Source organism: Urocitellus parryii, chromosome 2 (genome assembly GCF_045843805.1).
Source record: "Urocitellus parryii isolate mUroPar1 chromosome 2, mUroPar1.hap1, whole genome shotgun sequence".
NCBI classification, from domain to species: Eukaryota; Metazoa; Chordata; class Mammalia; order Rodentia; family Sciuridae; genus Urocitellus; species Urocitellus parryii.
In genome coordinates this window covers 32543747-32832104 of record NC_135532.1, presented here as the reverse complement: position 1 = coordinate 32832104, position 288358 = coordinate 32543747, and the positions used below count along the sequence as shown (strand labels likewise).

Here is a 288358-nt window from a genome sequence, read left to right as displayed (position 1 = left end):
CATTTCTCCCATATGAAATTCATTACAAAAAGATGGGGAAGTTCTATAGTTCACTACTCTGTGATGCAGTTATAACTGGTATTACAAATATTGCCTCAGGCTTGATAGAATGTATTGCATAAGAAGTCTCTGCAGTAGGACACAATACTACAATAGACCTGGATCACATTATAGTTTGGGTTACAATCCAAACCTGCTTATGACACATATGCTCTGATTTTACCAATAGTATCATGGCAACATATGATTAATCATGTTACTCATATTTCTGTTGTTGTGGCAAAATACCCAAAGAGAACATCTTAAAGGAGGAAAGATATATTTTGGCTCCTGGTTTTGGAGTTTTTAGTCCATAGTCACTTGGCTATCTTATTTCTGGGCCCCTGGTGGAGAATGCATAGCAGAGCAGAACTGCTTATTTCATGTTGATTGGAAGCAGAGGGAGAGAGAAAGGAGCTGGGACAAAATAAACCCTTCAGAGTTACACCCCCAGAGACCTAATGTCTCCAAGTAGGCCCCACCTCCTAAAATTTTCCCCACCTCCCAATACAACACTACCTGGGGACCAACCCTTTAACACATAGTGTTTTGTGGGAATTCCAGATCCAAAATATAATACTACACACAAAAAAATGTTCATGTGCATCTCACAATGAAAAAAAAATGTGCTCAGTTCATCTCTGAGAATCCCCATGATTTTAACAGTTTCAGAATTGCTCAAAATTCCAAGTCTGAAGTCTCCTCTGAGATACTTAAGGTAGACTCTAACTATGAGACCCTGTAAAATAAAAAAAAAATCAAGTTGCATACTTCCAAGCTACAAAAACATAAGGTAAACATTCCTACTGCTAAAGGGAGAAATAAGAGATTACAAAGAAGAATCCCATGAAAGTAAGACCACACCTAGCAAGACAAATATTAAATCCTGCAACTCATGATTTGGCATCCAGGTCATGTGGTGATAGAATGAACCAAAGTGCTTGAACAGCCCTGTCCTTATGATCTTGCTGACTCCAGCCTACATGGCCACTCTCTTTAAATGGCTCTGCTCACTGCCTGAAGTTTTCCTTGGTGCATGTTCCATGTTCCTGAATTTTGTAGTTGCCTAGGGTCTCTACTGCAGCTGAAGTTTCACAGCAAAGCCTCATGCATTACTTTTAGGGACAGCCCACAGTGATTCCAACCCTACAGCATTCTGCCTGGCCTTCCAGGCTTTTCTATGCAATCTGGGTGGAAGCCTTCCTGATTCTATAACTCCTGCATTCTGCATACCTGCAAATCCAGTATTGTGTGGATGAAGCCACAGTCTGTGATTGCCCAAGCTAATCTGGGCCTCCTTGAACCATGCCTGCAGCAACTTCTGAGAGTCTGTAGGACTGAACACAGAGAACTGAATCATGTGTCATGATTCCCGTGTGTGAGCAGAGGGCCTGGTACTCTCTTCTCAAAACAAAGTTTTTCAAATGAATGTACAATTTTACTCCCTTGGTCCTGTGATGATGGCTAAGTTCTGATCAATTTCTGAGGTACCCTCAAGTCACCTTTCCTATTGTCACAATGCAGAGTACTTGGCTTATTTTTAATGGGCCCAGTCCTTTCAGTAACCACATTTTCTGTGGACCCAACTTTATACAGGCTTCTTTTCTGATCAAAGTACAAGTTTGTTTGTTTGTTTGTTTTAATATGGAAAGCAAATTTATTTTACATAATTGCAACAATAAAATCTGTCAACACAATCTCACAGTAAAGGACTTTGAGTCCTCCTTTCACTCAATTAAACTGAAACTAACTAACCAAAAAAACAAAGCAAAACAAATAAACAAAACTGAAACAACTCTCCAGAAACTCTTAAGAACAGAAGTTTTGTCTCTCTACATATTCACCCATGGTAATGCTACACTTATCTTACAGTCATACCCATGTTATTTGGGTATATTATGGAATATTTTGCATTTGGAGGGAATTACTATGTCATGTGATATTTGTAAAGTAGCATTTTAAATGAAGCAAAATTTAACCCATAAAAATACATGTTTTAAAAAGCATTTCCACTCTGTTTTTTGTTTGTTTGTTTGTTTGTTTCCTCCTGATTCTCACTGTAAATCTGACTAAAAGCAGCCAGCAATTCCTATGTCACTGTCTGAATGTTGTCATGCCTTGAAATTTCCCCCACTGGATTAATTAGTCCATCAAATTTAAATGTACCCTTACACAACTCTCTCAGCATGGACAAAATGTAGATAAGTTCTTTGCCAAAATGTTACAGGAATAACCTCTACCTCAAGTTTTAATAGAGTTTTCATTTTCATCTGAAAACTTACGAGCACAGTCTGTATTCCTATCAGCATTCTAATCTGCTGAATGCACACTGAAATCATTAAACTCTTCTTACAACATGCTAGGGCTTCTCTCATGCAAAATCTTCAAATCTTTCTAATTTTTTCCTGTAAATCATTTTCCAAGTCTTCTTGAACCACATGGTCAAGTATAGTCATAATTTCTCTACTTTTGGGACTAATTTCTCTGACAGCTTTTCATTGCTGTGACAAAATACTTGATGAAAACATCTTAAAGTAGTAAAAGATCTATTTTGTTTTATGATTTTGGTCTATGGTCACTTGGCTCCATTGTTTCTGGGCCTGGGGTAAGGTACAACATCATTGTGGGGGAGGTGTGATGGAGCACAGCTGCTAACCTTATGGTGGCCAAGAAACAGAGAGAGGAAGGGGCCAAGGACATAACACACCCCTCAAAATCCTGTTCCACCTTTAACTAGGCCCACCTTCTGAAGTTTCTACCACCTCCCAGAGGAACTCCAGCTGGTGGACCAAGCTTTAACACCTGAGCCTTTCGGGAATATTCCAGGTATAAACTATAACAATATTGTAAGTGCTGTGTGTTTCCATCTGATCCAAATCAGGCCGTGTTTACCCTGAGATATGTCAGTTGTCTTCAGTTTGTTTTCAATATATACTGTCATTTAATGTTTGGCAAACCAATACAGGAGTGGGTGAATGGGATGCTATCTGCTAATATAGACCTCACCATGATTGCATCCCAATACTGCATGGATTCAGCTCCACCCTGATGAAGTTAGAGTTAGGTTGCCAGAGCTCAACAAGCTGGGGCTATCTACATTTTTCCCATAAGCCTTCGAGTTTAAGATCAGCTTTAAGTGTGATAAGGCTCTGGTAGATGATCTGAGTGAAGGATCATTTAAATTTTCTCAGGAAACAGTGAAGAATGAGATCCAATTCTGGACTCAGTGTTGGCTGATTATATTCCAGAGAAAATTCATATTCTTTTTTTTTACCTGTCCTCAGTCCAAAATTGGGGATCATGATTGTCACTGTGGTCCTTAACATTATATCTACCACCATGGGAAGAAAAATCTGTTGCATAATCAACAACAAGCATACCATCTCTGAGCTTGAGGATAACATAAGCAAAAATCATATATCTTTTCCAGCACAACACCTTGGCTTCCAGCCCTGGGATTTGTGCAAGTTGTGGTGTTTACCAAGACCTTATTCCCAATTTTGTTTTTGTTTTTCTGCTTGTAGTATTCAATGTTATTAATGAACCAGATGTGCCATGCTTTTACATCGGTTGGGACAATATGGACAAACCAGAAGCCATAGTGATCCAGGATGTTACTTCACCTTGCAGCTATTGTCCAATCAAGGGTCTGGGCCTCCAAGGCTGCATACCCACCTTCCTTCCCAGGATAGTCTTAGATTTCATCTGACTATGGGAAATCAGGTCCTGCCATGGACTCTGGTGGGACCTCAGCCAGTCTCCTGTCACATCTGAAGGGAGACGCCAAAAGTCTTGGAGATCAATCTAGAGAAAGGATATCATCTGAATCCAAGATAGGTCTTGAGGAACCAACACATGTTGAGGATCTCTCAACCCCAGTCCAAAAGGATCATCTCATTTTTACTCTACACATATTTTTAAAAGGGAAGTTATTTTAGTTCTTAACTCTTGACTTGAGGATCTTCTATTTTCCCCACATTCCTTACAGAAATCATTATGTCACCTTTTTATCATTTGTATTAATGTGCAAGAGTACCTTCTGGTCTGCTGGAAGAGTTAACTGTTCATTGGATAATGACTTCAGTAACCTTTTAATCAACTCCTAATTAGACCTGTCTTTGCCTATGTGATAGGAGGATGTGTGTGTGTGTGTGTGTGTGTGTGTGTGTGTGTGTGTGTGTGTGTGACCAGGCTCATACTCTGGTCTTCTTTTTTTACATTTTAAATTTATTTATTTATTCTAATTTATTATATATGACAGAATAATGCATTTCAGTTCATAGTGCACATATAGAGTGCTATTTTTCATGTCTCTGGTTGTTCATAAAGTAGAATCACAACATTCTTGTCTTCATACATGTACTTAGGGTAATGATGTCCATATCATTCCACCATCTTTCCTACCCCCATACACCCTCCTTTTCCCTCCCTCCACTTTGCCCTATCTAAAGTTCCTCCATTCCTCCTATGTTCCCTCCCCATCCCAATTATGGATAAGCATCCATATATCAGAGAAAACATTTGGCCTTTGGTTTTTTGGGATTGGCTTAACTTTGCTTAGCATAATATTCTCCAACTCAGCATAATATTCTTCAACTCAATCCATTTACCTGTAAATGCCATGATTTTATTCTCTTTTAAATAAAAGAGTAATATTCCATTGTGTATATGTACCACAGTTTCTGTATCCATTAATCTACTGAGGGGCATCTAGGTTGGTTCCACAAGTTGGCAATTGTGAATTGTACTGCTATAAATATTGATGTGGCTGCATTCTTAATGCAGACCTCTGGGCCTGTTCATCTCCGCCTGCCTTGATTTTCTCTCTACTAAGATCATACACTGTTTCAGGCATCAAGAATGGTTATTGACAAAGGAATAATCAACAATCTGCATGTTTTCCCTCTTCCTGTAATCCTATTCTCCTCTTACCCAACTGTGCTGTATCTGTCATTATACTCGATGGATAGTGTTTTGCTTACAGTTTTTATATAAAGATTTTTATGTGTTTATATTAAAGCTTTTTGGTGGTCCAAAAAAAGCATATAGCATAAACATTTTTATGTTTTTTTATGGTAATGGGGATTGAACCCAGGGTCTCAGACATATTAGGCAATTCTTATAGTGATTTTTTAAAAACAAATGTCAATTCAAGACATAATTCTGTAACTACATAATTGCAAACTCTAAGGACTAAAATCCCCCTTTAAGTTGTTAAGCAGTGGAGACTTTCACCCTACTGTGTTCAATTTTCTTGAGTACTTTGTGAAGAGATACATACATAATATAACATTTTCTTTGCAAACCTTCTACTCTCTTATTTTGTGATACTCTATTGGAGCTTAACATTACATTGCAGTTCCCCAAATACATGATTATCATGCTAAGTAGCTAGCTGGTTTTTAATGATTCTGGGACTACAACTGCTAAGAGTATGGGGCATTTAAGTAGTTCCAATAGTGGCCTTAACTAGGTTTTCTAATTTTGTCCTGAAAATATTGGCAAAATAACCATAATGAATGATTAGTCTATGATAATTTCTATGGTAAATGGTTTCTTGCATTATATTACTAGATTCATGACACCTATCATCATCCTTACTTTGCAGATGAGGAAACTAAAGGTCTAGTATGATTATTCCTCAGATCACATAATGGACATGTGATACAGGTCTGCTTTAAACCCAATCCTGGCAAATTCCAAAGTAAAATTTTAACCGTTATATTGTAAGTTTGAAATCTGAGGCACATGTCCCATATGGAGGACTAAGCTGCCTCTTCATTGGTTTTTGCAGATATAACACATTTTCAAATATTTTAAGGCTCTATAATACTTATTGAAATGTTAATTTTGGAGGGACTGGATTTAAAGCTGTTTTTTTAATAACAAGGAAAATAGTATCTTTATTCCTTCCTTATCAATATCTAGTTTCAAGAACTGTCATTATTTGAAAGTTTCTTGACCACCTCCCCAAATACTGAAGTTCTAACACCCAAGTCATGGTATTAGAAAGTGGAACCATTGTGAATTCATTAGGTTATAAGGGAGGAGACTCATTAATGAGATTAATTCCCTTATAAAAGAGGCCCTAGAGCATAGCCTTGCCCTTCATCCATATGTGAGCGAATAGCAAGATGGTATCATCTAAGTACTCTGAAGCTGACCCTCACCAGGCACAAAATTTGCTGGTACCTTGATCTAAGCTTAAAGAACCTCTCAGTCCCCAAAACTATGAGAAAGAAATTTCTGTTGTGTATTTTTTTTATGGTAATGGGGATTGAACCCAGAGTATCTTTTTAGTTTCTGGTATTTTGTTACAGCATCCCAAACAGACTAAGACAAGAAGAATCATCAAATACTTCTCTTTCTCTTATCAGATGTATTTCAAACATGATTATTTCCAAGTTCTGCTTCCCAATTTATATTTTGGTTGACCACCATCCTTATCCCTTAGAAACCACTAATCTGTTTTCCATCTTTATATATATATTTTCATTTTAAGAATGTCAAATAAGTGAAACCATATGATATGTAACCTCTCAAAGTTGGTTTCTCTCACTAAGCATAGTATCCTTGAAATGCATCCAAGTGCATTATGTTATGTGTATCAATAGTTCATTTCTTTATATTGATGGGTGTCATGAACTGCACTCTGTTTAACCATTCACCCATTGAAGGACATCTGGTTTGTTTACAGGGTTTTCCTGTTATTAGTAAAGTTGTTATAACCATTTGCGTACAAACTTTTGTGTGAGTGAATGTAAGTCTTTATTTATTAGGTATGAGTGTCTGGAGTATAAATACTGAATCATATTCAGTTTTTTTTACAAACTTATTAATAATTTTCCAGAACAGCTGTACCATTTTACATTCCCACCAGAAGTATATGGATGACCCAGTTTTTCCATCTCCTTACCAATGTTTAATGTCACAATTGCTTTTTCTTTTAGACATTCTTCTGGTTGTCATATTTCACTGTAGTATTAATTTGCATTTTTCCAATGGCTAATGATGTTAAGCATCTTTTCATATGCTTATTTGCCATCTGTATTCCTTCTTTAGTTACATATCTTTCTGTTTTTCATAGATTTTATTCTTTCTTTCTTTCTGTGTTGGATGTTTGAGAATTCTCTATGTGGTTTCCATTCTAGTTATTCACCAGATATGTGATTGACAAATATTCTTTGCCAGTGTGTAGCTTGTCATTTCATCCTCCCAACAAGGTCATTTAAGAAGTTTTAATTTTTATGATATCCAACTTATCAAATTTTCTCTTATAGTGCCTTTATTTTTAAAAGGAAGAAAGAAATAAGGCACAGATAAAACAAGGGATTTTCCAAATTGCAGTGAAGAAAACCAGTTTTTGCCTTGATCATTTGCTTCTGGTCACAGCATTCTATAGATGAGTATCAACTTTTCACTAAAGGCTCTTCCTGGGCTATTCTTAGTTCTAGTGACATGCAGCTTTAGCATTAAAAACCGTTTTCTTGCATATTTTTGATTCAATGCATAGTTGCCTATTTTGATTCTCTATAAACTATCATTATACACAATTAAGCACAGTTTTAGCCATTTTTTACATTATTCTGTATCATCTCAAAAATATTTATAATGCATCATCTCAAACCACTGATATGAAATTTTTTCTTTTTTCTTTTTTTGGTAAATTAGGTGAGACTGTCTTGAATTCAATATTCAAAATGAATTAGTTATTTGAAATGTCAAAATAATCCCACTAACAATGTCACTGCATTGATAGAGAAGGAAATAGATTTACAGATCCTGGTTGACTCTGCAGTGAATAATATTTATGTGGTGATTGAGTGCAGTGAATTTCAATGATCTTCAACTCTAAAATAAAACTTTAGAGAAAAAGAGGGAAGGCCAACTTTTGGCCAAACATCCTGGAAATATTACAAACTTGAAAATATAAAAGTAAATTTACAGTTCATTAAAATTGGGAAGTGAAAGATGAGAATAGAGCATCAATTAAAATGTTATGAATATTAATTAACTAGTAATATTATAAAGTAAAGAATAATTTGGATGACTTGAAAGTGCCTATACTTGATTTGTTTTGCCTACAAAACATTTGACCTTACATGACTCAACCTAATAATAAAGTAATTATCAACATGAGCAGGGAGAGATACAGAAGTGACAAGGTGATACAAGTGAACTAGGTCTTTAGGATTCCAGCACAACATCAAAAGAAAAGTGTCTGAGGAATCATATTAAAGGAAGTTTCCTTTGGGTATTATCATTAGAATTATTAGCTTTCGTATACCAATTGAATTTCTAATCATAGCTATTCAAATATTTTAAAATGAATAGTTCTGAACTCTTTTCTAAATATTGACACTAAAGATTTCTTATTTTTAATTACCATCATCATTTCCAGTATTGACCAAGACCTATTGACTGAAACTGCTAGAAATATTCTTTTTTTCCTATAGGACAAGATACCTGAAAACAGTAACGATGAAGAAGCAAGATTAAATAATTGATGTGGTTTCTCCTGGAATCAACCTTTATTTTATTCAATTTTATTCATTCTCCTGGAGTTTTCACTGATGTAACCTGTCAACAAAGTTGCTAAGGAAAACACAAAACATAAAAAAATAAAATAAAAAATAAAAAGTAAAGAAAATGCATATTATTTTCTGCTTACAGATATTCTGCTTAAGGTAAAGTTTTGGCTTGAAAATTGTTATAGGCCACAAGCTGCAAAACATGTTCCCACATGGTTTTCAGTGGAGCAGAGACTCCTTGAAAGACGGAGAACATAAGAAAAGCAGGCACATGAGACCACAGAAGGGAATGTGTACAGTTATAGGATGTTGAGGCATTTCCTTCATGAACATCTCTGGGGATTCATTCTTCTTAGTGATTATTGCAGTAAAATAATACCAGAACTAGTAGTAGTTAATATATGTTGGACACATTCTACATACTATATGCTGTTAATCATTTGTGCCTATTATTTAATTCTCGGACCACCTTATGAGACAGATTCTGTCCTCAACACATGGTGGTTAAGAGCACAGCTACCAGGGTTTCCACTTCAGCTTTCTCTCTCTCTCTCTTTTTAACTAATTAATTAATTTATTCTAATTTTGGATATATGGCAGCAGAATGCATTTTGATCCATTGTACACAGTTGCAGCACAATTTTTCATTTCTCTGGGTTGTACACGATGTAGTGTTGCACCATGTGTGTAGTCATACTTGTACCCAGGGTAATGATGTCCATCTCATTCCACCATCTTTCTTGCCACTATGCCCCCTCCCCTCCCTCCCTCTCCTTTGGCCAATCACAATTCCTCCATTTTTCCCTTGCTCCCACCCCATTATGGAGCAGCTTATCAGAGAGAATGTTTGGCCCTTGGTTTTTTGGGATTGGTTTACTTCTTTTAGCATGATATTCTCCAACTCCATCCATTTACCTGCAAATGCCAGAATTTTACTCTCTTTTAATGCTGAGTAATATTCCATTGTGTATGTATACCACAGTTTTCTTTTTTATCCATTTGTCTATTGAAGGATACCTAGGTTGGTTCCACAATTTAGCTATTATGAATTTAGCTGCTATAAACATCAATGTGGCTGTGTTATTATTCTATGAATAGTATAAGTCCTTTGGGTATAGATAGAGGAGTGGAATAGCTGTGTCAAAGATGGTTCCATTCCAAGTTTTCTAAGGAATCTCCATACTGCTTTCCAGGTTGGTTGCACCAATTTGCAGTCCCACCAGCAATGTATGAGTGTGCTTTTCCCCCCACATCCTCACCAACACTTATTGTTGTTTGTATTCTTTTCTTGGAGGGGGGGGCGGTGGAGGCAGCAATTGTGGGAATTGAACTCAGAGGCACTCGACCACTGAGCCACATCCCTAGCCCTATTTTGTATTTTATTAGAGACAAGTTCTGACTGAGTTGCTTAGCGCCTCACTAAATTGCTGAGGCTGGCTTTGAACTTGCAATCCTCCTGCCTCCATGTCCCTAGCCACTGGGATTGCAGGCGTGTGCCATCATGCTCACCAGTTTGTATTCTGATAATGGCCATTCTGACTGGCATGAGATGAAATGATAAAGTAATTTTGATTTGTACTTCTCTAATTATTAGAGATATTGAACATTTTTTCATATATTTGTTGATCAATTGTATATCTTCTTCTGAGAAGTTTCTGTTCAGCTCCTTAGCTCATTTATTGGTTGGGTTGTTTGTTTGTTTGTTTCTTTATTTTGATGTTCAGTTTTTTGAGTTCCTTACATATCCTGGAGATTAGTGCTCTGTCTGACATGTGTTTGTCAAAAGTTTGTTTCCAAAATCTAAACTCTTCCTTCACCTCATTGACTATTTCTTTTGCTGAGAAGAAGCTTTTAGTTTGAATCAATCCCATTTATTGATTCTTGATTTTATTTCTTGTGCTTTAGGATTCTTGTTAAGGAAGTCGGGGATAATATGATGAAGATTTTGGCCTACTTTTTCCACTATTAGGCGTGGGGTATCTGGTCTAACTCCTAGGTCCTTGATCCACTTTGAGTTGAGTTTTGTGCATGGTGAGAGATATTGGTTTAGTGTCATTTTGCTGCATGTGGATTTCCAGTTTTCCCAGCAGCATCTGTTGAAGAAGTTATCTTTTCTCCAATGTATGCTTTTGGTGTCTTTGTCTAGTATGAGATAACTGTATTTATATGGGTTTGTCTCTTTGTCTTCTATTCTGTGCCATTGGTTTATATGCCTATTTTGGTACCAGTACCATGCTGTTTTTGTTACTATAGCTTTGTACTATAGTGTGAGGTCTGATATTGCGATGCCTCCTGCTTAACTCTTCTTGCTAAGGATTGCTTTGGCTATTCTGAGTCTCTTATTTTTCCAAATGAATTTCATGATTGTTTTTTTCTATTTATATAAGGAATGATGTTTGGATTTTAATTGGAATCACACTGAATCTGTTTAGTGCTTTGGATTGTATGGCAATTTTGATAATATTAATTTTGCCTATCCAAGAGCAAGGGAGATCTTTCCATCTTCTAAGATCTGCTTCAATCTCTTTCTTTAGTGTTCTGTAGTTTTCATTGTAGAGGTCTTTCACTTCTTTTGTTAAATTGATTCGTGTGTGTGTGTGTGTGTGTGTGTGTGTGTGTGTGTATTTTTTGAGGCTAATGTGGTTGGGGTAGTTTTTCAAATTTCTCTTTCAGATGATTCATCACTGATGTATAGAAATGCATTTGATTTATGTGTATGGATTTTATATACTGCTACTTTGCTGAATTCATTTATTAATTCTAATGGTTTTCTGGTGGAGTTTTTTGGATCCTCTAAGTATAGAATCATGTCATCGGTAAATGATGATAATTTGATTTGTTCCCTTCTTATTCATATCCCTTTAATTTCTTTCAACTGTCTAATTGCTCTGGCTAAAGTTTCAAGGAGTATGTTGAATAGAAGTGAAAGAGGGTATCCCTGTCTTGTTCCAGATTTTAGAGGAAATGCTTCCAATTTTTCTCTATTTAGAATGATGTTGGCCTTGGGTTTAGCATAAATCACTTTTACAATGTTGAGGTATGTTTCTACTATTCCTAGTTTTTCTAGTGTTTGAAAATGAAAAGGTGCTACAATTTGTCAAATGCTTTCACTACATCAATTAATAGAATCATATGATTCTTTAAGTCTATTGATGTGATGAATTACATTTATTGATTTCCGTATGTTGAACCAACCTTGCATCCCTGGAATGAACCCCACTTAATCCTGGTGCACTCTTTTAAAGTATAGTTTTGTATGCAATTTGTCATAATTTTATCGAGAATTTTTGCATCAATGTTCATCAGGCATATTTGTCTGAAATTTTCTTTCCTTTATGAATCTCTGCCTGGTTTTGGTCTCAGGATGATGCTAGCCTCATAGAATGAGTTTGGAGGGGTTCCCTCCTTTTCTGTTTCATGAAATAATTTGAGAGGTATTGGTATGATTTCTTGTTTGTAAGTCCTGTAGAACTCAGCTGTGAATTTGTGTGGCCCTGGACATTTCTTGGTTGGTATGCATTTGATGGCATCTTCTATTTCCTTTTTTGAAATTGGTCTTTTTAAATTGTGTATTACCTCTTGACTCAGTTTTGGTTGATCATATGCCTCTAGACATTTGTTGGTGTCTTTAAGGTTCTTTATTTTACTGGAGTACAAATTTGCAAAATAGTTTCTAATTGTCTTCTGTATTTCAATTGTGTCTGTCAGGATATTTCATTTTTCATTAAGAATTTTAGTGATTTGGATTTTCTCTCTTCTTCTTTTCATTAGGGTGGGTAAGGGTTTGTCAATTTTATTTACTTTTTTAAAGAATCAGCTTTTTTGTCAATTTTTGGAATTGTTTCTTTTGTTTCAATTTTGTTGATTTCCACCCTGATTTTAATTATTTCCTGCCTTCTATTACTTTTGTTGCTTTTTTCTTGTTTTTCTAGGGCTTTGAGATGTAATCTCAGCTCTTTTATTTGTTGATTTTTTTTTCTTTTTTAAATGAATTAGCTTACTACAATGAACTTTCCTCTTAGTGCTGCCTTCATAATGACCCAGAGATTTTGATAAGTTGTATCAGAGTTCTCATTTACCTTTAAAAATTTTTTAGTCTCCTCCCTGGATGTCTTCTGTTATCCATTTTTCATTCAGTAGCATATTATTTAGTATCCAGGTGTTGGAGTAGCTTCTATTTTTTAATTTTATCATTGATATCTAATTTCATTCTATTATGTCAGAATGCAGGGTAGTATCTCTACTTTTTTGTGTTTGCTAAGACTTGCTTTATGGCATAATATATGGTCTATTTTGGAGAAGAATCCATGTGCTGCTGAGAAGAAAGTGTATTTGCTCATTGATGGATGGAATATTCTCTATATGTCTGTTAAGTCTAAATTATTGATTATTGAGTTCTGTAGTTTCTTTGTTTAGTTTTTTTAGTTGTGAAAGAGCTGTATTAAAGTCATCCAGTATTATTGTGTTATCTATTTAATTCTTATAGTTGAGAAAGGTTTATTGATATACATAGATGCCCCATTGTTTGGGGCATAAATATTGATGATTGTAATGTCTTGTTGATGTATGTATGCCTTAAGCAGTATGAAATGTCCTAACCTTTTCACTAGCTTTGGTTTGAAGTCCACTTTATCTGATAGGAGGCTAGAAATCCCTGCTTGTTTACATGGTCCATGTGAATGGTACTGTTTCCTCACCCTTTCACCTTCAGTCTGTGGATGTCCTTTCCTGTGAGATGAGTCTCTTGAAGGCAGCATATTTTTGGGTCTTTTTTTAAAAATCCAACCCATAAATTTACATCTTTTAATTGATGAGTTTAGGCCATTCACATTCAGGGTTATTATTAAAATATGATTTGTATTTGAGTCATTTGGTTTATTTTTGGTTTTTAACTTGACTTGATTTTTCCTTTGATTGGCCTTTACTTTAGTGTAATTTCTCCCAGTGCTAATTTTCATTGTTTTTTTTCACTTCCTCATCATGGAATATTTTGCCAAGAATACTCTGTAGTGCAGGGTGTTTTTTTTTTTCTGTTAATTTCTTTTAACTTTTGTTTATCATGAAAGGTTTTTATTTTGTCATTAAATCTGAAGCTTAATTTTGCTGGATATGAGATTTTTGGTTGGCATCCATTTTCTTTCAGAGCTTGGTATATGTTGTTCCATGATCTCCTGGCTTTGAGGGTCTGGGTTGAAAAAATCTGCTGAGATTCTAATTGGTCTCCTCCTATGTGTAATCTGATTCCTCTCTCTTGCAGCCCTTAAGATTCTATTTTTATTCTATATGCTAGGCATTTTCATTATAATGTGCCTTGATGTAGATCTGTTGTAATTTCATACATTTGGTGTCCTGTCAGCCTCTTGTATTTGATTTTCCAATTCATTCTTGATGTTGAGGGAATTTTCTGACATTATCTCATTGAAGAGATTGTGCGTTCCTTTGGTTTGAATCTCTGTGCCTTCTTCTATTCCATTAAATTTTAGATTTGGTGTTTTGATACTATCTCATAATTCTTGGATGTTCTGTTCATGGTTTCTTACCATCTTTACTGTTTGGGCAACTTTATTTTCAAGATTGTATACTTTGTCTTCATTATCTGATGTTCTTTCTTCCAGGGATCTAGTCTTCTGGTGATGCTTTCTGTTGAGTTTTTTATTTGGTTTATTATTTCCTATATTTCAAGGATTTCTTTTTCCAGAATCTCTCTTTCTTGAAGTAATCTTTTGCTACCTGTATTTGCTCCCTTATCTCTTTGTTAGCATGATCAATGGGTGCCTGTATTTCCTTCCTTATCTTTTTTGTTGGAGTGATCAGTTCTTGCCTGTATTTGCTCTCTTATGTCATTCTTTCATTCACAGATCATTATATTTATGTACCTTCTCAACTCCTTCACTGACATTTCATCAACTGTGCTTTCAATGGATTCTATTGTTGTAGCATCTTGGATTATTTGGGGGCACATTCTTCCCTTGTTTTTTTTCATATTGTCTGTGTGTCTTCCTTTCTTGCAGTGCAGATTTCTACCTTATAATCTTGTAGTGTCTCTGCAGATTACCTGTACCTCACCTTGGTGTTGGGCTTCCCTGGCTGGTGTCCAAAGATGGATGCTCTAGTAACTAAAGTTGGTGGTGACAATAGTGGTGATAACTCCAGATAGCAGAGGGGGCACCCCAAGGTGGACGCAACTCCTTTCAGAGGTAGGGGTAGGCCTGGGCTCCTGGGTGGGTCTTGTGGGTAGTCCTGGGCCTGAGTCAGTGGGGTAGTCCTGGGCCTGACTTGGGACTGGGCTCCCACGCCAGTCAGTGGTGGTGGTTCTAGGCCTGAGCCTGGCTCCAGCATGGGTCAGTAGGTAGGCATGTCAGCAGGCCTGGTTGTGGGCCTCTCAGCTTTGTCTCTTGTTAACTGTGTCACCTTAGACAGGTTATCCAATGCCTTGAAGACTCTGTTCTTCTGTAAATGGGCAGCCTTCTTAAGAATTATCAGCATGGGAAAGGATGCTGAGACTTTAGTAAGACTTAAGGCCTCACAGCAAAATAGGTATATTCAAATCTAAACTATGAATCTGGGTATCCTAGGTATGAATACTCTTTTTACTTTCCCTCAAAGTTTTTATCTCTATAAGAATAAGGATGTATTTAAAATTTAGTATGTAGAGAAAAGAATACCATTTATACACTGGTTAGTATATAGGATATGTTATGGTTTAGATCTTTCCAATATTTGTACCAGTGCTAGAGATAGAATTCAGGTCCTCACATTCTACCAGTGAGCTACATCCTCATCCTCTTGGTTTGGCTCTTAAATTTTTGCCGCAGGCTCATGTGTTAAAGACTTGGGCTCTAACTGATGACACTATTGAGAAATAGTAGAATATTCAGGAGATCAGGCCTAATGGAAAGAAATTAGGCAATTTTGAGTGTGCCCTTTCAGAGAATAATGTGACCTTAGTTCATTCTCCTCTCTTTTTGCTTCTAGGCTGCTATGAGGTGAACTGGTTTTGCTCCTGTTATGATGTTTGGCCTTGCCTTACATCCTAAGCAATGAGGCTAAGCAACCATGGACTGAAACCTCTGAAATCATTAGCCAGAAGAAATCTTTTCTATTTTCAAATTGTTTTCTTATCTGTTATTTTGTTACAACAATGGAATGATAAACAGAATATTGGCACCAGGAGTAGGATCAATGTTGTGACTAACAGATGATGTGGTTAACAACACTTGGAAACTGGATGGTGGAAAGAGTTTAGAAATTTGAAAGAATGGTCTAAAAATGCCTAGAATCTTATATGAAGAGCTTAATGGGGATTCTTGTGGGAGCCTGGAAAACCAGAATTCTGATAGGAATGAAGACAGTAAAGGCTGTGCTGATGAGGTTTCAGATGGAAATAAGGACTCTACTGGGAATTAGCAGAGAAAACATTCCTGTTACATTCTGGAAAATAACTTATCCACACACTTTTTTCATGCCCAGAGACTTTGTATGAGGCTGAATTTAAAGGTAATGGAATAGTTTATCTAGTGGAGGAAATTTCAAGGAAGCACAGCATTCAGGTGGAGTCATGGGTACTGCTGACTCCTTGTAGTCAGATTTACAGGAATAATTGAGAGCAAAAAGCAAAGAGGAAATATTTGACAAACCTGCACTTTTGCCAGGAAATAAGTGTGTTTAAAGTAGCAGAGAAGGAGAATGTGGGGGATAAAAAAGATAATCATTAAAAAGAACCCAAGAGCTTTTCACCAGGATAATAGGAAAGATACCTTGAGAATATTTCAGGAATTAGCCACTGCTCCCACCCACATCTCTGGCTGAAAGGCTAGGGCTGCCCAAGGCTTTTGGAGCACCCATCATGTGCCCCAGATGCTATATGTGGAGCTCCAGGTTTTAATGAATGTCTTGCAGGATTTTGGTCTTGCTATGGTCTTTTCCCTCCTTTTGGAATGGGAATGTTTACCCTAAGACTGTAAACTCATTTGACAGAGTTTGCTTTGAGAAGGTAGCCCCAGGGAATCCTTCTCACAAAGGGAATTATTTTCCCTTGTTTATCCATCCATGTATTTAGAGGCCACTGCAGCTGTGGTCCAAGTGGGACCAGCTAGTGCTTGAGCCAGTAGCCGACCTTGGCTCATCCACATGATATATTGGTTTTATAGGCATGCAGAATGAAAAGATTTGTAGGTTTCCAACAAGATTTCAAGAAAATCCCAGGAGACCAAGAAGTGAATAGCAGTATTAGAGTCACTGCAAGCAGCACCTAACAGTGTAATGTATCAAGTTGTGAAAATGAGGCTGAAAATGCAAGGGAGAACCCATGAAGTCAGAGGTACTATAGTTCATAGAACATCTACTGGGGAAATCTGCAGGCAGAGAAGATCTAGCCCAAGAGAGTGGCAATGTGTATTTCAGACAGCAAAGTCAAAGGCGTAGGGCTGCCCAAGGCTTTTGGAGCCCACATCACGTACCCTAGATGCTGTATGTGGAGCTGTAGGTTTTAATGTGTATCTTGCAGGATTTTGGTCTTGCGTTGGTCCTATTCCTCCTTTTTATCCCTCCTTCTGGGATGGGAATGTTTACTCTATACCAGTCCTATCATTGTATGTTGGAAATATTTGACTTGTATTTGTTGTTGTTGTTGTTGTTGTTGTTTTTGTTGACTCACAGCTGAGAGTTAACCTCAGTATCAGAGGAGATTTTGAACTTGGATTTTTGAACAATATTGGCACTCAAAATTCTATGGAGACCCTTAGAGATTGATTTAATAGCATCTTTCACTGTGAAATGGACATGAGCCTTTGGCAGCCAGGAATGGAATGTTATGATTTGGATCTCAAGTGTTCCCCAAAGGCTCATGTGTTAAAAGAATTGGTCTCCAGCTGATGATACTCTTGGAAAGTGATGGAAACTTTAGCAAGTGGGACCTAGGAGAAGGAAGATGGGTCATTGGGGGTGTGCCTTTGCAGTGGGTAAAAGGGAACCCCATCCCTCCTTTCTCTCTCTCTTCTTTCCAGTCACTATGAATAAATTTTACTCCTCCATACACTCCCCACCATGTGTTTGGCCTCACCCCAGGCCCAAAGCAATGAGGCCAATTGACCACAGATTAAAACTTCTGAAAAGTATAAGCCAAAAATAAATTTTTCAACCTTTAAAGTTATCTTGGCACAATAACAGAAAGGGGGAATAAGGAATAAACCATTGGAGTTTATTCTATTGACATAGAATTCAGTACTTACTAATTCCAGACAATATTTATCTGCACTGTGTAACCAAAGGTCACTTAGGAAAACATATGCTAGACCCAACTTTAACTTTGCTTTTGTGCTTTGAATTTCAGCATTTTTTAAAGTTCTAGAACCAACATCCATGGTCATCAACTTTATGGTACATTAGATTTGGGGGTCATACCATAGAGTTTTGGTTCAGTGGCTCTGGGGGAAAACATTGCAAGTTTGCATTCCTAATGAGTTTTCAGGTGATGTTGATGCTGCTGCTGCAGAGCCATTAGTCCAAATCAATGGTTCTTCATCTCAGGTTGTAGCATTCCTATGTGGTCAGATATGTGGATTGGTGCACATAACACATTCTTAAATAAAAAGTAGAATTTTGCACAGAATTGTGTATTATAGGATATTTGTATTTACCCTCATAATATCAGTGTTCATATACAAATTGGTTTCATGGGAATTGTGCATAGGATTATATTGTACAGAGTATCAACTGTCTTGAATGTTAATTCTAAAAATAAGCCTAAGAGTAGTGAGGTTGCAGAACATTTGAATTAGCTTCCACTTCTTTTGGATATCCATATATACCTTTTTTCTTACTTTGGCACTGTGATGTCAGTGAATTCTGACACTGTGTCCTGTGAATTCTCCTGCAGTTGATGTCTACACTTGTCTATCTTTACTTGCATTTCAGCCATTTTCTTAGGTGTCATGAATTACTAGCAAGAATTAGAGGAAAATGTGAGACAATGTGTAATAGAATAAGAGACTCAGGGCATTTCCACACCATTACAAATATGCATGCACAAGAAAATGCAAGTAACAAGGTACTGGACAAAAGCACAGGTGAAACACTTTTCCTTTAACAAAGAGAAACATACCTAAACCTCTAATGCTAGGGAGAGGGAAAGTGTGGATGAGGACACAGGACAGTGATTGGTCACATTTTACAGTGAACTGGAAGGCAAAGTTGATTCCTGAGAAGGAAAGAGTGTAATTCTTTTAGAAGGCATGGAATGAAAATTATAAGTTTATAAGAGCCACTGAAGAAAATGGAAAGGTCAGCCAACTGAAGCAAGCAAAAGTGACTGTGAACATTAAGAAGATAACTGTCACTAGAAAACAGATTTCATAGTGGCAAACATTCCATGCATTTGTTTTTTTGCTTTTTCATTTTGTATTGTTGACTTCCAATTGCAATACACAGGATTAGAAAAGAAAGAAAAAAAAACAGGTAGGATTTATCGAGGACTGATCCAGGTATAATGGAGGAGCAAGAGTATACCTCTATTCCTGTAATTACCTAAAGAGACTATATCTGTTTTTTCAGAAAACTTAACATAAGCAATAATGGCAAAACCTCATTCTTGAAAGTTTAGAGAATTTAATTTGGAACTGATGGGGAAAGTCTTATGTTTCAAGGATTCAACTGTTTGTGGTTTAGAATCTGTAGAATGCAATTATTCTGAAATGGCTTGATCATTTTACAGTAATTTGCAAACACAAAAATAATGAGTCCATTTTTTAAATGTATTAAGTAGCACCTTTCCATATATATATGGATAATTGTCAAAGTCAACCAAAAGCACATCTGACTTACAGTATTCAAAAAATCCCCACTAGTAGAGAAACAATTTGGTAATATAGGTAAGAGTAACAAATTTAATATTTTGTCAATATCATAATTAGAATCTTGAAAATCAGATAGTATCTAAAATATACATAAATCATTTGACTTTTTAAGTGAACTATTTGCCAATACTTATGCAATACTTAGGACACATGAGATGTTGGTGTGGACTCACACATTATGGCATCAGTGATAATACTAAATTTATGAATCTAAGCATAACTGGATTTCTGAAAAGTAGTCCCCCAACTAGGAACATGAAATATATTAGCTTCTTTATTTACTATGCCTCAACTCCCCAATACTCATCTCTTTTACTGTTGGGAAATGACCATATAACTTTAAAGTCACTTTCATTAATTTAAGTAGTGTAGTTTTGAGTTCCAAGAGTTGGTCATGTTCATTTTTCCATGTCAATTTCTTATCTTGTTTTGTGAAAGTCCTCCATTTGCTCTAAAGGACATTTCTGTGTGTTGTGGCTATTAGGTAAACGTTGTTTTTAAAAACATTTCTTTAATGATGTATTTTATATTATATATAAATTGACACAAATATAAAGTCCAAATTAAAAGTTCAATAGTGAAGCTTTCATTTTTGTGAAGTAGTTCAAATTTTAAAAAGTTGGAAAAACATGATTGGTATTTAAAACTAGTGCCATACATTTCACCTAAATGTACTAAAAAAATACTAAATTTATGAGCACGATGCAAATAGAACATGAAGATAAATTGCACTGCAGTTAATAAAAATATAAAATATTATGATTTATGAGCTTGGTGACAGAAAGTAAGTATAATCTATAGGAAATAGCACTTTAAAGGTAAAGACATAAAGTCACAGAGCTCTTCCCAACTAAAATACAAAGAAAATAAAAACCAGTTTAAAATTATAGCCTCAATTTTTGTTCAAATTAGAAAACAGCTAAGATCCCAGAAATCTAAAAGGGTAGAACGTATGGGGAGCCATGGAGATTGAATAGGATGACACTAAGAAAAGCCATAACCACCACAGACCAAGAAAGACCCAACCCATTTTCTCTTCTTCTAGTGAGGCACAAAGTGTTTCTTATTATATGCTACTAGAAACTAGGTTTGCAGGTGCGCCTGCAGGTGACAGCTGATGTCTACACCCAGAGGCAAGACTAAATAAAGAACCACTCGCAGGAAGCCCCTGTCTGGCAGCAAAGGAAGAGAGAATCTTTTCATTGTGAAAAATCCCTCAGATGCCCATCATTATTGATTGGAAAACACATTAACAGAGACAACCCTGTATCCTAAGAACATGTCCAGATGATTGAGAAGGCATTTCTGGTATCTTTTTTTCTATCAGGTGGATACCATATAAGTAACTTGTATAAGCAGAACTCAATACCTCAATGATGAGCTGAAAAAGAAAAAAGAATCAGTATAGAAGCTCTACAAATATTATAAGAAAATAATGCAGAGCAAAGCAAGAAAATAAGGGACAAAGAATGCATATCAGAAATGTTGAATCAAAAGCAGAATAAATTGGCTTCTTATCATAAATTAAGAATTCCCTGTCTCCCTCTCTCCATTCCACTCTTTCTCTCTCAGCAAAGGCACAAACCAGTCATGAAAAAGCCGAGGACACTGAGGATGCAAATAGGCTGGGGCAGCGAGGCATGGTGGGGGCGGGGATGGTTAGCTGGCAGAGGTCAGGAAAGAAAAAAGAAAGCAAACTGAAAACAGGAAATGGAGAGAAATTATATGAAATAAGAATAGACACAGCTGAAAACAAAGTAGTGGATATAGTAGGGAGAAAAAATTAAAATGAAAATGATTCCAAATCAAATTTTAAAAAGACTTAAATGTAAAACAATAAATATAGATACATACTCTAGCTTTGTATCCACCAGAGTTCACATGATGCCTCCTTTACATCCTCTTACTTTAAACTGGTATATTTACATTTTAAAGTGCATATTTTTGTAAGCAGCGTATGGTTTGGTCTCATTTTTTTTCTCCCATCCGAAAATCTCTGTCTTTTCATTGGGGTGCTTGCACATTTTTTAAGTTTTTGCAATTTTTATTGTAATTTCTTTTACTGCTTAAGTGTAACTTGTCATCTTGCTCTCTTCTTTTAGATGAATTGATTTTGGGTTGGGGTACCGGGAATAGAACTCAGGGACACTCAACCACTGACCCACATCCCCTACCCTATTTTGTATTTTATTACGGACAGGGTTTCACTGAGTTGCTTAGTGCTTCGATTTTGCTGAGGCTGGCTTTGAACTCCTGATCATCCTAACTCAGCCTCCTAAGCCGCTGGGATTACAGGCATGTGCCACTGTGCCTGGTTTGAATTGATCATTTTTATTAATCTTGTTTTCTCTCATTTGCCGACTTAAGCACAATAACAGTTTAATTTGGTAAAGTCTTATTTTAATTGAAAAATGACACTTGTTTATATCTGTGGTGTGCAATGTGATATTATAATACCTGTGTGTCTTGTGGAGTGATTGAAACATCACCTATTTGTTATGTTTTTGTCAGGAGAATGTTCAAAATTCACACTTTTAGCAGTCTTGAAATACGTAATATGATATTATTGACTGTAACTATAGTCACCATGCTATGTAATAGATCAGTAGACTTTTGTTTTCCTCCTTTCTGGAACTCTTTCCCCATTGACTAGTATCTCCCTTTCCCCAATCCATACCACTCTCCCCACCCATGCCCCAGCCCCTGGTAATCACCAGTCCATACTGTATGTCTATGAACTCAGTTTCATAGAGTCCACATACAAAGGAGATCATTTGACATTTGTCCTTCTCTGCCTTGTTTATTCTGCTTAGACTAGTGTCCTATACATTAATCCATGAAGTCACAAATGACAACACTTCTTTCTTTTTTTAAATGCAGAATAGTATTCCACTGTGATAGATACCACTCTACCACACTTGCTTTATCCATTCATTCTGCCATGGACATTTAAGCTGTTCTATATCCTGACTCTTGTGAATACTGTTGCAATAAATATCGTATGGATTGGGGGATCATATTGAACTCTATTTTAATTCTTTGAGGATTCTTCATACTCTAATAATGGTGTACTGATTTATATTATCACCAACAGTGTGTAAGCTTTCCATTTTCTCCACATTCTCACCAACACTTGTTATCTTTCACTTTTTGATAATAGCCATTCTAATAGGTATGAGATGATATCTTATAGTTTTAATGTGTATTTCCCTGATTTAAGTTGTTGGGTATTTATTCATATACTTGTTGGTCATTCGTCTGCTTTTGAGGAATGTCTACTCAGGCCCTTTGCCCAGTTTTTAATAGAGTTATATGTTTTCTTGCTGTTAAACATTGATCTGGGAAAGGATTTCTTGGATATGAACCCCAAAGCACAGTGACAAAAGCAAAAGTAGACAAATCTTGAATTTCATCCAACTAAAAAACTGTCACACAGCAAAGAAAATAAAGTGAAAATTCACAAATTCAGGGAAATAGGTACCAATATTACATCTAATATAAGGCAAGTATTCAAGATACAGCAAGAACTCAAACTATCTTTTATTGTTTTTAACAATTAAGTTGTTTCTTTTAAATAATCTTAAACTTTAAATGATACAGTTTACAGCATATATCCTTAAGTTATTGCAATCTACCTTAAATGATACTGCACTATTTTATAACTATTTTGTATAGTTATGTTTTATAACTAGTTTGCTTCTTTTTCCCTTCTAACCTTTACAATATTTTACCCACAAATATATATGTATGTAAAAAAATATATATGTAAACATAAATATACATATATTTGTGTGTAAAGTATGTTATATTTGTTATGCCTAGCACAATATATTTTTATTATTTTTACATAAACAAGCAATTATCTTTAAAATAAATGTAATCAATCACAAAACTACATATATCTGTTCACGTACTTAAACATTCCTGTTTTTTTTTTAATTCCTTCCTATAGATCAATCTTTCCATTTGTAGTTGGCTTATTTTACCTAGCAGGATAATCTCTACATTGATTAATTTACTGGCAAATGTCATGAAGTCATTCTTCTTAATGGCTGGGTAATATTCCATTGTGTATAAATAGCACATTTTCTTTATGCATTCATCTGTTGAAGGGCCTCTTGGTTGGTTCCATGCTTAGCTATGTGAATTGAGTTACTATAAACATCGATGTGGCCATATTACTATAGTCTATCTTTACTAACACTGTTTTCTGTGGGGTTTATTTTTTATGTTGTTTTAATTGCAGCTCTCTTAGTGGGTAAAAAGTTGTATCTCTTTTGTGCTTTTAACTTTTTACCCACTTTTTATTTTTGAATTATTCATTATTGTCATATATAAAAATAATTGACTTTTATATTTTCGTTATAGTCTGTATTTTTGCTGAATTTCTTCATTCATTATAATTTTTATGCAGTCCTAATGTTTTCTGTGCCTAAGATTGTATACCAATAGAGATAGTTTTATTTCTTCCTTTTCCTCATGGATACCTTTTATTTCTTTTTCTTACTTAATTTACCTGGCCACAACCTCAAACGCATTGTTAACTAGAAGTGGCAATAAAAGACATCTTTGTCTAGTTCTCTTCTTGGAAGGAAATTATTTGGTATTTTTCAGGTAAGTATGTTAGCTGAGGGTTTTCTTAGCTGTCCTTTGCAAGAATGAGTAAGTCCTTTTGCTTTCTAGTTTGTTGGATGTTTTTAACATGAAACAATGTTCAATTTTGTGAAATGCTTTTTTTAATTCATAGAGATCATGTGATTTTTCTCTTCATTAGCTTTTTTTTTATCTCCAATGAAAAAATCTCTTATCTCTTTTATTTATTTATTATTTCTGTACGTATGTGTCTTTTTGAAGGGGAGTTTGATTTGTTCCTTTGCCTGTGGTTTTAAACAACTTGAGTATCATCTGCTTGTCTAGTTTTCTTGATATTTCTTGTGCTTAGGATTCATTAAACTTTTGGATTTGTGGTTTTAGAGTTTGTATCAAAATTGGAAAAATCTTTTCCTCTTTTTATAATAATTTTAACCTTCTCCATTACAGAGCCTCTAATTAAACATGTGTTAGGTGCTTGGATATACCCATAGATCATAGCTCATTAATTAAAAAAATTAAAAATCTGTGTTTTCTCCTTGGGTTGTTTCTATTACTATGGCTTTAGGCTCACTCAGTTTTTAACATTATTCAATCTTTTATTGATCCCATCCAAGTGTACTTTGCTTTTTACATATTCTAGTTATTTTGCCAAGAATTTTGTCATCATCCTTTAAAAATTCTTTTTGTTTAATGCTTTCTTTTTATTCTGGGTATATAGTTATAATAATTATAGTTGCAATTTTGTTTTTGTTTTGTTGCTAATTCTATTATCTATAAATTCTTGGCAAGTGTAGATTCAGTACATTTTTTCCCCATATCATGAGCTATATTTTTCTGGTATTGATATCCAGATAATCTTTGATTAGGTGATAGACATTATAAATGTTACTCTTTGAGGTCCTAGTACATTTGTGTTACTATCAATCTTTCTTATCAATAATCTTGAATTTCATTTGATGACACAATTTACTTGGAAACAACTGGTCTAGATTTTAAGATTTTGTTGGCAGAATAGAGTAGCACTTAGTTAAGGGCTAATTATTTCCTACTAACAAAGCAGGACTTTCTTGTAGTCTTCCTAAAACCCCATGAATTTACTAGTGTTTTTCATTCTGGAGGATGGGAACAGACACTGTCTCTGGGGCTGTGAGTGATGAATACTGTTCCCTCTAATCCTCATTCTATCTCTGGCATCAGGAAACTCCTATACATATGTGCTGATGCCTATCCTGCAGAATACTAGTGATGCATTCTCTGCGACTCTGAATTTTTCCCTTTGCACCTGTCTCCCCTTTGGTAACAGCCTGTGAACTCTAGCCTCCTGGCTCTCCCCAGATGTTCTGAGGGATGCCGCCAGACTCCACTTGGGCTTCCCCATTCATTCCACATGGTCCTTACCTTTTGTTAGCTCACACTTCCAAAGGGGTCATAGCTGAGCTATGAATTGGGCCAGCACATAACCCCATCTGGAGCATATAACCCATCTAGAACATCCTGTGTCTTTGCCTTCTTGAGATGTTATTTTCCCCTTGAATCTTGTTTCTGCAGTTTGAAATATGTGAAAATTATTTGGATACTGTTTTTTTAAATTTTTTAGCATAAATCAATGATTCAAATTTAATTCAATAAGACTTGGGGCCTCGGGACTTTATTATGAAGTAAGCATTTTGGTAATTCTTTCCATTACAATAAGATATTTAAAAGATTCATTGCAAACAGGAAAAAAAACTACAGAATAAGGATATAAAATTAGAAAAGTAACAAGTGAGGGAAAGAGCTTTTTTTCTGTTAGCTGAGTTAAAGAATCTAAGCTCTTTATCACATCTTTTGATTACTCTAATTTGGATATTTACTTAGGTCAGGAAGGACTTACTCTGAATCATGCAAGGATTAAGAAACCATCTATGTTAGTCTTCTTCATGGCCCTGTACATTGCTCGAATGATTCTATCAGTTCACAAGTTTGAGGTAGAGAAGAGTCAGGACTAAAATATTAATATCTTTACCAAGACTGCCTGTTAGTCATTGTTACTTAAACTTGGATCAATGTGTTATCTGGTAGCAGGAAGAAATTATATACTTTGTAAAACATAAATCAGCTCTCTTTTCAATAGAAAAATGCACGTGTTATGGTTTTGGGAGTCTTACCTCTATGATCTGTGAACTCCCCACCTCTGGATGGCTGTTGCAGGCAGTTCTCTGTTATACAGGAAAGACAGTCATTAAGGAGCACCGTCAGAGTCTCCCTTACTGTGCAAGGGAAAGGAAGTAGGGTTTCTTGCAAGATCTGCAGAACTCACCTCAGTGAAACTTGTGGCTGATCCCAAGTCTGATCCCTCAGATTTCTGATTTGGGACACAAATGACTGTACTTGACACTCTTATATCAACCAGTCTTTGGATGTGCCCCAACCCAACAGGTGTGGGCAGCCTTGGGTGAAGTAGTTCTGTGCCTCTGAGGCAAACCCTAGAGGAAGGGGCAGCTGAAAGTTGTTTCCTGTCTGTACTCCTGACAGTTGAGGCCTAAAAGCCCTCACTGAAAGGTTCTGGTAGGCATATCACGGTTCCATCCAGACCCCCAGTTACAATTAAAATACATGCTCCAGAGTCAATTGTTAATGCTACTCTTCTTTTTCTCTATTGGCCTTTCCACTAGATATTACTTCTCCCACTCCCAAAGATTCAAATATCACATACCATGTGCTTTTATGAAACAGATCTGCTGGTTTTCATTTTCTTTTCAATTTTGTGACCCTTTAAAAGGTTATAGCCTTTTGTCATTTCAGTGAATCATTGAAATCTAACACTAGGACTACAATCTGAAAGCATAGCTTTGAATGCATAGAACATTATTTCCTTCATAATTATGTTCATCTTTTTAATTATAAAGAAAGATCTGACTCTTAGTAAAGTTCTTCTAAATAAGTCATAGGGGAACAAAGCAGGTATATGTGAGAGGAACAAGGCATTTTAGCATGTGTCAGATGGAAAAAGAACTGCGACCAAAACGGTGTCAAAAAAAATCTTTTGAAAATAGGTTTAAAACATATTTGAAATCAATGATTCACAAACCTAGATTTATATAATTTGATCAAAGATCTCATAGTATGACTTTAGTGAGTTTTATAAGCCTTTGATGAATCACCTTAGGCTAGGCACCTTTTTTCCCCGTGTATAGAATAGTTTTTAGCTTATTGCAAAAACTAAATTGATACAAATGAGAGCAAAAAAAAAATGGTCATGGCTCATCTGGAAGGATGGAGAGATTCCTAAATGTCTGTTGGATTCTCCTTGCATGAAGCAATGCAGCAGGTATCTATTGGGCTATCCCAGCTGAACTGTGTCCCTTTTTATACCACAGTGGGTCCAGAGCAGAACCTTTCCACAGTAGGGATGGCGGGTGATAAGGAGGAGAAACTCACTTGTCTTACTTTCAAAGAAATTTTAATGTTTTACGTGGATGATAATTTTTCTTTCAAAAGATTGGTATAATAAGTTAGGGTTCTCAATTTTCAATTCATTTAAAGGACACGGCTAACATTTTTATTATTCTAATTGTGATGATGATTATTTCATTGACAAGAGTATGAAAAATAAGCATGATACTTTTAAAGATGCACCTTTTAGGGTACTGCTTATATTATTTAGTTTCTCATCTAAATGCCCAAATTAAATATTTAAATAAAACATCTGAAATTTTTCTTAGTAGATATACTCCTAGTTATGAGTATTGGTGTAGTCAGGAAAGCCTTTGAGGCTTAGGAAGGATTATTCTAGCTCTGTGTGAGTGTGTGAGGACTGTGGGGGTCGGGGAGAGAAGAAGAAGATGGGTGTGTTTGCTCAGGCAGGTCACATCAGATGTGTCAAAGAGGAAGGAATAGAAGTTGACATATAGTATTCCTGTTATTTTCAGAGAGCATATGAGTTTAGAAGACATCCCAGAAAATCATTTTTCTCTCTAGTGGCTTAAGAAGTTTTCAACAGGTTTCTTTATGGACATTATAGTAGTTGGAGTTTTTGTGAGAAAGTTACCTGGGGATAGAGACTCAAAGTCCCACCCTGCTTGAGGAATAAAATCCAGATGCTTCAGAGTCACAGAGGTGAACAGAGAAGGGCCAGAGCCTCCTGGAGCAGTGTGAGGAGAGGAGACCTGGATAGGAGTCTGTGTTTACACATGGCGCTGGTAGAATATGTGTTCACCTCCCTTCCCTGGATTACTCAGGGAAAACTGGGAAGAACAAAAAATATAGTTATTATTCTGACCTTCCACCTGAGCCTAAGTTAATTCTCATTTTACTCCAAAATATAAATCTTTCATATATTAGATGTATTAACTTAAAAGCTTAATAGAGACAGGGGAAGAATTTTTTTCTGATAAGGTTTCAATCTGAACCCCCATAAACCCATGTGTTGAAGGTTTGGTCCCCCTGCCGGTGGCACTAATGGGAGGTGGTAGAACACTTAGGATGTGGGCCCTGTGGGGGAAGGTAGCTCACTGGGGCCGTGGCCTTGAAGGAAATATGGGGACCCCAGCTCTTCTCTCTCTCTCTTTACTTGTCATGAGGTAAGCAGTTTCCTCCACCATGTGCTTCTGCCATGATGTCACTGCTTTGCCACAGGTCCGAACACAATGGGGTTGACCAACTATGGACTGAAAGCTCTGAAATGTTGAACCCAAATCAACCTTTTCTCTTTATGAGTTGTTTATCTCAGGTATTTTGACTTAGTGACAGAAAGATGACTAACACAATATACTGCGGTGACTGCCGTTGCTGAGGAAGTGGCTTACTGTTTGAATTCTCAAGGCCTAGCAGATATGGCTAAAATTTTATATTAGAGCTTTTCTGCTATGGATAAGTTTTTAGTGAAACATTAAGGCCTCCTGGGAAACAATAACAGCAAAACAGATTTTACCTTTTTCTTTGATTTTTAATGAAACAAAGTGATTATCATGTACTATATAAGAGGCTGACTTTTGATTTATCATGAAATTAACATTAACAGATAAAAATTGTACTGTGTAAGAAATTCCTATTTCTTACAGCTCAGTATATCCAACCTGTCTGTCAGAGTGAAAAGTGCACTGCTTAACTCTAATAATGAGATATTCTTAATTGTTTGGGATTCAAAAATCCTAGCAATTTTTCTGTGGTTGATTCCTCTGGTAACTTCTCCAGAATCTTTCTATATTTTGTTTTTAGGAGATATCCTAGGTTATTATGAACTCATAAAGTTTAATAAAGGCATCATTTTATAACAAATTTCCATTTCCCAAATTTATTCTTTCTGTGGCTTTCTTTTATTCTTATTCCATCCCTGTCCTTGTGGCATCTCTGATTCTTTCCAATTTTGTTTAGGAACACTTTTACCATCTTGAACTCAAGAAACATGTACACCCTCCCACTGGACAGCACTTAAACAGTGTAATTTCTCACAAGTGAGAATGTGAAGAAGAACTCTATCCATTGGGAGCAACTGAATGATTTCATTCATGTCCTATAAAAAGGAAAAAAAAACATTGGCATATATTTAAAAGGACAGAGATTACTAATTGAAATGTAATTAGTGATGGATTCATGGACTAGAGACAAGGTGTTTATACCATATTGTAACAGCACAGATTTTTTTATTATTATTATTTAAGTGGACTTAAAATTTATAATTGATGAGAGAAGTTTTTTCTTATGGCATGGTTGCATTACCAAATTGAATACCACTAAGTTATACACAGTCCAAAGACAATATTTCCTACCATAGAACAGAACATATTAATCAGTAGTGTTTGGTACTTCACATAGTAAAATCGTATAAGACATTTTCAGTAGAATTTTTTCATTCAAAGAATAATCTGAGGAGGTTTGATAAGAATACCAGTATGTTTCCAGATCTATAATGCTGTCATTTATTTATGATGATCTATGATATATAAAATATCAACCACTATTAAGAATTACATGTAATTAATTTCTCATTTACAGTTTTCTTATATAGTTTTTAGTTGTTAAGATACTTCTAAAAAAAGATACTTCTATCTTTAGTGTGTCTTTTTGTGTGTAAAATCTTTTGGATTTATTACTCTCAACCCTGTTTCCTCACCTATTAAAGTGGATATACTTCCTCTTGCAATTGATGAAAGGATTCGTATATGTGAAAAGACTAAATAATAAAGAATGATTTAGAAATCAGAATGATGTATGCATTTTCTATTAAAAGTACTCACAGCACCATTATAGATGCATAAAATGAAATACAAAGATATGTACTAATGCTTTCTAAACTGAGAAATACAATATAAGCTTTTGCAGTTAAAACTTGATCTATGAAAGTAATGCCCCTCATAAATCAATCAAGAGTTTTCCCTTTCCACACTTTATTTTCTTAAGAGCAGATATCCACTTTCCTAGTTCTTTTCAATTTGGATTGAAAAGCAAAACAGTGTAGGAAGAAAGTATGTGGAGTCAGGAGCCAGACTGCCTTCATTCAGCTCCCAGGTCCAACACTCTCAAGTTGTATGAATTTAGGGAAATATTTCAATCTCTCAGTGCTTCTGTGTCCTTATGTATATAGTGCTTGAAATGATGTTACCTCTTCTGGGATTGTGAGAATAAAATCAGATAATATGTAAAGCACGTGCCAGAGTGTCTAGAACAAACCAAGTGTTCACTACTATGGTCCTTCTCTGCCTGAGCTGTCTTCTCTTTGATCTCCTCAGGACTTGCCCCTTTAAGATCCTGATTGATCCCTCTCCCACTTGCACACAACAATGGACCTTCGTAGCTTGTTAAGTTTCTTGCTCTATCCCTCATAAACAGATATAAGTTTCATGAAAGCAAAATGGCCATAACCGACTTACTCACTTTTACTGTAGTCTTCTCAATGTTTTATAGTGTCTAATACCTGTTAAGTACCTAACATGTGTTTATGGAATGGATAAATATTTTTTTGACTTCTAATAATATGGCAGAAAATTTTTCCTATTTACAAATATCTTTCCTCCTTTCCCTATTGACAGAAATTTACTCACACACAGTAAAAAATTAGTCTCTCTCTCTTATATGCTCCTATAATGTGAAACTACTTCAGGCCCAAAAACCTTTATAAAATATGGTTGTAGAGGGCTACTCATTTGCTTGGCTCATGCTGGGTTCCAAAACTGATGATAATTTTCTGGTGGAACCCAACTTCTGCAACTCTCAAGGGGATTCTTTAGTTTATTTTTAATAAAAACAAGTTGAGATTTGCTATGTTCATATTATAGAAAATAAATTTCATTAGTTTGTTATGTTATTAACAAGCATATTTGCATAAACCCCAAAATGTAATATGTACTTTATAAACTTCTAATTTCTTTTTTAAAATATTATTTCTAGCTGTGGATGGACACAATATCTTTATTTTATTTATTTATATGGTGCTGAGCATCGAACCCAGTGCCTCATGCATGTGAGACAAGCGCTGTACCACTGAGCTACAACCCTAGCCCAACTTTTAATATCTTTTAGGTAGAAACTTGAGGGAAGCCTCTGATAAAGGTGACAGAAGACAATATTTCTAATGAATCTTGACTTTGCTATTAGCAATCTACTTAATCATTTATTTATTTTTCCACTTCTATAATCCATGTAATTACACTTTGAATGGTTTCAATACCCAATCTTCATCTGCTTTTGTAAATATCTCAAGTTCACAACTTGATTCATGGATTTATTTGACAAAAACAGGACCAACAAAGCAGCCCCTGATGTTGAGAAGAATACATTAAAGTACAATGGGACAGAAAGATAGAAAATTGGAGAATATAGCAGAAATTTTAAGTGCTCATAAAAGTCATGAGAAGTATACTCAGAGAAGTGTGAGGACTATGAGAACATAAGGCAGATTTCAGAGCCCACAACTGCCATAACCAGAGCACAGAGAGGCAGGTAATTCTCCCAAGACTTGGTGATGCTTAAGTTGAATCTTAAGATTCAGCAGAAATAACCCAGTGGACCAAGTTGAACTGGAGGTAATCTAACTGAGGAAAGATATTCCTAAGAGAAGAAATAATAATTATATTCTTAGAGCCCAATCTACTGAACAGAAGTGCACAATGCTTCAGTTGCTGGTATACTTTCTATAAATTGCTGATTTTCTATTTTCCCAGGTTCTATTTTTTTTTCAGTGCATACTATATTGACTTTATGAACACTGTGGGCACTGTCTTCCACTAACCTTTGTCACAATATTGAGACGATGTTAATGTTTAATCTTTGTTAAAGAGGGAGCAATTTTCAGAGCTCTACATGAAGACAGAACAACCCCATTGCATAAAACTTGTCAGTTCTTAAAGATCTCATTAGACTGTGAGAGTTTCCAGTTTAGAAGCACTCATGACACTGGAGGAGATCTCACAGCCTCTGTTTTTTGGTGCATGTCCCTAGAATTGTACTGACCAATATGTAAATACTTCCTTAGGGAGAAAATGTTCTATCCATCTTAAAATTTATTAGCAAATTGTTGAATATATATTAATATATATTAAATCTTAATAATATTATTTGAATAAACACTATTTTATCAAATGTGAATTTAAAGGCAAACACTGTTTTTAGAATGCCAGGATATACCATATATGATTTTGACATTTTGTGATTTGGGGTAGGGAAGTTTTTTAATCATTATTAATGCAATCAAGGATCCTTCACTTCCCTTTAAGGAATCTAACACAAACTTTACATGTTTTGTCTTTACATACCTTTATTAATGGAGAATATTCCCTGGTCCATGAACCTTAAAAAAATAATCAGAGTTGTGGGGAAGGAAAGAGATGATCTAAATAACCTTGGAGATCAACATTTTATCTAGATATTATGAAGATAAGATGTAAAGAACTATACAGAAATAATATGATCTGATTAGTAAATTATTTCACACAGATATATGTTCTAGCAATTCTGGAACTCTTTTACATGTATGAGTGTGTACAAATGAGTTAATATGATGTGGAATATGAAAAAATAATTTTTTTTGTTTGTTTGGTATCAGGGATTAAATCCAGTGTTGCTTAACCACTGAGACACACTCCCAGCTCTTTTTAATTTTAATTTTAATTTTTTAAATTTTAAGACAGGGTCTCACTAAGTTGTTAGAGTCTTTCTAACTTACTGAGGCTGGCCATGAACTTGTGATCCTCCTATCTCAGCCTACTCAGTCACTGAGCTTATGTAAATATGTGCATCACTCTACCTGACATAAATAATTTTCTTATTATCAGAAAAAAAGTGCTCCAAATAAGCAACAGAAAGTACTAGAATGAACCTGTGGTGCTGAATTGGTATTTGTGTGGGTAAGTGTGTACACATGGATGCAAAAATTAATGTGTTTGTGTATATGGGTTGGTACCCATGTACATATTTCTTAGGTCTATCCACTCAGAGGGCTTCAAGTCAGTGACAACCCAGTGGCAACAAGTACATCTAGCCTTCTGATATTAATTTCTAATGATTGTATTTCAATAAAAAGAACTGGTTCTTCTTTGAAATTTTTTTGCTTCTAGGGTTGAGAAGATGGATCTTCTTGAAGGGCCAGAAACTAAGGAAGTACTATACTATAATGAAAGTGAATAGCCATGAGAAGTATGCCTAGAGAAGTATGAGGACTATGAGGATATGAGGCAGATTCCAGAGCCCACAACCACCATAACCAGAGCACAGAGAGGCAGGTGATTCTCCCAAGACTCAGTGATGATTAAGTTGAATCTTGAGACTCAGCAGAGATAACAAAGCAGGCCAAGTTGAGTTACAGTTAATCAAGTTGAAGACCGATATTCTTAATAGAAGAAATAACAGTTATGTTCTTAGTATATTCAAAAATATACTCAAGTAAAAAGAATGAGAGCCCATGAAAATAATACAGGTATCAACCTGAAAAAGCTCCTGATGACCAAAGAAGAAGCAGTTTGAACAGCCAAAAAAAGGACAATAGTATTACCATTGTAACTCAAAAACAAAATAAATATCCATAAACCATAATGAAATAAATAGGTGACATAAGTCAATAAACAGAGGTAGAAGGAGATGAATTTCTCTTAAGGTAGAATTTCAAGTAATGAATGTAGAATAAATGAGGAAAATAGAAAATTATGAACAGAATATCACAGCAGTAATTGCTACAGAAAGACCCAGTGTTGGATCCTGAAATCAATGGGCAAAACATGAAGGAGAGAAAGGATGTTTGCATTGCCTCAAAATATCTCCCCAAAGTATCTATTAATTTTCACAATGGTCTGACACATATCTAAAAACTTTAATGATCCTCCCTCAAGCAGATGAAGCTTAGTTCCCTTCATTATGAGAATGAACCGGACTTGTTGACTTGCTTTCAGAAAATGAAAGACCCTAGAGAAACCTGGTAGGTGTGGCCTTCACTAAGGTTCAAGATTAACATCCCCAGTAATACACCTTACTGATATTGGGCAGTGATACAGTGGGCTGGCCACATCATCTCTGCAGCATCTTCTACCCAAATACCTAGCTTCAATTGTGAGAAATATCAGACAAACCTAAATTTAAGGACTGCCCGTAAAATAAGTGATGGTGATCTGTAGATATATCAAAGTCAGCAAGGCAAGGAAAGACAGAAAAAAATATCTGAGATTGGAGAATATTAAAGAGACATGACAACTAAATGCAAAGTGGTATCCTGGGATGGAGACTGGAAGAGAATACGAATTTAGATTAAATACATACAAACATACATACATACAAGGTGAGATCTTAGGTTTTTAGATCAGGTAATATAAATTAATCAATTTTCCCCTTTTAAAGTGATTTAATTAAGGCACTTACAGAATTTTTTTATATACCATAGAATTATCTTTACTTATTTGTATGTGATTCCAAACTATTTTTTTAAAAATATATATGCAGTTTTCAAGATCCTATCTCTTTGTTATTTTCATCTTTCAAAATGATCCTCTATTTTTCCCTACCAATATTGTTTTCATCCTTCAAAATCCAGCTCAAACATTACCTAAGAAAAGCTTCTCACTATCCATAAATCTTTCATATTTTAGCATTTATAATAATGTGCTTTGATACGTTATGTTTTTCTCACCATATAAAAATATGAACTTCCTAAAAAGAAAAGCTGTATCTTTATATTTTTAATACATGAATTCACCAAAACACAAGAGTTCAATATATTGCACAAAATATGCATCCATGTGCAATATATTGAACTCATAATATCACGTGCTATTGGACTAAAAGATTCATGTCTCACTTATTTCTTCTTTTTTTTCATTTTCTCCCTTTAATTAATCTGGAAATTAATTTTATGAAATTAATGCCTACATTGAAAACAAAGCTCTGAGATATATATGATGGAATATGTATATCAATTTATGTTTCTCTTAATTTAAATGAATGTAAGCTAAATTATAAACAATTAAAATATTTATCACATATTTCATTAGCTTGCATCTAGAAATGCAGCAAAATGTGATCAAAATTAGTAGAATTACTGTTGATCTAGTGCATTTGTATACTTCAATTCACATGGTATACTGCATCTCACATTTGAACAGTAACAACCCTGCATGTGGACATCATTATCTACTTGGACAGATGGAGAGATAAAATCTCTAAGACAATGGCTGAGTTCAACTGGCAGATGATTTCAAAAACCCAATATTTTTGGTTCCAAAGCCAACATACCTTTTAGAGTCAATTTAGAAGCTAGGAGTGGTAAAGCTCTAGCATATTATCCTTATGAATACTGTAAAATCACCTGAGGATCCTCAGGTCAAAACTTTGTGGGTTGTGAATTTAGTTATTGCATTCAATGTGATTACAGATAACTTAAGGGTGATTCACCTCCCAAACATCCCACCCTACAAAAGAAAAATGATAAGGGATAATGCTGAATGAGTTTTTATTTAGTGGTTTCTGGGATTCAGGTACCATGGTCCATTTAATGAATTTTGATTCTTTAACATAGATTTTTTTGACATATTATTATTTCTGTTTTATACATAATGAAACATAACTCTTCGGACTGGACACTGGGGACAGAAGGTGTCAAATTTGGGGTTGAAGTCATGTCTTCTTGACCACACATCTAGTGTTCTTAAAAAAAATGCAAAATGAATTTGATGAAAGAAGAGGCAAGCAGCAAAAGGCACAGGAAAGAGAAAGAAATTATCAACTAGAAAAATAAGAATATTCATGAGGAATTCAGCCAAGGGCAAGATAAACTCCACAGGCATTGCTAGATACCAAGGGTACAACATTGACTAGGGATTAATACTAAAGCACATTTCCATTTATAAAGATAGTTATTCAATATGTTCACGTATTAACAGTTGAAAAAAAGGTTGAAAATAATTTACCTTAAAATATATTATATTTCTAATATAATATTTTATCTCCAATACAATTATACATAATATACAGAAAATATGGAATTTTTTAAAAAAATGTTTTTGCTTCTGATCACTTAGATTGTCCGTTATAGAGGCTTACAATTAGAACATGTCAAACTTTTTTTTCAAGTAAGAAAATCAAATTAAAAAAAATAGAGCTTTATAGTTATACATAGTAGTTGGGTACATCCTGACAAACATCCATGCATGGAAATCAATTTCAGTTCATGATTCTCCCCCCCACTTTTTTTGTTTTTTTTTTTTAACTCATCCCCCTTCCACTCTCCCATTCTGCTTCCTCTACTCTACTACACTTTCTTTCATTCTTCTATTTATTTATATTTGATTGGTTCTTTCAACCTATGTGTAAAGGTACAGTTCCAGGTGGTGTAGTTACATGTGCACATAACATGACATTTAAGAATTCATTCTCCTTTGACTCCCCTTACCCATCCCTCCACTCTGCCTCTCAATCACCTCCTTCTACATTATTGATCTTCCTCATATGTTATTGGATCCTTCCCTCCTCTTTTCCTTTATTTTACTCTAGCTTCCGCCTATGAGAGAAAATATTCAACCTTTGAGTTTCTGAGTTTAGCTTATTTTCATTTATCACAATATTCTTCATTCCAATCCATTTGCTGGCAAATTCCCTAATTTCATTCTTTTTTACAGCTAAGTAGAACTTCATTGTGTGTGTGTGTGTGTGTGTGTGTGTGTGTGTGTGTGTATTACAATTTCTTGATCCATTCATCTTTCGTTGCGCACTTGGGTTGCTCCATAATTTTGCTATTGTGAACTGTGCTGCTATAAACATTGAGGTGGCTACACTGCTGTAATATGCTGATTTAAGATATTTGGGGAAAATATCAAGGAGTGGAACAGCTGGGTCATATTGTGTCTTCATCCTTAGTAGTAAGAAAATCAAATATTTAAATTTATCCTAATGTCAGATATTGTGTAGGCAAACTATTTGATTAATAGTTTTTAGTTTTTAAAACGTTTTTGTGTAAATGTTCCATAAATACATACTAAAAGTCTATAAAACTTAATATCATAATACTTTGGAATTCTATTTTTGAAAGGAAAATGGATACTTTTTACAAGTATCAATTATCAGCTTTTCCAGAGAAAGAAGTAATTTCAATAAATTGGTAACTCTTACAAAATTAATTACATGAGGTAAGGTAGAATCATATTGAATCCTAACCCCGTTTCTCAGGAGAAGCATCACCAGAGCAGCAATCAGGCAGGATGGAGTACCGGGGTGGTGAGCCTGGGCCACAGCCTTGCAGAGCCCATCATGCCTGTGCCAAACTGAGGCATAGGATCCAGGGCACAGGGACTGGTCACCCTGTGCAGCCTGGCCTGGGCCAATGAGTGGCAAGGAAATGGAAGGGGGGCAGACCCAAATGGAAATTGCAGGGCTAACCAATGTTGCCTTGATATTTTCCAACACCTGATTAGAACAAATTTTTACCAATAGGATTAGTAATTTTCCAAAAACTGATTAGCATCAATTTCAACCAATAGTGTTGACCCCAAAGCTATTCAAATGCCTAGACTAGCACATTCAAAGAGCAACCTGCTGTCAGGTCCTCTCTGACCACGTGAGTTCTCTTTCTATTCTTCAGACTTGAATATATCCTACTCTTTTTGTGCTGGCCTTCTGTTGTCTGTGAATTTTAGTTTTTGGAAATTGGCGTTGAGCTTCTAGGATCTACTGCAAGGGCATAGGCTGCCATTAAGAGCTGCAACATGCCACTCAGGAATAGTGAAGAAGAATCTGGCTTTGCCAACTGTGACTCTTGCAGCTGATGCCCCCTGCCTTGATTAGCTGCTACCACTGAAATGGGTTTTCTCAGCTGCAAAAGCATGCAACTTACCCAGAACCCTCCTGCTAGGAGAAGCAGAGAAATTCTGGTTTCAATATTTATTAGAATTAGAGTACATTTTGGTGGTTTAATTCTTTGATTTTCGTTAAGGCAAATGAGTTCTCAGTAAGCAGAGAAAAATGGCTGAAGTCTAAGAGCCAGAGCTGGAATGGATGATATTACTATTTAGGCCACAGCACATTCTCATTCCTTAAATCAGTACTTTAAATTAGTTTATGTCAGCTTCTGAAATAACAGAAGGACTTTGACTTACACAGAAAATTAGTTTCATTTAGTTAGTATAAATGACGATTTTATGGAAAACAAATTATGCTACTTATGTGAATAATCCTATCATATCTGCTTAGCATCCAAAGACACAAAACTCTTGAATTAAAAAGAAAATGCTATCATGCTTGCTGATGCAAACTGTTTTAAGTGTTTGTTGTGTTAACTATCTCAATACCAATTTACTAAAGAGATAAACATTTGGGCTGAATATTTAAGAATCATAATACAACTTTATGTCATTTAAAAATGATCACACTGTTATAGGGCTGATGATTGTAGTGAATAACACAATTTCTCTGCACATTAAGTCCATCCTAAACTTTTAGAGTGATCAAATAACCTATGACACTTCTTTGCTATTGATAATTCATCTCTAATCTTTCAAATTGTCAGGATACTTACTACATGTGTTGGGTGTATTTAGGAGATAACTAAATTCTTTGTGAAATTTTGTAAGGAGTATTCTTTCTGAGCAGTCTTAAGTTTTTAAAAAATTGCTTTCAATTTGCATAATTGGTGTTTGAGTTCAGAAAATTCAAAGAATATAAAAACGTTGAGTGAAAGATTAAAAGTTCATGTCAAAAAGAAGGGATTGCCTTTTATATTTATACATTTCTTCTTTTGTGTTAACCATATTGTGTTTTTTAGGATGCTAAATACTCAGTCTGAATTGCCATTCAGGGAAGAGCAAAGAGAGTACAAGTGCCATACCAAACAGTGTCATTGAATTTTAGCTTCTTGGGTTTAATTTAACATCAGGAATGAAACCCACACTTCATTATTTATCATTGTTGCATCTAACATGAGCAAAGGATTAAGCCCTGCTATCTGTTCTTAGTTGTATTCAATAGTGAATTGAACAAGATTACTTGAGGGACTGTGACTGGGTATTGCAGTAGGGGCAAATTAGGTACCACTACACAGCTGATTCAGTCACTGGAAAATTGGAGAACATGATAATGAGAAACTGAACAGCCATTCGATTGCAAAGTAAAAGGCTAAATTTGACATAGGATAGGGAACAAATTTACAAAGACAATGTGACCTTTGTCGAGTTAGTTAAACTCTGTATCCATGCCTTGAGACACTGATAATAGGAATTAATTACCCCAGGGAATTTTCCTGAGGATTAGTCAAGTTCATATGTACAAAACTTAGCACGGAGGCTGCCACAGGGTAAAAATTCTGTACTATTTCAAGTGATGAACTCTTGCCTGCTCACACTCACTCTGTCCCACCTGGGATTTTAAGCATCTTTGTCCATTGTCTTAACAACACACTATATGCTACCCAACCATTGGTCACTTCGTAGCTGTCTTGGTTATGGGATCAATATGTGTGTGTGTGTGTGTGTGTGTGTGTGTGTGTGTGTTGATCCATTCATCTCTTGCAATACAAGCTCTGGTATTGCAGGGCTTGTATTCTGGTAGCCCTTGTTTTATTTATTAATGTCTCCAAATCACAAGAGTACTGATGCTAGAAATTCTAACATGTCAAGAAAGTCTTTAAAGTGTTTCATTTAAGTCAAAAGGTAAGGAATGTTCTTAATAAAGAAAGGAAAATAAATTATATGCTGTGGTTGCTAAGATCCAAAATAAGAAGGAAACATAATGTAGGTAAGGTTTAGCTCTCTCTATGGTTTCAGACATAAACTGGGGGTCTCACATAGGGGAGTACTATAATTGCTTTATCCTCTGAATCACCGGGAAGCTTCACACAAATCTATCCTGGAGAACTTGCCATTTGGTCCTGACCATTAGCTGTCAACAAAGCTGCTTTACTGCTTGTTAATGTCCTCCCTGAGTTATAGATTTGATTATTATTTTAAAAACATCTTTATTTGAGATATAATTGGTATATTAAAATTCATCCCTTGGGTTTCGGTTTTATGTGACTTTATATCATCAGCCCACAAAAATATCCAACACAGATACGCATCAATAAATTGTTTTTTACTAATTTATTTTATAATGAATAAGAATACATGTGTAAATTTGTGTAGCTATACCCCAGTTACAAAATTATTTCTAAATTCAACTTATTTGCTAGATTATATAAGCTTCTTTATCTAAAGATAATCAATAAAATATATTTGATTATCTAAACATATATATGTATATATATACTTTTAAAAATTTTTTTATATATATATAATTTTTAAATTTAAACTTACTAACCATACATAAAAACGCAAATATTGTACATATTTAGGGCAACATACAGTGGATAGGTACGTGTATGCATTGTACAGTGATAAAATTAGGTTAAATGTGTTTACTTTCTCCAACATTTTTCATTTCTTTATGATGAAAATGTTCAAAATTTTTCTTTTAGTTTTGAGATATATGGCATGAGATTGTTATTCATAGTCATTGTCCTGCGGACTAGCACACCAGAACTTCTTACTCCAGTCTAACAATAACTTAGTACCCATTGGTCCCTCCTCCCTCTCCACTGCTCTCCCCAAGCTCTGATAACCACCATTCTGCTCTCAACTTATAAGAGATCAACATTTTTATATCCCACAAATTAATGAGGTTATGCAGTAAATGTCTTTCTGCACTTGGCTTATTTCACTTAACACAAGAATCTCCAGTTATATCCATGTCATAAATGATAGTATTATTTTACTTTTAATAGGAAATGCAATACTTTTTTAAAAGTAAAAAAAATTAATTTTGTAGTATAATCAATTTTTAGATTGAGGATTAAAACCAGAGAAAATTCTATCTATGATGTTCAAGAATTAATTTGTGTTTGGTTATCAAAAAATATATTAGAAACTATTTATCATAGTTGTATTTATCTGAGAAGTTACTATAATCTGGAAAAAGTTATCACTGAAAACCTCAGTAGTTCATAACAATAAAAAATCAGTCCACAATCAAGGAATCCTAATTAGAATAAGACATAATTTATGCTTGTATATATATATATATATGTCAAAATATACTCTACTGTCATGTATAACTAAAAAAGAACAAATAAAATTTTGAAAAAGAGCAAGAAAAACATGAACCAGATTAGAAAGGTATTCTAGGGTAAGTGACTTGAATCTTTCAAAATACTGATATACAGATTAGAAAGCTGCATGGTTTTAAATTCAGTAAAAAATTATAGACCTTGATAGAAGCAAATAAATCATTTAGTATAGCTTTAAGGGAAGGAAAAGAAGAAAGGTAAAGATGTGTTCATGGTCACAATTTTTTGTATCTTTCTTTCTTTTTTTTAGCAAAGACAACAAAAAAGAAGAAACTATTAGAAGCTGAGAAAGTTACATCTATCATTAAAAATTTTGGCCAATCCTTTGATTCTTGAATTCTCTTTGCCACATTCCAAGTTGTCTCTTCTTTGCTTGAAAACTGGCTGCAACATAAAATTTACTCCTCTGAGATAGATTGTTTAATCTTTGGACAAATGTTAGTGTTAAAACGTCACCATTTGTTGAGATGAAAGCTTTGGCTTTATAATTTCTACCTGTTCATCTTGGTTTTAGCTTTTGGGGTTATGGAAAACAAGTCTAACATGAGAATCCTTCTAAATATTAAGGCTAGCTGTCTTGTAACAAAACAAACTTTCATTTTGTAATTCAAGAGCATTTACATTTATAGGAAAATGAATTGTGCTCTGATTATCCAAAAATTAAATATGAAAAACAAAAATAAATCACAGCTTACCCCTAGGTAACCCTTCTTAATTTTCACTGTCGTCTACTCCCTCTTAGAATAGGCTTTTCCATCATTGCAGATATATTTTTATAGTGTTTACAATTTTATCTGTGATTACCACTTATCATGATTAATTTTCCATGACAGTAAAATGTAATATATCTTGTTTTAATACTTGAACAGTTTATATTAAATAAACACTTAGCACTTCGTTGAATTGACAATTATTGGCTTTTAAGTTTCTATTTTTTTCCAACAATAAATAACAAGAGTTTTGTTTATCTTAACGCATACATTGCCTGCCTTGTAAAATATAACCCTAGATTCCTGAAAAAGATATTCTAGGGTAAATGACTTGAACCTTTCAAAATACTGATATACATATTTCTAATTCCTTTCCGGTTTAAACTACCACCAGCAATTTAGAAGAGATGTATTTTCACCGCACTATCTGGCATTGGGTATTCTTTTGTCTGTAACCTAAATACATTCAGTGTGGAATATCTTTTATTTATATATTTCTCATTTTTCAGAGATGAATGTAATTGAATTCTTTTTCAAATAATATTTTCTACTTGTACTTTTTAAAAAAAATCTGAGGAAGCTGTTCATTTTACTATTTGAGTCTTAGTGGTTTGTTTTTTCTGTTTAGTTAACTTCCCTGTCATGTTTATTTTGAAGAATTCCCTAGTCATTTTGCATTTTAATTTTGTGTATTGTTTAATGCAATTCTAAAATTTTTCAATGGTGCGGTGTGCATATCATGACTATTCCTCACAATCTTTCCCCATTGTTTTTGCTTAGAAAATTCATCCCTATCAAAAGGACAGATGAATGTTTGTATTTTCCTATTATTTTATTTGTTTCAATATTTAACTTTGAAATCCATACATAATTCCTTCTCATGGTGTTATAAATTCATCTTTTGCAAAGCTTCCAACCAGTTGTCTCAGGATCATTATTATTTTCTCATTTCCTGACTCTGATTGTCCTCTTCCTTTTCAATGTGCTCCTCTGCATTGTGGGCTCAAGGTGGTCTGCCTCTGCCTCTGCCTGTGTCTCACACAGCTGCACACCACCATCCTTCCCACCTCTGCCACCAGAAACAACAGCAAATATAACAGCAACACTTAAGCCACTTCATATCTTTTCTTATTTCTGCAATAATCTCACTAAGCATTATTTTTTTTTCAAATAGAAGGATCATATATTTATTTTTTTTTTAAAAAACCCTAATATGTGTGTTCTAATTTAAGCATTTTGTAACATTAAATTTTTTTTTCTGTTTTGGACAAAAGAGATCATTGAAACTATGACCATTGACACACATGTGCATCTCTCTCTCTCTCTCTCTCTCTCTCTCTCTCTCTCTCTCACACACACACACACACACACACACACATCACATCACATCACATCACATCATATATAAATTCAGAAACTAGAGATCAGTCATGGGCCACAGATCTGATTGTGGTAGTTCATGGGAAATACATTTTGTGTTTGAATTTTTAAAAAAGTGATTATTTTACCTTTAATCTTGTAAAGTACTTATTTGCAAACATTTCTTATTTATATTGTTTTATTTATAACAAATTATAATTTATAATTATATAATTTATGTTATATAATTTATAACAAATTATAATTTCATTGTAAACAACACAAATAGTGACACACTTAACCTAATGAAATGGTTTCTGGTGCATGAATAGTCATACATATATACACATTCTGGTTTTTAAGTTATATATGTTTTCTGAAAAATTCCAAATTCTATCCCAGCAGCCTGCAGCAGGGCCCCGGAGATCCAGGCCAACTGATTCGCGTGGCCTGCCCTGCGGCTACAGAAGGCGTGGCGCCTCAGTGAAGCCATTAATTGGCAAGCAGGGAGGTTAGGGAAGGCCATTAGGTGGAATCCCACCAGCCAAGCCCACACGGACCCGTGGGCCGAGCACGGGATCTCAGAAGGGGAAGGAAGCGGTACAGTCCCATCCCCCACAGCGGACACTCCACCGAGGCAGTCAGCGGCCACCATCCGGGAAAGCTGAAGGATACACCGCCACTCTCCTTCAGAGTGCAACATCAAAACAGCGGACACTCCATCCAGGCAGTCAGAGGCCACCATCCGGGAAAGCTGAAGAATACACCACCACTCTCCAACAGTTTGCAACATCAAAACAGCCAGCAGCAGGACCCCGGAGATCCAGGCCAACTGATTCGCGCGGCCTGCCCCGCAGCTACAGAAGGCGTGGCGCCTCAGTGAAGCCATTAATTAGCAAGCAGGGAGGTTAGGGACTGCCATTAGGTGGAATCCCGCCAGCCAAGCCCACCACCCACACCCGGAACAGGCCCAGCGACCTGCCAGCATTGTAGTCACGACACCCCAATTGGAATAGGGACAGAGCAGAGCCGCCTTCCACTCCCGGAACAGGCCCAGAGAGCCGCCAGCGTGGTAGACACGTCACCCCAATTGGAGTAGGGGCACAGCCGCCGCCCGCACCTGCAAGGGAGACTTTTCAAGTATACAAGAGCAACATAAATAAATAGGGGGTAAATTTCAAAACACAACAGTTGCACCAAGCAGAAAGAAACGCGAGCAGTATGAAAAGACAAGGAAAGAAAGGACCACAAGCAATGCAGGTCAACTCAACTTTAGAAGAGGTAATAGCTGCAACAGATGGAATATCAGATAAAGAGTTCAGGATATATATGCTTCAGATGATCTGGAGTCTCAAGGAAGACATGAGACAGCAAAATCAGACAATGAAAGATCACATTGACAAACAAATCCAGGAAGTAAAAGATCAATTTCACAGGGAGATAGAGGTAATAAAAAACAAACAAATTGAAATTCTAGAAATGCAGGAAACAATAAACCAACTTAAAAACTCAATTGAGAATACTACCAGCAGAGTAGATCACTTAGAAGAGAGAACATCAGACAATGAAGACAAAGTATTTCAACTGGAAAAGAACATAGACAGCTCAGCAAGTCTGCTAAGAAACCATGAGCAGAACATCCAAGAATTATGGGACAATATCAAAAGACCAAATTTAAGAGTCATTGGGATACAGGAAGGCACAGAGCTCCATTCCAAAGGAATAAACAGTCTATTCAGTGAAATAATACGAGAAAACTTCCCAGAATTGAAGATTGAGACAGAATCCCAAATCCTAGAAGCCTACAGGACGCCGAATGTGCAAAATCATAAGAGATCCACACCTAGACACATTATAATGAAGATGTCCAACATACAGAATAAGGAGAGAATTTTAAAAGCTGCAAGAGAAAGAAAGCAGATTACATTTAGGGGTAAACCAATCAGGATAACAGCTGATCTCTCAACACAGACTCTGAAAGCTAGAAGATCCTGGAATAACATATTTCAAACACTGAAAGACAATGGGCTCCAACCAAGAATCGTGTATCCGGCGAAATTAAGCTTCAGGTTAGAAGATGAAATTAAAACCTTCCACAATAAACAAAAGTTAAAAGAATTCGCAACTAGAAAACCATCTCTTCAAAAAATCCTTGGCAAAACATTACAGGAAGAGGAAATGGAAAATAACATTGATAACCAACAATGGGAGGTAGGACAGTAAAGGGGGGAAAGTAGTCAAAGAGGATAACAAATCAGGTTTAGTAACATCAATAAACAAATATGGATAGAAGAACAAACCATATCTCAATAATAACCCTAAATGTTAATGGCTTAAACTCACCAATTAAGAGACACAGGCTAGTAGAATGGATCAAAAAACAAGACCCAACAATATGCTGTCTACAGGAGACGCATTTGATAGGAAAAGATATACATAGACTGAAGGTGAAAGGTTGGGAAAAATCATATCACTCATATGGACCGCGGAAACAAGCAGGAGTGTCCATACTCATATCTAATAAAATAGATTTCAAGCCAAAGCTAATCAAAAGGGATATAGAAGGACACTTCATACTGCTCAAGGGAACCATACACCAACAAGACATAACAATCATAAATATATATGCCCCAAATAATGGTGCAGCTGTGTTCATCAAGCAAACTCTTCTCAAGTTCAAGAGTCTAATAGACCACCATACAATAATCATGGGAGACTTCAACACACCTCTCTCACCACTGGACAGATCTTCCAAACAAAAGTTAAATAAGGAAACTATAGAACTCAATAACACAATTAACAACCTAGACTTAATTGACATATATAGACTATACCACCCAACATCAAGTAGCTACACTTTTTTCTCAGCAGCACATGGAACCTTCTCAAAAATAGACCATATACTATGTCACAGGGCAACTCTTAGACAATACAAAGGGGTAGAGATAATACCATGCATCTTATCTGATCATAATGGAATGAAACTGAAAATCAATGATAAAAGAAGAAAGGAAAAAGCAAGCATCACCTGGAGAATGAACAATAGGTTGCTGAGTGATCAATGGGTTTTAGAAGACATCAAGGAGGAAATAAAAAAATTCCTAGAGTTAAATGAAAACACAGACACAACATATCGGAATCTATGGGACACATTGAAAGCAGTTCTAAGAGGAAAATTCATTGCTTGGAGTTCATTCCTCAAAAAAAGAAAAAACCAACAAATAAATGATCTCATACTTCATCTCAAAATCCTAGAAAAAGAAGAGCAAAACAACAGCAAAAGAAGTAGAAGGCAAGAAATAATTAAAATCAGAGCTGAAATTAATGAAATTGAAACAAAAGAAACAATTGAAAAAATTGACAAAACTAAAAGCTGGTTCTTTGAAAAAATAAATAAAATTGACAGACCCTTAGCCATGCTAACGAAGAGAAGAAGTGAGAGAACCCAAATTACTAGCATACGGGATGAAAAAGGCAATATCACAACAGACACTTCAGAAATACAGAAGATAATCAGAAATTACTTTGAATCCTTATACTCCAATAAAATAGAAGATAGTGAAGGCATAGATAAATTCCTTGAGTCCTATGATCTGCCCAGATTGAGCCAGGAGGATATAGACAACCTAAACAGACCAATAACAATAGAGGAAATAGAAGAAACCATCAAAAGACTACCAACTAAGAAAAGCCCAGGACCGGATGGGTATACAACAGAGTTTTACAAAACCTTTAAAGAGGAACTAACACCAATACTTTTCAAGCTATTTCAGGAAATAGAAAAAGAGGGAGAACTTCCAAATTCATTCTACGAGGCCAACATCACCCTGATTCCGAAACCAGACAAAGACACATCAAAGAAGGAAAACTACAGACCAATATCTCTAATGAACCTTGACGCAAAAATCCTCAATAAAATTCTGGCGAATCGGATTCAAATACATATCAAAAAAATTATACATCATGAACAAGTAGGATTCATCCCTGGGATGCAAGGCTGGTTTAATATACAGAAATCAATAAATGTTATTCACCACATCAATAGACTTAAAAATAAGAACCATATGATCATCTCAATAGATGCAGAAAAAGCATTCGACAAAGTACAGCATCCCTTTATGTTCAAAACGCTAGAAAAATTAGGGATAACAGGATCATACCTCAACATTGTAAAAGCAATCTATGATAAGCCACAGGCCAGCATCATTCTGAATGGAGAAAAATTGAAGGCATTCCCTCTAAGATCTGGTACAAGACAGGGATGCCCTCTCTCACCACTTCTGTTCAACATAGTCCTCGAAACACTGGCCAGAGCAATTAGACAGTCAAAAGAAATTAAAGGCATAAAAATAGGAAAAGAAGAACTTAAATTATCACTATTTGCAGATGATATGATTCTATACCTAGCAGACCCAAAAGGGTCTACAAAGAAGCTATTAGAGCTAATAAATGAATTCAGCAAAGTGGCAGGATATAAGATCAACACGCATAAATCAAAGGCATTCCTGTATATCAGTGACAAATCCTCTGAAACGGAAATGAGGACAACTACTCCATTCACAATATCCCCCCCAAAAATAAAATACTTGGGAATCAACCTAACAAAAGAGGTGAAAGATTTATACAATGAAAATTACAGAACCCTAAAGAAAGACATAGAAGAAGACCTTAGAAGATGGAAAAACATACCCTGCTCATGGATAGGCAGAACTAACATCATCAAAATGGCGATATTACCAAAAGTTCTCTATAAGTTCAATGCAATGCCAATCAAAATCCCAACAGCATATCTTGTAGAAATAGATAAAAGAATCATGAAATTCATATGGAATAATAAAAGACCCAGAATAGCAAAAACAATACTAAGCAGGAAGTGTGAATCAGGCGGTATAGCGATACCAGACTTCAAACTATACTACAGAGCAATAGTAACAAAAACAGCATGGTACTGGTACCAAAACAGGCGGGTGGACCAATGGTACAGAATAGAGGACACAGTAACCAATCCACAAAACTACAACTATCTTATTTTTGATAAAGGGGCTAAAAGCATGCAATGGAGGAAGGATAGCATCTTCAACAAATGGTGCTGGGAAAACTGGAAATCCATTTGCACCAAAATGAATCTGAATCCCTATCTCTCGCCGTGCACAAAAGTTAACTCAAAATGGATCAAGGAGCTTGATATTAAATCAGAGACACGGCATCTGATAGAAGAAAAAGTTGGTTATGATCTACACGCTGTGGGATCGGGCTCCAAATTCCTCAATAGGACACCCATAGCGCTAGAGTTAACAAATAGAATCAACAAATGGGACTTACTCAAACTAAAAAGTTTTTTCTCAGCAAAAGAAACAATAAGAGAGATAAACAGGGAGCCTACATCCTGGGAACAAATCTTTACTCCACACACTTCAGATAGAGCCCTAATAACCAGAATATACAAAGAACTAAAAAAATTAGACAATAAGATAACAAATAACCCAATCAATAAATGGGCCAAGGACCTGAACAGACACTTCTCAGAGGAGGACATACAATCAATGAACAAGTACATGAAAAAATGCTCACCATTGCTAGCAGTCAGAGAAATGCAAATCAAAACTACCCTAAGATACCATCTCACTCCAGTAAGACTGGCAGCCATTAGGAAGTCAAACAACAATAAGTGCTGGAGAGGATGCGGGGAAAAGGGCACTCTTGTTCATTGCTGGTGGAACTGCAAATTGGTGCAGCCAATTTGGAAAGCAGTATGGAGATTTCTCGGAAAGCTGGGAATGGAACCACCATTTGACCCAGCTATTCCCCTTCTCGGTCTATTCCCTAAAGCCCTAACAAGAGCATGCTACAGGGACACTGCTACATCGATGTTCATAGCAGCTCAATTCACGATAGCAAGACTGTGGAACCAGCCTAGATGCCCTTCAATAGATGAATGGATAAAAAAAATGTGGCATTTATACACTATGGAGTATTACTCTGCATTAAAAAATGACAAAATCATAGAATTTGGAGGGAAATGGATGGCATTAGAGCAGATTATGCTAAGTGAAGCTAGTCAATCTTTAAAAAACAAATACCAAATGACTCCTTTGATATAAGGGGTGTAAACAAGGACAGGGTAGGGACGAAGAGCTTGAGAAGAATATTTACAGTAAACAGGGATGAGAGGTGGGAGGGAAAGGGAGTGAGAAGGGAAATTGCATGGAAATGGAAGGCGATCCTCAGGGTTATACAAAATGTCATATAAGAGGAAAGGAGGGGTAAGTCAAGAGAATACAAATGGAAGAAATGATTTACAGTAGAAGGGGTAAAGAGAGAAAAGGGGAGGGGAGGGGAGGGGAGGGGAGGGGGGATAGTAGACAATAGGACAGACAGCAGAATACATCAGACACTAGAAAGGCAATATGTCAATCAATGGAAGGGTAACTGATGTGATACAGCAATTTGTATACGGGGTAAAAGCGGGAGTTCATAATCCACTTGATTCAAACCGTGTAATATGATGTATTAAGAACTATGTAATGTTATGAAGGACCAATAAAAAAAATAAAAAAATAAAAAAAAATAAATGCATGTCAGGAGGACTCAGAAAAAAAAAATTCCAAATTCTAACAATTTATGGAAAATGACAGAGAAAGAGGAAAATAAGGATTAAGGTACGATGACTTAAAATACATTGACACTCAGAGCACAGAAAAACTTTAAATAATAAACTCACAAAATATGTCTGTGTATATTGTGCTAACATGAACTTTGTAAGTTTTGCATTTCAAATTGTAGGAGGTGATGTTTCTACATCCTTGTAGACCCTTTCTGTCACTTGGTCTATCGGCAGATGGTCTCTAAGCTTCAGTTCTTTCATAATTTCTAATCAACCAGCAATGTGAGTGATCTTTAGGAATCAGATTATGTCACACGTCCATTGAAAATGTTTCATTTGGAATTCCAAAGTCTTTGCTCTGAATCCTCTGGCTGTTGTCATGTTCTGCAGACTCACCTACTTCTCTCTTTCCCCTCCTCACTCTATACAGCCCAACAAGGCTGAGTTCTATCCTAGAATGCATAATGTTCCTCCTTCCTCATGGTTTTATCACTTTCTGGCCCCTTTAACATGCTGGTTTTCTGCAGTTTTTACATAATTAGTAGTTTGTCATATCTCATATCTCAGGGAGACTACCCAGTGGACCCTACTTCTCTACATCTCTTCCCTGTTGCTGCGTTTCTCCTGGACTCACCATTTCCTTCAATTAAAGCCCTTACCAATATGTATAATTATTTTCTTCACTATACTTTGTGGTTCCTACCAAAAGATCATAAGTTCTATGAATGCAAGAATTTTTGTTCTCATTCATGGGGATATCACCCATGTTTAATGTACAACATGTCGATACTCAATAAAAATTTTGTTCGTTCAACAAATATTTATTCAGTGTTTGTTATGCACACTTATCTAAACATCATGGCTATGCTGATGAGAAAAATAAACAAAAATCTCTTGACTATTTAAATGATAGCTGTCCTGTCATATATTTATACTTTTCTTATAATGTGCTTTTGAGTTCAAGTGTGATCTTTGAGTGAAAAATTGTCTGAGGCTATATGCATGAGACTAATTCTTTCCTTCATTTAAATAGTTTTAGTAAGATGGAAAATTCTAGCTTCAAAGTTCTAAGGTGTTTTTTTTTCCTTTCCTATTTTCAAAGCAGTACACAAATATATTTCTGCCTCCAGGTTTGCTGTTAAGAGGGATGATGTTACTCTGACTTTTCATCCTTTCTTGGTTTTGGATTCCATAAATAATATCACTATTCAATCTTCTAATACAACAAAGCTAAATTCATTAAAACTCACCAGGTGAAATCACTCAACTGAGTTTTACAGTACCCCTAAGAAGCAGTCAAGCTAAGGTATTTATAGAGATTTCTGGCCTGGACGTAGGTGGTTTGAGGTTGATATTTCAAGGGAGGAAATTATTGGGATTGGGAAATATTTGTGACGAAATAGTTTAGGATTGGTGCGTTTAATAAGGTGAGAGTTCTGAAGAATCTTGGTAAAAAATACTTGTTTAGTAAGGGAGCTATTTGTCCAGGTAAGAAAAATGTTATCTTAGATAAGCATATTCAGGAACTTATTGTTGTGAACAGTGAAAGAGTGAAGTTATTTATTAGTTTACAATCTTATAATTTTTTTTCCTGGGCAGAATTTTATATAATATCTATTTAATCTTGACAGAGCTGTTCCTAAGAAGACAGTCTTTATAGTTACTGAGTAGGTCTAACAGAGTCCTGGGGGTGGGGGCAGGGAGAGGCTAGCATACAAGGCTGACTGCTCTAGAAATATTCAGAATCAAATCAGTAAGAAAACAGGTTTTATTCAAAGCCAGCTTTGAAGGAAAATGGAAGAAATATTGTTTGAAAGGTTCCATTTTCTAAATCTCTGAAGACAAGCAAGACTTTTAAATGAAAAGAGACAGGGAAGAAAACACAGTCAAGTGAGACAAAAAGTAGGAAAAGTATATATGCAGACCTAGTCCTCCAGTACTTCACAGGTTTGAGGAGGGGCCAATCTCTACTCTCAACTTCCTTGGCCCCTGCCAGGATGGGGTGGTACAAACCCTCTCAGCATGATGAGGTGGACCCTAATTCAGATGGGGGCCCTGAAATTTAGTCTGTTTCAGTAGGGGATGTGTAGCATCCCCTTTTAAAGTTTTTATTTCTAAAATAATTGTGAAAATTATCCGTCATTACTACTAAAAATACTTCCCATGCACCATTATCTCATTTTCATTTTCTGGATTGCTATTTTATAGATGCTGACTCCCGTGTTTCTAATCTCTATCTCTGTTAACTTTTATCTTTCACAAATGGGGAAGATTTCACGACCTGAGCACTGATTCATTCTACTGTTGTTCTACCAGTACCTCAGATTCTCAATGATTTTTTATTCTTTTTGTAAATTCCCTTTTGTAAATACTGTAGAGATTAATATGTGCATACATATTAGTCTCTTGTTATCTGGTACACTAACTCTACTTCTTCTGTTATAAAATATTAAAATTGTTTCCCCAAGGTGTCTTGTTTTTCCCTCTGTGTTCATTCTCACCTGGAAAGAAAATGACTAAAATCTATACCTTGCTGAAAATTTTAGGTAGTACAGCTGAGAAGCAAGTTCTAGAACCATGAGCTATATGTACGTTAATTTATGCATCAGAGTTACAATTCCTCACTTAGCTGTCAAAAAGTTGTTGGTAAAGTTGTGCGGAGAAGAAAACATAGGTTTTAAAAAAGCATGTTGCATAGGCTATTTCCTAGTTTAATAGCTATTGAACTGTTAAACGAATTTCAAGTAAGTGGTTAAAGCAACTTGACAATTTAATTTCTTTATTCAAAATGGCAGTTGAATAACTCTCAAAGCATTGTCATTAATTTATGATTCATCAACAAAGTTTGGACACCGATGAAAAACTTTATAAGTCACAGTCTCCTACATGCATACCAGTAAGGAATGTTCCTAATCCAAGAGATCCTTAGAGTTTATGAGGATGCATAAAAGGGACCATATAACCTGCCTTGAGAGGAAGAGAAGAAAAATTCTCAGAGCCTATGATACTTTGGATAAGGTTTTAAAATTTTTTAGGAATTCCTAGGGGAGCAAAGGGCAGGAAAAGCATTCAAGTTGGAAAAAAATGGTGTGGGAAAAGATGCATGGAAGTGTAATAGTCAAGTCATCTGGTATTCTTGTCAACCTAGATTTGCCAGGGTTAATCCTGGAAACTAGACAGGAGGGACCAGTATTTCTTAAGAAGTCAATTTTCTGGTGAATGTTTATCAGCCTCTTAGGGACTATAGTAAGAAAGTGATTCCACCAGATTTACAATTTAGAATTAGGCATGTGTTATTGTGGAGTGAAAATTGAAAGGATTCAAGAATAATATCAGTGATATTATTTAGATGGAAATCATTGCAGCCAATGTAAAAGATAAAGGGGAGATAAAGTAATTGACATGGTAGAGAGGAAATGCTGTTGAGTAGAGGAAATATGGTCAGTGAGACATAAGAAATGATTCTTAATATTACTTAGAGTTTATTTATATTTAAATGGCCACGCATGTGTGATGATTACCATACTGGACAGCACTGACATAGAACTTGAGAGAAAGGTGTGGTCTAGCAACATGGGATTTTTTTTTTATAGTATATTTTAAAGCATGTGTGTGGGTTTCATGTAACATTTAAAAATACAGTATTGGGTAGGAATAAGGACAGTGATAGATTAAGAGCCACACACAGAATCCTGGTAAGACCAACATTCAGCTATAGATGGAAGAAAGGGAGTCCACGTGAATTACTAGGGAAAGGTCTTAATAGAGGCAGCAGGTGAGACATTTAGGAAGGATGACCTGGAACCCAGCACGAGGCAAGTTCCAATTCAGAGCACATAATTATTGGAGATTCCTGCAAACTTGTGAATTACAGGGGCTGAAAAGTGCAAAATGGCAGGATACAATAAAAGAAAAATATTGTTTGTGAATAGGATAAATACCATATTAGAGAGAATAAAGAAGTTCATTGAAATCGGCCTAAAGTTTATAAAGAATATCAGAGATAGCAACAAAGAGAGAGTGCTAAAGATGATTAAAATGAAAATATATCTATGGGAGAATTCTTGACTGGTGGGGAAGGAATCATGTTGCAGAATTTTAAAGTATGAAAACAGAAGAATAATGCAAAGGTTTAGGAAGGCACGAATGCATGAACTCTTGAACAGTGGGATTGGCAGCTGGAGTGAGAAGAGAATGAGCACCATTTCCTTTGAAACTGCAGAGAAAAAAGAGATAGACTGATACATACATCCTAACTGTCAGGGGGGACATTCAAACTTTGAATGCCACATACATTTTCCAAAATATGTTTTATAAGTGCCAGGAGATTAAAAAGCACCTATTAAAAAACAATTTTGCCTTTCCTGTGCCATCCTCCTCAATATGTGTATTAAAAATTGGGGATGAGGGCTGGGGATGTGGCTCAAACGGTAGAGCACCGCCTGGCTTGTGTGCAGCCCAGGTTCAATCCTCAGCACCACATACAAAGAAAGATGTTGTGTCTGCCGAAAAACTAAAAATAAATAATATTTTTTTAAAAATGGGGATGATTAGTGTTTAAAGATTGGTCTCTGTTGAACTCTAAGGGGCTTTCATTTTTAGAATAAAATGTTTAATCTCGATTTCCCCCTTTGAAATCCTAAGCTGTCATAATATTTTAATTAGTCAAATATTTTTGCTGCTGTTTCTACTTCATATCAGACTACAGAAAAAGTAGAAATAAAACTTAAGCCAAGAGTAATAGTACCCTAAAAACAAACAGTAGCCATTATTTATCACTGCCTCATGAGTTCACATCTATGAACACTTCTTTTGACAATGAACCATAGAAGAAAGGGAAGAAAAATATGATGGAGAAAATTTATTTTACTATTAACAATGTATATAGAAAAGGGGGTATTTCTATATATTTTATTTAAGTTCTTCAAAACTCAAATTCACTGCTCTTACCACTGCCATAAGTCAGCTGATTCTTTAGGGAATGTTTCTTCAGATCTACATACATATCTAGAATTTTTTATTTCCTTGAATAGCTTTCTATTAGATATTTGTGATTTTTATGCTTAGTGGCAATTCTTAGAATTTCTCTTGAAGTCAGTGTCAAATTGTAGCTCCCTCCACATTTTTTTTAAATCCATTAACTATTTAGGAGAAATAAATGTTAGAATATAGAAAAAGCCACATCTCAGGATCTGAGTTTTTCCCCATTCCCCCTCATTTCCTGTCTGTTTTCTGAGTCTTTGAAACAACTTGATGAATTGCTTCAGTCTTGATTTTAGAAAAGGCCAATAAAATGGCAAGATCCATTAAATTCTATAATCTTATGGGGAATTTTTTTTTCACTCCAGAAAGTTCTTTCTGAGAGTGGGGGACAAGGACAGGCTTTTATTTCAACATTTTAGGTCAGGATATTTTTTACAATCAGTCCCAGGTTCTTTTGTAGACTTCCCATCCGGGAACAATCCTATAGCTGCTGATAAGCATGTCAGCCCAGGGACTGGAGCACTTATTGGCACCTTTCACTTGCTAGTGCATTCAGAGAGCAGTTTTAAAATGTTAAACTTGTTTTTTTTTTTTTTTTTAAGTATCCCTGCATCTCAAGTAATCAAGGACAGTCTATGTCATTAGACAAATTGTATAATTTCCCTATTCTTTTATGATTTTAGCCACCAGTTTTCTGTCTCTCTCTCTCTCTCTCTCTCTCTCTCTCTCTCTCTCTCTCTCTCTCTCCTCTCTGTTTTAATGTTCTGTTGTAAATATTTTAATGTTGTTTATTTAATATATGTGAATTTGAAAAATATTTCAAATCCATCTAGTCTAAGTTACTTTTTTTTTCTTTTTTCAAATCCAAGGATTGACAGAGGTCACTTGAGTTAATAAAAGGCCTTTCTCAGCACTCACTTTTGATTCTCAACCTTCACCTATTCCTGGCAAGCACTGACTTCCCCATGTTATAGATGGAGAGATAGGTTATTCAACATGACATCTCATGCCCACCTCTTAAATGCAATGTTGACTAGAATATCGCTCTTTTAAATATGTACTTACATTGTATACATTTATGGGAATTATCTAGATTAAATGAAACAGATTTTAATGAAGTCTAAATTCTCCCTCTCCATCCTCGAGTTTTCTAGTGCTTGCTATTCTGTCCATCAATCTTTTATTATCACTGACATCTGGTATTTTGAAATGAAGGGGTGAAATGTTGTACCCTAATGTTTGGTAGCATCATTAATGAAACTAAGTAAACTAAATAAAATGCAGTTTTTCCATTCTCTGGACTGCCTCCTGATCTTGATAAAATTATTATTCTTATGAAATTTTGACATGATGTATGTGTCTGTGTCTGTGTATGGGGGTGGAAATGTGCATACAAGTTCATTTTAAACTGTATATTGGGTAAAATACCTTCAAACACTTTGTCAAGCAAGCAAGAAATCTTGAATTCAGCCTTTAAAAAATTTTTTTTTGTATTTTTTTCAAAAGACTCATAGGAAAGGGCAGTGAGATATCAGAGAATATACACACTGCTGAACTACAACATGAATGTCAGTTATTATCATTTTAAACCATTAGACTGTCGCACTGGCATAACTACAATGTGAAGGCCTTGGCATTGATCCCACTCACTCTACTGATGCAACAAACAAGGGGCTGGGTAAGAGGCTCTGGGGAAATGGCTCACAACTGATATTCTAAGACAAATATTTTAATGACATTACTGATGCATAAGTGGGGCAGTCAGGATGAGATCATTAAAATGAGATAGTGTCATGACAACATTGATTTATTAATTTTAGCGACACTAGATGATAGTTAAATTCTCCTCATTCTTTTCTAATATACATACTACTCCTGTTACTCCAGAATGAGCAAAAAATCCTTAAATACTGAATTCATAACCAGGCTGTGCCCTGGTAATTTGAACATTTAAAATGAATACATTTTGAACATCTGCTTTTGGCTTAGTTTCTGAAGGTACCTTAAAATATGCTAAATCTAACATGCCAGAGAGGAACAAATTATCAAAAAATGGCTTTGTATATTAGCTCCTCTTCCTAGATATTTGAGAAATCATGATTAACAATCTTGATGTCAAAGAGTGACACTTAATTATTGAAATCACTAAGAAATTAAGATAAAATACAACCAATTAATAATTTCCAAAAAATGAAAATATTACATTAAATATAATCATATTTGTTAATACAATATATATTTAATCTATAGTTAAAGACTATTCAAATCAGGTTAATTTACTCATGAAATAAGGCAATTAATATGATTTGCTTATTTAGGTAATTAAACTAATCTTTTCATTTTATTTTTACATGGAAACTATGTGTAAATAGATATGTATGTTAAATTTAAATAACAGAACTATAAGAGAGTTCAAATAACAAGTGTGAAATGAGGAACTAACTTCAACAAACTATAATTTTGTGTATAGTTATATGTAAATTATTATATATTAAATGCACTTAAGTTCTTTATTGTAGTTAATGTATTGTTTTTGTAAATTTGTACCACTAAGATAACACTAAATTATTGCTTCCTGTGACTATTAATTTGTCTTAAAATTAATTTTAATTTATTTAAAATAATTTTCTTCTATTCAAATATATCTTTCCTAGAACTTCCAAATAATATTATATTTTATCATAAATAAATTTCTACTTTCAGGTTTATTGGTCATAACATAAAGGTGAGAGAATTTTTACAAATAGCATTTTCATAGTATCTTCTTTCTCTATTTAATCCTTTTCTAAGTTACTGCTTTTAGAAATCTAATTGTTTTAATTTATCATGATAATATCATCAGTACACATTCTTTCTCCCTCAATAAATTCATTTATAAACATAAAATATATAATTTTGTTCATTGAATTCAATATGAAATTTTATTGATATAATATGTATTAATTTTGGTGTCAATACTTATTAACATTAAGAACAGAACATATGACAAATGACAAAATAATGGTATTCTACAATTATACTAGAATCTTCATGATTAGCAAAATTGGCAGTGAAAGATATATTTGAATATCCCTGATCTAATTTGGGGAACTTGTGACTCCTGATTTTCAAAGTGCTTTGTGAAAAACTGTTTATATTCATGACGAAGTTGGTAAATAGGTTTCAAAGCTGTCCAGTTGCAGTATTTGCTAAATGTCACTCGTAGAGTAACTTTTAAAATGACTTGCCCAATACCAATCCCTTTATTTCTCTTAGGTTAGGACTTTGGAACTTGTGTTTTAGTTAGCTGAATAAATATTAAGTCTATTTCCATTGTTTAAGGGAAAGAAAACCTTCCCTCATCAGTTAACAATAGTATTGTCATTGATAAATTTGAGTTGAGAAAGAATTCAGATGCAAAATAACTTAAAAGTATACTAACACTAACCCTTGTGTTTTCTGTGTGTGCTTTCAGAGTTAAAGAAATAGCATGGCATGAACCATGGCTCAGTTCTATTACAAAAGAAATGTTAATGCCCCCTACAGAGATCGCATCCCTCTGAGGATAGTCCGAGCAGAATCCGAACTCTCACCATCAGAGAAAGCCTACTTGAATGCCGTGGAAAAGGGAGACTATGCCAGTGTCAAGAAATCCCTAGAGGAAGCTGAAATTTATTTTAAAATCAATATTAATTGCATCGATCCTCTGGGAAGGACTGCTCTTCTCATTGCAATTGAAAATGAGAACTTGGAGCTCATTGAACTACTCTTAAGCTTCAACGTCTATGTTGGAGATGCTCTGTTACATGCTATCAGAAAAGAGGTCGTTGGAGCTGTTGAGCTGTTACTGAACCACAAAAAGCCAAGCGGAGAAAAACAGGTACATGCACACATGCGGTTTTTCATTTATTTTTCCTGCGGGAAATTTCTTTAGATGTTCAAATTCCCTGAAAATCTTAGAAATATAAGTATCAAAATCAAAACTATTATAATGGAAAAATACTGTTAAGTATACACTGCATATCCTACAATTGTCACCTCCCCTTGCACTTCTTGTCCTGGCAAATCAAATGTGATGGTGAAAAACCAAAGACAAAGCAACCTGTGTAGGCTTCTCATAAATTCCAAACAACTCAATGGAACGTACAATGTGTTATTTTAGTGGTGACTGAATGTGTACGTGTGGGTGTTTTACCTCTGGTTTCTAACATTCTACACCACCAAACAAAATTGTTTATCTTCCTACTTAAAATCCTTGCTTATTCTAAGTTTCTGCATCTTAAGGCAAAAGTGAGTTCTACCATCTAATTTTGATATTGTCCTTTAACACATTGTAGTGGGGTTTTTAAATTGAGACTTTAAAGAAAGAAACAAAAATGATTACTAGATGACAAATGAACTCTGAATGTAGGCTTATATCAAATTACTAGTGGCAAAACTGTAGGTATAGCTTATTGCTATTGAGAAGATGAACTAAAGTAGCATACCATTATACATGTAATGTCATTTTTAAAAAATTTCTATCTGCCTTTTTTTTTTTTTCTACCAGTAGAGAAGCAGAGAAATCAGAGATAGGAATGAATGAGGAGTGTGTTTTTGTCTGTCTAAATCCTTCCCTTTGTCACTGTCCTGTGTCTGAACAGTCTGTTTTATTGTGTTTACTTTCACACTGACACTTCACTCTCTTTCATTAAGGCTAATGTACTCATTGCAAAGACTTGCAGATACTATGGTGACTTCAAATCTGTCTTACAAAAAAAAAAATCTTATATAAAAATTTGTGTTATTACAACTCTAGCAATTTCTGCCCTGTTGGATAATACAAAAATCTCTTGTCTCTACAAATGACATATTAGAAGGTGTGACATTCTTTTGAAGCAAGCTCTGCTGTGGCCACCCTCTTATCTTTGTTTTCCTGGAGGAGTTTTATCAGAGACTTTGCCATTATTAGGATGAGAAGCTGTGGCTGTGTGTCTCTCTGTCTTCTCAGCAGCCTGTGTATCATGGTCCCTAGTCTGTCTCTTCCCTTCCTACCTTTCCCATTAATTAAACCAAAGGCTTGTTAAATTACACTGCACAGTCTTAGCCCCTCTCTGCTTGTTCCTTTGTCCAGATTTTATTGTTTATTTTATTGGATGCTGCTTATGTTAGCTTCTTACCATATTTGTAAAAGTTATTGATAGGAAAGTCTATTTTTCTCATCCACTCTCAAGTGTGAACAAACCTAGACTGGAGTAGACCTAGAACAGTAATGTTGAAAGATGTATTTTATGTTACATCCCAGAGTTTCACCACTAAGGTGTTGAAATTCCTTCCACAATCATACACGTAAAGCAATTGCTTTTTTTTTTCTAATAGCAATGTATTATGTTGTACACCTTCTTATTTATGCCTATGTAGACACCTGTGAGACAGATATTGAAACTGTGGTAGAGATCATTTTATATTGAAGGAAGTCTATGGAATAAAATTACCATTGAATTTGTCATTTCATGTGTTACTAAAGAGCATTCTTAGTTCTATTTTCTAGATAACTTTGGCTCTTTAGACAATGACATTTGTGCTGACCGGAGTAATTTGGTGTCTGGAGAAGATATCTGCTATTATGAGAGTGTTTGTTGGAAGATGTTCAATTTCTAAGCTAAACCCTAGTCTCACAAGTAGGTCCTGGCTCCTTTGAGACACTTGATCTGGATCCTGATTAATAAAAGACAGTAAAGGTTTGCAATCTGCCAGGAGTCTGAAGTATCCCAGACCATGTGTTTCTGGAAGACTTCTCCTGTTTCAGTTTGCTGGCCAAGAATTCCTTTTCTATTTGTACTTTCTAGAATTCCTCTTCACCAAAGGCACTGAGAATAAACAATAATTGTATCTTTTTGTTTGAACTTCATAATTTTGAAAGATCAATTTCAATCTACCTTATAGTTCCTGGTATACTGGGCTGTACAATGAAAATGAGGTTTTAGCAAAATGAAATGTACATAGCCTAGCACATAAAAGATGTCCATAGGGCTTAGATAGTTCACTAGAGCATGATAGAGTATCTGTGATTTTTATAGGTAATACCTCTTTTAAGCAAGGCCACCATCTTCTGGAATGACAGTTTCTATAAATCAATGTGTTGTAGGTAGCAATGTGTTCTTGATATAACTCTTTTATCTCATAATCTGTAATTTTTTTTAGATAACTTTTGTGATTGTTGAAAACATTCTGTGTATGATTATAATTTCCAGATGTGTAGATATCCATGCTCAAAGATTCTGAAATACACGGTCATTAATTTTGTTGTAGTCATTAAAGTCAGATATTAAAGCATGAAAAAATAGTAGCCAACTGGATAAAGTAAATGTAATGTTATAAAATAAGGTCGACAGAGAGAGTCTAATAGAAACATCACACAAATCTAATTATTAGAATACTTACTAGAAATACATTCCCCCTTTTTTTTTTAACAAATCTGTCATTTCTTTCTCTGGAAGAAGATGCACTTTTCAAAGGCATCCTCAAGTTGTTCCTATTAACCAAGGAACAACTTTTGGATGATTGTTCTGCCAGGCCTTGTGCTGAGTGCTAAGGACACGTCATTCCTATTGTGCAGAGTCTTAAGTTATAGTTAGGAAGAAGGACAGGAAACCAAAACATGGGAATGTAAATAGAGGTGGTTACAATGGAAATGATGACAAAAATAATTCTCTAATAATTACAAGATGAAATTGGCTAGAGCAGGTAAATACCCAGTGCTGTTAGATAGAGGGCATGAGAGAACAACGGAGGACCTTGGAGGAAAAGAGAAAGAATGTTCATGGATTTATACCTTGGAAAATTAACACCATCAACTGAGATGGAGAATATTTTCCTTTTACTTTTAATATAGACATTCATAAAACAGGGTATTGAGCTTCTAGGGGTTTTTCAAAATTTACTGTAAAAAACACTAAAAGAGCAACAATTTGTTCATTTCTTTCAAATAATGTACAGCATGAAGAAACTAGTTCTCTGCACTAAGCAGAAAGGTGGAACTTTATATATTTTTACTGGGAAGAATTCACTGCTAGAATTATTGCACTGGTATTCTTCTAAAACTTTTCTTTAACCTTCTTATACCTTATTTCTGTAGAGGGAAAAATCAAGAATGACTTCCTAGCCTCTTTTTTAAGTCAGTTGATTGGTTACTTGACTTTTAATTATTTGCAGCAGACTTTTCTCTTAGATGTCTTCTAAGGCCGGATTCAATTTCAGTTTGATGTGCTCCAGTAAATGTTTTTTGGAGGCAGAACTTGTTTTTCCATCCTTCATTGACATCAGTGGCTCTCAATCTTTAGCATCCTCAACATCACTGGGCAGGCCTATTCATAGACAGATTGCTGCACACCACCTGCATTCTCTAACACAGCAGGTTTGAAATGAGGTCCCAAATGATGATTTGTATTTCTAACAAGTTCCCAGATGATGCTAATGCTACTGATCTGCAAATGACATTTTGAGCAACAGTGACTTAGGGGATATTGGAAGTTACAGAGTACTTACAACTATCTACCTAATGTTAGGTGTGTTGAATTCTACTATATTAACCTGGTTTTCAGGAGATTTTAATTAATTCCCCTAAATACTATTAAATGTTGTTTAATATATGAGTGTTTCTCAATTTTAGTAGACCTTTATTATTCTCCCTCTTTTGGGTAAAAGGCTTTGCTAAATAATATTTATTAGTTCAAAGTTAAGATCTGGAACATTTGCACTGAAGAACATTTAATTTTAAAGCTCTACTATAAAGAATATGGGATTTGTAAGCAGGAGGCATCTTGGAAATTACTTAATCCAATCACTTTACTGCATAAAACAGAGTAAGGACAGGGGACTCACTAGTGCCTGGGATTTGATTTGACTAAAAGAACTATAAAACCTTAGCTATCACCCAGCCTTAATAGAGTCATAATGATGATGATGGTGATGATGACCACGACAATAATGTTAGATAATGTTCATTATATTTGTCTCTTTGCCGGTGGCTATGGTAAGAATTTGACTTTTTCTCATTTAATCTGATCTCCTTTCCTTTATGGGGAAATGAAATACAAAAAGGCTTGAGTAACAATTTCCAGATCACAAAGCCAGGACGTGTCATCACTGGAACTCCAGAGTTCCTGAAGACAGCCACCATGCTGACCTGGCTCTCCTCAATGCACCCATTAGAAGGGGAGTCATTGAAATCATTAGTTAATTATCCTAATCCAGGATATAAATTTGACAGATTTAAAAGAGTTTTTAATTCTACATATTTTGTGTCTCTATCCTGAATATTTTATAATTTGGTTGTTTAATAAATACTAATTGTGGCCCCACACACTCCTTGCCATGCAATGCACTAAGGACAGTTGTCAGAAGCTGTGTCATGTTGGAAAAGAGCAAAGCGTGGAGTGATAGAAATGATCGATCGTTCTAGCCCTCATCACCTCTTACTAATTGAAGTCTCTGAATCTTTCCTTGTTGTTAATAAAGATCATAGTCTTAATCTTATCTGCTTCTCAAAAGCTTCATATTATTCAAAAGTGTTTTCACAAGGTAACAAGTAAATACAAACATAATAGTATTAACAGTCTTACTGTATTATGCCTTTATTTCTGTCTCCCTATTGACAAACTTATTTACTAATAACACAAAGTTGCTGAAAAGACGAAATTAAACATGACAATATACTCTCTAGAATACAGGTCTCCTTTGTTCAGTGAAAAATATAATTATTGTAAACAAAAACCCAATTCAGGGAAAGCAATGAAGAATTTGAGCTAGTGTACTTTTTTCCTTTCATTATAGTGTATACAGGAACCTTCTTTTGTGTAGTTTTGGCATATTTCCTAATACAATGTTGTCACTTTAGAAACATTGTATATTAGGAAATCAGAAAAAAAAACAGCATATTAAATAGAAGATTGGCATTATCACATTAATGAAAATATACATTCAATCAAAAATAGATGCTGCTAAATAGAAGTACAGAGCAGCATTTAACTGATATAGATCTAATCAATATATTCTGGTTATTAGGTATAGACATATATATTTTACACAAATGTAATTTTTTTCAAATTGATTTCATTTACTTTGAGCTTCAAGAATTAGATATTCTGAAAAAGTTCAATCTTAACTCTTTCATCACTGAGTTTTCTTCATTAGACTTTGGTAGAAGTAATTTGCCTTCTACAGTCCCATGAAATTAATATAGTGATTATTAACTCACATGTAAAACAAGTCATCCTATAAGTACTGGTTCTTACAATCCTAGAGTCCTACAGAATGAAAACATTTCAACTTTCCTTTAAGATTAACCTAATTGAGGTTTCTCTTTTACATTTGTTTTTATTATATTTCTGTCTTAGGTCAAATCTTGAATGTGGACAGTAAATAAGCCTAAATATCAGTGTAGCTGTAAGTCAGATACAGTCAAAATTCAGACAGGATAAAAGAGTGAGAGAAGAGAGAAAAAAGAATTATAGTAAAGCAGTGAAGGGATTCATCTTTACCCCCAAAATGCTTATCCCATTTTGAGACACAGCTAGATACAACACTTTCTTTATAGTCTGATGTAAGTTATCAGTAGAAAAGTTGTTTACAACATTTTCTTAATCTACTATTAACAATGAAACAGTTGAAAATTGTCTCCAAATTTCATCTCTAGAATGTAAAGTAGTCAACATAAACAAATGCTTCAAAAGACTAAAAAAATGAATTATGTCTTATTATTCCACAGCAGGGAGTTTAAAAGCTGCTACAATATAGAGCATAGATGGTGTGTAGTCAGCTGGCAAATGACAATCATGAGAGATCTGAATAATTCTGTCCCTAATGAAAGAATTTTTTGAAGAAGTACTGTGCCACGCTATTAATATGATAAAGTGGTTTAAGCTAACTGATTATTCTGACTCATGAAATAATACACCATTTAGCCTCCTCAGTCATGTTGAACACTAGCAAATTATACATAATCCCTCTTAAACATGTTCTCTTCCTCTTTCTTCTCAGCATAACACACTTACTACGAAAGTGAAAAACCAATATGTACAACCCGCAAGAGAGAAGATTTCAGCCCCTTCTGAAAAATCAGATAAACAATAAAACAAAACAGAAACATCTCCCAGCAATAAAACAGATCTCCAGGTGTTTAGGCCTTTCTGAGTTGTGCAGGTCCCTTGGGAAACAGGGAGTGAGAAATAGGGAAGAGAATTTAGAGAGAGGAAGATTTAGACCTGAGTCTTCTCATAATCCTAGGAAAATCATTGAGTCATTTGAACCTTGACCTTCTCATGAATAAGAAGGGAGCTACAGTTCCAGTCCACTGTGTGGTTATGAAGACTTAAGAGTTAACATATCTTGTGTTAACATTGAAATAGCCCAGAAAAAAGTGTAAATCCCTCCAACGGGATGCCATTTGAAAGCGATTATCTTTTTACAACCAAAGCACTTTTTATATATTGTATTTAATTTGACTAAAAATGTGTATGTCCATTGAAGAGGCTAAAAATTCTTCAAAGCAAATGCACCATGAAGGGTGCATGCAGGTATGCAAAGCAAGTTGGTATTAAAACAGGAAAGAATAAAATTAATCTTTCAAATATGGGCTTTGGTGAAAAGCTTTTGGGGTTTCATTTTTATTGGCTCTCTCCAAACCATTAAAAAATGTTGTGATTAAATCTACAAACAATAACATATGTTTCCGTGAGCAGTCTATTAATTGAACTTCTTCATTAATTATGATACTTTGAAAAAATTGGTCATTTAGGTATAATAGTGAGTCATTTAATAATTGTAATTAAATGACTACATATGGTGTTAATATAATTGGGAATTATAAAACTACATGTGATGAATGGAATGCCTTGTAACTGTTTTCAACAGGTCTTTTTCTTTCAACCTGCGATATTCATTTGTATTCTGATTAAAGAAAAAAATATGAGTGGATTTTTATTGCTTTAATATCAGAAACACAGGCAAAGAGTGATTAAGTTAGAGTAGAATTTTAAATATTCTTTTCAAGAAGCAGATTTTATAGAGAATGTTCTTATTTTCATTATTACAAATTGTGCTTTGTAAGTGCGTTTCCTGGACCAATTAATTTCTAGATATGTCAGTGTTCCAAGTCACAGTTGTTTGAATCATTTAATAGAAACAGTTGACAATAGTTCCAAACTGTGAGCTTTGAACATCTGAGACCTGTTACAGAGTATGGCCCACTGAGACAATTCTGAAACCCACCCAGAAAGAGTGAGTAGTTTTGGAGAGTCAAGTAAATTGATGATTGCAGATTTGTCAATTGGGTGCAAAATCTCTTTAAATAAGGTTGTGATGGTGGCCCCATTCTGGACACTTCTCAAGTGGAACCCAAGTCAACATACGTGCTTGATCTCTGGAATCTATAAGGGAAAGTCTACAATTTGGTTGAAAGATTTAAACTTTATCATTAAGCAACACTAGTATTACTATCTACAAATGGGACTTTTTGATCTAATAATATCATGATGAGCAAAATGTAAATTAGAAATAGCTGGGTATTTATTGATATGGATATGGATATTCTGTGTATTTCTTTACCCTCCAAAATATTAGTGAATCTTCATTTGGTAGTTTATGGACTAATTTTCTCAAAAAAAGACAATACACCATTTCAAAAATTAAATAAACATAGGTAATTTGTACATATACATTACATTTTATCACAGTGTCATAGCTCAAGGGATAATAAAATTATTAACAGTCATTAAACATCACAGTGTATTAAGCATTCTTCTGAGACCACTATACATGTTACCTCATTTATATCTCATAACCACCTTTGTTATAAGTTCTTTCCTTGTTGTCATTTTAGAATCACCATCAGTAGCTAAGTAGCGTTATACATCCCCCAGTATCTGAAGGTATGTATAACTCTACAGGATCCTGTTACATACCAAAATCTGTAGATGCTTAAGTAATTCCTGTGTAGATAATGGGACAATATTTGCATATAACCTATGCACATCCTCCTATATGCATTGAGTCATCTCTGGAGTACTTAAAATATATGCCACAGTTTCTGTCGGAAATGTTTCCCAATGGCCACATATATGTCAAAGGCTTGGTTTGACATATATGTGGCCATTTAACCTGCAGCATTACTAGAGGTAGTAGAATCTCTAGAAGGTGGGTCCAAGCAGTAGGTCTTCCAATCATGGGGAGGGGGCTGTTCCTCTTCCTCTTTTCTGTTCCCTGTCATGAGATGAACAACTAGCTCCAACATGCACATCCAACATGATGTGCTGCCTTACCACAGGCCCCAAACAAGCAGGCTGAAGAATTGTGGAGCAAAAGCTCCAAAACAGAACCAAAATTTTTCTCTGTATAAGTTGATTTTCTTTTTTTTAAAAAAAAAAAAGAGAGAGAAAGAATTTTTTAATATTTATTTTTTAGTTTTCAGTGGACACAACATCTTTATTTTTTATTTGGTGCTGAGGATCCAATCCAGCGCCCTGAGCATGCCAGGCGAGCACATTACCACTTGAGCCACATCCCCAGCCCATATATGAGTTGATTTTCTTAGGTATTTGTTTCACTGATAACTATTAAGTAAGTAGTGGCATATTGTATTGTTTGGGAAATAGCAAGAAAAAAAATTGTACACATTCAGTACGGAGGCAATTTGTTTTCAAATGTGTTCAGCCTATGGTGGTTGGATCACTGGATACTGAGGGACAACTAAAAGTGCCATTCTGCCCTCCAGCTCCAGTGTAGACACCACCGAGTTGCAAAGTTCATTCTTCCCCACTCTCAAAGCAGCCGTATAGTCTTCATTGAACTTGTCCAAGCAGTCATTACTAGCTAACGGGCTTAGATAACTTAGAAAAAAAATCCATAGGAACTGTCTGGTGTGTATTTTCACATTCACTTAACTGATTTCTTTCTCTTCTATTGAACTGATATAAATAAGGAAATTTAGGCTTCCATTGATGGGATCACTTGCCCAAGTGAGATTTAAGAATTTCACTGTTTTCTTTGCTTTCACTCTTCCTTTGCCAGACTGCCTGGTTACTTTATCCAGCAATCTCAGCCCTTCAGAACTTGCCCTGGTCTAGGAATAAAGTTTTGTTCTTGAGCAGCATAGGTCTGTCCATGCCCTTGACTGCAGAAGTGTTCTAAAATTCCTTCAGCCGGAACCTCCTGACCAACCTTAAGTGCATTCAATTATTGGTTTAATAAAACTGGATATCCATTTTCCTCCATTCTCCCTAGATTGTTGTAGGAAGAGATTGGCAGTAATAAGGGAGACACTGCTGGCATATTGAGAAATTGCTGGGAAGAGGGAGGTGAGAACAGCACATTAACAAGAGTGTGGGAGATTAATGTCAAGCAATGCACATGTCAGCGTGCTCCAGTGGCAGGGCTGACTCGGCACAGCCAGGAACTCTGGCAGGAGCTCATTTCTGAACTGAAACCTCATGGCTGACAATGCAGAGACAGATCCTGCTGGCCATGCTGCAGGAAGATATTTGCAGACAACACAAAACTTTTTCTACATTTACATATGAGATACATTATGAAACATTATGATCGATGGTCCTCTTCTTTGCTATCATCATAGTCTATGCAACTTTTCATGCCTCGTGTTATCACTTTCTATGTTTTGCTGCTCTGTGTATCTATACTGGCATGGACTCGATTTATAGTAAAACATTAGTAACATGTTTTCTCTTTCTACCGCCCTTAAAATAAACTTCAATAATGGATTTTCTTCCTCCAATAAAATTTATTTGTTGGACTGGTCGTTCCAAGCCTACCTACTCTTTGGTAATAGACATACTTGTCTCAATTCAAAGTTTCCTCTTTTTCTCTTGATATATTCTCTCTCTCTCTCTCTCTCTCTCTCTCTCTGTGTGTGTGTGTGTGTGTGTGTGTGTGTAGTTTACAAAGTGGTAAGGATGGACTAAGCGGATGGGCAAAGGAGCATAGTGAGAGTCGGACATGGAGCTCCACCTGCTGTTGGAGCCTTCAGAAGGCAGTTGTCTGTCAAAGCCCTTGTGGCTCCTGGGAAATGATGGAGCAGGCAGTGATTTCTCACCTCCCTGGGGGAACGGAAGTGACTCCTAATCCAACTTCATTTGTCAACCAAGAAATCCTCCTCACAGCAGGCACTCACTCCTCTCTCCTTTGGAAGATATTCCTGGCATGGATGAGAGACCTTTAAACCAGAAATCCAAAAGTTGTGAACTCAGGAATCTCTCCTCCACTACATTGGGTACCTGTAAAAGTTGCAGCTTTAACATTCTGTTACCTATATATCAAGCAGCTTTTCCCTCTTCCTTAAATGTTGATTTTCTTTCCTTCTACTTATACAGGATGGAATTCTGATATGTAGCATGGGTTTGATAAACATTGACTAAATTTAATAAAACAGACTAGAGATGAGATCACACTAGTACTAGCTGATGTCTAGTATTAAAATTTTTACATCTCACATAGTAAAAGGAATTTTTCCAGTCAACACTTACTCTTTCCTGGTTTGGGTGAGTGTTAGAGTTTGGATCCTATGTGTCTTCTTAAGGCTGATAGGTTAAAAGCTTGGTCCTAAGGTGAGGGTACTATTGGGACTGGTAGATTCTTTAAGAGGTGGGGCCTGATTGAAGAGAGTGAGTCAATAAGGATGTACTCTTAAAGGAATTTAGGATCCTGGTTTCTTCCTTTCTCTCTCTCTCTCTCTCTCTCTCTCTCTCTCTCTCTCTCTCTCTGTTCCTTTGCTTCCTGGCTGCCATGAGTTGAGCATCTTTGCTCCACCTTGTGCCCCCACTGGATGTACTGTGTCAGCACAGGTCCAAAGTGATAAGGTTAAAACTAAAATCTTAAAACCATGAGCCAAAGTAAGACTTTCCTCTTTTTAAGTTGATTTTCTCAAGTATTCTGTGTGTCACAGTTACAGGAGGCAAGACAGGGAAGGTCTGAGATCCCAAAGACAGTGAGCAACGTTTCAATGAGAGAGTTACATATTTCTTCATTCTTTTATCTCTAAAATTATTTTGGCTGCCCACCATGACTATATGAGCCGGTCTTCAATCACTGTGACAAAATGCCTGTGATAAAAAATTATGAGGAAGAAAAGTTTATATTGTCTCACAGTTTCAGAAGTTTGGGGCAATGTTCAGTGGACGCCAATGCTTTAGGGACTGTGGCTAGATGGCACATCTTGGTAAAAGCATGTGGCAGAGGAAACTGCTCATTTAATGGCAGCCAGGAGGCAAGACAGGGAAGGTCTGAGATCCCAATGTCCCGTTCAAGGGCACCTCCCCCCATGACATTGCTTCCACTAGGCCTCACCTGCTAAAGGTTCTAGCATGGCCCAGTAGCACCACAAGCTGGCAACCAAGTCTTTGCACATGGGTCCTTTTTGCACATAAGTAATTCTTATCTCAATAAATGTAATCCAGCAATCAATTGCGACTTCAAGTTAAATTGTATTTTAAGTGCATCTTCATTCTGTTTTCTATACGATATTGATTTTCTAATTGTATTTATGTTTTGTGAGAGTAGGGGATAGTATCCAATGCTTAAGAAATAGCCACAGTAAATTATGCATGAGACTAAGAATTCAATATAAGTAATGCAATATAGAGATAAGCACCATTGTGTTTCTATGACAGTGGTAAAAATGTATTTAAAAAACCATTCAGTGATTTGGGAGCCAGCGTAATATATTGGCATATCCTATGAATTTTCCAGCATAGAAAGACATAATATACAATAATCCTGGATGGAAACACTGAAGTATTTTGGCTATGCACACATATAGCTATTAGGTCTATCTATCAATGAAATGCTGAAATGTTAAATATTTGTATTTAGTGAGTTAAACTTATATTTATTTTACTAATTTGTAATTTTATTACATTATCCTAGAGGATCAGGGCCCATTAATTCTTTGCCATCTAGGGTGCTTTTGATTCTCCTGTCCTGGTTTTAAATGATCAAGCTTAAGGAAGTTTGCATCACATTTGTGCATCATATATTTATTCCATTTGATGCTTTCTAGACTATATTTAATCCTGACTTGAGGTTATGATTAAATCGTGTGTTCTGGAAGCACCTGTTGGGATGCAGTTTTCCTTTTAATGCACATTTCTTCTTTATCCCATGACAGACTACCTGATTCTCTCAACCAATAAGCAGAGTCTATATTGAAATTTTGAAACTTGAGGGAACTAAAGGCCATTCTGATCTCACCCTCATGCACATAGAGACTCCTGGAGCCACCACCCTTCATAGACAGAAAGTGAAACAAAAGAAAGTTAAGGAAATTTACCTTAACCAGCCATGTTGGTTCTTAAGCAAAGTCTAAAATTCAGTTTTTGTCTACAAATAGAAACGTTTATCACATTTATACATTAAATGTCAGCCTGAACTCATTTGTGGAACAAGGAAAAAAATGTAAATATAAATACCATCTTAAGGTTTGGCTTCTTATTCTAAAGAATGCTTAATGGTGGAAAAGGAAAGAAAAGGAACATCAATATGAAGAAAAGTGATGAGAGATGACCTCATAGAAAATAATCAGGTCCCTTAGGGATATTTTACAGGGTATATTTTCAGAAGAGACAGAGCATTGAAATCCAGCATTCTCAGGATGAATGCACAGTCTCTGTGCACCTGTGTCACTCTTTTACTAGCACAGGTAAAAAGATCAAGTTTTGTTTTGATCATACTTAGGCCAAATACTGCCACCTGGTGAATATTGGAGGCCTTTAAAATGCACATGTTAGTTTTGAACATCAGTCAAGAACTTAAAAGTCATGTACTTTAAATTCTTTCCTTTATTGTTTGGTAGATTACAATGTTTTTCACTGTGCAACTGTTATGGGAGGCCACTTCAGAAAACACTCTAAATCTGAATTCAAATCAATGAGAGCTTTATTTACCTGGCCAGGGACTGTCACCCACTTGTAGAGACTGAAGCTGTCTGGGAGAACAGCAATTTCCTGGCCTTGATCCTGGGAACTTAAAGACAGAAACCACAACTCAGGGGTTTTCCTTAGCATTGTACAAGCAAGCCCATCATAGACACTAAGACAGCAATTAGCACAGCAACTCACAATCACATCCTGGGTTTGAGCAGGTGTTAGACAACCATATCCTGAGTTCAAGCAGGTGGTTAGCAGGACAAGAATCTACTTCAAAGTCTTAGGTCACCAAGACCCCCATATCCTGGATTGAGTACATTTTGTTGAGTACAAAGTACAGAAAACAATATATTATAAGAAAACAGGTTTTATTTCAGTTTCTCAGAAACAACTCTTGTAGCATTTTTTTGTTTGTTTGTTTTGTTTTGTTTTTTTAAATAGAAGGTAGCAAAATGGAGTCTTAGGCCTGTCTATGACAGTTCTTGATTTATAATTGTCTTATCTCACTTATCAAAATCTTATATCTATAACCAAATTTTTTACTCTCTATAACCTATAACTTACATTTTTATTGATTATAGTTATCAGTTCACACCACAACACAAGAGTAGTAGAGGTTTTGTTCAAAACACAAAATATCACAAGTTTCTATAAAATTTGTCCATTTTTACCTGTTTTATTATCTGGTACAAATGCATGATTTATAAGTCATCTAACTCATATTATAGATTACCCATCAAAAGTAAACAAAAGTTTCTAAATCATCATGATGATCTACATATTTCAAATCTAATCATCTAATAACATCACTAACAATGATCACTAACAATGATTAATATAATGCTAATATATTCCATTCATTACAAATCTAATTGAAAAAGCAAAAATCAGCAGTAGGCCATTTTTCAACAAATATTGTGTTCTAGTAGGAGTCTGTTTTGATTTTCACTAGGATTTTACCCCTTGTGTGTGTTTTATATGGGTACATTATTTTCCAAATTAAAATATATGTTAAGATGTGTCTTAACTTATTGCTCCAAGCACTTGTAAATTGCAAAGTCTTTCTTTCTTGAATCTAGTGATTTTAGTTCACTTCTAAATGAACTCAGAAGAGTTGAGTTCTATGTGCATTTTTCAACATCAATTGAAACTCCCTACATTTTCTTAGAAATGAAGGAAAGCCATCTTCCCATCTGGAGGAGTAATGGCGCTGTTCCCCATCACTTGTCTCTTGCTGAGAAATCCCTATAGCATGATGCCATGGGTCATCATGGGTCTTACCGTGGGTCTTTTTTCATTAGCTTCCCACTGGTGCTTCCTAGAATTTTTCCAAGCATGAGTTCAACTGTTTCTGTGTAATCTCAGAGAAGAACTTTTGAAAACCAACTTATTCGGGTAGCATTCTTTAGCTTCCCATCTATATTTTTATTCTTATAGTGATCTTAATTTTGCATTTATATATTTAATGTTGAAGACCGAATTTTTACAGTCTCACTTTTCCTAGGGTGCTTGCTAATCAATACATCGTGTGATGCTGATAGATCATATTGCTATCCTCGTTTACTTTGTTAATTTTTCTTAAAGGGTGATTTTTTTTCCCGTTTGTTTTCTCTGGTGATTAGCAATATATAAACATAAAAGAATCCAGCTTATAACTGATGATGTTGCATTAGGGCCTTTGATGATAAAACCATATTTTAGTTCCATTGTGATGTTTTATAGGTTTTAGTCAATCTGATGTTTTTAGTCCATCTGATGATATATATAGGTTCAGTTTCTTCACAGACTTGTGAACACTGCCTATTCATTAGGCATCAGTTATATTCTTAGTTTTTATCTTTCTGTTCTATTCCACCATCTACATAATTCTAGGATAATTCTATGTACATCCTAGATATTAAGTAGCAGTTTCTTTGATGCATAAGCAGATGGGTGAATATTGCAGATTTTAAAACCTCATCATCTTTCATGAAAATAAAGTCAGGCAAAGAACAATCTGGCAAAATAAAGTCAAACATCAAAGTTCTTATGAGTTCTAGTAAAGGCAACAATTCTGACTTAGATCATTTTCAGAATGAAAACAAGATTAAGACTTTTGTTAAGATATTCCCTGGGAATACATTTCCTTTACAACGTGGCCTCTATTTCACCACAACAGTAGGGTTCCAAGTGGAGGCTTCTCCCTCACTCAGCAAAGTCAGAACCCCCTTATGGAGAATGCAGCCTTCTTCCCAGAGACTCCAAATCCTTCTGAAGCCTGTATTTGTTAATACACACACACACACAGCACACTCCCACAAAACATACTCACAATTTTCTATTTAAAAATACAGATATATGTATGCTAAATGAACATCTTTTGACGTAGATTTTAGAGTACAGTTTTTTTTTAATTTTTGTTGTTTTAAAAGTCTTTTGGCAGCATGATATATGACTTTTGTAATAGGAAAAGTTACTCTATAAGGAAGCACAACAAAAGTCAACGGATGAGAAGGATATCAGAAAATATATGGGTAGGTTAGGCATAAACATAAAGTTTAAGTGTTGTTTCTTTGAAAATCTTTATATTATTAGTCAATGGAAGGGACATGGAATTTAGAAATCTTATATCCACACACCAGTTCAGTTCTTTTAGCACTCATAAATTCAGTCTAAAATTTTGCTTAATATTCTTAAATTTAATTTTCCACTCTTTTTATTAGTGCATTATAGTTATACATAATATTGAGGTTCGTCTTGACATGTTCATACATGCATGAAATATGATTTGCTACACTTCAGTCCCTAATACTTCCCCTTTCTGTCCCCTAACCCATTTCCCTTCCTATACTCTACTGATCTTCCTTCTATTTATTTATGGTTTGTTTTAAATGAGTGCTTTATATATACATAGATATACATAAAGGTGAAATTCACTGTGGTATATTCATATATGAACAGAGCAAAGTTTGATCAATTTCATTCCACTGTTCCTCTCTTTTCTAGTCCCTCCTCCCTTCCCTTGGTCCCATCCACTGGTCTCCCTTCCATTTTCTTGAGATCCCCCCTTTTTCCCCTTTATTTTGGTCCACTGTTCCATATGAAAGAAAATGGTTAACCCTTAACTTTCTCAGTTTGGCTTTTTTGACTTAGAATGATGTTCTCTATTCTTAAAAGAAAAAGACACACAAATGCAATAATTTCTATATCTTCATTTTTATTATTGTGAAAGCAAAACTTTATTACTCCTTACATTTGTAGATCACTGTAGCACAGCTGAGTATTTTCAACAGTGAAAGTCTCATGAGCCTGTGAATAGATAGGTCATGCTGCTATCTTTAGAAAGTTGGTGAACAATGTACTTGAGGCCAGGAAGCTAGTTAGTGGATGTCCAAGATCACCAGAATTCTCAAGTTTTGTCTCCCCGATGCCTTGTAAAGTAACCAATCCAACCAAACATCCAATGTTAGCCCATTTGTGCTGGCTAGGCATTCAGACTTCCTACTCTGCATATGTGTGTCTGCCAACTTTGCTACTTCTCACTCAAGAACTATTCTGTTTAGACCCTAGACCTGCAAGTATTGTTAGGGCACAAAATCCATGTAATGTTGCTGCATCTCTCACTGCCAAAAAGGGTCCATTAAAGTTTTTCATTGTCTCCTCTGATTAACAGATGCTACAATGGACTTGTTCTGAGAGAATTTTTCACAAGCAGCACCTACTTCTTTTGAGAAATTTAAGAATTAGAAAAAGCATGCAATAGCACCTTGCCGTACTAGATCAGTGAGGCCTCATTTCTAAATATACTTCTACATTTGGAGTGTTCTTTAATCAGGATGGGTTATGAGGGTTCATGTCATTAGTCCCTAACTTCCTTTCACCCATACACCAGACAAATTAAAGGGCAATCCAGTGCTGTGTTTTCCACAGTCACAAGTCTCTAGCCATTTGAAAATTACAGGGAAGCTGATAATCTTCATTTAAATTTAACATATGTTAAGATATATTTTACTCCATGGAGCTTTCATTGGATCCACAAATCATAAGAATTGACATAGTTGTTACAAATTTAATTTATTGATATAAATCTACACTACTTTCATACACAGCACACTTTAGGCAAACATAATGAAGAAAAATATGAAGTGGAAAAAAGCAAAGATTTATCTGGGTTTCATTTTCTGACCTCTGGAGATGTTTTTATTTAAAAGTGAACTCTCTCTCTCTCCATAACAATTCAAAGTATGTTCCTTTGTATATTTAAAATAAATCATAAAGAGAAAAAATCCAGAATAAAAGTAATTTACCAAAGATATTACAAAATTAATCATGTCTATTTAGCACTGAATAATAAATCAGCATGATTAAATAAGGAAAGTATTCAATCTTCTATATTTAATACTCCATCAATATAGAGAAAAGAGTACCTTTACTTCTGTTTAAACTAAATTCATATTTGTAGTCACCCTTTCATATGGAGAAGATATTATATACACTAAAAATATAGGTTGTGATTGAGTAAATTATCATATAATTAGAATATTCTGCAATCCTCACAGTGATGTTTAAAAATTTTAAATCTATTAGGGGATAAAAGCATATTCCACATGGATTAAAGAGATAATTTTGTAATCAATTTAAAATATAACATGAACACTAAATCTCTTTCAAGAGCTAGGGATTTGCACAGGGACAGGATTTTTAAAGCTCAGAGTAAGCAGTTCTCTATCCTATATGAAAACCTCTGGCCAAGATTTTAAGGCTGGTATTTGTTCTCACAAGCCACTGCCCTATTTTAATGAATCAGTGTCTGGGCTACCCTGAGCATTGATGAGAGAGGAGGAAAGAAAGACCTATAGGTTTGAGTATCAAGGAAAGTGAAATGCTATTTATAATAAAAATACAGAAATTAAAACATGGAAAATATTTAATTGAATATAGTTAAAAATTATTAAATATAAGATATTAAAAATTAAGCTCTAATATTTGAGGTGGTATACTATTCTAATCTTTCATTAATATTTTTATGAACTAGTATAACCTTACCATACATAACAGAAAGGAAAACAATATGAGAAAGGAAAATTATGCTCATTTCAACCAAAAATATAAATTCAAAAATCATAAGCAAAATAGTAGTAAAAACTATTGTAATTCACTATCTTAAAAAGGAGAAAGAAACACATCATTATCACTAGATGCAAAAAGTAAAAAAAAAAAAAAACGATAGAATTTATATCCAGGAAAAAACAGCCTCATCATCAAACCATAGCAAAACAAAATGGAACAAATACTTTCTTTAACTTAATTAAGAGAATCTCTGAAGAATCCTAGAGCTTATATCATTCTGAATAGTAAAATCTTATAAATATTCAGGTTAATGTTAGAAACAAAGTAAAGTTATTCTTCTATGCAATACTTTATTTTGGTTTAAGCATCAAAAAAGTAAAAATAAAAAAAACAGAAGTCAGAAAGATATAAAAATCCTATTAAGATAGATTGTCTAAACCAGGAGCAGAGGTGCACACCTACAATCCCAGCAGCTGGGGATGCTGAGGCAGGAGGATTCAAGTTCAAAGGATTGCTAGCCTTAATAATTTAGGAAGGCCCTAAGAAACGTAGTGAGATCCTGTCTCCAAATTAAAAAAAAAATGTGGCTCAGTGGTTATGCACCCTGGGTTTATATATATATATATATATATATATATATATATATATATATATATATATATATATAATATTGGGGGGTGGGGAATGGGTAGGATTAATATAGATTAATATATACATTAATATATATTATTTATATAAATATATATTGTGTAAATGAAAACAAAATAAAATATATTCTACTGGTAAATTATTTAAATTAGTAAGAAAAGGTATGAATGTCATGGAACAGAAAACAAAAAATGTATTTCAGACTCTAGACAATTTTGGGCTATTTAATACCACTAATATCAACAAATTTTAATATAGCATTGTATGTGAATACATTTTCTCACAAATATATAAAATATATATTTTGAAAAGGACAGCATTTTTTACAATAATGGTGATGAAGATAAAAATTGTCTAAGACATATATAGCACAGTACTGTGAAAGAGTTTCAAAAGGAAAACTATAAAATTCTATACAAAATCTCTTCATTTCTAAGTGAAATCTGAATCTCCATTAGGGACATCCATCACAGCACTGGCCCTGTTCCTGATTGGTTCTTCCATCTCCTTGTTTTTTTCTTTCTTTTTAATCTCCAGCACAATTACAGTATTCTACATATTTTCATTGCTTCAAGATGTATCCTCAGAATAATTGTCTTACTGCTCATCAATGGCCTTATCCAAATTTTCTGGTTATATACATGAATAATCTCAGAATATCTTTGACTTCTCTTACATGCAAATACCACTTTTAATTCCACCTTACTTCAGCCACTCCCATATCCACCTTCCAAACTTATTAACTATATTATCTCTAAGGTCATGATTTTTTCCCTGCTCCCTATGTCTAGTCCCTCTATTCCAAACTTTTCATGGGCTGTCACCCCTTGTGATGCCATTACCTTTATTCAAATCCAAGAGTTCATCATTGCCGCCTCTTACCTGCACACATTTTCCCTCACTCCTTGCTATTGATTGGATCAGGAATGTCCCCCCAAAGTTGTTGAAGCCTTGTTCACTAGTCCCAGGTGCTCCTGGGATGTGTGGGACATTTAAGAGGTGGGGTCTAGTGGGAGATCCTAAGTCATTTGTGGAACTCCGGTCTCTTCTTCTTTCTTTTACTTCCTGGCCATGAGGGTCTCCATCACCATATGCTGTCACCATGATATGGCACTGCAGGCTCAAGCAAGGAGGTCAATTGATCATGGACTAAAGCCTCTAAAACTGTGAGCCAAAATAAACCTTTCCTCTTTTTAAGTTGATGATTTCTGGTATTTGTTATGGGAAGCTAGCAAACTCCTTCTGTAATATTACCTGGTGAAATTCCATTTCTAGTTTAATTCAATCTCTTCCTACTGTGTCCAGCTTTGGCTGCCCAGGTAGCCAAAGCAAGCAGAAGGAAAGCATATAGTCGTCTGAACTAGTTTCACTCTAAAAAGCATGATCACTAACTTCAAGTGGGCCGGATATAGTGCCCACAAATCCCACTGCATTTCCTAGGAATGTATAATACTACCACTTACCTGCAGGATTTTTCTTTTTTTTTTTCTGTCTTTTCTCAAACACCAAACAAGTCCACAACTTTTCTCCCTTCCTCTTTCTCATGCAGTGTTCCTTGTCTTCTCTTCTACTAAGAAAACAGAGTCAGGACAGAACATCCACACGCTTCCACCACCGTAGCCACAGCCTACCTAACTATGTGTCTCAGTAGCCCGAGATTTCTCACTCTGCAGACTTTTCTCCACTTCAGTGTCTATTTTCTCAATACCCTTTGCAGGTCCTTCCTCGTCTTCTCAAACTCTAAATTTTGAAATGTCAGGGAGTTCAAATTTCTAACTACTATTTTCTATCTATACTGACTTCTCACTTGCTAACTGACATTCAGGCTTATGGCTTTAAATACTATTTGTATGCTGATGACTGTCAAATATAGAGCTCCAGATTTCTAATTCAGTGTCAAATTTAACATACAAAAACCAAATCCCCATCTTTATTGGGTCACACAATCTCTTTTCTGAAAGTGTTCTCAGGAAGTTTCAACTCCATCTGTCCAGTCCAGTATGTTATATTATTCTTGATTTTCTTTGTGATGTTACATTTCACATATCATATTCAATCCATTAGCCAATTCTTTTGACTTTCCCTTCATGATATATACAGTATTGGACCCTTTATCCTATTCTCCACTGCAGTTTCTCTCAGTCACCTGGAACTTTTGCATTGATTATGGCAATACTCCTCATCAGTTTGTCCTGCTTCCCACACCTGTTTCCTTTAGTCCATTCTTGATATAATAGTGTAATATTCATCTGCTGATAATGTTCCCCTGCCTTTATATCCCACAAGGAGTAAGAGCCACAGTCCTCATAATGGATGGAATTGCATCTGCTGCCCTCACCTGCTACTTTTTTAAAAAAATTTTTAATCTCATCTTCTACCATTAACACATTGTGTTCCTATCACATTGGCCAAAACCATAGGCATGCTCATCCTTCAGGATCTATGCACCTGCTATACCTACTTGAGGAAATTCTTAGCCCTTAGATATTAGCTTAGCTTAATTCCTCACATTCTTCAATTTTCTATTTAAATTTCCATATATTGGTAAGACATCCTGTCAAACTGAGGATTGCAAAACATCCTGTCAAGCAATCTTTCCCTTATCTCTGCTACTCTGTTTATTCTGACTTCTCTGTAATTTCCTTTATGACCTTGAGTATTTGACATTCACTCAATCATTCATTTATTCATTCATTGTTCCCTCATTTCATTTTTTTTCTCTTTCTTCTCCTTCTAGAATTTAAGTGGAATGAAGGCAAGGCTTTTGTTCATTGTGTACATTGCTGTATTCCCAAAATTTTAAAGAATGACTGGCATACAATAGGTTTTGCAAGATTATTAGATGACAGGAAGAATAAAAATTAGCACAGAATATAATGAGCACAAAGAGAACACCTAGTATTGTGCAGAGAATAGAGACTTGAAGAATGAAGACTCTGGGCTAAAGTTTAATCCCTGGAAAGGAACAGTATTAAAGGATGGATAAGAGAAGGGACCCCAGTATGACTAAGACATACCTACTAGAGAAAATGATAGTCATAGTTGTGGTGATGGTTATAATAATCATAGTAGATTACGTCTTGCCAACTATTGTGTACAACAGGTTTATCTCCAAATGTACTTTTAGTGCATAGAAGAATCCTCAGAAATAAAGATTTATAGTTGTCTCCATTTTATTTATTTATTTATTTATTTTTTATTTTTTATTGGTTGTTCAAAACATTACAAAGCTCTTGACATATCATATTTCATACATTATATTCAAGTGGGTTATGAACTCCCATTTTTACCCCAAATACAGATAGCAGAATCACATCGGTTACACATCCACATTTTTACATAATGCCATACTAGTGACTGTTGTATTCTGCTACCTTTCCTATCCTCTACTATCCCCCCTCCCCTCCCCTCCCATCTTCTCTCTCTACCCCATCTACTGTATTTGAGTTCTCTCCTTGTTTATTTTGCCATTTCCCTCACAACCTCTTATATGTAATTTTGTATAACAATGAGGGTCTCCTTCCATTTCCATGCAATTTCCCTTTTTTCTCTCCATTTTATAGGTGAGAAAACTGAAGTTTAGTTTGTTGGCAGAGAGGACCTAGAAAACATTCCCAAAGCTACAAATAATTAGTGGGATAAATAATGTTTGCGCCTACACACTACCATCCAGATAAAATACCAGTTAGTTTCAAAAAGAAGACAGTAATAAACATATTCAAATGAAATGAGAACTAAATCACTGGCCAGAAAACTGGACAATTAGAATTTATTTTAAATTGCATTTTAACTTGACCTATTAGCCATATTTTAAACAAACATTTCACTTAGGTGTCATACACACACACACACACACACACACACACACACACAGACACACACATACATATATATGTTTTCAAAATTAATTGTTTGTGAACCAGACAATCTGATTTTGCAGGTAACAATCCTCCTATTACTTTAGCAGTCAACCTAGTTGAAGTCAGCAGGGATTTAAAGATGCTGCATTTGGTGTCTCCTTAGGAGATGAAATTTATTTCTGCAGTTCTTTAATACAAGGAGCAACTAATATTTAATAGTTATTATTCAGGATGTATCTATAGCTGTTCACAATAAAGAAGTTCATGGCATTTCAGAAGATACACAGCTTATATTTTCAGTAACAAAAAGCACACATTCCAAATCTTGACATCTACTCTTACGAAACTGGCCTGTCAGGAAATTATTGTTCTACCTTTCAGATGAATCAAACACTATAATTGGGACTGTGTTTATGTGAGGAGAAACAAATGAATCTGGCAAAACTGAACAAGACAGTTTTCTGCTCTTTCTCCAAACAATCCTAGGATTGTCACGTAACACTAGCATCTCCCCGTTATTAAGTGATTTATAGAGTACAACATGCTTTCACATTTAATCTTTACCACAACCCCGTGGGAATTAACTTGGAGAAGTCTTTGATATGTGCTTTACCAATTCTTGCTCCATAATGAAAAAAGTCTATATTTGAAAACAGGAAAATGGAAATGCAGAGACATTAATTGGCTTTGTCATTTTCACAGAGCTAACTACCGTGGGGGCGGGCTGTACTGCAGAGCCTCTTACTCTTGTTACCTGAGCTGTTCTCAGATTGTCACAGCTGCTTTGCCTTAAGACAGATAGTCTTTTGAAGAATGTAGACTCTGGAGTTAGGCTGCATGGGTTTCTGTGTACCACAGACGAGTATTTAGCTTCTCTAAGATGTGTCATTCTCACTCATATGAAGAATATAATTCTTACCTCCAAAAATCATTTCGAGGATTGACTAAACTGAGGCACAAGGTCCTAGCACAGGGAAAACCACATGATGTGTTTACATGTCAGCTGTTGATTCCATTGTCATCATCAATCTCCCGGCCTGTTTGCATGTATAGCATCAATGAAGTTAAAATAGTTTCTTCTCTATCCTCCTTCATTTGATTCAAGTATGCATTGTATTTCTGAACTAAGTCTGCCTCCTATGTTGTTCTGGAGTTATGTTTATTGCATGCTTCATGTACTTTTTCAAATCAATAAATGTATTGCTAGACTGGGATTTTTAATCCAAAGTAGACTTTCAATAGACTTACAGTAAAAAGATATAGCCAATGCAATTTAAAATGAATATAAACTTCACAAAAATGGAAATAGGCCATCATTGTTGTCATTAGTACTTATACTAGATGCATTACTACCCAAAGTTGGGGTAAAATTAAAAGTATTTTATAACAAAAGCCCTTAATGGAGAGACAGGAATCAAGAATTGTGCAGTATGTTTTTGCTGTCCTTATTATTCTCACAAATTTATTTTCTGAAAATAGGTATGTTCTCTTCTGTGGAACTTTTTTTTCCCCATTACCTCCATGAAGGACAAACAGGCAGCTTAACGGTTCAACTCTGCCAAAAGGCATCATAGGAATTGTAATATCTGAATAGTATCATTGGGTAAGTGGGAAGGAAAAGGCACAATGCAACAAGAGAATTGTGAGTGGTGAGTTTGATGCTGAAATGATTAAGCTTTAGGATGTACACTGGGATGTGGTGTCAAGTACATTTGAATATACAGGTTCGACCTTCATACAGAGGTATTTGTTCACCAAAAAAAAAAAAAAAAAAAAAAAGTGGTTAAGGTCTAATGAGAGAATACCAAGGACAGAGTCTGATGTTAAATAGATTATCAACCAGTGTTTAATGAACTTAAAAAAGAAGCCTTTATGTAAATAATTATGCTACGACTCTCCAGCATGACAAAATGAGACCTGAGAGCATCCCTCCATAATGATACACACAACATTCTTTCTACTTCAAATATTTCATGCAAACATAATAGTTTATAGAGGGATATGTTCAACTGTTTCACTTTTTAAAAACAAGTAGGTAATGTCCAATTTATATCATTACAAACAATGGTGGTATATACAGTTCTCTTTTAATATCCATTGTTCCATGATGCACATGTATACCAAAATCCATACATGCTCGAGTCCCTTATGTAAAGGGTATAGCATTTGAAGATTAACTACACATGTCCTTCCATTTAATTTATCTTTAGATTACTCCTAATACCTAATGCAACATAAATGTTATGCAAATAATCACACTGAATTCTTTAGTGAATAATATAAGAAAAAGAGACCTGAACATATTCAACAGAGGCATTTTTCAAAAATATATTTTTAGTTGTAAATGGACCTTTACTTTACTTATATATATGTGGTGCTGAGAACTGAACCCAGTGCCTCACACATGCTAGGCCAGCCCTCTACCACTGACCTACAACCCCAGCCCCACTGAGACATTTTTTTTCCAAATGGTTTCTATATGTGGTTGATTGAATCTGTGGAAGTAGAATTTGGGGATGAGGGCTAGCTGTGTAAGAAACTATTCTCTCTGTGTCTTATGTAGAAAGTGTTCCCAGAAGTGAGAACGTGGATCTCAGGATTCCTGTAAGTAGCAGATACTCTCCACAAGGCTGTAACATTCTACATTTCTCTAACTTTTAGTGAAAGAAAGTACCTATCTTCATAGCTCTTCAAATTTGGCAATTTGATGGCAAACAATTGAATTTTTGTGCTTTAATTTTCCTTTTCTTCCCTGAGAATGAAAAAAGATCATGGTTTTGTGCTTCTGACCCTTGGCTATTCTCTGGTGAAATAGCTGTTTATAATTGTCCAGTTATCCATTGGGTTGCTTCTAGTTTTCTATTAGATTGATAGGTTCTCTTTGTGCAGTAGAATTATCGAGTATATTTCACAGGTTGCAAATATTTTACTTTCTTTGTTAGTTTATGTGGTATCTTTGGCCATTTTTCTCAAGAATGGAATGACAATACAGAGTTTTCCATTCTGTTTCAAATCTAGCTTTAAGAGTTTCCCCCAACCCCGGCCTATACAACTAATCTTTTCTAAAATGGTATTGCTTTTCTGTTTTTTAACATTTAAATAATTACTCTATCTCAAATGTACTATCATGAAGTGAGAGAGACCTAATTTTGTTTGTGTGGAAAATTGTCTCAGTGCCATTTAACAAATCAGCTACATTTCCAATTGAATAGCTATTCCACTTTTTCACAGATAATCAAAAGAAGAATTATTATTCTGATCAAAATTCTATTCAGGGGATTCATATTTCTTGCTGTTTTTGGATCTTACACTTTTCATAATTTTTAACCAATTTTGGATATAGTGTTCCATATTAATATATAAATTAATTACATTCTCAATAAAAATGAATAAAATATTTCAATTAAATGATATTAAATTAACATATCTTTTAAGAAAATTGACATAATTATGATATTTAATCTTCCTTTCCAGAAACATAACATTTTCCTCATTCTGGATTTTATTTTATGCCCAGGATAGGGCTTTAGTTTTTCTTCTATTAGGTTTTATTTTTTCTATCATTACAAACAATGATGGTATATACAGTTTCTCTTTTAATATCTGTATTTATTCATAACTATTATAAACTATCATTATTAATAATGGCCACTTTTTAAAATTGTATATGCAATTATTTTTACTTACAACTTGCTGATAAAGAGAAAGGTATGGATTTTTTTGTATACATGTTTTATTATACCTTAATAATACTTCTAACTTAGACTCTCTGTTCTTGGCTTTTCAAATGTTTTAACTATGTAATCTGTTAAACAGAAACAGATTTTTCTTAATTCATTTTTAATGTTTTTATTAATGCATTTTAGTTATACATAATACTGTGTTTCATTTTGACATAATCATACATCCATGGATTATAATTTGCTCCACTTCTTCCTATTTTCTTCCCGTCCTTCCTCCCTGGTTTTCCCTCCTCTACTTTTTTGATCTTCTATTTATTTATACTTTTCTTTTCCTTGGTGCTTTATAGATGAAGGTGAAATTCACTGTGGCATATTCATACATGTAGTTGCATAATTTGGTCAATTCCATTCCACAATCCTGAGCTTTTCCAATCACTCCTCAATCCACTTACAATCAACCTTCTATTTCTATGGTATCACCCATTCCCCCTTTTCTCCTTATTTTGTTCTGGCTTCTACTTATGAGAGGGAACATTCAATGCTTGACTTTCTGAGTCGTATTTATTTCATTCCACATGATGTTCCCCAGTTAAATACATTTATCAGCAAATGACATAATTTCATTCTTCTTTATGGCTGAGTAAAACTCCATTGTGTATATATGCCATATTTTCTTTATCCATCAACCATCTGTTGATGGCCTCTGGAATTGGTTCCATAACTTGGCTATAACTTGTTCCATAACTTGTGAATTGCACTGCTATCAAAATTGATGTGCTATATCACTATGGTATGCTAATTTTACTTCTTTAGGTTAAATTCCAAGGAGTTCGATAGCTGGGTCATATAGTGGTTCCATTCCTAGTCTTTTGAGGAATTTTATACTGCTTTCCAATGTGGTTGTACCCCAAATGTATATAGTTTTTCCTCAACATCCTTGCCAGCATTTATTACTTGTATTCTTGATGATTGACATTCTAACTAGAATGAGATGAAATCTCAGTCTAGTTTTGATTTGCATTTCCCTGATTGGTAGAGATGATAAACATTTTTTCATGTATTTATTGGCCATTTGTATTTCTTCTTTTGAGACGAGTTTGATTTTAATTTTGATTTCTTGATTTTGTTAAGGAAGTCACTTTCTGCACCAAAATATTGGAGTGTTGGGCCTCTTCTAGCAGTTGCAGAATTTCTGGTCTAATTTTTTTATGCTTCATTTTGTTTTGACACATGATAATTGTACATATATAGAGGGTAAAGTATGATTTTTCTGTTCAGCATAGTTAGCATATCTACCACCTCAAACATTTATCATTTCTTTCCATTGAGAACATTCAAAAGCCTCTCTTTATGTTTTATAATATACACTATGATACTACTAGCTGTCCTCACACCACTGTGCAATAGAACACCAAAAGCTATTCTTCCTAACCAACTTTGCACCCGCTGACCAGTCACACCCATCTCCCATCTCTCTCCCACCTCCACTTTCCCTGAACTCTGATAAACACTATTCTACTTGTTACTTCTATGACATCAGACTTTTAGATTCCACAAGTGATGGTATGTGTGAGATTATAAGGCATTTGTCTTTTTTTTCTTGAATTATTTCACTTAACATTATGTCTTCCAAGTTAATCCATGTTGCTGCAAAGAACAGATTTTTTGTTTTGTTTTGTTTTGTTTTGGTGTGGTGCTAGAGATTGAACCCAGGGCCTAGTGCAAGCAAGGCAAGAAGCCTACCACCTGAGCTATATCCCCAGCCCAAGAACAGGATTTCAACCTTTTTTTCTAGCTGAAGTTTTCTTAAAATTTCTAATATTAATGGTAAATGTTTTCACTCTTTATTATGAGTTTTCCTATTGGTTTTTAGTAAATAATCCTTATAATATTTAGGAAAAGTGGTGAATTTCATTAAATACATTTTCATATACAATATTATCACATTTAAAAATATATGTTGTAATGAATTATAGTTAATTAAAAGAAAGTGCATTTCTGAAGTAAATGCTAAAAGTGTGTTCACTTTCAATGCTGTGGTTTATTCTTTTCAGATTTCAAAATGTTAGCAAGTAATGGTCCTCATTCTAGAGAATTTTAAAATAAACGTCATTTTTAGATCCTTTTTATTTAGAAGAAAATTTCTTTATTAGTATCCAGATTTTAGTTACTTACTGACTCATCAAGAATCAAAAAGTAAAGGAGAAAACTAATATAATTATAAAATAATATAGAAATTATAAGCCAATGATATCTATTATTACACTAGTGTAAATAAACCTATTGTCTCAAATTGAAAGAAAGGCTATACATCCACTGAAAATTTTTCTTGTACATAAGAGATTCAGTAAAATTGAAAAATATTTTGTTTCCTTATTCTCCAACCTTGCACCCTACCCACAAATTCCTAGATTTAAGTGAAATCGTTTAAAACTGAATTCCAAAATATTGTTAGATATTATTTTTCAACATGCTTTTCTGCTTCCAGTATCCTTACATATCATCTATCTTCCTAGACCCCAGGCAAAATATAAATGAACGTTCCAGATATCTCTGGACATTGCAAGATTTATTGCTTGATATTATTTCTCCTTTTTTCTCCACCTATCTAGAAGTGTTCACATACATTTGGTTATAATACCTTCTGGGATATTTGCTCCTATAGAATATGTAGGGGTATACCTTCTGAATTATACCCGTTCTGAATTCTAGCACAGCCAGCAGTGTCTTGTAAAACATCTTAATAGGAGGATGATAAGTTGGCTGGATGTAGAATTCTTGAGTCCCATTCTTTTACTGACAGTTATCTGTAGATGCAATCACATGATCTTGCAGAATTTGTTATTTGTTCTTTTTTAGATATACGTGACACTGGAGTGTATTTTGACATATTATATATACATGGAGTATAACTTCCCATATTTGTAGTTGTACATGATGTGGAGTTTCAATGGTCATGTATTCATATATGAACATAGGAAAGTTATGGAGACAGATACGATGTTTGATGTCAGTTCCATTTCTGTTTTTACTCATTCTGTATCTCTGATGACTTAAGTATATTGTTATTACTTTTGTACCTTGAAAGTTGGGGATTTCACCAGGATGTGTCTAATTGTATGTCATTGATTTCATTATTTTAATCAAAAACCTGGTGAAATCTCTACAGACCCATTATTGCTTTAGAATTGATATTTCTTTTTTAGGCCTAAATGTTTTCTTTTGTCCATTTGCTCTTCATTTCTCCTTAAAATTATTTTATTTACATGTTAAGACTTCTGGATCTTTGCCTGAATGAAGTAAACCTATTTGGGGGGTGTCCCTTGATATTCTAGAATATTTGTAACCATAGAATATTCTCTTTCAGCAAAGAGAAACACATTATTTTAAAAAATTCAAATATAAAGCTTTCTTTTCTTTCTAGAGGATCTTTGTAATTTCCTACTCACTGCTCTTAAAAATCAGCTATCTTGAGCTGAGGCTGTGGTTCAGCGGTAGAGCACTTGCCTCGCATCTGCACCACATAAAAATAAATCAACAAAATAAAGGCATCATGTCTATCTACAACTAAAAAATTTTTTTTAAAAATCAGCTGTCTGGATTAGTGCTTTCTAGTTAAAAACCCCACTTGAGTCTTCTAATTGCAATTTAATAAGACTTGAAGAGCTTTTTAGAGACATGAGAGATAAATATCAAACATATCTATGAAATAGGATGAGAAGTAGTACATATCTATTTTTACTAACTTCTAAATAAAATATATAATTCATTTCCATTATGAATGTAGGCCCAAAGCTTCATTTTAATGACAGTGCATATACCTTGGTCAGTAGTAGAAATCATAAGTATTTTCTTATCACTGATATATTTCTTATATGTTAGTCATACTTCAATATTAGTCTAATTTCCTTCCACTAAGGTTTTATTGAACACATTAATAGATAAGTATACTTGTTACTGCATCATGTGTGTTTTTTTAAATACACTATAATATATGCATTTTGCTTAGAAATAGTATTCTTTCTGAATTAGGGTCCAAGAGCTGCCTCAGATTTCCAAAGGAGTGCACAACACACAAATATTTAAGAACCCTGGAATGGTGGACAATTCCTTTTAAATTGCTTTTAATAATTATTTTCTGGACCAAGGTTTCACCAGGTGTCAGATCAAACTCTGAGCAAATTTAAGGTTGCAGCCACTCAGAAATAGCAGAAAACACAAGAATCTTTGCTGATTCAGACCAATTGTGAGCATACTGTTAAACCCTTAACCCTGCTGATATTAGGGAGTTTCTTTTATTCGTAAAAGTTTCTATTATTCATTCCATGCTGTTTTGTCTTTTTAAAAAATATTTATTTTTTAGTTGTAGTTGAACACATACCTTCATTTTATTTAGTTATTTTTATGTGACACTGAGGAACGAACCCAGCGCCTCACATGTGCTAGGTGAGCGCTCTACTGCTGAGCCACAAGCCCAGCCCCTGTTTTGTCTTTTGAAACAGATATTTAGTCCTAAAATAATACAGTTGTTTGTTTAAATAATATTGTAACCTAATTTATTCATCTGTCCATTCTTTTATTTATCCATTCATTTACTGATTTATTAATTCATATAGTAGATACTCATTTTTTGTGCAAGCAGTTCATATTTCAATGTCTATATTTGTGTGTGTATGAATTTCTAATATTCTAAATAACTGCTGTTAAATGAATTTAAAATACAATTTTTCAGTTGAAACCGTCTTATGTTGGTTTGAATTAGGCAAACATCTGCATTTATGAGAGATAAATTTGATATTTACAATTCTGAGGTTTTACAACTGTGGTCTTGATACACAGATTAAAAAAATTAAAGCTAAAAGCAAAATGAAACTCAGAATTCAATAAAATTTTACTGAGTACTTGAAAAACTACATGTTTAACATAGTTTCCATTATTATGCTATCAGCTGGAATATAAAAAAGGTATTTGACTCATAAAACTTTCATGTTAGAAGGGATATTATTTTGCATATAATAAAAGATTTTAAGAATCTTTCAGTCCTGGGGATGTGGCTCAAGTGGTAGCACGCTCTCCTGGCATGCACGGGGCACTGGGTTCGATTCTCAGCACCACATAAAAAATGAAATAAAGATGTTGTGTCCACTGAAAACTAAAAAATAAATATTAAAAAAATTATCTCTCTCTTTCTTTCTGTCTCTTTAAAAAAAAAAAAAAGAGTCTTTCACATGTAATACAGCTAATGATGAAAAGAGCCAGGTTAGAATATGGATTATTTTTCTTAACACCTTAAATACACCATATGATATTATGGAAATAAATTTATTTTTATATACAACATATTTTGATAAATACTGAACTTAAGAAAATGAACACCTTCAATTGGATAAATGTCACTTTGGGACAAATTTTGCTTCTAAAATTTTATTCTTCAGTTTGAATAGTTCGAACATGTATATTGTAACCAAAAGAAATTTTTAATTTTATATTTTTGTAAAATATCATATTGTAAAATATGTAATTCAGATTGGTACTGAGTTACTTCTAGGTGAAGCATTTAGATAACTTCTGAGAATAGTAATCAATTCATGAGTTAATATATTCCTCATGTATTTCAATAATTTTAATACGAAGTGACATTACAATGATTCAGGTAGTAATGTAACTAATACTATGGCAAAGTTGAGAAATGTTAAATAAATGTTCATTCAATAAAAACAGAGGCAAGAATCAAATTTCAGGATTCTTTTTAATTTTTTCTTATTTTGTAGATAACTGGATGGAATATGTAATTCAATAACTAGAATTTTTTAAAAAAAATTGTTGAGATGTATTGTTTGTTTATTAGTAGTGTATGTAGTTTTATACATGTGTGTTTGCCTGGGTATAATTCTTCTATATCTATAGGTTCTATTTTAGCTAAAGTAAGTCAAGCATAATGTGATTTTCACCTACAAAGTTATGCTCCTGATAATCTCATCTGTCCTTCATTATGCCAAATGGAAAATTTGAAATATTGAAAATTTTAAAAAAGATGTGTTTTTGTCAAAACAATTTTTTGGTAATAGTTACTCAGCACCAATCATGACTTATGTATTTTACATGTTATAAAAATTATCATAATGTGTAGCAATAGAGAAACAAAAGGAAAGAGAAAGAGTTTCATATTGAAGATGCACAGGACAGAGAATGAGGGAGAGTAGACCTCTCTGGAATGAGGGAGAGTAGATCCGATTGAAAATGAAGCATGAAAAAAGAGCAAAAAGCAGTTTTCCAGGTTTCCCAAATAATTTTGAGATTAAATACCTTATGCTTTAAGACATCTTTAAATTTCTGAGTTTTCAGTACGTAGGGAAGTTGATAACCCTCTTGTAAATGTCTCCACTGCAGTTGTCTCCATTCCTCCAATACTGCCCATTACCCATGGCTGAAGGTAGTTTTAAGAGGGCAGTAAAACCTTCCCTAGGACATCAGTAAAACCTTCAGCAGAATGTCAGTAAAAAGTGCCAATGTCAGTAAACCGTATGCCATAAATATATTCAATTATTACCTGTTAATAAGACTTTTAAAAGCTTTAAGGATATGGGCTGGGCATGGTGGTACACTCCTATAATCCCAGAGGCTTGGAAACCTGAGGATCATTAAGCTCAAGGTCAGCCTCAGGAATTTAGCAAGGCTGTAAGCAATTCAGGGAGACCTTGTCTCAAAATAAAAATAGAAAGGGTTGGAGAAGTGGTTCAGTGGTTCAGCACCCCTGGGTTCTATCCACAGTACCAAAAAAAAAAAAAAAAAAAAAAAAAAAGATTTAAGAAGATGTAATTGCTGACTACCCTTTTTAGCCATTATTATATCATACATACCCATTGTATGAATGTAATGAATCATCACACTGTGAAGCCCCCTTTTTTTATAGTGCTCAAGATTAAACTCAGAACCTTATATCTATAGGGTTAATCAGAGGGCAATCACAGCTTTTTCTTTTCCATTGCTTTAATTCTTGTCCAAAATATAATAGTTACCAGGCTTCTTTTCCTGTTTATAACCATTCTAATATTTAATTTATCCTTCAAAATATGCTAGGTAAAGTAACATTAAAAATTATATTATTCATATGTTAATATTTATGCATTTTCCTGAATGTATATTTAATAACAAATATAAAACTAATACTAACAATTATAAAATTAATAATTAAAGCAATGAATCAATTTGTTTTCTAAATTAAAGAATGAATCAAAATTCAGTAATGAAAAGGAGAAAAGGCACGTTTTATATGCAGAAGAATGGAAGGTACATTTTGTGTTGCTATAACTAAACACTTGAGGATGGATATGTGTAAAAAAAATAATCACCTATGGGACAATAAATTATATTTATGCTATGAACTTATAAAATAATAAAATATATTTGGCTCACAGTTCTGGGTGAGAGAAGTTTAGAATTATGACTCTAGCATCTACTCTGGAGTGCATCAGGCTGCATCAACTCATGGAGGAGAAGTGAAAGGGGAAATAGCCCCATGCAGAAAGTACACATATGAGTGAGGCAGAGGGCACGTTGACCTGCTTTCTAACAATCCAATTTCATGATACCAGTTCAACCCTGCAAGGCATAGCTCACTCTCATGAGACCTTGTCTACTCTCAAGAAAACTAACCTAGTCTTTTGAAAAAAACATTAATTCACTGGAGAATTTTGTGCACTTGTGACCTAATTACCTTCCACTAAGCCCAAACTCCTACAGGTCCCACTACCTCAAGACAGCCTGACCAAGCCTCCAGTACATGACCCTTTGAGGGACAAATCATAAGTAAAACATAGCAGTGAGGATTGCAGAAGGGGTGGCCTGGTAAGGATACCCTGAATTTTTAGACACAGTGCAATGACTGAGTGCTTTTATACTGTTATTACTGTCTTAATGGAATGGAGAGGAACCAAGCCTATCTTCTTGGACATGGATAAACACTAATGTTTGCCAACTCTCCTGCACCACAGTCCCAGCAAAGCCTCAGGTGGAGTAGAGATAAAGCTAAGTATTCCCAATGTCCTGTCATCTCTGTCCTGCCGAGTTCTGGTTAATTAGTGCTAAACACAAAATACAATGTTGAATTTGAACCAAATTTCTAAAATAATTAAAATTATATAACATAAAAAATAATCACCTATGGGCCAATAAATTATATTTATGCTATGGACCTATAAAATAATTCCATTCAAAAATTATCTTCAAAACTGAAGTTCCATATAAAAGATACAATTCAAGGTAGTCACATCTTTCAAAAAAATAAAACTCACCATGATTTATGGAGTATGAAAACTCACAAACAAAATTCTTGATATATTCTCATATATTTAAACCATTATGTAGCTGTGTCTCTAATACTATGACACTGACACATTTCTGAAAAATGCGTTTTTCAAGATGGTCATATTATGCTTATTTTCTTCATAAAATTTCCTGCAATATACTGCAAAGCTGAATTTCATGGTTAATAAATTTCAAATTGTTCACAGCATAAAAAAAACCTAGATTGAAATTATACTGAATCTTGAATAGTCCTTTTAATTATATCTGTCATGTAAATATGTGTCTATCATAGAAACTAACTGAAATTGTTTTGTTTTCTCTAAATGTCTACTAAAAAAAACACATGTTTATTTAATTGAAAATTACCTGTAGTTTGATTTTGATTAATGTAATCTTTCTCTTTATAATAAATGCATAATTAAATTTCAATTCATATTATCTTTAAAATGAATGATAAATACTTAATAAGGCGTAAATATGTACTGATCCCACACATAAATGCAAATTTCTATCTCAACAGGCATTCTCGTTCCTCTACTAATAAACATTTTTAAAATAGTGGTTTTTACTATCATCACTGTCAATTGATTGCATATATCTTAAAATAACTTTTAAAAGAGTACTTCATCCCTTCAATCTTTATGTAGTGTTGCTTATAAAACAAATGTATATTTTAAATGGCAAGGTGAATTAAAGACATATTTTTAATTACATGTAAAAATTTCACCTCTACTTGAAGGTGGCATAATAGAAGCTTCCTTATGAATGTCATATTTCTGGGCACAGTTGTTATTCTGTTAATCTCTCTGTGCTCTCCTTCACATTTCATATGTTTTAATGTGACACATGCCTTCGTTGTTTCTGCCACATTGAACTTGTCTTTATGTAGCCTTTATTTTCATAGATGACTCTGTGACTGTGCCAGCAAGAATAAATATTAAACCTAAAATAGTACAGCAAGAATACACTGCGATATACCCAGTTTTGCCTGTCAGACAGGTGGACCCGGGCTCAAATCATATGTCTTCACTTACTTCCCAAGGATCACTACCTATAAAACATGAATAATAAAAGGTGAGGGTTAATATATACCCAAAAGATTCTTAGTAAACAATAGATGTTATTTATTCATCATCACCATCCTTAGAATATAACCAAAGGGCAACCATACATAAACATTTTAGTGACCTGATACAGTGAGAATTTATTCCCAGCTAGCTGGGCTAGTGACCTATGCTGGGCTCACAAAATCTGGCTATATCAATAACTGAGAAAACCATGAAGAAAGCATGTAAGCACACAGAAATACCTTTTCAAATTCCAGGACTGCTCTCAACCTTAGGGGTCCATTGGAAAGAGAGAGCTTGCATTTGGATTTTTTATTTTTATAGAGGGAGCACTAAGGGAGGTTTGATGGAATGTTTTTAAAAAATAAGACAAAAGAGTCAGGTTTCAGGAGGTTGATTCTAGCTTCCTGATGTCTTGTGGTCAGTAGATTGATTGACATCTTGGCAAGTCACACCCATCTCAGGTGCTGTGTGGGATCAAAGGCAGAGCGAGAGGAAAGTGCCCACTTGTGTTGCACGCCCAAAGAGCCTGCAACATCAGGCCAGTCCTCCCATCTGCTCAACTGCTCATACCTCACACAGTCCAGGGCTGGCCCACAACAAAAATTCACATTGATGACCAAATTCTTTGTTTATATCCAATAAAACAATAATGTTATCAGTGGAGATTTCTCATCTGGAAATCATGCCCCAAAGAGAAAGATTTAAAGACACAACCTGAGGCTAGCCTATTTATTTCTGCCCAGCCACCCTTAATCACCAGCAGAGATGAAAACAGTAAAAAAAAAAAAAAAAAAAAAAAAAAAAAAAAAAAAAAAAGAAGATAATTGCACTGCTACAGCAAAATAACCGGGGGGTGACGAACAACTTGTGCACATTGATACAGCAGGAGTGGGAGCCGTTTATTGTAGGACAGGAGGGGTATATATACATTTCACATGGCTTATCTTAATTAACATAAACTAGATACAGCAGTCAACCAATAAGGAATCTCCACACTTAATGGCTCGCTGGCGTTACTTCACAAACCACTCCCTCTGCAAAATGCCAGGTGCCATCTTGACTTGTTTACAGACTCTTTAACAAGAAATTACAAGAGGAGCATTTTGTTTTAAACTATTTGTTTTTCAGGATATTTCTTGATTATTCAAGAAATTAACCTCTCCAGCAAAGCAAAGCAAATCAAATAAGTTGGGAGTAAGAAAGTCTTCCATCAAGTAAAAAGTTTCCATAGCCACCAACATTAAGCTTTCAAGAAAGGTCAGAATTCACATTATAGAAAGAATGAAAAAATGATGTGCCCTTATATTGGAAAGTTATTTTTTCTTCTACTCCTTTCTTGTCTTTTTTTGGAGGGAAAAAAAAAAAAAAGACGTATCTCTCCTACAAAAACTCAGCAGAAGATTTATGAGCCTTGTTCCACCTTGTTCCTGTATGCTGTTTGAAATTCACAAGCTTGAACAAATGAATAAATATTCATTATTTCTGCTTCCTTCTTTTTCCAGGTGCCTCCCATACTTCTTGATAAGCAGTTCTCTGAATTCACTCCGGACATTACACCCATCATTTTGGCAGCCCATACAAATAATTATGAGATAATAAAACTTTTGGTCCAGAAAGGTGTTTCGGTGCCCCGACCCCATGAGGTCCGCTGTAACTGTGTTGAATGTGTCTCCAGTTCAGACGTGGACAGCCTCCGTCACTCACGTTCCAGACTCAACATCTACAAGGCCTTGGCCAGCCCCTCTCTGATTGCACTGTCAAGCGAAGATCCTTTCCTCACAGCCTTTCAGTTAAGCTGGGAGCTTCAGGAGCTGAGCAAAGTGGAAAATGAATTCAAGTCCGAGTATGAGGAGCTGTCAAGACAGTGCAAGCAATTTGCTAAGGACCTCCTGGACCAGACAAGAAGTTCCAGAGAACTGGAGATCATTCTTAATTACCGAGATGACAATAGTCTGATTGAAGAACAAAGTGGAAATGATCTTGCAAGACTAAAATTGGCCATTAAGTACCGTCAGAAAGAGGTGAGTGTTGCCACTCTATCAAAGTGCCATAGAGTCTATTCCCAGTGAAGCAAACTGCTATTCGTGATTTAATTTTGAGTATTACACTATTTTTTTCTATTCACCTGTAAGTGGATCACATCTACTGTTTGCCGGACAAATAATTATCTTCACATTGAAGTGTAGTAATAAGTGGTTTAATAAACAGTAATGATTTGGGGCATCTGTGTTAAAATATACACACTTACTTGTAATAAAATGAGAAGCTAATGAATTTCAGAATCTCCAGATTGCGAGAGATCTCGCTGGACCACTTATAATTTTACAGGGTCATATATACAGCTCTTTGAGTTTTCTCACTTAATGGACTTAATATTCATAGTATTTCATATATATGGATCTACTTGAAATTTTCTCCTCTCAGGTCCATGGGATCTGTAAGATGTGTAGATTGTGTGAAGACTCTAGAAAATTTTGAGGTATTAATAAAATACATTATTAGAAATTATTCCAGGAAAAGCCTTTAATCCAACATTAGATGAAACAAAGGAAACATCTATCATTTCTTAATTGATTGATTTGTCAGGAATAAGAAGTTGAAGACCTGTGGAAATATTACAAATTTTCCCCTGAAATTTACATATATTTGAAATATTTAACAAAGGCACCTCAAACCTGTTACGTTTTCCACCCAGCATTATTGCTTTATGTTTCCACCACAATTTGTGTGTGAATTCTCAAAGACTGTTTATTTTTATCTTCAAAAAATATTGCGTCTTTATTCATTCTTGAATAACAGTAATATCTGTTTCAAAACAATAGCCAGGAAAAAAAAAACTGTGTAAGATGAAAAGAGAGAAAGAAAGGAAAGAGACTCCTGTTTAAAAATGTACTCAATTGCTTTTGAACTCAGACTTGATTATTTAATGTTATTCCTGCCTGCTTTGTCTGTTACTCCTCACTAAATACTTGAGGAAAACTTAATTTGCTTCCTTGATTTCTTCTTATAGTTCTTTGACTCCTTGAGCTAATCCAGCTGTGATGGGAGCCTGAAAACAGTTGAAATGAATATTCCCTGAACAATGAAGGCAGCAGATTCTTTTGTGTCCATTGCTTCTTGACTAGCAAATCAGAAATGTTAATTTGAGTCCCTGCCAACAGTCTTTTCTTAGGCTCTTGTGTTTAGGACTCAAGGACTTAATATTCTAAAGGAACTGAATAACTTTAATATGGTATTGTAAGACAAACTGATGAAATGTCACACGATTCAAGATTTTGAAAGGACTAAATGTGAAAGTGAAAAGTCATTAACGGTTGATAGCTGAACATACTATGTTGATGGGGCCCCAGAATTTATCCAGATCTTCTTCAAGATCTATTATTGACTATTATGATGTTCTTCCTTTCATTTTCATTGGAAAATGGGGCTTAGGGATTAAAATGATTATTTAAAAGATCCTTTATTATATGTGTGTTCGGTGTTGACATTATCCTACCCATAATAAGCAGAGTGAAATTCCCAGGATGTTCTATCCATAAAGTAATGAACCTGGCAGTGGTCAGCTATGCTTCCCTATTATTGTACCTCTGGTAGCACCACAGTGCTTGAGTTCAGCTTTATTTTTTTGCATATACTCATGTTGGTCCTCCCATCATAGATGACTTAACCTTGTCTTTGGAAACTGTGATTTTAGTGAAGGCCCAGGAAAAAATAGTCATAAACTCCAATGCCATCTATGGCATTTAATCAATTTAAGCTGCCCCCCCCCAAAGAAAAAGATATCCCAGACAGAAGTTTCAATGTGAATATCTTGAGTGTTCATTTCTATTTACATACCTACAAACCATTTTCATGCACTCTATTCATTTATTAATTTCTTCATTAACTCTTTTTAGTGTATATTTCACAGAACACATTCTAGGCAGTGCATGGGGCACTTGATACTGCACTGTGACATGTTCCAACTCGTAAAGCATTTATAGTCTATTTGGAGAGACAAAGGCTGAATATATATTATTCTCTGTTTTGTTTCCAATCCATTAAAAATGTTCATTCCTATTTAACATTTTCTTCATTTGCTGAAATTCTTCTCTATACTTCATGAATATACGAATTAACTTGACTTCAAAGACTGTTGAACAAAAAGTCACAAATCGAATCCCTAGTTAGGTATGTCAAGAGCAAAGCAAAAGAATGTATTTGATCATTTCCAACAGTTCTTTTAAGATGTTTGTATCTTTTTTACTAATATGAAGCTGTGATTTTGGAGAGTGATAGAACCTAATAATACAACAAGATAAAAGACAGCTAACAACATATAACATGTAACAAGAAAATAAGCATTAGTAGTATCTTTTAAAAGAATCATTTTATAAACACATTATATTTATATTTTCATCTTTCATCTTTTGAGGGTTCAATGAAGATTTTTTTAAAAAAAAATTTTATAATTTTGTTGTGTTCTTCATTCAATATCAAAGCACATATTACCCTTGAGCTGACAGTTTTCCCAAAGCAAAGTAACACTGTCTGGTGGATAGCAGTATAAAAAAATCAGGAATCTGATTCTACTTTCATATATATTCTTTGATATCATAAGTTCTATTTTATAAAATATTTTTCTAAATTATTCAAAAAGTATTGATTTTAAACCATTTGATGTAAGATTTTTTTTTTTTTTTTTAGTGAGATAATGTGTCTTAAATAAAACTGAACTTCAGCCTAGATGTCTCGTCTTATACCTTTTTACTGCAAGTTTTCCTTGGTTTGGTCTAAACAAGCTTGAGGTCTGCCTTTGGTCCATGTTCTGGAGTGCCTCCTCACTAACCTCCACATTGGCCAAGTCCTGCTCAGTCTTTAAAGCTCTTCTCACATCCCACCTCACCCAGGGAACATTCGGTGAAGCAAATCCTACCACACACTCCCTGAGATAAAGTCCTACTTGCCCACACTACACTTCTTTTATTAATTTGTTCTTTTTAGTTATACATGTCAGTAGATTATAATTTGACATATTTATTATATAAACATGGAGTACATCTTATTCTATTTAGGATCCCAGTCTTGTGGTTGTACATGATATAGAGATTCACTGTGGTGGATTCACATATGCACATAGGAAAGTTGTGTCAGAATCATTCCACTGTCTCTCCTACCTCTTAGCCCTGCTTCCTGCTTCCTTCCTTCCATTTCCCTTTGTCTAATCTACTGAATTCCTCTTCTCCACCCACCCTTGTTGTGTGTTAACATCCCATATCAGAGCAAACATTTAACCTTTGGGGTTTTTTTGTGTGTGATTGGCTTATTTTACTTAGCATGATAGTCTCTAGATCCATCCATTTTCAATTGTCATAAAATAATTCTTTCTTATGGCTAAATAATATCTCAGTAATATTGCATATATGTACAACATTTTATTTATCCATTCATCTGTTGAAGGGCACCTAGGTTGGTTCCAAAGCTTAGATATTGTGAATTGAGCTGTTATTAACATTGATATGGATGCATCACTGTAGAATGCTGATTTTTAAGTCCTTTGGGCATATACAGAGGAATGGGATAACTATGTCAAATGGTAGCTCCATTCCAAGTTTTCTGAGGAATTTCCATGCCATTTTCCAGAGTGGTTGCACCAATTTGCAGTCCCACCAGCAATGTATGAGTGTATCCTTTCCCCAAAATCCTTGCCAATGTATTTGATTGCTGCCATTCTGACTGGAGTGAGATAAATACTCAGTGTAGTTTTAATTTGTCTTTCTATAATTGCTTGATGTGTTGAACACTTTTTCATATATTTGTTGACCATTCATATTTCTTCTTCTGTAAAGTGGCTGTTCAGTTCCTTTGCCTATTTATTAGCTGGGTTAGTTGTTTTGCATCTCCTCCTCTAGGCTGTGTCAGGAACACTCCTGTTCACCAGTCATACTACAGCACCTGTCAGGTAGAAGGTGCTCAATAATGAATACACCCAAATGAAATTGCAAAATCTCTCAGTTCTGGAAAGTTCCCTGAGCATTTTCTTTTTAATCTCATTAAGTTTTAGTATTTAGATTAACCTCTTATTAGTAGTCTTTCTATGAACTGAAATGTTAAAACAAGTCATGTTGTCAGGATTTGATTGCGAGATTTGGTCTAGCATTTTTCTAATTCCATCCACAAATGAAGATTTGCACTATTTTTACATCATAAATATTTTTGCATTTTAATTTTGTGTAATTTTTGTAAGCAGCAGGTATAGAATGAAGAATCTGCTTATTTTTATTAGTGCTTAGAATAATGATGTCAGAGTTACATTGATCATATTTTGGTAAAACAAAAATTCTTATAGCAATTCAAATCAGTATTTTGGGGGGACTGAGTAAATTTCAACTTGGTTTGTTATACTTAAACTACCAAATGAATCTATGCTACGTGAACTGTATGTGTTTGTTTTGTCTTTGTGAGGAATCTGAGTTATGCAGTATAAAATAATATTCAGTGTTACTTCATTAAATATTGGGGCCAGGATGTAAATATACTTTTTAAATATAAACACTTTTAGTCATTTAAAATTGTGTGTGTGTGTGTGTGTGTGTGTGTGTGTGTGTGTGTGTGAAGCAATAATCCTTTTAGTCTGACTCTGAAATGGACAGGGAAAGTCTCTTGATCAGGATTGGAGGCCAACAACACGGACATCTTAATGCCATTAATTGAAGTGAGTAGTTTCAAAGGAAGCTGGAGAGCTAGGGACATCCAGAAGCATGCACTCCTGTGCTTAGAACTCTCCTCCTCCTGTGTATTAGGTAAAGGTGAGAGACATGGCTAAAGACATGATTTAGACAAATAACTCGCCTGTGCTTTCTGGCATGATTTTTGTAAATGCAGAATTTATGGAAGTTAACATTATCTCCCTTCTGTCATTCCTCATGCCTAATGCTTATTAGATCACTGAAATGATGCATTCCTTATATTACTTTTAGAGCAAAGATCTTACCTAGTTTCAGTTATATATGGTTGATAAGATTGGGAAATAACTACCCCACAGGCGATGTAGCCAAGATGTTGAATAATAGTGAGAAGAAGTGAAATACATCATTCTTTGTGAAAGCACTTCAATTCACTGTCTTAATAGCTTTCCAGATTCTGATACAGTAATTTCTATGTAGTAAACAGCATGCATACATATTTTTAGCTTACTTTTCCCTTTCATAAATATTTGTCATCAGCGTTGCAACGTTAACTTTAAACTTTGGCACTAACACGGATCATGTCTTATAAATTAATAGATTGTTGGAGAAGAAAGAGAGAAATCAACATTTGAACAGTCCCTCTACTCAAACCCTTCCTACTTGTTTATTCAGTGTTGGTAAACTAGAAGAGAAAATGAAAGAGTAAATGGGAAGGTATCCATGTCAATCATGCCTTCCAGAGCATGGTGAACTGAATTGATTCCAACATTCCGTGATTACAGCTCTCTAAAACTCCTTTACACCTCCCAAGATTTAATGGTTGTTGTTTCCTGGGTTATTCAAAAATCCATAATGTTAAATGAAGAAATAAGACTCCTGTCAAAGAAGAGACAAGGGGGACTAAGGTACCACAGCACTAACACTCCTGGGGATAGTGACATTAGCACAGCCTTAGGTGTTGAGGAGAGCAATTGAATGATTACCATGGAGCAGAAACAAAGGAAATTGTGTTTTCTTAAAACTGCTTCAAGCTAGACTTTTCTGCATTTCCTAGCTTTCTTTCTGTTATTTAATAAAGTCTGTTCTAATTAGTTCATCATGCCAGAATTGTTTTAAATTCAAATTGCATTTAAAAACCATAATAATGTTTAATAAACTGCCTGTTCCAATCCAAACTTGTTATAGTATGAACTGTGTACTGAAAACAAACCAAAAAATGAAAAATACCACAGGCTGGTTCTTTATCTACCTGAAACCAACCTTGCTAAGATCCCTTATTCTTTGGATAATTGTTAAGGGAAAGTAACAACACTATGTACATTTTTTTTTAATTTTAAAAACACCTCAAGGGATATACCCCTAACCATCCCCACCCTCCAAAAAAATCCACAGAGCAATCAATGACAAGATTGCTTCCTGGCTGTTGCTGCAGTACCTTGTGTGTGTTGCTAGATGCAGTACATTCGGGGGCTGGTCAACAGCCAAGCAAGAGCTTTACGTTGGCTACAAATTACAATAAGTGGCCCTTGTTAGCTATTGGTTTTCTTAGAAACGTTTAGTTTTCTTCTTTTTTACTCTTGCTCAAGTCTGGGGTGTCTAAATTTTATGTTGTGCTAGTAAATTTCACATCAGAATGTAAATAATTTTGGAGAAAGCTATTTCATGATATGTCTTATAATATAATGATTCTTCTATGAGAATCACATACTTCTTATGGAAAGGTAGTGAATAGAGCAATTCTAAGGAGAACAATGAGAAAAAGTAGTTAATATAGTGGTCTCTTCTTTATTTGAGTTTTTTCTTCTGAAATACCTTTGAGTCATTTATCAGAGTCAGTACTGACTTTCCTTTAGTTTGGTTTTCTTATTTATCATACACTGCGCCATTTGCATGAGATTTGATATTATTTATCAAGTTTTTCTTTTTTGCCTCCTCCTTCTTTTAAGCTATTTTGAAAGCAAGTTTCCCCATCTCTTTCTACTTATTCATTGCCTTGCCTGAGATTTTCTGTATTGCTCTATGGCTGCCCAGATCCAGATTTCCTCCTTTCCACCTAAGGCACATCCTGCTCCCATCTCAGGATTATGAGAGGTTTTCACTAGTTTATTTCCTCTGCAAAACAAGGCCCCTGAGTCTGGTAGGAAACTATTTAAAAGTGGGGAGAAGATCTGGGAAATGGAACGATAACTCAGCAGGAAGTGGCTGAGGGCTCCTTCCAGGTCATGGGAGGGAAGGACTCATGCATTAATATTTCTCCTGTCAGATGATAAGGAGCCCAAGAACATAGAGAAAGAAAAGATTTATCCCTAGTACATATACTGTAACCATATCTTCTTCCACGTAAATTTCTGATCAACTAAGGGCATGTTTTATTAGTATCAAGTAACTCATCTTTCTGTGGTTGAAATGAAATATTGCCTTAAACGTATATGGTCTATGAATTGGATATAATTTTTTTCCTCTTCTAAATAAAAATGTACTCTTGAACAAATTTTGTGTTTGTTTTCTCACCTCTAAAATGGGGTGTCTAGCAAAGATCATAAGTAAGTCCACAACTAAGCATATTTCCTGGCATATTTGCCAATGAAGAGTAGCTATTTATTATTATTATTTATTATATTATTATTATTATTATTATTATTATTAATCACTGGGTTTTTCTATTACTTCACAGAGCCCCCCAAAATAAAAGACTAAGCACATGCAGCATATGCAACTTGTCATATTAATATATTAAATGATGAAGAGAGGGAAAGTTTGCGTTCATCATTTAATATAATAATATTTGTGATAAATATTAATCTGTGCCTTTTGCATTGCATTACCATTTTGAATATTAAAGATTTATCCCTCTTAACTCTATTAGTATAATCAGCATTCTGAACCGTTATATTAAGATATATATTCTTCCCCAAAAATTTAATGCATAAATTTTATCCCAGGTTCTAAGGTTATCCCATTCCCTAACTCTTTCCACTTACAGTCTTTCGAAAGCAACTTGCGTTGTGTGCTACATGCTTGATTTTAACTTGCCCTTTTGATTTGCATTTCTAATATATTTTTTGCATCAATTATGCATGCCCTTTGAACCTGACTGCTCCAACTCAGAACCAGAATTCATTATCACATGCAGTACTTACAGAAATGAGGATTTTAATACATGAAACTACACTAAATAATATAAATAATCCTGAGGCCTATAAAAGGGATTGCAAGTAACATTCTCCTAGTTTCTCTCCGGTTTTTTTTCAAAGTGCATTCACTGACCAATTGCTGAGACCTTGACTTTCTTTGCCCCACGAGTGTGCACACACCTGCTCTTGCTAGGCAAAGTCAACATGATCACAGATTCCCTAATGCTTCACCCCAGCCCCTTCCTAAGGACCAAATATTCAGTGTCTGCCACCTTATAATGGAGAAAGCAATGGCTGTTCAGAACCTGTCATCCTACAGATAGAACTATGACAGGTCATTAGGCGTTTAACACTAGGTTTTTAGAGCTTGGAATTCAATACTCATTGGTTTCTTTACACCTAATTAAATGACATATAACCACTTCCTCCTAATTCTTATCTGAATGTGACTCCTTTTTCTCCTAAAGCTGAATTTTGAATTGTGTATGTTCAAACCTTTGAAAAATTGTTATCTTTTTTAACAGCACTGATTAGGAATTGATAACTTTTCTCTTATACAACATAAAATAACAAATCTTAGGTTTATATTAGCATGGCTTATATTTGATATTGTTTTAAATAAATACAAAAAGGATTAAGTAATTTATTTACAAAGAGATGAGTACATTCGTCTATTTCCCAGACACAAATGTGTAGAAGCAACTCTTTTCAACTAGTTTTATTTGTCACAGACATAAAACAAAAAACATTAGTCTAATAATAACATCTTTGAAAAATTCCATTGTATTCTGAATCCTTCTCTTGGTTCTTAAATGAATTGCTTTTCTGCATAAATTGGTACTTCAGACTCCTTGATGATTGACAAGCAAGGGCTAGCAGCAAGATTAACTGGTTTCCATTATTCAGATAGGATCATTTAGTTTGTCAGTGATAAAGAACCATTTCTTTTGTTTCTTTTGTACAAACATTCACATTTACATTTCAGGGTTATTTTCTCTGTGGTCATTATTTAGTGACCCGCTTTTTTTCCTTGTCATTCATCACTACACAAAATTAAAAGCTGCCAGTTTTTGCAGTAATGGACTTCATAACTTATCCCATCCCACATTCCCTGAGAAAGTACAAAATCCAATATGTTGTCTTTTAGAAATTTATGAACTGGAAACATTACATTCTCAAGAAACTTTTGGTGGTTTTGAAATAGAAACACCCACTATTCATATGCATAAGTTATACATATGAAAGAAGACTTATCACTCATCCTCATTTTCCTTTCAACATATTAGATCAAATATTTCTAAATAGAGGTCAGTTAATGTATGTTTGAATTCTTAGAAACAGAAACCTACAGAACTCTGTAGAGTTGATAATACTTGTGCTATAATTTGGTGATTAGCAGTTCTAAAGTTGAGTTCTGAAGCTATGTTTTAGAGATGGCTTCTAGGTAGTATAGAACCAGAGAAACAATCACACAAGATTATGTTTTTATTCTTTGTTCACACTCTTTTCCCCTTAGTATTAAGGAGCTTCTGTGGCATGCCCTCAACAGCAACAGAAAGAGTCAGCTATGGCCTTTCTCTGTCTGCGCCTTGACCTGTTCATTGGCAGCTCCCTGTGGGCTTAGAAAAGCCTGCTTTTCTTTTTCTACCTCACCAATTCAGTGTTAAATGATGCACATTCTACTGCTGTCATTCCCCACAGCATTGTCTAAGCACAGAGATTTTCCCAGGCACCTCTGGGACATGTAGCCTCAGAGCTTCTTTACACACCCCCTTTTCCTGATTCTCCGCTCCAACTCCTGGGGCACAGCTGGACACCGTGTTGGCAGCTATAAAGACAAGGATCACAGGAGGAGGTTCCTGAAGAGGCTCAGGGGCTCAGGCATGGAGCTGCCTTACAGCCACGGAGTTGCTTGCTCTCTTTTAGTGCAATCCACAAATGCTTACAAAGTGTCTTTTTTGAGCCAAAGTCTGAGAACAACAAAATGAGAGGACAGTGAGCCGTAGGCCAAGTATGAATTTCTTCCAGAAGTTTCTTAGAACCTAGAATTGTATTTTTGTGTAGATTCACATAAAGTGTCCTAGAACTACCCTCTTGAAGCCTAGAAAAATCATTCCTAAATTGTCTGAGATTTTTATGGGAGGTTTCCTGGAAAAGAAAGTGTCTGAATTGAGTTTCAGTGGAAAATTTGGAGTCATAGAGGGAAAGACATCAGAGAAGGGATTGTGGGAACGAGACAGGACACAGACTCATGTAGGCAAAAAAGAGTTAAACATGAAAGGGCACCTTCATTATCCTATGTTCTATCTTCATTCCCACTCCGTATGGCCTCTCTGTCAGCTTCTCTCTCTGCCTGGCATGTGGAGATGGACCCTTTATTGGGTCTCTAATCATATTATCATCTTCTCATTGGAGACACCCAGAACACCCACTCTAGTATCCTCTTCCCATGCCCTTTATACCCAGTTCTTCCCTTTTACATCACAATTTTCTTTATCTTCACAGCCATTATCAAAATCCAAAATAAATTTTTGTGTTTAATTATCTTTCTCTACACATACCTAAGGGTATTCTCTCCTGTTTATTAGTGCAATTCTAATGCCCGAAGTCATGCTTCTTAGAACATAGTAGGTACTAAGTAAGTAATCCTGACTTAGAGTGGAGCAGAAGCTGAGATTACAGAAAAAGACAAAGAATAGATTATAAAGACTTTAGATGCACAATTCTGGAAAACTGGGTTATGTAAATTACTGTGATATTTAATCACATTTGCATATATAAACTAATAGTATCTTCATATTCCTATTGTTCCAAGAGGAATTCATTACCTTTGTTTTTATGCCTGGTTCTTCCTCTGTCATCTCTGTTAAGTAGGGAGCACTTTCAAGTTATTCACCTTAAAAGTATATAAGAGTCATCTATGATCATTTTGTGGCTGTCACCTTGTTGGGTTAGAGGAGATATCTGCAAATTGAGAAATGCCCTCTTGAATCAGATTACCTTAGCTACGATCCCAACCAATAGAATACAGCAGAAGTGACTTTCTGGGGTTTCCAGGGCTTGTCAGAAGAAGCTTCACAGCTTCTACTTAGGCACTCTGGGAGTCCTGAGCTGCCATGTATGAAGTCTACCTATCCTGAAGCCACCATACTGGTGGCTTAAGGAAGCAGTGCACGGGAATCCTTCCCTACAGTGTGACTAAGCCCAGTTCTGTAGACCATCTCTCCACAGGCAAGACTAGTAAAGGAGCCATCTTGGACCTTCCCCCAACACACCCCACGTCACTCTCACTGTGGTATTCACTGGCTGGAAATTGCTTGGGGACCTTTCATGATACCGTGTAGAACAGGAAAACCAACCAATTATGCCCTGCTGAAATCTCTAGTGAAACATCATAATATGTTGTTTCAAACCACTAAATTTTGGAACATAAATAATTGGGGCCCTTTTCAATCATCAAAGCCTATCTTATTGTCAGTTATATTTCCTAAATATTTCCCAAATCATTCCATCCTTCTTTTCCTGAACTGTTTTAGGGAATTTTGGATTAGTTTGTGTCACTCAGTTTCCTTGGCTCCAATGCTCCAACCTCATCTCACCTGACTTTATGATATCTAATACATAAATCAAGCAATTTAAAATCCTTCTATGAAAATGTAATAAATATTACTATGCTATATTTTGTGATAAAGCATACATAATATTAAATGGGCCATCTTTACCATTTTAAGTTCTCCATTTGGTGGCATTTAAGAGGCAATTGAATACATCCATGTGCTATACAACCACCAACACCATCTGACTCTAGAACTTGTTCATTTTCCCAAACTGGAAGTCTATACCCATTACATAAAACTACTCATATCTCTACCCTTCCCCTCAGATGCTGCTAGCCATCATCCTGCTCTCTGTCTCTGAATTTGACTATTCTAGGACCTTCATCTAAGTGCAATATTGCAGTATGTGTCTTTTTATGACTCACTTATTTTACTTAGTGCAATATCTTCAAAGGTGGCCCATGTAGCTTGTGTCAAAATTTCATTCCTTTTTAAGGCTGAATAAGATATATATATATATATATATATATATATATATATATATATATATATGTCATTTATCAATGATTCCATTAGTGATCATTTGGGTGATTTTTTCCATCTCTTGGTTATTATGAATAATGCTGTTATAATATGATTTTTTAAACTGCTAATCATACTTAATGTGTTTTATAAAATTATAGGCCTAGATCATTAATGAGATATATCATATATGGATTAACTGTCTATCCTCATCTCTTATACCTGACTTACATTTCATGGTCAGCAATTCCAGAATGTTCTAGTTCCTCTTCTGTGCTGTGCTTTGCATTTTCTCTGTGCATTTTCTCATTGTTTTACTATCTTCAAATGATGCAGCCATTATCTATGACTAGATCCTACTGTTTCTTTAATATATTAAGACACAGTCATCTAAAGGTCTCACCTTTCTATTCTCAGGCTAGTTTGGTTCTCCCTCTCTTCTTCCTAGATAAAGGACATTTATTACATTTTATTATAATTAACTGTTTTAGGTCACTCCTCTTCATGAGACTGCGAGCTCCTTGAAGCCAAGAACAGATTTTTATACTGCTATATTTAGCAATTATAATGCCGCTGACACATGGTATGAGCTCAACAAATATTTGTGGAATTAATTTTACTTTTTTCCCTCCAGTCACACAATCTATTTTTATAATGCCTCAATGACAGTCCTTCTAAGGGAGTTTATGTGTTCAGAATTACTTGACCATTGCTGAGGAAGAAATAATAAAACCATGTGAACAATTTTTATGTACTGATCCCTATGTATATAACACTAGTAACCTGTAAGGGAAGACAGAAGAAACAGTGGATAACCCTGTTGAGGGTGGGTTAGGAAAGTACTACTTTAATTTAGGCAAACAAACAAAAAATACAATCACTTTATGTAAGTTTTCTTTACTGAGAGAATTAGGTAGTTATTAGATATAAATTTAAAGAAAATGCTTTTAATGGTATTGATTAGCTCTAGTTTTATTCCTTACACAAATAGGTTATTTTTTTCTGTTCAAACAAAAGTTTCTGAATTTATTATTAATGTTGCATTGGTCATGTGATTAAACTTCAGGCTCCAGGAAGCTGTTATACCTAAAATGTAACAGGTATTCTTGTAGTGAACCATTTTAATTTTTCTCTTCCTACGTATTTTCTCATCTTTTTTTTTTTTCCATTCTGGGTTTACTGATGTTTTCTCATTCCTTCATGGCCTACTGATTACTGATGTGTCTGGCTGGCACTTATACTCTACAGGCAGAAGTTTGGTTTTTGCAGTTTCTTCTGTTAAAAAAAAAATAATCAATATCCCAAGGCACATAAGCAGCATTGGCCTTTGAGATAAGGCCAGCCATGCAGCTTCTATTTGCTGACTGTTTGGATTGAGTTTTAGAATATTGGCCAACTACCATTTTGCGGGTGACAGTGAGTGAATATTCAAGAAAATCTTCATCCAGGGACATTGGAGAATGAAAGGTCTACAATGGGCACTGAAACTATTGCAAATACCTGAGTTTTGGATGCCAACATTTTCTTGCTTAACCTATAATTGCTTTAAAAGAAAAATCATCTAGCTAAAAATGTAACATTCAGAGTGGACTTGAATTATCTCATGTGGTCTGGTTGTAAATTAGACTTTTGAAACATTCATATTAATACCTATTTTTGCCTATCTGAAATTATAGCAGAAATCTAATTTTTTTATAATTTTGAAATCTCATTCCTCACTGAGAGGCTCTTAATTCTATTATTTTTTAAGAAAGAGAGAGAGAGAGACAGACAGAGAGAGAGAGAGAGAGAGAGAGAGAGAGAGAATTTTAATATTTATTTTTAGATTTCAGCAGACACAACATCTTTGTTGGTATGTGGTGCTGAGGATCGAACCCGGGCCGCACGCATGCCAGGCGAGCGCGCTGCTGCTTGAGCCACATCCCCAGCCCTCTCAATTCTATTTGCTTGTGTCAGCACAACTGATTTTTTGTTGTTGTTTTTTAATATTTATGTGTTTGTTCTGATAAATTTTGCATTAGTCCAATAACTGTTCCACATCAAATTTGGGAAAACTAAAGTAAAAATTATCTAGACTCTAAAGAATCCTTTATAAAAACAATGCATGAAGCTTAATGCCTGATACTGTGGCCCTTAATTTACATATCGGAGACTTTCTTCTTACTCATTTGGATTTCAGAAAAAAACAAGGCTGCCTAACAGATGACTTGTGAGTGCTTAAAAGTGAGTCAGTGTGCACATACAGATGGGTATGATGCCATGTAATGGAAATGTCCAGTCTTGTAAAAATTAAAATGCAATTTATCTAAATTATGTAATTTCTATAGTATTATAGAAAGTCTATACAATTTTTTGGTTCATTAAACCAAGCATTTAATTTCATTATAAATTATCAACATGGAATAAATGGGAGACATGTTGCTGACACCTAGAGAATTATGTAATCTCAAACAAAATATCTGAGTTTTTTTTAAGATTTTAAAAAAGTATTATTGTGTGATTTTTAACACATACAAAAGAAAATATGTGGCATTACAAAGCATAATATCAAGCAGTTTTCCAGTTCAAAAACCTATCTTCCAAGGAAAAAAAACAAAACAAAACAAAAAAACCTACATTTAAAAAAATAAACCTAATTTGCATTTTTAGAGATTGGTCGTGTTTTCAAAATACAGAACTTGTCTCACTTTGATGTCTTTACCTGGAAACCTGAATAGCCCAGCAGATAAGTCAGCTATGACTCTGTGTTATAGACTCTTTGAGGGTCAGTCCTTTACTATTGTATTCTGTTTGTTCATTATGTAATTTGATTATGTAATTTTTTTCCTTTGTGGTCAAATACAGAAAATATCTACCATCTTAGCATGTTTAAGTGTGCACTTCAGTAACACTAGTTACTTCCATAGTGTTGAGCAACCATCACTACCATCCATCTCCAAAATTCTTACGTCGTGTAAAACCAAAACTCTTTTCCATGAAACACCAACTCCCCATTTCACCCTCCCTCCAAGCTCTGGCGACCACCATTCTACTTTCTGTCTTGACGATTTTGATTATTCTAAGTATTTCAGATAAGTGGAATTATACAGTACGTGCCTTTTTATAATTGGCTTATTTTGCATACTATAATGCCTTCAAGGTTCATCTATGTTAAGGCATATGTCAGAATTTCCTTCCTTCTTAAGACTGAATAATATTTCGCCATGTGTATATATAACATTTTGCTTATCTATTCATCCCCTGAAGGACACTTCAGTTGTTTGTTTTCACATTTCAGCTATTGTAAATAAGTCTGTGATGGGCATGGGGGTGTAAATTTCTCTTCAATTCACTACTTTCAATTCTTTTGCATATACACCCAAAAGTAGAATTTCTGTATCATATGGTAATTCTACTTTTTAATGTTTTGAGGAACTGCCACACTGTTTTTAACATTGACTGTGCTATTTTAAATTCCCACCAATTGTACACAGGATTCTAACCTTTCCACGTCTTCTCTGACCCTTGTTATTGTTTTTTTTTTTTTAATAACAGCCATCCCAATGATTACATCTCATTTTAGTTTTGATTGGCATTTTCCTAATGAAGAGTGATGCATCTTTGTATGTGTTTGGAAGTCTTTTGTCTATTTTGGAATCAGTTTGTTCAGAGACAATTTTATTGTTGAATTTTAGGTGTTTATACATTCTGGTATCAACGCCTTACCAGACGTATAGTATAAAATTATTTTATCTCATTAGAATAGATTTTTTTACTGTTAGTACTGTACTTTGATGCACACTTTAATTTTTTTTTTTACTGAAGTCCAATTTCTATTTTTCTTCTGTTGTCTATATCTTGGATTTATGTTTAAAAAGTATTGACAAATTGAATGTTGTTAATATTTTACTGTATCTTTCCTTATAAAAGTTCTGATGTTTTAGATCTTAGGTTTAGGTTTTAATCCATTTAGAGCTAATTTTTGTGTATGGTACAAGTACAACTACATTCTTTTTCATGTGGATATTCAGTTTTCCCAGTACCATTTGGTTAAAAAAAAAAAAAAGCTTTCCTTTTCTTATTGAATGATATTTGGAACTATTATTAGAAATAATTTGGTCACTTATGTGAAGGATCATTTATGAGCTATTATTATGTCTGTTATTATTCCAGTACCAGTATGTTTTGATTCGTATAGTCTTGTGGAAAGTTTTGAGATCAGAAAGTCTTAGATCTCTAACTTTGTTCTTTATCAAGATTGTCTTGGCTATTGTGGTCCTTTGATATTCCATATGATTTTAAGATATATTTTGTGTGTGTGTGAAAACTGTTGAGATTTTGATAGAGGTCCCATTGAATCTATAGATCACTTTGGGTAATACCAACATTTTAACACCATTAAGTCTTCCAGTCCAGGAAAACAGCATAACTTTCCATTTATGCATGTCTTCATTAATTTCATTCAGCAGTGCTTTGTAGTTTTCATTTGTACAAGTTTTTGCTCTTTTAAATACCTTAATTTCTTAATTCAAGGGAGTAGAAAGGGGGAAATGTTGAGGGATGGGTACTAATTATAGTTAAAAAGGAGTATGAAGTACTGGTGTGCTGTTGCACAGGAGGGTGACAATAGGTAACAATTATGTACTGTACATTTCCAAGAGCCAGAAGAAAGGATTTTTGCAAGTCTCACCATACATAGATGATAAATGTTTGAGAAATTAAATGTGTTTAGCCTGATTTAAACATTACACAATGTATACATGTATTGAAATGTTACATGGTACCCTATTAATATATACAGTAACATCTTTTTTCATTTGTTAAAAATAAATTTAATTTTAAAAATTTACATGGCTCTGAGGCCTGAGAATCAGCTAATGAATCATAAAGAAAAAGCAAAGCCTGAGTGAGAAAGTAAAACCAAAATAAAGATAAATAACAATAATAATAATAATAATACCTATCTAGTAAAGTTGTTTAAAAGATAATAAACAATATCTAAATCATAAGGGATATAGCTGGGGTTTGGTTTAGTAAATGGAATATTTTATTAGAACCTGTTAAATATTTTTATATTTCCCTCCTGAAATTGTTACATCAACAAGATTAATTCCCAATCTTTTACTCTAATATCTGCATAAGTGCATCTATATATATCATTCTTGAAGAAAGTTCTTTGCCTGAAGAGCCATGTATTAAAATAAGTTACAATTGGCATTGCTCTTTCAGTGGGAAATTGAAATATAAAATGAGAACCTAAAATTTATTCAAATATGGCTAAGGTTGTAACTCAGTGGTAGAGTACTTGCCTAGCATGTGTGAGGCACTGGGTTTGATTCTCAGCACTGCATATAAATAAATAAAATAAAGTTCTATCAACAACTAAAACAAAATAAAATTTTAAAAAAATTATTTAAATATATTTAATTGGAAAAATCTTTTAGCTCTTTTTAAATGATTTAGTTCCAAGATTAAGTAAAGCAAGCTTCAAATATTTAGTTTCATTTACAAAGGTAAAATCATAGGGTTTTCAATGTTCTGTCAAGTCTACCTATCTGATTGGCAAGCCATTCTAGAACTCTTTGTAGTGCTAATGGACACTCAGTTGGCCCAAGTACACTGAGCAGCAATTCCTTTGTAATACTCTAATAAACAGAACATAGTATAAACCCTAAGATTCCCTCTTTGGAAGCTTCAGATTTTAACAGTAATATTGCAATATATGATTTAAATGCCACTTTTACAGCACTCCCTAAGAAAATGTTGCTTCACAATCTGTCACATTTCAATAATTAAGTCTACATTGTAAAGGGTTTTAAAAATTAAAAAATACAATAAATAAACAAATAATTTGAAGCTTATTATAACATTTGCTAATGTATTCTTTTTAGGACTCCAAAGGGTGTTGAAGTTTGGATCTTAATTGTCCCTTAAAGGTTCAGGCTAAAGACTTGTTTGCTAGTCGGTAGCAGCTATAGCTGTTGGGAGACAGTGGAACATTTAAGAGGTGGAGCCTAGTGGAAGGTATTTAGGTCAATGTGGGTGTGCCCTTGAAAGAGGTGTTGGGACTCCAGCCTTCCCATATCTCTGTCTTTGCTACTTGGCTTCCATAAGGTGAGCAACTTCCCTGCTTCATATTCCCACCATGATATTCTGCCTTTCAACAGGCACAAAAAGCAACAGTCAATTGACCACAGACAGAAACCTCTGAAAACATGAGCCAAAATAAACCTCATAACATTTAAATCTTTTATCTTGGGGTTATTTTGTCACAGTTATGAAAAGATGGCAAATATGATGGTAGAGAGACCTTGGGGAAACTATGATTTGTTTTCTATCTTCTTTAGCAGTGAACAACTATTTTTTATGTACTAATGAAAAATGGAAAGGTACAGACTGTCAATGAGAGGGTCCTTCTTCCTTCTTTAACTGAATAGAAAACTATTCATAGTGTGTCTCTTGTAAAGCTTGTGTTTAGTCTGTGAGATAAGGAGGAGGCAGTTCTTTGTTTGAGATGTGTCTCCTAATGGTCCTTGTTCCAAATTCTTCCAAGTACTTGTAATAAATATTTTTCCAGGCAGCGTATCTGCCCATGTATCTGCTCTATAAATCACTGACAAACCTATGTGTTTAAAGATCAGACTCCACCAATTGTTGAGTTGCATAAATTTCCTGAGCTGTATCTCTGCATATTATTAAATATGCATCCCCAAAGAATTAAAAATGAAATATATTTAGGATGTATCCAAGTAAAACACTTCATTAGTGATATGGGGAATATGTTCAAACAAAAAATAAATCCACTCATGAGTAAAAAGTACATGATATTACAAGTACAAAAGATTGGTTATATGTGTCTCTGTCATTATCTGAGGCATTGAGATGTAAATATATACTTGTAAAGCTCTTAAATTCTTATGATTCTTACCTTTTAATTTGTTAACTTTATACCACTTAGCTAAGATTTCTTATAAAATTTCTAATATGAGAATAAAATAACATTTTATATCAACTCACATTAAATAATTCATAAATTAGTGTCAATGTAGAAAAAAATAGGAAGGGGGAAGAAAAGAAATTTTTCAAAAAGAAAATTATTTCTCTCACTGAGCTAAAGTTATGTTGTTTACAGAGCTGTTTCTTCTGGATGGTCATGAGAGAACCAGCTTTTTGCATTTTTTATGTTTCACTGGCTCCATGTACTCCTTAGTTCATGGACCTTTTTCTTCATCCTCAAACCTCTTGTTAGTACCAGACTGAGACCTCAGCAGCAGCACAGTGACCCCCTCTCCTGTCCCCTGCTTCCTTTTTCTTAGCACCTTCTGACTACATTGGTATCACCAATGTGATAACCAGAATAACCCAGAATAATTACTCTGTTTTACAGTCAGACGATTAACAGGCTTCATTCTCACTTGCAGTGTAACATATCTCCACAGAACGTAAACAAGTTTGGGGATGAGAGAATTATTCTTTCGAACATAATGCCCCTTTTTTGGGGGGGGTGGGAGGTACCAGGGATTGAAATCAGGGACATTTGACCACTGAGCCATATCCCCAGCCCTATTTTGTATTTAATTTAGAGACAGAGCCTCACTGAGTTGCTTAGTGCTTTACTTTTGCTGAGGCTGGCTTTGAACTCACGATCCTCCTGCCTCAGCCTCCCAAGCTACTGGAATTACAGGCATGCACCACTGTCCCCAGCCACAGTACCCTTAATTTTTCACAATCTACATTGAGTCTGTTGTATGTACAACTTCTTATAAAATATATGTGAAAATGTAAGCCTTACAAAATAATATTCTGAATTTTGCCTTTCACTCACAGCCTTTCATAGACATCATCCCATTCACTTCTGGCTTCCATAATTTCTGATGAATAGTAAGCAATAATTTTAATTACTATTTCCTTGAATGTAATGTACCATTTTTCTCAGGCTGCTTCTAAGATTTTGTCTTTTGTTTTTTTTTTTGGTTCTTATAAATTTCATTGACTATTATGTATCCTGGCAGAGTATTTCTCATTTTTATTGTTTGACATTTTTCTCAGCTTCTTGAATCTGTGAATTTATATCTTTCACCAATTTGAGAAGATTCTAAGCCATTATCTATTTAAATATTGTTTTTCTGATTTACGTTATGATTTATGATTTATTTTCTGATGTATGTTCTCTTATCTTTTTGAGAATATACTTTTTAATATATAACTTTTAATATTAAATTAATTATGCAATCATATTTTAACATGAAATAACAAATATACCTTTAATGTATGATTTATGATTTATTTTCTGATGTATGTTCTCTTATCTTTTTGAGAATATACTTTTTAATATATAACTTTTAATATTAAATTAATTATGCAATCATATTTTAACATGAAATAACAAATATACCTTTAATGTTGTTTTATAGATTCTTGAGTTTATATAATTTATTTCAGTATTTTTCTTCCTTGCAATCCTCAGATTGGATAATTTCTATTAATTTGTCTTCAAGTTGACTTACTCTTTCTGCTGTCATCACCACTCTGCTGTTAAACTTACATAACAATATTTATAATGTTAGATATCTTACTTTTCAGCTATATACTTTTTATTTGGTTATTTTTTATAGTTTGTAATTCTCTGCTTACATTCCTTAAGTTTTCTTTTATTCTGATCCTATTTTTTTATTTATCTTCTTGAGCATATTTAATCACTGCTTTAACATTCTTGTCTGCAAAATTTGTCATCCGAGCCATTTGGAGGTCAGTCTTCATTGATTAATTTTTCTTCTCAGAATAGATCACATTTTCCTGATTCTTTCTATATGGGGACATTTTGGCTTTGTATCCTGGATTTTGTAAAAGCTATACTGTGAAGACTCAAGTTTCTTTTACAATCATCTAAAATGTTTTCTTCTTTCAATTTAGGTTACAATGTGCTTGAAAATCTCATCCTAGTTCCTTTCTAGCTAGAGCCTTTACATTCTGCCCTGCACATGCATGATATAAGGCACTACATAGAATTTGGGGATCTTGTCTCTTCATGGAATCCTGTCTACACTTTCCAGCAGCTCTGGTTGCCCTAAATACTGTCTTCTATTTCTGTAGGCCAGCTTAATTCAGATTTTCAGAATTTTCACTCACTACTATATTTTGCACTATGGTGGTAATCTGTTTTCAGGATAAGAGCTACATACAAATAACCAACAATTAAATAATCTGTCCTAGTCCTTTCTTCCAAGTGTTGGCTCTTTTCCAAAGTGTTTTTATTCATTTTCAGAATTACAGGGTAGTTTTTAATTTTACTTTATCTAAAATTGTAGTTGTTATTTTTGGGAGATCAGACTGTTCAATTGTTGGTCTTCCCAGGATTTTCATAACAGATATCATAGATGAACTCTCTGAGATTTCTCTCCTTGACTTACAGGTAACCAACTCCCTCTGTGGCTTTCACATGATTTTTTCTCTCTACGTCATTTAACTCAGTTTCCTCTGTGACAGCCCTATCCCCAACTACAATCGTGTTCTGAGGTTACAGGGGTTTGGCACTGACACAGTACAGCCCATAGTGGTTCAAAAGGAAATTTCTCAGTCTCATCAAAACTGACAAAGAAATTAGATGTGGTAAACTTCCTCTGAATTCTGATTTAATCACAGACTCTTATTCAGTGTAAGCCCAAACCCCCCATTGTTAATATTCTTTTCAGTATGTCAGATAAACCTATGTCCATCTCTGTTCCTATAAATCATCCATATGATTTCATCTTTGTTCCTATAAATCATCCTTAATTTCCTCAATTAAGTCTATATAGCTTACTAAATATAGTCTGCAGTTACTCCGTAAATGTCAACATCACAAACATGGGAGGCTATCTTGAGAATTTTATATCTATTATGCCAAATGTCTAGGAATCAACTTCATTGAATTTATCTAATAGCTCTTGGGTCTGTCTCTGACTCTGAAGTGAAACACAGGTCACATACATGTGGTTCTCTGCCTTAAACTTTACAGTTGTTCTCAATTTCACTTTGAGTGTAGCGAAAGACCTGGCAGTATCCAGCTGCTTTGTACACATAGGTCTCACAATTTTATTAACTATATAACATACAGATGTGTTATGTGTTGTTTTCATTTTGTTTTGTTTTAATGCTTATGTTCTTCGATTAGAATGCAAACTACATGAAGACAGTGTTTTGTATTTTTGTTTTGTTCTCTTTTGTTTATTGCCAAATCTAAAGTGTCAGAACACATCTGGAACCTGGCAGATGGTTAAAACTATTTGTCAAATTAATCAAAATGAACACGCTATAGTTTTCCCATTGTCCTTTGACTGAAATGAACATATTGGAAAACAATAGCTCAGAATATTAACAGCAAAAAGACATAGGATATCAACCCTTCTTTTTCCTAGAGTACTAATCACAATCACATGTTTAGAAATTCTTTCTTCAAGTGTTTGTGATTATTTATGTCAGTGATATTTTGTATTTTGATATTTTACAGGTGACATGTCAAATCTGAACTACTGCAATGTATTTTAATATAGGATATTATTAAGGAATTGATAGCACTTAAAATGTGGATTTAAATACTGAGTTTCTAAAACAAATATTTTAGTTCTAATTGTGCCCTGTTCTGTTTTAGTAGTTTTAAAACTATTCCATGAAATGTGTCTCAATTCACTGTTCACTTTTTGTGAAAAAGTCCAGTGTAAACTGTATTAAATTCCTCAATCAAGGTAATTATTGATGACAACAATAATATTAATAATTTTTGAAAATCGTCTTTGAATCTGATTTTCTCTGTCTTATGGATTCCTGAAAAACATTTTAAATATGAAATATTGCCATTGAAGTAAGTTATTATCAACTTACTGAGGGTGGCCTTAGTTCTTTTGATGCTGCTCTCCACACACGTGTTGATGACATCATCTCTGTGTCTCCAGATCAGAATGTGTGTGTGAGTGTGTATGTCCCTATGAGGGTATTTCACCATCTCCCCACCATATTTCTCAATCTTTATCAACCTAGAAACAACACTTACAAAACTCAGATGCACCCAAGAGAAGCAGCTATGCAGAAAATAAACCCACAAAGGACAATTTAAAAATAAAAATGTTTTTTTCCAGCTTCCTAGTTTAAAAATACCATGTTTGTTGAGACTTGTAATGATTAAAAATAGCTCTTAAGTAGAAAGATTGTGTTTTTTTAAGATCTGTTTATCTGACATTTTCTGTCAAAAATATTTAAGAATCAACCTTCATATTTCCTCAGCAATGTCTCATAAGTCTTCGGAGCAATCGCTGCCCCTGGGTCTTAACCACTTCCTGAAGTCACCATGTAGTTTCAGAGTTGGATCTTGTTTCAAACATTTCTGAAAAAGAATAACTCAGCTTTTTGAGGTTTTCCTATGCAGAAGCTGACAAGAAACTAAAGCCAGTGATCTTTTCAGGATATATGTATAAAATAGACATGTTAATTCTGATAAGTAGTTTTAAGGTTAATTCTTTCATAATGTCTAACTCAAAGTTATATTTGCAAGTATTTTAAATTAATAACAAGAGGCTTTTTTATAAATGATTGGTAGCAAGATAGAAATGTACCGGAAGGCCATCCTTTACTCCAAGACATTCACCTATTTAATTTTTTTCCTAATTCTTTTTCTCTTTCCTCAAGAAGTTACCCAATCATAATGAATTAGTTCAACTTTCTACTTGCAAGTCTCATATCCTTTGTACTTAGAATCTTTTGAGGTTTCAAAGGGTGAATTGTGGTCCAAGCATTACCCCATCCAAGAAAATATGCGAAGAGTCGAAGTGATCTCAGAAAGTATTCCCTACTAGGGAGAAAAATATATATGTTTTTACAATATTTATTTTCTTCCTTTGATGTGCAGCTAGAAAATAAAGTACGTTCTCATCTTCCTCTGAGGCTGTTAAAATACACCCAAACACCCAGAAACAACAAGATTAATTCAAGCAAAGTTTTATCAAGCCCACAAGCTCCTAAGAAGGACATCCAGAAGTTTGTAAAGAAGGAAGGAAGCTTTAGGCACACCTTGACTCCTGAGATAGAGTAGGCCACTGAGGCACATTCTCGTGGCTCCTCTAAGTCACTTTTCTGTCCCTGTCATAGATTGGTAGCAATAGTTCCTGGCCAGCAATTTAAACCTCCATGCACAATTGCTGCTGCAGGCTTCTCGGCCCCGGGCCAAGAGAGCTGGCTGAGCCCCGCTCCTGCCGCTGCTATCGCCAAGCACCGCCTACCGCACCCCTGCTGAGCGCTTCCCTGCTGGGCTGTCAGTGCACTGCACGCAACCCGGTTGGGCACAAAAACACAAGCCAGTCAAACTGAGACAAAGTTTTATTTTGTGAGAGGCCGTGTGCGTCCCCTAACAAGTGGGTCCACCACGTGTCTTCTACCTGAGCCGGGGAGGGGGGCTCCACTTCCCCCGGAACACCCTCCTACCATCCTTTCCCAACCAATGGGAACTCTCCCATTACAAGAGTGACATGAGTAACCTGAGTCCCGAAATGGGCCCAGGTAAACAGCATGAGTCCAATTACCATAATGTAACTTAACATAATCATAATCTGAATGGCTGGTTGGCAGTCACTAAACCCAAAGGTGCCTGTATCAATATTTTTGCTGTGGCTCCTAGCAAATTGCAGAAGAGGAGAGATGGATGATTTTTAGTATACGCCAATTTGCATGATGACACAAGATTACATTTCAACTGGCAGATTTCTCAAGTCTCTTTTTTGACAAAACAGTCTATCATGTCAGGATGCAATGCTTAGTAACTTCTTATGAGGTCAGATGCAATGTCTGGAGAAAGCAACACATTTTTGAACTTGGTGAGCTTACTTTTCTCACCACAGAGTTGTAAGCAAATATAGAAGTATTTGCAAATTGCTTTCAGCAATGCCCATTGCAGGTAGGTGCCTTATGATAGATGGAAGAAAAGAAACTAATAATAATTTTTTGCACCTGGTACTCTGATAAGCACTTCATAATTACCTCATTTTATTATTCAAAAAAATTAAAAAGCAGTTCTTTTTAAAATCTGCATTTCAAAGACAGATTATTCTGGCTCTAGAAAACTGTACTCTTCATATGAGAACTTATTATTTTCTCTGTGAAAGTGAAGTTCTTTTATTTATTTATTTATTTATTTATTTATTTATTTATTTATTTTTGCTGCCATTTACCCCAAGCCATTTTTTTCCTTATAAATCTGTATACTGGCATTGGTGAAGTGCATATCTAACCTACAAATAGCAGGTTACTTATGGCTTTCCCAATTTCGGGTAGTGCATACTATATCTACCAGTTATCTGCAGGTGAGATGCCAGAAAAAGTTGATACATCTGTAAGTTAAGCCTAGACAAGTGCTTCCAGCTCTCTTTAGGCCATGAGATACTTGCAGATTCTTCAAGCCACTATGTACTATTTTAGGAGAGAAGTCAGAATTTCATTGCTAGCAGAGCGGAATGGCGCACATCTGTAAGCCCAGTGACTCAGGAGGCTGAGACAGGAAAATCACAAGTTCAAAGCCAGCCTCAGAAAACATGAGGTGCCAAGCAACTCAGTGAGACCCTGTCTCTAAATAAAATACAAAATAAGACTGGGGATGTGGCTCAGTGGTCAAGTGCCTCTGAGTTTCATCCTCCTTAACCATCCCCCCCAAAAAAAAGAATTTCATTGTTTTCATCCATTTATTCATTCACACATACACACATTTACTTATCTTTTACTGAATAAATATTTGTGCATACGTGCAAGGCATTCGTAGCTATTGGTAATGCAGAGGTATAACAAGTAAAGCTTCTGCCCTGTGTGACTTGCAGTCTAGCAAGAGGGACAGAATAAAAAGTAATTGCATTATGAAGACAATATAGAAATTACAAAACAATACCAGAAGGAATAAGAACTCGTCTAGATGTTTTAGGAAGACTAACTAATGAAATGGGAGATAAACAGGAAAAGGAGTAGTGAGGGGTCACAGAATGAATTGGCAAAAATGTGAGCCGTGGAGGAGGCCAGTGTGGCTGAAGCCAGAGAACAATAGCAATAGGGCCAGGCTGTGAGCTAACCCTGGAGAGTGGTAGGTAGGGCCAGATCAGGCCATGTCCTCCTTAAAAGTTCCAGGTTTTTAATCCAAAAAATTGCACAAACTTTTAATACGCTTTATTCAGGGAAGTTACATGTTGAGATTTCTGTTTGAAAGATCAATTCAGATGCTTTGTTAAGAACACAGTGGGACCAAATCAAGTATGTCAGATAAGAAATGATGGAAACTTGGGTTATAGTAATAAGAATTCAGAGTGAAGAAATCTAAGATGTAAGAGAAGTCATTTTTTTTTTCAATTACTGTTTGAAAGTGAAGAGGAAAGAAGGAGATGCACAGAGGGACACTTCCAATGGAGAAGTTGAAAGTTAAATGAGGAATGCACAGACGCCCACTTAATATGGCCACTTCTTGCTCAGTAGGTGCATGGCCTTCTCTTCCTACGCACACTTCTCTTTTAGTAGGAAGATTTGCTCCATTCATCCTTAGATTCAATAAATGATTCCTGTACTTGACCTTCTAAATTTTTTTTTCCCTGCACAGAAAGTTTGAGAAATCTAAACTACAAAACAAAGCACTTAAGTATTTTTGAGAGGCTGGGGAGATGGTAAGTGGAGATACTCATTCCTCTTTTAAGGGACTTCATTCCTTATTTGGATCATGAGAAATGATCTGCAACAATCTCAGGGAACCCTAATATCAGGAGACAGAAAAGAAAAGCCTTGTTGAATAAGCAACTGATATTTTGGAACTGAATATTTAGCTTTGATTTTCTGCAGTCTTTAGAACTTGATTAAAGGAGGTTTATTTATTTTATGCCTTTTATTATCTTTATAAAATAATTCAAGATGGTACATGGTCATTTGAGTGGTATTGCTATTTTCTAAAAGCTTTGATTTATATCATAGCTCTGCAACTGTGACTTCATTTTAGGACTGACTTCAATCCTAAACTCCTGTCTCTCACCCCACAGTCCTATGAGCACTCAATCTGATAGACCACTCTGCTGCTGTTTCTACTTTTGTGTCCCTAAAAAACCCACCTGACCTCTGTGTACCTCAATTTCCAGATTATATGAAGAGATGAGGTTGATGATTTTTGTCATACCTTCCATCTCTAACTCTCTACGAAAGACAATCTTAGTAAATCTAACAAAGTGTGCATGTATAAATGTGTTTTCTTTATTTAACTTTTCCAATCATGTATATCTTCAATGTTGAAAATAAATCTCATGTACTTCTTTCTCTTCTAAGAAATAAAGGCAAATAAATAATAAGCAAGGCATTTGCAATTTTGAGATCCCAAGCATCTGAAATGCTTGCTAACATGTAGGCCATATCTTTGCTCCCTCCCTGTCCATTCCAACCTTGAGTCCATCTCCACACATACCTGTTCCAGCCTATTAAGTTCTCAGAGCCCCCTTCAGCAGAACCTCTCTCAGGTCAGTCCACTAATGAAACACTCCCAAATCAAAACTAAACAGCTCTCCCATGCTCTTTAAGATAATCTTAGCAAGGAGGAAAGTAATCTGATTTCCTGTTCAAAAATATTACATACAAAGATGTCATCAACTGATAGACTAAGTCACCCAGGGCCATTTATATTTCAACATAGGAACTGAGAAATGGTCTGCAACACTGAGAGCTTATTGGCTGAGTGACAATTAAAAATGCAGGGGAGCAGGTCTCATTGTTCAGGAAAGATGATCTGTTTCCAAAGTACATCTAAAAACAGAAGACTTCCCTGGATGCCTCATTTCTAAAATCTTATAGATCCCATTATTTAATCTTCCCTTGTATGCTCCAGATAATGGGCACTATAAAGGAAAAAGAAGAATGCAAATCCCCTGCACTAATAGCATCGGGGGATGGAGGGAAGAAACCTGGAGGTCTTTAAACACAGTGTCTTTAAACACGTGTCTTTTGATATTTGGAGGGAAAAACAGGTAAATTGGAATAATCCCTCTCTTGTGGAAGAGACCTTTTATTAATAGCCACTGAAACAATAACAAAAAAGTTGCTGTTCTCTGCATTCAGTCCTCAGACACTCTTAGAGATTTCTTTCGAAATTTCAGAAGATAGCCCTTCTATGATCTGAATAACACTTGAGCTGTTTTGTAAAATACAGTGACCACTGGCTGCATTGAGGGAATTCTGCCTTTGAAATGCCATTTTTCCAAGTTGAGGCATGTTGTAAGTGTAAAGTAGACATCAGATTTCAAAGGCTCAGTGCCAAAAAAGAAAAAGGAAAAGGAGGAGGAGGAGGAAGAGGAGGAGGAGGAGGAGGAGGAGGAGGAGGAGGAGGAGGAGGAGGAGGAGGAGGAAAGAACAAATATCTCAACGACACATATTTATATTCTTCACATCTTAAAGTAATAAAATTTTAAAAATGTTGGATCAAAGAAGATCTGTTATTAAACTGAATATACCTGGTTCTTTTTTCCTTTTGAAATGTGCGTATTTGGAAATTTAAAGTTACACATATGGCACACATCTAATTTTCTTGGGACAACATTGCTTCATACTGAGGAAATTAAATGTCTGTATTTTATTGGACAAGGCAAGCAAGACAGTTTTAAGTTAAAATAAATGTAAAGAAATTCAGGAAGTTACCCATCTTAAATCTCTTTAAAAATTACCAGTTTCTTTCTGAAGTAGGTTTGTTACATGTTGCAAAGATACTTTGTATTTAAATTGTAGATAAATACAAAGTAGATTTTTAATTTATTGACCTTTGGGTCACTTATTTATTTTTTTTCTGGCCACCTGCTCCTGAGGGAGATAATTTTTTTTAAATGCATTAAATGTTATAAAATTTAGAAACCTTTAAAAACAGGGATTTGTTTATTTCATAACAGATTAATCAATTACTTTAAATTGAATAAGGTTAGCATTTGATTGCCCTGACAACATTTGCATTGTACTTAATAGTTCTCCAAAAACTATCATTGTATATGTTATAATCACTTTGAAATCTGCTGTTTCTTTTACACTCTTACACTTGCAAAAATGTCTTGTTTGAAATAACTGTTACTATGATCATCCATTATAATGATATTAAAATAATCAGCATAACATTGTATTTATGAATTTGCACTAGGCAAAGAAAAGCAAGTTTACAAAATGGGCAGCAATAACAGACCTCTAGAAGAAAAACAATTCTTTTAAGAGAAGACAGTTTGTTCATTTTATCGGAACCAATTTAGTGTGAATTTTATAACAATTATTTGGGAATTCTTCTATTGACAACAGAAGACTTCATATCATGGTTATTTTGTAAAAATGATTTTTAAATAAAAACTCATTTTAGAGTACAAAACCTACTTTTTTCCTGTTGTAAGATAAAATATCTAAACTACATATTTATATCATGATATAGATCATTGAATTACACTTTTTGCTAAAGTATCTTCATGTAAAAGTAATATTCTGTCTTGCTCTTGAAAGTTATTTCTCTTCATTTATTTCATTTCTTTTTCTTATTGAAAAATCTATAGATAATAGATAAAGGACCTAAAGGTCAGTCTTCAGCTGGTTTTTCTAATCAAATGGATGTACAGAGTGTTGGACAGATAAATACTTTATATTTCTAAGTTGAGACTTTATGAGGAAAAAGCCAGTAATTTCAAAGTCAATAATTTCTATACCAAAGCTATGGGACTCATCCTACCTGAAAAGCAAGAATGACAAAATTTCATGATATACTATACTTGGTCTATGGGCTAGAAGTAGTGACACCCTCTCAAAATCAGAAAGATGTCAATAAACAAGTTTCTCTAAAATAAAGACTGATAGCCAAAAATAAAATTTTATAAAGTTTTATGCCTACTAAAACAGTCACACCCATGTGGAAGTTATGCATAAGCTGGAGGATATGTGATCTCTTAATATTTACAGATACCAGGAAAGTAGGAATCTAATGATCTAGCAAGCATTCAAAATTAGTAATTCATTTGAAATAGAATGAAGACAAATAGTTCCCTTTTCCTATATCATGGTCATGTTTATTTACTAAGAAAATAATTTTCTTCCTAGTGCTTCAGATACAGTAGTAAAGCTGGTTTAAATATGTGTGTGTGTGTGTGTGTGTGTGTAATAATGTGCCATATATTTTAAATTTTTTAGAAAGAATATCTTATCACTTGTGCTTCTTTTTCTTCAGTCCTTTGTTTATACTCAACCTCCTCCTCTATGTATGATGAGCAGCAGTATTAAGTCATATAATTTCCTAGTTGCAATTTTTAATAGCAGAAGTTTATGTTTCTATCATTGCCATTCATATAATTATTCATTGACTATAAAAATATTTCTCAAAGGTCCTTGGATCAGAAACTCTTGAAGGAATTATAGATACAGAGATAAATAATATCAAAACTTATATGGAGATAAACAGAGATAAATATTTACATAGTTAACTACGATGGTATATATTATAAATGATGATATCATGACCAAAGCACATATAGAGAAAACCTACCACTCTAAAGAGGGATTCATGAAGGTTTTCTCAGTATAAGAGCTGGCCAGAGAAAAAGAAGAGAGCAGAGACTGGATCAGTTGAGTTTGGGGGAGGAAGGGATTAGAGCAAGGAATCACTGGAGCTTGGAATGTATGTTTGGAAGGAGGAAAGTTGAATGATGAAATATAACTTCTTATCCTATAGTAATTTCACAAATTAAATTTTTCTTTCTCTGTTTCATTTGTAATTCTGTAATTGTAATTGATATGCATAACATTGTCATTAAATGTTAATTCCATACTCTCTAGAATGACAGGGCTATGGATATTTTGTACTCATTTAATATCTTTCTAATGTGATTGACAGAGTCTTTTTTGTTTTTTAATTTTCTTCAAATCTGGTTATCTATCAGAAATATGGATGCTTATAAGATTTGGTATTAGAAGTTATCCACTTCTTAGATAACAAGTGAATGTTCCAAATCCTCAACTTGAAAATTATTCTCAATCTTTAAACATCAGTTATTGGTCAGCTTTTGGTCAGCCAGTATTGCAAGACTCTTGAAGAAATGGCTTGATTGTGACTCCTCCTCCCCAGTGTTTTTCTGCCTTCCCACATCCTGGAGTGGAAAATTCTCTCTTGAACTTAGCTCCAGTTACAGGTAGACATTTCATCTCTGGGAAGATGAACTTGTATAGACATGGTGGAAAAACAAAACAACAAGAATATGTTAATCCCAGGGAAGTATGTCACAAAGGATCCTCAACCTCTTGCTACATGACAAACCCCTCTTTAACCTGATAAGATGGTGAAAACTACTTAGATGCTATTTACTTATTTGGAAAAAGAAAACAGAAATTTATTTGCCATTATTTGGGGTTTTATCTTTTCCACTTTCAACTAACTGAAAAACTTTGAAGTAACTGAATAAATTATTTACTCAAATTTGGGACTTAATTTAAATAATATATATTTTATAGACCACTACTATTCTTAAAGTCCAGGAGTAAGTATGAACATACTCCCTTGCCTAACTCTGAGTTACTCTACTTTATGAAGGAGTAGCTGGCCAAGAGTGACTCCATTCTGAGTACAAGTCATGGCATGGAGTGACCCTATACCTTGTTTGTATAAGTAAACAAGTGCCATCTGCCTAGCACAATTAGAAGGCACAAAATGATGAATAAATTAATCATGCTAAAAATCACCTGTGAACTTATCAATTTAATCAGAAGCACATGGATGCCTGGGCATATCAACTCCATATCAGAAAAACCAGGCCCCTGGGTTTATCAAACACACCTGACCACCAAATGAAGCAACTGCCTCAATGAGACCCATAAAAGGAGGAGCACCCCAATAATGGACATGGCAGCAGCACCCTGACCCTGGTATCTGGTCACGCATCACAAACCTTACCCAGGAAAATCACCACAGTGACATATCTCCAGTTGTGTCCCTTTGGGTTTTAGCACAGCACAGTTTCTCCTGCCCAAGATGACCATGCACAGCCCACTCTGAGCTCACAAGTGAGTGTCACCCAAACTGACATTTCAAACTTACCCTCTAAAACTGCCTTCTGTCAGGACGCTGGCTATTGATAAGTTTTGCATTCTGACAGCTCTACACCCTGAAGTTCTTCTGCTGGTTCCTAATGTTCTTTGATTAGGAACCTGCAGTGGTTCCTAATGTTCTTTGATTAGGAACCTGCAGTGACTCTTTGTATTGATCTGCTCTGCCTTTGCTCTCAGTTCAGCTTATTGAACATCTGTGGCTGCCTTAAACCTTTCTTTACCTTATTGTATGTGTGTGTGTGTGTGTATATACATACACACACACACACACACATACACACATCACTGTGTAAAGTTTGATGTATGACTTGACTGTTATAAATATTAGTTGTTAAGATTGGAATAAAAGAAAAACTTTCATACTGCTTTCCAGAGTGGTTGCACTAATTTGCAGTCCCACCAGCAATGTATGAGTGTACATTTAGTGTTCCTTTAGTGTACCTTTAACCTCACATCCTCACCAACATTTATTGTTTGTTTGTTTGTTTGTTTTGTACTGGGGCCTTGTGCATGCAAGGCAAGCACTTTACCAACTAAGCTATGTTCCCAGCCCTTGTTAATTGTATTCTTGATAATTGCCATTCTGACTGGAGTGAGATGGAATCTCACTATAGTTTTAATTTACATTTCTCTAATTGCTAGTGATGTTGAACATTTTTTTTTCATATATTTGTTGACTGATCATATTTCTTCTTCTATAAACCACTCTGGAAAGCATTATGGAGATTCCTCAGAAAACTTGGAATGAAAACACCATTTGATCCAGTTATCCCACTCCTCATTATTACCATTATTACTCACAGTACATAAAATCTGCATACTGTAGTAATGTGGCCACATCAATATTTATAGCAGCATAATTCACAATAGCTATAATTCATAATTCAGCATAATTCACAATGGAACCAACCTAGGAACCTTCGATTGATGAATGGATAAAGAAAATGTGGTATATACACACCACACAATATTACTTGGGCATAAAGAAGAATGAATTTATGGCATTTGCCAGTAACCAGGTGGAACTAGAGACTATCATGCTAATTGAAATAAGTCAATCCCCAAAATCTAAAGGCCAAATGTTCTCTGAATGCAGGTGCTGACTCAAAATTGGTGGGGGTTAGGGAAGAGGGAGGTCACCAGATTGGACAAGGAGGAGTGGGTAGAATGGGGGTAGATGTGAATGGGAAAGAAATTAGAATGAATTGGACATAACTTTCCTATGTTCATATATGAATACATGACCAGTGTAATGCCACATGTCAATAAAAGAAAATGGGAAGTTATACTCGATGTATATATAATATGTCAAAATACATTCTATTGTCATGAATAACTAAAACGAACAAACAAAAATTTAAAAAGTTTAGAATAAAAGAACCTGTGATTGCCTGGTCTATGACTATCATGTGACACACCAGATTCCAGAATTAGAGCTGCTGAAAGTGGTGTAGCATGTGAATTTATTGTAATTCGGTAAATTCTACATTGTGCTAAGACACAAGCATATTTGACTTATGTTAATGACATAGCATACTCACGAAAACCCTATTGTAAATTTGCATTGCTTTAGGATCTAAGTTTGAGGTATCTACAGAAGTTTCTACAATATGTATCATGGTCTTACTGAATTTAGTAAAAGGAAAAATGTTCAAAGTGTCTTGGTCTTTCAACAATGCTTTGGATAAAGTATAATTATCCTAAGAGAAATGTGAGTAAATATTTTGACAACATTTCTCTTACCTATGATGCACCAAAACTTACATTATAAATGTTTGGAGGTAGTTAAATAGTTACTCACGGTTAGCAATAATATGTCTGGATGATATGAAGCAGATTTGTTCTGCTTGCTATCAAGTGGACTTTCCACCACCAGAGAAGAATTTAGCAAGAAATTCTTGAGCATTTGCAAACCTCCTCATAGCTTTCAGTTATTTCTACTGAAAGTCTAGGCACAAAAAAAAAGGGGGGGGTGAGATTCTTATAATGGTGACCTTTAATACTGCTAATATCATTAACTTTATTTACTATCAGGTGTAGTAGTTATCTTTTTGGACTAATAAATTTAATTCCTATATTAGGATAGAGGGGTGCTGACATGGTAGAGCAGGACGTGATAGCTCATTCTTCCTCTCCCCGGTCAATATGGATCAAGAGATCAAACCAAAGTCTGAGGTAGGATGATAGGAATGGCCCAGGGACAAAAGTAGTAGTTCCTTTTGCCATGGGACCTAACTTTCTGACATTCACTATCTTTTATAATTTCTTATATGCAAATGAAAGGTTACAATGAATAGACTATGATTTTGTAGGAATTCTTTCATCTCATAATTGGGCTATTCCTAACTAATATAAGTATTTCTAGAAGGATAGTTTTAGTTTTACTTCCAGGAAAGTAAAGAAGCAATTTTGAGTACCCCAGGTAGCAGGATGGTGTCTTTGGCCTACTTGCCTGTGGCAAGGGGAGAGCTGCAATGGATAGAGGTGCTGGTACAGGAAACTATACAAACTGAACTCTTTCAGTACACTAGGATTATTTTAGAATTTACGTGAGACTTTGTAATTAAATTTTATATGCATAACTAACTCTTAAGTAATCTGCTCATGCCTTGTGATATTTAAAGGATGATTATTGAAAGCCCTTTAGAGACAGTCTCAAATTTACAATCACATAGTATTTTAGAAGCTTATACTTTGGTGAAATGATTTGGGGGATACACTTACTTTTTGGAACAGAGTGATATTGCATATTGAAAGTTTCAAGTCAAAGAACACAAGCTGATTTAATTTATCTGTATGTTCAGTAGTATACATTCATAATAACAAAAGCAAACTATATTTGAATGTGTATTTAGAGTGTTTCAATTTTATATGAGTATTAAACATTACACATTCTCTCTTTAAAGACTAAGGCCTAAAAATAATCACAGTTCTTTTATATGAGTTTTTGATATTAATATTTTCTTGCATAAAATTCCTATATTGGTATTTTATTCTCAATGTTTGGACATCATCAGTAGTTTATTCAAGGAAACGATTTATTTAGTACTGGTTTATCTTTTAAAATTACATTTCCATTAGACAAACATAGCTCTATTTACACAAAACAGCAAGCTACAGAAAAGAATTCCATTAGCATCTTTTTTTTTCAGAACAATATCAAGAGGATTAAAGAGTCTGGAGCCCACATTTGCCATTTCCAAGACTTACTAATTTGTCATCAATTCTTGTAGCATTGAAACACAATGGATTTCCTTGGTATGTGAGCTAGCTTTTCATTGCAGTAGAAAAATGTATAAGGAAATTAAAAGGAAGAAAGGTTCATTCTGGTTTATGATGTCAGATGTTTCAATTCATGGTTGATTCCACGGTTATCTGAGCCTCTGTTGAGGCAAAACCATAGAGGGAGTACACAGCCAAGGAGACCTATTCACCTCACATCAGCTGGGAAGCAAAGAGACAGAAGATCCTCTTCAAGGGCTTGACCAGTGACCTGACTTCCTTCCACTAGGCCCCACCCCTTAAAGGTTCCCCCACTTCCCAATTGCACCACAGGCTGCTGACCAGGCCTTTAGCATGAGGTTTGGGAAAATACAATATAAACCATCATCGAATTTGGCCATTACTTGAAATACTGTTTTTATTCTCTTTATAAATTCGATTTTTATTAGATTCTGAGCACTGACTTCTCACCTGGATTAAAACAGTCTACTTACCCTACACTCAAGCACCACCGTGGATCTCCTAGGAAGCTGCCTGGACTACTTCATGTTATGTTAAGGAAAGGGAAAAAATCCTTAAATGTGTATTTTCTGGAAATAGGTGTAAGAATATAAATGTGTTCTTCTATTTGTTTTTAAGGTTAATGACTTCAACCAGACTTTTCTCTGGAACTGTCATAAGCCACTAGTACCTCCGTGATCCCATAAACCTCTGCTATGTTCAGCAGTTGATTCAACTGAGTAGGCATTCATTTATGCCTCTGTGCCAGGCAGTGGTGGTAGGGATCAAGTGATGAAAAACAGCAGACTTTTCACAAGGAGTTCACTGTAATCCATAATTAAAATGCAGGAGACATGGAGGATAGAGGTAATTTTACATGTATGTTCAATGTACAAAACAAGCACTGAAAAAAAAAAAGAACAATTGAATCCAAGTTGAATTAGAATAAGCAGCTGAGTTGAAAGATAGCTAGGGATTCACCATGACAAAAGAGAACATGATGGATTCCAGACAAAAATATCAACATATTCAAACCCACCACAGTAAGAAAGGTCCCTGGCCTGGTTAGAGCACTCTCAGGGTTTTGCAAGTCTGAAGTATAAATACAAAAGTCAGGAAGAAAGGAAGATAGTGGCAAAAAGAAAAAGAAAGAAGAAAAAAACCTAAGGGCTTTGAATGCCTTGTGTAAATCTTGGTCTCTATCTCACAAAGAGATGAAATACAATCAGCATTTCAAAAGCCATCTCAACAGTGCAATGTGTAGATTAGAAAGTGAGGAATGTAGAAGCTAATAGACTTGAGCAGAAAATAGACTTAATTTTCTTGGCTTAGATGTGAAATACTATCTTGGGTTATATTATGATGATATCTCAAAATAATTCAAACTAAGGAATGATATTGAAGGAGGTAAAAACAGGAGAAAATGAGAGGCCGGTTTGATACAATTTGTAACAGAATGAAGGTGGATTATCGTTAAGGTACCTGTAGTCCCAGCAACACAGGGACAGACTTATTTTTTATTAGCTTTGTGGAAGTAAATTTGACATATGATAAACTTCACGTACTTAAATTGGGCTTTTGTGTGTGCACACCTGTGAAAAACATCACATAATTAAAATAATGAACATATCCATCATTCCCACACGTTTTCACTTACCCTTTTGTAATTCCTCTCTACATGCCCACCACTGTTCAAACAACTATTGATTTTACTACTCAGATTTTAGTTTGCATTTAATAATGTATAATGGTATCTGAGAAAATCTTGGGACAGTTTTTTTGTTTGTTTGTTTGTTTCAATTTGGTTGCTTGCTTTCTTGTTATTGTGTTTGTCTAGTTGAATAATATAATACAGGAAAGTTGTTTCACAATATGATTTTCTTGATACCAAGAAATTTATAAATCTTAACTTAGCTCATGAAAATATGGAAAAAAAGTTTATATATCATCTGGGTCAATGTATTGACAGCAATCAATATAATACATAGGAGTAGATAAGCAATATCATTTAAATAAATTATGAACTTATTGTGTGACTTTCAAGTGGTAATTTTTCAATAGAAAAAAATGTTGATTATATAACTTGAAGAATATTATCAAAACAGGCAAACTATAAAAGATTATCTTATGTTAGAGATTCCTACTACATGTGATTATCTCATATCAGAAATCAAATGTCATTAAAAAAAAAATCTATATCCAGGCCAGGTGCAGTGGTGTACACCTGTAATCCCTGTAGGTGAGGAAGCTGAGATAGGAGGATCACAGGTTCAAACCCAGCCTCAGCAATGGCGAGGCACTAAGCAACTCAGTGAGACCCTGTCTCTAAATAAAATTCAAAATAGGACTGGGGTTGTGGCTCAGTGGTTGAGTGGCCCTGAGTTCAACCCCTAGTACCCCCACAAAAAAAAAATATCCATATCCACATTTTCCCCTGTATCCTGGGAGTTCCTCACTAAGGGTACAGCACTAGACCAGGCTAAGGTCTCATGCCCCTTATTTCTCCAGTGACCAGCATTCATCTTATTCCATTATGTGAAAGCTGTATCTCCCTCAGATGGCAAAGAATTAATTCCTTGCTTGTCCCAAACTTGTCCTTGCTTGTTTTATGCCAGTTAAGATATGCAAGTCTCCAGAGAGCCCTTCAGAAGGTTTAATTGTAGCAGCAAACTGATATGGGAGACTATTTTTTTAAGAGAATCTTAAAATTGAATTATACGGGTAGCTGACTACTTGTGTGCATTCCCTTGTTTCACAAGTTTATTGATAATTTTCTTTGTTGCTTCTTACTCACTGTCATTTATCATCAATTATTGTGACAGAATAAGAAAAATGAAAATAATATAGAGCCAGGAGAGGGAAGAAAATTAAACATGGAGTGGAATAGAGGAACCTTGGCCACCATCCACCACTGCAGTATTTCCTGAGTTCACTAAGAAAATGGATGTGAGCTAACACTCATATCTAACAAAGATTGTTTGTAAAAGAGATTTATAGGGATTTAATTTTTGTGTGTGTGTTTGAAATATAGTTGGACCAAAGAAAATAGCAATCTAAATGTAAAATTAGACAACTGCTAGGAAATTTGCAGTTATGATGATTATCATTGGAATTGTGTCCTACAAAAAAAGATATGCTAACATCCCAGTGCCTAGCACAGGAGAATGTGACCTCATTTGGAAATAAGATTACTGCACAAGAAACTACTGAAGATGAAGTCACGGTGAAGTAGGGTGGGCCCTTGCTCCAATCCAGCTGGAGTTGTTTCATGAAGAGAGGAGATGATGTGAAGTGAGGTGCACAGGGAGAACACCACATGAGAACGGAGGCAGATTGGCATGGTCAGCTGCAAATCAAGGAATGCCAGCAATTGACCAGCCACTCATCAGACAGAAGGAGAGGCCAGAAGGAATTCTACCCAGGGTCTGAGAGGGAGGGTGGCACTGCCAACAAATTTATGGTAGACTTCAAGCATCCAGAGCCATGAGAGGATAATTGCATGTTATTTTAAGTTACCTACTTCATGGTACTCTGTATGGCAGCACTTAGGAAACTAATACAATGGGAAGGTACATTTTAATAAAATGTCAGACATCCTATGTTGATACAAAAAAATGGGCTAAGGAACTGAACAGACACTTCACAGAAGAAGAAGTACAATTGACCAGCAAATACATGAAAAAATGCTCAACATCTTTAGCGATTAGAGAAATTCAAATCAAAACTATTCTAAGATTTCATCTCACTACAGTCAAAACAGCAATCACCAAGAATACAGGCAACAATAAATATTGGTGAGGATGTTAGAAGAAAGGTACACTCATATATTGCTGGTAGAACTGAAAATTGGTACAACCATTGTAGATAGCAGTATGGAGAGTCCTCAGACACTTGGAATGGAACCACCATTTGATTCCAGCTATGCCACTCCTCAGCTTATACCCAAAGTACTCAAAATCAGCATGCTACAGTGATGCAGCCACATCAGTGTTCATAGCAGCTCAGTTTAACAATAGCAAAACTATGGAACCAACTTAGATGTCCTTCAATAGATGAATGGATAAAATTATATATATATTCATTCATTCAGTGGAATATTACTCAGCTTTAAAGAATGAAATTATGGCACTTGCTGGTAAATGGATGAAATTGGAGAATATTATGTTAAACAAAATAAGCCAATCCCCCAAAAAACAAAGAGTGAATGTTTTCTCTGATATGTGGCAGCTAATTCACAATAAGGGGGCAAGGGCACTAGGGAAGAATAGAGTTACTTTAGATTGGTTAGAGGGGAGTGAAGGCAGGGAGGGGATATGCGGATAGGAAGGATAGTAGAATGAAACAGTCATTATTACCTTATGTACATATGGGACTGCATGACTGATGTGATTCTACATGTACAATCAGAAAAATGAGAAATTATACCCCATTTATGTATGATATATCAAAGTACATAAATGCATCCTACTATCATGTATAACTTAATTGAAACAAATTTTTAAATAATTTCCACATCCAAAGGATAGTGCATTACCTTAAGAAAGAAAATCATCAGTAAATTGCAAGTAAGTTAGCACTCAATTTTTTTAGTTGCAGTTCCTGGAGAATTCCTACAGATGGTTATAGGTCTAAGATTCCAGTAACTAATTTCCTAATATACAGTAGTTTATTTCTTGTTTTCAGATCACCCTCCACCCATGCTTCTCAGTCTATCCTTACACATAGGGATATGTGTTCACTCAGGAAGTCCACATGGACCAGGATGGGAACAAGCAACCCTTGTACTCATGGAAAGTGGAAATCCTGTCCTTGATGATGAGCAAGAGGAAATGGTAGATCCTTCATTTTTAGGAACATAATTTTGTTTTTTTTTTAAATAAGGAAATAGGAAAGTCTATTGTTCAATTATTCTTGTTAGAAACCAATTACCTAGATTAAAGGTACATGGAGGGGCCAGCAAGGAGGGAGGAAACACACAGATGTTTGATGCATAGGCCCTGGTAATGATCAGACAAGGTAGAATAAAACCAACACCAAAGACTAATCTCCTTTCAGCAAACACTTTAGTCCCAATTCTTCCCTGTTTTGTGAAGGTGATGTCAGAGACTGGCAGAGCTTTGAGGAACTGATCCTCGGCTCCTCCTTGTACTGTTTGCCTTGCCTCTGCATTGTCACATAAGTTGGAGCAGATACAGGAATCTAGGGAGGGCATCAGTTACTGTGTGGACTCTGATGGGTTCAAAACACTCAACTCTTCCTCTGTCTATTGCAAGTGACTTAATTGCAATACAACTTCAATGGACAGATAATTAACGAATATTGTAATTAATGATAATTATAATAACAGTTATTTTGTCCAGGAAAGTTGTTTGTCAAGATAGTATACAGAGAGATTTGTTGTCAGAAAGACAGAAAGAATTTTTGTGGAGGAAAACAAATCAGAGAACATAAAAGAAAATTATCCTATTTGTGACCTTAAAACTAGAGTTGAAAAAAAATCTATTTGTAAGATCACATCTGAAACAAATACAATCTTTCACTTAAATTACTAATATGTATAAATTGGCAGGATAAAGGCAGAGCTCTCTTCTCTGATATCATCTTTTGATGGTGGAAAGAAAGCATGTAATGCATCTCCTATTTTATAAGTTCTAACATAATTTAATTTTCTCAGAATCAATAAGTATGAATATTATATGAAAATGGATGGGAAAAAGAAGAGTGACCATAAACTTTTATCTCATAAGAGCACCTAAAGTTCATATCCATATGTCTTCTTTTCTTTTCTGGATTCTTGCCCTGATGGAAGATAGTAGAGTGGAATTCAACTTCAGTAGGAATCTCTGTGGAAGACTTCCTTTAAGAGTGGAGTGCCCTTTCCGAACATGCTACTCCCTCCATACAGACAATGCAGGTGGCTCATCAGAGACTGAGGAATCAGCCCACTGGGGGATGGCCAGGATCTGGACCACACCATCCTCTCTGATTGTCATCTGCCATTCTCATCAATTGTTCACCTACCAGAATTGTCAAATGGCGGTTCCCTCAATGCTATAAAATTTCCTGCCTCCACATTTCTGTTCATTTTTAAGAAAGCATCTAGGTGGCAACCTAGAAATACTGGGCATGTTTATTTTTACCCCTATCTCATAACAGTTTGAAAGCATTTTTTATAGACACCTGCAGAGGGATATTGGTGAATGGATGTGGAGCTTGTGCCAACTTTTGCCTTTTGTGACTTGGAAAATGTGTGTGTTATCTACTGACTCAACTTTCCCATCTTCTAATTGGGTTTTGTGTACTTGTCAAGTTCACTAGTTTTATACATTCAATCTTGAATCTATTACCTCCTCCATTTCTTTATTACTTTTTCTTTTTCTCTCTTTTTTTTCCTCTGCCATCTTCAACTTCTTGTAACTCTTCAGCCCAACTCAGTTACTCAAACAATTTTGAATTTAGTCCCAGGAATTATTGAAGACGTTTAATCCTGCCCTTGCCTCATCAACACTATGAGATGGAATTTAGTTATCATCTTCTTTCCTAGTGATACAGACATTAGACATGGTGTACTAGTCTGATACACTAGCAATATGCATTGAACTATTTATTGAGCTCTAACTTGGAAATACAGATTTATTATGCATATTCAAGGAAAATCAATAGGATCTTTGATGAGTGTGAAGATGATTGTTTAAACTCTATAGTGTCAGAGGACTTGTTGGACAAGACAATTCATGCAAGGCAGACTCTAAATTTGATCAATTACTTTCCTTGATAGTTCTCAAATTTTATAGACAAGATGTTCTTAGGTCTGATTAAAACTTTATTAAATTTTTATCTTTTAATAAAGCTTATGAAAACTCAAGTAGTCACCTAGTTATTGTATTGATATCCCCTTAAGTTTGAGTTATTATCTTCTGAATGTAATTTCCTTGTAGAAAAAATAAACTAATTATTCATTTTGTGATATTATATTAATTAAAATTATATTATTCAAAATGTAAAAATAATCATTTTTATCACCTATGGTGGACCCCCCAAGGATCCCAAAATCAGTAAATACTCAAGATGCTTATATAAAAAGTTATATTGTCATAAAATTTGTGTATATCCTCTTGTTTACACAAAATGATTTTTACTTATAATTTCTACTACAATGTAAATACTATGTAAATTGTTTCTTCAATTCGTGAATGAGAGATTATAGCAACTGCTGCTTATGTTAAGGGAGTTTACTTAACCCTCTTCTATTAAGACCTTTACACTGTTCTAAATTCTAATACTGTTAACATTTCCCCCCCCCATGGGAAATGAAAAAAATAATAAGATTGTAGATGATGATTTGTTTATGAAATGAGGATTGGAAAAACTGTGTGGGAAAAAATAAATATAACTCTTAAAAGAAACAGACCTTGTTAATCTAGATCACTTTGACAGTACTCCACAAATATGGTAAGAACTCTACTTTGATTTTTAAAAGCCTGGCTTTGACCAGAAAAAATAAAGAAAGAAAAAAGAAAAAGAAAAAAAAAAACAGGCAAGTAGGGTCTGAAGAAGAGCTATTTTTTTGATTATAAAATTTAACTTTAATATCTAATGGAAATTGAAACTCGAATAAATTACTCATAAGGTAATGAAGAGTGGTCTCCTCATCCTAGTTTTGAAGAAATTATTTTATTTTATCTGTATTTACTTACCCTGTTATCATAACTCAATTCATTCTGTCACTTGGCTTTGCCCACCATGTTCGTGATGAGTAGGCACACAAGACAGGATGGGGGAAACAGTTACATAGGCGCCAATTCCTCTAATCCATATGATTAGACGCCTCAGTTCTTAAACTGTTCTTCTAATTCAGCATCCCATTTCTTCTTTCGTGCTCAGAAGAGGCATCCTTTTTGTCTATGAGGGATTGTTTGCTTCCATATTATCAAGAAATAGAAAGGACAAAGTCTTGCTTAAAGGGGATCCACAGGGTTAAGAACTGAAGAAGAAAAAGGAGAACTCAGGGGAGGGGCAGTAACTGTGAAAAGAGCAGCCTGCAGTTTTATTATAGAGAGATTCTCTCTTATGATGCCAAGAGAACTCTCTTGAGCCACAAGGGATTTAAATTCCTACGAATGGGCATTCCCTGAAGGCACTCTGCACTTTCCAACAAGTACAGGCTGTGGATCTCCCTCAACATCTTGCTTTGAATTTCCTTCTTTTCCCTTTTCCACTATACAAATATGCCTACTGGTAAGCATTTCCAGGCCATTCCACCTGGAGTTTGAGAAAACTAACTTCCTCTTAATTCATATATTCAAAGTTACATATCACACAAATGATATCTGGTCCACACTTTTTTTTTCTGCCTACTGTGTCAGTCCCAATAAGAAAGATAGTATGCAAAAATAAATAAATAAATAAATAAAATAAAAAATAAAAATAAAAAATCTGCACCAGATATTGAAACATCCATCATTACTGGATATGTAAACTTTCTTTTTTTTCTTTTTTTTTGTTTTTGGTACTGGGGACTGAATCCAGGGGTGCAACTGAGCATATCTTCAGCCCCTTTGGTATTTTATTTAGAGACTGGGTCTCACTTAGTTACTTAGATCCTCCTTGCTATGTTGCTGAGACTGGCTTTGATCTCACCATCCTTTGCCTCAGCCTCCCGAGCAGAGGGGATTACAGGCTTGAGCCACCATGCCTGACCTGGATATGTAATCTTGGATAAATCTAGAGACCACTTATAAACCCTTGTATCCTTATCCTTAAAATAAAGAAACATCCATGTTACATCTCAAATATGTTGCCAGGATAAAATGATATCATAATTGTGAAATGTTTGGAGATGGTCATTTATTGGATTTAGAGATTGTTTCCATCAAATTCAGCTATGATGATTTACACTCTGCTGATTAACATTTTTCAAAGATTTTTTCTTATTTACATGACACAATTAAAAGTATACTTGGTTTTCTGATGGAAAAGTAATACATGTTTATTATAAAAAATGTTAGAATGTCATGTATTCAAATGAAGATCAAATATAATGTCATTACCAAAAAATAACTAATTGAAGAAATAGTGACCTTTGCATTTTAATTTTATAGCATAACATGTCAGTATACTTATTTGTATGTACATGTGTATTTCTGTAAACCACTTCGGCCACTCATCAATATATTTTATGTGTATTCCTATTTCCAAGTTCCATTTCACTTTCCCAAAGATGGCCTTCAAATTTGATATTGGTTGTGTCTTGTTAAACATGTTGTGTCTTGTTAAACAAGTTAAAGTATGTTTCTAAATATGCTCAAGAAAGAATTTCCTTCCCCCAAAATTACTGTGTTCTTACAGATGAATTGAAGCCATAATATATAACACTGATTTCTGTTTCCTTTTTCCTTTCCTTCTCTCTATTTTAGTTCGTTGCCCAGCCCAATTGCCAACAACTCCTTGCATCTCGCTGGTATGATGAATTCCCGGGCTGGAGGAGAAGACACTGGGCAGTGAAGATGGTGACATGTTTCATAATAGGACTTCTTTTTCCCGTCTTCTCTGTGTGCTACCTGATAGCTCCTAAAAGCCCACTTGGACTGTTCATCAGAAAGCCATTTATCAAGTTTATCTGCCACACAGCCTCCTATTTGACTTTTTTGTTCCTGCTGCTGCTTGCCTCTCAGCACATCGACAGGTCAGACTTGAACAGGCAAGGTCCACCACCAACCATCGTCGAGTGGATGATATTACCGTGGGTCCTGGGTAAATGTGTTACTATAGAAAATATAATACAAACATGTTACTGCCATGGAATTGTATTGCTCAGAAAATAATATTAATGTTTGGCACTTAGGTATGTTTAAGATAGGTTCTGACCATGGTAGTTCCAAAACTTAACCCCCAAAGCTAAAGAAATATTTTGCAAGCTGTGGTGGACCTGCTCCCCAAAGAAAGGTAACCATAAGCTTTAACATTCCAGATTTTAATGACTTCATACCCCACAAATGATTCTCTGGGTTTGCTTGTTTGTCTTTCTTTTAAAGCTTTTAACTTTCCTCACTGACCATGTACAATCATTCTGATTTTCTTAGTACATATACCTTCTAAAAGATAAGTATAAACCACTCTAAAGAATGAGTGGTTCTATACATAAAGAACTGCAACCATTTTATAAAAGCAATTTGTTTAAGTCATCTTTGAAATGTCTATTGTCAATCAGAGTAACAGAAAATGAAATTATAGAACATGTTCCGTCTTTCTGTTTTCTCATAATAGAAAGAAAATTATTTTAAATCCTCTTCAAATCATAGTAAGGTAGAACATCTTATTTAATGAAAACCTTGTGTTTTTTTTTCTCCTTGTTATTGTAGCCATCGTTAAATTTACATTTTAATTGTTCTTTTCTGTATCCTATTGTGGTTAGCAGAGAAACATTTTCTCAAGTTAGCTCATCAGTTTAAATCCTTCTGGTATCCTATTCATCTCATTAGAAAATGTACAACAAATTTTATGATTTGCACTCTCAGAAGATCAATTTGGGTTAACCTTAGAGTTTCTGAGGAATTTCTAAATAGAAAAATCCAGAAAAAAAAATAGACTTGTCTGAATCTGAGATATATCCACTTTTCAATTTGAAAGATTATAGATACTCTAATGGCAATAAGTAAAGTTCATAGTGAGAAGACTTGATGTTTTACATAATTCAAATATTAGAGAAATCTCAAGTGAACTTTGGAGTAGATTCTCATTAATCTGAAATACATAAAGTGTGATCTTATTTCGATTAGATGGAAACTTTAGATGATCTATAAGTATCCCTTTGAATAAAATAGTTATGAAATTGCAGTTAAAGTTTATTAAAGATAAACTACTTTATTAAAGATAAACTACTCTGCTTGTTTCCACTTAAATTAAGTAACTCACAGAGGAATATATTTGTTACGTGTTTTCTTCATAGAAAATTTATTTGAAGCAATTTTTACAGAAAAATGTAGGAGGTTAAGTTTCCTATTATAGGTGATATGCATTGAATGTATAAATATCCTAATGTCCCAAAAGGAATATAGAACATTTCATTTAGAAAAATATTATAGATGCAATAAAGCACAAGCAGATGTCACATTTCTAGTCTTAATCCAATCAATGGAATTGTATTAAGTACTCTCTTTGTAAAATGCAGTGCAGTATGATTGTAATGTCAAAGAAAACAACAAAATAAAGCCCTTAGTTTTATGAGGCTTAAATTTTACTAGAAGAAGTGAGTAATAAACAAATATATTCACGATCGTAATGATAGGAAATGATAAATAATATTAAAATAGGTGTTTCAAACTTTGAATAAGTTGTACAATTAAAACAGTCATTGACAATTTTACAAAATGTCATTGGCTGCCTTCTAAATGCAAAATTTGGGGTAAAATATTCCTTAAAAATGGCTGAAAGAAAGCACATCTGAACCACAGCTATATGGTTAAATAAGACACAGATGTAATTATAGAAATTTTAATTGCAGCAGAGTGATATCTCCTAAAGGCATTTTTTTTTCCTCAAAATATTCTGACCACAGGGAGTTCAATGATCTGAGAAGTTTTTAGAAGAAAAATTGTTTCCTAGAATAAGAAAAATATGTATGGGAATGATTATCTTGCTTTTACAGGACAGGGCATGAGAAAGAATGTTTATATATCAAGCAGATTTTTTCAAATAGTTGTATTATTCATCAAGTTTGGGCAATGGTTGAGTGCCTCATAGCCAAGTCTTGAATTCTAGGTGCTTTAATAGACCCATAACTATAAGGAGTGTGCTTATATGATCCGGTTATAACGGGAAAAGCACTGGACTGGACTATGTGAACCAGGCTCTACCACTAAGAAATCATGAAATTATGGACTGTCACAGACTCTGGGGACTTTCCATGTCTTCATAGGTATATTGAAAGATTTAGAGTGGATGACATCTAAAGTCCCACTGATTCCTGTCATCCTGTGTGCTGAACTCCTATTATTAAGGAAAGAAAATTGGTCTTTGTAGGGAGGGAAGAAAGGGGTGATAAAGACATTGGGTTAGAAATACTTTAATCTTCTACAGAAGGGGTTGACAGTGAAGAAGGCATAGTCTGATTTGATGGTTATATGAATGAATCAAATCTATTTTCTTACTCAGGCCTTCTTTCAGATAATATAGGTGGTCACTGGTTTCAATTATAACAGGACATTTCATGGTTCACCCATTGTAAGGTCCTAGATTTATAATCACAAGACTGAATGACTCCTACAAACTGACCCCACTTGTTCATTTTCACAATGAGAGCTTGGAACTCTGTTGATGGGTTTTCCCCACATCTTTTTGAACTGGTTTAGGTTTTCAATCCATGTCATCTCTGTGAACCATTTTGTGTAAAGTAATAATTTTTTTTGCTACTAAATTAACTTTTACTCAAACTCAGAGGCTATTTCCCAGAACTCTGATAACTTTATTTTAAGAAAAATGCCAAACTTTATGCCTCCCATTTTCTTTACCCCAACAGAAAGACTTTTGTTTAATTGCTTTCCATATTTATGTCATTTTTCACTTTTTTGGACAGAAAATTTCTCTAATTTTAAAATTTATCCTTTAAAACTAATTCCTTTTTTTTCAAGAAGTATGGTTTTGGGGGGACTTTCTTTATTTTATACACTTTGCTGTTTCACCCATAAGAACTGTTCTCAGCCTAATGGATCTAGATATCTTGCCGTTAGTACAATGGTAATGTTTCTATGCTATTTTCAGTCTTTCTTATTGATGCTCAATATTGGGGTACTGAAACTGTGGTATGTTGAGTAAAATATATCTTTATAAGTCCCTTACTATATACAGGGTTTTATTTTTAGCATATAATATGAGGGATGTGAAGTGAATAGAACACCCATATGTGAAATTCCTTTTTACAAAAATCTACATGCAAACTAGACAAAGCATGTTATATGTGTAATGTTCACTATGAGAATTTATCTGAATTATAGCAGCAGTTTTATCACAGGTAAAGGTCTTTTATTTCTGGGGATAAAATGGAATGAGATATGAAAAAAGAAAATACCTTTGGGTTCTAGTTTTCAGGCCTTCCCAGATCCCATTTTGAATTTTTCATTAGAATCCATGGTAACTACATTTTAACAACCAAATTTGTGCCATAACTTTATTTCCCTATACCAAAAAGTATGTATTTGTATAAAATTTCCACCTGTAGACTTATGTATAATTTAGCTAAAAAATATTATAAAATTGATCCCATCCTTCCTCAAAGAAGAACTTTAATGGGGTGGCCATATTAATAAAGCAGAATTGTTTAATCTCCCATGAGAAAACACAATAGCTGATGAAGTGCCTTGACTTCACATGTTTGCCTGGAAGCATGCCACAAATAAACAGTAGGTAAATCTGCGCACACTGAGCAGGGTGACAGGAAGGATCAACTGAGGGAAAGACGGAACAGATCTAAGCTGTGTTAAAATAGCATCGATTGAATTTCTAGACATAAAGCAAGAAGTGCTCCTAATCCCCAGATTATCCATCTTGCCTATAACACGTACTTATCTAGCCATTTCTCTTTAGCAACATTGGCTTCTCATTTCTATTATGTATTTTATGTTTTGTGTTCTAAAAGTTGATATTAACAAGTCTGAAAATTTTAACAAAGCCTGCCAAATGAAGATGCAGAATGAAAAATGATGATCAATTTCTTATTGAGACATTCATAGGGACCAAAAAAAAAATCCTATGTATTATTCCTTTCTTGTGACCATTTTTATTTGTATTGGTCCTGGGAAGTGAACCCAGGACCTCACACAGGCTAAGCCTATGTTCTATCACTGAGCTACACCCTCAGCCATGTATTTTTACATCTTCTGTGCAATAGTCATTAAGATCGGATGGCTTCAAGGATTCGTATTTTCAACCTCACCTTTGAATCATCTAGCCCCTTCAAGAACTGAACAGATACTTCTGCAATGATAAGAAATTAGCCTGTGACCTATCCTCTCTCCCCTACTTGGCACAGGGCTCAAAAAAAAAAAAATCTCAGTGAACTAGGTGCAGAAACATACAGTCTAAAACACAACTGCCAAGCATCTGGTTATTAATTTAAAAGGAGTATTTTAAATTTGAAAGGAATCAGATAATCATTGCAGAATGATAGATAATCCTCATTCCTACTTGTGGAAGAAAATACTTTAAGGTCATCTTTATAGAGTTTTCAACACTAACACAGTAAAATCTCAAAAAACATATCATTTATAAATATTTAAACTATTTTGTAGACCTACTAATATTTGCCAAGTGGCTTCCTTATTGGAGACAAAGTGAATTATTTTAGATTGTGGCAATGCAATATGAACCAAATACACCAAATCTGGAATCTACAGACCCTCAGAAAATATTTGGCAACATGGTTCAGAGGTTTGAAGGAAGAGGAGAAAAGATAGGAAAAGAGGATCATACACCAGAAAAACCAGGGTCACAGTGAAAGAGGAGAGGGACACTTGGATTAGTTTTCATTACTTTAGAATAACAATAGAAGTTGTAGTGCCAGTAGTAACAATAGCAGAATCTATTCTTCCCTTCCCCTTCCCCTTATGTATGTAGCAATCACATATCAGAGACAGCATTTAGCCTTTGGTTTTTTGGGAATTGTTTATTTCACTTAGCATAATAGTCTCCAGTTTCATCCATTTACCATCAAATGCCATAATTTCATTCTTTATGGCTGAGTAATATTTCATTGTATTTATATACCACATTTTTTTTATCCATTCATCTTTTGAAGGGTACCTAAAAGTTTAGGCACAGGGATTAGTAATTTAAATGCATGTTCTTCTGTGAACTTCTCAGTAACTCTGTTCTACATAACCATATTAAACAATAGTAATATAACATTTCACAGAGAGGAAAACAGGCTTTGCAAAGCTAGGTCCCTTGGGCAGCATTAAGCAGCTAGCAAGTGGGAGACACTAGAATCAAACCCAGAGTTAGACCTTTTATTCTCTAAGAAATACTGCCCCAAAAGTGAGAGAGCAGAATAATAAGAGGCACAAATTGCCTGGAAACTTAAATCTCTACATTTACCCTTCTCTGTCTCATTTACCGGCCTAGATTTTTGCATAGATTAAATTCGTCTGTAAATTTATTAAAGATATAACACACTAACATGCACATTTGGTATAATTTAATACTGAATATCACATTTACCAACACCACAATTGTCACTACCACTACCTTCATATCCCCGCTGGGTCATCACTACTAACCTCTGGTCTAAAACACAGTGTGTGTGGCTAACACTGAAAGGAACAAGCTACACCAAGAAAGAAAGAAAGAAGTCCTCTGATTTGACCTTGAGGTGTTTCCTTTTTGGTTCCCATGTGTTGGTTGCTGACACTTAAGTTTGAATTCCCTTGCTTCCAATGATATTATTGATGTTTTAGTGTTTTATTAGTGTATGTATGTGTGTGTCTGTAAGGGGTATTCAGGAAATCGAAAAGAGATAAATATATATTGTACATATTTGTCTTTAAAATATTCAGAAGTTTATAATAAGTGGAGAGTGGTAATCTTCACAGTGAAAAACTAGTATTCATTAACTTGAAAATGTATATTTAACAGCTATTGTTACTCATCGAAAAGGTGACATAAGCAAAAACTTGGAGAAATGTTTGTTCATTATTTTCCCATCTACACAAGTATTCAACCCTTTAATTTTCTTGGGAAATTTTAAATTAAACAGAAATCCTATAAAAAGAATGCCACCAGGGTGATATAAAGTTCCCACTTGATTTTTAAGTAACTGTATTCAGGTCAGAAGTTATCAGATAATCCAGAATGCTCAAGTTCTACATTCTAATAATAATCTAAAACTAGCATAGCATCCTTTCTTAGTCAACTTTGAAAACATGTATTTCCCCGATTGTGTATCCCTACATTTTTTTCTCTAATGTTAAAATAATGATGTTAAAGCCACAGTGGTTCAAAAGTTTTTAGAAGTCTTCAAACTTAGACTATTTAAACATTCACTGCCCCATTAAGTTGATGACTCTTTGAGTATGGTCTGCTGATTAAAATCATAATAACTGAGGATTCTTATGAGAAACTAAGATTTTGAATGATTATCTTGGTTGGTTGATTCAGAAACTGCAGAGGTACTTAAACATTTAAGATTGAGAAACAATTCTGGAAGTCAATTTTTATGCAAATTTCATACTCATGAGCTAGTTTTACTAAGAAGATCTAATTCATTAACAACTGAACATGAAATGGTTTTACTCCTTCCAACCATTCTCCTCTGTTAACCTATAATCTAATATATTTTCCCTGTTCTTTAATGATATCACGATTAGATAACAATTTCCTGAAACTGAGCTATTTAAAAGCTGGCCCAGCATAGTTCAAATCAGTTTAAAGATTTATCTCTTTGCAGCAAAGTCTAAGCCCATTGCTTAAAGAACCTAGATTGTCCATCTTTTCTCATTCTCCAACACTGGGATGGAAGGAGAGATACGGAGGTTCTCTCCATTCCCAGGGTTTTAGTGAAGAGGAGAAGTTAAACGTCTCCATCCCTTCAATGGTACTCTGGTCGCAGATATTTTTCTTGAGTGCCCTATGCTTCTGGGAATTACTGAGTAGCCAGAGTGACAGGCTTTGACATACTGACTCTCCTCAGCTGGATGAATAATCTGTAGAAGGCCCTATCTTGCCTCCACACCGCATGATTCTTGAATCAGAGATTCAACTCTGACATCTTTCAGTCCCTCAGCTCCTATAAGGAGAAATCCACTCCTATTGGGGTTCTGTGACCCTAAAATGTTCCTCCTGATTACTGGAGAGTTGGCTCACACTCAGCCTTCTCCTCTAACATGCACTGACTCAAGTATCAAGGAACCTTGCCACATCAAATGACAAGAGGTTCAAATGCTCTGCTGCTGGACCCCACTGCTCCTCGATCTTTTCTTATGGTCTAGATCCAGGAAGAGAGAACCAAGCCAATTACCCAAGTAGACACCCCAGAAGAGAGTAAGATGCCATTTTCTCTTTGTTGAAATCTCTAAATATGTAGGATTTTCTTGGAGTCTCCTTTGCTTGAATTAAGGAATGAATAGCAGTGGTGAGTAATCACCTCCTTTTCTCTCTGGTATTGATCCCTCATAGTGCAAAAACTGTACTTTTCTGACCCCATGGCTCTCTTGCTATCTGCTTTCCTACTTCTTTCCCTGTGGAGACATTGAGCATAAAGGGGTGGGTGGCTGCTAATAGATACACTCCCAGTATCTCTAGTAACCTCAGATGGGAAAACTTGGCTACAATTGTCTGTAAGCTGTCCTCAAAAAAAATGGAGAGTGAGTCTCTTTTCTTCATCTTTGTTTAGTTTTTAAGTGTGATGCTGAGACCACAGGAGCTGCCCCTTAACTTAGTGTTAGTACTGCATACAATGTGAGTCTCTATCAAGTAAAACAACTTAACAGTATTGAGGTTTCTTCTTGAGTAGAATCAGGATTCTGACTAGAGACTACTGTTTTATTCCATGATTTGAAAAACAAAACAAAGCAAAATTCCAGCAGAGGGAGACGGATTCTTTGTGTTCTTTTTTATCTTCATTGATTTGATGCCTCAGCATGCAACTCAGTTTTCTAAAAGGAGTCTTCCAAGGTCAGATCCCTGACAATGTGGGGGCTTGAGTAACAGGCCCTTTGGAGTTGGCCATGGGTGGGAAGGTGACTTGCTCTTTGTTTGAGGTGGCTGTTTACTATTTGTTTAAGTACCAAGAGCTGGAGAAGGTAAGACAAGAGACCTGTTTGCAGAATTACATATCTTTCACTTGAAATTGGGGCTGTTAAATGAACTGCCTATTCCATCTAATCCTCACAGCCAGCTTTACAGGATAGGAAATAATAGAACACTCAAACAGCCCTGAGTAAAAAAAATTATGGAAAAGATTAAAAAAAAAAAAAACAGGAAAAAAAAAAAACAGCAAACACTTCCAGGCATCCACAAATATTTTGTAAAAAGAAGTTCTCTGACTCATTTGCACTATGATCTTTCCTTCATTGGTCCCCACAGCCTTAACATCAATGCACATAATTAGGACTCCACCACAACTCTGAGAAATCATGTCATCTGTTTATAAACAGCTAAGAACTATTTTGAAATGTTCCCGTTGTGGGAACAGGACAAACATTTTGTGACAGCATCTCCCTCAAGCTTTGTTCTCTTTAGGCTTTTTAGTTGCCATGAATAGTTTACTCATCTGGATGCATTTTTCAGTTAGTTTATAGCATCATCCATTTTTCTAATGGCTTATTTCTTCCAAAATTTTGTGATTATCACCAGAAGAAATGAAATTTGGCATTTCACTAACATGCTCATAGCAGACAGAAATCAATAGCCATCAGACAGGTATAGTAACACTATATGAGATGGTACTGCAAGATGGTGTTTAAAAATAAAGATTGCAAACCATCACCCAACAAGCATCAAGTAGCAGACTTATCTATAGCTCAAGTTCAGAAAAAAGTGATGGCAGTGAGTTCTCAGTTTCATCAGGATACCTGTTTTTCTCAGTTTTGTGTCTTTCAAAGATCAGGAGTGAGGTAAGATTTCGGGTGGTCAGGTATTTAATGTTTCCTCCTTGGACTACAGAAAACAAACTGTAGTATATCATAATTTAATTGTGTTTGTTGTTAGTTTTCTTTAAAAAAAAAACCCTAGAGATCATCCAATCTACATACTCAGTTAAAGTGCCATTTCCTAGAATCTACCTCATCAGAACAGAGTTTTCTCAGTTATTTGGAACTCTGAAGTTAAAATATCATTTTAGGCTGATACCATAACTGCTTCTTTAAAACTCCTTTCCAGTGTCTCTCCTTTGCCCTCTACATCAATTTGGCCATAATACATTTTTCCTCTTCAGAATGCTTTACAAAATATTTGAAGTTAGTTATTTGATGTTGTAAGTTCACATGATTTCCAGTTTGGTAGAAGCAAGGAGAGTGATAATACAATATATTTTTAAGGAGCATTTACCATAAATGCTCCTATTGCTTAGCAGGTACTTTAAAATATATTTTACTTTGTGATACATACAAATTCGTAAACAACTAAATCACAAATGCTTCAGACTCTTAGAGATTACATAGAGAGGTTCCCCTCATTGCCAGAATTTCTTTGACATACAAGTGATACAAGATATTCTAGGATCTGGATTAGATTTCTCTACCTCTATTCCAGTTTTAGAGCAACTCTAATCACCAAGAGATTGTTTCTTAAATTTGGGGCCAAAAGTAAAAAAAAAAAAAAAAAGTCCAACTTCATATCAAAAATTCAACTTCTACCTTTCTGGGGCAATAAGAGCAGATAAATCTGTCTTCTTATAGAGGACAGTGTTTTAATCTCTCATGGAAGGTATTTTGATGAACAATTTTAGTAAAATTCTGATGCCATAAATAGGAAGAAGCGGTGCCTGGCAATTTTATACAACTGGGATAGAATCCTATTTTTTGGAAGTCATATAATCCAGACTTCTCTTTGAAGAGTGATAATGAGACCTGGAGAGATTAGACTGCTTGGCTAAGGTTCAATAAAGCTGGTTGCTAGGTCAGTTGGCCCCGACACATCCCTCACCTGATACAGTTCAGTTCTAATCACTGTGACCTTCTGCTGAACATGAACTCAAAATGCATTTGTCCAGTCTACAACCACACACACACACACACACCTCACACCTTCTTACCTATATGAATTGGCAAAATTTCAAGCAAGACAAAATAATATAGTTACATTGTAACATTTCAAGAACAGGAAAATGTTGTATAATTCTAATTTATTTAGGCAATTCAGATTCAATTCAGGTTTTTCTTGGCCTTAATTTTCTTCTGTAAACTGTGGGTGTCTGCTGGATTCTGAGACTATACTCAGAAGAGTAGGAAAAGGCACTTTGGATGCAGGAGGAGGGAATGTTTCCTTGTGTGCCAAGCGATTTTTCTCATTGGATAAAGTAAATTTGGTTTCCCACCAGCTCTAAAATTCAGTGCATGAATCATGTTCCATTCTGATGTACTCCTTCCTTTGATATAGAGGAAAAGGATATTATCACTCTTGCAATTGTTTCCCTATCTTAGCTGACCTCTCATGAGATATTTATTTATGAAAGGAGACTCAAAGCTAGGATATACAATGCCTGATCTAGAACAAAGCAGTGGTCTACAGCAGACTTTAACATAGAACGCTATACTTCATTCACCTGAAATTCATTCAATTCTCATTTGGGTTATAAATTTAATTGTAACTTAAAATTTAAATATTGCATGTCCCTGATGGCTAAGGATATTGAGGATTTTATCATATATTTATTGGCCATTTGTACTTTTTTTGAGAAGTGTCTATTCAGCCAATTTGCCCTTTGTCAGATGAATAGCCAGCAAAGATTTTTCTCCCATTCTATTACTGTCTCTTCACTCTACTGATGGATTCCTTGACTGTGCAGAAACTTGTAAGTTGATATGATTCCATTTGCCATTAGAAAAATTTGCTAATTATTGCTATTATTTCCTAAAACTCTTGGAGTCCTATGTATAAAATTGTTGCCTATACCAATATCTTCAAGTGTTTTCTTGATGCTTTCCTGTAGTAGTTTCAAAGTTTCTGGTCTTACATTAAGGTGTTCAATCCATTTTGAGTTGATTTTCATATACAGGTGAGAGATAGGGATCTAGTTTCAATCTTCTACAGATGGAAGTTTACCCAGCATTGAAGAGGCTGCCTTTTCTCCAAAGTATGCTCATGGCTCCTTTGTGGTGAATCAAATGGTTATTTATGTGTGAATTTGCTTCTGTATCTTCTATCTATTCTATTAATCTATGTGTTTATTTTTATACCAATGCTTTGTTGTTTTTATTATAATTGATAGTACATTTTAAAATCAGGTGTTATAATGTCTACAACATTGTTCTTTTTGCTCAGGATTGCTTGAGCTATTCAGAAACTTTTGTGCTTCTATATTTTTCAAACATGCATAAAATGAAAAACAGAAGTATAGTAACAGATATTACCTATAGTCGGTATATTATAATATTTACCATTTTTGTTTATTTGCATCTATATTAATATCCATTCATCAATATCAGATTCATACTTTTTACTGCATTCATTCAAATTAAGTTATAGCACTATCGTGGTAAGTGTGTATGTGCAAACATATAAAATATTGACATATACAGTCATGCAATCACCACCAAAAGAGTTAGCAAACTATGGCCCAGCAAGGTGTATCTGGCCTCATTGTGGTTTTTCTAGTTTCACTGGAACACAGGCATGCCCATGCATTATTTGCAAAGCCTGAATTATTTATTTCCAGACCCCTTAAAGAGTAAGCCAGTCTGCTGGTAGTTGTGGATTTTCATAAATGTCCTTAATCAGACTGAGAAATTTCTCTTCTACTCATATTTTGCTCAAAATTTTTTGTCATTAATGGATGGATGTTAATTTTATCAAGTGTTGTTAAATGTACATCTGTAGCACTTAATGCCTGAAAATGCACATTTTCTTTCTGTTGAACATCATTGTAGAAGTTTGGGGCAAGAGAGTCAGATTCTGAGCTGACATTGGCTTTTGATTTGTCTGAAGTCAGTGTCAGGTGCCATAACACTTCTGCCTTCAGTGAGAGGGTTATTCTTATTGCCCCTGCTACACCCACAATTTTCGACCTTTCTTGGAAACCTGTGCCCCCAAAGTTTGTCTCCACACAGACTCTGGCTCCTCCTCAGTGGTTGCCAGCTCCTGCTTGCTGTCTGGTGTTAACCTGCTGATGGATGGGGAAGGGTAGACCAAGGCAGTCCTCTCTATATTGGGGTTGGAGATTGTCAGTGATCCGTATGCTGTTTCCACAGCAGTCGGATGTTTGAGAGCATGTACAGGACAGGGTTTTCTGTCCCTTTCCCAGTGATAGGAAACCTAAAAAGTTATTGGTGTAAACCTGAGGCCCACTGTACTTTCTTGTCTCTTGTCTCTGTCATAGTGCTAAATGTTTTGCTCTTCCAGAGAGAAGTGTCTGGTGAGAGCTGCATGCCTTTCCACAGAGGCAGCCGCTGTGTTCTTCCAGGCTTGGCTATAATCTTTCTTTTGAGCAGTGGGTAGGGCTGCATGGAAGAGCATGCCAGTAGAAGGAAACTCCTTGCATCTCTCTCCCCAGGGTTCTGTTGTCTCATGTGAGCCAGCATGCAGCTTTAAGAAGTTAGTTTAATCAATGTGGCTGCATTCTCTCTTGTATGGTGCCTCTCTATCTAGCCCCTCTATTCTCTGAGCTAAAGGATCATAACATGGTTCTTTTTGTAGTAATGTGCTTCTCTTTGAAGTTTATGCCCTATGATTTCTTACCTCTCTTATGAATGTATGAAAGTGATGATTTTTTATAGATAATCTGATTGATTGATTTATTGCTTTTAGAGTAAGGGCAATACTATTTCTAGCTTTTTCTGTTTTCAGCAGTTAGCAAATAAAATATTAAACATTTTAGATTCCAGATTATTATTCTTGGAGATATTTCATTGTTTGCTGATAGTAACATATTTAAAATATCATAAATTTATCTTTCAGTATTTCTCGATTCTAGATATTTTGATTTTTCTGTCATTATTGGGCTGCAAAGATAGCATTACATATTTTAATTATATTTAGGTTATGGGAATAAAATGATAATCTACACTGATATTTTATAAGCACTTCTTAGAAAATGGTGCACGTTAAAATAAAATACATTATATGTAAAGTATATTTATATTAAAATATAACCATAATAAAAGAAAGAGATTTATATTTTTTCTAGGTGTATCTTTGAAGCTATTGCTAGATTTAAATAATTTTGACAAACTAACATGAACGTTATACTCTTTTATCAAAGACTGAAATCAGATCTTTGAAGGTGCTAAATGCATAAAAATGCACAAAAGGATACCTTGATTAATTGTTTAAAACCAGTTGTGTTTGTTAGATATACTTTTTTTGTGAATTTTGAAGTCATTTTGACTTAGGAGAAGAATACACCTCAATGTATTTGCTTACAATAAAATGTCATGACATCTTCCATGAGAAAAATATATAGTTACACAGAAATTACAGTTCAATTAAAACTGTGCTTTTATGAATTTTTCAAATGGATAAAAGAAAGTGAAGCTGACCTAACAGAATTTTCTAGAATTAGATTAGTATCTTGGACGTCTGAAATATGTCTGAAACTCAATATTATTACCTATAAAAAAAGATTTTATACCAAATGTAACTTTTTTGCAGCTTCACAGTCTATAATTACTAAATTGCATATCTCTTTCTTCAGTGATTTGATTGAAAATCATACTCACAATGAACCTTTTTATAATTGCAGGTTTTATATGGGGAGAAATTAAACAGATGTGGGATGGAGGACTTCAAGATTACATCCATGATTGGTGGAATCTAATGGATTTTGTGATGAACTCCTTATATTTAGCAACAATCTCCTTGAAAATTGTTGCATTTGTAAAGGTAACTGTTATTTACATTGTTGGTAAAGCATAAGTTCTGATAACTAATGATATGCCTTTATTTTGATTGCTTTTGATTCTGTTAAAAATGTGCCAAAGGTTTGTATGTGATATTCATCAGCCCATGATTGTAACAGAGTTCAAATACATAGATATTGTATAATCTTTACTCAAAAAACACATTTTAAAAAGCCCTTAGAAATTATCTTCCAGTTTTCTTGCATCTAAATAACATAGTGCCTCAAAATTACTCCCAGTAGCTACTCTAGTTCCAATTCTTTCCACTTTTAAGGAAATACTACATCACATACCTATTTAAATTTTTTCAACCAAATCTCAGTTATAACTAATAGATAAAACTTCATAGACATCAAAATATTACTCTTTCAAAGCATTGAAATTGTTATTTCAGTTTAAACTAATAGGGTTTGATATAATTAGAGCAGAATATAATTTCTTTCACCTCTTCCCATTCAACATGACAGTGCTTGGAGTCTCACACATTCATTACTCCCCCAGATTTTGTACATCAATCTTATTGCCAACCACATAATTTTCATAAAACATTTTTGTTCTGCAATAACAATTGGAATTATTTTGTACTTGGAGGGACTTTTTTTCTCCCCTTTTCTCCCTTTGATTTTGCCTCTTTCCTTTTCTCCTCCTTTAAAAAATAATTTATTTCAAAATGATTAGTGAATTGGTTTTCAAAAAAACAACAAAGAGCATCTAATTGGGTATTACATGAATAATGCATGCAGTTTAATGATGTGAACTAGAAAATGCTAACGTGTAAGTGAACACTTATTCATTTAGTCTAGGTCTTAAAATAGTGGCCTGTGTCTTTGTGCCATATTCAGATCTGACAGGATCAAAAATGCCCAAAGTAAGAAAATTCATAGTTTTCAGCATTTGGCAAACTTCAAATGTTACCTCATCAACATACTAAGAAAAGTAAATTTCTATTAATTTTATGGAGAGAAAGCTATTTTAAGAGTAGAGACATATTTTCCTAATTTTACTTGTATGCATTGATGCTAATGACCTTGAGCAGTTTATTAAGACAGTCAAAGAAAATTTCTTATCTATAAAGTCATTTTAGACCTCCTTCTACTAAAAATTAATGTATATGGGTTTTTATTTTGGTGCCCCAAGTTATCATAATATTCTGGGACTATCTGACAATAGCAATTCTTCTCAAACTTCAAGATGCATAAGAATCACCAGGAGGGCTCACAATACACAGATTCCTTTTCTCCCTCCCCATATTTAAAATTAGGAATATTAAGTCAGGAGTCAAATTTACATTTATGCCAAATTTCTAGACAATACTTACAGAAGTAAATAAACTAGGAAAGTGCTTCATTGAAAAATTTTTAATTTTCATTTTAAATTTCAATTTACATATGATATTAGTACATCTTTATGAGGCTCAGTGCAATATTTCAATACATGAATATAATATGTATTGAGAAAATCAGGATAATTATCATTTCTATCTCCTTGTCAATGCTATTTGGAGACTTCAAGCAGTTCTTTTTCAATTCTCCACAAAAGATATATTATTGTAAACTGTGGAAACCTTACCGTGGTGTCAAACACCAGAACTTATTTCTCCTCTCAAATTGTATTTTGGTGTCTGTTATCCCATCCCACATTCCTATATTCCCCCTATCTCCCTATTGTACTTTCTTCTACTTTCACTTTAACTTTTTTAGCTTTTATATAAGAGAAAACATATTATACTTGTCTTTCTGTGTCTGCTTTATTTCACTTAGTATAATGTCCTCCAGTTCCATCAAGGTTGCTGCAAATAATAAAATTCCATTAGTTTTTATGACTGAGCAATATGCTATTGTGAATTTATACTGCATTTTGTACATACATTCATCTGTCAATGGATGCCTCAATTTCATATGTTAGCTATTGTTAATAGCGTTGCAATAAATATGAGAGTGCAGGTATTTTTTTGATATTTTGATTTCATATCCTTTCAATACATACTCAGAAGTGGTTTGGATTGATCATAAGGTAGATTTATTTTTAGTTTTTTGAGGGACCACCATACTATTCTCTGTAATGGCTACATTGACTTACATTCCCATCAGCAAATATATAAGAGCTCTCTTTTGTCTGTATCTTCATAACGGATTATGTTTTGCTTTTTTAATAGTAGGTGTTCTGACTAAGGTAAAATAATATCTCATTTGGTTTTGATTTGCATTTCTGTGATAATTAGTGATGTAGACCATTTTACATTTGTTGTTGCATTTCTTCTTTTGATAAATGTCATATGCCCATTTAAAAAATTGGATTGCTTTTTAGAGTTTAAGGTGGACACTTTGAAGAGCATTGTGTTGTATGATCTCAAAGAAGTGTAGGGTTGAGTCCTAAAGAAACCCACTCATTTCTTATAGAGAATGTTTAAACTACACATTTGATATTTACATGGTGTTTACATACAGTGTATATATTTTATTATATATGAGAACTCTGGCACATGGTGTGGACATGAACAGATACAAATGGATGCTCATGGATTTTTTTTTGCCTCAAGACTTTAGATATGGGATTTCAATTTACTTAAAATGTTGTAAATTCTGCACAGACAAAATATATTTCACTATAAAACTACTGCAGGGAAGCTTTATATTTGGAATAAACCCACTTACCTCAAGTGGTGAAGAAGGAAGGGGTAGCAGGGAAAAAATATTTATGGGGTAGGATCCAGCAACTACTGTAAGTGAAGATGACCTAAGGAGAATGAAATCTTCAGGACATATATTGCTTTCCTGCATACTAGTCATTGAAGTTCAGCAATGGTTACAACTATTAATTATGAAGTGTTCTTTGAATGACTTGCACAATGAGTGTGTTTGAGTCATGTGAGTATACTTAATGGCATGCAATGGTATACTTAATGGTATACAAAATCACATTTCCTGGGCTCATTTCTTTACCCCATCACTTACTCGTTGAGTGACCTTGGATTTGTTTCTTCATCTCTCTTCGTCTCATCTATAAAATAAGGAAAATAATAGTTTCTACCTTATGCTGTCAGTAGGAGATGTAAATGAATTGATAGAAGCACTCAATATCAGTGTCTTTTCCTTTTACTCCTGTCTTCTTCCTCATATATTAAGAGTCCATTTGTAATGTTTTAAATGTCTTTTACTTCATTTTAGTTTAAAAAGAGTTTGAACTCCTGATTCACACTTGTCTTTATCATGTCTAACCCATGTACCTGAGGCAAATTATTTAATGCAGGTCTCAATTTTACTATTTGTAAAGTGTTGATAGTAACCCAAAGAACACATACAATGGGAGTCTGTGCTGTCATACTGACCCACTGACTCGTCCTTCCTTACCTTAGATTCTGGTAAAATTAAGGCAAGCAACTGCCACACGGCTAAACAGCTGATTCTATCAATAAGCTTTATTGGTACGCACTAAGAAACCAGCTTTGGATTTGATTTCTGAGAATGTAAGATTTCCTGAGATGTAGCATCTGCTCACAGTCAGGTGGGTGAAGGACAAATGCCTATATAAAGAGCCTCTTGCAATGTATTGAGGTCTAGAACAGGGGTAATGGTAGCATCAAAGAAGGGATGAAACAGTGTTGGAAGTATAATGGGATGGAAGGGAAATATATAGAGGATAGAGAAAGTGAACATCTGTCATGCTCATGAACATGCAAGAGCATTTGACAGAGAAAAGGCACAATGGGAAAATTCCAAAATAAATAAAGCAGAATTCCATATGAGACATTATCTTGGAAATGGGGACAGGAAGAGGATGAGAACTACTATCTACATTCTGATATAGAATTTAAGCCTGACTCTATAAATGGTTGAGATCCATTAATGATATTTAAACAGAAAAAATCATTCAAATAATGATGAATTCCTGAAATATAGCAGTGTACATAAGGAAATTAATAGAATGTTGAATTTGAGAAAAGTTTAGGAGGTAACATCATCAAGACAGGTGATTTATTAATGATAAAGTATGAGGTTGATGACATAATTTTAATATTGCTCCCTAGTAAATAATAGACATCTCTGTGCTTCAGACAAGATTAGCAAAAGGTTATAACTAGGACTTCTGTTGGCATTTTACTGGTTCAACCTGATATCCAAGCATGCATAAACAGGAAAAAATAATTGAAAAATAGGTCTTTTTGGAATCAGAAACAAAAACAGTCATCTTGTCTTTCCTTTCTGTAATTGTGATGTTCAGATGGAGAACCCTTTAGAATAGTCCTGGCCATAGTGGCCACACATATTTAATTGGTCTACTGTATTAGTCTGTTCATGGTGTCATCATAAATGTCATAGATTGAGTGATTGAAAAAACAGAATTGATTTTCCACAGTTCAGGAGGCTTGAAGCCTGAGAGAAAAGGTACAAGCATGGCTGGTTTCTGGTGAGGGCTCTCTTCCTGGCTTATAAATAGTCAACTTCTCCTTGTGTCTTCACATGACAGGAAGAGAGAAACAGAGAGACAGAGACAGAGAAAGAGAACATGCAAGTTATCCAAAGTCACTTCTTAAGAAGGCACTAGTCCCACCATGAGCATCACACCTTTATGACTTCATCTGAAACTAATTAAATCCAAAAGGTTCCATCTCAAAATATCATCACACTCTAGGGAAGCAACATTTGGATTGGAGAGAAGGGGACAATCAGACCGTGGCATTTAACTTTTGCAATTCATCCACTGGAAGGGGCGGATTCTAAAATGCACACAAAATATCCTATGTTAGTCAGCTTTCCATTACTATAACTAATATCTGAGATAAATTAATAAATAGAGATGAAAAAAGGTTTATTTTGGCTCATAGTTTGAAGGTCTCAGTAAATTATCAATTCTCCTGTTGCCTTGGATTTGTGGTGCATCAGTACATTACTACAGAAAGAGGAGAGCAGAGGAGAGCAAAACCACTCCCCTCATGGCTGGGAATTAAAAGAGAAAGAGGAAGAGAATGGCAGGGTGTCCCACAGTCCTTTTCAAAGATATGTTTCCAAGGACTCAAGTCTTCTCAGTAGGCCCTGCATTCCAAAGTTTCACAATCTCTTAATAACACCACAGACTGGGGGCCATGTCTTTAACACATAGACTTTTAGGGGACACTCAAGATCCACACTGCAGCTCAGTCCTGCTAACCAAGGCCATGGCTGAGTTTGGATTCTGAAACCATAGTTGACATGGCTACAGCATATATCACTTCTTACTCCTGTTTTTTGGAGCAAGTTACTTAATCTGTGCTTCAAATTTCTTTTCTGTAAAACAATAATACTAATCAGTCCTGATAGAATATTTATGAAGATTAAATCAATAAACTTCAATGCCATAAGAGAGAACCTAATATAAATATCCACTAGTAGCCTTTAATTTGAATATTCAATACAATAGCATCATATTGTGCAAAGACACAGCATAGAAATATATGACTTCGACATTCTCCTCCTCACATGCAATGTTTTATGGTGCTTCCTTTAATACTTTGATTCTTTAGCACTTTACAGCTCATGGATTGTGAATTTTTTTCATTAAATATACTTCTAATTATCAAGACGAAAATTTTTCAATCATTTCCTATTCTCGCTATATAGAAATGTTAGTTAATCAGGAGGTTGTTGATGCCTGGGGACACAATTTTCAATGTTCCTTCAGCTTCATTAGGGCTGGTTAACTCCTAAATAATACCTAGCCCATTTTCCATATAGAACTTGTCACTTAAATATTTATTTCAGTTCTTTGAAAAGAATGAGTAAATTTCTATATCTTTTTACTGTGCAATTTAAATATTTTCAAAAATCAGAATTATGAATAAAAGCATTTAACAGGATGGATTTTTTTAAAGAGAGAGAGAATTTTAATATTTTTTTTAGTTTTCAGCGTACACAACATCTTTTGTAGGATGAATTTTTAATAACATCATTCTTTTAAACAGTTCTAACTGTATATTTCATTGATTCTTCCTATTGTCAGAGATTAAAAAGGGACAAATATTATTGTTTCCCATCTCGTAAGTGATATAACAAGGCTACTCCTGGAAGTATTGGGCTTCCTAAAATGTTCTTTTGTTCTATGGAAGAGAGCTGAAGAGATTTGAATCCCAGTTGTTTAATCTAGAATTATCTACTAGAAGAAAAAGTCCTTTGACTTCACATTGCCTTTCACTACATAATTATCTATAGAAAATAAAAAGTTTCCACCTTGAAAATTTACATTAAAACTAATATATGAATTCTATTTATTCTCATAAATGTGTTAGTCAGCTTTCTAACACTACAATAAACACCAGGAGCAATCAGCTCGTAAAGAGAAAAGGTTTATTTTGGCTCACAGTTTTGGAGATTTCAGTCCACGTCTATTGATGGTGCTGTTATGTATCATGGCAGGGAGTGTATGGAGGAGCAAACTCTTTATGACTGGAAGTGAAAGAAAAGAAGAGACCACAATCTCCTTCAATAGCATGCCTCTCAGTGACCTGAAATTGCCTACTGGTCCCCCATTCTACTGGCTCTACCACCTCCCAATAATGCGAGGCTGGAGACCAGTTTTTTAATACATTGGCCTTTGGGAGACATTCCAGATCCAAATGATAGCATAAATACTTTTATAATATATCCCTGTAAGTTTTATCCATTTTGATTGATTGCATAAGTACGCATTAGATATTATAAGAGAACATGAAGATGAACCAACATATTTTCCCATATTCAAGGACCTCATTGTCTAATACTGTGATTAAATGCAAGGTCTTCATGACGTGGCTCTACCACCTCTCAGGCTCATCTTATGTTCGTAAAGCCTTTGTGTTCCAGGTATAGCAAGCTACTCTCATTTATACAAGGAAACACCACACTTTGGTGTATACCTATGATTCTTCTGCCTACCGTGCTTTTGGAGTTTCTAACATAAAATGCTCTACTAGATGTTGAGCATATGAGAATGCATTAGATGAAGTTCCTTGCAGAAAAAACTGACCAATAACTCCAGGTGACATATCCTATTATATTGATCTACAAAAGGAGCAGTTAGTTCTCTTAGAAAGGAATCTGTATAGAAAGGAAGTATGTGGCAAAGTCACAGAATGTTAGGAGTAGAATGAAAAAAACAAATACTTGCGAGGAAAAGGGAGACAGGAATTGATGTTTCTAGAAAAGATAGTGGTGATTGAACAGCTCTTAATTTGTCCCTCAAGATTATTCTACAATATATGGCTACCAGCTTTGGTCCATTATGATTCCAGCGTCCACTCATCTCTGGTGAGAGAGCACTTTTCAAAAGAAAGATTAGCATTACTGGATTCATGTCTGTCTTCTTCATATATTCTAAATCCATGGCTGTACCTTCCTTTGTTACCACTGCAAACTCTGAAGATAGTGCTTGATACAGAATAGGCATGCAGCATATACCTGCTGAATGAATAAAAGCTGAGCAGTTGAAATGATTACAATTTAAATTCATTCTGTGCAAAGGTTCCAGCATTGATAGAAAGGCATTTCAATAAGGATATGTGGCTCATTTGAAGAATTGCTAGCTCTAAAATTTTGACCTGGGGTATTAGGAACCTAATTGGGGACAGTGGTGGGTCAATTGTAAAAGGAAGTTAGAAAACACATTCCAGAAGCTTTCTGTGACCTGTTCAAAAGTCAAAATGTCATCTGGAAGACAATGCAGTCATTGAAGAATATTAATGATATGGTCTGATTTTCTCCTTGAAGAGGTCACTTTTGAGGAAATAGAGGATTGAAGAGATAAAGTTTAAATCTGGGAGAATAGTTGGGAAGATATCAGAATAACAGAGAGAGAAAAAGAACTGCTTGAAGTCAGTGAGGATATAATGAAGAAAAGAATACGTAGAAGATTTGTATTTAGATACTGGGATTTTGGAAGGGCAGATTTGAGGATGAGCAGGAAATTCTGAACTGGATGATTTCCTCCTGTTCATTAATTAAGATCAGCAGATATAAAACCAGAAAGTTTGAAGAAAAGGTAATAAGTTCCTTCTATAGTCTGTGAGTTTGAGATGCCTCTGATATACATATACATACATACATACACGAGCAGAAAAGTTGACCAGGCAGTAGAATATAAACTATGTGAGCAGTCAGATTTGGAGATGTAAAGTTGGGGTCAAAACTAAAAACTGAATCATGAAGCCAGCATGGTGGCCCATACATCCTATCTCAGTTACCAGGGAGGCTGAATCAGGAGAATTACTTGAACCCAGGAGTTTGAGACCATGAATTTAAGACCAGCCTGGGCTGAGAAGAACCCTGTCTAAAACAGAAAAAGATGGAAATCTGAAATAAAATCAAAGAAAACACCCAGGGAGAGTTGGTGGAATGAGATGAAAAGTAAACTCAACTGTTCAATTTAAGGTAGAGGAACCTGCCAACAATCACCAATAAGCACAGAATCAAAGAAGCAAACATGAAAAGTGAGTATAAATTCTACTTTAAAAACTTCTTAGATAATTAAATAATTATATAAATAATTAAATAATCAAATAATTAAATTAATTTTTAAGTAATTAAATGATTAAATTAATATTTAGATACTAAAGATTAGAAATTACAAGTTAATATTTTAATTCTCCAATAATAGATGGGGAGAAATAAATTTAATGAATAAAGAATTACAATTATTTTATACACATACAAAGAACATCATGGTTTATAAGAATTTTTTTAATTTCATAAAACAAAGACTATATTTAAAAGCCTGAGAAAATGTATATATGAATGACAAATTTAAAACAAAGCTTAATAGAACAAAATCAAGAAGTAATCACTCAATGTTTATATCTCTATTTATCCCTAACAGTTTCTGGATCAGAAAACAGACAAATTATTTGCTTACAGTGTAACCTTATCATCAGTTCCCCACATCCACCACCCCCACCCTGAGGACATGGACAGAGCCAGATGCACTCTGTGCGTACCAGAGATTTGTACCACCAGAGAGGAAATATGTAATTATGAATCTCAGAATTTATATGATGCAGCTGAGCAAGCTGCCCATCTTTCCCCTAGAGAAGGAGAGAGAAAGACCTTAACTTTCTTAAGTAAATAAATTCTTTTTGGGGAGATGAAGGTCTCTAGATTTATTATCCTGAGAATGTAAGCAGATGGCACCAGAGGAGATATTTCTAAGTCTCTCAGGAAGTCTCTCTGTCTTTAACTTTCAAAAATTGTTTGCCATTCAAACATCATTTAACTCAGATAACAGGGATGTTTTGCTTAGAAAGCTTTGATTGTGCATAACGTGAACATATTCATGTTGCATTGTTCCCCAGCACTTATCAGAAGTGCTAGATTCTGGATCCAACTTGGATAATTATATTGGGGTAAAATCTAGCTTCTTACTATTTGTTAAGATTACCTCTTATGATTTTTTTGAGTCCCAGCTGAGTTAAATCACTAAGAAGGGCTCTATGCACAGTCGATCCACAGAAGAGCTGAACTCTATCACAATGTGATGAGGGATTATACATCTGACTGACTTGAGCTGCTGTGAAATTGTGAAATCTAGAGCAAGGTCCATCTTCCCTGGATTTAAATGATTCTGAAAATTTTGAAAAAAATATATATCACACACACATACTGTATCCATTCCTAGCTTCCTAAACCCCTTAATCACTTTCTCTTCTCCTAGGATGCTTTGTACTGATATTTAGAGAATTTTTATTATAATCAGTTGTACCTGTCCACATCACAGATCTATAAATACTTGATAGAATAAAATGCATATGCAGCATATTGCATTAAATGTTGTGAGAAATTCAAAGAAAATGAATGCATCCTTAAGGACACTTCCTGTTTCATATTTTGTTTCTGTTAAGATATATTCCTAAGCTATATTAAAAGGTTTAACAAAAAACAGAATGAACAATTGACATAATGGGAATTGTTCTCTACTTAAATGTTTATGTCTTTCAAGAAAGAAGTGAAGAAAGAAAGGAGAATGTGATTGATCCCTGTATTTGAATGAAAAGGTAGCATCATTTAGAGGGGAGCTAAGTAGAAAGAATTAGGTAGTGTTTGGTACCCTGAGCTCACACCCTAGTATATGTTAGATTTATAAGATGAACATCTTAACTGTTTTTTTTCTGCATCTCTATCATTAGCTATTTTATGGTGAAGGCATGCATGGGGATATTCAAGACCATTTATCAGGATTTAAAAGAAGAAAATAATTTTCTTCTAATTCAAACTTAATTGTCTTAAATTGTCAGTCCAGCAAAAGCCCAAGAATTGAATAACATCAAGAGCTTGAGATGTGTCCCCTGACCTAGGGAGAATTTAAAAAAAATACTATCTATTAGATTCAAGGTGAATTAATTGATTAATAAATGTCAAGATCTTTCAGGTGGATTCATTATGAAAATATTCTCATGGAACTTAGATAGAAATAGAACTTCTTATACTGTTTTAATGATGTTTATGAAAAAGAGAATTTAATTTTGTTCAGTTTTAATATCAATTTAATTATAGTTTCATATCTCAATATTTCAAAAGCATATTTGGCTCTTTTAAAGGATGCACATTTATCTCAATAATACAGGGATGAATTTTGTTGTGCCTTTTATATGGTTTAATATCCACAATCATTCAAAACTGGCATTTTAATCAATTGCCTTATGTTTTTAGAAAATTTTCTGGGCAAATTTTAAATTGGCAAGATGGGCCCAGTGGCACACACCTGTAATCCCAGCAGCTGGGGAGGCTGGGAGAGGAGGATTGCGAGTTCAAAACCAGCCTCAGCAAAAGCAAGGCACTAAGCAACTCAGTGAGACCCTGTCTCTAAATTAAATACAAAATAGGGCTGAGGATATGGCTCAGTGGTAGAGTGCCCGAGTTCAATCCCTGATACCCCCAAAAATAAAATAAATTTTTAAATTGGCAAGTATTTTTCTCAAACATTTTATCTAATTAGCTAATCTAAGTTCAGAATTTCCTATATATTAAATATTTTTAAATGGCAATTCAATAACCACCAATAGAATTTTAACTTAGGTTGTATTTCCATTTAAGATATTTCAGGCACAAAGCACTGATATTTATCCCCTATTTGACATTACTGTTTCCAAAGCAATAGAGGACTACTACAGTCATTCATTCATATATAATTTGTATCCACATGTATTCCTCTAGAATTGGCAACTATTTCAAATATTACAAGTAAGGTCATTGATTATTTTGTACAAAACTTAACTTTTTTAAAAAATAATGTAGTTTGCGTTGCTATCTTGATATTGCTGTTTTCCCAATATAAAATCTGATTTTCCCCTACCTTCTTTCTTTTCTTTTCTTAAAGTTCCATGGGAAAATTCAAAGACAGCTAGAATTAACGTATTGACAATAATCACAAATAACAAGGACAGACTTAGAAGGCACTTTGGTTAAAACATATAAATTAATAAACTGTTATTTTTGTGTTGATAGTCATAGAGGACATCAGCTTCCAGACAATAAGCCATTTGTGCTGGGTCACCTAAAAAACATACCAGGTCTGAATCTGATGTATTCGTAAGCATGTGTTTGTTTTACATCTCCGTATTTCTCTGTTTTCTCCAGTACAGTGCTCTTAACCCACGAGAATCATGGGACATGTGGCATCCCACTCTGGTTGCTGAGGCTTTATTTGCTATTGCAAACATCTTCAGTTCCCTGCGTCTGATCTCACTTTTTACTGCAAATTCTCACCTGGGACCTCTACAAATATCTCTGGGAAGAATGCTCCTGGACATTTTGAAGTTTCTATTCATATACTGCCTTGTGCTGCTAGCATTTGCAAATGGCTTAAATCAGTTGTACTTCTATTATGAAGAAACCAAAGGATTAAGCTGCAAAGGCATACGATGTGAAAAGCAGAATAATGCATTTTCAACGTAAGTTGGATAGCTGTTTCCATTGGTAACATGGGAGAAAATATACAGTATTGGAAAATCCATGACAAATTATTGCAAAAAAAATGGAGAATGAAAATTATGCATAAAGCAGAAAATAGAATTAACATGGCTTTGAATTGGAATGAGTCCTTCTGACATTAAAATTAAAAAAAAAAATACCTGGTACATTTATTTTAAGATTTAGCAAATCCTCTTTTCTTTTAAATGACCTCATGTAAAAGAAAGTTATATATACTGCTTTAAAATGTGGGATAATTAAGGAATATGATTGACAGATTGCAAGAACATTAAATGTAGAATATATCTAAAATCAATCATAATAGAAAATACAAGAGTTTTTATGTTTCTTCATGTGTTTCCCTTGTGCTGAAGTCCTTTTGTTTTCTAGTTCCCACACAAAAGATTAAGCATCTAATGCAACGTGGAAAACCCAGATAAACCTAACCATTATTATTCACATGTCCATCTCCTGCAATTTTCACAATCAGGTTTGCTGATAGCATAGGCCCCCGAGCCCAGTGACTCCCTATAGCTTTCACAGAGTACCCCTATGCTTTTTTGTGCCATTCCCTTCCCACTTGGATAAAAAGATGGTTAATTATCAGATTGAGAAGCTCGATGCTTTTCCAATACACGATATTCACTTGTGAACACGGGTATTTCAAACATGACTCTAAAAGTATGACCTTATTCATGGGCCATGATATAACTTTATCGACTGTAAGAGAAGACAGCAGTTTCTCGGTTGGGAAGAAATCAATGGTTTCACATCAACTAAACCACTTATAGCTAAAATGCTCTCATTGGTTTAATCCCACATCTGTTTCATTTTTGATCCTGATATTTAAAACTCCATTTTAATTAACAAACATCTGTTTTATGTGCACATAAAATTTTAATCTCAGCCTTAGCTACTTCAGCCCCTTTCAGAAATAGATTTGATGCAAACCAGGAATCGTAAACAAAGCACAAAATCATCCAGGCTTCCTCTTGTCCCTTCATCCTTTGTCTCCTGACTTGATGCTTCTGCTCTTAAGCAGCAGTCCCTCCCTAGCCAGCTCATTCAGCACTGTGGTCACCCTCTTCGTGCTCTTTTTGGGGAAGGAGGGATGAAAGGAAACCTCTTGTAGTAATGTCCTTGTTCCTTATAATCCTGGATGGCATCTTGGTTTCCAAGTTTGAACTTACCTTTCTTCCTTCATTTGTGGACCTTGATTTGCTAATTTGTCCAGGACAACTAGGACTAGAGGTTTACAATGGTCAGATTCCATCCACCTCTGTCTTCATCAATGAGAATTAGACCTCGAACCTTTAAAGATACACATTTGGCTGGTCTCCTGAATTTCTCATGGAAAGCACTTTTGCATGTTCCCTCTTTCACAACTCTTTGTTACTTTGTTCTGCGTACCTGGACCAAAACTATTTTCCAAGACCTCTCCATATATATCTGTTGTCATATCCTTTTGGTTACTTTATTTGTCTACCAGAAGGAGCTCTCACCCAACACCTACAACTGTTCTACCTGCCCAGTTCTCTTTACTTCAGAGAAATGATCTAGTTTCAAGAGCAAGTCCTGCTCAACTTTCTACCCCCTCTGCAAACAATGATAAACCTAGCACTGTTCTGATGTATAATACCTTAAAATCCCAGGAAGCCCTTGCTCTTATTATTGGTTTCTTGGTAAATAACTCCACATTACAAACTATTTATAATATCAATACAAGAAGGTTGTGGCTAGACAAAGCTGATGCAAATATTTAATATAAATTGTAATACAAAAATAAATTTGTTGGTTGTTTAGATTATATATCATTTAAGTTTATCTATACCAATGGTTTCTTCCATTATCATGAACAATAACAGGTAAATTGTATATCTCAAATATTATATGCCCAAATTATTCATCCCAAATAAATCAAGTATTTATCTAAATTATTTTTTAGATAATGGAACATAACATCCCAAGCAACAATTTATTTTTTCTAGAAGATTTTCCTGAACTTATGTATATGCGTGCATGTGTGTGTGTACGTGTATGTACATATTCATATTTAAAACTCCCTGTATTATTAACAGAATTCACGAGGCCTAAGTTTCCTATCCTTTGTTGACATTTTTCAGCACAATTGATATCAATCATTATCAGTCATAGTGATACCCTCAAGGTTTCTGCTGTGCATCTTGTTTCTATACTTTTGCTGATCTTCAATTTTCCTTTTATAGTTTTGTATCTACCATTAAATTCAGGCTGTTTTTGTACTAGACACAATTTTGGAAATCTTATTCTATATAATGTTTAAAAAACATAATTCATGTCAATAACCTAAAACATCATCTACAATGTCATGTAATGTCACAGAAAATGGTAGCCACACTTCTTCTTTCCCTTATCATTGGTTGGAGGGTATTATCTTTCATTTATTTCATAAGGTTCCTACCTCTTCCAGTCAGGGTATAAACATATGCTGGAACTTTGAACACTGTATTTCCCATTAGCTGTCTCTCCTGTCTCTCTCCCTCATGTCATCCAAGGTACCCTAAGAAGACATCTTCTTTTCTCCCTCTCACTTATTCTTCATCCAATTGCAATTTGGCTTCTGTCTTTTTCACTCCTCTAAAACCATTCTAGAGCATATCTTCTAAGGTCTTCTTGTCACCGTTGCTGGTAGACATCAATCTCAGTGGGTCTCCTTAATTTTCCCCTATTTAGCATTTCCATTTATTAGAAATCTTGTCTTCCTTTTACTTTTATATTAACAATTTTCCACTTTACATTTTACTTTTCTAATTTTTTTTTCCATTTTGCTCCAAAACTATATTTCAATAACTGTCTTCGAATAGTAGTCTTCCTTAGGATATTAACCTCAGATACTCCTAAGAGTGTCCCTTTGAAAACTCCTCTATGCTTATGGATTTGGCCCAATAAGTCTAACTGGTGGCTTCCATATTCATGTGATCAACACAGATTCCTGTTCCCATGCCGTACGGTGTTTTTGACTGTCTGTTGGACACCTTGCCATACATGCCTCCTGAAGAAAACTAAACATCAACTGCAAGAACTCACCAGTCTCTCCCAAATTTCTCTCCAACTCCCTTTCTTAGTCAGTGTTACCACATTTCACCAAGAAACTGAAATGAAAAATTTGTGTTTTCTTTTTTTTTATTGATTGTTTAAAACATTACAGAGCTCATGATAAATCATCTTTCATACATTTGACTCAATTGAGCATGAGGAAAATTTGTGTTTTATACTAGATCTTTTCTTCCTCTATCCCTTCCACAGGTAATCAGTTATTAAATGATTATTCTGCTCTTTAGTGTCTTGGCACTAAAGCTCATGACCAAGTCCAAGTCCCCCTTCCTCTGGGTTCTGCCTTTTCTCCTATGTCTACCATCCTACTTCTTAAATGACCTTTCTAAACCCAAACCAGAGGCTCCCCTATGCAGGGTATCAGTATGGTTTCCCATTTCATACTACATGAAGCCACATCCCTTAGTGTGACATAGTAGGTCCTTCAGTGATATGCTCCATGTTTCCTTTCTTTCCCTCACCTTTCTTAATTCCCAAATGACAGCTTACTCTTCAACTTTGCCAGTTTATAAATCCCCCAGTACATCATATTCTTTCCTCATCCCAGACATGCTCTTGATTGCTCTCCAGCTTGGGAAAATTTCACACTTTTGTTCAAATTCCATATCAAATAGACCTTTCCCAGGATGCCTTTCTTGATCTCCTACTGGCTGTGAGCCCCCAGTGGACATAGACTATCATCTGTATCTTCTGTGTCTCTCTGTACATGTTCCCCCCAGCAAATGGCTCCTTCCTCCCCATCCTTTAATGCTTCCAGGTGGTTTTCTCATTAACATGAGAAGAGCTACAAGTCATAAAAAGACAAACTTTTGAGTCATTAAAATTATGCTATATACACTTAAGCCTATTGACCCTGGTAAGGGACTTTCTTACTAAAAGAAAGTCCTAGACTTCGTGACAAATATTATCACATTAAGAAAAATACTGTGTTGGAGTCAAAGTCCTAATAGTTGGAACTGGCCAATTGGGGTCACACTTGACTTGTTTCTGTATCACATTTTTCTTTGGTTGAAAATAAAGATAAAATATTCAGATGGGTGTTGTATTAATTTATATTTGCTCATCATTTTAGTCTCACAGGACAGAGGAAAACCTCGGCTGTGGAATACATTACCTTTTTACTTGTTGTCTTTCTCTCGTTGTAAATATTTAACCAGGGAACAAGCAAATGTTGAAATGTAGCAATTCAGAAATATCTTCAAAGGGCAAGAGATAAAATTTTGTATTTAGGAAAGCAGAGTCTTAACCCATACAAAGTTAGCCTTCGATTTAGCATTCAACCAGATTTTTGTGCTGTGTCAATTAAGTTGTGGCACTGTCTTGGGAAATTGCAGTCCTTCTCGCCCCACAGAACAAGGAAAATATTAGTCATATAAAGGCATTCTGAGATGTGATGAAACTAATGACTCTTAAATTTATGGGCAATGTTGGTCTCAATAGGTTTGAGAATCACTAATGATCAAAACATCTCTGGAAGTAATGGCTTTGAAATGTTAATCTAGATTTATTTTTTTAAGTTCCTCTAATAAAAGAAATAGTCATTTAGAAACACCTTAACGCCAGGGTCTTAAATTCATCTGAAAAGTAAATGTTTGTCTGAGGTGAAACTATTCTATAAATCTCACCAGAGATTCATTATACTGAAAGAAGGAAAATAAAAAGAAAGAATAAAATTGATAGTTAATAACAAAATATAATTTTACTTTGAATTTCCCGTTTTTAAGTTCTAGTTGTAATACAAATTTTATAAAAGGAGTTACTAATGATCTCTAAGAACTACTAGTTCTTATTTAGACAGAAGCAAATAAATACTATTAAACCATATGAACCCATTTTATTCCGAATCATTGTCCTGCTTGGAAAAGTTGAAAAAACAAATATTGTGAATTTATGTGTAAACACTTAATATAATTTATTACATAATTTTTGCCGTTTAACTTGTAACTTTCCTTAAACTGCTATTCCTGCAGTTGAATTATGCTTTTTATATTCATAGTCAAAATACATACTATTTGGAATGATTATAGTTATTTCATATTCACTCCAAAGGATACCTGAAGGTTAATAAATATAAAGAACTTATGAGTTTGGGACAAATTTACTTTTTCTCAGGAAATTTCAAAGAATAAATTTGAGTGGACTTTGTATAGGTCAATGAATTAGAGTTTAACTCTCCTCAATATTATTAATGTGATATCTGGGTTGTCTTTAAACAATTTATCATTATCTCCTTACAAACAGGGTACAACATTCCTTGTTAGGACTAAAATTGATCATTTGTTACTTTATAATAATCTGTTATATCATTTACCAGCTCTAGACAAATTAAGTTTCAAGTTATAGTCCATGCTTTTACAATTATGTCAAAATAAACCCCAATATTAATATAACTAAAATAAAAATGCAACAAAAGAACAAATAAATAAGTTTTAGAAATTTAGTATCATGTCCTAAATTAATTAGTCAATTAAAATGTAAAATTGATTACTTTTTAAAAAAATAATAAATTTAGGGGGAAAACATTCCTAAATGCCAATTCAGACATATTTTGTTAGATTCTCTTACTTACAATGGACCAGATATTTATGGGTAATTTCAAGTAAGAGGCATTTTGTCATAAAAATCATGCACAGAATTATAGCCCTTTGCTCTTCTGAGAAAGGGTTGATTTAGTAAGGGAAGAAGTTGGAGAAAGACCTACCAGCTTCAGGAAGAAAAGGAGTTGACACATAGCCAGGCTAAGGAATCTTTACACTATGTATCAGTGTAACGTGATTCACCTACTCCACATGTCTCCACTTCAGTGTTTAATTATTGCTCACTTTATTCATCCTCAAGTCTCTACCTCTTAATTTGTACTGTCTGGAATTTTCAGCATCTTTTCATTCCAATGTCCCTGACTCCATCATAAATGTTGTCATCTCAGCCCCTTTTTGTCAACTACCTCATTATCTTGATATTTCTAAGATAAACTTTCCTGGAGAGGAAATCTGATTATTTTCACCTGAGCTCCATCTGTAAGCCACTGGGTTCAGGTAAATTGTCCTTCTATGGGTCTCTTGACCATGGCTGATCTAATCCCTGAGGCCTTAGGTGAGAAGCTCCAGAGACTCACATAAATACTACCATGGCATGAAAGGGTATACATGGAACTATACCCTTGGCTAGGAGCCACCAGAACACAGGATTGGCTTGGTCCCACGATGTGAAGCCCATCCAATGCTAAACTCCTTAAGGCTGAAATCTTCTCTGTCACCAGGCCTGGTATAAGAAGGTTTCTGGTTTTGTTTTCACAATATAATTTTAAAATAGTCTGTTAAAATCATTTCCAAAGAGTATTAAAGCACTGCTATCTTTTTGTTATAGTATGTTAATGTACCATAATAATCTCATTGAAAGAAACAATTATCCATTTGGGTTCAGATATTCCTCAAATTATTCCATTTTTCAAACTAAGTTCAGAAAGATTTACTCTCAATAAAATCACCAGAGTTTATTCATTGACTGGATTAAATAAAATGAGACTTGAATTACAAAAAATCAAATCAAATTTTGTTATCCAAGCATTCTGAGACTCTTCGCCATTTTATGTGAGTACAATTTTAATTGTAAACCTGGAAATCTTTAACAATGAATAGTGCTTTTCATTCTCCTACAATGAAGAGCAAAGTCAGGTTTTAAAAAAAAAACTGACTTTTTTTAAAGCCTAAGCTTTAAAAATAGATCATTTGTTCACTATTCCTCAGTGGCCTAGGACAAGTGTTGACAAACTTTATATGACAATAGATATTTCATAAACTTTCTAGATAATAAATATTTTAGGCTTTGTGAGCCATATTTTCTCTGATGCAACTATCTACTTCTGCCATTTTGGTTAGTACAAAATAAAACATAGACAATACATAAAGGAATGAGAGCGATAATATTTCATAAAATTTTACTTATGAATATTAAAATGTAAATGTTGCATAATTTCCATATGTCACAAAATATTCTTCTTTTGGTTCCCCCTCCAACCATTTATGCAAATAAAAGCCATTCTTCTTCCAATTGTCATGCAAAAATAGTATATGGTTCTTTTCTACACCCCAATGCCTTAGGAAATTAAATACAACTTTCAACACAGTAGGAAAATTAAGTATATCATTTGTACTGACTTGATTTAAATAATTTTCTTTACTTTTAGTAAGTTTAATTTTAAAATTTTCTTAAAAATCATTTTGCTATAATATGTATTTGAAATTAACCAAATATATATAATAATACCAAATTCTGTTGCTATACCTTATCCTTTAATGGTTTAATATAGCTTTGATGTTATTTTATCTTTATTCCAGGTTATTTGAGACACTTCAGTCTTTGTTTTGGTCAATATTTGGGCTCATCAATTTATATGTGACCAATGTCAAAGCACAGCATGAATTTACTGAGTTTGTTGGTGCCACCATGTTTGGGACATACAATGTCATCTCTCTGGTTGTCCTTCTCAACATGTTAATAGCTATGATGAATAATTCTTACCAACTTATTGCTGTAAGTTGACTAGTTTTATTTTAATTCACTTTATCTACAAATGTGTTTTTCCCTAGGTATACTACGTCTAATTATTATAGTAATAAAATTTGTAATTGGCTATTGGTAAGACAGATAAGAATGACTGCAATTTCAAATTTCTGAGCAGTGTTATATAACATGTGGTCATATATTTATATAGCTTTGTCATATTATACATGATTATACAAATAGACTAAATCTAACTTTTCAGGCAATCATTAACTATGGTAAATAGTAGTTGAGGAATGACTTATAACAACAAACAACTCATGTTTATACAATGCCTATTGGGTTTTGCAATATCTTTATCCATTTACTTGTAATCTTGAAATCTGTTGGCAAACCTGCAATATGTTTATTTGAAACTCTGGAATCAAGACAACTTAGTTTAATTTATTTACTCATTGATTTAACAAGTTCTCTCTGAGTACATCTATGGCCAGGTACTGTTCTAGAAACTAGAAACACTTCAATGAATGAGAAGGATAAAGCCCTTTATCCAGTTGAACTTAGTGATATATGTCTATGATGAATAGCTACAGTCACAAAACAAACTCATACAGGAATGAAATATATTTCTGAAATCTTTCATATTTATACCTTAGAGAAGTAGCATAATTATAGGTTGTCCAGTATTCCCATAAATAACTGTAATTACATTGTATCTTTGAATCTATGGTTAAAGCTTTGAAGTGTCATGAATTTTTTTTGTCAAGCATCACTCCAAATTTTACTGAAACTGTCTGTATGGAAGCAAATTTTTCCGATAAGACACCTGACACTGATTTTAAAAAATGATGCATAAACCAGAAACATTATTTTTATTTACTGTTTCATAAACTAAAAGATTCACAATATATAATAATTAATTATTAATAATGAATAAGGATTTGTTGGTAAATATATGAATGTGTAAATTATATAGAGAGCTTCTCTTAAACATCTTACAATCTGAAATTTTTGTCAATATCTCCATATATTTCGTTAAGTTCTGTTTTCCCCCAGTCAATACATTTTCGAAATGTAGATTCTATTTCCCAGTACAACAACAAAAACAAATTAGAAAACATCTAATTATCAAGCTAGATACAGAAAAGCTGCCAAAAGTTTAATCCTGTTAAAACATTAAATATCCCAATTTCATCAAGTAGAGAACACTATCCAAGAGGAGTATGACATTTTCTTATTGCTTCTTTGTGGGGCATATTTTTCTAGATAACTTTATTACAGAGATGAAAATTATTTTTAGAATTAGCTTTATTTATCCCAAATGCAAAGGCTATAGTGAGGAGAGAAGACCCCAAGAACCTGAGATAGGTGTACCTCCCAACATCCTGTGTGTGAAACCTCTTTGGGGCAAGAGTTCATCAAGCATTTGACTAACCTGTCCCAGTATAGCAGAATGGACTCTGAAGAATTTCTCTTTTTGTCCTGATACCACTATTTCAGGGCCACAGGGTAAAACATGTGAAGAAAGAACACTTTAACAGTGGCAAGGCAGAAGCAATCATGCAGGCCACAAGTAAAGCCTTCTTCCCATTCGTGAATTTTTTTGTTAATCACATATTTATTGGGTACCAAGAATGAGCCTACATGTGCTTGATTTTGCATGTGAAAAATTTTAAAATTCTCTTCTCTCAAGAAAACACTAGTGTTGTAGATAGAAAAAAATCAATAGTTTCAATATTGAAAAGAGAAATTTGAGAATGCTAGTAAGATGCAGAAGAAAGGATCTTGACTTGGGTTGGAAACAGGAGGCTGCTGAAGAGTGATGGAAGTGAGGACAGGATTCCCAGGAGAGTTTTAAGGTTGAGTCAGAAGTGAAAGTGAGTAGGGGAAGGTGGGTTTAGTGATCACCAGCTTAGAACTTTTCAGCTCAGATATTCCAACACTATAGACCAAGTTAGAGACTCTCTCAGAATCCCAAACCATGAAGGATTGCTAGTGGTAGCAATAAGAGAACATAATGATGTCAGGACAAACTTAATTCCCTGAGCACCAATGAATCCAAGGAGCTACTTACTCCTAGGTGACATGTTATCTAAGTGACTGTCTTTTGTTCCCCTGAGCCAGTTCTGTTGTGTCTCTCTCTCTGTAACTGCAGCAAAAAATACACATCTCTTCAGGCAGAATCTGTAAGTGTGTTCTAAAGAAAGGGGGAAGGAAGAAATAAAGCAGGAGACAAAAGGGGTAAGGGGGTAAGGGGAAATACAGCTTCTATATTTCTGTCAACTAACTCATCTGTGCAATCTACCGTTCAGTAACATGAAGGCCTCCCATCTTCGAGGTATGGTGATTAGTGTCAAAGCCCAAGCTGTCCATTGTCTGGAGTAAAACCCCCACTGTGCGGAGTGGACATACATACTTCATATGCATTCATCAGCACACAGCAATGTAGACATATTAGAATGAGCATACATAGTCTAAGACTATTCATCTATTCTAAAACTGAGTTCTGTTTTACAAGATTAATTTGTTACAATGAGCTATTTTGAATTCTTGAATGCATTTATGCCTGGTTTCTACCACCTCCTACTTCCCAGATTCTCTGCTTTAATCAGATTATGGTTAATTTAGGAAGAGACTGGTTGCCCTATATCTAATGCCACAAATGTTCCAGAGTGTTCTTGGGAGGTTAATCAAGTGGAGTGAGTACTAAAAAAAAAAAAAAAAAAAAAAAATGAGAGGGAAACAACATCTGGCTATGGGCAACCACTAGCCAGGCATTTGGCTGAGGCAATGTCAGGCTCATAGGTTTAGTGCTGTGTCAGACAGTCTCTATGCTACCTCTGTTAGAGGAACTTCTCTGGGAGTTGATGTCTGTTGCCTGAAAGTGGACAAGAGCTATTCACAAGGGAGCATGCCCAGTAAGAACTTTCTAGGCAGCACCAAAGGCTGAGCTATGAGCAGCTAAGAAGGTGGCCTTCACCAGGCAGAGGTGCAAGGCCTTGGGTAAGACATAACACATTAGATTCTGGCCAGAATCTAATGTAAATCTACAGGGTATGAGATGCACAATCATCTTCAAGTCATAACTCATCACTGCAGCCTCTTCAATATGTCATTATTGTAGATGTCAGTTTCACTGAAGAAGGAAGGATGAACAGAGACATGAGAGCTATGACTCCTTACAGGATGAGCCAGCATCTGAGATGTTTAGATTACTGTCTCTGGGAGTTAGCAGTGTTTTTCTAAATGATTTAAATAATGTTCTAAGAACCACTCAAAGCCAGATTCTCCCACTTTATTATTGAAGAGAACTGTTAGCAGTTGTCATGTTCTCCTGTTCAGGACCATGCAGATATAGAATGGAAATTTGCTAGAACAAAGCTTTGGATGAGTTACTTTGAAGAAGGAGGTACTCTGCCTACTCCTTTCAATGTCATCCCAAGCCCCAAGTCCCTCTGGTACCTGATCAAATGGATATGGACACACCTATGCAAGAAAAAGATGAGAAGAAAGCCAGAAAGTTTTGGAACAATAGGGGTAAGAACACAGAATGTTAGTATTACTTTTTTTTTAACTGTGTATTTGAATAGTGTTGTATTCTTCATTGAATATTGTCAGTTCCTGTTGCTTTTTTGTTCTGAATGATTGCATGTCACAAACATTAATTGCACGTGTACTATGTCTAAGACACTGAGTAAGTAGGACTTTTTCACAAGTTCATTTCCTACATCTAAGGCAGTTTTTGCTATTTGAATTGGATCCAGTTCCTTCACATAGGAGTCATCAATGCTACTAGGCAAAGCCTGCAAAACCAGCACATTCTCTCCTAGTATCTTGGTTTCTAGTTCTTTTCAAAATTATGACAGCAGGTTATTTGTGACTTTGCTTTATCATGTTTGTTTCTCTCTCTGAATTATAAGCTCCATGAGGTAAAGATACCTGTTTTGGTTACTGCATATAAGGTTCCATCTGTTATGAAACCTAGTGTCTAATATAAAGTTCCACACAGAGAATAAAATACTCTTGATAAAATGTCCAATGAAATGATTGAATGCATATGATCACTTAAACATGCTCTGCCAAAGCCAGCTGTGATATCAAAATGTTTATCATGTTGCTGCTGCTCCTTATCATATTAGATGGCAAGATGCTATATTTAAAAAAAAATCAATGAAGACTGCTCAGAGCCATGTTTTACCAATGCTGCCAGATTATATTTCCTTTGGAAATTTCTTTCATATTGGAAAGCAAGAATTGAAACAATTTCAGTAGAAAATACATAGACTATGTGTTTGTTCCAGTTAATCCATTGATATGGGGCAAGTAATTCTCCATTCCTTTCTCACTTTGTTTCCTAACATTCAAAATTCTTACAATACAATTTTGGGGGAAAAGCATGGAAATATTCATTAGTTAATTTGATCATCTCAGAGAAATTGCTTTGGAAATATTTTGCAATGCCTTTATACTAGAATCACCAAGTAATATTAGATATTTAATCAAAAATTTTAAAAAATGTCAATTTGGTTTCAGTTTTATTTCACATAACTGATGGCGACTAGTCATGCTCTAAACTATCCTCCTTGTTCTTTAGTTATCACTCATCAGGCATTGTTATTAACTCCAAATGGGGCTTTCTCCTGCTGAAAGTGGCATGCATTTGCCCGTCGTTTCAGTAACGATTCTAATTATAAAGAGAGGGTTGGCAAGTCAGTATTTCAAAAAAAGATCAACTTTGGAGACACAGTTGTGTGTTCTCTTATAAACTGTTACATATTTATCTTATCAAATAAGGTAAACATATTTGATATGAGAAACCAAAGTCAGATATGATGAAGATTTAGGCTATCAATCTCATTCTCATTTATAGATTTTATTAATGACTTAGAAAGGAGTGATTTTACTTTGCTCCAAATGTTTGTCTGTTAAAATAAGTTAGAATATTTAAAAATAGTTGTAGAATAAAAGTATTAGACAGAATAAGCTTTATTAGGTTTAATAGTCAATTATGGTATGTAACTGGGATAGAAATTAGAGAGTGGAAGGAAGCACAGAGACATTGCTTCCATCCTGAGAATGTCAGTTCTTATGTGGGAGATACAGAAGTGAAGACATATTGGTATAACATACAGCATATGATATATTTAACATTTTTATATAGCCACACACAATGTGCTATGAGAAAAATGTGGGAAATAATCAATATCAATAATCAAAAGATTTAATAATCAATAATCAAAAGGTTTCAGGGAAACCAAACTCCAGCATATTCTCCTTTCCAGATCAAATTCTACTTGTCCTTTATCCCAACTTATTCTTAAATTCAGGAGTATTTTTTATAATCAATCCCTGAAAAATTATTAGTGATCAATGCTGTCTTTATTTTAAAAAAATATTTTTGTAGTTGTAGATGGATAAAATACTTTTATTTTATTTATTTATCTTTATGCCATGCTAAGGATCAAACCCAGGGCCTCATACGTGCTAGGCAAGTACTAGCCACAACCCAAGCCCCTCAACGCTGTCTGAACATATTACCTTTCACAAGAGCATTTGGATTTTAAAATTAATAAAGCCGAGTCAACAAAGAAATTTCTCTTTCATATTATGGTTTGATGTACCAATAAAGGAAAATTTAGGTTTTAAGAAACTTGTAACAGAATACCAGGTCCTAGCCAGGCATGGTGGCACACACACCTATAATCCCATCTACTAGGGAGGGAGGCTGAGGCAGAACAATCACTAGTTGGGGCATAGCCTGGACAACTTTGATACCCTGTCTCAAATATAAAAAATTTAAAAAAGGACTGTAAATACAGCTCAGTGGTAAATTACTCCTGGGTTCAATCCCAAGTAAAACACACACACACACACACACACACACACACACACACACAACACACACACAAAGACACAAGGCCCTCCTTTAGGAGATCCATCTGTCCTGCCTACAGAACGAATGGAGAGCCATTTCAGAAACTGCCTTCCAACCATCCCCCAAGCCTTTTATTGTTGATTGGTTCTTAGGAACATGTTGCCATCATTTCTTAAATGCAAAGAGGAGCCTTCAGTTCAACTGCCCTTTCTATTAAAGGAATGATTCACACTTTTCAGAGGGAGAGAATAAGTGGCATAAATTAAAGAGCTTTCTTTTCTATATAGTACTGTTCTTGAAACACAAATTTCTTTTTTTGATTCTGTATTTCCAACTTTGATTCTTTTGCTCTGATCTAAGGCACAACAAGATAACTCAAAGTTAATTATGACTGCAAACCATTCCTTTCTTCCTTTGCCATGTACATTTTACTAACCTTTAACATTGGATGTTTTGATGCCTTGGAAATTTATGCCAAACTAAATTAATGTTCTGAATCATGTTTCCCTTTCCTTCTCTTCCCAGCCTCAATCCTGCCTCTTTTCTTCCAGGCTGGGGCCTAGGATGAGTATCATCCTCATTAAACCCAATATTGTTTAAATTTACTTTTCTCTGGACCTCATTTTCAGGAAGAGGACATAATATTATTGTTTACATATGCTTTGTTGAGTTTTACATATTTATTATTTATATAAAAATAAATTTTATGCATCTTTGTAAATAAGGTACTGCTTACAAAAATAAAATAAATATAATAAGACGGTTATAATACTAATATGGGAGTTAAATGGGAAAATAATGTAAATTGACTCTGCTGTAAATTTATTTAAATTCCATTAATCTTCTTGATAGTTTGTTGTGTAGACATATGAAAGCAAACACACATACTATTTAATTAATGATGACACAGAAGTGCCAAAGATAGTCATTTTGTAAAACCACAGTATGGCTTAAAACATAACATTACACTCCAAAGGGAAATTAGGTATCATTTAATTCCATTATTTTGTTTAATGGAGAGCTTGTTTACATGGTTTTTAGGGGGGTCTATAGGGACAGACCTGGGGAGAAGCCTTGGCCCCCAGTTCAATATGCTTCCCATTGCCCTCTCTTGTTTCCCTAAAATGCCTAATGAACATGCAACTGAACTTTCCTTGTTGTAATTTTTCTCAACAGCTTCTGCAAATCCTCTCATTGTGTTCAACTACTTCTTATATTCCTATATTCCAAAGCCTTGGGCTAGCAGGCTGGCTTGCTTTCTGCACTCGTTCACCCCACAATGTCCTTATATTGATGCCACATTTTTGAAAGAGAAAATTGAAGTTCAACTGGAGGTTATTACATTCTTCGAGGCATTTTCTGTAACCTTCCCATTTGTGGTTCACTTACTGATGCTTGTCACCTACCAGCTGCCTGAATGTCACACTGCTGGTCATTGCATTTAAGTTCCCAAGAAGAGCTTGAAACTAGAGACCTTCAGGGTTACTGCCTTGGACACTCTCCAGAAGCCCATTATTGGTGATCCTATCTTGCAATTATTTATGGTTTCCTGTAATACTGATGCAACAATCCCTGAAAACTTACACATTTATATATATAAACACATATAAAAGTTGAATATATATAACTTTAATGTATGTTATATGCATCTATGGCTTTGGACTTCCTTAGGGTGATCAGCAATTCCCAGTAAATTAATTGTTCGCTCAAGTGCTTTATGCAGGAAAGCGTAAGTGAAGCAGAAATACTTTATTATTGAGAAAAACATCTATGAAAGGAAACAGTTGCATAGCAATATAGCTTGTTTCTGGTCAATCATGAAAATCCACCAAAGGGGCAACCTAGTGAGAGTGCAATAACAAAATAAAAAACACTTTCTAACTTCTGATTTTTCATACTACCTCTTATCAATTTTCTGCTTAAAACTCTTCATGGTACTAAAACACTAATTCTCAAACTAAAATCATTCAGAATCTCCATTCTAACAAGCACTTCCAGCTTGAAACTTTAATTAAAATTCCTATTAAAGAATGCATTAGGATTTATCTCAAATTTTTAAGCTCAAAACCAACCTTTGTGCTTGTTGCTCAAAAGGTCCAGATCCATTTAATTAATGTACAAAGATGCTAATGTGATACTTCCCCAAAGCATTTAATTAATACAAAACATTCTTTAATGCCACAGACCAGAGTTCTAAATGGAATGCTTAACTTATTAGGTCAACGTGCTAAACCAAAACCATACTAGGCCTTTAGATAAAATCTTAAGAAAATTATTTTTAAATTCCTCAGTTTTATGTTTTCTACTTTCCGTTTTTTTTCTCAAATGGATAGTAAGAAGAACATGAGACATTGTCATGGGTCACTAATCATCATTCAGCCCTGGGATAGAGGTGGGATACTCCAACTTAGCTGGCTGTCACAGAAATGTGCTCAATTAAGTTGGTGTGAAGGAATAAGAAATTGTGAAAGCATCCACATCACCTACTATCCCTAAAGGAAGAATGCTAATAATGTGTGCCTCTCAGACTTCATTTTTAGTGGTAATTTGTCAAAATATATAGTTCCTTAGTCTCCAGGACTCTCAGTAGGCCTAACTACAAATCTTACAGATATGACAGTATTCATCCATGTGTAACTCTGTGTCCCTGAGTTACTGCCGTAAGATTTGTAGCAGAGCCCTCTGATTTAACTTTCTTTTCCAAATGGGGATGGATGAGAATTAATTGCTTGGTATTCTTGGTATTTCAAGAGTGAGGTTCTCAATATTTGGTTTGATGATACAACATTCAGGCATTGTGCATTGTTTATTTTTTATACGCTTAGAAAGTACATTTATAAAGAACAATCTGTGGATCTGTCTCTAAAGGAGGATAATGCAAGTTTGGGGAAAGGGATCCCATGCTGAAATGGCCCTTTGCTTTTGATTCTTCTTTAACGAAAAAAGAAGACAGCAGGCCGAATCCTTTAAGAAATTCACTGAGCAAAGCAAAGACTAAAAGGCATAATTCATGGTCTGAAAATCAGTGATAGGAAAAAACAGAGTGGAAATGAGAGAAAATGACACTGAAAATTGACCGCAGGGAACTAGCTATGTGCAGAGAACCTGACATCCCACACAGTGGACCTGGAGAGAAATGGAGTTAAAAAGTCAAAAAATGTCACAGCTGATTCTCCAGAGCCTTCTCTTTCCTAGCTGCAAATGCTCCCAGGGTTAAAGCAACTTGACACTTGAATTGAAACCGGGCGTTCCTCCCAGCCATAGAGGCTTCTCACTACTTGATCTTTTCCTTCACCATTAGTTCTGATCCAAATGCCATTGTCTTGTCCTAACAAATCAGAAGGAACCTGTAATCTGTGGTTTATGCTAATATGACTCTCAGGTATGCCCTCAGCACCTGTCTTAAAAGCCATTCTCACAAGGAATATTCTGTACCCAGGCTAGTGACTTCTGATATAATTTATAAAGGAAGTGACAACTCAGAGTGCACTTCTTCCAAATTATTTTTCCTAGACACACTGCTACAGAAAGAATTGTGGTTGACTTTCGTTGTCTTCAACACACAACTGACAGTGGATGCAATTTTTAAAAAAGGCTACAAAAGGCAACTCCCCAAACTCTCAACATGGCAATGGCTTGAAACAAAACTAATTACCCTTTACCTACATAAATATTTTAATGAAATGTCCCTTATTGCATTATTGTTATGAATACAAATTGGTTAATTTTCCCATTTTCAGTCTTTCCAATGATAATTATGATATAATGTTTCCCTTAATAAGGTTCTTTAAAACTCCACTGAACTTTACCCAACAAAATGTTGCAAATATCCCAAATATCATTGACAATAGTCCTATGGTATAGTATTTAATTATATCACTAATTTTCAATAATTATGTTTATTGTTAGAGGACATATGTGACTGTCTTGTCTTCTGGAGATAGCCCATGTTTTCCTTTCCCTTTCATATTCTTTGTTTTATCCCAAAGGCTTCTCTCTCTTGAGATTGCTCCCATTCTCCCTTTCCTAAATAAATGTAAAATCTTAGCTGGCAAAGAAATGTTTTTGAAATTTATTATGAAAATTTCATTTATTATGAAAATTTCATTTATTATGAAATTTACATAATAAATTTCACTTTTTACTATTATAAAAAGGATTCATATTCATGATCCACTGCTATCAGTGTGGTGTTTAAAGTGAGTCTTTGTCTCTCTCTTCCTTTCTCTTTTTCTCTCTGTCATTTTTCTTGTGTATATATAATATGTCAAAATATAACCTACTGTCATGCATATCTAAAAACAACAAATTAAAAAAAAAGGAGTGCATGGATAGCTAGGTAAGAATGCAAAAGATGAGAATCTGTCTATGCCTTAAGGGGGCAGGGGGAAGAAAGAAAGAATATGTATGTTATGGGTTGAATTTTGTACCTTAATTCTGGGTAAAAAGATAGGTTAATCCCACCACCTCAGACTGTGACCTTACTTGGAAATAGGATCATTACAAGGTAACCAATTAAGGTGAACTGAAGATATGCTGGAAAGGTCCTTGAAAGGACAGGGCGATGAGAAACTAGAGTCACAAGGAGAAGGCCCTTTGAAGGTAGAGGTGGAGATTGGAGTGATGCGGCAAAGAGCCAAAGGCTGCCAAGGATTCATGGCCACTGCGGAGAGCTAGAAAGCATCTCTCCCACTTCATACTACTGTCAGATGATCAGCTTCCATCACATGTCACTTGACTAATCAAGAGCCTCAGGTGTCTATTAACCAATGAATTCTCTAATTCTCTTTGCCAGCTAAGATTTATATATATATATATATATATATATATATATATATATATATATATACACACACATACACACACACACACACACACACACACACACACACACACGTTAACTCCCCAACAGCATCTAATCACATTCCAAATAGCAGAAAACATTGCACCCCTACCTCTGGAAGCTGCATAGCATGTCTTAACATGTCTCTCTAGCTCTGGCATATTTGCTCACCCCATTCCAACTTTCCAGACACCTGTGTATCTCTACCTATCAAAGACCTATGCTTCCCTCGTGTCGAATTCAGAACCCCATTCCTGTGAAACCTGTTGCCAAATCTAATTATTTCTTTAGCAAAATATTACCTCTTCCTCCCTGTGGTCAAATAACACTCACATTTCTCACCATGTTTAATGCTATATTCTGCCTTCATCTGCAGTCATTCCTGTTCTTGGCATTCCATGTTAGAAACTGCAGGTGATTTAAATGTGTTTCATTGAAGCCATTTAAGTGTGGTTTATTGCTCTCAGGTTTCTTGCATGTGAACATGTGATCATTTAAGTATATCTTAATTTGGCTCTGCAAGCTAAGATAGATGCTATAAAAACAAAGGAAAACTCACAGAGGTCATGAGAAGATGTCTATATTTTCAGGCTCCCCTAAAAGATGTCTCTTCTGGATTTGTGTTACATCTATCCAAGTGTACAAGAATCCACTGACTATATTACTTAAATGCGAATTTTCTACTTCTGAATTTCTTTACTGCCAAGGACAAAGGTTTCCAACCATTTAACTGAGGGAATGGTTTCCACAAACATGAAATGCCATGAAAATCTCACAAAGAGAGACAATTATATTTTAACTACATTATTTTACTTCCTTAGAGATAATACTGATATTTGTCAGACTGTACAGTTTTGTGATTTAAGAATATTTTTACAATATTCTTAAATATTCCAATTAAGATTATCAGTTGGAAAGTAAGAGAGCAGAAAGAAGATGAAACTCACATTAGTGCTAAATGCCTTAACTCTCTTATTTAGTCATTGGAATTATCCACTGAGTTTATTTTCACCTTGCAACCTCAGAGATAACTTTTCTGTTCAGGCCCAGTCAACTTCAGACACAGATAAGTCCCTAAGTCCTTGTTCCTAATATCACACCTCACAACCTCTCAGAAAGTAAGAAAGCAGGCCCAGGTAAACACACAGTACTAACTAGAGAAAGGAGATTAAAAAGATAAGAAATACATGATATACATAGTGTAGTGTTCACCAATTGATGGGTAGATTGCCTTCATTTTTTTGGTTTTGATGATTAGGAGTTGGTTAATTTCATTCAGTCCCATTTTCCTAGCTAGGATTTGAAGTTCAGTTGGCTGACATTATCCCGTAAGACCAAAAATAGTTTCTTATCATCACCATGTAGATGTAGAAAATACCCGAATTGCAAAAGTCATTACCTATATTAACTTAGCCTTAAGCCTGGGCTATGGAAATTAACTCCTTAAAGTTATCATGGCAAACTTTTTCTATGTTGTTTTCTCTTTCTAGAAAACTGTTTATATTTTTGCAAGAAAAATAAATATAGAATTATTGTTTAAACTGCTATACTAAATCTTCTTATGTTTAAATTAAAGTCTTTTTTAACTTTGGATATGAGCAAATTTCTACTGAAGGAAAGACAGTGCCTATTTTAATTCTAAAATGTGTCATTATCATTTTTATGTGACCCATAATTCTTCAATTTTGTTATCCTTGAGTTCAGTTTTGTGCTAAAGAAATTTCAAGTTCAGTCATGACTTCAAACTGCACTTTGCTGAAAATTTCTGATTGAATTTTAAAGGGATTCTATTGCAGAATAGTGGAATGATATAGGACACAAAATATAACAAGTGAAGTAAATTCATTTTATATTGATTTAAGAGTTTCTATCTACTTAAATCTTGGAGACACTAGTATATTGATTTTAATGAGAGGGTTAAAGAAATTGTGTGTAACTCACTTAATCTTTTCGTTCACTCTAAGCACATTCGGGGGATCTGGAAGGCTAATGTTTTCTTCTACAGTGCTTTTTGTCTTGAATTTCAGCTAAGCTGTGTCTCAGCAAGAGTCAGACACCTCCATCTGGTGGCCCAGTCATAAAATTCCCATTCTCTATTCTTTTTTTAACCTATTCTAATTTTGTATTGTTTCAAATTTCCTAGCTTTTATATTATTGCCTTAATCATGTTGAAAATGCATTTCATTTTAGAATTGTATGATTTTTAACATAATTAGTTGCTTTAAGAAGCTAAGCATTGTCTCATTGGTTCCTAATCATGAAACACAAATCCCTTCTTATGGTCAACATCGTATTTTCCCCTTTGTCTCTGAAGGGAAAAAATTACTTTCATTCAAACTGTTTCATTGTTTAAAGTAGCATTTCACAGTAGGACCTATGCAACTCTTTCCAACATTTTAATTTGTCAGTTTGTAATTAAATATTTACTAAGGAACAAGATCAAAAGTCTAATTTAAAACCCAAATATGTTATTTCAATTGCTCATCACAACTAATCAAATTAATATTTTTATTACAGAAATATTTCTATTTTAGATTATATTGTCCAGTTTTTTTTTCCATGATGAATTAATACTACTGTTTATTCTAAAAGCATAAAATAGGATTATGATAGATAGCCTTTTCCCCAATGTCTTTAGAACCCTTGTGAAAACTTCAAATATAAAATTTGAGTGAAGTATGATGATTCAGTCACTACTCATCTCTCTATATATCTTGTACTACAAAATCATTCTTTTGTGCTAACTCACCTCCAGCCCCCAAAGTACGTTCTGTTCTTTTCTAAATTATTGGGACTCATGCTAATGACGAATAAATTAATGGTATGTTTGAGCAGAGTTCTTATGTATGTATGTATCATATCAAATCCACTCATCTCCCTAAAACATCTCAATTGGCATGATTGAAATAGTTTGGGGGAGTCTTTTGTCCTGTCATGTTTCTCGTTGTATGCTGCATGTCATGAATAACTTTTTAATCTTTCCCTCTTTTTACTTGATATGTGCCATCTCAGTCTCAGTATCATTTCAGATGGTTTGGGTGTGTATCAACTACAACTAGCTAACTCTAGATCATATATTATAGCCACATTTCCACCATTGTTAGCTTATTCTGTTTTCAATGTTCTACATATCATATTCTTGTATTGTATTATTTTGGTCCAGTTTTTAAATTCATGTGAAGCACTCTATAGCCATTGTGTAGTAAAACTCCCACTTTGAGGGATAATGGAGAGTAAAAATTCTTGATTTAAAAAAAAAAAAAAAACAGTGAATTACTTTTCAAAATGGTCAATATATTTACCAATATAACCAAAATGAAAATGTCCTTTTCCTTTTCAGAGGAGAGCTGCTGATAACTTGAGAAGACATCATCAATATCAAGTAAGTTATCCTTTGATTGTATTGTGAAATTGGCATTAAAAAAATACAGCCACAACCCCCTGCCCCGTTCAGAATAGACTCAGGAAAAAAAATCCTATTTATGCATTTAATACTAATACTATGGTTCTAAAATGCCTCAGGAAGTTATGAGGAACCTGGTGAAGCGATATGTCGCAGCCATGATTAGAGATGCTAAAACTGAAGAAGGACTGACAGAAGAGAACTTTAAGGTAATCATTTTCATCTTCATCCCAATGAAAGGCAGAGTCTGCAAAATAGGGAATCAGACACAGCCCATTTCAAATCAGAGATGAAAACTCAGCCATGGCTTCTAGAAGGCTCGTGTGCCTTCTCCTTTTTAAATTAAGTCCCATTGAATGGCTTAAAAAGAAAACAGCAAGTGATGAAGTTTCTCCCCAAAATAAATTGTTTTGAAACATACTTAACCCAAAATGTCAAGGGGACTTAGTTGGAGGCAGAGAAAATCCTAGAGCTTCGTGGCGCTCTGACACTCTGACTCATTGATCCCAGCAATGTTCTACTGAGTGAGCTTTAGTGTTTGATAGTTCATCCTGCTTTCTATATCTGAAAAATTTAATAAGCAACATGTTAACAACAAAATCCTTTGGGTGTTCTGCAACATTTTTGTAGCAGGGAATTTAAGGTTTGAGCTTAACTGTAAGTTACAACTTGGCTTTTCTACTTGAGTTTTCCCTTCTTCTTAATTCTGTCAGAAGAACTGAGTAGAATATAGGAAATAGGGTATGCACAAAATTATGTGTTAATTATGATATTCTGCTTGAGTGTCAGAGATTTTGGAAGAACGTTTTAAGGTCATTAAGATATTATAAACAAAAACAACTAAGGGAAAAAAAATAAGGAGATCTTTACAGAGAAAGCAGATATTTTGCCAAAGAAAATAAAAATTATCAGCTAGTTAGATAAGAACATAGATAAATTGCAAAGCAATTGCAAATGAACAAAAATCCAAAATGTTCTTTATAGCTAAAACATTCAAGTTATGAAGTTAAATGCTTCATATTGCTTTGGGAGACAGATTGGAAGGAAGAGAGCAAGAAGGCCACCATAGGGTTAAGACTAAGAATTCAGTTTCCCTGAAAAGATAAGAGAAATGGATGAATATAGGAAATGCATGACATGAAGCAAGTCACAGGACTTTCAGGCTTGATGCAGGTTTTAGTGTAAAGTCCTTACCAAGGTACTAAATCATTGGAAGTCACTCTCAACTCTTGGAAGGGTAGACTCCACTTTATTTTCTTTCCAATATTCTTTGAAAGAAAAATCTGCAAGATTAAAAAATGCATCCCTGGTAGAGTGTAAAGGAGACTCAACAGCAAATGAACAATTTGGAGGGGGAGTATTTGACACCACAGTCCCAAAGAAAACCCACATCCTGGCCTACACAGTGGTGCAAAGCACAACTCCTCTGGGTTCTTTTTACATCATCCGTAGAAAGTTTCCTTGTGATCACAAAACTCCAGTAGGAAAATGAGTAGACATCAAAATGACATCAAATGCCAGGGAGAGAACTGGGGCTTCTAAATACAACCACAGTAGAACAGAATCCTAGTTCTCAAAAAGGAATGGAAACTTTTCAGACGTATATGTGAAATTAGAAAGTGCTGTTTCCTAGTGTTCGAGTCACAACCTAATGTGCCATTTTAAATTTCGTTTAGGAACTAAAGCAAGACATTTCTAGTTTCCGCTTCGAAGTTCTGGGATTACTCAGAGGAAGCAAGCTTTCTACAATACAGTCTGCAAACGCCACGAAGGAATCTTCCAATTCAGCAGACTCAGACGAAAAGAGTGATAATGAAGGTAATAACAAGGACAAGAAAAAGAATTTCAGCCTTTTTGATTTAACCACTCTGATTCATCCAAGGTCAGCAGCAATTGCCTCCGAAAGACATAACATAAGCAATGGCTCTGCCCTGGTGGTTCAGGAGCCACCGAGGGAGAAGCAGAGAAAAGTGAATTTTGTGGCTGATATCAAAAACTTCGGGTTATTTCATAGACGATCAAAACAAAACGCTGCTGAGCAAAATGCAAACCAAATCTTCTCTGTTTCAGAAGAAGTTGCTCGTCAACAGGCCGCAGGACCACTTGAGAGAAATATTCAACTGGAATCCCGAGGATTAGCTACACGGGGTGACCTGAGCATTCCTGGTCTCAGTGAACAGTGTGTGTTAGTAGACCATAGAGAAAGGAACACGGACACATTGGGTTTACAGGTAGGCAAGAGAGTGTGTTCTTTCAAGTCAGAGAAGGTGGTGGTGGAGGACACTGTTCCTATAATCCCCAAAGAGAAGCATGCGAAGGAGGAGGACTCCAGCATAGACTATGATTTAAGCCTCACAGACACAGTCACCCATGAAGATTATGTGACAACAAGATTGTGATACTGGAAGGAGGAAACGTTTACCATACACATATAATATATATATATTTTTTTTTTCCCATAGTGCTCTGGGTGGGGGAAAATGTTTAAAATAAAATTAGCAAAAGCTAACTTACACTTTATAGCATTTATCAACTGTGGCATATTAACCTGTAACATGTTGTTATTTCAAGGCAAAGGCAATCAAGAACCCTTCTGTTTTGTAGCCTGCTTTTGCTTTCACAATTTGTTTTACAATTGGTTTTTGTTAATAAATAAATGCACCTTGTATTCTTGTACTGTTGCAATACCCACGGAAAATTTTTAGCTACCTTTTTCAATTAAAACAAATGCAATTTCTTTCATGTGGTAGTTGACTCCTATAATAGATATTTTTATATGCAAAAAAAATGTAGCTGAAATATGAGAGCTTTTCATATTGGGCGCGGGGTGGGGGGGAATCTCTAGAAATAATTCCTCGCCAAGGACTTTTCATCCAGGCCTACAGTTTGGTTTTAAAAAACAATTATTCCCAAATTATTTCTTAAGAATGTGTAAATAATTATAGTACACAATTAAAGCAAGCTAATCTTCTTCTCATGGTGTCATATTGAACCCTTTCTTAAAATGAAAGCCAGGTGTATTTGAGTTTTAGGTTGTCACAGTGTCTCCCTTCCATAAGTAAAATGTTTGTCTCGATAATGACTTATGATTTTAATGACATTTTGTCATAATAAAACTTACATCTGCAATTCAAAAAGATTTACCTGTTTCACGTTTCACCGCTTATCAGTATAAACATGAATCTTTGTGAATAAGCAAATTTCAAAAATGTTGCAAAAATAATAAATTAGAATTATTTAAGCACATAAACAAAGCTACATGATTGCATACTTACAATATTGAGATGAAAAGGAATTCATGCTAATGGTATAGATCTGTACAAAGTAAAATTCTAATATTTTCAATCACACTATAGTGTTGTTAACTCAAACAAAATCCTAGTAGTTTTCTCTTCTTTCCCTTGGTGACTGACACATATTGCTTTAAAAAATATTATTGCTCAGAAATCATTATTAACCTTATCAGTAAATATAGATATGATATATTGTTTTCCCTGATGGGACTTTTAAAATTTCTTATTTCTTCTGTTGTTTGCAAGAAAGTTTAGCTTGTGTTACATTCATTCACTGGACTATTAAAAGGAAAGTGTTTGGACATGATATAAAATGGTACTGACAACTTCTTAAAGTTTTCATTATATTACTTGTTTCTATATAATTCCCTGTGGAAATTTTCCTTACTGCATACACTTAGCATTTATTTTAGATCAAAAGGAAAATGTTGAGTTTGTTTTACTTCAAAAAGTTCCCCTGTGGATGACAGAAATCATATAATTAAGCAAAAATGGCGTATTATGAAATTCAGTTTCTGATTACTGTACATCAAAAATGAGGAATAATAGTAATAACAATGCCAACCACTATTCTATGCATATTTTACATATATATTCTATGAGCATATATAAACATATGTTCTATGTGTATGTATATAAACAGATTTCATATATACATACATATGCATATGTATGTATGTGTATATGTATATGTATGTACTTCTCTTAGGTACTTTCTGTTCTCATCTCCATTTCATAGATGAGGAAACTGAGACAAGTGTTAACCTGGTAAGGTCACACTGTTAGTGATGGAACTGCTGTGTGTCCTTCATGGTCATGAACTTAATCACTTCATGGTACCGCCTCTCAGAACATTAAAGAACAAGAAAAAAATGTACACATAAAGAGATTACTGTTGCCAATTTTGAAATCCTATACTTTAGAGAGAATGAGTTTGGTAAGTACCATAAATGTGTCTCTTCTTATAAAGAAGGAGTTATGCACAAAATTAAAGATGTGCTGTCCAAAATTTAGGCCCAATTGCATTGTAGAAATTAAAAGATTGAAAAATCATTCAATATGGGATCTCAGATATTGACTTGAATATTAGGTATTAAATATAAATTTTCAAAAAAGCCAAAATCACTGAATTCCTGCTCAAACTTTAATCTCCTTTGGTCCTAGGGATTTAGGAAGGGGCTGGACAGGTTTAAAGAAACACAGGTCTATGAATGCATGTGTTCCTTCAAGCACACCTTTATTTCAAGACTATTAGAATACCAAGTAAACCCAGTAGCTAATAAAATACCAAAATCTTTCTATGTCAAACATTCAGTAGTAAAGGAATTTTAGGCTTATTCTTAATATTTAGATATTTTCATTGGTTCCTTTTGTTTCTCTGTGTGTGTGTGCATGTGTGTGCATCCCTGTGCACATGCATGGATGTTTTTAAAGAAAAGATCCTATACATTATTATTATACATACTTTGTCAGAATCTAATTTCAAATTCCCTCTGTCCTTCAGACTATCCCAACAATAATAAAATACAGAAAAAAATTATTTATCCAATAGCTTATTTATATCATGGTTTGGGGTGCTGACATTCTACAGGTGAATATGATGATAGAGGTATTTTTGTGGAGCAGGTAACACCTTATTTTTTAGTGTCCCAGAAATTATAATTTTTACAGCCCTCAGACGTCACTGACAGATGCTTTTAGAACACAAAGTATTGGATGGATATTGATAGCACCAGATGTCCCAGAACTAAATACTCTTCTAAATATGTGGTGGCATTACATAACATTAATGAAGATAAACAGGATACACTAAGAAAGTCAAAAACTACAGTGGGATTGCAAACAAAGGGAAGAATTTCTTTAGGACTTTTAAGTGAGCAATTTAGTATTTCTATTTCTATTCATATTCCTATACATAGATATCTCTAATATTGAAGAGAAATTTAAAATCACCTTCCATGTGTTTAAGTCACATTTATTAATTTAATGCATTTTGATTTTTTTTAAAAAAATCTTTTTATTATTTTTATTATTTGCTTGAGTTGGGTGGTGGAATATCTTGAAAATTCTGTTAAGGTTTAATGTAATTGAGGTTAAATTCACAACACTTCCTTTTGTACAGGTTATGTTTTGGAAGCTCCATTTACCAGAAAGTATGCTATAAGGATGTACCTCACTCTTTGTAATAAATGCTTTCCTGAAAATTTCTCTGTAAATAAAAGTAGATTAACTTCAGTTGGGAAACAAGCTATGTAAAAAAGAAAACAGAGAAAGAGAAATCAGTGGTAAATATGTTTTTATTCAATGATAATTGTTTTTCAAAGTGATAATCATCCTCAAATGGTTTCATAATGCATATTTGTATATCAAATTTCTTAAATTGGGATGTTCATTTACTAGCTGGAAATTAAAATAGTGCAAAAAGTATCCTTGCTGCCTTGCCTTGAAATGGATAGTAACTTAACATACCTCAGTGATCAAACACACAAATGCAAATCATAAAATTTCATGAATAACTTTTTTAGGAGTATTGAAAGAAGTAATGAAAGAAACAAAAATAGTCAAGGGTGGTAAAGGCATCGTGCTATTCTCAAAATGTTACATCTCTACAGTTACGAAGTAAATGTGGAGGGAATGTCGGTGACAATAGGATAACAATGTGTTCTTAACATGCAGCAATCCTTAATACTTCTGGGATTTATTCGAGTCTAGTCTCATGACTCTTTATTGAAGAGCAAGCACCAAGTGCTGGAATCTGTCTATTCTTAACCATTATGCTTTGTGTTTGCAGCAGAAGCTTCTGTGATATGGAAAGCTGCCTTCTAAGCTCAGCATCCTTAAAAACCAGCCTAGTAAAAACATGCACATGTGCCTGTAAATATGTTTACAATGACTCATATTTTAAAAAAAGTCTGAATATATTTCTGAAAATATTTTTTTTGTCTTAGATTCTCCAAATTCAGACATACCATTGAACATATAATTTACAAAAGTAATATCTGTGGAAGTCCCCTTAATTCATTTTAAAAAATATTATTCTAATGAGTTTAAAACATTGTGTATATAGTACTGTCATATTTGTTACTTTGTTTAAATTTTTGTGCCATATTAAATAAGTGTTCCTTCCATAGATAACTTTAGAATCTAAAGCTAAGGATGTTTATAGCAAATATTCAAATTTACCCAGCCATGCAATGGATAAGTTGGAGCTTAAACAAACAAAAACTCTCTATCCAGCTATTTGGATGAGACATTGGGTAATACATGCTTTAACTAATGAATTTTTATTTGGGAGAAATTTTGTGAGTTTTTCCCTCTCCTTACTTAGAGTTGTCCAGATTTTTCATAATTAAAAATCAAAATTAATATCTTTTTACTTTTTTTTCTGCCAAGTCATGCTAACACATTTTTAAAAGCTGGTTTCTAAAAATACTCTGTTCATTTTTACTTCAAATGTAGACGTTATAATAATTCTTAATGTACACTGGTAGTAATCAAAGGCATTAAATAATATTAAGGCTTTTTAACTGAAAAATGATAGAGCTGCACAATGAAATGGATTAGGTTCTAAAAAACTAAAGTCATAATAAAATAGAACAAGGGAAGAGCCTTAAAATTTCCTGTGCTTTGTTGTTCCGTAAACTAAAAAATATCGTTACCACCAATCCACAAATCCCATTTTTTGGTGGGGAGGATATACCAAGGATTGAACTCAGGGGCACCCAACCACTGAGCCACATCCCCAGCCCTATTTTGTATTTTATTTAGAGACAGAGTCTCACTGAGTTGCTTACGACCTCCCTATTGCAGAGGCTGGCTTTGAACTCACAGTCCTCCTATTTCAGCCTCCCGAGCCACTGAGATTATAGGCATGTGCCACAGTGCCTGGCTTAAGTTGCACTACTCTTGGACAGTGCTGCTGTGTAACATTTGTATCAGTTAATGTATTTTCATCATTTACATAAGTTAAACTTATATATTTTATCTACTCAAAAAAATTGATATGACTTTACAAAAATTTTCTCCTAGATTACCAGTTTCCTAACGGAACCACTGCTAACAAATTGTTAGTTTATCATGTTTCCCTGTGTCTTTGTGAATCTATTATTTTATACATATATATGCATATATGTAAATATGTAGGTTATAGTTTTATTATTGTTTTATTTAGAACTGAAATAGACCATATCTAAGTTATAAATAATTTTATTTTCATCTAACTATATGGCATAGAAACATTTTCCAAGTTATTTAATATGGTGGAGGCATTCAAATCCAAATTCCCTTACTAGCTATGTTACCTCCTGAAATATATTCACATACTATTTCCTATTTTAACACCACTATGGAAGAGCTTCTTATTGGTGAACACACAGTTTTTAAGCAAAGAGAAGTACTTGATAGACAATAAGGTGCCTCTGAAAAGACAGATATCCCCTGCTTAGAGTCTTGTAAACTTCTCCACTTTCTCTGGGATCAAGAGTCAGTTCCGTAGTCAGTTCATGCAGTGGCCCCAGTGAATGGCACAGCATCATTTCTCACAATCATTTTTAAATACACACTAAACCTCCACCATTTTGAACTTCTTTTAGCTATTTAAGATTTAATACTGCTGTATCCCCCAACATGTACAAATACGGATCCTCCAGCCTTGAACAAGAATTGTTGCCAAATTTTTGTTACTTGAAATAATTTTCTTTAATCCAGAATTGTAATTGATTTCAAATGGCTTAATTTATGGTTTCCTTTAGGTCTAATTTGCTTTCACAATTTTTGTTTTTTTTTTCCTTGAAGATAATCTGAGCCTGTCAATAATGAGATGGATTTCCCACTCTGGAAATAAGACATGATTTGCTTTGGCATATTTTCAGGGAACCGATTTGAGAGATTTAGTTCACTCCCAGGAAACAACTCACTGTGCCAATTCAGCCTTCTGAATACTAGACACCTGTGGAGTGGGGGAAGGTAGGAAGCTTGTGTGGAGTAGATGCAGGGACTATACACTTCACCTTTTAAGACCTCAGTAGCTAGTATTTGAGATTTCTGAATGAAGATTCTGAATGAAAATGTTACATCTCTCTCTACCTTATGGGACTATGGTAATTCACATTTCTAAAGTCTGAAGTACCAATTAGGAATGTGGATGTGCAGGAGAAATAAAGGCACCATAAAAAAATTATTGAACAGTTTGGTACCACTTTCTTCTTTAAATTAAAGCCACAAAATATTTTTGAGATAATTGTAGGAATAAATGATGTGCGGTAGAAATAAATGATACAGAGCTACCTTTCATACCACTAATCTATTTTCCCTCAACTGAAGAATCTTTAAAAACTGTAGTACAAGATCACAGAACATTGATATGGATATAATCTACTTATCTTACTTAGTTTTCCGCAGTTTTATCTATACTTTGTGGGAATGTGTATGTGCTGGGTGGATATTTAGTTCTATACAATTTTGTCAAGTGTATGTTTTTGTCTCCATAATCACAGTTAAGATACAGAAAATTTACATTACCACAAGAATCTCTGATATTGTCCATTTATAATCATGTCTGTTCCCTAGTGCCTACCCCTCCCTCTATATCTAACCATGAATTTATTCTCCATTTGTGTAATTTTGTCAAATTAAAACAAAATATTTGTCAATGTTACACAAGTGGAATCATATAGCATGTTGTCATTGGAGATTAGTGTATTTTGGCAACAAAAATCTCCAGTAATATATCCAAGTTAATCCATATATCAATAGTTTGCTCCTATTTATTGCTGAGTCTGATTCCATAGAGTGGCTATAGTAAGTACAGTTGGCTTAAATCTTCCTTAATCTTAAATCTTGAAGGATATCAAGACTGTTTCCAGGTTTTTGCTATTGCAAATGAAGATGCTATGAACATGCATATACAGGTTACTATGTGTTAAGTTTGATTTCTCTAGGATGAATGTCTAGGACTACAATTTCTGAATAGTGTGGTAGTTGAATATTTAGGTTTCTGTTTATGGATTGGAATGCTTCATCTTTTAAGAAACAACCAACATGTGCTCCAGTGTGCTATAAAGTTTTATACCTTCACCAATATCTTATAAATGATCCAATTTATCTGCATTATTCTAGCATTAATTTTCATCACCAACTTTCATTTTACCCAATCTGATAAGTGTAGTAATTTTTTGGCTTTAATTTCTGTTGGACAATTAAACACCATTTCTGATACTCAGTTGCTACCCAAATACCATCTTGATGAAATGTCAGTTCATATCTTTTATGTAATTTTTAATGATATAGTTTGTTAATTTGGTTTTTAATGTGCATTTTTATGATTTCTCCTCATATCTAGATGCTAGTTATTGGGTATATAATTTATAAATGTTTTCTCCCAGTCTGTAATGTGTCTTTTCATTGTGTAAGCAGGGTCTTTTACCAAGCAAAATTTTAGAATTTTGATTAAGTTAAAATTTTCAATCTTACTACATGTGGAAATTCTGGGAACTCTTTGCCTGGGCCTAGATGATAAAGATTTCCTCCTATTATTTTGCTGTAAAAGTTTTATGCATTTATATATTACATTTAATCATATTCAGCTTCCTCTTTCTTTTCTTCTATGCACTCTGACTAGCATACAAACAGGTTATAGGAGAAAGGTTGTCTTAAGGAACAGGATCACAAACATACACATAGAGAAAATAATGAGGATGTTGACAGGCAAACATGCAGGTAGTACTGAAATTGAGATGACAAGATAAAGGTAACTCTTTTTTTTTTTTTGAGATAAAATGTGACCTGGCTACAATGTATACTGAGATTTTTCTCAAATTTGAAAAAAAAAATTCAAGTGAATTTTCAATTCCATTCTGCTTTCTCCCGAACCAAACGGAGAAGCAGTAAAGAGGAGAAAAACTACTCTGATGAGACTGAGAGCCAGAAACACAAAAATAAATAAATAAATTTCAAATGTAACTATTTTGGTTTGTCTTAAATATCTCCCAAAGGCCCATATGCTAAAGGATTGGTTAGCAGCCTGTACTGTTATTGGTGGAATCTTTAGAAGGTGGGTGGGGCCTAATGGAAGGAAGTTAGGTCATTGGGGGGTGCCCTTGAAGGTGATTTTGGGAACCTGGTCCCATCTTCTCTCTGTTTGTTTGCTGACCTCCAGGAAGTGAACAGCTTCCCACTACCATGCCATTCTACCTTGCTACAGGCCTCAAAACAATGCAGCCAACTTACCATGGACCAAAATCTGTGAAACAAAATAAATCTTTCCTTCTTTTTAGTAGATGTTCTCAGCATTTTGTTACAGTAATAGAAAATGGGTTATCACAACAAGTGTCTTCATGAAATTTGATTGTTATTTGGAAAAAGTCTGGGTACTAAAATATAATAAGACCCTCATCCTTGCATTTTCAAGAAAAAACACCAAATTTGAAAAGGATATGGAGGTACTATTGAAACCACCAATCCCTTGTTTAAAATGCTTCTTTTTGGTTTTGACAGTATACAGCCACAACAAACACAAGAACAATTTGATTTAAAAAGTACAGAAATGTTATTTGTTGGTGCAAACTTAATAAAACTGCAATAATGAAATTATAATTGTATGAGAACATATGTGAACCATTAAATGAAACAATTTCGTGCCTAACAAAAAAAAGTATTGCCATCTAATGATAAAGAGTGAGGCATAAAAGATCATGTCAATCAAAATCACTTCTGAGGCTTTTATTAGAAAGGGAAATGATCTCTATTGTTCATAAAAAATGAACTAGAATTTTGGCTAAGTCCTTATGAGACATCATTTCATAATATTTTGACTCTCTGATACAAATATGGCAAATGCTTAATCAATGGAAACAACTGGGGCTCTCTAAAATTAAAGTGGCCACTTTTTACAAAATACAACATTAGAAATTTTAACTCAATTTTCAAGATGATCTGAGTCTCTAATTTTTCTTTCACTTTATATCATTTACCATTTTTCACTCAAATGAGATTTAGCTTTGTGGTACACAATTGGTATAGAAAAATGAAAAATACTTTCCAGAGGAACTCACAAATTCAAGTCTCCTTACATGTTCTATCATAAGTGATTAGAAGAATAACATTGTTCTTTATGCAACTGAGACTTTATAGAGTTTGCAGACTGCACTTTTTTCCTTACTCTCCACCAATCCATGTAACAAGAGGCTATTTTGTTAAATGAGGTATATATTTTCATTTTCTTTGAGATGGAAGTGTAGTAAATATAGGAAAGGCACCAATTTTCATCTCATGCCTAGAATAATTAATGGATTTTATATTGACCAATTAGCACCTTTACATTTTTACTCTACAACCTGGTATATTGCTTTTTGTAATTATCATTCTTTCATTCGCAATCATTAAGTGTTCATTTTGTGTCAGGCATTGTAATCCATGATAAGAATAAAATAATAAAACCAGAAGTCAATGAACTAAAAAAAGGTTAATCCTCTGGAAGTAATAATTAAACATGCTAAACATGGTGTCCCAGGGGAGATTCTAGGAGAGATGTCTAGCCCCAGACTGGGTTCAGAGAAAAAGAGTTATATCCTAAAGATGACTAATAGTTAGTTATTCAGGAATTGATCTTTATCCTGGGCATAATTAGATGTCATCAGAGAATTTCATGTATGAGTTTGTTCTGGTGAAATTCACTGGAAGAAGAGATTGACGGAGACAGAAATAATAATCACATTTGGACTATAATTTTTTTAAAAAAACATGTCATTACATTCCAAAAGATTTTTGTGGGACCATGAGAGATTCTACTCAAGGGTTTGAATAACTTGAACACCTATAAGCAGAGGACAAATAGGAATAAAATTTCCTAAAGCAAAACAGGTCAGTACAATTATATTTAGTTTTACATCTTATATTTAAAAACTGTTTTATATTTAATTATAAGGAAATTTCTGGTCATTCTTAATCATCTGAAGAACAATATTTGTTTTTATAACTTTATTGAGATATACCTTACCATACAGTTTTCTCACCTAAAGTTTACAAATTGATGCTCTTATTATACATTATAACTATCTTATATACCTATAACTATCACATCAATTTTACAACCTTTCACTATCTCAAAAAGGAACCCTGTACCCATCCTATCATCCACCTCTAGCCCCTTTATCCCTAAGCAACCACTAATTTCCTTTCAGTCTGTATAGCTTTCTTATCATGGATTTTATGTGATGGGTTGTGACTGGCTCCTTTCACTGAGCACAGTGTTTTCCAGGTTCATCCTTGGGATAAATACATCAGTACTTCATTCCTTTTTATGGCCATAGCTTTCCATTGTATGGATTTACCACATTTGTGTTTATCTGTCTGTTAATGGGCATTCAAGTTATTCGTGTGTTGTTTTCTATTATGAATAATGTTTCTATAAACATCTGTGCACAGTGTTAGTGAATAACTATTTTAATTTCTCCTGGGTGAATACCTAGAAGTGGTATTACTGGGTCATATTGTAACCATGTTTAGTCGTTTGAGGAAATGCCCAGATTGCTTTCCATAAAGGCTGCATTATTTCACATTCCTACCATCAATGTATGAGAATTCTGATTTTCTCATATGCTCACCAAAACTTATGCAAGTTTTTCACTCTAACCCTCCTAGTGGGTAAAAGATGATATCTACTATGTTTTTAATTTGCATTTGCCAGAGAACTAATGATGTCAAATCTACTTTCATGAGTTTTTTGGCCGTCTCTATAATTTCCTGGAAGAATATCTTTTGGATACGTTGTTCAATCTTCATTGGGTTCTTTGTTTGTTAGTATTTAATTTTAAGAGCTGTTTATACATTGCAGATACAATTCTATTTTTAGGTATATGACTTGCAAATATTTCCCTTTCTTGGAAATGCAGGTTTCTTTTCACTTTCTTTATGGTGTTCTATGTAACACACAAGTCTTAAAGTCCAATTTACCCATTTTTCTTTTGTTGCTTATGCTTTTGGTGTCATGTGTATAAGAATCTATGCCAAAGTCATAAATAATTATGCATCCCAATGTTTTCTTGTGGGAGTTTGATACTTTCATAGTTCTATTTCTTATGTTAAGGTGTCTTACCTGTGTTGAGTTAATTTTTCAATATACTGTGAGGGAAGAGTCCAACTTCATTCCTGTGCATGTGGCCATGCAGTTGCCTCAGCATCATTTGTTAAAAAGACTATTTTCCTATTGAATGGTCTTGGTACCCTTGTTGAAAATCAAGTGGCCCTGTCAAAGGGTACAAAATTTAAGTAAGGCAGAAGGAACAACTTCAAAATATATATTATATAATATAATAACTATAGCAAATGACAACATGTTTTACACCTGAAAATTGCTAATATATTAGATTTTAAGTGTTCTCACTATAAAAAAGAAAAAAAAAGGAAACCATGAGAAATGAGGTTAAGCATATGCTAATTAGTTTGATTTAGCCTTTCTGCAATGTATACATATTTCAAACCATCATCTAGTATATCACAAATATATAGTTTCAACAATTAAAATAAATATTATTTATAATAATAAAAGAGAAAAAATCAATTGGCTATGGGTATACGAATGTATGACCTTATTTCTGGACCCACAATTGTATTTAATTAACCCATGTATCCATCCTTGTGATCTTATTACATTTTCTCAATGAACATTGCTTTCTAGTATATTTGATATCAATGTATGTGCATCCCCTTATGTTGTTGTTTTCAGGATTGTTTGGGCTATTCTGGGCCTCTTGCAGTCCATATAAGTTTTAGAAACAGGTTTTCTATTAATACAATAAAATTATCTGAAGTTTGGATACAGGTTACATCTACAGGTCATTCTGGGAAATATTGCTATTTTAAGAGTTTAATATCTTCCAATCTATGAACATGGGACGTTCTCTCATTTGTTTAGATCTTTAATTTTATTCTTTAGATACTGGTATTAATGGAAATCATAATTATTTTTGAAGAGTCTCAAAAGTCAGAAATAATTGATTTACAAATACATATAAAGAAATTCATCAATGCTACAGTTACATTGATTAGAAATTGGATAAAGTGAAATTTATATCACCTATTACCTTAGAAATTTTTGCTAACTAATGTTGCAATATCTGAAGATCTAATCTCTTTAATCAATAAAGCCATTTAACTACTCTCTTTGTTTTACTGGTGATATGTATATACATATATTATGTTAAGAATGAAATAAATTCTGCATTTAAGTATAGAATTTGCCTTCTTGTTCAGATTTCTACTTAGTTTTAGGTTAATTATCACATGTAGTATTTATGCAATTTTTGTCAATTTAAAATTGCTCTGTAATTACATGTGTTAATAAGTTTGTACTTCACTCAAATCTAGCATTAACCACTTCATTCTATATGTGAACATGAACTTCCCATGTACCTTTTAAGGAGGAACTGTCAAGATGTCAGGAAGTACTAAGTTTTATGTATGATAAACTGTAGCTTATTGAGGTCATTACACATTAAGCAACCAGAATAGGATATCTCAAATAACTGTCTAATGATAATTTTACTGATCAAGGAGAAGGAATGAGGGGGTAAGGAAATAGTTTTAAAATACTTATTACTATTTTTTTTTTATATTTGAAATTTTACTCTACACAGTAATGGGCTTTTTACTATTACAGAAAGTACTCCTGTAGGTAATTTCTGAATTTCACCAGCTTTTAGAATCAATATATTCCATTAATCTTATTATATAAGACAGGAGAAGAATAAATCTTGCCACTTTGAAGGATTAGTGCTGAAATTACTTCCTTAGAAAAGGTCATAATCAGACTAATTGGTTATACTTGGTGAAAAAGGCAAAGATAGAGTGGGCTTTGTGAGAAAACCAAGTCCCTGATATCTGAAGATGAAGATTATACTATGGGTTAGAGAAAAAAGAAGGAAGACAGGAATAAGCACAACTTCACCTCCATAACTCTTAAGGGAAGAAGAATTAGAACTGATAACTCCTGACAATGTCTTACTCATGGGCTCTTTCCTGTCTCTATCAATAATCGTTTAGAGAAAAAAATCATCTTGAGAAAATAAGATAGTTTAGTCACAGATAAAAATATATTATGAATATATATAAATATATATGATCTATATCTATACCTATACTCATATATATATATATATACACACACACATACACACACAAACCTATATACATTATATATAATTTAGTGCCAATGCCAGATATATGCAATTTAGTGCCATACATATATAACACATATATAGATATATAGTGCCATATATATATATATGGCACTAAATTGAAAAGGAATTTGATTATAATTTTGTTTAATGAGTGAAAACAGCTGACGCTACCCCCAGGTCAAATTTGTTAGCCAGAATCTTCTGGCCCTTGGACTTAGGACCAAGAAGTTCAATGTCCAGCTGTATCTTAACATCTTTAGTAGCTCATTAGGAAAATGAGAAAATAGCAACTTACTACTCTAGACCAACAAGCTCATGTATCATTATGATTAAAAAATGAAAAGTAAATTAAAAGCATTTTTCCAGTGAAAGGAACCATGTATGCATGATTTTTTACAACTTATATGAATATTCCACTAAGGAATCCCAAAGAGTTAAGGATTAAGTGTACACAGGTTTCTTTTCATACAACTTGGATCAAATAAAATGTAAATCATGCTAAGGAAGCAGAATGAGCTACAGGCTCAGCCTTATCTAGTATACTGATGTGAATAACCCAAGAAAGTGACTGTCCGAGCAACAACCAGAGTCTAGAAAAAAATGGGAAAAAAAAGGAAAAGGGAGGATTAGGCCACATTTGGCATTGCTATCCACAGCTGCCTTGGAAGAAGAGTTTTTAGTAAGTGGACTTTGATCACTCACATCATCCGTGTAGAGCTGACTCAGTTGTAGAGATAAATAAATAAAGGTGTGTTTCTTCAATGCTTTTAATACCATGCCTCAAAGCTTATTTATGATCCCAGGGTATCCTTCATTACAGTTTTATTCATGAAATCAATGTATGTACTAGTAATGTTGATTCATGTAGTCTGGTTTATATGATGACATTATCCATGGGAATTAGAAGTAGCTACCTTGATTGCAGAACTTAGCTAATAAGTCTGAGAAGAAATGGAGTCATGTGACAGATGCTTACAAAGTTAGATTTCAGAGTCTGTAGGCAAAGAGCCAAACCCTGAGTGAAGGCTCATTAGTCAAAGTGAGAGGAGCTTGGGAGACCTCCCTGGAGACACCCCAGCTGGTCATTCCCAAGGGGCACACACCTGTGTGCATCACTAAGCATGTTTGTTGTTCTAACATCCACAGAAACTACTTGTGATTGCCAAATCTCATTTTGATATAATATTGCAGACCTGCCTCAGTTACTAATCACACAGAAAAAAATAAAGAATCACAAGTACTACAATTGGAGCTTAGATCAGATTCTGAAATTTATAGACCAACTACAGGGCTGGGGATGTGGCTCAAGAGGTAGCGCGCTCGCCTGGCATGCGTGTGGCCCGGGTTCGATCCTCAGCACCACATACAAACAAAGATGTTGTGTCTGCTGAAAACTAGAAAATAAATATTAAAATTCTCTCTCTCTCTCTCTCTCTCTCTCTCTCTCTCTCTCTCTCTCTCTCTCTTAAAAAAAAAAAAGACCAACTACAGCAGGTGGTTGATAGAGATGGAGAAGTCGAGGAGGATACTCAGGTCTTTAGACTGGGCCAATGAATAGCTAAAGGAATAAACAGAGTGACAGAAAGCAACCAATATAAGCCACCAAAGGGAGAAAGAAAATGGAAAGTCAAGAATTAGAAAGGAAAGTGTTTCAGTAGAAAATGGTTCATGCTGACAATAGCTTCAAGGGGTCAAACAAAATAGAGATAGAAATTCTCTGAGAACAAGAATGAAGAACAACAGAGATGGTCAGAGTATGTGAGAGAGAATCAGTGAACTTGAGTTTCACAGGAGGAAGAGCAATAATCAAAAAGGCACACTGAAACCTGAAAATCATTTGGCTTCTAATTTCCTGCTTTTGAATGTGTGGGATAGGGGAAAGGAGCTACATCACAAAATAGGACTCTTTAGGGAGGTGGCATCCTCAAAAGAGGACCAAACTTTGAGGTATGGAAAGTTGTTGAGAAATTGTTTCCAAAGTAGATGTTGATTCTTTAAAAACTCATGTCTTAACCATAAAATAAGTCACAAAATAATTGTCCCAGAGTTTAAAACGGAAGCCTTCTTTGGGGAAGAAATCACAGGAGAGAATAGATGGGTAGGAAAATAACATTAAGGATAGTTAGATACATAACAAGGATATAAACTGAGGTGGTTCTGCTTTGTTGCAAGATTCCCTAAAATAATTGCTTTCCCATGTTTCTGGTGAATTTGGAGAGGGAGTGGAAGCTTAATATATATCACTTTGCTTCCTGGGGTAAAAACTAAAAGCAGCCTCATTCTTGATTAATTGTTTTTGAGGGAATACTGGCCCAGGTGAGCAGGCATGAAATGGGTTTCATTAGTATTTTTGATTCTAACCACAAATCCTAAATAGCAGTAAATTTATTCCTTTGCTGAATGAAAACAGCAACTGAAGAATTATCAAATCATATCTTGATAATCATTGCTGAAGATCAGGAAAGAAAATACAAATTTGTTAGGATAATGACATAAGTTTATTCAAAAGGGGATAACTGGTCTGAGAATTCAGTTCAGTGGTAGAGCACTTGCCTCTTGTATGCATTAAGTCCTGGGTTCAATCCCCAGCAAAGCTAAAATAGAAGAAAAAGACAAAGAAACGAAAGGGGGAGAGGAGGTGAAATAATGGATTCAGACAATTTTTATAGGAGGTTAAAAAATATCTAGCTCTTAATTCCTGTGATAATTTTCAAAATAATCAATAGATTATAAAACTTTCCCTTGCCAGATATTTGGTTATTTGTTTTCTCTGTATATTCTCTGCATCATCCTCTCTAAAATACTATTCCAAAAGGGTAAGGACCTTACTTTATCTTGTTCACTGTTGTATTTCCAGTGCTTGCTCTGTCAAGATAGGTCTAACAAACACTTGTGAATAAAGTGTTTTAAATGTTCCTTCATGCTACCAATTCACTTGCCAATCAAATTTCCTCTAGCAACAAATCAAAGACATAGAGTAAGATGTGTATAAACTCAACAGCCTCCTTAAAAAAAAATCACAATTTTATAGAAAATTTAACAGGAAAGGGAAGAAAAAGGAAGTCTATTTTTGAACATTTGTTTTTTTTTTCCAGCAGATTTTCACACATATTTTATTTAATGTAACCCATAAATGTTGTTAAAAGATCAGTTTTGTCAGTGAGGGGGAAAAGAGATTGAGAAAACCTTAACTTTGCACAATGTCAAATGGCATGTTGTAGCCTAAGAAGGGTTTCAACATATGTGTCTCACTTCAAAGAGAAAGGAGGAGGAGGAGAAAGAACAAGAGGAGGAGGAAAGAAGAGGAAGAAGGAGGGGAGAGAACAGGAAAGTCAGAAGAAGGGACAGGGGTAGAAAGAAGGCAGAAGAAAATTAGTACTCTTAGGATAAACAAATACTCGCCTCATAATTTTCACAGAATTAAATGTGACAATATTAACAGTCATAGAATGTTGATGATTTTTGTGAGTAATCCACATATAACAGATTATGGAGCAGGATTTGCACTTTTAATTTTTAATTTTAAAGTTGTTGTTCTGATTATATCAGTCTTTGACAGAGGAAGAGAGGAAACAAAAAACTCAAAATATATTTGGATCCATGTAGAACCCAAGCTGATTTTCAAAACATTATATTTGGACCCATTCTTATAGTCAAGTCCACTGAGGGATAAAATGTGTCATCTTTTTCTCCTTTTATACAAGTCTCCATGTTTCAGCTAGCCAGAGTTACATTATTTTCATTTACATATTAATGTACTAAAATAAAGTTATGAGGAAATTATGAATACTGAATTATTATCCCTTAAACATATCATTACAATCATGGATAATTGTTTCCTCTCCCATTTGAGAACCTGTCACAGAACAATTCTGTAAACACATACAAAACCAAAAAGTTCTTTTTCCTCCCATTGCTTTCTGCCTCTGCAAAACATTTTCACGTAGAGTCACCTTGACACTCAAATGAAATCCGAAAGTAGCCCCAGGAGAGATCTATGCAATGAAGAATGGAGTACAAAATGCCACCAAGTGCATTTTTGATTAAAGATGTGTTTAAATTGTTGCATTTTCATTAAATAAAGGCAGAACAATTTTAACAGGCTGTACGAACTTTTCCCATCTGTTCTCTCGCCTGAGCCTCCATGCTGTGTTCCCCTAATTCATGTCACTGACGACAATAATCATTGTAGACTCCGACAAAGGTTTCTATCATTTGATTATTAGGTCAGTGATGCATATAATTGCAACAAATGAAAAGCTAAAGGTACAGAAGGCAAAATTAGTTTTGTATACAGAATAAAATAAAGAAGGGAGGAAGGAGAGAAAAAAATTGCAGCAGAGTGAAGGCAGATTCTATGATCATGATGCTTTACAAAGGTTAATTGCATAAATTTAAGCTGAAAACTAACTTAAATGGTGCTTTTCAGTTTTTTATGTACTGCATTTTAAAAGATTTCTGTTATGAAATTTTTGCTGCACAGTCTTTTTGCCTGACTCTAAAAATATGATGAGTATTATACTTTTGCCACATCCTGGGGAGAACAATTTCAGATATTGAACAGAACCGGCTATTGGCAGATAGGAATAGGAACAAATAAGGGCATACAAGCTTTTTGACTATTCTTCTCTGCTATTGTCCTTAATCTTCTTATCTACTTGGGTCACTAGTTCCCAGGAGCAGATATGACTTTTTCCTCATATCAGAATGCTCTTTTGAACTGTCTGGAAAAAAAAAACCAGTGGCAACTATCACAATTCTAACTCTTCCAGCAGAAGCTGCTGCAATAGCAATTTCTTTGTCTACAACCTTTCAACCTCTATTGAGAGGCAGGTGACATCTGTGAGGGAATTGTTCTACTGATGAGATCAGAAGCTTTGAGAAAATGTGAAGTCTAAGTCCCAGGCCCTTTGCTAGTGAGTATAGGAAAGAGAACTGTGAACCTCAGGCAGCAACAGTAGCACAAAGAGTGACCTTTGAAAATACTTCTGCACATGAGTTTGTTCACTGGTTCATGTGCGTCCATGCCATCGGCAGAGAGTAACCACAACCGGTTCAAAGTTCGGGAGAAACTATAGATAGCAGTTCTTCCCAGTGGAGGACGATAATGAACTCAGATGATGATATAAGCACACCATAGTGGAACTAAGAGATTCCCCTTGTTCCTGTTTACTAAGGCCATGAAATTCCCTATGGATGCTATTTAATATTAAATACAATGAGAAAACCCATAAAAATATGATTTCAGCACTGTAGATCTTTTACATATAGGGGCTATATATTCTTTTAAATAATACATGTTACTGCTCCTATCAGAAAGATAATGACACTGAGGTTCCTAAAGGTTAAAATGTTGTTAATATCACATGACATTACCGCGCTGGATTTGAATTCTTTGTTTCACATGGCAGATGTCTGAGGATTGAGGAGAACATCACATACTACTAAAAACAAGCAGTGTGGTTTTTCTTCAGCTCATTGCAAGCTATTTTCCGGTGCTCATCTCTTCTGTCTGTACTGGCCAATGGAAAACTAGGGTGTGCATTTGAATGCTGCTAGTGAAAGAGATCTCAGGAATCTATGAGGAAGTGGGTGATCCTTCTTCTCCCATAAATTTGATGGAAACCTCACTTAATAGATATCAAAAATATATCAAGAATCTCACCTAATAGATATCAAATCAATATCAGCCTCCTTTTTTCTACTCCAATATGGAAACATCTGTAAAAAAAAAAAGTATAGTTATTAATTTTCTGTTTCTATTATTGTAAGACATTCCTTGGACTTGTAATTTGGGTACTATTCTCTGAACAACAGATATTGTTGCTTCGCTTCATATAGTTGTAATCTATCACCTCTAAAAAATTGTTATCATAATTCAGTGTCTCACCTAATATATTTTGTGGCAGTAATGATTTAATTGATATACATTTAAATGGCATGCCTATGTATAAAAACGATTTGTTGAAACAACAGGGAATTATTGGTATGTGTAGTCTTCCAACTTGCATGAACATGAGTGAAAAATAGAGATTATTTTTTTCATTCCTTACTCAGAGGAAGATTTGAGAACTGTTATCTCATTTAAATTACCAGTTTAATGTAGCTATAGAATTTCATGTTGGAAGGAATCTTCAAAATCATCTAATATAATACTATATTTTCAACTAATTTCAGCAATGTAAAAGTATAATATTACATAGCAATTAGAGATGGAAGCAACAGAGGGTTGAAGTTTCTAGATTCCTAAGCCAGCATCACATATCTCACTGACTGGTACCTAACACTGATTAAACATTAAATTTTAGAGCTTTCTATATGAGCACATCATACTGTATAAAATCTGATTGAAGTTGCTCAGAATTTGTATAATTCTGTGGTAGGGAAACAGTTGATAGCTGTAGCTAAATGATACATTGAGACTATGGTCTAGTATGGTAGACATGATATTCATACCAACTCAAATTCAGGACTCAGTATAATAACTTATCGTTCTCCATCTCCTAATAGAACTTGTTCAGGCTACTAGTAAGCACCAGTGAGTACAGAGAAAAGTATATCACAATCTTGGAACCACTTGTAATAATTTTTTGATAGAGTCCTGTTCTTAATAATCTAAAGCAGTATAACATTCATAAGATTTTAGGATTATTCCAGAATCCATTACTTGGAATTTATTCTAACTTACCCTCAGCAGGATTTTAGTTGCCTTAGCAATAAAGGGAAGGTGATCACAGTTCTCAACTTAATGATATATGAGAATCAACTAAAATCAAGTGTTTGAAAGTGCCATGATGCAAAAAGTGCAGTAAACAAACAGGAGCTATTGACTGTCTTTGCTGTGTTCAACTTGCAGAGGCACATGCTTGCATGCATACACATGCGTACACACACACACACACACACACACACACCCCTTAGAGAAAATATGTTTACTTTCAATGATAGTTTGGAAACATAAAGGTAGTCTAGGACATAAAAGAAGAACATAGACTCAAGAAGAAATTTCTAGTATTCTATACTAAGGGAATGGATATTTACAAAGTTCTATAAGCATATGATTGAATATTATGTACCACTCAAAAGTAATAAACTAGGGGCTGGGGATGTGGCTCAAGTGGTAGCGCGCTCGCCTGGCATGCGTGCGGCCCGGGTTCAATCCTCAGCACCACATACAAACAAAGATGTTGTGCCCGCCGAAAACTAAAAAATGAAGATTAAAAAATTCTCTTTCTTTCTCTCTCTCTCTCTCTCTCTCTCTCTCTCTCTCTCTCTCTCTCTCTGTCTCTCTCTCTGTCTCTCACTCTTTCTTTAAAAAAAGAAGTAATAAACTAAATCTACATAGAGTTGCATGGACAGATTTGAAAACATGGTATAGAGTTAAATACACACACACTTAAGTATATGTATACACATAAATACTATTCGTGTAATTCATACTGTGCATGCATAAGAAATAAAACATTATACATTTTTCTACCACATACATATATTTGCAATGAACCATGTTTTTACAGAAAAAAGAGAAAAGCCATGTAGATTGGGTTTTAAAAAGGTAAAGTCATAATAAAAATAGAACAAGGGGAGAGCCTTAAAATTCCCTGTGCTTGTTGTTCCATAAACTAAGAAATATTGTTACCACCAATCCACAAATCTGATGAAGAGAAAGTAAGAAGGAATAGGGAAATGAGATGAGTAGGAAAGGAGGAAATACTGCTGAAAATAGGTTATGCTTCACCTGTCTTCGCTGAAGTCAATTCCACAGCAGCCATCCCAATAATACAGTCATCTCCAGGGGGTAAAAAATTGTCATTTTAATTTATTGATGTTGGTATTCATATGTACAAACACACACATACATAATTTCCACCAAACACACATATAAATAGGTACACAATTCATTTGCATACACATATTTATAGTCTGCTTGGATGGTAAAGTTATAATAGAGAAGGTAAATAGTCTGGCTCTGTTTTTGATGTTTGACTGCTAACAGGTTTTAAGCCCTAAGCCCTGGCTCTCTTGTATCCCCTCTGGTCTCATAACTAGACATGCCAACAAGAAATTCCACAAGACCTGAAACCCCGTGTTATGGTTTGAATGGACTCCTAGAGGTGATGAAAACTATAGACAGGTGTCACACAGTTTAAGGAAGTATGTCACTGGGGCATGGCCTCGGGGAATGTATCTTGCTCCAGTCCTCTTCCCCTCCACATCTCCCCTTCCTCTCTCTCTCCTTTCCTGCTGCCATGAGCTGAATAGCTTTCTTCTGTCATGCCCCTCTGCCAGGCTGTTCTGCTTCACCTTACATCCACAGAAATGAAGCCAACCAACCATGGCCTGCATCCCCTAAAACTATGAGCCAAAATAAATCCTTCCTCCTTGAAGTTGTTCTTGTCAAGTATTTTTGTTACTACGATGAAAAGCTGACTAACACACCAAGCAAAACCTAGGCTCTGTGTGAGACAACACATATGGTCCAGAACTCTAAGTTATTCCAATAAATACTAAAGTCAGTCCCCCTCTTCCTGATCTCTCAAGGGACTTTGAACCTCCCTGGGAGTTCATCCTGCTCTCCATAGAAAACCTTATCATATAAGTGATACACTTCTATACCTTCTCCATGTACATGTGGTCTCAGCACTTTTGACATTCAGATCAACGACTGGGTAGTGGAGTTCATCCTGAACCTTCCTTTAAAAATAACAACAAATCAAAATGGAAAATAAAACACACTCGGGCGCTCTTTTCCATGCTCATGGTGATTCTAGCCTCATGGCTGTCCTGAGGAGCTAGCACATACTAAAGAAAAGTTGCTGAAATGAAATGTGTGCATGGATTACCTTTATCTTTCTACCTGATATTGCTGTTACATCTGAGGCAACAGGAAAAAAAATGTTTTTATCTCTACTTCATTTCATATAAAATAAAAATAGCTCTTAAGCAAAATAAGTCTTTTCTGAGCCACAGGGGATGTATTACTATGGTAACATGATCCCCAACAGAAATAGCAACACTGATCTTGACATACTCATGGGATTAGTTTTCTCCTGATAAGCCTCAGTGGCATATAGATAAGACCTGCAAAGACCTTAAGCACAACACCAAAGTTACAATTTAATGCAAACTCATAATGACGTTATGCAAAGCTTTACCCTTAAAGCCACCATGCAAAATCATTAGAAACTCCGATTTGAACTGTTCATTTGATATCTTGATAAGGATACAGAGTATAATTTCTTTTGTCAGAGAACACCATCAGACTAGAAACTGTCGGGTGCTCTTTCTTTTAAACCAGAGGCAAATGTCTATGTCTCTTTGCAGCCAAACACAAAACATCAAAAAGGAATTGAGCTCAATAACCAAATATCTTGTACCTTGCATAGAAAATACTGAACATATATTTTCAAAAGTCAATTTACATTTATTTACAAATAAATATGTAAAGTTATTGTATACCTTCTTTTATTTAAATAAATATCTTGTTGTTGTTGTTGTTGTTGACAGACTTTTATTTGATTCATATCTATTCATGGGTGCTGAGAATGGAACACAGTGCCTCATACATGTCTCATCCTCAGACCCTTGTATACCATCTTGAAAATTTGAATAACACTTTATATGTTTGTATGTCTTTTTTTTCCTTTTTGTTTAGATATGTTCCATTTTGAAGGTTCTTGTCAGCAATGACCTAACCGTACTACACTTGCAGTAAAATCATTTAGCAAATATTCCTTCTTTTCCATTCACCTGCCCTTTCTCCTCTACAACTGGCTCTTACTATCTCCCAGAGCTGATTTCTCATATAGTTTGAGCAGATACCTCTATGTGCTTTCTTCCTCTCTGAGGTGTCTTAATATAATATATCCAATTTTTCCTTTATTTTATACACAGCCTACTTTGTCTTTCAATAAACAATAACTTTGGATGCTTTCACTGTTATTTTTGGTGCCTTTACATGAAAGTTGCTTAGGGTCAACCACTGTGCCTGTCAGGGATGAAATAATGACATTATTTAATGACTGCTGAAGGGCTCACCAGACATTAATACAGAGTTGGAGATTTTGAGAGTGATTTTCACTTCTGTCAACTTCAACAAGATATGGGATTTATTACATTTGGAAATTTACTTAAATTTCTCTCCAACTTCAGAAATAAGTCTTAAAATATCTCCGAGGAGTGGAAAGGACAGATATTATTAGCTGATTCTTCAGCTAAAAAAAATTGAGGCACAGGGATGTTAAGCTATTTTCCAATGATCTCACAGCTGATAGCTAGAAATCAGAGGGTTCAGCCCAGGCCATCTGACCTCCAAAGTATCAGCCTTTTCAAAATATATAGTGTCATCTCTCTTGGTCTTAAGTTTTTCATTTTAGTTTATTTATTCTATCTTTATTCTTTTATTCATATTCAAATATCCCTTTAAATTTTAATAGAAATGTGTAACTTGTTGTGAATCATCTGACACAAGATTATAGAGGGAATGAAAGAAGAGAATGTTGAGACACTGATCTTTGCTAAAGGATGGATGTGGTGCCAATCTGACAGGTTGGCTTAACTTTTCCTAGCAGAATCTGATCTCAAACAAAAATATCATGAATTCATTTTAGCCTTTAAAATTATATGAGGCCCTGGGTTCAACCCCCACTTATCTATATTTTTAGAAGCTGTTAGAAGAGGGAAAAAAAAAGGAAAGAGCAGAAATAGCTGACACAGATTAAAGTGTTATTCCTGCTTCTCAGAGAAGGTGTGTGTATTAGTCAGCTTTTCATCACTATAACAAAACACTTGAGATATAAAGAAAAAAAGGTTTATTTTGGCTCATGGCTTTAGAAGTTTCAGCCCATGATCAGTCAAATGAATTACTTTTAGGAATCTGGTGGGCTCTAGATAGCAAGGATAGGGAGCACATAGTGAAGCAATCTTCTCATTGGATGGCCAGGGAACAAAAGGGGAAGAGGTAGGAGCTGGAGTTCCATAGTCCCCTTTGAGGGTGCACACTCCATCACCTAAGGACCTCATACTAGGCCTTACCTCTTGAAGGTTCCACCACATCCCAATAGCACCACCCTGAGGCCAAGCCTTTAAAACATGGGCCATTAGGGGACATTCTAATCTAAAGTAGTGTGCCTTAGATGAAGTCGTTTAGGAAAAAAAAAAAATGACTCCCATATAGTAGAATTTAAGCCATCAAAAAGTTGGATGATATTAGAAGGATGAGATTTGAAGGAAGAAGGAAAAGTGAGAAATTTCCTACCTAGCCTTGACTGTTTTCTGTGGTTTGAGACAGATGATTTGGTTCCTTATCATTCTATAGGCTGATCCTATACACAATCTGTCTCACTTTCAGACCATTCAAGGGATTAAGTTATATAGCATTATACATGTCAAAAGCAATCTTGGGGCTAATCTAATCTAATGGCTTTCTTTGAACTAACTGTAAAGACACAATCTTCATCCTGAATTTCAAATATTGCTTCTAGTCAACAAATTTCTTTACAAGTTAAATAAATGAGTGATAAGGAAAAAAACAACAGAATTCCACAGACATGCTTTTTGTCAGTTTTGCATTAGCCGGTGGTTCTGAATCCTGGTCACTTGTTATTGTGTCCTTGGGAAAGTACTGATTTGTTTGTTTGTTTGTTTGTTTGGGTGGGTGGTGGCCTGGCTATCTGTATTTTTAGAAGCTGTTCATTTTTGTCTAATGTAAAGCTAAGTTTGACAATCACGGATTTAGATATTTGTATAGCACGGTGTTAAAGCCCAAATTATTTGGATGATAGAAATGTCTTCTTCCCCACCCAAGTGTGTTATTCAGCTCTTTATCACTTTGACCCAAATACCCAGTAAGAACAACTTAGAAGAGGGACCTTTTATTTGGCTCACAGTTTCAGAGGTCTCATTCCAGGGTCAGCAGACTCTACTGCTCTGAGCCCGAGGTGAGTCGGGACATCATGGAGGAAGAGCCTCACAGAGGAAAGCTGCTCAGCTCATAGTGGCCAGAAAGCAGAGAGGGCGGGAATAAAGGGCTGCAGAGAAGATGAACCCTCCCAGGGCACACCCCAGGTGACTGACCTCCAAGAAAACCCTAACTTCCTACAGTTATTACCCAGTGAGTCCATTCAAACTAAAAATGGACTTATTAGATTTCCGTTCTCATAATTTGATCATTTTACCTCTGAACAAACCTGACTTAACAGGAAATTTTGGGTAACATATACAGACCATAACAATAATTATAAAGTTCTCATACATTTTAAGGCTTAACACTGTTTTTAAAGAGGAAAGTCAACTTTTAGGGCTTTAGTCTCTAAAACTTTTTTTTTTCAAAACTATTTTCATATGCTATATCCTGTGTTTTTTATTTTGTCAATAAAAAAAAAAATCCCAAAGGAATTAGGTTAGCCACACCTGAATTTTATCTGAAGGAAACACATCTTCTTCAAGCTTTGAAAAGAAAAGCAAATCAATGATTTTGATTTGGTTTTACCAAGACTTACATTAATGAAGAACTATCAAATGAAGACAATAATTTGGAAGAATAGAAGTCAAGAACATCAAATGGCTGGGCTTAGTGACACAAAGACTATAATCCCAGCAAATCAGGAAGCTGAGGCAGGAGGATCACAAGTTCAAGGCTAGCCTTGACATCTTAGCAAGACTCTCTCTCTCAAAAAAAAAAAAAAAAAAAAACAACAAATGTTGTTAAAAGCAAATAAAAAACTAATTATTATTCTTTAATTTGGCAGATTTTTGCACTAGTCACATATAAAATAAAATATAAAAGTTCTGAATATATTCCTTATCACTAGTATGAAGTCAATAAAAGGTCAAAAAATTAGGATTGTAATGTTCAGAAAATATTGGCTTTCTATACGGCATAAATATATATTATACAGTCCAAGATCTCATTGGTATCATAGGCTGGATAATCTCACAATGGTCAGAGAAACAAATAACTGCTCAGTCCAAGAAGCTGAAGCCTTGGAACAAGAGGAACCAATGACACAACCCCAGTTGAAACTTGAAGACTGAAGTCCTGGAAGCTCCCTGGAGAATTTTTGGTGTGAGTCCTCCTTGAAAAACTCAAAAAGCTGTGGTCTGAGGTCCATGAGCAATGACAGCAGCAGAAGATGCACCTGCTGAAGAAAAATCCAGCTTGCATATGCTGGAAGGCATCCTTCTGATTTCCTTCCATCTGGACCCCCAGCCTACTAGAGAGTGACACCCACATTCAGGGAAGGTCATCCCCCTTCAGTTTGCTGACCCACATACCAACCATCTCCATAAACATCTCCATCTCCTCACAGACACACATGGAAGTGTGTTTTACCAATTTCCTAGTTATTCCTCAATTTAATCAAGTTGACAGTCAAGATCAATCAGCACGTTCTGGCATGAAAATGATCTGGCAGACTGAAGTTTTCAGAAGCCTTGGAGAAAGTGACATTTTTATCTTAAATTCTTTCATCCCTGTAAAAACAGTCAGACAATAATGCAAAATATTTTAAACTATATTTAGTAAATTTCAGAATAAAAGTCAACAATATTCTTCCTTGACCAATGACTTTGAAGGAACACAGTTCAAGTAAAGAACTCTCAACATATAATTTCAATGGTAAATTATATAATATTTCAATAAAGCAAAAAGGAAAAAAACCATAAATCAACTAGAATATTTCCTAGACAGCTCTTGATTTAGAGAATACAGTTATGAAAAAAAAATTAGAAGGTATAAAGAAGGCCAAAATCCAACGTGAATCAAGGATGGTGGAAAATTGCCTATATAGCCAAAGAAGGTTTTCTCTGTCACTAAAAGAAGAAAAGTGGGAAAGGAAAAGATCTGTCCCTAGTGACTGAAGGTTCCCATAGTTAAATATCTTCTCAGCAGCTTTGTTTCCATTTACTGTGGATAAAAGAATTACCTTTAGTCCCCCTATAGGGAAACAAACTACATTTATTTAAAAAGATGAGCATATAAGCTAAGTGCCAAAAAATCAAGAGAGTACTTAATTGCTTTAAAAAAGTGTACAGCCATTCACCAGGGTGACTTCTATATCTTATTACTAAAGTGGATGCAAACAAGGCCACTGGATGAACAGCATTGATCTGAAATGGTGAGTGAGAGACAGGCTGAAACATGGCACACAGACACATAAAATTCATATCTCAAAAAGACAGTAGTTTCTATAACTTGCTATTGACATTGATGCAACTCTAAAGCTCATGATTATTTTTAAAATAACGTTTGAGCTCATAAAAAAGGAAGCAATGATTATCAAGATCCAATGATTGCATACTCACAATAAATTCCTGATTAGACAATTATACCTGCCTCTGTGTGGGCTGATAAGAACAGATTTCAATTAAGAAATAATTTTTCAAATAATTAATCACATAATTGATAAGGATATTGAGTATTTAAATAAAGCTATCCACCAATACAACTTCAGTGATATTTATATACATTTGACCCCAAAAAAGCAGAATACACATTCTTTAACACACAGATAACACATAGGACCATAAAAAGCAAATTTTAAAAGTCACAATAATATCAAAGGACTTAAATCTTATACAGTATGTTCTATGACCAAAATGTAATTAGGTAGGAACCAATAACAATAAGGTTGATAGAAGATACCTAAAGCTGCACAATACAAGATAAACATACAACATCAATTTTATTGCTTTATGTTTGCATTTAAAATTGAAAATCAAATTTAAAATTTGCCATTTGTGATAGCATCAAGTAGCATAAACTATTTCCTGAACAAGCACCTCTGAAAAGAATATATTAATTTAGAGTTGCAAAAATTATTTGCAACCACTAGAGGTCAGACATTTAAATCTGCAATTTGATTCTCAAATTCCCCAAATCATGCAATTTACAATTCTGTCTCCCAATTTTCAAAATCTTTTCTAAATTTTCTTTCATTATTACAATTACTCTTCCTTTCAAAGAATCTTGCCTCAGTGGATAGCTTTTGTTTGTTTGTTTTTACACTGCATTTAATTCAAACTTTAATATTCCAAAGAGAATCCTAATCCAGGAATAGAGAAAGTAGGAGCACCATCAGCAGGGTGATTTTCTGATAACTTTTTAAAAATAAAGTAAAAATAAGATGTGTCGCAGTTGGCAGATTTCAGTGTACTTGTACATTCTATTTGGTTATCCACCATGAAAGATGGGAGAATTGTGGACAAATCTGCCACAGGGTAAAAATATGTCCTGATAAATGTTAAAATGCAATAGAAAAAACTGACAAGATCCACTTCAAAACTGAAGTTCCAAAATAATGTCTAGTGCTGAGGAATGATTAATTTACAACTTTAATGGTTCTATATAGCGTGGCTATGGATATCAGTTTTTTATTTTACCAGCACTACCATCAACTCTCATCCAAAATAAACATTTTCAACCATATTTTACTTTGTGTAAGAATTCCAGGGAATAATAACATATATTTAAGCCACTATAAATAGTTTATTATTGTTAGTGTTTTCACCAATCTCTACACACTTAGCTTATCTTACTTGAAGTAAAAATGATTTACTAAAGTCAAAAATATACAACTCTCTGTACATGTATTTCTATGGAACTTAAAAACAGAATGTTAATGATCTTCTCTCTCATTTAAAATGTCAAAGTTACTACTCCAGGCCTTTTCTTTCAGTAAGAACCACTGGAATATTCTCTATGTCCACTTAAAGAGTTTTCTCTCCACCCTGAACTTTGTTTTTTGAGGTCACCTTCTTTTTTGATGTACATTGTCTAGGAGGAAGCTAAACATCTAATCCTCTGTGAGGTCATAGATACAAACAAGGCCTGAGGTCCTGTAAATGATCTAATTCCACTTTTTCTACAAGCCCTGTGTCTCTCTGAGAGGAGGAATAAAAATAACAGTGTTGCACATTTGTTCTCCTAAAAGGAAGAGCAAGTCCTTCCCACCCACAGTATTATCACAATACCCCAAGATTGGTCTGCCTATAAGATAATAGTAGTGAATAAAAACTTTAATCGGGGCAATACATCTTGGAGAAAAAGTAACATTTTTTGAGTAAGCTTAAGTGAAGAAATAGAACCCTCCTGATATTAAAAACAAGAAAGAGGAATCTTGACTGAGGATGCCTCATCTCTGATTTGGAAATTCATCACTGAAGATCTGCATCTGGATAGTAGGGAAACAGTTTATTTAGAAAAGACTACATTTAAAAATTATTTTTAGGACAACAGATATATTATGACTGATAAGTGAAAAAATAACTCAACATTGGCTGTCTCTTTTCTTATAATGAAGCATAAAAAACTTCTCCAATGCAGAAAGAAAGCATATAGACCATGTACCACACCTCTAAAATTGGATGGAGAGATTTCTGAGGACAGTGTTGGACAGGAACAGATCAGTTAAAAGAAAACATCAGCAAAGAGGTAGATGTCTAAGCATGGGCCTGAGAGTATTCCTATTTCAAAGGGAAAGAGTTTGGGGAAAATGATAAATTGATGATTGCAAATTATAGAATAATTCTATTTTCAGCAGACCAAATGTGCCAGATGGGACGTTGAAATTCTAGTACTATACAAGAGAGATGGATAACTACAGATTTCCTTAATTGCAGCAATTATCCATCCCTTCATCTTTCAGTCTGATCTGAACAAATATTAGAAGTTATTTGTGGACGGCAGACAGATGATGACGAGGGTCTTAATCATTCTGAAACAAAGTTATCTAGATCCAAGAAAAAGAGAAGATGAAAGGCATACTGTCAACAGTATCCAGAGTGAGAGAGGTGAGAAGCGGCGTGTATAAATGTGAGAGGAAACCAACGCCTGAAATAAGGCTGTGGAAGTGATTACGTCCAAATGTGAATTAGAAGTTTTTTTAAAAAAATCAGTTATAGTTTTTTTATTCATGTGTCACTACTCCATGACAATATAGAAAAAATATGTATATCAGGTTAAAAAGTGAAGCAGTTCATTTTTTGACCACATACATGCATGAACAGGAATTGTCTTTTCAACTGTTATTCAGATTGGACATTACTTACTGTGGGCAATCTGCATCAGCATTAAAAGATTTCATGTAAGAGCCAGGTCCATGGGGCATGCCTGTAATCCCAGCAACTCAGGAGAGTAAGGCGGAAGGACTGCAGGTCAAAGGTTGGTCTAGGCATCATAGTAGGGATCTTGACTTAAAAAAAAAGATGTGGGGCTGGGGGTAGGAGGCAAGCTAGTGGTGGGGGGGGAGAGCTGGGGGTATAGCTCAGTGGTAGACTGCCCCCAGATTCAATTCTCAGGACCAGAGACAGAGAGAGAGAGAGTTCATAAAAAAGAATGCTATTAATTTTCAGATGTTCAGCATTTTCAAATTAGTAAAATATTTAAAATTTTTGGAATTCCAAATTAATTATGATTTTAATCAAGATGTAATAGGTGCTGTGCTTCAAGAAACATTGTAAACTGTGCTTTCTCCACTAGATGTCCCCAGAGAAATGCAAGTAAATACGGCTAATAGAAAATACTAATAAGCTCGGGGTTTTAGAATTGCAAAAGTACCTTGCTCAGTTAGGGTCAAGTAGCTCTAACAATTTATTATTTAATATGGCAGTCTGTCACTTCATAGGCTTTTAAATGAAATGAGAGTCTAAAGATACACAGAGAGGACGGCATACCCAAAATGCTCTCCTGCTTCTAAATGAATTAACGTTCAAGAAACATCACTTTATGTTTATATTGGGATAAAGTTAATCATCTCTTTCTCTAATTAATATGATTTCACTACCTTAGATATATTAGGCTTGGAAGATTAATGAGAGTAGACAGAGGATATCCATTGCAAATATCATACTGGAAAATGGCCTGGGACATCTCACTTCTTGATCTTACAAGGCGTCAGCACAAATATCCAAACTTACACATTGCCTTTTGACCTCTTTAATTTGGTCATTCATGTTCAATTTTATTTTAGCTGTGTGCATATTAAAAATAAAATAAAATTTACTGAATTTGAATTCTGTTCAACTTTTGAATTCCTTCAACCTAAAACGTTTTGTTGTTGCTGTTATTGGAATGGCCTTTATTTTACTGTCACAAGGGACATCAGCCTAAAACTTTTAAGAAATTATTTTCCCTCCCTCACAGAAGAACAAAGATCATTGGATGTTTTCCAGAATTTTAGTTTACAGCTTCTAACCCAGGTACTGGGGAAGATTGGGACCCTCAATGTCCAAGGAGCTTGAAAATAAGAATGCTCCCCACAAGAAGGTGCAGCAACAACATCAAGGCTTTATTGCATTTTATAAGCAAATTCTATTATGTGTAACTTACACATAAGGCAATTAGAATGAAAGTGATACTCAAGAAATGCTGTCAAGATCCCATAGACCTTATTAAGAAGCAGGGGTTCTTAAGAATATGGTGCAAATAACTACTCTGAACCATTCAAGACCAAAGAAGTACTGGTTTAAAAACATTCTGCTCTTGGTTTGAGTCTACAGGTTTGTTGAATCCATTGTTCACATCTCATCCTAGACAGTTCCAGGCAAGTTTAAGATTGGTTATGTGCTGGGGACAGTGAGCACAATGTTACAATGACTTTATAGGCTCCAGAGGCCATAAGATATGTTTCAAAATTCTAGTAGATAATTGGCCAATTGCCAGGAAATTAGCATCCTGGTATCCAGAGACAAATGGCTCTGTCTTTCAGACACATCATTATTCTTCAGTTACATAATAAGTCATTTCTTTTTTGTTAATGACTTATATTTCTGGGTCAGACTATGCAACCCTGGAAAGTCAGACTTAATTGTCATGATTTCAATCTTCCTCCCAACTGCTAGGAAAAATTGTGTAGCCAATCCAGGGTCAGGATCCTTTCATGAAGCAGAAGAGAAAGAGTCCTGTGTAGAGAGAAACAAAGACAGAAAGAGACAGTTGAGTTGTGATGGGTACTTTGAAAGGGCAGAATTGTGTCCTTCCCTAGATTTTTCAATGTCTTTGCTGGAACTTGGACTGTCTTCTCTTCCCATTTCCTGAAACTGTTTCCATCCCTCACCCTCCTCAAACTGTCAGCTGTGGATTAGGATTTAATCATTAGCTTTGGACTTTCCTTGCTATTTGGCATATAATAGCTCACTTCTGGATTGGCCTCGGCTTTTTAAGTTTAGTACTATAATAAATTCATATTTACCTTAAAATTCTCCTTCTCTTGGATCTTTCTTCAGCTCTAAATTGCTCTAAATTTGTGAGTTCATGTGCGCAATCTGGCTCTCATTTTCAAGACCTCTTTGAAGTCATTACTAATCCTAACTGTAAATATTTGAGTCCTGGCATTTGTTGACTTCCATGAGACTTTTACAAGTTCCAAACAAAATGCTCAGAATGGATAGATTGAAGATCTTTATTGTTTGAAACTCTGAAAAGAAAAATTTAAAAGCCTCTTTTTGTTGGATGAGCGTTTTTGTTGGATGAGCATGTCATTCTTTTTACAAAAAAAAAATGTAAACCTGTCAGAAAAGAACAGTAATCTTTTACATAACTATATTATCAAGAATTTCATAATAGTTGACTTACTGATAGTCAGTAGAAATTATTTTTGTAAAACAGTTCTTCTGTCCTACTCAATAATCAGTTACTGGCCACCTATCATTTGTACAACATAAGAATAATGGAAAACTATTCTATGAAGCAAACCAGAGAATTACAGATAAAGTTAGAATAACTCCATTCAAAGAAATATAAATGATAGACTAATATTATTTTTTCTATAATGGACTATGGAAAGAATATAATTTAACTTCTACTCTTTCTTCTCTCCAATTGCCCTTGTGAAGTACTCCTTCACTTTCTATACTTTTATAACATGATTTTCAAATTGAAAAAGAGACCTCTGAAATATATTTCAGAATTTGGTTCATGCATGCTTACTTTAATAAACTTGCAGCATATTGCAGTACTACTTTAATCCTCAAAGGCAAAATCTCATAGGAAGCTAAACTCTTCTGATACTTGGAAACCTTTCTGGTCTACTCCAGCCTCCCTAAAAACTTTTCTAAGTTTTGGACAATATCAAGAGTCCAGGCAAAATTTCTCTATCTCGCATGTGTGAGTGTGTGTGTGTGTGTGTGTGTGTGTGAGAGAGAGAGAGAGAGACAGAGAGAGAGAGAGAGAGAGAGAGAGAGAGAGAGAGAGAGGTGAGGGGACAATCAATGTGCTATTACAGAGGGACCATTTACTAACAAAATGTATAGAAATTATTCTTTTATTCTAGGATGCATGTATCTTGTTTGAAATGGTCATTTTCAGCCTAATGTTGACCTTTGATATTCATATTTCCTTTATCCAGAGCGTTCTGAAGATTTGCCATATCATTTGTGTGCAGCAAATGCATGTTCCCTTGGCTGGGAATCACATAGTGTAATGTTAAGAGACTTTAGTGACTCTTGTTAAAATCAGAGGAAAAATAATCTTGGCAGTGGCCCTATTTCCTAATATGTATTTAATTATTCCATTACTTTTGGATTAGTAATACTTGTTTCCAAGAGGGGAAGCTTTTGTCCAGTAATTATCAGAAGATGTGCTGCCTGGAGATCTTCAACATCATGTGAGGCATATAATGAAAAAGCCATACAGTGCAAATGTTTCTCCCCCTTTCTGTTCGTTTCAAAAAGTTTAGGGAAACTTGCCGAAAGTAGATTTATATTAATTCTATATATTCTTTGATATTTGAAAAAAAGAAAGGAAATGGGAATCACCTCCCTTGGTTAGTAAGACTGTAAAGAAAATGTGGCTTCTCCCCACATGCTTTGTCAGCAAGTTAGAATTCTGATTTCATATTTTATGTAAGTCGTAAATCTATCCAGAATTTGTTTTTAATTCCGCGCCCATTACCCCTCGGCAATGATCAAAATTACTATCATTTTTCTGATGAAAACTAATAACCTTATAGTTCTGACGTGGACTAAAGGTGATGACTGTGATAAGATCAAATAATCACTTCATTGAGTACATGGACATATGCTCTGAATGGGATAGATGGCAGAGTAGTCCTTAAAACTACAGACAAAATCATTTTCAATAAAAATCCCTCTAAAGTACAAAAGAAAAAAACTGAAATATGAACATTCAATGAGTCAGTTCTTCATGTAATTAAAGTAAATATCTTCCTTATTATGAGAAGATAAAGGAGTTCACTGTACTCAGTAAATATAACTAACCCAAACAGATTTTTTTGCTGGCAACTTGAAGTTGCTGATGCTTCTTGGAGAGAGTTCAGATTCTCAGGTTGATACACTGCTCCCTCCCACAACCCTGACATGTATATAAACTCTGAGCTCTCCAAAGCCCACTGCCAGTTCTCTTCGTGGACTAACTGCAATGGAGAGACTAAAAATGATTCTTTCCTTACCCATATTTTCTCTCTTCCTGCTCTTTGTTGTTAACCCTGCAGACACCAACGGTTATTATGACAAAGTTTTGGCTCACAGCCGAATCAGGGGCCGGGATCAGGGGTAAGTCAGTGGTTTGGTTTTATGAACTTTTTTTTTTTTCCTTTAGCTTGTTATATGTGCAAGTGTACATAAAATGCGCTTATATGTATAAACTTTGGAGTGTTTTCTTTCTATTTATAAAGTGATAAGAAAAGGGAAATTTGAGTATTCTGTGATTTATGTATGCATTCTAAACTTTTAAAAGAATTACTGTCAAAATAAGAGTGTAATTACTTCTTAAGAGACATTATGTAATTTGAGTCTAATGAACAAAGTTTAACAGGACATTCCTTTAGTATTTCACTTGTGTTTTTATTTCCTTTCAAAATTAAAGTCTCTGTTTGTAGAGGCTACCATTATGTGAAGAGCTTTGAAATATCACATGTGATGTTAGAGCAAATTTCATTTAAATTATGTATGAAAATTAAGTACTGAGTAATGTAACTAGTTCTCTGAACTCCTTGAAGTATTTTTTATTTGATAGGATGGATGCAACTATAAAATAGCATTTTAAAACTTATTAACTTATTAAACATAATAGTAGACATAATTTAGTAACTTAACTGTTTATCTTTTTTTTTTCTTATTTTAATGTGGATCTTGGCCCTGCTTCCTGTGCATCACAGAGATTTTTTTTTCATAATGTTCCAAAGCTTCCTTGCCTTACAGTGGAATAAAAATTACATTTCTATGAGAGGTTAAAAAAATAAAATAAAATTGTGGCTGAGAAGATTTAAATCTATTACTTCCACACAAAATAAATACATTTTCCTTTACTCAACCACATTGTTTAAAAGTTATTTTTAGTAATAATTTACTTCTGTAATTACCTAGGAAATTACAGAGTAAAATGTCTTTGTACAAAGGAAAACTTAGCCCCTTTTATTCTCTGATCTCTCATTGTCCCAGAGAGTCATAAACACACCCTCATCCCCCAAATCAACACTTTGGGTCTAAAGCTGTCAGTGGATTATCCGTTGTTGAAAATCATAAGACACATTATAACAGAATTATGTTACACTTAATTCTGTTTGAGTATCCTATTAGGTTGGCTTTTTAAAATAGTAATATTTTACTCTGAGACTCTGAGATGTCTCTCTGTCTCTCTCTCTCTCTCTCTCTCTCTCTCTCTCTCCCCGCCCCCCTACTGGCTTCAGTTTTTCCAGTGATTTCGTAGAATTGGATCAAGAGTTGGACTTGGACAAGGCTTAAGTCATATCTTTGACTATCAAATTCATGTCTTGATCTTTTTTTTTAACCATCTGACCTACATGTAACTATGAAATACCATTAAACTCTTTTTCCTTTTCTCTATCTTCCAGCCCAAATGTCTGCGCCCTTCAACAGATTTTAGGCACAAAAAAGAAATACTTCAGCTCTTGTAAGAACTGGTATCAAGGTGCCATCTGTGGAAAGAAAACGTGAGTCTCTTCTTTTTCATCATTTGCCCCTTTTAAAGACAACATGGCAGTGAGCATACCTTCTCTTGGGTATGCACACCATTCTTGAAAAAAACTATCCAAATTTTGAGTTTTTTAAAGACATGGCAAGTTATATAAAGAAAGAAACTTTTTCTGCATCTCCACTATTACACATGGAACTCAGATTTCTCCCTGAATTCACGTGTCCTAGAGGCCAAGAGGAGGAGAAAAACACAGCAGTGTCATTTGTTATAGAAATCAGCATGAGAAACTAACCATTGTTTCTACTCCTTTTTAATTCTTTTTGTTATTTTGACCTCTTTTATCTTAGGCAAGTAAGTTAGTCTCCATGCCTCAGTTGCCATATCTTATCAAAGTAAGTAGATCATAGCCAGGTGGGACAGTGCACACTTGTAATCCCTCAGGAGGCTGAGGCAGGAGAATACCATCTCAAGGTCAGTCGCTGCAACCAGGAGAGACCTTGTCTCAAAATAAAAAATGAAAAAAAAAAAAAGATTAGAACCATTCGGTATGTATCTCAGTGGTAGAGCACCCCTGGGTTCAATCCTCATTACTGCAAAATAAATCAATAAATAAAATACAAGAACAAAGTGATTGAAATCATAAGAGTTTTGAAGCAAAAATTAATGTATGCCTCCAGTTATTTATAAATTATCTAAAGAGCTCCAGTTTACCTGAGTTTTTATGAAGGCTTAAAGTTGGAAAGGACTTAAGTCTCATTTCTTCATTTAATCTATGGATTCCTAGCTCAAGCTGCCAGATCCTCAAGGTCTACAAAGCTGTGAGGGAAGTGCATTACTACATTTAATCCTTCAACAGTAAAAGATTAGTCTCTTATGTATATATTTCACTGATTAAGTTAATTAAAAAAACATTATTTATCGCTTAGTAGACATGCTTCTTGGTTTATTACATCATAAATAGTGATAGGAAGAAAATTCTTGATGTATAAAGTTTAAGAACTACTTGTGTGGTCCCAAGTCATCATTTTACAATTAAGAAGCAGGTTAATGGGTAGGATAAATTACTAAGTTAAAAAAAAAAAAAAGGCTTTGATGCTGTCCTTAGTCAAGAAAATACTGGAAATAGCTCTTCTGTGCTTCCTGTAAATGTAGAACCCACCTTTAGTGAGAACCAAAATACCTAAAGAACCTGCTTAGCACGTCATGTTAGTTACCCTAAATAGAGTGGAAAATTTGGTTAAAACTTATTTATAACCCAACACTATTGGTTCAAATATTAATATGGAATCACTTAATTTTCTGAATCTTTTTCTTGTGGAACATTGGTTTCTACCTTTATTATAGAGTTTCTGAGATGATAAGATGATGAAATGTGTAACAATAACTCCTAATGTAAGTTGTTCTTAAACTATCTTAAATAAATGTGTGCATGTGGATGGGAAAAACAGTTGTGACAAGATGTCCACTTGAAATGGAAAGGGTCATCTTTATGTCCAAGCAAAATTCCTTTACACAGGGATATGACCTTAACTGTACTATATCATCTCCCCATGGTGATCAAGTCTAGAACACCACAGGATTTGGCTGCTAGTTTCCTGTTCATTGTCTTAATAGAGTCTCAATGGATATTATTTTTTGACCTAGACGTTATTGCTCTTAGGTTGGAGACATCTGTTAGATGTGTGAGTCATTCACACAATTATAATGGAAGTTAGTGTTTACAATGATCTTCCTCCCCCAGGCTGCAAGCCAGACCCTCCTTGGGAACTCTAAAGCTCTGAATTTTCTTTGTTTTTTGTGTTCTTGGACATCATAAGACATATTTAGAATGCACACTAACTAGGAAAGAAAGGAAAATCTGTATATTTAAGGAAAATCTTTATTACATCTTTTCTGGAAGTTGAGGAAGTGTACTATAGCCTTACTTTAATCATGTAAATATATTAAAGATGCCAAAATTTATAAAAAGAACAAAAGCGAAGACTCTTTCTTGCTTTCCATTGAGAGAGAAGAATCTTGCTTTGAAGCCTGACCTTTCACCAGAAATGTAACAGTGTCTCCTTTGTCCAAATACATTAGCTAATTTCCCTCAAGAAGCTTCATTTGCACAAATACATTTACATCTGTGCACTGAAATAAATGCAAATGCTAGTTTCATATAACCTAAGAAATCAATAAGATTGACAAGAAGAATGACTGGTTTGCCATCTGCTTGTTTGGCTCCAATTTCCAGAGACATCTTTAAGACTTTATGTATCATTTGAGAAAAACGTTTACCTTCTGATTGAACAGTTGTTTGGGGAATTTGGGGGGAGTTAACTGACAAGTCTAATGAAGAGCATAAACTTTCTGGGTTTAAGATACTGGCCACAGTATATATTGGTTCTGTAATAAATTATTCTCTAGACACTCTTTATAGAATGTCAGTGACATTTTAAGTTGGCATTCCATGACATTTTAAATACTATTCAGTCTAGGAAGATAAATTTCCTGTGTTCCAAGTTGTGCATAGTAATATTTTCTTTTCTCCTCCCTTGTCCCACTGACCATATGGGAACATTGAGTTTTATGTAGTATAAATGTTCTTTTGGGGAAAAAAAACACCTTTTTGTTTTAAAAATATCTACTCAGATAATCATGTTGTTAAACTATCAACTAAAATTAAATTCAACCGTTTTTGAAAAATTTTCCCATCTGGTTCATTAATTTTCTACACTAGGGCAGAAATATTATTAGCATGTGTTGTAGAAATTTTTGTTATATTAATTTTCTTTTCTATTCACTATTTACTTCAAGCCTCTAGACTAAGCACATCTGTATCTCATTATTTTACTCTATACGAGTTAAATATAAAGTATAAGCAAATTTAATCAACCCCTTGACATCCCAATATTTACATTTATTTATACAGAGACCCATGTAAATAAATCATTTTCATAGACCATATTAAGATTTTCATAAGATTACCACACAGTTCACATATTTTCCCCATACCACTTATTCTTGAAAGAATATTAAAATTAGTAATTTGAAATAAGCATTTTCCATTTTATTTTTTCATCTTCTTATCTATTAATTTTCCTCAAGTCAATATTCTATACTAGAAAAATTTTTTTTTTCCTTTGGTGGTGCTGGGGTTTGAACCAAGGGCCTTGTGCATGCAAAGCAAGCACTCTACCATCTGAGCTATATCCCTGACCCCTTAGAAACTTTTAATTAACAAAATAGAGAAATAGGAATCCAAGTTCACAAATAATGGGTAATTAATTAGTGAACTTTTCTTCAATTTATGTTTATATTTTTTCAGTTGTATAAGATGGTGTCTTCTGTTATTAAAAGTTGCCTTCATGAAAATTTCCTTTCATGATTTTTATCATACTAAGTTTTTTATTCTTACAGTTGCCAAAAATTCTACTATGTATGTCCAAATTCTATCAGTCCTTTTTACTTACTTAGTACAATTTTCATACTAGATGAAAATAAATAATTAGTGTCTGAATTAGCTAATTTATATTTAATCATTAGGCTGCAAAATAATCTTCAAATAATTTTCTTAATCCATATGATAAATAATTTCTAATTAAAAATTATAAAATGGTATTTATTTCCCCTTCACTTGTCATAGTCTATTTTAAATTGCTCTTTGATACATTCCTCTTTACATTGCTAGTAGAAGAAAATATAAGACATTAGGTAAAATTTTAATTAAAAAATACCATCTTGGCTAACATGAAAAAGTCCAGAAAATGCCCTAAATAAGATGAAAATCGGGATTAATCATTAACAAAGTGAAAATAATGAAAATAATTAGATAACTTTAATTTATTAATTTATCTCAAAGTATAGAAAATTAGATAAAGTTATTTGGGGTATATTTTTGGTTGAAATTTCTGTATTTTGCCTTAATTATTACTATAGAAAGTAGCATACTTTGTAAACTTTGAACAGGAAAACATTTTCATGAATATTGTAGCAACTTAAAAAAAATTTTATATTGTGTTTTCAAATTTGACAAAAATAAAAATAAAGAAAAGATTTTAAAGATTATTTGTTTGCCATGATCAGATTAATAACTCTACTGACAATTCAAACCAAACAATAGCATTATTTATTCTAGTTAGAAAAGAGGTGGACTTTTATGGATCAGAATGGGTTAATATATAGTTTTTCTATTGTTTCTATGAACCTTATACTAATGAACATTTTTAATTGGTTGTAGTATACAAAATTATTCCAAAATCACTTTTATTTGAGATTCACAACTACCTTGTGAGTAAGTATTGTTGCTACCATGTCCATGTTAAATATCTGGGGAAACCGCAGTGCTAATTTATCAAATGATTTGCCTGAGGTCATATATCTACCAAGTAGAAAAACCGGGTCACAAATTTTGTTCTTTTGAATCAGGATTGCAGACTTTTCCACAGTGCCATGAGACTGTAAAGAACAGTCATACTAATATACATATATTGGTGCAGGGGTTGTTGTTTCTAGACTCAATTTGTGACAGTGACACATTTTGCCAAGATTACATCACAATATATCCTATGCAGTTCTCTATTTTAATATTAATTTTCTTCCAATGCACAGGACAGTGTTATATGAATGTTGCCCTGGTTACATGAGAATGGAAGGAATGAAAGGCTGCCCAGCAGGTAAATTCTAAATTAATTGTAATGAATTAAATGAGGAATCTGCCTTCTGCAAGAAAGAAACATTTGAGAAACCTTTGGGAGAAGTGGTACATTGGGCTGGAGATATAGCTCAGTTGGAAAACTACATGCTTCACATCCCCAAAGTCTCAGATTCAAATCTAGCACCAGAAAATTAAAAAAAAAAGAAAGAGAGAGAGAGAGAGAGAGAAATGATGTGTGTTTACTTAGCACCATTGTTAAACCAACATATGTTATCCATATCTTTGTGCTAATGATGAATTTATCATAGAAATATAATGGTAGAATATTCTTCTCATGGACTGGATACTGGACAATATAATAGAAGCTAGTCATTAATTTAAATTAATTAAACATCCCCTGAAGTACAAAAATCCCCTTTGGGAACTTGTTTAGAAACATGACACTCATTGCTTAGCAAGGCAACATCTTCTGTAGTTGAAAATCTTTGACTTCATAATGTTCTTTAAAGGGAAAATTAGTTTCTAATAACTGCCAACTAGAGTAAACATAGTTCATCTATTTTTTCTTTGAAATGTCTGACAGTCAGATATTTACTTACAATCATCACATTATTCCTCTAGCAGTCCTCTCTTTCTCAAAAAAAAAATGTTCTCTTCTCTGAGTTAATAATACTCATCCTTTAATGTACATAAACTCTTAAAGAACTGGGACCCATGGACTGCAGGATACTACTTTGGAACTGCATTCAGTCCAGGTGGATCTCCATGTGGGGAGAATACCAAGACAAGCACCTCATCTTCCAAGATCCTGCATGTCAGCTCAAGTCATCGGTGACTCATAGCATATGATTAGCACAGAATGAATATGTGATCAATTAAGAATAATTCCAGGTTATTTTACATGAGTATCATCAAGACAAGTCTCCCTAGGGTTTATTTTTTCAGTTTAGGCACAGGACTAACATAGAACCCTGTTAAATATAACTTTATTCATTTTGACTCAGTTCTTCCACTTTGCTTGAGATCTTTTTAGATCCTGGTTTTATGCTTTAATTTATTAATTTTGTCACCTCTTCTTGGGATCTTCACAAATGTAATAACCATTTTTCTATGATAACATCTAAATTATGATAATTTTCAAATCACATAGTGTCAGAAAAGTAAGTTGACTACATATTACTAAACAAATATTGTTGGGTTTATGTTCATACATGAATCTTTCTTCTGAAATTCAGGAAAGCATTAGTTACTTTGTTCTGTCCCCTAACTGAAATTATCATGAAGACAAGTGGGTCTTTTAGTGGCCCTAAACTATAAAAATTGTAGATTTAAATAACAATATCATACAGTTTAGGGCTTCAAACCAACATTTTAGAAATTATTATATTTTCCATTCTTAGTAGAAAGTGAAGAGCATATTTTTTCAATAAAATCATCAGATATGTTCTGATAATTATGATTGAGCTATTACTGATATGGCATAGCAAGAATGAAACCCAAATAGACTAAATGTTAATCCAAGATAATAGTTTAAAAACCATTTTCCATCAACACAATGGATACATGAAATAATACTTTCAAATAATATTTTATTATTTAGCATGCAAAAGATAATATTCATGTAATATGGAGAATTCATGGAACTTATTTCTAAAATTATTCATTAAATACATTGGGGAACTTAGTGAAAAGATTAATTGATTGTGAAACAATGTTCTGGAAATATTAACCTGAGTACTTCCTCATTTCTTGACTATTTCAGTTATGCCTATTGACCATGTTTATGGCACACTGGGCATAGTAGGAGCCACCACCACCCAGCACTATTCTGATGTCTCAAGACTAAGAGAAGAGATCGAAGGAAAAGGATCATTCACTTACTTCGCACCGAGTAATGAGGCTTGGGACAACTTGGATCCTGTAATTCATTTTTTAAAATATTTTGCTGTTATCATTTTATTTTAACTAACTTGCATATTAATAAAATATATATTTTCTATTGGACATATATGAGGATATAGAAAAGACTGAGTCACTGAGAGGAGGTATTTATTTTCATACATTAATAAATGGAATTGATTTCCCAGCAGACTTACAGATTGATCCATACAAAGAGAAAACAAGAATGAACTGAGAGGGCACTTTGTACACAGTCTAATTTACAACTTTTGGGTTATGATTCCTTTTTTAAATTTGTAAAATTGGAATAGAAGTATACCCTTACCTTCTATTTGATAGGAAAATGAGTTGATAATTCCTACTATAGTCAAATATACTTAACTAAAATGGAGGTATGTACTCATAGCTGTTGTCTTTCTACAGAGCTGAGGCTGTTTGGATTATAGAAGGATCTCTTGTGGTCCTTCTCCATGTCTCAACCACCTCTTTATTTCCTGTTGACGATTCCTTCTCTTCCTTGCCTTAAGAATGGAACTTATAAAAATCTTTTCTAGGAACTGAACTCTGCCCTTTATCTGAACTTCTGATGACTCCAACTCACTATAGATCATTGCCAAGAAATCTGTGTTTCCAGTGTTAGTTTCTCCTTGGAACACCAGTAGAGTATTTCTAATATTACTCTTAATATTTTTTCTTGGTTATACCATTTGCATATTTAAACAGAAAATATCCAAAACATATGCCATTTTTTCCCTCTCTATCATAAATAATTGCTTTCTGGCTGCCTATTCCCCATAATTGACAGTACCAATCTCAAGGTTCAGACTTGAAAATCATAAGTCATCTTTACCTCTCCTCCTTCCAATTCTACTATCAATCAACCACATCTTATTTTCCATCTGAAGTAATCCTCATAACTAATACTCTAATTTCTGCTGTGCCTTCCCTCTAGATTGACCTTCCTAAAGCCTAGTTCTAATTCCAAAGTCAAAATTTTTCAGTAGTTCCGCATTGCCAGTTTAAAAAATGGCATGGTTACCCCTTTAATGTCCTTATTCAGACATTAAAATCCTTTTTATTATCATACCACATGCATTTCTAAATGTCTTAATATTATCTGGGAAACATAAAAGTATGTTAACGAAACTGGACCTTGCTCTCAATATTCACCTTCTGTTAGCTGCTGAACTCAGAATGACCAACAAGTCTCATCTTTTCTTCCATGTCTCTCTCCAAATCACTTTAAGAACAGTGGCATTTATCACTGGACCCCTGAAAACATTTTTTCCTTATATACTAAATATAGCTATAATTATCTTTACCTATTGTAATATAAGTCCCATTGAGATTGAGATTTTACTTTATTGTATTTCCTTTAACATCAATTACAATGCAATAGATTAAATGGTAGAGGAGGGTCAAACTCTTGAATTTGTTATATAATAAATAAAATCCTTATTAAAAATCAAGTATTGAATACAAATATAATGTCATTTTGAGTTTTACCCACCTAAAGTATTTTAAATATCTGATAATTCCCATTAGGTCTTTAATTTATATCATGATTGTTTCTTCATTAGCATATTCACTTAAAATTTATATTTTGTCTCTAAAAATACACAAGCACTCTATCAGATTCAGGATCCTTAACTGAATATTTGTACCTATAAAATTTCTTAATAAGATTGTAATGTTAAGTTACTTATTTCACTTTTGTGTAACCAATTGATAATGCAATAAGAAAGTAATGAGAGTAAAAAGTGATCATAAGAATTTCAATAATGAACCACAATAAAATAAATTTCTATCATTTCAATCTTTCCTAGGATATCCGTAGAGGTTTGGAGAACAATGTAAATGTTGAATTGTTGAATGCTTTGCATAGCCACATGGTTAATAAGAGGATGTTGACCAAGGACTTAAAAAATGGCATGGTTATCCCTTCAATGTACAACAACTTGGGGCTTTTCATTAACCATTATCCTAATGGGGTAAGTTTCAATTATAAATAAAGTGGATTTCTGGGCCATGTCTCTCTTAATCTTGTCTGTACATTTTATATAAAATTAAAAGAAATAGTAAAATGTCAGTGAGAATAATATGAATGCATGCATCATAACTTTCCTCAGATCTATGGTATGTAAATTTTCAATCCAGTTACTATTTTCTACTAATGATAATGAAACATAAAATACATTGGCAGTTCATTAACCAGTCAACTTAGATTTCATAAGATAGGAGAATTTAGTAGTTGATATGTTTAAAATATTTTTATAGATAGCAAAAAGGATACCAGAGAATGGGTGTTCTTTTATTACTCTCTGGCTATGATGCCATTGAGATCCTTGTGTGTTTGGATAGATTTTAGGGGAAGCTGCCAACAGGGCTATATAATTTTCCTATGGTTACATTCCCAGGGACAAAATGAGTTAGTGATAAACAAAACTTAGGTAGTCATTATAATAGAAATGGCTATATTTTTGCAATAATAATTTGTTTCATTTTCTCAGAACTTATTTTAAGACTAATTAGATTTCTTTATATAATTCATTGACCTCCATTAGAAATAATTTAGCTATATGTATGAAAGAGAAAATAAGCAATAATTCAAATTTTAAAAAATGTTTTGCTTTGCCTTATGTTTCCAGATACAAGATGTGTAACTAACCCAGGTTCTGAACTGGTTCTATTTTCTCTTTCATTTTGATTTTTAAATATTTTGTTCTTCCACAGCATTTACATTCAGAGTATAGGCCCCTTCATCTTCCATATAATAGAATAAACAAAACCTATAAGTGGGCTTGTGGTCTCAGTGGTCAGTGGATGACTCTGATTTCAGTTTTCTGATATTCCCAAATAATTGTAGGTTGTCACCGTTAACTGTGCTCGAATCATCCATGGGAACCAGATTGCCACAAATGGTGTTGTACATGTCATTGACCGTGTCCTTACACAAATTGGTACTTCAATTCAAGACTTCATTGAAGCAGAAGATGACCTTTCATCTTTTAGAGTAAGTACAAGAGCAGATTCTTTTGGATCATTGAAATCCCTCCTCTTTCCCTGTCAAAATTCAACAACAGTAAAAAAAGCTATTAAACAAATCTGGCTGAAATGTAACTATATTTCATGAAATTAAACTGTTGTCATTTTATGCAGGAGAAATCATCTCATATGAAGTAATATTAATGTGGACATGATTGATAAAGAATGATTAGTTCTGTGACTGTATTGTATTAAGTGCATTTAGACTGTGTCCATCTCAGTTATTGTATGTACTTCTGGATATTGCTATAGTCACACAAACACTGGCAGAATTCCATTCTGGCAGACACTGTTTGAAGAAAGTTGGAATAGATATAACTGGTTGTGCCAAAAGTAATGTTTTAAAGGTCTACCAAGAACAAACTTCTTAAGTGAAGAAATCAACTCCCTCATGTCAGCCTAGTCTAAGTGTGTTGTAATTTTCCTCTGGTAGATCTTTGCAATGTGTAATCCTCCAAAAAACACATTTATGTTTCAGGCAGCTGCCATTACATCTGACTTACTAGAGGCCCTTGGAAGAGATGGTCACTTCACCCTCTTTGCTCCTACCAATGAGGCTTTTGAGAAACTCCCACGAGGTGTCCTAGAAAGGATCATGGGAGACAAAGTGGCTTTTGAAGGTACCACATTCCTCTCTGAAAAGTCCCCCAGAACTCTGGGAAGGCAACAAAATAAAAAATAAAAAAAAAATTGTTCTTGCCAGTAATATAAAGTTTGATAAGAAAAGACAAAGAAACATTTCATTCTGAGGTGCACTATAAAATATTTTTTTAAAAGTTCCTGAAAGCATAGGCAGAATAAAATTCTTAAATAATAAAAAGTGTCTTTAAGGTTACATCCTCTTGTGCTGCTTTCAAGAAGGTTATAGCCTCTTGTGCTGCTTTCAAGTAAATAAGTAGCAGACAAAAAGAAAGTTTGGCCAGTGTTGAAAAGAAATATTAGATCATCAACTTTCATTTATATATATATATATATATATATATATATATATATACACACACACACCACACACACACACACACACCACACACACACACACACACCACACACACACACACACACACACCACACACACACACACCACACACACACACACACACCACACACACACACACAGAAACACACACACCACACACACACACACACACACACACACACACACATTATGTTGTGCTTTTAATTCTAAATGTATGCTAAAAGGTATATTTGAGCTGAGAAAATTACTGGGTCACTACGTCTTGACACCCAGAAGAATTCGGTTTCTTTCCAGTTGTCCTTTCTGTGGTCAAAAAGAGTATACATGGTGCTAGCATATTCCATACACCCAGCTTATCCCAAAATACATTTAATGGATTTAAGATGAGGAATTTTGAGGTCAACATAGTTGAAGTATAGATTGCTCTAGATATCCTTCAGGAAATCATTTTTATTTTGGAACTTCCTGGATGTTGTCTTGAGGGAATTATTTGTCTTCTCCTCAGCCCCCATCAACCTCATAACAAATTAAGGAAAGACATTCTACTGGGAGCAGCTCATACCAGATGCTGCCTGGGTATTTCAGCAAAGATATCACTAACAAATAACTTTACAAGTCTTCCAAAAGGGCTGATTTTTTTTTCTCGCCTTCACATCAAGAATTACTTTCTTATGACAGTTGGAACGAAATCTACCACACTTTCTAGTACCACAAAAATCATTTCTGAAGCTGATTTTCTCTTCTCCCTACTGTGTATGTTTATGTTCCTAAAAACATAAACAGTTAAGATTTTAAAATCTGCAGTCAATCCTTAGGGCTTACATTTGTGTTCTATTTCTTAGGCATATTTAATTCCACTCTGAAGCACATATTTTAAGGGTCAAATGCTATTTCCTTTGATATGAGCGCTTGCTTTTTTATTTTGCCCTCCAGCTCTCATGAAGTACCACATTTTGAATACCCTCCAATGTTCTGAGGCCATTACGGGAGGAGCTGTGTTTGAGACCATGGAAGGAAATACAATTGAGATAGGATGTGAAGGAGACAGCATAACAATAAATGGAGTCAAAATGGTGAACAAAAAAGATATTGTAACAAATAATGGTGTGATTCATTTGATTGATGAGGTCCTCATTCCTGATTCTGGTAAGCATCGGTTTCATGATTTTTTTTTAACTTAGTATTATTCCTCAAGAAAAATGAGTAAGACCAGCAGCTTGGGAAGCTGAGGTAGGAGGATCACAAGTTCAAAGCCAGCCTCAGCAACAGTGAGGTGCTAAGCAAATCAGTGAGACCCTGTCTCTAAATAAAATACAAAATAGGGAATAGGGATGTGGCTCAATGGTTGAGTGCCCCTGGGTTCAATCCAATGGTACAAAAAAAAAAAAGTAAGAGTAAGTTCATGAAAAATAAACATGCAGCATAAAGAATGGCATAAGAAGCACAAACAAAATGAAGAGTGAGCTAGCCAAGTACCAAGTAAGTAGATGAGTAGTCGTGGGCATTCCATGAACGGGACTTTGCCATTCCAGGGTGTCTGACATTCAATATTTGTAAGGGCCCTCACTGAGCCAGGTTTTTCTTTGAAACAAAAGGAAAGGTATAACTAAATGGTCAGCTTTGGATAAACAGAAAAACTGTTGGACTTTCAAGGGGAGAACAAGAGAAGCAATAGAGAATCAAAGAAACTGTTGTAGGAAGTCAGGAAGAAAATTCACTTCTGAAATTCTTTGTGGTTATCAACCCCCAAAATGGAAACTAGAACCTTCTTACTAGGAAAGGGCTGGATGTCTTACTAGATTGACATTGCAGTAAATAGCTTGCAATATTAGAAAAGAGCCAAGAATTGATTTACTAATCTCGTTACAATGATAATAACAATGATGACATTGTTGGGATGCTGATGGTTTATTTTACAGCCAAACAAGTTATTGAGCTGGCCGGAAAACAGCAAACCACTTTCACAGACCTTGTGGCCCAATTAGGCTTGGCATCCTCTCTGAAGCCAGATGGAGAGTACACTTTGTTGGCACCTGTGAACAATGCCTTTTCTGGTATGTACTGGACACTGTTGTTCTTGCTCTTCTCCCTCCCCCATAGACCTTTCTACTGCTTCACCATGATTTGCAATAACAAATAATACATGTTTTACGAGATGCTGATTAGTTTTTGTATTGGTTACACATACAACATGTTAGCTCTACACTGTCTAAAGTAAAAAATTCTTCACTTCAAAACATTTCATTATGATAGATAACAGCATGCAGGGAATGGAAGCTTTGATATAAAGTATTCAGTTAATCTGTGAATCTAATAACATTCTCAGTACACATAAGGATGCATTAATAGATTAAAGAAAACTATACATTATTTGTTTATTTGACACCAATATAAAAATATTTAGAGATAAATTGATGTCTTTTGCATCCCAGAATTTGGAAAGCATGGCTGTCAGATTATGAATAAACACAAATAAGAGACTATTATGCACTTCTATATCATGGTGTGAAATATTATACGTTTTTCACCTAGTGGTTGTTATTTAACAACAATGTTTAGATTAATGGAAACGGCCACTTTTTTCAGAAAAATTATTTCATAAAGAAATATTTAAATTGTTAGGCAAAATTTAGTAATTTAAAAGTTGCACTTTTGATATTTTTTCAGCTAGTAAATTATAATGTAGAAAATTATTAATTAGAAAAATATAATTCCTAGATATATTACTTTTCCACTTCCTTTGCAATAATGATGCCCATATGTTTTGACATTGACACATTTTTATAAGAGTTTATATTCTGTGATTTTTCTTCCCAAAATAAATATCAATTTACAATCAGGTGCAGTGGTGCATTCCTAAAATCCCAGCCACTCAGGAGGCTGAGGCAGAAGTATGACAAGTTCAAGGCTAGCTTCAGCAACTTAGCAACCCTGTCTCAAAGTTAAAAAAAACAACAAAAAAAAGGACTGGTAATGTAGTTCAGTGGTAAACTGCCCTAGTACAAAATAATTTTTAAAAAACAATGGATTTACAAATAATTCATTAATAATCATTCATATGACTAATGGATATCTAACTGTCAGAAAACCTTTGGCCACTATAAGGGTTTAGCTTTGTACAATGACCACCAAAAATGTATGTAGCCTTTGCAGCCATGAAGCTCATTGTCTGAACTGCTTAGAACCACATTAATAATCTTTTGATGCAATAGGCCATAGAGTCTCTACTTGGTAATTGAATTACTTGCTTTGCACATTTAGTCAACTCAAATAATGACTACATAGGATCCACATTAATAGTATTAGAAGTTATCCATTTCAGGAGAAACAAATGTTTTCCACATAAAATAATGATTTTTCTTAATGAATTTATTTATAGATGACACTCTGAGCATGGATCAACGCCTTCTTAAATTAATTCTGCAGAATCACATATTGAAAGTAAAAGTTGGCCTTAATGAGCTTTACAATGGACAGATACTCGAGACCATTGGAGGCAAACAACTCAGAGTCTTTGTGTATCGCACAGTAAGTGAATCAGAACAAGATCAAAATCTACATTGGCCTAAACATCAAATGACTTGCATGTGGTCAAAAGGACATAGTTATAACAAATGTTTCCCAGAATTTTATGAAATCAATTTTAATAGTAAATATTCATAGGAAAATCAGGAAATGGGATCTGGGTAGCATGGGTAAAAAAAAATTTGTAATGAAAATACACCAAAAGACCTATGTATTAATAACTCTGATAATTTCCATTTGTTTCATTAAATAAATGACTTTATGTTCTAAAAATCAGATTATTTTAAATACTAAGAAAGCACCAAAAGCCACCCTTAAATAATGTAGAGTACTTTATAATTTACAAGGATCTTTGTATATAGAATATAAAATATGGAATAATGTTTTATAGTAAACATCATTCAAGAATGAAATATTTTTTTAACAACTGTCAAGATAAATTTTTATAGATACATAGAAATTTCTGGACTCTATAAAAAATATTCTAATATGCATTTACCAACAGGAAAATTTCTAGAAATAATTCTTATCAAAATTACAGTGCAACCAGTGGAACTGTTCTCTTTCCAACCAGGGAATGTTTGCAGCTACAAAAAAAGGTCTCAAAGGAAATCAAGCATTACCTAGAACTGAGTTAGACACAGCAGCTGCTTACCTTAGATCCATAATTTCGAGGCACACTTTTTAAATTACACAGTAAACACACTTCACTTTGAATGACACATATACACAAATCACATTTATTCAAGAAACTATAAATGAATCAATGGTTTGACTTGTAATTCATTGAATCTTACAGTCAAGAATATATAGTAAATACCTGTGAAGATAACAAGAGGCATTAAAGTCAAAAAACTGTATGGTTAATATTGACCTAAAGAGGGTCTAGGGAAATAGAACTTGGAAAGTAGGAGTGAAATTGTATGGAATTTTTGCAATTCACTGACAAAATTGTCTGCCTGATGTTTAGGATAATTTGACTAGTATAGAAAACTTTACAGCATTAGAAGTCATGAATTGAAAGACATTGAAAACAGAGGAGAGAAACTGTTTTCTCTGGCTTCATGGGTCAAGAGACCTCTCAGAAGAGCCAGTCCAAAAATGTAAGCACATAGCTATATCAAATGGAAAGTTTCAAGCAATGGAAAGGACATCGTGTATCTTTCTTTGCTCTTTTAGGCTGTCTGCATTGAAAATTCTTGCATGGTGAGAGGAAGCAAGCAAGGAAGAAATGGTGCCATTCACATATTCCGAGAGATCATCCAGCCTGCAGAGAAATCCCTCCATGAAAAACTAAAGCAAGATAAACGCTTTAGGTAAGCTTATTAGTTGTACCTCCAAAAAAGAATGAGAGCTACCAGCATATTTTTATTTGATAATCTCCAAAAGAAGTCAGTTTCCTGTATTTCTAAGAATATAATTTAGAATAACAAGTCCATATAAACATTTTCAAAATTCATGTTTTTCCACATTTATATTTGTACAATATAGTTGTACATATTGAGGGACTTGTTATATATTTGTACATGCACACAATTTAACAATATAATTTGGCCAATATTTTAAATGCTATTTAATGTGGTACACTATATGATTGATGAATTAAAAAAATCAAATATACTGAACAACTCCTTGGAAATTTTCTTATGATTTAGTTTATTAAAAATAATAGTATAGGGCTCAGTGGCAGAGCTCTTGCCTCACACCTCACATGTATAAAATTCTGGGTTCAATCCCCAACAGTGCGCGCGTGCGTGCGCGCACACACACACACACAGACACACACAAACAAAATGAAAGTATACACTAGCAAATAGAATTTTATAGAATATTAAATGAAAAAAATCTTCTATTTCATTATAAAACGTGATGTTGACAAGTTTTATAAGATAAAAACAGTTGAGGAAATTCAAAAGTAATGCTGTACATTTTAATTATTTCTCCATGATAAAGCTTTTCTTCACAGCTAAAGTTGTCTTTGAAACTTGAAAATGTAAGATGCTTCTCTTTCTTTCTACAATATAAATTAAATTATAGTCTTTGTATGGTGGATGAACCTACCTAAAGCTAAGTCTAGCTTAACAAATATACTTGCTTCCTGCTTAGCATCTTCCTCAGCCTACTTGAAGCTGCAGACTTGAGAGATCTCCTGACACAACCTGGAGATTGGACCTTATTTGCTCCAACCAACGAAGCCTTCAAAGGAATGACTAATGAAGAAAAGGAAATTCTGATCAGTGAGTAGAAGTCGATGCCAGATATTTATCCTTTCATTTCTGGATCTCAGTTGTTCTTCAAGCTTTTCTTCCTTACTGCTTAAGAAGATGTCTCTTCTTTGGTAGTCATGGCAAGCTCTAGTTTTCTCTAGTTCAGCTTGGGAAGTACAGAGGATCATTCATTAATGTTCTTAAACTTCTTACTTTTGTGTTGCTATTAAAGGACACACAAATACATGGCAGAGAAGAAAATAGTTCTAATTTCAGGACTAATTTGATTTTGATTCCTCCATTCATTTGGGTAATATTTGGGTTGAAGTGAATGAAATGACTGAACATTTTGACATAGCATTGATACTATTTTGAGAGAACAATGACATAATGGGAAAAAAAAACCCACAGGAAACAGAAAGACAACTGTTTTGTTTCTCTTTCTCAGTACTATTGAAACATCAGAAAATATGACATATTATTAAGCAAATATATATCTTGACCCGTAGGGGACAAAAATGCTCTTCAAAACATCATCCTTTACCACTTGACCCCAGGAGTTTTCATTGGAAAGGGATTTGAACCTGGCGTTACTAACATTCTGAAGACCACACAAGGAAGCAAAATCTATGTGAAAGGAGTAAGTTTTCCAGAATGAACCTGTTAAAGTGTCCATCTGTTATTAAATTATCTTCATGTCCATTCTTTGTTAAATTTCTCATTGACCTTACCTCCTTGTTTTGATAGGTAAATGATACCCTTCTGGTGAATGAATTGAAATCCAAAGAATCTGACATAATGACAACAAATGGTGTCATTCATGTTGTAGATAAACTCCTCTACCCAGCAGGTTGGTAGTTATTGAACTCATTGATGGCCTTTTTTTACATTTTTTATTTTACATACCGACTTTCATTTAATGTTACCTTTCACAGACACACCTGTTGGAAATGATCAGCTTCTGGGAATCCTTAATAAACTGATCAAATACATCCAAATTAAGGTACAGAAATCCTATTGTATGTATTTCTCATATGTTGAACAGATATTGCAGGTTGAGCATGAAAGACTAGAAATGTAGGCATTAATAAGTAAGCATACACTGGGCTTGGATTGCTCTTTGTTGCTTATGTACTACAAGCCATCCTATAAAAAAGCAACAATCTCTTCATAGTTTGGATCAATAAATACCTATTCAAAGCTATTTGGGAAAAAATTAGTGTTTTAAATGTCCTGAAAAATACTAAGTTGAATCAGATGCTGTTTATTCAAAAAGTTTACAGTCTAATTGGGAAGCTAAGACATATACATATAAATGAAATGTTTATATATCAAATATTCTTGCTACTAAATATAATGAAAAAATAAAGAAATTACTTATAAAACATTGTCAGTAATCACAGATCAAAGGCAAAAGCGTATTTTGCCCCTTTGTTTTTCTGGGCTTAAAGTAGCAGAAAGCATCTAATAATATTTAATAAACATATTTAACTTTGGACTAATTATTCTATAATTTTAAAATGCTGAGTGACAAACCCAATTATTTTTTATGTCTCTGACATGACAACAAAGAACTATGAAAGGATTTCCTTTCTATTAAGTGTAGGGACAGCTTCACTATTTTTCTTGAGCAAGAATTAAAGTGGTGCAATGTTTTGTTAATGCAATTACCATATTTTATGTTACTGAATATAATCGTTTATTTTCAGTTTGTTCGTGGCAGCACCTTCAAAGAAATCCCCATGACTGTCTATAGTAAGTATGTGATGAGTATTGACTGCATATAAGTTCCAAGATGAAAAAAAAAATTGTCTCTTTGTATTTATAAAGACTATTGATAATCTGGTATTTTGAATTCTAAACAATGACAACTCTCATTCTACTTGAAACAGGGCTTGAAGTCTGGGAGAGGGCTCTCAGGCTTACCTTTTTAATGTCAATGAAGCACTTTCCCATTTATGGGGAAAACAGGAGTGATAGGAGATGAGAAAGACTGTAAAATAAAATACTAGCATGGCAGAGACTGAATTTCTTAAAAAAAAAAAAAGAAAGAAAGAAAAGAAAGCTATTCAAAAGAAAAAGATAGCCAGTAAGTGCTCTAGTGCTATTTGAAAATTCAGCTGTGTGGACAGAGAAACAGGATTGCTAAAGGACATGCTCATTCCACCCTTCAGCCCTGAGTTACCTACAGACAGAGTGGAAGCATGCCAAGGAATCCTAAAGCTCATGAGATGATGGTTCAAAATCTCTCCCCATCCAAAACTGGGCAAAGGTACACAAAATCTGAATCTCAGGTTTCGAGATTCCAGGTTCATTTATCCCTGACACTACCAGATTATCAAAATTAAGCCTCTACTACTTAAAAATGGCAAAGGATATTTCAATTTCATAAATGATGCCCATTGAATATTTACTTCTTGTAACTTTTTCTTCCTTTGTCTTTTTTCTTTCTTTCCTTATAGCTTTCAAAGCAGAGACTCTTTTTCATTTTGTTTTGGCTCTACCACTGAATACTCAAAAGTATAAACATAGTTAAAACTTTATTTCAATTCCCACATTTATTCTGGCTAGAACATCTGTTTCATATCATGAACATCCATTTATTTAAAGAAGTACTTTTCTCTTCAGATGTACAGTAACATAATCACAAAGCCAAAGTAAGGAGCAAAACAAAATGTCTGCTGCTCTTACTGGTTTAAATTCTGTGATGATAACATGCAATCCCAGCATCAGACCAGATCAGCACTGTCTTAAGGATTTAATTAGCACAGTCATCATTCAGCATGGTAGAAATTCCATACTGGAAGTATACAATTTTATTAAAAACATATTTTATAACAAACAAGAATCCTTATGAGCTGTATTCATCGGACATGTTTTCTTTCTCCACCAAAGACATGTACCTATACGATGGTCCTGTATCTTTTCTACTTTGTCCATGTCTGTTCCACCACTTTCCATATGTCAGGGCAATATTTTGTTTATAATGAACCAAAATTACTAGCTACTGCACTGTGTTCTCACTCATAGTGTATAAACCACATATTACAAAATTAAACAAGTTTAATGACTCTTGACAGTCTACTTAGAAGGCTTGAAAAAGCTGAGATTTACCTTTCAATATTGGATTTTTGCTCTTTCCAGGATAAGTTATCTTGTTATTAAGAAGCATTTTCAAATAGAAGTAAAACTAATTAAACCAAAGATCTTACTTTTATGTTCATCTATTGACTTGTCTCTGAAATTTCTTTAATCTCCTTCCTGTTTACTATTCTTGCCCCCAAAATATAGTACATTTTTAATTATATGGGGGAAATGTTATTTGTTATAAGTTGTCAAATATAGAACATTTGAAGTGGAGAAGACAAAAATCAGTAAATCCTTAGCCAAATCTGTCAAAACTATTTAAGTCTTAAGAAAGCAAAATTGAAACAAAAATATGAACAAAATCTTCAAACTAAACCTCAAACTCCCTACTATGATATTAAAGATTTAAGGTAAAAGTAATTAATCCACTTTGATAGGAGCAGCAGAAATCTGTGCATATTTGGCCTTCATGGAAAGGTTCCTCTATAGCAGGACACCTTGTGGAATCAGTAATTGAGCACAAATTTGATATACTTTAGAGCTTATAATTTGGTATGTCAAGACAGAATATGATTAAACATACAGTGTTCCTATTGAGGCGGCTTACATGGATATAAATGTTGACACAAAAAAACATTTCAGAAATAGCAGATGAGATTGTAATAGAAACTCAAATTTTGCTAACATCTCCACTCTAATATGTCAACACCATGTTATGATTGTTACCATTAGAACAGTCCATTACCCTATGCAATCATCTTTTAAGCCTTCTAAGTAAAAATGAAAAAGGAAAATAGCTCTGGTTGTATAACTCCAGAGACACATTTCCAGTTAACTTGAATAGCCAAAGTCAACCAAATTGTTGACTGAGATTTTAAATTAACTTTACACATTCTTATTTCACTTGGGTAGATAATATATATTTAAAATGCATACCTTTAAATTAAAAAAAAATAATGGTTATGATGAAAAAAAATTAAAGGCATTTTCTCCTCTGATTTCATGCTGACCATATCATATTTGTTGCATAGAGCTCTGTCTGGCTGGCTGAAATGTGTTCTTATCTTAAATATTCTAAACTATTTTTTTGTATTTTTCTTTAAATGTTGCTGTTATCAAATGCATGAAAAACACTTTAAGATATTTCTCCTCTCAATTTTTCTTCTGTTTATTGAGAAAAAAATCCAACAATGCAATTTAAGGTATTATGAGTTGCATGAAATTAATTATGTTTATTTGTCTCCTGTTGCTATGCAGCCAATATTTTCAAGAAGTACAAAAGAAGGTAAAGAGCATTAGTGGTGCAGTTCAAAATTATAGATTTCTAGATAGAGTTCCTCATTTAGTGAGCATTTATTTCACTGGAACACATCCAAGTCACTGGACTTCAGAGTTCAACATCTGGACATGAGAAGATATTAATTATGAACCATGAATATTACCTGTATCTGACTGCCTGAAAACATTACCATATCTAATTATTACCATATAAATTTATTACCCCAAAAGGAAAAGAACAACTTCATTCAGGTTGTTTTTATGTAAACATCATTCATATTCCACTTTCTATACTTTCAGCAACTAAAATTATAACCAAAGTTGTGGAACCAAAAATTAAAGTGATTCAAGGCAGTCTTCAGCCTATTATCAAAACTGAAGGTAAAAATAAATGCTATATGTGGTTCCTTTTATTTCAAAAAATCATAATATACTGATTTCTATGAATGTATCTACATTCTTTTTTGAAACTAACATGCTAAATATTTCTATACCAATGGCTTGCTCATGTAATTGCAGAATGTGGAGTACAAATTATTTAGCAAAGTAGATGGCGCATTCCTAAAACTTTCAGTACATTTGCTTGTATTTGATTTAGTTTTAATTTAATTGGTGTTGCATTAGCACGAGTACCCAGAAACTTACTATAAACAAATAAATTTTGAGACTTCTAATCTGTAGGTAGACTCTTTCAGAGATGAACTCTTTTTGAAGTTTTTTCTCCAGTCTCTCCACATGATCTTTTTTGTACCATTACAGGAAGCTTGTCCAAAAACTTACACTAATTTCATTCAGCAACCTGAACATAAAGGTGTGCATTAATGAAAGCTTTTAAAGTTACAACCAGGCAGGTAGTACATCACACCTGAAACAGATGAGTAGCATATTGACACAGTCAAATCTTAGAATCCTAAATTCCAGTCTTGAACTTAAAAATACTGATAGATAGATAGATAGATAGATAGATAGATAGATTCTATTCTTATGTTTTAGGCTTAAAAAAAACAGTCACTTTTCTTTTTATCCTTACTGTCTGTGTAAGTGTACTTCAACATCTTAGAGATTACCTTCATTTCATATATTTTAATTATCTCCAAGGATCAAACTTAAAGAATTTATTCCCCTTGCTTTTACATCTTAATATGGTTACTTGTCACAAAGAATATACCTGCCTATCTTCTTTTCTGTAAGAAAGATACAGTCTTCAATAAAGGAACCAATTATATCTAATTGAGTATCAGGAAAATTTTTATTTTAGTTATCTTTGATTTTGGTATTTCTTTTCATTCTGTGGATTGAGATGGTGACTTTGAAAATACATTTGCCTGTTCCTTTCAAAGTAACCCATGACTGAAAACGTAGCCATTGAGAAGATATGTAAAGACTTGATTTCTCAGCCGAATAGTAGTCTACATTAGTATTCATTCTTGAGACCCAAAGTTAACTTATGCTCTGAAATCTGTGCTGATATTTTTCTTTTAAATATTATGCTTATCGTTGTTTTATTGTTTTTGTATGTTGATGAAGATTTAAAGTCTTAACAAGAAATTAAGTCACAGGAATTTTGTGGAAAAATATTTCTTGATCATTTTTAAATGGAAGATGACCAAATGATGCTAGATAATACCACTGTTTTAAAAAATTAGAATCCCTAAACGTTTTTTTTAGAACTTTACATACAGCTTCTGAAACTGAAATGGATCACATGTGCCATTGTTCTTATTTCAAGGATTCCTTTGTGTTCTTTCAGGCTTCTTCATTCAACCCATTTACCCTCCCATTCTTTGTTCTCTGTATTCTATCCCATTATTCTTTCTCCAGCTAGAGATAGAGAGGCATGTCAATTCTACCAGGGTTCTTCCTTTAAAGAGGATATGGATGAAAGAGGGTCATGTAACCTATTCATTAATAACTCTTCAATTCAAAGATTTGGAAGTTGTACTTCTTACATAGCACAATGAAGGGAACATTCATCTTAGCTGCCATTTCTAATTGTCCAGTTTCTAAGAGTGCTACTGTCATCTGTTTCCTATCTTTTATTGATTCACTGATGAATTTTGAGTTCTTATTAAACACATTAGACTCAGGACAAAATTTCAAGATTTTTTTTAAAAAGTAACAAGCCAAATTTTAGAATTAAGAATAAGTCAACTGAAATTCAATTCGTCAGACAGTTATTAAATACCCAGTGTACTGGATATTCTCCTAGATGCTATGAAAACTTAAAAATTTTTTTGGTCAAATTTCTGCCATCATGGAGCTTAAGAATAGAGGATATTCCTGAAATTTCACTTTGGCTTTTCTAAAAAAAAACGATTTAGATATTTTATTAACTCATTTGTTTTTCTTAAACTTCTTAGGCATATTTTCTTTTTGAAGTTATTACACCTTAAAAATCTGATCTTATGTGTTAAATTCAATATTCATTGCCCTCACAGATAAAATATCATGGCTTGAATATTTACTGTTGAAAGACCTATACTTCTGTTTTCATTATTTTAGATTATTCTGTTTAATTCTGGGTTTTGATATACATTGACAATTTCCAGACAAGCAAATCCACTCAAAGATATGCAAATATAGCCTCATCTGACTATTGAAGGGTGTTACAGTATGAGTTAAATGTACTGAACCTGAGTTTCTTATGCCTCTTAAATAATCTTGATTAACTAATATAGTAATAAGCTTTCTAACATTCAAAATGATTTTCTCTGGGAGCAAAATCATTTTGCAAGTCAAATGCAACACTTTAACTTTTGCATTTGAAGGACTATTTAATTATTAATTATTAATTAGTTAATTTTTTATTAGTCTAATATACAAATTGAGTACTCAAATCCATTTTCCCATAAAGCCTGAAACTCACCACTTTAAAGGTAAGTATAGGCAATTTTCTTATGCTCAGTCCTATGCTCAAAAGATCAAAGAATTAAGGTCTTCAGTGATTAGAGACTTAAATAAAATATTTTAGTAAGTAAAGATAATGTCAGTATGGTAATGTCAGATCTAAACTAGGCATCATTACAGAGATTCAAATTTGTACATTCTGTATGATTCACAAAGTATAGACAAATATATACTTTACAGCTATAATTGAATCAGATTTATACATCACTTTAAATACTAAAGCAGATGAAAGTAATTGTAGTAGAACACCCATAGAATGTGCCATCTGTTTTCATAAATAATGTCTGATCTGAAGACAATGGGAAATGTTTAGAACTGATTTCACAAAGCCTGAAACACTTTGATGTCTGAGTAACACCAAATGTTGGAATACTTTTCCTGTTCTGGGAAATCTAAAGGACTGTTTTAACATAATAATTTGTCTCCTAAAATGATGTCTCAGGACCTGCAATGACAAAGATCCACGTTGAAGGTGAACCTGAATTCAGAGTGCTTAAAGAAGGTGAAACCATAACTGAAGTCATCCATGGAGGTGTGTTACTATGTGTTTTTCCTAGTGTGTGGGTAGCATCCTTGTGTTTATTTGGAAATAGTGTTGGTTTAGAAATGTTGAACCCATAAAGTTTTCTTTTTAGTGTTTATTTTATATAAATTGGGGAACCATTTTCAAAGCTACAATTTAGTCAACAGTTTACCTTTGAGTGGATCCTATTGAAATTAATTCAACTATTAAGTCACTAGGCCCACTGAAAACTACTATTACTTCTGCATTTGTAAGTGATGATTATGAAATGCAATAATGACTACAATAGTGTCAATTCAAAAAGACATGTTGGACTTAGAAATGGAAGAAAATGGTCATTGTTTAAGACTCTGCTAATAAACCATTACTAGGATTTATCATAGGGTTACCATTTCCATGATGGCAAGGTTGCTTGCCAGTTGGTCCTCCGCCTAATCCAAGACTCAGGACAATTATTGCCTTTTAGACTTACATTGATTTTAATTTACTATCGAGATGCTCTAACAATGACTAGGATTAAAACTTAAATGGTAATTTTTAGAGAAATACATTACATTATTAAAATGCCAACCTTATGAAAGTATAGACACCATATGAAGATAAATGAAATGTATTTTCCCTCTATGTTCAGAGCCAGTTATTAAAACGTACACCAAAATAATTGATGGAGTGCCTGTGGAAATAACTGAAAAACAGACCCGTGAAGAAAGAATAATTACAGGTAATTTTAAATTGCATACATAGAACTATGCTGGTATTATAAAGATCAAAATGATAGTTAGGATTAACTAATCCTAAAATCTCCACAAGAATCATTATAGAAACAAAGTGACTAAGTCAACTTTCCTGATAACTACTGAAGTACTTCATTTCACTTTTAGGAAAAATAACATTATTCTAAATGTATGATACATGTATTACTCTGAATTGGTAATTTGTGGATAAGTGTATAAGATGTGCTATGATGTGCATTGCACATATGTTATATGGCATATTATCTCTGTTTTTCTGTTTGTTAACGAGGTATCGAATATTAGAATCAAAAACTTTCCTCTTTGAGTTTACATTAATCTTAATATCTATACATCTAATACCAAAATCTATGCAATTTTATATAAAAATTTGATTGATAACCTTAGTAAACCTTTGTATCAGCCTCCCACTTATGAATTAACCTAAAATTCTAAATTCAGATATTCTACTAGTATTTATTCAGACAAATAAGCAGCAAGTAAGGATTATCTGTTGTTTTTGTAAATAAGGTTTCTTTATATAATGTTTATGTCTTTTTCACACTTTAATGACAGAACAGAACAATTACAACACAGACCATATGGCCCACAAACTCTTAAGTTCTTTACAGAAGTTTTTCTACCCTGTTTTATTGTCTTTCCTTTAGGTCCTGAAATAAAATACACTAGGATTTCTACTGGAGGTGGAGAAACAGTGGAAGCTCTAAATAAATTGTTGCAAGAAGGTCAGTTATAGCTAAAAAATAAGGATGTTGTGCTCAGCTGTTTGTTCCACATCTAAAATAGTCTTTAAGGCCTTGTACATGTTTTCAACTCTTCCTCATTCTGTTGTTCAACTTCCATACCAACATAAGGAAAACGTCCAAAAATATGAAAGGAAGCATAAATAGTAATCATATTGATTGTTACCTATTGTTTAACAGCTTTATAAAATAATTTGTATACCAAAAATCAGCACTAAAAACTGAGAAGGAACCAGGTGTTGGTCTGGAATTCTTTATTGAGTTGATGCCAGTATTTATCATAGCAAACCTTCTATTTTTTTCATTATATAAACCAATTTCTGCTATAAACATGTATCCTCTCAGAGGTCACCAAGGTCACCAAATTCATTGAAGGTGGTGATGATCATTTATTTGAAGATGAAGAAATTAAAAGACTGCTTCAGGGAGGTTAGTAAAAGGACGACAACTAACCCCTGTAACAGGTTCTGGTTTGAGTTCTTTAGCTTTTTAAAGACTGAGCATGCTGGGTTTTCTTTTAATTAGGTAAAAGAGACAACATCAACTGTTGTCCAACAAATCAAGTGTTTTGTTGAAGTAATCATTGTAAAGAAATAATTACAGTTTATACAGTCTTTAAAAAGTTCTGTGGTATTAAGCTTGGGGAGCAATGAATATTTTTTTTTACTTTAATGCAGATAATTGTGAGGATATTCTGAGTGTGCAAAAGAGGAAGAGTTATTAAATTCTAGCTCTTACTCCAAAATTTGACTTTTATATTTTCAAAAAATGTATTCACTGCCCCCATAACATAAAATAAATAAAAGGCATGTTATATATTAATTTTTAAATGCATAGATATAGCAAAAAAAATGAGCTCATTTAGCAACTATCTTTTCCAAAACTACATTTTTGTGAATGAATATCTGTTTCTTCTAACATTTGAATGATAATCTTTACCTTGGAAATGTGAAATATTTTGCCTGTGAAATTAATCCTTAGAGTATGGAATGTTTTCCATCTATGATATTAAATGGACTTACTTTCAAAAGAAAAAGAAAAAAAAGAATTCAAAATATCACAGAAACTCTAAATAGTAATTATTCAAGCAAGTAGTAAATGTTAACAAAATATAATCTGGATCATTAGAATTTGAATAAATTAACTTATAGTTCAATTGCTAACAGTAAAAAATATTATACCAAAAATTGTTTTAGAGAAATAAGTAGTAGAAATAAGTAGTCAGAAAAAAAGAAACATAATATTTGTAATAGTCTATGAATTTTGAAACGTAACTGAAGTTTGATATTTATCTAAAATGTATCTAGATGGCTGGTTATTTCAATTTTTTGCTTATAATTTTAAAAATTATGTCACTATGGCCAGAATAATATAAATTCTCTTATGATCCCATATATTTTTGGCTGTTATTTTTTCTATATTTTACACTTTAACATATCTCTTGAAACCTGCTTCCAGATTTGTGGTAGTAAAAATAAATATTTATGCAACCAAAGATTGCATCCCCCCTTAATAGAAATATATGTGTCTGAAAAAACAAGATCTCCTTTCCTAACACAGGGAGTGTTATGTTATATCCTAGGCATAATTAAACCAAAATTTCCTATAAGATGAAATTCAGCGATCTATTCCTAAACACACAACTCTCTATTATGAAAACATACAAGGATTTGAAGAAAAAGGTAAACAAATTATAAAGACTAAATTGAATTCTTTTTTTTATTATTCATGACATAGTTAACAGCTTTGTAGAATGGCAGTGCTTTTTAGAGAATGAATTCATTAGTAGCTGCCTTGTTTATATTGCTTTTATTCATTTAGGTTAAACTGTAGGTAAGTATGATTTTCCCCTTTTAATAAGGCTTTCTTATTATGTCCATTAAAAACAAGTATATTATAAATACATTATAAAGTGTTGATCCATCCGGGAGAGATAACTGCTACAAGTCAAAAAAAGTGATGTTCTATTTTTAATTAATGGATTTTTTCTTATTTCTGTTTCTATTTACCCCAGAAGTTGATTCTTTCAGTTCTCAGTATACAAACTATCCTTATATCAGAAACACATGTTTCCATAATGCCACATAATAAGTCTTATCAAAATATTTCTAAGGTTTGTCTTCCCATAGAAAGAGTATATGCAGTACAGTTACTAGTATGTGGACATTAATGGGATATGCTAGTTTTCTTTTCTAACCGTCAGGTCATTATGGAGTCACAACTGCCCCTGTGGTTAGATTCTAAGAGGCACTGATTTACAAAACATTGGTAGGAATGCAGATGGCATCATGCAAGATTGGCTTTTCTTTCTCAGAGTCTAGCTAATTGATCCATATCCCAACCATGGTCTCATTTTAAAACTTGGAGTTTTCTATGTGACTTTTTCATTCTGTGAACATTTTGGAACATATCGTATATACTGATGAATTAAATGAACTTGCAAATCAGTTAAGTCATAACTGTTAACATGGCTAAGCGATAGTTTTGGTACTCACAGTGTGATTTGTCACTTAAATATATCAAAGCCCTGAACTAAAAAATATTCTCACAAAAAGGCATAAAATTTTTGATGCTTAATTTTGGTAGAAGTCTGTATACTGAGAATACTCAAGCAATGAAAGGAGAATATCAGACTATGGAGAAATGCGAATCTGTCAATGTAATGTGTAAATATTTATGACATTTGTAGAGAATGTGAATCATGTTGTGGGACTGGCTTCAATTTGAGCTACAATTCAAACCTAAATTAATTGACTCTTTTCTGCTTTCTTTATTTACAAAGTTTTTGTAAATATTTTTTATTTTCTTTCTTTATAAATGAGTATAGTAATGTTACCTACATTTAAATGAGTGAATATGAAAGCTCTTGGAATAATACTCAGCACAGAGTTTTGTAAACTCCAGAAAATGTTACTTTCAAAATTAATGTCCATGAACAGTTACATGATCAATAAGATAATATTTTTTCACCTTACTTTAAATTTCTAAAGTCACAGCGATGTAACTATGCAAATAATAATAATAACAACAACAACAAATTATTATTATTAATTTCATAGGTGCAATTATTATAAATTGCCATTATTTAATATGAAAGCTTTTATTATTTTCAACTAGTTAATTTTTTGAGAGTCTCTATGATTATATATCTACAGTTCTGTGGATTGATATTGCATTGAGGAAGGGAGGATGTTAGCATACTCTTCCTGAATTGTTTATTTTTATATGTCTAGAGTGATCAGGTCAATATTGTTTTGCTGTGGTCATTTACAATAATTAATTCATAAGTTGATCTATGAAAAGAATTTTTCAAAGACATTTGTTATACATAGGAATGACTTTAAAGAAAGATGGCAATCACTGGGAAGATAGTTGTGCTAAACTTTATTTATTATTTTATCATTGTGTAATTCTTTTTACAAATGGTTAAAACATTTATGCAAGTCATTTGCTCTAGGCAAAAAAAAGGCACATTATGTGGGCTCCAAAAGGAATAAAATGAAACAATTTGTTTTGCAGTTAGTGAATACTCATTACGATGCATGGAAAACTAATGACTCCTTGTTCGTTGTTAATGTGAAATTCTAAGGATCATTAAAATTTACTACTCCAAAAATTGATATATTTAAGTGATATTCATTTAAAACTTTATACTTTTCTATTTAACCATGGTCTCCTGTCTGATTTAACCCATAATTGCAAATTATTTCTAAATACAAATCTTTAATTTTAGATACACCTGTGAGAAAGTTACAAGCCAACAAAAGAGTTCAAGGTCAGTGTATTAACTATTGTAATGTGTGTATATGGCATGTTTTGAATGAGAGATATCAAAGGATTGTTGATGTACTTCATTAAACTTTATTTTCTGTTAAGGGGAAAAGTTAGAAAGTTTTGATCCCAAGTATTTATATGATAAGTATAAGGAAATGAACTGCTCAAGTCCTGCACTATTAATCGAATCTAGGTGCATCAAGTATTAAAAGAAAGGCAACTATATTCACATAAACTGTTTAGATATTGAACCTTTGAGGTAAACTCAAGTAGAGTTAAGTAAAGAAAAAAGTTTGAATACCAGAGCCAAGTTCAGGTAGACCTAAACTGTTAAAAAATATCATCTAAGATAAAGCTGTGGTTTGAGACATAAGTAAATTAGAATAGAAAACTGTTAATGTAACTTTTTATAAAATTTTGATATAAATGTATAAATTATTTATGTATCTGAATATATCATAGAACTATAACTTTCAATTCTACATTTATGTGCATATTTTAATTCCTCCTCTTAGGTTATCTTACATCACAATACATTGAAGTAGCAAAGATTTCCCTTGTGGAACTTAAATGACAAGCTTGGAATTACAAGTTTAGAATTCCAGAGATAATTACTTACTAATAATCAAAACAAGTTACACTAGTTAAAATGTTATGCTAATGCAATTTTAAGCCTTCCCAATGTTTAAAGTTTTGGAATTAAAGGGTTGATTGAACAAATGTTTTTTAAAGAAATATTTATAAGAAATTTCTTTGAAACACCCCAAATCATCCAAATTTTCAAAGGATTAAAAGAATCAAGTTTCAGATTATTATTTCTTTACACCTTTGATCAAAGTACAATCTTGGTTCCATCACTATAAACTGAGGATATTATTAAAAGAAAATAATATAAGTGAAATTTGGTACAATGAGAAAGAGTACCTTAACTAGATACGTTATGCACAGAATATCATTCTTTTTTGAAAATTTTTCATGTTCTTTCTATTTATTTGTTTGTTTTTTTATTTATTTTTATTGATTTTATTTTTCTGTGAAGTTTCATCATCTTTACATCTGTATGTTCCTCTTCCTCCTAATCAGGGTCTAGAAGACGATCGAGAGAAGGTCGTTCTCAATGAAAATCTAAAAGCTAATCAATACATATAGAACCCTAAGTCAACAACCTGAACTTAAAAGGAAGACTATGAGAGCCAATTTAACTTCGGGAACTAAAACATCAGCACAAGACAAATCATGGAACAATTCTGAACACACGTTGAATTCTTTTATTGTTTTGTTTTGTTTTCTAAATGAAAAACTTGAGAAAAATGGTGGGATTAGCCTCCTGTGGGATAGGAACTGAAGGAATATAGTACCTTATACGCTTTTTTATCCTGAAATTAAGAGTTCTGACTAAAGTGGGAATCCATGAAAGAAAATCCTTGTCACTAGATTCATTGTGACTCAAATCTAAGAGTGGTGAGCTGTTATCTCATTGAGAAGATTGATCGTTGAATGTACCTAATGGTTAAATCGAAAGCATGCAAACAGTTACCTCTCCATGGGAAGCTAAGTTATAAAAATGGGTGCTTAGATATCACAAACAAACAAACGAAAATACTTTTACTTCCAAAGGCTTTACACATTTCTAATAATGTAGGTTTACTGGTAAATTATGTTATTTTTACAACTAATTTTGTACTCTTGAAATGTTGTCATATGCTTCTTGCAATACATATTTTTTATCTCAAACATTTCAATAAAACAATTTTTTTTCAGGTATAAAGAGAATTACTTCAGTTTGGGTAATTCAGAAAACTCAAGGTATAAGTTAAAAATCAGTTTGGACTTGGGAACAAAACTTTATACCTCTTTTATTGTTAACAATTACTCAATAAAGGAAATTGAATGAAATGAGTGTTTCTTGAATTTCTTAAGCTTATTACATTACATAAAGAATTGTTAGACAATGAAACAATCATAAGTATAAACAGAGCATTTGAGCACCAGAGCACCCAAGACTGTATTAAGTTGTAAGATTCAAAAGATGAATTTTGCAACTCAAAAGATAAAGAACAAATTATTCATAATGCATCATAGGCTCTAACTGAAGAACGAATAGAACTACACAAGCAGGAGACTTTCAATTATTTATTCCTGGGCTAGGCCTGGCAGGAGTAAAGAGATGCCCTAAACTGAGTTAAAGTAACAGAAGAGTGTATTGTGTAACAAAGGAAAGGAAGAAAAAAATTTGTTTTCTGAGAATGATAAGGACATTGGCTTGATTCTCAGTGAATGTCATCTTTATCTTGGACTGGTTGAAATAAAAAAAAAAACTCACTTAGAGAATGGAATCCTTACTGATAAGCGACTGAGTAGTAATGGTGTAACAGAATTATACCATCCCTTGGAGAGTAGTAACTGAGAGACTGTAAAACTGAGTAAGGTCAGACTGAAGATGTATGATGTGATCCAAGATGTTCAGCTTAGATAAGAGAAAGCTGGGCTCAGCACTGATGTATTAAGAAAGGACCTAGGAAGCTCCTTAGGTCAAGAGGCTTTGAGGAGTGATTGGTTTGATGTATCGTGATACAAATTCTGAGAGTGCTATTGACTGAAGAAATGCTCAGTAGCTTTGGTTTTCCACAATTCTTTCTAGTCTAGGAGAGTGATGAGATCTATGTCAATCATTTAGAGACCCTGCCAGAAAAGAAAATATTCTACCTTCTCAGTCCTCAAGTACAGATCTCAGTGAGAAGGATTGTGGCTGCCATCTTTCCAAAATGATTAAAAAAGAGGAAGTTATACACAGTGGTTTTGGTAGAACGGATTAAAATGTCACCAATGTGAATGGTTGCTCCAAACAGCCAGCATGTTGCTCAGGATGCTCCAGAAGATCACCAACTAACTGCACAGAATAAGCAACAAATAGGTTCCCTACTTCAACCCCCTTTAGTATTTTTGTTTGAAAATGAGCCAGATCTTACAAAGTGGACTTCAAACATTGTAGTCCAGGACAAAAAGATGGATGTTGAACTTGGCTTAAAGACCACTGACTTAAAGACACTGTTTTTTAACTATAGAAGAAAAAAGAAACCAGTGTCAGCTCATATACATGCACACATCTAGCACACCATTATGGTAAAAGAGTCTTTCAAATGATATATGTAAATAAATTTGCCATCAAATTTAAAGAGGAGTTATTAATAACATGAATTAAATTAGTAACAATATGAACAAAAAGGAAGTAAAAATCTTTAAAAGAACAATAATTTAGAACCTTAAAATAAGGAGTTTAAAAGATTTTAAAAATCCACTGATATGTTTAACTATAGAACGGTAGGATGTGGTTTGAGGAAGCAGGTCACTGTGGGTTGAATTTGAGGTTTACATTTTGTCCCTGTGTAGTGGACCTCACTCTCTGTTTCCTGGTGGTCAAGTCCTGAGCTTCTTTTCTCTGCCACAACCTTCTGCCATGATGTTCTGCCTCACTTCGGACCCAGAGCTATTGAGCCGGCCAACTATACACTGAACCTCTGAAACCATCAGACCAAACAAATTTTTCCTGTTCTATATTTTTCTTGTCAGGTCTTTTGGTCACAGCAATGTGCAAAGATAACTAAAACACTGATTTTGGCTTTTTCTCTGCACAAGTGGCCTATGAACTTTTGGATCAGGCATGTTAAACATAGGACTATGATTTTTACAGAAATCTATATAAAGTATTATTTCTCAAGGTTAGAAATGTTGTGACATCCTGCATCAGGATTTACTAGAAAGTCTTATGTTAAAATGCAGATTTGGAAAGTCATCTAAGATTTAAATAGAGTCTTTCCATGGAAACAACTGGTGAATATATACAAAGAAGATGTGCAAAAAACACAGATGGAACTAGAGATCATTGTGTGATGTGAAATCACATAATATAATGTGATAATATAATGTGGCACAAGAAGAAAGTACTGCTTGATTTCACTTGTATATGGGACATAAAAATCTTCATCTCATAGAAGCAAAGAGTAGAGGGTATGAAGGAAGGGGAAAGTTTGATCAGTGGATGCCAAGTTACAGTTAGTTCCTAATTGTAAGAAGTTCTTACAATAAGATAACTATGGATAATCATAATTTTCTGGATATCTCAAAAAGCTTAAAAAGGGAATTTGAAAGTTTTCATCATAAAAAACGATAACTCTTGAGGCAATAGATGTGTTTAACTTGATTTAAACATTACACAGTGTTACATGTTGAAACACCACTTATGCCCCATCAATATATAAATTTTTATATTTTTTACACAATTAAAAATTAATTTTAGAAAGAGTATTTTGAGCAAACTTCCCTGTGATTCTTTAAACACTGTTTTTTAAGGTTTTGTTTCCTAAAGTTTCTCTTTTTTTAAAATTGTAGATGGACACAATATCTTTATTTTGTTTAATTATGTTTATGTAGCGCTGAGGATCAAAGCCAGTGCCTCACATATGCAAGGCAAGCATTCTGCCACTGAGCTATAACCCAGCCCTGTTTTCTAAATATAATTGTATTTTTCAAAATATAATTGTTTTAAAATTAATTGCAACCATGGCTTGGTTTGTGACACAGTAGTAGAGCACTTATCTAAGCACACGTGAGGCACTTGGTTCAATCCCTGGCACCACATAAAAATTAACAAATAGAAAAAGGTATTGTGTCCACCTACAGCTAAAAAAATATTTTTAAAAAATCAGCTGCAACTATTTAAGTAGGCAAAATGGTAAGATTTGGCACATACTGAATCTGTGAAAACTATTACTACCCTCAAGATTATGAATACATCTATCAGCCCAGAGATTTCTGCAGGCCCCATTTAATTCCCACCTTCCTGTCTCTCCATTCCCTGGTTCCTAGACAACCACTGATCCACTTTCTATCACTACAGGTAACGACATTTTCTAACTTTCATACAAATTGAGTCACAAAGTATACAAGGCCTCTTATTTGTCTAACTTTTCCTTTCTTTAGATTAATATGTAGACTTAGAAGGATTGAATCATATGAACGGTATATGATTAACATTTAGAAAAATCATCACCTGTACTGCAGAGTAGTTACAATTTTTCACTCCCACCAAAATGGTATAGAGTCCCAGTTCCTCTTGCGAACACCTAATGTAGTCAGTGTTTAATAAAAGGATTCTGAAAGGTATGTAATGCTATTTCATTGTGATTTTAATTGCATTTCAGAATGTATGTTTTTTATACATGAATTTCACATTTGCATATCTTCCTTGGTGAAGTGTCTATTTAAATCTTTTGCAAATATCAATTGTTGTTTAATTATTCAGCTTTGAGAGTTCTTTATATATTACAAATACAAATTCTTTATCAGATATACAATGTGAAAACATATTCTCTGTTCTGTCTTTTCACTCTTAGCAGTGTTTTGAAGACATAAAAGATAATTTTTTTTCTTCTACGGCTGTGTTTTTGTGTCATCTCAGAAATATTTAATTTACCAAATACCACAAAAATGTTATCTAAGGTTTATTAGATTCATGTTTTAAAAATTAAGTGTATGATCTATTTTAAACTAATTTTTGTCCATGGTTAAGATATGAATCAACTTACTGGCAAATGTCATGAAGTCATTCTTCTTTATAGCTTGGAAATATTCTGTTGTGTATATAAACCATGATTTCTTTATCTATTCATCTGTTGATAGACTTGTAGGTCAGTTCCATAGCTTAGCGATTATTATTTAGTTACAAACATTGATATGGCTGCATCACTGCATGCTGATTTTAAATCATGTGAATATGAAGAGTGGGATAACTGTGTCAAATGGTGGTTCCATTTCTAGTTTTTTGAGGCATTCCATACTGCTTTCCTCATTGTTACACCAATTTGTAGTCCCACCATCAAAGTATGAGTATACCCTTTCCCCCACATCCTGCCAACATTTATTGTTACCTGTATTCTTGATAGTTGTCATTCTAACTGGAATGAGATGAACTCTCAGTGTAGTTTGAATTTGCATGTTGCTAGAGTTTTTAATATATATTTGTTGACCGTTTGTATTCTTTTGAAAAGTGTCTGTCTAGTTCCTTTGCCCAATTATTGATGGGGTTATTTATTCATTTATTTTGGGTGTTTAGTTTTTTGAGTTATTTGTATATTCTGGATATTAATGCCCTGAGAAGCAGGAGGCAAAGATTTTTCTCCCATTTACTAGGTTCTATCTTCACTCACTTGATTGTTTCTTTTGCTGTGAAGAAGTTTTTTAGTTTGATGGCATCCTATTGATTGATTTTTAATTTTATTACTTGTGCTTTAGGATTCTTGTTAAGGAAGTCAGTTCCTAAGCCAATATGTTGAAGTGTTAGGCCTACATTTTCTTTTAGTATATGCAAGATTTTCCACTGGAGACTATTATGCTTAATGAAATAAGCCAATTCCAAAAAATCAAAGGTTGAATGTCCTTACTGATATGGAAACTAAATCACAATAAAGGGTGGAGAGGAGAAGTTCAGTAGATTAGACAAAAGGGAAGGAAGTGAGGATAGGAATATGAAAGACAGTAGAATAAATATAACATAATTTTCTTAAGTACACATTTGAAAATACCTAAGTGAATCCCACCATCATGCCCACCCACAAGATTAATCGGTTCTAGTTAGAATAAGATATATTTCATAATTTTATCAAAATGGATTCTACTGTCATGTATAACTAAGAAAAACCAATAAAAAGTAAATAAAATAAAGTGATCACAAATTTATTTTCAAAATAAATGTCTATATCTCAGCTACTAAAAGAGGAGGATCCCAAACTGATGATCTGCAACAACTATGGGATTTTCTTGCTGTTTTTCATGCAAATAAACTTTTAAGAAAGATTTAATTTTCCTCGTTCATTTTTTCTTAGCTTAGCCCAATTTGCTTCATGTTATCTTTTTGTCTAATTTGTCAAGTCAACCAGAGGCTTTTTCAATGGTAACAGCAGAAAGCTGAAACCTGTAATTTTATAAACTAAAAACAGATTGCCAGAACAAGTAGAACATTAGGGTATACTCTGGTGCTTAATTTTATTATGAAAAATAAAGATAAAATTGTTGGTGACTAAAAAAAATACATGAATCAACCAGTTTTTGCCTATAACTAACGAATAATTAACCATTTCCAGTACCGTTTTTTTTTTAAAAAAAATCTTTTCTCTAAGAATTTGTCTTTGTATCTTTGTAAAAAGAGACAAGGCATATATTTGTTGGTTTACTTTTGTACCTTCTTTTTTATGCTGTCCTATTATTGATCTATTTTCTACTTTAAAACTACATACTTACTTGTTTGCTGTAGCTTTAAAGTAAATCTTAAATCAGGTGGAGTAGGTCTTCTAGTTTTGCTGATTCTTTGGGCTACTTTCAGTTATTTGCATTTCCACATGAATTTTTACATTAGCTTAGTGATTTCAACAAAAAATAAAAATACTGGACTGGGGATGTGGCTCAAGCGGTAGCGTGCTCGCCTGGCATGCATGCGGCCCGGGTTCGATCCTCAGCACTACATACAAAGATGTTGTGCCTGCCGAAAAACTAAAAAAAAATAAATAAATAAATAAATAAAATAAAAAAAATTCTCTCTCTCTCTCTCTCTCTCTCTCTCTCATTCACTCTCTCTTTAAAAAAATAAAAAAATAAAATCAAAATATTTGCTGTGTTTATGATCAAATCTGTGTTGAATCTATCGGTTCAACTGTGGATAATGGTAATCTTAATAATGTTGAGTTGCTAATCCATGAACAAAATATAAGTCTCAGTGTAGGTAGTACTTTCTTATTTTCTTCACCCATGTTTTCTAGTTTTAAGTACACAAGTCCTGAACATATTTTCAGATTCCCCCATAAGTAGTTAATATTATTACTCCAAAATACTCGTATGCTATGAATGGCATTGTTGTATTTCTATTGCTGATTATTTTCTATTTATTCCATTGTATTCTGCCACCTTGAAAAATTCACTAGCTAGTTTAAGAAACTGTTTTGTAACTTCCTGATATTTCCTTCCAAGGACAATTATGCTGTCTGCAAATAAGGACAATTTTACTCCTTTCTTTACAATCTGGATGTTTATATTTTCTTGTCTTATTTCATGGGTTGATGTAGAATACTAAGTACACTATTGAATAGAAGTGCTGAGAGTGATGGAAAAAGATCATTCAGTTTGTAAGCATTAAGTATGATGCTTAGTTTGGTGTCAGCATCACTAACTTTTCATAGATGTCCTTAATCAAGTTGAGAAAAGTGCCTTCTATTCCAAGTTTGTTAAGAGTTTTTATCAGGAAAGAATATTAAATTTTACTATTTTTCCCCTGCAGCTATTATGATTTTAACTTGGTTTTTCTTTTTCAGCTTTGAATATGGTATGTTAGTTAGGTTTTCATTACAGTGAACAAAATATTTTACAAGAACTACTTAGTGAAGAAAAACTTTGTTTTGGTTGCAAAATTTCAGAGGTTCAGTCCATGATCACCTGACTCCATTGCTCTGGGTACAAGAGGAGGCAGAACATCTTGTCAGAAGGGCATAGTAGATAAATGCTGCTCCATTCACAGCAAGTAGAAAGCAAAGAGAGGGGGAAGGGCAAAAGTCTTTTAAAGATAAGATCTTTTAGTGCACCCTTCCAGTGAATCACCTCCTCTAGCCTTGCCCAACCTGCCACAATTATGATCCAGTTAGTCCATTCAAACTAGGATGAACTGATCAGGTTACAGCTCTGAACATTTCTGCATTTAGGGGACACTTTGTATCTAAACCATAACATTCTTCCTCTAGCCACCAAGTTAGTGTCCATCTCACAAAGCAAAATTATTTAGTTCATCTCGAAGATACTCCATATTTTTTTAAACACAATACCTTTATTTTATTTATTTGTTTTTATGTGGTGCTAAGGATCCAACCTAGTGCTTCACACATGCAAGGTAAATGTTCTACCAATTGAGCTACAACCTCAGCCCAATTTTATTTACTTTTGTGTTGCTGGGGATTGAACCCAAGGCCTTGTGCATGCGAGGGAAGCACTCTACCAACTGGTCTATATCCCCAGCCCCATATTCTTAACTGTTTCAGCACTGCACCAAATCCCAAGTCCAAAGTCTCCTCTGAGACTCAAGACCAACTCTTCGCTGTGAGTCCCTATAAAGATTCAAAGCAAGTTTCATATATTGAAAATACAGTGGCACACAGTAAACATTCCCATTTCAAAAGGGAGGAATAGGAGCACTGAAAGAAAGGATGGGACCAAAGCAAGAATGAAATCCACCTGGACAAACAAGTCCTACAGTACCACATCAAGCATCTGGGGCAAATGGTAGAGAGATGTGTTCTTCTAAGGACTTGTGCAGCACCCCCTGTTTGGCCTTGCCAGTTTCAGTGCTGATGACCTATTGCTTAGAATGACTTTCTCCAGAGACAACAGCTTTCCTTGGCAGATGGTCCAGGTTACCAGTATCTCTTAATTCCTGTGGTCTCCATTCCAGCTTCAGCTTCACCCTCACAGCTTCACACTTCACCCTCTTGGGGACAGCCTGCAGGAATTATGACTCTGTTACACTTTTTCTGACCTCCATAGCCTTCCTCTGAAAACTTGGTAGAAACCTTCACGTACCCCTAACTCCATCATCCTGCAGAACCAGTAGCACATGGATGATGCCTAGGTCCGATACCAGCTCAACAGTAGCTGGGACGGTGGGACCATGCTTTCTGTGACTTCTTTGAATAGGTGGTAGACTATGATGAAAAGCCTTCCTAGCCCCTCCTTTGCAAACAGCACCCCCCAAGGATCTCTTCCTAAAGGGTTTTCCCTTTGACACCCTGAGCCTACAATGGTTGTGATATTGCAAATTCCTGAGATGCTCTCAAGGCACTTTTCTATTATTTCTCAGCAAAGCACTTAATTTCTGTTTAGCAGCAGTAATCTCTTTATTGACTACATCTTCCATGGCCCTAGACTTACACACATTTTTCCTGGCTAGGTGGCAAGTTTTAAAATCCTTCACCTCTGCTTTCTGCCACTGATTCACAGAATAAACTTGGATAAAAAATTGCCACCACAATCCTTGCCACTTCCCGAATGCTGTGCTGCCTTGAAATTTCTTCCACCAGATTAATTAGTTTGTCACTTGTGAATTTAATCTAATACAATGTCTGAGAACATGAAAAAAAATGTAGACAAGTTTTTTGTCCGGACGTAATATGCGTGGCCTCTGGTTGACTTCCCAAAGAGTCCTCATTCCCCTCTGAAACAACTTGAGCACAGTTTTCACTATTCCCATTCCTATCCGCACTATGGTCCTCCACTAACAACATTCTAAGCTTCTCTAGCCTGCATGTGCAAACTTTTCTAAACTCTTCCTAAAAATCAACTTCAAAAGCTTCTGAATGACATAGTTAGGTTAGTCACAGTCACAACCCCATGTCTTGGTTAGATTTTTATTTCTGTGGTCAAAATACCTTTTAAGAACAACTTAGAAAAAGTTTATTTGGACTCAGGCTTTCGGAGGGTGAGTCGATGGTCAGCTGACTCCATACTCTGGCCCATGATGAAGCAGAATATCATGGCACAAAGACTTGGTGGAGGAGTAATGCTCTTCTCATGGCACTCAGGAAGCAGAGAGAGTGTGGTGAGGTGCCACAGGGAAGAGGAACCCTTCCAGGACATTCTCCCAGTGACCCACTTCCTCCTCTAGCCATGTCCCACCTGCCAACAATTACCACCCATTAAATCCATTAAATCCATTAAAATCCATTAAATCCATTAAAACTAGAGTGGATTGATTAGGTTACAACTCTCACAATCTTATTGTACCTCTGAACATTTCTGAATTAACCCAGGAACTTTAAGACAACCTCTCATATCCAGACTATAACATATGATGGATTTAATTATGTATTTTAAACCCTGTATTCCATTCATTCTGGGATGAATTCTTCTTGGTCATGATATATTCAATTTGTAAAAGTTTTGTTAAAAATCTTTATGTGTACGCTCATGAAGGACATTTGTCTATATTGTTATTTTGTTGTAATCTTATGCTTCCTGCTATTATATTTGTCCCATGTGTTCTAGATCCTCTGCCATATAATTTAGTTGTATTAACTATAGTCAAGAATTGTGCCTTAGAATAGGAGCAGTCAATTGGGAAAGTCTAACCATAAGATGAACCAGATGGGAAACTGTTGATGGGATACACAAGGATCTATCATAAATAACCACAAAAGAAGGAATTTAGGTTGTGATATAGCTGATATCATATCTACACAATGTACACACCCAGTCACACCTATATCAATAAAAAATTATCCATAGGAAAATAAAATCTGAATTTAACTTATTGAGATTTCTTTTCATAACCAACTGAGCAGTGATTTCATTTATAAGTATTGGGAACAGATTTCTTGAAATTTTAAGTACTTATTCACTTTTCTTAGAAATAGGGTTGCTTGCCTTCACTTCTGTGAGGTCTGTGTAAGGCCTTACATAACCAGTGATAAATATTCATTGGTAAGATTTCTACAATATGATGAGAAAAGACTGATGATTTTCTAGCCAACCTAGGTTCCAAAAACAACCCTTAGAAAACTAGACCATATGTGGAAAAGACTGCTAGCTGGCTTTTATGTTTAGCAATAAAGCAATTAACTACTTCGCTTCCTAAACTTTGATGATGCTTCCCAAAGAGTCACAAAAACAAACATCTGAAGGATCTAATTTAAAAATTTCATGAAAGATAAATCAAACAATTCCATATTTACATTTTTCAAGTGCCTGGTGGTTGACATCAATGATAAAAGGCTTGAAAGTATAAGAAAAAAAAATCAATGAAAATGAAAAATAAATACTGAAAAAGATGTAGGATCTATGGATAATATGTAAATGAAGGATACAGCACAGTGGGAAGCGCTTCCTAAATTACTGATTCCTGAAAAGTAATCCCCACTTATCTAAACTTTAGAAACTTCATTAGGTTAATTTTTACTATAAAAATTAATTCAGATTTTTTTCCTTCATATATCAAAATGATACACAATTTGATTTTAAAAATCAAAGTTATTAATTTATTCTGTTCTAACAGAATGCAAATTTTCTTTAAGTTCAAGTATTGGTAAATACTTGAGCTTCAAGAATTTGAACAATAATTTGTTTCACTTTTGCCTTTTGCCACAATAAAATGGTAGCTCTTTATTGATAGAATCCATATGCTTTACCTGTAGAAAAAAAATGGGAAAGAGCTTTCCAGAGTTTTTAAATTCCAGCTGGCATGTGCAGTAATTTTAATTTTAATGGATGTAGGAATGAGAAGGAATGGATTTGTGTATGTAGGGAAATTGTAGCCAGCTGCTGTTTTGATCTAACTGGACATTTGTGCCGTGCGGCTGTCATCAGTCCCGTGTTGTTGTGCCCTGAGGTACCCACATTCCCACCTCATCTCTGGCCATGTGGCCCATGTCACTTCTGCTGTAATATCTACTGGGTCATCCTTGGCAAGAGATATATATTCATGTCCATAGCTCTCCGTGGCTGCAGGAAACTCAGCTCATTCTAAACACACACACACACACACACACACACACACACACGAACAACAATATCACATCAAAAACCCACAATCATCCCCAAAGGCCAAATATTCAAAATTTAGTATGTAATTTGGGCAAATTCTAAAAATCAGTATTACTCAATTTTGGTACAAGAAAAGAAGCATTTCAGAGTGCTGTTTGTACATCTCTTGGAATTTTCATCAACTGCTTAAAATTAGGTATACAATGACCAATTAACTCTTACACTGTAATGTTGTTTGTGTTCAAAAATTTAGGGGTATGAATGATTGTCACACACAAAAACAAAAACATTTTTAATGGATTAATTTTAAAATGACCTTAGATGCAGAAAAGTTTCAAGGCAGTGCAGAGAGTTCCTGTTTACCCCTCATCCAGTTTCTCCTCCTACACGTGAAAGGCCCTGCGTTTGATTACCAGCACCAAAATTAATTAATTAATTAATTAAGTCCCTTGATATTAACATATTATATAACCATAAAAATATGTTTTTAAAGAGTCTGAATCTGAGTATTCAAATTAAATTTTACAGTTTTGTTGTAAAAAATTGTTTAAAGACAGAAAAATCTGTATTATATAACTTTTTACAGTATATAAACCCATTTCTACAAAACATTATATGATATGTATATTACACAACATAATAATTTATAATATATTCAATAGAATATTACTCAATTTCTTCAAGAAATTGTCCAAATATCTCTCAATGATGCTCTCCTAAATGCTTTTCCTAAAATTGCAAATTGGCTCTCTCTTGATATTCAAAATTCCTTTTCCTATATATTTGCTTCTTTGCATAGCCTTATCATCATCGAACATAGTACCAAATTTTTTATTGATAATGTTTGGTAGGTATCTTTTATTTTTCCTCAATATTTCCTTTCACAAATTGCTTGATGTCCATGGTCGTCAGTTTTCTGTTCATGGCTATATCTCCAATGTCTACAGCTAAATTTTTTCACATACTAATTCTTAGTATTGTATTTGTGAATAAATATACAAAAATATATCTAAATGAGAATAAAATTTATAGAGGGTTATTATCCAAAATATTGGTAAGAGTCATTTACAGGTGTTTCATAATAATATAATTTAATATAATTTCATGTACCTTATAAATTCTTAACATTAATATTTACAATCAGAAAAAATATTTTTGAAATCAATATTTGTGCAGTTATTGTTAAAAAGCTATTGTTAGGGGTTCAGTTGATAGAGTGCTTGCCCCACATGCATAGGGCCCTGTTCAATCCCCAGCACCATCAAAAAAAGAAAAATATTGTTAATGAAAAAAATATGTAAATGGCAGGGAATCTGTAAATCCTTACATATAACAACCTCCAGGTCCTTTTCAGACTACAGGGGACTTCCAAATGGCCAATTTATCCATCATTGATTCCAGCCTCAGTGATTTCAGTTATTCTCTTTTTTCCTCCACTTCTCACATCTGTTAGACTTAAAACACCTCTGCGGATGAGTCCCTCTGATGTTCACTTCTTCCTTGTTCTCTTCTCCTTCTCCCGTCTTCGCTCACCCACACTCCCCAGCCAGCCATCTCCTGGAGTTCATTCCTTTTCCCTGTCTCACATATCCCACAGAGGGCCTTGCATAGAACACTGGCTTCTTATCACCTCATCAAGACAGGAATATATGATTTTTTTTTCACCCATTGCCCTCCATGGTGTCTGGAATGAAAAGTACAATTACAAAATAAAGCATGCATTAGGAGTAAAAATCTGAGTTTTTTTTACTCACAGTGCAGTCCACCCTGAAGAAGACAGCCATGCCTTAGCCCCAAAGACAAACTTCAGGAAGGGGAAATTCAGCACCTCCCTCTACTCCTCAGAATTAGTTTCCTAATTCTGGTCTGCCCTAAGTACATCCTTTGCTTTCTCCTCTGGTGTCCTTGGGCATTTCTTCACTGTGTCCTCCCCTTTTTATATAATCATCCTGCTTATTTGATTTAATGTGTCTCCAGCCTTCCTGTATATCACTTGAGGTTCGTTTTCTTGTTTTTGTTTGTTTGTTTGGTCTTGTGTGTTTGACTGATTTTCTCAATGAACTCATACTAGGACATCTTCCCTGTCGCTATACTTTTCACATTTGCAATCAATCTCCACCCACTGTCCGTCATTTCCAGTGGAACCAGACACCACAGCCATAAGAAGAATGTTCAAATGATTAGACAACATTTATTGGATACTTGTTATACGACAAAACCTGCTGAGCACCTTGTGTGAATCTCTGTGACAATTCTGTGAGGCGGATAAGTATTTTATCTAAATTTTTAGAGACTAGGAAACTGTCACAGAGAGTTTGTCCAGAATAGTGAAGGGAATTTGAATTCACATTGTAGAGCTGCAGAATCTGAACTCTTTATCATATGCAAGATTACTAAAAATTAACACTTTGAGCAAAAGGAACAGAAGTTATCTCAGGGGTGAGAGGAGAGTTCTCAGGCATCAGGGGATGTCACTGCTTATGTGATAAGAGGATAGACACTGACTCTAAGGGAAGGACTACTTTTACTTAGAAGACATTACTTTCAAAATGATATCACAAGGTAAATATGCAGATAAAAACTTGATAAGAATTTATTTTTCCTTCAGATATATATGAGTTGTATTTTTATTTAATACAAAAATTGTTAGAAGTCAGAGACTGCTATAATACTGATGGTATCAAACATAACAGTATGAATTTATATAAAATCTCACTATAAAGATCACATACTAATGTATGGCATCTAATGAGAAGCAGTCTCAGGGAAACTGGGGAAAGGCAACTCTTTCATAAACACTGAGGATTTTAAGTATTTTGAGTCAATAAGATAAGCTCCTTAATGTGTTAAGATTGTTCAACATCTGCTTAAGGGAAAACAAAACCAAGAGCACATAATCTTCAGGAGTTTCATGACATCAAGTATACCTATGCCTTTTAATCCTATGTAAATAATATATATTTTTTCAATGTTCTGTTTCTTTTAATGACCTTCATCTTCCTGAAGGGCAGGTGCAGGAAGCTAGGCGATGGCAAGAGAATTTGAAGATCTTGCCCTCGTTGAAAGCTTTGCCCATATGCTGGAAGTCCTCCTCCCAAGAAAAGAACTCGGGAACTAGCGTCTGGGTATCCTCACTGCCAGGCTTCAGCTTCCACCATGTATATGACTCCTAGTCCACCTGCCAATCTGGAAAGACAAGCTCCTGGCCACTGGAGACCCACACTCCAGAAATGGAGCTGCTATTGTTGGTTCCAAAGAGGATGACACTGGCAAAGGCGTTCTTCCTCAACTGGTCCAATCACTGAAACAATCCAGGGATGAAGTTGCAACTCATGAAGGTCTGGTTGAGCTCTTCAGGAAAGTAGTACTCAGTGTATCACAAAGACCAGCCATTCTTTTCAAAGTGCTCCCCAAAATACGGCAGAGCCACAAACAGCATGTCCTCATTGGTATACTTGTGTTTAAATTCATCCAATACAAAGGAACTCTTAGGCAGTGAGCAAAGGGGTCCTAGGCCTTGGGCTCAGCAGCCAGCATCTGCTCGCATCTCTCCATCCCCTCCTCTGGAGCTGGGGCAGCTGCCTTTATCTCCTCTTTCAGCTCCACCTGGGACTTCTGCTTCTCTTCCCACAAAGGCTCTCTTATCATGGGGGTGTCCTTTTTAGGCTGACTCTCTGCAAACTAAGGCATCTTCTCACACAGTTTACCTCCCCCAAGACAGCCCAGAAATGGGGCTTATTAATGTAGGTAAGGAACAAGCAGTTAGTAATGGTAAAGGCCTGGCAGAAAGAAGGCCTTTCTTTCTTAGAAGACCCGTTGATAGAGCCACAACAGGGTGCACACAACTGTGATATCAGCCACTGTCAGTCTGTCACTCACCAGGAAAGTTCTTGTCTTCAGCTGAGCATCCAGAAGCCCCAGAATTTGCCTTACCTCCTCCATTGCATTTTCAGTGGCCTGTTCGTTGTGGTGTGTGATGCCCAAGGTAGGGGACACCCAGATAAAGGCTGGGGGCAGTATGTCAGTATCAGCAAAGCTCACTTTCACTATCACCTACTGCACCACCTGGGCTGCCGCCTCTGGAGCACTTCCCTGCAGTTCCTTATGGCACACATAGTGGACAATGGCATTGCTCTCAAACACACAGAATCCATCATCACCCTCAAGTGCTGGAACCTTGCCAGCAGAAAATTTATGGAGAAACTCAGGGATGTGGTTGGTTTGGCCAAAATGGAAATGCAGTAGTGTGGAGAGCACTTGGACATGAACCCCACTGTACGGAGCAGAGATGAGGTCCTTGAAGGCCTTCCTGTTTTCAGCCACCATGGTGATTCTGCAGAGAAAGGGGCTGTAATAACATATTAAAGTGAATATCTTCATTGGTGATTTCATGATTCCCTGTATGTTGTCTCTTTTCCTGAAGAGTTCAAGCTTTACCTTCAGGTTCCTTATGACACACTTTGGCATACAATGGGGAAACTACTGGCATCAAAGAATGGAAATGTATCTCCACTTAGCCTTACTTTAGTTTATCAATGTTGGTTTTCATGGCTACTGTATTTTTTGTTTTAAAACTACTGCCTTCCCTCCCGGTGTTACTTTTTAGTAGAAACATGACTGTTATGGTTTACATATGAGGTGTCCCCCAAGAGCTCATTTTTGAGACAATGCAACAAAGTTTAGAGGTACAATAATTGTGTGATGAAAGCCTTAACCTAGTCAGTAGATGAACCTAGTCAGAGTCTTAACCACTAATGGTGGGTTAACTGGCTGTTAACTATAGGCAGGTTAGCGTGTGGCTAGAGGAGATACATCACTGGGGGTGTGCCTTTGAGGTTTATATTTTGTCCCTGGTGAGCAGAGCTCTTTCTCCTTTATATTATTCTTGTCAGGGATTTTGGTCACAATAATAAAAAAAAATCTGATAGAACAGTGGCTGAGAAATCTGAGAGTATTCACACAGGGTCAAGCCTTTCAGGCTGTCTTCGTGCTCAGTTTCATTTCTAGCCCTGTCCTTCCACTCACTGAATCTCTTTCCTCAATTTTCTCTGAGAACTTCTATCACACTCGTTATTATCCTTTAGATCCTTCTCACTTATTTTTGGGTCTACACTGTTTCCCTACTAAGCTTCCTACTTTCAGTATCTCTTTGTCATTTCATTTGTAAAAATTCAAAGCATTCTTTTACTCCTAAAACCCAGTTCTGGGAATGCCACTCTGTTGTTCAGTGACTTTGAACGCCCAACTGTAGAAGGAAGTCTTAACTTCTATTCAGGCATACAAAATGCGCTTTGGAAATTGACATTAAGGTAATCTCACGGACACTGTATACACAACCCTGAATTGTTTTGCTCCTAATTTCCCAGACATGTGGGGCAATATTGACCACATTTCTTTCATCATCACACTGAGGTCTCAGCTCAGATCCCACACTGTCTACATTGCCATCTTGATCCGCCCTGCCAACGATTCCCTTGTCTTCTGATCTCTCACTCTGCTAAGGTGGAAACCCTCCTTTGTCACATATTACAGAAAATCCTTCACCCCTCCTGAATTAGTTCATTCAGCAAACATAAAGCTGCATATTCATACCATTTTTTTTTCTAGAAAATTTCAAGCTTTAAAGTGCTGCATTTTTTCATCTTTGAAGACATTTCATTCAGATTATATTTAATGAATGATGATGGAAATAAATTCATTCATTTGTTCAAAAATATTTTGAATGCTTTTCAACTAATTATCTTGAATCAAAGTTGTACTGCCTCCAGTTGTGAGTCAATACAATTGTTTTCCATCTTTAACAGTCATTTCTAAACAATAAAGCTGTAAACAACACATTGGGAGGGAAAAAAATAGCCTCAAAATATTCTCAAGCTGTTGCTCATCTGTGCACATCTGTTGGTGGTTATTAGTCACAGAAAAATATCTAAGAGTTTACACGTTTTATTTAAATTCTCCTTCAAAGTTGCTTCATGTTGGCCAACCATTATGAGATACTGACTACACTAGCCTTTCCATGAGAAAATATTGCTTCCTGCTCTGACTCTTCCTGCTTGTTTTTCATATTGGTAATGTAAGAAAGCCCATAATCAATATCAGAATGAATACAATTCCGAGAACTCCAGATGTCCTTCTTTCTTTCCTTCAGACAGAAATATTTCTTTGAATTTCTAGTTTGTTTTCCATCTTGTGATTCTGAGGGGTTATAAACTTTTTATAGTGTGTTGTTAATGAGCAGTTGCATTTGGCCAAATGATGGCCCTACTATAAAATTAATCCCACTAATGAAGACTCAGTTGCAAATACGAGCTACTGATAATTCATAAACCTGTTAAATTTTATTCTTTGAGTTCTGCAATTGTTATTTATTCTTAGGCATGTTAATAAATATTTGCCAGGTCTGTGCAGAGTACATGCAAATGAATGGGCACAGAATGCAGAATGATACTAAATTTAATGTGGTATGCCATTTCTCTCAATTTCATGAGTCATTACAAATAGGTAGAAAAAGGCTTAATTTAACCCTCACAACGAATTGAATATGACATTATTTTGCCTACATTTGTCAGCTACATATTCTCATATATTTGTTAGTTAAGATTCATTATCTTGCAACCCCCCCCCCACAAAAACCAACAATAAATTGATCAAAACACTAATTTTCTATTTATATACTAATAAATGTATTCTAATAACTCACAAATTTCAAGAGCAAGCTGTAGACCACAAAAGTAGGAACTGGGACTGGAGTCTCAATGCAAAAAAGCTCTATCTCTGTTGATTTTTCTAATTGCTTTTGTTTTACATTTGAAATTTTTTTGTTTTTATTTTTTAGGGAGAGGCTATTGTTATTGTTTCTATGTATTTCCATAGTGTGGAACATGGCTACGGATAATCTCATTCCAGAAACCCAAGAAGAAAGGAAGGCTTTATATTTCATTACCAATGTGGGAGGTCGATTGGTTGTCTGTGAGTTAAATATTCACTCTTTGGACCAGTCACTGTGGGCAGGAGACTGTGGTGATAAGATTGCATATACTTTCCATCAAGACTCAGATCCCTCCCACAAAACAGCAATCATTATGTACAACAAATTATAATGTATTGAGGATTCCTCTGCTGCCTTCAGCAGAGAAGAAGCACAGTAACTAACATAGAAGAATAATCAGGAAAACCCATACTTCACGGAGATAGTTTGAATGAACAAGATGAGAGCTCAATAGTGTGATCTTATTTCAATATTCATGGTTAGGTAAAATTAAGTTCCCAGATACATAATGGAGTAGTAGCAGTTCCTAGTTCCACTCAAAATGAGAGATGAAATGTGCTAGAGGTTCCTACAACTGCCTTCCATCTGTCACTACAGATGTTGTTCTGTCTGTGTCTTTATGTCATGTCTCTTGAATCTTCCTATATATTTTTTTTCTAAACCCATTTTCTTAGTCCAAGTAGGATCTCTCAATGAGAGTTATGAGAACTTTTATTCTAATTTTTTTATTAATATATTTTGTAAAGCAAAACAATCTCTTAAAACACAAATCACTCCTAGAAATATGAGAAATATATAAAGATATGCATCAATTATGAAAAATCATCAAAGCCTTATTTAGTCCTTTTCTTACCTAAGTGTCCTTTTCTATGCCTAGGTGATCTTTAAAAATCACTTTTTATCAATTTATTTTTCTTATCGGTTTGTGCCCCCTCAGAAATTCATACGTTGAAACCTAATTCTAATGGTTTGATGGTAGGAGATGAAGCTTTGGGGAGATGCTTAGGTCATGAGGGTAGATTCCTTAAGAATGGAACCATTGCCCTTCTAAAATCTTGGGATCTCTACAACCATCAAAGTGTAGATATAAATTACATTTTTGGACCTAGGAATTTAGAATTTAAAGAAACTCTGACTAGAATAGAAACTTTGATTTATGCATGTACTGCCCCAGGAATATATTTTAAAATGACAAAAGTGCATTAGATTAGAGAAAAGGAAGAAGAAATATGCAGCCTGAAGAACTTTATCAACTGGAGATTAGCTAAGAGAGGAGGAAGAAGGAGGAAGAAACAGCAGCAAGAGAAATGGGAAACAAACCAAGGTCATAGTTTCAAGGGATGCAAATGTGTCAAGAACAGAGTGCTCACATGTGCTGAACAAGATTCTTGTAGAACCACATTCACTGACTGGTCCAATACAGATATCACTGTGGGCCATGTTGAAGATGATATTGAGAACAGAAGAAAAGAGCAGATTGACAAGTAAAGGAAAAGTAAGAGAATTAAGATGTGACTAAAGTCAATAATGAAGATATGGAATGATTCAATAATGAGGAATCGATATAAATTTTAAGTGTTATATGAAGCAACATACTTCATATTACAATTTGTTGATAAAAATTTTGTGAAAGATTCAAAGTTTATCTCAAAGATCTTATTAAAATCCCCTGTATATCTACTTGATATAAGTATGGATACAATACTTCGTTCCCATTTCTTCATTATATACCTCAATTTTTCTTACCATAATTTATCATCTGGATTATTATATTAGCCTTGTACTGCCAGTATCCTTTCTTCCCCATTATCAGCAAATCTTAAAAATCACAAGTATGGTCATCTCCGTTCAAAGCTTAAAGTTTTCATGTAGCTTTCAAGATAAAAGCCAAACTGTTCTTTATAATCGTTCTGCATCCACAATATCTTGGTCCCAATTTACTCATAATGCTCCATCTTCCTAAAGTATAACTGTATATTCAATATATTCTACTTCATATTTCTGCATATGCTTAGAAACCATATTTGCTTAGAATGTTCTCTGCAATAATCCCCAAACTCAAACCACACTCTTCAATACACATTCTTTCATATAAACATATCTTTTATATGAAAGAGTGTGTGTATTTCTCTTTTATATGAAAGAGTGTGTACATCTAACTACCCTTCAGCACTCAATTCAAATGTTATCTACTCCAGTATGTTTTCCTTAACCCATCAGTGAATTTTAGATTATGATTCCACAAAGTATATTTGCCAGTAATAGCACTCATTTAATTTATCATATAACGTAATGCACTGATTTTCCTGTGAGAGTGAAATTAGAAGGTCCCCCCATGAAAGGATACTTCATGGTCCTTAGAGTTCCAGAGCATAAGATACCACCTAGAAATCCTTCTGAACATAAAAGATAGAAAAATAACTGGAAGGAAGCCTATTGGAGAGAGAAAGGAAGGATGCTGAAATTGTGGTAATTCTCCAAGTAAATATAAGTCCTAATATACCAACCTATTTGAGAACTACTTGTTAGAGTGAATGTCCATTCCTGGGGAGCAAAAGGGAAAAAAAATTCATTATTTTGTTTATGGGTCTGAAATCATACCTAATTAAAAGAACACTTTGTTTTTCTTAACATAGCATATACTAAGAATTGCAGATGTCAGATTTTGGCACATTTGCAATACACTTACCAAACAAAAATTTTAAATTCAGGACTTGAACCAGATAGAAGATTGGAGAAAAATAAAAAGTAACATTAATGATAACCATATTTTCTTCAAAACAAGCTGCACATTTTTTGAAGAAAACTGTTACTCCATATGGTCTGCTCATCCAAGTGAAATAAACACTGCAAGTTTTGATGTAAATTTTTTAATCTGAGTATTAAAACTACAAGGAAAAAGTCTGAAGGCTTTGCTTATCAAAGAAGACAGCAAAATAACAACAAAAATTTTTTGGCACAGTCTTATACAGGTATTTTCAAAATGAATTAAGCTTTAAAAGGTTGCATTCTATTCCCTTCTGCTAGGCAAAGTGTTTTCCTACTCACATTTTCTAATTATAACATCTTCTGTTCTCTCTTCAAATAAATAACAGATAACAGAGCCATCTATCCACTACAAATAAACAGACTTCATTCTTCAAACTCATGTAGGGAAAAGGGAAAAGAAGACTATCATCCATCTCTCATTCAGTTGATCTTTTGATTGGTTTACAGTTCTCAAATTTATAGAACTTGTCATTTTCTGAATTACTTTCAAATTATATGTTTACTGAAAGGTTAGTTTCTGAGAGGACACGCCATCTTGCTAAAGGAAAACTTGAAGAGACTCTCACACAATATAATTCTACAGCTACAATTTTTGAAATGAAACAAACTAATTTTTATTTCTCCTGTTTTCCTACTTTTGAAATGTCTGAATAAATTTATTGTCATCCTCTGCTCCCAGTGAGGCCACTTCATTTTTTTGTTCAAACCCGTGCTGTGTCCCTCTCCCTTTAAGATAGCAAAACTCTCCTGCATCTCACCCATGCTCATATCACCTACTCAGTTCTCACCCTTTTCTTAAACCAGGCTCAGATCAAAGAGAGAAATGAACTGTCGACCTAACGCCTGATTCTTCTCAAAACAGTCCTGTCATATTGGTCACATCCAAGATGCAGAAATATCAAGTGTCACTACCATGAGATTTCATTATTTTATAAACAGCAACAAATGAACGCTTCCTCCTAGAGTGTAATTTGCATGTATAGAAAAATGTAAACACATTGACAGTAGTTTATTATTACGGAAAGGAAATGAAGAGAAATGAATACTTATTAAAGTTAAATTCATAAAATAATTTTCCCCAAATAATTTCCTCTGATCATAAATGCACTTTTAAAATTTTTAAATGTGTGATGTTCTTTTCTTTCTTCATTTACATGCTTGATTTTTTTTTTCGGGGTGGTGGGTACCGGGGATTGAGCTCAAGGGCACTAAACCATTGAACCACATCCCCAGCCCTATGCTGTGTTTTATTTAGAGACAGGGTCTCACTGAGTTGCTTAGCAGCTCGCTTTTGATGAGGTTGGCTTTGAATTTGCTATCCTCCTGCCTCAGCCTCCCAAGCCTCTGGGATCACAGGCATTCACCACTGTGCCTAACTTGATATTATATTTAATATCACTTTATTTATTGTCAGAATATTTTAAAGCAGACAAGATTCTCATTTGGATAACTCCAACAAACAAAATTTAATCTAAGTTATCCAAACACCTGATTTAGAAAAAAAAAACTATTGTTTTTTGATCAAACTTATACTAAATCTGTATCTGTGATATTTAATGTAATATAGTAAAATGGATAACTGGAGTAATTATATTTAAATGTCAAGACTAAATTCACTTCTAATGAAAGTGCAAGAGGGGGGCTGGGGTTATGGCTCAGTGACAGAGCGCTCATCTAGCACGTTCAAGGCGCTGGGTTCAATCCTCAGTATCACATAAAAATTTTTTTAAAAAAAGGTTAAAAAAAGTGCAAGAGGAAAGACTGACAGGGGAAGCAGAGTAAAATGCAGAAAAGAATAGTATTTTGATCTCCGTATGACCCATTACAAGCTCTGTTAAGTGTTTGAAAACTGATTTATTTCCATGCATAGGGGAAACATCAAATCCTTTGTTTTGGATCTGCTTTTTAGTTTTCTAAAAAAAATAACCATATTACTTTTGAGCAGCCACAAAGTTTCACAAACCATTATCAGAAAAGTCTGAGAAGTTCTTTGGGGGGATAAAGACAATCTAAACATTACCATTACTTGAAACCATCTGTGCAGAGTTATTATATATGAACCACTTTCAAGTTTCAGAAGCTATAGAGTAGAATCCTCAAGTCAAACACTGAGAACATGTGAAAGACTATATCAACAGCCATCAAGGTTTGTATAATACACAGGTAAGGAAAACAAACAAAAAGTGCAAAGTCTAGAGACCACATCAAGAAAATCAACATCATTGGGGTCATTTCTGGCTTTAGCACAATACATAAAGAAACAGAACCTACCATGAGTTTACAATACAAGGACACATCATCAATCACTTCACGATAAAAAATGCATCTCGTCTGTATTCCATCCCTAAAGAAAAACAAATACTCTTGTCATAGTCTACAATTTTACAGTAAATGCCAAGATGAAAAAGACAGCATATATATTATAAATAGAGCAAGTTCATCTATTGGCATGTGTGAAGTAGAAGAAAACAGTAAAAGTTTAGAAGAATCACAGGCATAATAGCAAAGGAGGATTCCAGTTCCTCAAAACTGCTAAAACTCTTGGCTATTAACTCTTTCATGTTACCTATTGTCTTATTCTTTCTCTTAGAACCTTTAATCTGCTTTCCCCTGCATTCACTTGGCCTTACAGCCATCAGGCATTGTAATTCTACACATAATTTAGTCATAACAGTAATTGTTTTATAGAGTCAATATTCATTTGTGTTTGCCAACATATTTACTTCATTTTGTTTTTTATTCTCCCCTGTTTTTCCATGTGTTTAACTTTTGTCCTGTCTGCCTGAAAAAAAGAAAAGAATCTTCTTAGTTAATTCCTTTGATTCAGGCTGGATGATGATATATATTCTCTTAATTTGTGTCTGTCTGAAACGCTTTATTTCATTTTCATTTTTGGAAGTTCTCTTGACAGTGTACAGAATTCTAATTTAGTAATTATTTTCTTTCAGCAACTAAAGAGTTCATTATATGGTCTTCTGATTTCCAACATTTATTTGAAAAGTTAGCAGTTTTGTTCCTTTGTTTTTTTTTTTTCTTTTCTGATTGCTTTTAAGATTTTTCTCTGGTTTGGGTTTTCAGAAATTTGTTTACTCAATATCTAGATGTAGTTATCTTTTTATTTAGCCAACTCTGGATTTATTAAGCTTTTTGCATATGCAGGTTGATACCTTTCAACAGTTTTGAAAAATTTTGGCTATTAACTCTTTCATATTATCTATTGTCTTATTCTTTTTCTTATTTGTCTGACACTTAAATTAAGTATATGTTACACAATTCCAACACGTCTAATAATTTTGCTCTGTTCAATGCATCTTAAGGATTTTACACTTTGTGCTTGAGTTTAGATTTGTCTTAAGAAGGAGACTGGCAGTGAGATTCAGGCTATCCTTCCCTTGACCTCCACAAGGTTGGCTTCCTAAAATTGTTCAAGTTGCACTCTGCCTCTTTAGAAGGCTAGTTCCAACCCTGTGGTCCAGAGCCAGCATACACCCTTGGATAACAACCTCACGATTCTAAGTTGTCATTCTAGACTGATACAACCACTAAAATTGTTACTTTAGCTTACTTTGCCCCCATAGGAACTTTCTGTTAGGAAAGCTCAATTATTAGCATGCCCACAGAATCAGCAAATCTCCCTGGGTACTGGGAACCATTGGTTCCTTGGAAATTACTGGAACACAAGATTCTCCATTCTCTGAAACATTAGTTCAGCTCATGCTCATTCCTTCTAAAGCTGTCTGTGCAATAGGATTGGAATAATGTATCCAATTTCTTCTTGTTTTAATGGAAATATTGGTCTGCCATTATTAGTTATGTCTCTCCTAAAAATAAAATTCTCACTCAGTGAGCAAAGTAATTAACTATATTTTACTTGTGATAGCCTGCCTTCCTCCATTTCTCTCTTCCTCCCTTTAATTAAAAATAAAATAAATACATACACACATATTAGGTATATATGAACCTATCTATCCATTCCATATAACAATGGTAACATTAAAATAATTTCCTATGCCAATCTTTTTTTTAATAGTAGGAAAGTGATCTTTCATATTAGTATATTTGATACTTCATTTTAAAGCTTCTTACATTCTATAGAGGCTCTCTTTTTTGGCACAAAATATGTATCCATATCCAACTTGTCTATTGGAACAAACTTTTATTAAAGAAGGAAATTTAGCTATTGATCAGTATCTTAAGTAGTCCCACAATTGACTTTTTTCTAATTAATCATGTTATCATTTAATTTATTTTCAAAATTGCCATAATTATCTTTAGTTGTCCTTTATTAACCCAAAGTTTGAGAATCATGATTTCAAATAATGTATGGCTGCCTTCCACTTTTGAAAAGACTCTGCTTTTGGAGGGATTGGGAGAAACCCAGAGAAGTGATTACTGGGTTACAACTGAAATCTATTCCATTCTGAAGGCTAGTTCCCCAGCTGTGAGGCTGTTGGATTTCACATTCATTAACTCTGAGAGCCTTTACAAATATCATTCGCATGTGTGCACAGTCTCATGAGGATTTGGTCTCTGACTTGACCAGTTTGAAAAGCTGACAAGCACAGATTCTTTAATAAAGAGCATCCAAACTAAACTATATCCTTCCAAGCCAGTCAGCGACTTGGACAAAAATGGCCAAATCCAGTCACTGGGTTTTAAATAGGGAAAAAAAAACATCATATGAGGAGATTTGACTCACATTCTATCAGATTCTGTGAGCTAAACCAACAGTTCGATTATGTGGGATTTTGTGAAATATATGTTACTTAATTTAAAAAAAAAAGAGGAAATGGAAGAAAAAGAGAGAGGAAGTAAGTACGTAAATAAATAAACAAATCATAAGTCACAGACAATTATGGTCTTTGCTTAGGTTAAATATTTTAAAATAATAATTAATAGAATTTACATTTCACAATATATTTTAAGCTTACAAAGTGCACCTACAAATAAATAAATATTTGGAATTTGAATACTTCATATGTATGAGAATAATCACAAAGGGAATTTAGTGATTTGTATGTTAATATTATACCCATGTGTTTACATAAGACCTCTAACCATGACTGATATTATAACATGTTCTTTTATTTATTTTTTGGATGTAGTTGGACACAATACCTTTATTTTATTTATTTTTATGTGATGCTGAAGATCAAACCCAGGGCCTCACACATGCTAGGCAAACACTCTACCGCTGAGCCACAACCTCAGTCCCTGATATTAAAACATTTAATAAAATAATTGCTGAGTGGTGAATGACAAGAACTTTGGAGAAGATTGCTTCTGGATTACTGATAATGTCTGATTTTTATTTTGGTTTTGAGTACTTTGATATATTCAAGTCATCAAAATCGAAGAACTTATACATCTAATGATTATTGTATTTTTCTCTATCTTATACTTCAGTTAAAACATTTAAATAGAACAAAATTATAGTAATAATATATGCTCCAAAAATTTGAAAAAAATTTAAAAAATATCAACCATACTTTCATCCAAAAGTTCAAGGCTAACACACATTTTTACTGTATATATTTCCAAAAGTTTTCTATTTACATATATGAAAATATATAATATACATATGTATATCTATAAGTTCTGTTATAATGAATGGATGGATAATTGGATGAGTAAATGCACTAATGAACTAATGAATAAACAACTCACCCTTTAAGAAATTTTCAGTACCTTCTCTATCATAATGTGATACTAAGGGAAAGATAATAATTTTTTCCCTATACTAGCATTTTGAATGAAGTCAATTCAAACCCAAAGTCATAATTCCAAATACATCACAATATTTTCTTTTAATATCATGGGAGGTAGCAGTTTGCACAGGTCACCACTGATGTTTCTTTTGGAAAGTTAAACTGCCTGCTTACCACTTTTTTATTCAGTCCATATGCCTTACTCATCCCTTGTGCTCTTTCAATGAAACTCCCCTTGAAGGCAGAAGCAGCATTTTAGTATTAATCTTAATGTGCTACTCCCTAGTTCCTAACACAGTGGTTTGCAAATCCTGGTTTTTTATACAATGTGTGACATGTACCTGACAAGAGCACTTGATATTATTTAGTACTTGGATATGACTGAAGAGTTCTCATCAATGAAACTCAGTGCACCAAGTCAATCAATTTGTTGGTTGCCAGTTTTGACACATGGTCTATACCTTTATGATTGAAAATAGGGAGAAAAAGTAGCCTCTGTTCTCAAGTATTATCTAACTTGACAACCAAAGGCACATAGATATGATTTTCCAGCTTTAAGAATATCTAGAGCAAAACAATATAAAAAATGTTTATGTACTGCTATGATAGAACAATCAAGAAATGTTTATGGAGGTTGGGAATGATTGGAGAAAATTAATTCTATAGATAAAGTGTATACTGTAAGAACAGAAAAATCATAATTTCAATAATACTTACACTGTAATTATAATCAGTAAATGGCAAAACTATCATTAATACTATATACTTCTCTTTCATTAGCCATACATGTGATTCATGGTTCAATGTAAAGTAGTAACTTCATTGGCACATGTCACAGCCTTGAAAGTCTTTAATTAGTTTAATCTGGTGGGAAACAATTGTTTTTAAAAGAGGTATTTAGATAAGCTTACACACTGAGGCAGGATTCTGTGCTGTGTGGCAATTTAGAATCTTTTAAACTAAAGTTTAGGGAACAAATGTGCGTACTTGTTTATACATCTCCAGAGAGATGTGAAAGGAATATCTGGTTGTGATTTGGGATCTTTACTGTAATTATAACTCTCTTTCTTTATTTCTGTAATTTAAAAAATTAATTTCAATATTGTTTTTAAAGATTTGGGTCTATAGTTTTCTTAACTCCAAATATTTCATATTATCTCTTCTACAATGTTAACATCAATCTCTAAATCATTGTCTTTTAATTGTTTTTAAAATGGGCTTCATGTTGAGCTCAACTTCATGTAAATATCTGTATGGTATATAAATATTTGAATTTTATTTTTAGGTATCTTTCTGATTCATAATATTTATTTCTTCTCCCTTTGGCAAATAATAAATTTAATAATATAATATAAACAGAATGCATTATTATTGGTCAATAATAAAACAAACATTACAATTACATAGCTAAACATAAATTAAATTTACACTAAATATCAATATATAATTAAATATAACTAATAAAATATAAAATTCACAAAATTGATAATTTTGGCTATAAGCACTATAGAAAGATTTCCATTATATTCACTTTTACAATATAGAGAAACACAGTAAATAGTTGAGCAATTATTCTGATAGTTTATTTAAAATGAATAAATAAAACCTAAGGCATTCAAAAAATTCATTTATTTAAATATCAAAAGCAAAATTACTAACTTAAATTTTAGAACAATTTCACTACACTTTTAAAAGCTAATAATTTTTCTTCATATAACACAATGACACACATGGTGGTTGACAGTTAATAACTTGTTTTCAACAAGATAAGCATCATATTGGAAAGACTTTCCTATTTCTACTCCCTTCTGTCTCTCCTCAGTCTTCTACTGTCTTGTTAAAGTTCTTCCAAAGAAGTTGTTTTTTTTTTTTTTTTTTGTACCAGGGATTGAACTCAGGGACACTCAACCACTAAGCCACATCCTCAGCCCTATTTTGTATTTTATTTAGAGACAGGGTCTCACTAAGTTGCTCAGCACCTCGCTTTCTTCTGAGGCTGGCTTTGAACTTGCAATCCTCCTGCCTCAGCTTCCCAAGCCACTGGGATTAAGGCATGCACCAGCAGGCCTGGCAGAAGGAAGCTGTTATCCCTATCTCTATCACACACTCATTCTTTTCCCAGAAGAAAAGTATGAAATAAAATTCCATTTCCAGCATGGCAATCAATCAATGAATAAATTTTAAAAGCAGTGGGGAAATGGGTGCTATTAGTGTCCAACCAAAGCCCTTGGTTCTTCAAGGAGCACTCTGCCTTATCCTTGTGCATCCCCCCTGAATTTGATTAGCTCCCAGTGGCACCAGGAACTCTCTAGTTGTCCTGCCCATGTCAGGATAGATCATACCCTGAAGCCCATTTTCATTACTAGTTCAAGCCACACTCTCCTGTCATGCTTCACCATTTTTAAAGCTGAATTTTCAGCTTTATTTCATGTCTATTGTTCAATTTGTTGAATCTAAAGAGGGGACAGGATTAATTGGTCTCCTTAAAACCCAAACCATATGACATGATACAAACACAGCCTAAATATGCTGTCTTAGAGTAACTATGTGTTCCTTCAAATGATTTGGAAACACTGGACCTGTAAAGAGATAATTGAAAGGTAGCTACAAAGACAAACAAAGAAAATCAAATGGAAATTTTATAACTCAGCAATAAAATGTTCATAATCAAAAATTTGTCAGGTGAGATTACAAGAGACTTCAGTAATGAAAGGATTAGTAATTACGAAGACAAAGTATTTGAAGTCACATGGAGAAAATGGATTGGAAAAAAAGAAAATAATAAAGCCTTAATCACCTATGACCTTCCAGAGGAAAGGAAAAGAAAACCTGGACAAAAGCATTAGAAGAAAAGTTCGCTAAAAATTTTCCACATTTAAGATAGGAGCAGCATGTAAGGCCACAAAAGTTCATCTAACTTTAGCAAAATATCTATAAAGAAAACCACACTAGACAAACATTGCAAAAACTAAAGAACAAAATCATAAAAGCAGACAAAACCTAATGCATATTTCATGGAGGGAAACAACAATAAAAATGACACCTGACTTCTGAATAAAAATGCAGGCTCGGGATACAGCTAACCAATGTTTTTAAATGTTATAAGAAAATAAAAACTTGTCAACCTAGTATTTTATACAGTCATTCTTTGGTATTAGAGAGCATAAGATGATTCCAGGAAACCCCACAGATAGCAAAATCAAGGATGCGCAAGACTCTAATTCAAAATGGTGGACTATCATCCTGCATGCTCTAAGCCATCTGTAGGTAACTTATAAAACCTAATACAATATAAATGCTATGCAAACAGTTGTTATACAGTTGTTATACATAGTCATATTCAGAGAATAATGACAAAAGGGAAAAGTCTATTTATGTTCAATAGAAACTGAATATATTTTTCCAGATATTTTCGATCCAAGGTTGGTTCAATCTGTGAATGAGTAGGGTTAAATGTATAATATAAAATATCTTTCAAAATTGAAGTTGAAAAGAAGGACATTTTTTGGATAAACAAAAGCTAAGGATTTTGTCATCCGTATATATTTACTATGCAAATAATATTAGAGGAAGTTCTTTTTTTTTTTTTTTTTTTTATTGGTCGTTCATAACATTACATAGTTCTTAATACATCATATTACATGGTTGATTCACATGGATTATGAACTCCCGCTTTTACCCCGTATACAAATTGCTGTATCACATCAGTTTCCCTTCCATTGATTGACATATTGCCTTTCTAGTGTCTGATGTATT

At 34.3% G+C, this 288358-nt stretch overlaps 2 protein-coding genes and 1 pseudogene across 12 annotated transcripts; 2 read left to right on the top strand and 1 right to left on the bottom strand.

The window, feature by feature from the left end:
- Positions 1-58701: 58701 nt before the first annotated feature.
- Positions 58702-191470, top strand: Trpc4 (transient receptor potential cation channel subfamily C member 4). Of its 8 annotated transcripts, none has more exons than XM_026413695.2 (11): positions 58702-59079; positions 96232-96750; positions 141316-141652; positions 155289-155428; positions 167022-167335; positions 174785-174980; positions 178293-178487; positions 189009-189050; positions 189191-189280; positions 190748-190889; positions 191145-191470. In XM_026413695.2, the coding sequence occupies exons 1-11, from the start codon at positions 58702-58704 to the stop codon at positions 191468-191470; spliced, it is 2679 nt and encodes an 892-aa protein (XP_026269480.1). The 8 variants fall into 8 exon arrangements, with proteins under 8 accessions (XP_026269480.1, XP_026269479.1, XP_026269478.1 ...); XM_026413694.2 differs by having other exon boundaries at positions 191142-191470; XM_026413693.2 differs by having other exon boundaries at positions 178293-178502; positions 191142-191470.
- Positions 191471-225906: 34436 nt separating this feature from the next.
- Postn (periostin) lies at positions 225907-258616 on the top strand. 4 transcript variants are annotated; one of them, XM_026413689.2, is made up of 23 exons: positions 225907-226050; positions 227352-227450; positions 232025-232089; positions 233833-233990; positions 235796-235960; positions 236836-236982; positions 237493-237634; positions 238924-239136; positions 239910-240044; positions 241370-241518; positions 242695-242831; positions 243622-243752; positions 244232-244362; positions 244470-244572; positions 244658-244725; positions 245432-245477; positions 248388-248468; positions 251437-251526; positions 252149-252238; positions 252917-252994; positions 253358-253441; positions 256746-256787; positions 257870-258616. In XM_026413689.2, the coding sequence occupies exons 1-23, from the start codon at positions 225917-225919 to the stop codon at positions 257905-257907; spliced, it is 2526 nt and encodes an 841-aa protein (XP_026269474.1). In that variant the 5' UTR covers positions 225907-225916; the 3' UTR covers positions 257908-258616. The 4 variants fall into 4 exon arrangements, with proteins under 4 accessions (XP_026269474.1, XP_026269475.1, XP_026269470.1 ...); XM_026413690.2 differs by lacking the exon at positions 248388-248468; XM_026413685.2 differs by lacking the exon at positions 253358-253441.
- Positions 258617-272348: 13732 nt separating this feature from the next.
- On the bottom strand, positions 272349-273682 carry LOC113200302 (elongation factor 1-gamma pseudogene; annotated as a pseudogene).
- Between the last annotated feature and the right edge of the window lie 14676 nt (positions 273683-288358).

Bases quoted from the DNA above. Each gene is read 5' to 3' on its own strand.
- Trpc4 (XM_026413691.2), top strand. From the start codon at position 58,702: ATGGCTCAGTTCTATTACAAAAGAAATGTTAATGCCCCCTACAGAGAT. The intron at 96,751-141,315 runs GTGAGTGTTGCC...TCTCTATTTTAG, and splicing joins TTAAGTACCGTCAGAAAGAG to TTCGTTGCCCAGCCCAATTG. The intron at 174,981-178,292 runs GTAAGTTGACTA...TCTCCTGTTCAG, and splicing joins ATTCTTACCAACTTATTGCT to GACCATGCAGATATAGAATG.
- Postn (XM_026413689.2), top strand. From the start codon at position 225,917: ATGGAGAGACTAAAAATGATTCTTTCCTTACCCATATTTTCTCTCTTC. The intron at 232,090-233,832 runs GTAAATTCTAAA...TGACTATTTCAG, and splicing joins AATGAAAGGCTGCCCAGCAG to TTATGCCTATTGACCATGTT. The intron at 248,469-251,436 runs GTAAAAATAAAT...ATGATGTCTCAG, and splicing joins GCCTATTATCAAAACTGAAG to GACCTGCAATGACAAAGATC.